Source organism: Chelon labrosus (genome assembly GCF_963514085.1).
Source record: "Chelon labrosus genome assembly, chromosome: 15".
Taxonomy (NCBI): Eukaryota; Metazoa; Chordata; class Actinopteri; order Mugiliformes; family Mugilidae; genus Chelon; species Chelon labrosus.
In genome coordinates, this window is record NC_140348.1 from 10,714,001 (window position 1) to 11,002,358 (window position 288,358).

The window sequence follows — 288,358 nt, forward strand, 5'->3', positions numbered from 1 at the left end:
AGCTGTTACATGAACAGATGTGGGATATTACCTCATTATTTGATCAACAGGTGAAAGCAGGTGAAAAGGTCTGGAGTTGATTCCAGGTGTTTAACCCATCATTTGGTGTTGCTCATGGGTTTTTGGTGTCAAACAAAGGATTCTCAATAAAGTACTGAAAATTAAAATTTATTCATTGTATATTTTTATTGTCCAATCAATTTTGAGCCCCTAAAAACTGTGTGTAAAAATGATTGCAATTCCCACGCATTTCCTCCCATATGGATGTGAACGCTCTCAAATTAAAGCAGAGAATCTGCACTTTAATTACACAGTCATTGTATAACTGTAAAGCTAAAATAACAAAAACAGTATCAGTTGCCATATATATAGACTTAACGGTGTACTTTGCAGTGATGAAATCACAACAGTGGATGACAATAGCTCCATTATTAAAACAGTTGGCGATTCATTTTCTCCCAGTCTATTAATAAACCAATTGTTGCAGCTCTGGCTCCCATACTGATGTCATTAGTTCTGAGGAAATGTACTATACTGACCTGCTTTGAACCTCTATTAAATGGTGATTAAAAAGCATTTCCTAAACTTCCCATCTTAAAAGCTTTTGCAGGGTCTGATGGATGATGAAAGATCTGGTTTTCCTTTGCCACTGTCACAGTCCGCAGGTACACAGTAATTTCCCATTGCAAACACACCGACTGCTGTTCGGGTGACATTCAGCTGCGACGCACCTCTCTCCCTCCGCCAGAAGATTACTAAAGAATGCGGTCCGTCTGACAAGGCTGACAGCTTACATTCTCCACCTCAGATGTGCCTCCCATTTCCCAACCATCTCGAGAATATATGCAGTAGCTGGGTTGTTAAAGCAATGTTTTATATGCACTACCTGCGCAGTCTTGCAGCTATTCGCATTTAGAGAGGTGTCAGGCAGCGCGAGCCCAGAGGGTTGCCTCCTATTTTCAGCAGATTCAATCAGATCAGCAGATACTGTATTCTCTTTAGAACGACGGGCTAGATTGTGCAGGGCAAGATAAAGTATTGGTTTCTTGTAAATGATTAGGATTTCTGATTGTCACAGTCCCTCCGATGGGAAATGAATATAGTCTCTTCTGCAAGAAAAGGACCCTTGCTTCGTTACTACAGGTGCTCAGAGACAACCAATGTATACTGTGACATACTGTGGGAATAGAAAGGACGGGAGAAAAAGATCAAGGGAATTACGGGCTTTACTGAGAAGCTACTATCAAATACTGACGTCAGGAACATTGCATTCTCAGGAGTGTGACATTCAGTCTTTTAAGATGATGCAACACTTGGAGAAATCACTTTTTGTTTTTTAAAAATACGATTCAAAGCGAAAGCTGTTTCTAGACTGTCTGAGAAGAACTCAGATTGAAGATTTTTTCTACAGGGGACGTCATCACCTGTTCTGACATCTTTTGATGCAGCATTATGTAACAAGGAATATTTTATTGCAGCACTTAAAGATTCGTTTTAGCACTAATGTTTTATGGAGGACTAAGACTGTAACAATTACAAATAAAGAAGCAAACTCTTGACTGGTAGCAACCATTTTATTTGTTACTCTGCCTCTGACACTTAATGTCACGTTATTTCAACAGCTTTGCTTTGCTATAACGGCCATGCTGTAATCAGTCAGTCAGTCAGTCAAAAATAGAATTAGCAAAGAGCCATTTTGAAGCACGGCACGGGTGGCTACTTCTAAGAGGAGAGGCTGACCGTGAGCGCAGTTGATGCCAAACCGTTTTGCCACATCTACCACAGATTTGACATCGATTTTTCTGGCATTTTAATAGCATAGAGTGGAATGTATTATTGTCACCATGCAGTAGATGGTATTACTGATGCCTTGCAACACAATCTAGAGTTTGCAAGAGAATGTTTTGTGAGACGAAATGCTTAGACAAGGACAAGGCAAAAGACATTTGCAGAGAAACGACGCAAAACATAAATAAATAAAAAAAATGAAATCCATAACTGTTTTTTTTTTGTTTTATTTTTTTTTTAATGCTCGGCAATATGTTGTCCACTGTGTGACAACTGCACATATGTTCACAGAAATCCTTAGAGGTCATCCGACAACTGCTTGTTTGCCTCAGCCTGTAGTTTCAACACCTTTTGAGTCTGTCCATAGGAGCATCAGTGGTTTAATGAAGGTATATAACTTAAGTTCAGGAAACTAGACCCTGACCCATATCATTCTATTTTCTGCACTTACCTATAAAGGTGTGTCCTAACCCTCTCTCTCTCTCTCTCTGTTCGTCTCAGTTCTCAACCCCCACCATCTCAATCCATCTCTTTTCTTTCTCCCTCTTCCACCTTTGATTACGGGAACCACTGGACAAGGATCCAAAGCTTCCTGAGATGTGCCCACCCTGAGTCTCAATTCCCGGGTTCCTCTACCATCATCCGTCTACACGTTCCACCCTTTTCATCCCATACCCTCGACCCCTTCTCTTCCATCCATTTATTTCTCTCACGACATGTCTACCAATAAATTCATCTCCAAGTGTGCTCATGTCTTTATTGCTGTCTATTAATGTGGAACCCAAACATAAATGCGACTGAAATATTGTTTTTGTCAATTAATCACAGCATGGAGCACCATCATTTTGACTGTCCTCTGACTTCAGCAATTTTTTACAATAACGAATATTTATGATGACATGACAAAGTTCAAAAACATCTGGGTACAAAAGTATGTGACCTTTTTCCAACCCTTTTTAAATCAAAGAGAGGAAAAATCTCAGGTTGCATAACTTGCGAAAGTAGCTTCAAGAACCTGACTGAGAAATAGGTGTCCAGGGTCTTTAACTGACTACACATTAAATGTCTGATGTCAATATGCCGTACGGAAGTTGTCACTTAAGTAGCAAGTATGCAAGTTTATTTTCTAAGACTCCACTTTGAAAAATGTCCACGGATGCAATTCGACCTTGTCTGCATCCATTCATATCTGCAAAAGCGTTTCATTGGCTACGCTATACAAAAACAGATAAATAAATAAATAAATCTTCAAAGGGCTCTCAAGCAAAAGGACAGAAAAGAAGGGTATAAAAAGAACACTGATGAATTTTCTACTTTAAAATTCATGTGTCACTTGAAATGTGCATGTGTCTTCAGTGTTGTATTTGTGGCATTTAAAAAGTTGGCACGGCATTGTGAGCTGCCAACATTGGTTAATTAAAAACCAAAAACACCTCTGGCTTTGCAAAGAAATTCAAGAGAATAAAATACAATGTAATTTTATATTTGCAGGTTGAAAGTTTAGCAAGAGGCCACTGTATTGCAATTAATGCAATACAGTGGCTTTCAATTAAGGCTGTGTCTCTATAGCCAACTACAATATGTGTTTTTGTCATTTTTCATTTTCTTGGCCTTCACCTAGATGGTGTGTGACTGATTTATAATAGCTCGTGTATCGTTTTGTTTTGCTGCAGTTCAGTGGGACTCAACAGGTGAAAATACAGCATAGACAAATGTACATCTGGAGCACTTTGTGAAGGCCACGGGGGAACATCCATCCATCAGGATTGGTGCAGCTCTTATTTCCCTTCATGCACCTTTGAATAAGAAACAAACAGCCCGTGGGGCACAGTGACAACAAAATACCCTGTCACTCTTCAAGATGAATACAGAATAACTGTAAACATGGGCAAAATAAAGCAGACGTAGCAAAAGTCTCTCAAGTACTTTTTTATTACATGCTTTCTAAATGACTCCTTCGAACCGATATGTCACTGTATGAACACTTGAGCTACTTCCATAACAAAATGCCTCAATCGATCAGTTCCCTAATGATCCCATGTCTGATGTCTGCAGTGTTGCTATTATGTAACCCGTGCAGGTGCAGGTGAAAGTTCTACATCTTTAGAAGATGTGAAAAGGAAAAGAAGCCAAATAATACGTTTCTGCAGCCGGGACACTCCAGTGATCCCAAAGGCACAACAACAGTCTATTAGTTTGATTCTGTAAAGACTCCACAAGCAGCTGTTGTTAACAGGAGGTTGGACAGTCGGTGTCTGATGAACGTGGCACCGCGACAAGAAAGATTTTTGGCTTTCTAACAACCAATTTTCTCACTGGAGTAAGGTGTTTTTCAAAAGCATCCTTTCATTGAACAAAATTACTTCCAAAGCCCGTAAACACAAGTTGTGGAACTTAAGGCCGGTAGCTCTGTCAAGAAACTTGAGTGTTCTTTTTCTCCTGAGTGTATACCTGAACCAGACAACTAAACGTACCATTTAGAGGTTTTGAGTATAGCAGGTTGAGCAGCCTACAGTTCAGATACATAATAACATGATATACCGGTTTCTGGTGGAAATGCACCAGTTCATTATCTTCCCAAAAAATTTAAGCTGATTAAGAAATATGCAACACAAAGCTGGTTAATAATGACTGTTTTTCTAGTAAATAAACTAGTTTAAAGGGATATTTTCTTCCTCGACAATGTGACCAAGCGGCATTAACACGCCTCTTGGCTGATCTAATTGCAAGTTCTTACTCAGTTGATGGCTGGCACTAGAATGCTTTGCCACATGCGTCTCAAGTGACCACTTACACCTGGATCTCAATTCCACGCTCCATCTACAAATAAAAATGTTCATCATTTGGGAAACATCCGTACACACCGTGATCTCACTGCTGCCAACGGCCTGCGGTGAGAACGTGAAAGAGAAGCAGCTCTGGTTATTAAAGGTCATTCGCGACCATTTACTATTTGATCAACAAAAACCCGTGGCTAATTAGCAAACCATGTTTGGATGCCATATTTACAGCCCAGTTACACACATACTACTCCTACTCAAGATTTAATTTGTTAATGTATTCTTGTTTAATTTTATTTAGTAGTCTAGTTAGTTAACATTTAACCCTACTGATGAAGACAAAACACTTACAGTGTATCATCTAGAATAGTGAATTTGTGTTTTCTCTTCCACTCCTCAAACACTATGCATCGGGTACTTTTTGTTTACAATATCCTACTCCCAAAGGCCTGGGTCTTTGGGAACTTTTACTATGACCTGAGCAACCACTGCAACAATGACTGGAGCTGCTCAACTGACCCAAATGGCTGAAGCAAAAGAAACAACAGAAAACCTAATCTGCAAAGGGTAAGTGTGAAATAGAGCAAACAACATTAAAAATAAAAAATGTGGTCTAACTTGTCAATGCATCATCAGCGCGTTTTGGGTACATTCACACTTATACTTGGAGCTGTCCCAAAGAGATCAAGTTATTCCCAGTATCCCCAATTCAGTCATTTTTACTAGAAGCTTCAGTAGCCAAATAAGCAACACTTTCTTTGGCCCAATCTTCATTACCCTGTGACAGACAGACGTTTGCACACTACGCTGGATTAACTGTACGGCCATGTGAAATTCACTGGTGCCAAACGCCCGGTTGGTGTACACATTGAATCCACAGGTAAACCATGCCAGGCTCCCGGCTGACAAAAAGCTGTCTGACATTTGGCTTTAGTTTCACATACGGTATAGAAAGTGACTATAGTGTGAACTTGAACTTTGATTAGCTGTAAGCCTCGGCCAGGAGGAGGCCAATATAAAGCGTCTGCTGGACAAAGCAAGAACTGCTGTAAGGATCTTTAAAATGCTTCCACAAAGAAGCAGCAGGAAGTCTGTCTGGTTTTTCCCTCAGTGACTATACAACCAGACGGTCAAACAACATCAACATGGCAACTGGCATCTATCAGGTCAAAGAGACACACTGTGAATTGGCTAGAAAAGACCCCGTCTTCTTTCCAGCGAGTGGCAAAAACCAAAAATCCCCTCAAAGAGCTCGTCCTGCCTATTGCAGAATGTACAAAATGCTACAGAGTGACAGCATGCATCCGTCCTCGGCGGCCTCTGTTTTGATTCACCTCACCAGCCACCTGGCACATTTCTCTGGGAACATAGGATGCAGCATAAGACTTTGCAGCATTATCAGAAATAACGCTATGTGCCGGAGATTCTGCCAGTTCATAAAAAGAGTAATTGAGTTTCTCCCCACTCCCAGCAGAGGCGGCCCGTTTCCTTGATCCTACTGCTGCACTGAAAACACTTGTTGATAATGAAGATGTTCAGTTCAAGAAACTGCTGCAGAGTTCTGAAGAGAGCCTCATCCTGAGTACCTCGGAGTCAAGACAAGAAAACCCAGACTACTCAGAAAATCAGACACAGCACCAGTAGAAAAGTCAGACAGAGAAATCATCAAACTAAGTCCTAATAATTATTTGTAATGGCCAACACTTGCACACAGTTAATTAAACGAATGCCACACTGGATATTACTGCGGGGAGTCTCTGATTTAACACTCAGAAAAGTTTAGGACTGCAAATGTTAATATAAATTTGTCCCCTGTAAAAGGCAAAACACTTGGATTAATTAAGAGCTAGAACTTGTTGGTCAAATAATTACAGTGAAATAACACAATCAATTTGAGTACATGTCCTTGAGCTGTTAGCAATGATATACAGGATAATTGGCTGTTGCAAGAACACTATCTGCAGTTAATAATGATAACTACGGCAGATACACCAGTTTGAATTCATGGTCATTTTTGAAATAATGGGTCCTGCAATTCAGACCGGAATAGAAAGAAATCAGACTCCTTGTTTCTAGCTGGCAGGCTGGCAGGCAGGCAGGCATCGATTTTACCGGATGAAATGATGTGTGTGGGAGATGTGTTGAATTAATGTTAGCGCAGTGAGCTCCAGATTTCATCAGGCTTCTCCTAAAAGATGTCTTACATTTAATTTCACCCAAAGAAAGCCGACGCAAAAAAAAAAAAAGCTGCATGTCAAGTAGATGGTAACGTTGTCACAGAGACAGAATTGTTCTGGTATTAAATATGAAAAGGAAAAGTGTACGATCTGAATATTAGCTCTGCCTTTTTGTGGAATATTTACTTACAGGGGAAGAGGATTCTAGGACGGAGACAAGCTGGTATGTTCATCCAAAGACATAAACCGAGGAAGACACTGACTCTAATGTGGTGACATGAGACCATCAATCTTAAAATTTAACAAGTTGGAGGAAATAATTTGGGCAAAAACACAAAGTGGGAACCAACTTGAGCTAATCCCAACTCAGACCAATGATAACCTAACAGTTCCTAGCACTAAATAAACCATCCAGATGGCAGGCTTGGAGTCTTGGGCAAGCCCAAGGTAGTTTCTTTTCAAGCAGAGAGCAGTGACAGCAAGAAGAGCTAGTTCTTGACTACCCATAATCTCTGGCAAGTACTGATGGCTGAAGTTACTGGAGTGTAAATTTCACACAAATCTAATAAACAGCAGCCCAGGGAAACCAACTCTGATCAAATCCTGGACCACTCAGCAGAGAAATACTACACACATAACCGGCTAATATAAGGAGCTACGTTGCCAGACATGCAAACGCTGCCGTTCGGTTTATTCTCTCACAGGCACTTTACTGTATTACAGATTATTGTTCAATAAAGCACCATGCACATCCCTTTAAGGTGTGGAAACCCAAAGATTAACGGCCTGCTGTCGCTAAAATATGACTGGAGAGGTTTTTGCGATTCAAAAAAAATACAGTGTAACAGAGATTTCCTTATAATGGAAAGAAAACCGTTCGCCACAAAGAGACAAATCCTCAACACCGATCCTGTGCTGCTCTTGTCAGACTCATCTTCTGGGATTTCAAGACCAAAAAAGTGAACTCTTATTAAGCTATGTCTTACAACCACTTGGAGATCACAATGTGTGAAGCTCTCTGCCGATGAAACCACAAATGTGCATGTCCCCCACACTTCACTTGGCATTCTGAGAATCACTTTGACAGCCAAAGTGCCTGTTCCCTTCAACCATCTCATTACCTCGCTGGTAATTTAAAAGCAATAGTTTGGTTATAATCACCCGGCACTGCTGCAATGCTTATTATCTGAGCCAGCATTAGATTGGTAGCCCCAAGTTAAACTCTCTTGGTTAAGGGATGTTGCAGCAGCAACAACACATTATTTCCAAGGTCTGAAGCAAAACTGTCTGTTCTGGGTATCAATAATTTGTCAGGCAGCTGCATTCTGTGTCACAGTGACTCCCAAATTATTCCTTTGAAGTGGTTTATGAAGCTGTTGCTTTCTGCCTCCCCCGACAATAGTCCTCTCCATCTCAATCTCTTATCGGCGCTCTGTTCATCCCTCTCGCTCCCTTTCTTCACAGATCATTATGTTAGAATTATTGCTCACTAGTGCTCTGCTCCACATCTGTCCCTCCGCTTAAGTTTGGGTGGCCGACAACAGCCGTGTTTGCAGTCCCTGCGGGCGTGGCTGAGCTGGTGCAAAGTGGCTTATGGCTGACTAGTTTCCATTCCCTCTGTCCCACCAGTGCTTCACTCATTAGGACAACGGGAAAGATACAAGATAATAAAAGCATTAAATTATCACTGGGCTGTAAGTAAATACTGGACTTAGCTTACTTTATTTAGTGAAATAATTAACGCTATAATTTGAAATTTACCGTTTCTTTAAAGATCAATGGCACAGTCACAGGGGCTGAGGAAAGGTCAGCCAGTCCGGACCTGCTCTCACACAAGCCAGAAACATCTGAGAGCATATGTATGTGCGGCTTGTGCTCCGGTGACTCCTTGTTGCTGATTAATTAATAGATAACCTCATACATATATCTCATTAGGCTGTGTCCGTTTGCCATTTCACATAATTTGTCCACTGGTTTTGTAACTCACACTCTCTGTTTGAGCCACACCAGCATGCATTTAATTCAAGAGCAACAGCGTATATTGAATTTATTCACAGTATCTGGTAGCCATATCCCTTTCACAATGAATTATTATGTTCCTTGCTTCCTCGCTTGCCACTTCATTAGGTAGTTCTAGTGAAAACAAATGCATTCCAATATGACAGTCCTGCACTAAGACTTGCATACATGATGGTATTTTGCATTTATTTAAAATGACTGACAGAGCAGTTGATTCTGTGTTTTTATTTTCGGGGCTGTGGTTTGTAATATTACCGAATTCTATTGTGTTGTACCAACGCATGTTTCTATTATTTTGACAACCCCATTTTAGTCAGTGGATACATTTGTTTTCACGAATGTACATTCATAAGAACAACTGTATTTAGTCTTTTTTTTTTTTTTTTTTTTGCAGTTATACTTCAAAGTGGAAATCAATGGTTCACTGTCACTGAATAGTGACCAATTCATACTAGTGGCGACAATGTAACTTAGTAAAAAATGCTTTACTAAGTTCCTGCAAATGTAATCTCTATTAACCAATATCTGTATATGAATGAAAAATATGAAATCACTGAGATTTATGCAAATACGCATTTAATATATCCTTTTATGCAGCCTCATATTAAAAGCATTTAACTGGCAAAACTTGGGTTGACTTTTACTACGAAGTAGTCACGTTAAATGTATTGCATCAGTTTCAAGAAAAGCCTCTGTAGTCAGACTATAGAGTCCAGTCTTCTGACTGATGTCTGAACGAACAAAAGTCTTTTCTTAAATTACCCTCATTGATGTTTCTTTGGAATATTTCTCTTTATTGAAAATGATTTTATAAACTGGCCAATTATCTATTAATTGCACAGTTTTAACTAGCAAATCAGAGAATTACTTCATGCATTTATAAAATGGAGCAGAAAATTATGGGTTCTTCACAGTCTGAGATGGATTAGGAAGCCATTGCTATCTTTTTTTTTCGTTGGAATTAGATTTTTTCTTTTTTCTTTTTATCCCCTATTTGAACAAAAGGCTGCTGTGCAGATTTGCTGTTTTCCGTTCCTTTATATCACATTATATTGAATATCTTTGCATTTTGGTTCAATTCCTTAATACTTGCACAGCTGAGCACTACATTTTTGGAATTTTGGACAAAACAAGACATTTGACGACAGACATCCCCTCAAATTCCCTAAAATTTCTCAAAGTTTGACATTTTATAAATAAAACAATTAAGGGGAAAATAACCTGCAGTTTCATTTTCAATCAACAAATATTTTTAATTTAAAACTGTTATAGTAATAGTAAGTATATTTTTTTAGTTTTGGACTATAGGGTGACACAATGTTGAGTTTTAGGATCGGGAGAAATTAATCGCCAGACTAATCAATCCATTTTCATGTATGTATCAGAAATGCATGCTGGTGTGGCAAAATTACAATTCTTTCCATTCTATTATAAATTCATTATTTAAAACTGCACATCTTTATGTCCCGTCCGTGTTTTTGTTGCAATTTTTCTGTCTGGACAAAAGAGTTGCTGGATCAGAAAACGTTATTTAATGCACACAAGGTCACTACACAGTCCTTTTGCCCTCTGCGGGAGAGAATGAGTGTGAAAGCGAGGAAGACGTTACCTAATGAATATTTCAGCGAGAGAACTTCGCCTCGTCTCTCTGCATCAGTTCACAGGCCACTGTTCCACTCACACACACACGTTTGCACATCCAGTACGGACACAAACGGACAAACACACTCGTGGGGACAAGCTGTATTAAAGAGCTGCAGTCGACAGGTAACCTTTTTCTGCTGCCCGCTGCTGTTAGACCAGCTGCAACCGCCCCAGAGTTACAGTCAGACCCCGAGGAAAGAGGACAGCCAATGAATTAATCAAGTGTGTAATGACAGCGACAATGTGAGTAAAGGTGTCAGGGAAAGACAAAGAGAAAGGTCCCAAAGTTTATCCACGAAATGTCAGAAATCAGTTTATTACACCTGAGCCCAAAGTGACAGCAATATATCTCGTTCTATCCAATCTGATACCGCTTTATGTAGTGGGTACCTCAGTCATTCATAGCAGCAAATCTTCATATAGTTTGAATAGAGTACTGAAATGATTTGTCTATTTGATTTCATGCAGGGTTTGCAAGAAAAGGGGACGAGTTCCTCTGAGCAGAACAAGAATGACCTATTTTCTGGTCAATAATTCATGAATCAACCATTTACATAGCACAGCAAACAAGTTGAAAACAGATTTTAATGTCATAATGAATGATCATACGTGTAATGCTGGTTATTAGTCAGCTTGTTCAGTTTTAGATGCGTCTCGGTCAAGCATCGGAACTTGTCCATACGTTTGCTTAAATACTTTAGATCCTACTCTGTATGTTCCCTGTCTTTGTGCTACAGGTCAGTCAGACAGCTCTTAAATCACATCCAGTGATGCGTAAAAGAACAAACACTAACTTAAACTACAAAGTAATATATCATTTCTCCTGTAAACATAATTTGAAACAGAAGTAAAATATACCTGCACAGCCTTTAATGAAGTAGCTCAAAATCCTGGATAAAGACGGACGAACCTTCCGTGTTTTCACCTACGTAACTCTTGCATGATACTAAAATGAGGTGGAGCACGAGTGGAGTTGAGGTGAGTGAACGATGCCGAAGCAGACATCTAGCAACCCATGACGGCACCCCCCTATCCATCAAAAGGGCCACTTCTTTACTTATGCATAACTTTAAGCTTTGATATAATTTAATAACAAGTCAGTTATATATATATTTAAAAAAAAAATCATCCCTGTCCAGTTCTTGTGAACATTTAATGTTCTGTAAAAACAAGCTCAATCGCACATTCAGAATATACTGGGGATTTAAGGACTTTCTAACTGCTAAAACCATACACCAGTGCTATCATTATTCAATTAAATTCAATGTTATCTATATAACATCAATAAGAATTCAAATTGCCTCAATACTCTTTACAAAAAAAAAGGCCTGTAAAGTGTCCGTGACCCTCTGTGAATAATACGACGTGCGACAGTTACGCCAGATTTAAAGCAATTAACTTGTTGAAGTGTCAGAATTTGTTTCAGGAGAGGAAAATGGAATTGGATCAGAGCACTCTGATCTAAGATGACTTGCTGCTTAGCCAAAAACCAGCAGTTAATGATGCAGAGAATGTCAGTAGTTTTACAGGTATTAGGAAACAAAGCAGTGCACTTGACCCATTCTGATTTTAGACAGCACCAGATACAAAAGACTCAAAGACAGAGACCATGATCAGACATAGCCCATTTCAAATAGTTTTACATTATTTACTTTGCTACAAATCAAACATGTCAACTGTGTGGTAGAGGAAGCGTTGGGGGTTTACGGAAATCAGCAGGAGCCAATAGCAGAGTTCATAGCAATCAACTCTTTAGTTTTTCAGATATTTCAGTCCTCACTGAAGTGGGGGACTGTCTAACCAAGCGTGCCACAAGTCTGGCTAAAATAAAAAACTTCAATGTAACCTACACACACCCACACACTCATCCTGTAAGTAACCTGGAAACAACTGCAAATTAATTATCCAATTTTTAATGGATCTGACAATTACTTTTGTTTCTACCTTCTATTAAACGTCACTAAATGTAAAATTGTCGTAGTTTTCTACAGGTGAGCCTTTCAAATTTGCTGCTTTGACAGATCAGTTGTGAAAAGTGAAAGGTTTTCCCCAGTGATATGAAAAGTGACAAAAAAAAGTTGCATATCTTCTCAAAAGGAAGCCTCAACCAAACAATATTTGATGTCTCAGCTTGATACATGACTTGAGCGCTTCGCTGCTACAGATTAATAGCCTGTCAGTCATCTAATTGTTCAGTGATAAAGTGATAACCGACGTTCACAACACTTCAAAACACTATTGTACATGAACAAAAGGCTGTGCTGCACTATCAACCCTGCAGTCCACAGACCGCTGTGTGAAAAAGACCAAATGACAAATTGAAAGGTAGATAAAAGAAAGGAATGAAAATGAGAGACACAGGTGCTGAATTCATTTGACCCAGCGGAGGTCATATCAACGAGTCACCGTGGCTGAGCGAGTTCTCTGTCACTCGACATGCAGGCAAGGAAGAAGTTGAGTTCTCTTAAACTGACTTGAAAGGGATTTCCTCCGTTGCCTGATGGAGTTGACACTTTTCTACCTCTGTGCCATTTCTGTGAGGGCACTTTACGCCAAGCGTCAGTCTACATCAGTAGACGCTGCGTCTTGCCAAGAAGGCCCCACCTCAACCTTTCCAATGTGTCCCACACCATTGCTGGGTAATTGACAAAAATGTGCAAGGCCAAGGCCAATGTGACAACTGAGAAAGTCTGCCTCAGACCCTAAACAGGCTGTCTGGGCTAAAACATCAAGCGAGAGTATCTTAACATTAGAGACTGGAGACATTTCCCCTCCAACCAGAGTTGAACTAAAAAAAATAAAAAATAAAAAATCTGCTTCTGTCGAAAAGCTGGGAAACATTTGATATTTATGAAATGTTACAGGAGATATGCATTCAGCTGACAAGCGACAGCATTTACTGTGGTGTTTGTGATGTCTTTCTGACACAGCAGCTGTCCTCTAAAGCTCGGCCTTCGAGCCAAACACAGTTTTCAAGTAAGTAACCCATAAGAAACTGTTCATTCAGAACAAAAAGGAGGAAAAATAGGCTGCAGCTTCTTGCCTTGGATGACAATGGAGGTCTGGGTGTTTTGGTCATTTGTATCTCGTAACCCAGGAAAAAGGATTTTTCTACTTTTTGGTTGCCTTGAATGTAACCTCGGAAAAACCTAGTACAAAGTACAAACAATCACTGTCTTTGAGACCATTTTGCAGTGCAATTCACAATTTTCATCGATTCATCCATTTGTTCCACTGGATATTTAACCCAGATAATTATTCTCCTCCATCAAAACCCCAGGCATTGTTAAAGCATTAACAGCACTAATACCAAGTTCGCGGTCACAATATTATCCGATTGCTAATAACTCAGATTCGCAGTGAGCTCAGAGGACGAAGGCCAGGTGAAGTTCTCTCGCCTTTTAAGAAGAGGCTTGCAGACAATTTTTGCACGCCTGAAGAAATATTCAAAAACCTCTTTGTTCAAGGATGTATGAACTCCAAGAATCACAGTCTTCCACTTACCCAGGCCACTGAAGTGAGAGTTATTTTCTTTGCTGGCTCACGCAGGGAGTCATTTGCTCCCTCTCCATCTCGCCGTGTTATGTGTTGGACTCCAGGGAGGCAGGGAGGCAGAGTTTCATTACAGCCAAAGCCCAGTTTAGCATGTTTGGAATGACTCACATCGATCTATTTGGTGCTGGTAGATCACAGTCCGACCTTTTTTTGGCGTTGCAAGCAGTGTTTACTTCTGCCAGGTTATGAAGCGAAACTCGATCCCCCATCGCTTTACATAAACCCTCTGGAGAAAACGATTGAGAACTTTTTTTGATTTTTAACTTCAAAGTTGCGTACTGAATGCATGAACTTAAAACATTTCTCACATACAGGGACATGTGTTTCATCGCATCAACTTTTGTTGGCAACACCAAAAGATAACAGTTCCCCAGTAAACCTATTCTTCACCTGATACCCTGAGAATCTGCATCACATCTCCTGTCAGGCCGTATACCGATGCGTCTGAAAAATGGAAACGTGCTTGACAGATGCTTACTGGCAAGAAAACACTCTGTGATTGTGTCTGTCCATCACGGGACACCTTGTTTATTCACTCAAGAGAATATGTGAGAGCTGTAAAGTGTTCGTCGGAGTGTGTTGACACGGCTCGGCCTCTGCATATTGGACAAGTCTATTATGTGTGCAGAGACGGGAAATGATTGCGCAATGACGTCTAGCGCTCAGCAGGCGCAGGAGGGTGCATCTCACAACTGCAGTGCGCCCTCCATTTTTCGGGCAGATGCTCTTCCGTGAGCCCCGAAGCTGGAGATAAAGAGCCCGCTCTCAATCTGAGTCATCGGCCAAACCTCCGCAGAGCCTTAAGTATAGATCTTCGCCAAGTCCCCAGTTGTTAGAGGGTCTCTCAGGCAGCAGATGCGTTTCCAGACCCCACTTAGCCAGACACTGGGAGTTGATCAATGGAGGGGAGGAAAAGCACCACGGAGGTGATGGAGATACCTGCCACCGCAGCAGCACTGGCTGATCTGTTACTGACAAATACTCTCCCTGGGACATGAATCTCCTCCAGATCCCTCCAACTGAGCTGGAGCAGATGAAGAGAGAAAGACAGAGAGGGTTCATCCAAAAAGCATATAGCATAAAAGAAAAGTAAATCGCTTGAAGACACACGCAGCTTTATCCAAAGTTTCAAGGTCGGACTGGTCTTTTCAGTGCAACGTGGATGAAAAGAACCCGCAGGCAGATAATCTCTAATAAACAGCTTTTTTCCTTTGAGAGAGACATTAAAGGGCTGCAACATGGGCGAAGCTCATAAACTCGACATGAATGAGCAGCCCTGATCTCATTTCCTAACAGATACAGCAAACAGTTTGTGCCTTCCTGTGGTTTGCATCTGTCATTTGCTTCTTTGAATCACAAGGTGCATCGAAGGATATCTGAAACGCAACAGCAAGACAATCTTCACATCTGCCTCCGTGTGTAATGTTGCATTTAGCTCAAACTGGCTCTCCTGTCAAGTGGCTTGGAAATTTGCTTTTAACTGAGCATGTTGCATCCAAGTGAATGGATGCCAAATATTTCTGCGGCAAAATCAAACTATTTTGTTTGTGCTTTTTTTTTTTTTTTTTTGCAAAACACTACAGAAGCCAAGTACTAAGAGAGAAAAGTGTCAGAACATTTGCCAAATAAGATATTTGTTAGTTTTGACTAATAAAGACTTTCTTCTCTCCTTTGCAAGAGACTTGGCCTGCACATGGACACAACATAGCAACATAACGCGTGCTCACCTGCATCCCTTGTTTCCCAGAAGTTAAATGTGTCAGTGCTACAACAGCGTAGGAAGATTAACTACTAAAAAGAGGCTGAGTCAGTGATGATGTGGGGTTCACTGGTTCATTTTCGCCCCCAAAGCAAACTTTGCAGTCTTTTTTTTGTGTTTTTTTTTTTTTAAGCCTCTGATCAGCTGCTGTTTTCCATCTGCCCTGCCACTGGCTAAATGCGCCTCAAATTAGAAGCAAACCAGCTCTTGTGAAAAGCTTTATTGTGTTAAAACCGATGGCTCAACCCCACAGACTAAAACCACACACTACACACTCTTATACCTCTGGCAGCAACACCTAATCTTTCTCAGCGATGCAGACAGGAAGCAGGCTGCTGACATCCCCCCGTCACGGATGACATATTGAGAAAAATCAATAAAAGGAGACTTACCAGCTTTAACACAGCTTTTCTCTCTCATTACGGTCATCATGTCCACTACTCTGCTTCAAAATGAGAGCCTTACGTTCACAGTTTCTTCTGGTGACAATGCATATTTTTAATATTTCAATAGCTTTGAATTCATATTTTGATAAGTTGCCCATGGTCAGTGTTCTGTATATGCTTATGGACATATTTAATGATAAGTTGTGATGATAAATGAATCAACTGTCTTGACTTTTAGCAAAAAAAAAAAAAAAAAGAACAATATCAGCCCTCCAACCAATAATTTGTCTAATTTTTGTTGGGACAAGCAGTCATTTAATCAATTAGTCAACTCACAGCCAACACATGGAACAGCTGAAGTCTCATCAAATAAGTAATTGAGCTTTTTCCCGTTTTATGTCATTGTAAATGGTAAACCTTTGGGTTTTGAGCTGACAGTTCGAGAAGTCACCTGAGGCTTCTGAAGGGAACATTTACTGACACTTTATAGACTGAACACAGAATCAAATAACAGAGAAAGAAGGATTTGTCAGATAAATCGATGAAGAAAATAATTAGCTGCATCCCTAGATGACATGCTTTGATAATTTACATTTTATACCTTTATACTTAGAAAGAGCTTGAGGCTTCAGAGAGCTGAAGAGTTGGTCATTTATTCAAAGTGGTGTTGGCACTAATAAAATAGTCTCGAAGTAAAGTCCTTAAAATAAAAATAGCCTACAACCATGTTATCAGCTCTTAGAGGATGTACATGAACACAAAGTTGTGTTGAGCTCAATGCTACTGTTAGCATGCAGATGTTTCACCGGGGTCAAGTTTGTCATGTTCACCATCTTAATGTTAGCATATTAACGTTTTTTTAATTAGAGTCAAGCACAAGGGGGGACTAAGGCTGATGGGAGTATTCATCCTAAAGCAAAGTAAGTCTTAATGATGGTAAAAAATGAAACGTCAAACCTCAAAGGGCACACAATTCATCCCGAGAGGAACTTGAACGTCTATGCCACATTTTATGACAATCTGTCCAACAGATGTTGAGCGATTTCAGAGATTAACCATAACTGTTTATCTAAATCATCATCATCATCATCAGAGAACCACAAAATTTACGCCTGTGGTCAATTTAGAACCAGCAATAAACCAAACAGGCATGCGTTTCTCATACCCACCCCTGGATCGGCTGCTAGAAATGTGAAGTCTATAGCCAAGATCTCATTTGGCCTAGACGCAAGCAAGTGACCCATGAAGCTATGTGGCCCATGTCCAGAGTCTTTAGCGACTTGGCAGCGTTCACACTCTTGGACCCACTGCTTTATGTCGGAAGACATGTCCGGCCAGTAGCAGCGCTGCCGGACCAGTTTGGTGGTCCGCTCAATGCCTTGGTGACCATGTTCTTGATGTAGCTGGTTCAAAGTCTCTTGATTAAGGCTTGCAGGCAAGGGGGGTCTTGAACAACAAAGACTCCATCACATCACATTCTCGGGCAAAATGGCCAGGCTACTGGCACCTTCTGCAAATTAAAGGGCCGTTGCGAGCAGTCCGACCTTGAGAGCGAGGGGCCTGCAATGTCTGAGTGAGTTGGTTAAGCTGCTCTTGCTGACGCTTTAAAAGACCCATCAGTTCACTCAGTCTGGGCTTTGGTGGAGTGACACAAGGGGCTGGATGGAAAGGACCCTGCACTTCGTGTTGTCGGCCATAAATGGATGGCAGTGAAGTGCTCCGCTCCCTAGCACCCCCTGGGAGACCTTCCCTCTCCCAACTGGTAGCCTCACTACGTAGTGCTAACAGGGTGATAGTGGTTTGCCGAAGAACTAACTGTTTGAGCTCCCAGTGGAGAGCACTGTCAAAGACATGTTCAATGAACTGATCTCGCAGGAGAACCTCAGCATTAGTCATTCCATCAGGGGCTTGCAGCATTACCTGTTCCAAAGGAAACCTCCAGCAACGTCTCACCTTCATGTTGGCGCAGACAGAAGAACATATGATTGTACACAACCATATAGCTCCTTCAAGATGGTGAAAATCTGAGCATGGTCTCCCCGCTCTGCGCTTGGGCGAAACCTGATCTCCTCCTTCACCTCTCCCTTCAGATGATCAGAGATGAAAACAGCCTGGTCAATAGGAGAGAGGTGACGGGCACGCACACATGCCTGCATCTCCTCTACCCATTCCTAAGTTGAAGGTATATTTCAATATAGCAAGGACACAGGTGCAAGGAAAATCCCACTGGGCCAGAGAACGTGTTCGATTAAAATGATTAATTTGAAGAAAAACAACAAACAAAGGAACATATACAAATCAGTTAAAATGTCAACCAGCAGGGCTTATACAAAACTAACATCACCGTAGGGGGAACACAATAGGAGTACAGACCGGACTGAGGCTTACCACGGCAGCACGAAACGAAACAGACAAACATAACAAAAATCACCCGTGACACTACAAACCAACAAACAAATCAGGAGTGCAAAGGAAACCACCACCTGGGGAGTGAACTGCTGCCAGGGCCCAGAGCACCTGTCACAGGGAGGATAATTAAGAATAATTAACACAAAGCAAAGAAACGGAATAACCAAATTATTTTAATTCTTAACACAAACTAAGGAAGAAATAACTAAATAACAAAGGAGTGGTTATAAAAAAAAATACATATATATATATATATATATATATTTATATATATTTGCAACCTTTACACAAAGGCACAAGTATTACAATTAATAATTTGATAAATTATTAATTATTTCAAGGTGATTCTCATTCATTAATTTGATTCATTTGCCAGCCAAGATGGACAGGCAGGCAACGCCAGCCTACCACGAGGACTGGAATGGCTGCTGAACAGGGCTCCAAGTGGGGCAATCCGTCTCCCGCAACACCAGCAGTCAGCTGCACACAGCAAGCAAACACCGCGCCAATTATGCACATGAATGGACAGGAGAAGTGGCTGAGCAGATTTCCTGCACAAGTGAACAATGGAGCACGTTGGTGGCCACACAATTCCAACGCCAGGCTGCAGCCACCACCACCTGGATGACCAGAAAAAGAAAGAAGAAAGAGGCGTGGCCATGCATCTATACTGTATCAGCCTAAATCCAACACACTGGACACAAACTAGTCTTGAAGAAGTCTTTGAGGACTCAGTATATTCTCAGACAGTTTCACTTACACGGACAGACAGCAGCTTCAGAAAATTGAGACTTATTTCCATATCACCAAATGTCAAAATCTTTGAAATAGTGCCGCCTTACAAATCCTACAAAGAAACACTGTGAAGTCATTCCAAAAAAAGAGCAAGGCGCTCATCTCTGCTTAAACTAATTATTCAAGGCTACCGGCACTTAACACCAAAAATCCGTCCGGCTGCGCTCTGCATCCGAAATGGACTGAAAACCTGTGATATGTGGAAGATCCCAAATCTTCCCTAAATGGATTCATGTCACTCAGGCAAACAGTGTCGTGCTACGGTACAGTACACTACAGTCTACAGTAGTATTTTTAGATCTATCTGTTCTGTTATGCTAATCACACTTTTTTAGCTCCATTTTATTGCTGAGTTTATACTGTATGTCTTTGCGTATTCCTCCTCTTGTTTGCATGTCTGTAATCTGAGACTGTCTACACCGTCTGTGGGTGGATGAGTGGGTGAGCTCAGGTGCACTGTCCTCGAAACAGAGAAGATGACTTTAGGCTCATAAATGTTAGAAACTTTAGATTGAGGCGTGCAGGGCATAATAGGCCAGCGATTTACAGCGCCATGCAAAGCAATTACTGGCCTAAGACCTCTGCTATCACTGAGATCCTCGAAGATTTCCGACAGAGAATTTCAAGACATGGTACATAAGATAAGAAAGCGAAGGCAGACAAGTGCGATATTATTACATTTTTTTTTTAAGCTTGTATTTTCTTTGTAACAGTATGTAGACATCTTGATAATATCTGACAGATAATTCTTTGCATCTTCACAACAAAGCTTTAATTCACAACTGAAAGATGTTTAGTTTGTGCGCTTTGTAGGGATAATGGAAAATGTTGCTTAAAATAGAGATCTAATTGCTGTTTAACCCACGAAATGCATATCATATAACCATATGTCCATTGTGGTTGGATAGTATGAGGACAACAGAGGTGTGAAGGACATGTTCTGCCCTTGTATTTATCATGTTCAGACAGACTGTAAGTTAAACACATACATTGTCGCTTATTAATAGTTATCTTAGTATTTCCACTGCTAAGAATTTTCGACATTTCTGCATCAAAAAAGATTCAAAACATCTGCAGATTTTTTACACACAGGTCCTGGCAGTAGACAAAGAGAACCCATCGAACAAATGAAACTGAAATATTATGCTTTGGTATTTGTTCAGACAAAAAAATTAGCCAATAACACACATATCTGTGAGGTGCAAAAGTAAGTGCACCTCTAGAATTACAAGTTAATTTGACATTAGAGCCCAATCAATTTTGTGTTCAGTCAATATAATGAGACCCAGGTGTTGTTCAGTGCCACATTTGGTTTCAAACAAATCAGGGATTTGTCACAGTCTGATCTTCACAGCACATGTTTGTTGAAGTGTATGATGGCATGGATAAAGGAGATTTCTAACGACCTCAGAGATGTTGTTGATCATCAGGATGGAAAAGGTTACAAAACCATCTCTAAAAAGACTTTGGACAAATGGAGATTTAAGATGAGTGTTAGCCTCCACAGGAGTGGTCAACCAACAAATATCAATCCAAAAGAAAGACGCATGGTAGCTTGAGAGGTCACAAATCAACCCAGGGTTGAAGAAACTAAAGGCCTCTCTCACACTGGCTGATGTTAATGTTTATGAATCCACCATCAGGAGAACAATGAATCTCCATGGTGTGCACGGCAGAGTGGCAAGGATAAAGCCACAGCTCTCTGCACATCAGCAGTTTGCTAAATATCTTGTGGACGAGCCAGAAGACTATTAGGAAGATGTTTTGTGGACAGATGAAACCAAAGTAGAATTATTTGGTTTAAATGAGAGGCTCATGTCTGATGATGGAACAACACTGTATTCCAGCATCAGAACCGCATTCCGTCCATGAAACACAGGGGTGATACTGTCCTTGTTTGGTCCTGATTTGCCGCATCTGGGGCCTCATGTATGAAGACTTGCGTGGATTTCCTTCTAAAATGTAGTGCACGCTCAGATTTAGAAGCATTTTTCCTTTGTACATTCCAATCGAGCATACCGACCCCTCCCTGTCCACGCCCCTTTTAAATATGCAACTCACTGTCCACGCCCCTTTTAAATATGCAAACTATATTTAAATTGACCCTGCCTGCACCTAAGATTCCCCTCTCTGCGCAATCAGAAAATGAAAACATAAGAATGAGTAAGACGGGAAAAAAAAGAAGAACTTCACAGAAAGCGAATTGGAGACGCTACTCACTGGAGTGGAGGTGTGCAAAAATGTCCTCTTTGGCACACTGTCCTCCAAGCACCACAATGTTGGTTAATTGCATTTGCGCATCACATATGATCTGTATATTGATCGAATGAAAATGTTTCCTGTTGACATTTACAAACTCATCATGTGATGGCGCTTTCATATAAATGTGTGTGCAGTCGATAGCTCCAATTGCATTCAGAAAACCGGTTCTCGCTGCAAATTGCGCTTTAATGTTGACCTGTTCAGATGCATTGTATGGGAATCTGATATACCTGACTGACGTGCGGATAATTCCTTCCCACACGGCTGGCATGGCTCTGCTCAGGGTCGACCGGCACAGTCACGATCGGTCGGACTAATAGTTTTCACATTTATGACAGTTTCCCGGCATCACCTCTAAGTGTCGCCAAAGGATCAATATCTGTAGAACGTACAAGTTCCCGGACATTTCACTCTTGGTACATCTGAACTTTTCTGTGAGCGAGTACGTACGGAACGTTTTTATACGCACGCAACCTTCGTACATGAGGCCCCTGGTCTTGGACGGCTTAACGTCACTGATGGACCAATGAATTCTTAATTTTACCAGCAAATTCTAAAAGAAAATATGAGGACATCCGTCCATGAGCTGAATCTTAAGAGTAACTGGGTCGTGAAGCAATACAATGAGCACAAGCACACAAGTTGTTCTACAAAAGAGTGGTTCAAGAAGAACGAAATTAATGTTTTGGAATTGCCAAGTCAAAGCTCTGACCTTAATCAAACAGATATGTTGTGGAAGGAGCTGAAGCAAGGAATGGACTAAAATTCCTCCCAGCCGCTGTAGATGACTGATCAGAAGTTAACAGAAACATTTAGTTTAGTAGCTATTTCTGCACAAGGGGGTCACACCAGATACTAAAAACAATGGTTCACTTACTTTTGCTCATAACAGATATGTACAAATTATTTATTTCTTGCCTAAACACACAAAAACATGTTATTTCATTTGTTTGATTGGGTTCCATTTGTCTGCTATCAGACTTGCTATCAGAGAACATAATTATCAGAGGTTGGCGTTGAGTATCAGTATCACTGTGTAGTTGTCTGAGAAATATAAACAACCGAAATGTCCTGTGGAAAGTATACAGGGTAATTCGGGTGACCTACGAAATATGCTGCCAAGTGTGTGGCCATTACCTTTAATGCACAAGAACAGAAGGCTGCCATAGCAACAGCCCTGTGTGATGGCTTTATTCTACATATCAGCTCTAATGTCAAAGTACACAATCCTCCTCTGACGATGCGCTGATGCAGTGCTGCAGCTGAGACTGCAGATAAGCATCAAGGTCTGACAAACGTTAAAGACGTTAAAGAACAAAAACAGAATGGCAAGAACAGTTCAAATGTTTAAGACATTAAAAGGGGGATTGAGTAGGCAAAATATCTGCACAGTTTATAAAAGGACTGATAGAATAATTGGTTTTAATGTGCTTTTTGTAGGCTATTATATGGCAATTTAAAACGGTAATTGTTACATGGCCAAAAATCTAAAATTATTGATGGCAATACTGACTATCCAAAAGTTGTAGTCTAGGTAATTATTAATCCAGCCCTTTCGACAGATGAGAAGACTTTTATTGTGAAGCAGAATTATCCTGCAAGTTGTGAAAGTGTGCTGTGAATGTAGCCTGTCTGCAAGGCATGGCTCTGGTTTAATCCTGGGCATCATCTCAGATGCACCAGAGTCCACAATGAGTTTGTTTAATCCTACTAGCTTCCTGACATGCTCTTTGCAACTGAAGGCCAACAAAGCAGTGTTTGGGTGGTCAGGGATTGAGCACTCAAGGTTCTCTCGCAAGTTTCCCTGCTTTTTCCTTTGTAATGTGCTTAGAGCTATACACAGTGTTCATAATAAGGTTTTGAGGATGTTATCTAAAATAGCTGGCAGATCATAGAGATGAGGTTTGTTTAACAAGTCAAGATCTGGTCTTTATTTATTTAAAAATCTACCTTTGCCTTGCACCATTTAAAACTTTTTCACCGACCAATGAGTAGATATGAAGGTTTAGACTTCGTCCTTGACAGCTTTGACTGACTTCGGTTTGTGCAGACCTCAGTCCCATCAATCATGCTAAAAAGGCCACACTTCCAACAAAACAACGGACTGTGGCGCAGCTAATCCGAAAGAAAGCCTCCGATGTAGCTTGGGAACAAGTGGAGGATTTGAATTTGGAACCTTGAGTCAAAGCCGGACGAGGTGAATGGTTAAAATAAGCAGTTCACGAATGTTCTCTCATATGTTTAGTGTTCTCCTTTTCTGTTTGCGCAAAACACAGTAAGTAGATGTAATAATGTGAATAACAGTTAAAGGGAAAAAGGATATAAAATCGGAAATATACTCTGGCTGAGAAAGCGCAACGCACAGCAACTCAACAGATAAAACAAAAGCAAATCAAGAAAACGGCTTCATCAGTTTTACAACACATGCTCTGCAAACTCACAACGCAACTGAACACAAAAACCCAATGGAAATACACAAATGCATTGCATATAGAGCAAACGACAATGATAGTGGGGTATCCAAAAAGTGCTGAAAATAATATTATTGATTTCTATATTTATTTTCTATATTATTTAAACAGACAGCCTAATGATCAGCAAAAGGTTTCTAAGGAATCATACAATAAGGGTGTTGAAATAAATACACAAGCCAATAAATACCCCAAAGGGTCATTAACAGTGATTTCCACGGTATCATTCACACTCATCAGGGCAGCTGTGCATAGCAATGAGCATCTATGTGTGAACTAAGGCATCAGAGTGAGAAGGTCCTCTCCCATAGGAGGCAGAAGTCAAAGACCTGTCAGGGGATCCAATTATGGTCATGTTCTTCTGCCATCCAATGGTGCAAATATTGCACCCCCCGCCGCCCCAACTCCCACCTCCCCCGCTTAAACCTTCCCACTACACTCAAGTTAAGCCGTCTCGCCCGCAGCGTTTGTGAATATTTGAAAGTATTGCCGGAGGAAAGGAACGAGGCTGGCATTTCTCCTTCAAGAGAAGTGGCCCGGTACCCTGGTGGCAGAGGGTCTGAAAACAAAACAAAAGTCAAACACAAAAAAGGCCCCCTGTGCCTCTGTCACGGCTTAAGTGTTTCAGTAACTCTCCTGGGCATTGTCTTCTGCGACAATGTGCAGGATGTTAGGTAACAGTGACAGGACAGGAAAGTGGCTGAAAAGAATGAACTGTGAATGCAAACAAATACAAAAAAAAATCAGCTGGCAGCGACATTTTTTTGTGGGATTATAAGTCTATCTGGGACGGAGAACATTGAACAATGACGCAGGAGTAGACTCAAATATAAACTATGACATTCATCGTGAAAGCAATCCCGGTGATATAAACAATGGAGAATTAAGGTGAAATAACTACACCTACAGTGCAGTGAAATTTAAAGCTACTTTCACACACCACTGAGCACATAAACCAACCCCAGGAACCTGTGACATATTTTTAATCGAGCGTCTTTCTTATCATTTATTATTTACCAACCTATTTTTATCTGCTTTAGTGATCCATCTGTAAAAATCTTCATCTGTTTGTTTCTTCCCTTTATAGCTGCCTTTCAGAGCATTACGCATTTCACAGGTTTTGATAAGAGCTATATAAATAAACTTTATTATTATTACTTGATGATGTACGGGCAGCGTGTTGCATTATTGAGATAACCCCTTTAAAGCTGACTGAGATGCCAAAACAGCAGCTGTCAGCTTTGGCCTCGGCAAAGACGTTCTGCAACACAATCCAGCGCACTATGAAACCACTCATTTAACAAAGCCTGGTCCCGGCATAAACCCCGCTACTGCACGCCTGGGATTCATATCACATACTGTACAATTACCATTAACAGTGTCCTGTTTACCTTTCATGCCCCGCTCACTACTGTGTGCAGAGCAGAACAACGGCCCCGAACTTTTTAAAAGCGCCAACCTCAAATTAAAGAGCCGCCACATCCACACTCAGCCTGATGTGAATTATAAAGAACATGACTCTTCAGTGTGAATTTAGCAGAAGTTATTGAGCGCAAATGACACAAAAGTTATATGGGTGAGTAAACGATCGTATTTTATGCTAGAAATAAGGTCCAGGTTGTAAAAAACAGTAGTTCCCCTTTAACTCATAAATCGCCGTTAAATACTCCAGTAACTTGCACACACCTTTCTGATAAAATTCATTTCAGTTACAACATGTGGAAAAGACTGCTGACTGGTTTCTGCAGACTACATTTGCTGACGTACAGCACCGTGAAAGTCTCAGTTTATCAACTCACGGGCCAAAGAGATTACCTGCTGGACCGGACTACCTGTCAGACTGAGATATGGGATTATTTGTCCCAAACCAAATCATCACTGATTTATCCAGGTTTAAATTTAAAACATGTCTGAACATTAGAGTGGGTGGGTGAATTTAATTTAAACTGAAAACCTCGAACATTTTCTCCATTTAAATGTTACGCTATATGGGAGATAACTATAGTAAGAATCTTAATTGTGTGACTCATATATTGAAGTTTGAGTTTATGTCCAGAGGAACCGTCTCACATTTCAGAGACCGCAGCACGACAATAATATGCAGCACCAAAACCTCATTAGACGACGAAATCTAACTACATTCACTTGCCATTTCATTAGGTCACTAATGGATTCCAATATAATAGCACTGGATTAAATCCCCCTTCGTGTCTTGTATAATGTTCAGTTCATGTTGAAACGGAGTAAGAAAAGTGGTAATTCAACTGTATGATCATCTTAAAGTGTTTCCAGTCCACTGACTAAAATGTGGTTGTCAAAATAAGGGAAACACTGTTGGACCAACAGGTCTCAGTTAAAAAAAATAAAAATAAAAAAAAGGATTGAGTGCAGGACTGTTACATTAGAATGTATTTAGTTCACAAGTGTACCTTATGAGCTGGCAAGTGAGTGCTTTTGTAGGTCAGTCACCAGCCAACATGTCAGCGTCATCCTGCGAGACACATCTAAATTTTATGGGAATGTATTGCGTCACTTATCACTTGCAAGTAATGCAAAAGAGAACTTGATAACGCAATGAATTCTTAAATAGCAATAAACCCACAAATCTAATTCGGGCTTACAGCATGACATCTTAAATCATTGACAAGCAGAACAACATACAGCGTTTGCTAATGAGAGCAGAAGCTGTAAACAATAATCAGCAACTCAACGGAAGAAACAATAAACAGCATGCAGCAGGCAAGGCAAGCTGTGCAGAAGCATGTGAATCCAAGGGGAATGTGAGCTCTTATGTAAGACAAAAGCCCTGTTCAGTTTGAGGCCAGGCTTACAGGAAGTAATCATGTCAGTGAGCTGCGTTCAAGACAACAGTGTTTACATTTTTAAAATTTACATAAATATCTTCTAGCAGGTTTGCAGGGATGGGGAAATCTGCCCCCGACAACCGCAGCAGTCAAATCAAAGGCTGAATAAGACGTATTCTCATATCACTATTCCGCCAGCACAGGAAGTTAATCAAGTAGCCTGACAACAACACAGCAGAGCAGCATTTGCTGGCAACATGCAGGTGATCATACCTGTGCCTGGATGAAGAACAGCGGTTGGGGTCCCCAGTCTGAGGACATCAGGAAACCTCTGCATTCCAGCATTAAGCGTTGGTTGAGGCCACAGCAGCTCGGATTGAAGTCAGAGAGTTCAGCACAAACGTTCTCCAGTAAGTTCTCATCAAGCTGCAAATTGGCAAGAGCTCCTGGCGTCACGTGACGCCGCCATATTGGCAGGGAAACTCTGAGGTCAAATGAATAGCGCCAGCGCTGATTTCAGACCGTCTGCGTTTACTGCGCACTTTAAACAGATAGAAATTGACCAGTACAAGGCAAAACTCGACAGATTATATATCACGGACCCTTATCATGCCCCAGGTGTGCTTTTTCCGAGCTTTTTTGAAACAGCTGACCGGCAGTATCCGCTTATAATTACCTCATTAACTTGCCTTCGTCCTGCCCCGGAGAGTCACTGAAAGCATACAAGAGCCTGGAGGGGTACAGACGGCTTCGTGATGCACATCCATATTTGGAGTTTGTCAGCTAAAAACAGTGTCGTCATCACTGGATTGTAAGTGTCTCTTCGTCACAGATACGACATCATAACGGCAGCATGACGTAACTAGCTTATCACTGTGCTAAATCGGGATTCCCTAAGTGTGCGCGCACCCCTGGGGGTGCGTGAACTGCCTCTACGCACCGTATATGCGCAACTAACTGAGCCAGCTGTGCTGCACTTGAAAATCGTCAGATGGATCCTCATTTTTTTTTTTATCTGTTCCTGAGCCTATGGTCGTTGTTATTTATGTTGTGGGTCGTGTGTAACTTTATTACAATTTAATCATAATTACTGGCGTTTTTATTTCCATAACCGCTGTGTTATGGTGACGGGGTTGTGTTAGCTCCACGGTTATTTAAAGTTGCTGCAATTTTTGTTTAATGCGGCTGAAAATAGCCATATTTCCCCCAACTTATTTTATGACGTAAGTACAGTTTAAATGAATGTCTAAATGCGCCACACACGAAATTATTCTTTTATTTTTATTTATCATACAAGCGCATTGGACTCTATATGACAGGTGTATCATGATTGAATCACTGGAAGCGGGACTCTTAAGATTATTCCAATGGTTGCAAACTTTTACATCATGCTCTCTTGCTTCCATTTTTACACAGAAACAGAAATGCAGAATGCACACTTGAAGTAATGGCCTACATTGAAGAATTTTTCTGAGGAGGTTCATGACAGTAACACAGCTACAATTACAAGTAACTGTTTAATCCTGAATTTCTTTCTCATTGTGAGTTTTAGTGCTGAATGAGCAACAGCCCTTTGTAATCCATGTTATAAACTTTAGCCTAACTTGCCTTTTTACGAAAAGAAATCTGTTGGGACATCGTGTTAAAAACATGCTAAACAAGACATTGGACTTGGAAAATGCTGGATTCTGTTTTATTGCAGTAATACACATCTGCTGTCTTGCAGGATCTTTGGGAATCCTATAAAACGATTTCCCCTTTGCTTGTCCCCGACTATTCTGGCATCCTGGGGCACAACAGCTGTGGACCATTTCTGCATGTGAAAGCACAAGTCAGTTAGTTGATTGCAGTTGTCAACTGAATAGTAATTCGAAAAGCGCGCTTTCCTGCCAATATGGCGTCAGCAGCAAAGTGTTGAAGTTAGGAAATAGAACAGCAGCCACAGAGCAGGAAAATGACAGCTCACAATGATCGCCATTTTAACAGGTGCGGTAGCTTTAACTTCAGGATTAGATTGATTAGATTATTGATTAGATTATGCCAACATTTCTGCCACCTGATTGGTTAAACAAATAATGACTTGACTGTTGATTGGCTTGATTATAGCAGGAATCCCATATTCTGTGTAGTTTTCACGAACAGGACATTTCTTGCCTTTGACACGACACTGATGCAAACAAGTTTGTATATAGCGTAATTAACGCACACAGGACAGTTCATTAGGTACACTAATGAAAAACGGTTCTGTTCTAATACCCTGCTCTGAATCTTAGCTTCGTGAAGGTTTTGTTTTGCATTTGCTTACAGTAACAGTTGCACCGACACATGTTTCTATTATTTTGACAACCCTATTTTAACCCTATTTGGGCTAGGCTAAATAACAGAAATACTTTTGTTTTGAATCAAATCCAGTTTAACAGCATCACAAACTAAAATGATGGTACAGCTGAATTAACATCTTTCCTATTCTGTTTAAATATAAACTGAACATTATAAGAGTCATGAAAGGGAATTTAGTGGAGGACTGTTACACTAGAATGTTTTTGTTTTTGCTAGTGTACCTAATGAACCGACAAGAGAGTGATATACGTATTTTAATCAGTTCAGAAAATTCATTCTTTGTTATTCTTTGGTTGAAAAATTAATGAAGTATTGTTTAAGAAAAAGACAAAAACTAAACTTGGAGGACTTCTGGTGGTCTCTGGCGACCTACAAATTTAATTTCTGTTGGAGGCTTAAAATGACAAAAGTCTGTAAAGATGATTTAAAAATATATACGATATTTCTATTTCGTTGAATGTTTCAGACAGAAAGAACCATGTCTTATTTGTGTACTGATATTCAGCTAATAATCAGAATAAAAGCCCATTCAGAACAAATATGTCTCATATAACCACAGCGAACGGAGCCAAGTGGCCTCATCAGAGAGAATGTTTGAATGAGATGGTTTGATCCAATCATTTCTCCCCAAGTGGAATAAATCCATTCTATTTGTGCATGTTTGTCCCTCAAGGAGTAAACATCAGGTACTCTTGAGAGGATTCAATGAGGGAAAGAAACACAGAGGTTACATGGAGGTGTTTGAAAATTACCATCTCTGACATCTTCTTCTGTTGAACGAATTCAGTGTTGTCCAGTTGACTGGTTTATTATGTTTTGAGGCGTAAACACGTACACCAGACTACATTCAATTGGAATCCCTGATCAGAATGATTTAGATTTGGTTGCACAAATATTGTCCAAGTAAACGTAGCCTCTGTTAACATCACAAACCTTCACTTAACAAGTGTAACAAGCAAAAACAGCATATACACGCGGTCACTTTTAAAGTTATATCTTTATATTTATTTAATTTCCAGACAAAATTCCCATCATTTTTTTAATTATCTATTAAATTATTATTAAAATTATCCTCAGAATTACTCTGCTGAACCCGTATTCTTTGAGCAGCAACCTGCAGCTCTATATTGCTACAGCACAGCAAGTCTGAAACACATATTTGTCAGTCTCTGATGAAAGAGCTCGGCTTTCTTTCAAACGAAAACCTTTTGCACTCCTTCTCCCACTTTCCCAAGTTAATGACAGTCCTCCTTGCACTTGGCAGACTCTTTACCCACCCATCGTCTCTGAAGCCTAACCTCATTATTAAGTGGACTATATGCAAGGTGTCCAGCAGCTGCATGGTTTGTAATGAACAGAGATGAGTCATGCTACTTAGTTTAATTTGGCATCATAGCAGTCAGTGATAACACAACAAAGTCATATCCAAATGGATGTCTGTCTACTGCTCCACCTTTCACACCTCCTTTCTCATTTTTTCCCCAAAGTAAATGTGTCCATATTTATTGTGGACACGTACAGTTCCCATTTTTTGTAATGCCGCGGCTCCTTGAAGTCTCAGCTGGGCCAGAACAATGTCTGAATTTTAACTTTCTTTTTGTGTCTACCTTTTTGACATTTGTTGAAATTCAAAGATTCAGCATTGCGCATAAGATAAGAATTCTATTCTATGAATGACAAAACAATGTTTGTTTCACAATCGTACTTTATTTCACAGAAATACAACCAGCAGACAGTGAAAACAGGGAGACCAAAATCTTTTATCTTGAACTGAGATCAGCAGCTCATGCATTTTAACCTGTAGCCTTTTATTGATGCTACACCACCAAGCTCTGCCCCCCGGTGGTTCACATTTTGCATTTGACCTACAGAGATCATTGGTATACCATGTAAGCACTTTGAATGGAAATCAGATATTAGATGCTCCAACAGAAGATTAGCCAAAACACCCATGTCAGTTTCTTCTATTGTTGTACCAACCTTTATTGCGCTCTCACAAAGCTTCAGAGAAAAATAGCATTTTGCAGAGACAAATGAGAGAAAGAAATCGAAACAGGTTCTCCAAATTAGCTTTCGAAAACCACTTAAATGTTTGTACAGCATTAACAATTTATCTCGTTTAAAGTGCTTCAGATTAGAATAAAAAAAAAAAAGCTTCATTTGCTTTTTTTCCCCCCACTTGCATAAAAAGGTCGCCTAAAATATAGTGTAGCGTTCCCTCATGTTTTTGCATTAGACTGTATTGCACAGATACTGGAGACAGTGTTTAACTGCCGTGAGAAGCTGACATCACAGATTATGTAGAGATAATAAACAGTGACTTTGCATATTATGGAAAGTCGTATGAACAGCTACACTATAGTACTTTATGTGCTGACACCGTAAACTGCTGTGAAAAAGCTGCGATGAACGTGACAAGTAGTAACACTTGAGTGGTAAATCAGTAAATTCTGTAAAAAATACATCAGTAAGTAGAGTGCACCACATCTGTTGCTGCTTGGGCAACAAATACGCGAAACCACATGTCAAGTATAAGAGTAGGATGACTCCAGAAATAATCAGAGGCATATTTGTAGTTGGGCGGCACAGTGGCGTTAGCACTGATGCCTCACAGCAAGAAGGTTCTGGGTTCGAATCCAGGCCGACTGGGCCTTTCTGTGTGGGGTTTGCATGTTCTCCCCGTGTCTGCGTGGGTTCTCTCCAGGTACTCTGACTTTCTCCCCCATGTCCAAAGACATGCTCGTTAGGTTAATTGGTGATTCTAAACTGGCCGTAGGTGTGTATGGTTGTCTGAATGAATATAATGAAGATTTTACTTTTAAACCATCACCAGGATATAGGCCTAGTAGTAGATATTTCCAGAAAACCAGATGACAATTTTAAACTTCACAATTTTGTTTTGTTACAACATCAACATGTCTTCAGTGGTGTAAAATCACCTGTAACTACAACAAAAAACCAGACAAGGTAGGGGTATTCAGTTGGTTGCAATATGCGAACTCACCACTAGATGTCCCAAAATCCAACACACTGGTCCTTTAAGGAGTTGATACATAAACTTTAGAGAACAGTAGCTCACAGAATTTATTTAGGCAGCAGGTACTTATGTAGCAGCATTAGCATTAGTTGAAATTAGCTTTATTTTGTCTCTTTAGTGCTGAATACTCCAGTGTTTTCTGAAAACAGCTGCATCTGGAAACAAAGAATTTATTATGAGAGTTATGACTGAACCAGAGCAATACAAAGCTGAAGTGAAACAATCAGCAAAAAGGTGCTTAAATGTTCAATAAAGCTGAGAACAGCTTTAGGTGTAGATAGTCAGTGACTGCAATCTTCATGAAGGTTATGGTATTCAGCATTTGTTTAAAATAACAGAGAGAGCTGTTGATTCAGCTGTGTTGTCATTGTGGAGGCTGTGGTTAGTAGTACTGCTTGTATCGACACATGTTTCTATATGTATTCTGACAACCCAATGTTAGTCTAGTGTACTAGACTAAATAACAGAAGCGCTTTTGTTTTTAATACAGTTCAACAGCAAACTGCATTCTCCAGTATAATCATACAGTTGAATTATTACCTTTCTTGTACTGTTTCAACATAAACTGAACATTATAACCATCATGAAGGGGGATTTCGTGCAGGACTGTTACATGAGAAAGCATAAAACAACACTGTTTTTCATTACTTTGCCTCGTATTCTGGGGAGTGAGAGAACCAAAAGCTAGAAACTGCAAATATGCCTCTGCATTCACTCTACTTAAATGTCAGTGGATTTTTGTGTTTACAAGTCAAGTAATGTCCCACAGTTGAAGTCATGTCCATTGTATTGCAAGAAAGCATTTTTATAGATAGATAATGTGCCAAAAAGGTCCATTCCCATGTCATTTATGGTGACATTGTGGAACAACCTTTTCTTCCTCTTGTGCAATGCAGCTTAATAATTTGCAAGTTTTCTGGACAAATAAAGAGAATCAAGAGCCCACATTAGAATTGATCCAAGCGGCAGCAGAGGGTTTTCATCCCAGTTGGGGTTTTGTTATAGCTTAGCTAGCAAGACTGATTGGCTTGACTGCTAAACTGAGCAGGGACATTGATTTGGAGATAGGGAATACAGCATAGGGAGAGAACGATGGCACTGCCCTGCTTTCCTTGGCATGGCTCTGCCTTTGGCCCGGGCAGACACATGCCTCTTTCTCTCTTTTCCAAGAGGAAAACACTGGCAGCCAGAGGTGTCTGGAGATGCACATATACACACGCGCAAATACACACAGCGGGCAACATTGATTTCCTGTTTGGCATTACTTAGCAGTGAGTGACACAGCTGAAGGGATCTGGCTATTCTCTGGACCACAGCGCAGTTCAATGCATTCCGTCTCCATCTCCTATCTTATACAAACACCTTCACAACATTTTACAGACATGCGCAAACAGTCTGACAGGAACAGCTTATCTTGATCATTAGCAGCCCCGCCACTTCATCACTGGCCTTTCCTCCTCCTTCATTTTATTGTCTCTGGCTGTGCATCCTGCTCATGCTCTGTATGTATCTTCCTGTCTCGGCTTCCATTTTCATTAAAAGAAATGGGTTTTTCTTGGCTTCACGCAGCCGTGTTGACTGCTCGGCTGCTTCGGCACAATGTTGAGCCATCCAACAGGTAAACATGTTTTATCAGCCACATCGATCCTCCCTCACAAACACACACATACACGAGCCTCTAACCATTTCAAGGGTAATCTAGAGATCTAATTTTTTTTGGGATCCAAGAGACAGGTGGATGAGCGTGTACATGGGAGAGCTCATTTTGTGAGAGCTCACCAAATAACGCAAACACACTTTCACATAGAATTCAAAGTGCGTGTGTCTATTGTGGTGCATTTGTGCGGCTGCTGGGAAGTGTGAACTTATGTGAGTGTCCCCTCTGAGTTTTGTGTCTCTTTGTGTTTTGTCAGAGTCCCTGTACATGTGCGCCTGTATGACGTGTGTGTCCGGATGTGTGTGTGTGTGTGTCTCCTCTGTCTCACTTTGTCTATGTAGGGTGCATTATTGGACGCAGTAGACCGGACTCTGCCAGAGGCATACACCAAGCGGTCACGCGGCGTGACAGAGAAGAGAGCAGAGTTGCTGTCAGAAGGCCTTTTTAACACACTGCTGCTCTTCGTTCAGGGACATTTCGGGAGCGTTTGACTGCAAAAGGAGTGATAAACACAATTCTCCCAAAACTCCCACTGAAACGCCACAAAAGCCCCGAAGGCTCCCTACCTGAAAATACCACGCTAATACCTTTGATGTTCCCAAAGAGATGTGCAAGAGAGGGAGAGGAGGAGAGCCGGGGGAAAAAACGGCAACACACATTTACACCAGGCAGCAGCTCTGCATGTCTAATGAATTCCTGTTAGCTAATGTTTTCATGTGTGGGCAATTAAGTGAGAAGTCAGTTCAAAGAAGTCAGTGTGCATTGTGAAAATGTCTGTCTTCACAAGTTATTTAATTGACTCCCAAATTATTCTTTATTAAATCAAGCGTCACTTTTCTGAACCTGAGCTCAACTTACTAGATTTTCTACTTTTCATCAAATTACAACTTCTTAAATGAGGCAGATCACTCATTTGTTCTTTCACTTTCCAGCTTTTTGTAGTTAATTTATGTGTGATGGTAGCAAGTAGCCTTCAATCATTAAATTACTGCGTCTACAGTTTTTTTCTTATGGTTCACAATTTTGCAACTTAGATATTTAATTTGCTTTTGCTTGCTTAGCATGGTGTCTCCTCCTCCTCCTTTCGCGCTTCGCTGTTTTCTATCTACAAAAGTAACAATTATAACAGCTGTTCTGTGTTTGCACACAGATATGAGTGAGTTTCCATTGTACCTGAGCAAACTTGAGTGTCTGAGTGCTTCAAAGTGCTGCTCTTTTTCTTTACAATAAAGCTAATTCCCCCGTTGCAACCTCCTAATAATATCTCCACCAGCAGCATGGTATTGTTTTTATCAGCCCATATTTCCTTTGTAAGTGCTATTTCCACAGAAGGTCTGCAACCTCTTTTGCTATGTACAGGGTTTGAATGTTCACTCTGGATATAACGTACACTGGATGTGTAAACCTACAGTGTGGAGCTGTTTTCTTTCTTGCCTGTCAACTCTATGCCTCCTACTTTCGTAACCACACAAACACATATTTTCATCCTGGAAGTGACTTTGACAAATTTGCTTTTCAGTCACCAGCCCATTTTTCACTTTCACTTTTCGTCCCTTCTTTCTCACTTCTTGTTTTTTCCTCTATTTTTCCCAGGGGCCATCTATTACACAGCAAAGGTCACAATCATATCACCTGTAGCTATTTAAAACCAAATGCACCTGTGTGTCAAAGGACACAGCTGTGTGACGACAAGTGGACTTCAGCCAGCGGGTATTACAAAAGAAAACAAAAACCTGACTAGACTGAATGGTAACACACTTTTCTTCCATCTGCAGCTTCCATGTACATGTGCAAAGCTTATAAATTCAACAGCTGTTCTCCCATAAAATCACATCAATCTGAAAACTGTCTCACAATAAATCACTGTGCGTCGTTGGGAAGATAAGATCCTGCTACATACTAAAGTCTAATCAATCATGATGGAGTTGTGGAAGCTAGTTGAAAATACTGTACAGCAGTCATAATATCAATGTCACCAACACAGGTAGTCCCTGAATGGTTCATATAGGTTAATGAGCTCAGTGTTTGTTCCTTTGACACTCATAAAGTGTAACAGTCACACTGTTATTATGGCTAGGAGGAAAAGGGGATAAAAGTCAGTGTCAAAGTGCAGATTTAAGCTCCTCAGGGAATCTTTGGCTTGGGAAGGCATGAGCGATTCAAAGGGATCAGGATCTTAGCTGACCCAGGGTCTTTGAGCGTGCCCTGGCTGGAGTCCTCCAGGCTTGAGCTGCTGTACTCTGCATCCCTGCAAGGCTGTGATGTTCTGCGTGGCTGAAGCAGTGACGTACGACACGGGCTCGGAGCCCGCACCTGGGGTCCAGCGTTAAAGCAGGGAAGGCCTCTAGATGGAGGCGGCAGCTGCTTGGTCTGGTAGGCTACAGGCCCTACCGGACACCCTGCCTTCGGAGAGGCAAAGCCACCAGTGCCCCCTGGCTTGAGTGCAGGGAGAGACACGCGCTTGTGTAAGCGGGGACGCTGCAGCATGCGAGGGCAAGTTAAAGCAGCAGGTCTAGGAGTGACAGAGTTCTGCAATATCACAGCAGGGGTTCTCCACTCATGCTGTGTCGCAGGCTGAGCTGCTGATACTGGACTGTCTCTGGCAGTTATCCCCTGTGGAGCCCAGGAACCCAGGCAGTGCATGCTGGTGGTGGGGAGATGACTCAGCTTGTCAGGGCCTGCTGGCCCACACGCATCTGCCATAGGAGCTTCAAGAGGACGGTCAGCATCTATATGAGGTGCTTCCCCTAATGCACTCTTTGTGAAGTCACTGTGGCCCACGGTGGGGGGAGTTTTTACTGGTTTTGCCCGGCTGAGGTGCTCGTTGAGACAAGGGTTGAAAGGCTGTAGTATTTGAGGCTGCAGAAGAGAGGGAAAATATGTGAAAAAGGACACAAAATTAAATCATTGATTGAACAGTCAGTGTGCAAAGGCATAGCTGTTTAACATGTCCTAGAAAAGTCCAATATAAATAAATCTTCCCCCTTTTTAGTCTCTTTCATCAAAACAATTAATTGCTCCTGTGAAGGAAACTCTGAATCAAAAAGTTAACTACAAATTCTGCCTTTCTTTGACTTGTTTACTCTTTATATATCACATTGCCAGTCATTGAACTGTTCCTAGAATGGGGGAGGTATAAGCACAGAGGAAGCCCTGATTCAGCACTTAATAACAACCAGAGGGGAATAACCTTGCCATCTGAGCGTCTGGAATCTACCGAAGCCTTTGAGTCATTTTCTGATCGCTGCTGCAGTGGGACTTTAAAACATTCAAACTGAGAGCTACAATGCCTGCTGCCTGTGTAAGGCCATGCTGTGCTGTTGAACCACATGAGATTTGGACCAACCACGGCGTTGTCCTCCACTTGGGGACATACGGTTTATGAGCACAAAATGATGAAAAACAGTATGATCTAATAGAATATTTAACAGAACTTCAACAGTCTTTGTGATGCTGATCATGTTCAATACTCGATGTGTTAGCGAGAAGCTAATTATCCAGCGTAGAAACATAAAAGCTCAACCCCCTGCCTCTCTGACACACTCAACAAAAACTCACAAAGAGAGTTAACATTCCTCTCAGCACTTTTGTACTGACTTTGTTAAGATTATGAGTGTTTGTGATTTATCTTTCCATTTCTGCTTTATTTGTTTTGATGTAGCTACCGAAAAGCAAACAGTGAAACATGAAATGCAGATAATTGAAGTTTTACAAGAGAATTTGTAGTGCCATATGATAATTTTACCCTTTCTTGACAACATTTCAAGACAAACACCAGATTATAAAACCAGGCAGATAGTGATTATTATATCCATCAAACTGCCAGCAAGCATAGAGCTGCTCACATAAAAAGAATAAACTTATCCAATATACAAGTACATTTTATAAGACCACAATATCTATAGGATACTGTGTGATACTAGTATTGTCAGCCTATTTAGTTTGGTACCAAATCTGTAAACTATATTGATGGTTGTGCTGCTTTTACCATCAGAAACCTGAGACTTAACCCACCTGGAACAATCTAAAGCAGCTAAAAACCCTGAACTCACTTTCAGCAGAGACATGCCCCCCCTCTGAAGTAAAAAGATCTCAGAGGACATGTGTATATATAGCTGCACCGGTCAGGTTGCTGTTGCAGACGTCAGTCATTTGTATTGTGAGCATGAGCAGATGTCCGGGGCCACAGCTCCCTCTCCTGGTCACCTGGCACAATGCCTTCACTAGCCTGTTACAAAACCTTTGTCCATCCCTCAGTGTCACGGTGTGACAAAGAAAGCATGCAAATGTTGTTTTTATGTTTCAAGTTTGTAATGTTTCAGTTGTATCTTAGAAGAGCTCTGATTAGTCTGCGTGGTAAAAAGAGTGAGCATTCCATGCTGAGGATGCAAACCACATATTGCAGAGATGTTAAAAATGAATCCATGAGCTTATTTTGTATTTTGTTCCTGTCTCAACTGATGAAAAACTAACAAACAGCAACATCCTAAATACAGGCTTTATTCTATGTCTCAGTTTTAGACAGCGTGGTTCATGAGAATCACAGAAGAAAATTGTCTCCGGCAATTTACCGCCTTTAATTGTGAGGCATGTGATGAGTGCATATTTATATCTTTTTTCAAGTTAGTAAAAGGCAGTCAGTGACAGCAACATGCAGCTTGTGTAAGGGATACCGTGAGGATTTTTTTTTGCATCTACAGCTGTTTGATACAGACACTAATCATTAGCAGCTATCATTTTGAGCTCGTCACTGCGCTGCCAAGAAGTAAATATCTCAGCTCACTAATGATGCTATCGCTTTAACAGAAAATCACCGGGCTAACAGAGAAACGTGCCAATTTGTGACACCTGGAAGATGCCATGGCCCAGCATAATCAATCTCAGCTCCAGTTTCTCTCACTGTGAGAAATGGATTGTAATTAGAGAAGCAACATGCAAGAATGTACACGGTGGAAAGGATGTGAATGATTTCTCTTTAGTTAGTAGGGAGGAGGTGTAACTGTAGCACATAGAAAGGTGGGATGTCAAGATGGTGGCACTCTATTTTAAAGTTAGATTTATATAACTTTATATGTAGTTTGTGGTGGAATACAGGCTGTGTAAAGAGGGTGAGAATGTGTGATTAATTGAAGTTGTCTTATGCCTGCTGTGCTTAACGTCTTTTGATAGGGGAGGCTGAATAAAGGCGATTGCTCAGGACAGCAGTAAAATGAATTCACAGCCAATTACACAGGGTTATTCCCTTTAATACACTTCACTCTTCAAGGTGGACATCTGGAAGAATTTAAGCAACCGTAGAATCAAAATACAGAAAACCAAATCCACACTGAAGGATTGCACATCGATTCTTAATTTGACAAGATGGAATAAATGAAAAGACACCAATGAAGAACAAAAACAAGGCAAAATTATTTTCAAAACCCAACACAAAACAACAACTAGAACAATATCACTGCAACACCAAACTCTCCAGTGGAGCAGACAAAAAAGAAAAAGTCCAAACTGAAAACCCAAAGCAGATCATGCAAACCCAGATGTAGAAGGGCATGCTTCTGTCAAGCCACATGTGGCCAGAGCACAGCCCAGCGTGCAGGAGGTGGGGACTGAGAGGGCAGCATGTCCATTTCATGTTAAAGAAAAGGTTACTGTACCACGCCATGTCAGTGAAGTACTGCACTAGGTGCTCCACTCCTTGCATAGGCATTTTGCGTGAGGAGGCAAAGGTAGACGAGAGAGAATTTGGGAGATTTGTTTGCAGATTTTTGAAAGACAAAGTACAGAGTTGAGGAGAGAAAGTGGTTAAAAGACAGGAAGAGAAGGTGAAATGAGATGCAAGAGAAAGAGAGAAAGGGAGGGGAAGTGCAGACATGTAAGATTATTTGGTTTGATACATTAGAAACCATGAATTAAAACAAAGCCTGCGCGAGCAAAGGTCACACATTAGCTCCAGAAACAAACCAATTTAATGCAAAATTTCTCCGGCCTCTATTTAATCCAATTTTGTTTCTAGTTTTGTTTTACAAAGACCTTTATTACTGGCAAGAACTTTCTGCTATTTTCTTTACAGCCAGGGCTCCCATTGGAGCATTAGTGGTTCATCCAGTGAAACAGAAATACACTTGTTTTTCTTCCAGTCATGGCTCGTCATCTTATATCTAAATGTGACAGCATACTGACTATACTTTAGTATATTTCAATTAGACCATGCAATCTGCTGGTAGTAGAAAATGCACTTTCACTGAATGGTAGGCTGCACCCATATATTTGTCAAAATGGTGTATAAAAACAAGTGCATTTGATATTGAAATAACTTGAAAAATACAAATAAATACACCTGTGCAACCACTTTCTCACCTCCGCACTCGATACAAAGCTGAGCCCCACTGAGATAGATCAAAGGAGCCCAGCATGGTTTCTTTTGTTGTTGTTTTTTATTTTTTTTCTATTTTGTGCTATTCACTCTCACATATGTGCATTTTCTGAGGTCTATTTACCCATTGTCATTCTCTTTACCTGCCTCCCCTACTTGCTGCCTTGTCGACACAGCCTAATACGAAGTCTCTTTGTTGTGAGGCTCACTGAGATAGGTGAGGTTGTTGTGACTGTGCTGTCACGGTTTCAGCAGTTCCATCTTTCTCAAAGTCAAACTGTTTTAGTCGAGAGACAAATGCTGCACATTTCACTTTTATATCAAAAGCAAAATCTTGTTGTGTGTATGAAAGGCAGAACACCCATCCTCTGATGGGGGGGGGGGGGGCTATTATAACACTCATTTCCATTGTATAGGGATGCCTTACCTACTGCATGTTATGGTAAATGTATCACAATGATGCACTACAAATCTTTCTGAATGAGAACTGAGCAGCATTGGAGACACCAGAAAATTAATTGTTAAGGTACAAGAAGTCACATGTTCAGCACAACAAGAGAGAAACTTTTTTGCATGTTGCTAATCTTGCACACAAACAGCCCTGTAACCATGCAAGTGAAAAAAAAAAACAAGCTCCTACTAACTGAGACAAAGGTATTTAAGGGTTTTATCAGGAGACAAAGTTAAACCTTTTCAGGCTATTAACAGGCCCATGGATATGTTGTGTTATAAAAGGATAGAGAAAAAGCTGCAAAGGATGTTAGTGACTCACTCTGTCTGCGCTGGGGCATGCTGGTACGGGTCATGCCCTGGTGCTGTGCCTGCCACGGGGACAGCAAGGGGGTGGGCAGCACACCCTACACAGAGAAAAACACAAAGGACAAAAGGCATGACATACCAGACCACACACATACGCAGAGGCATGCTCACATGGAAAACAACACTCACAGGCATAAACACATTGTTAATGAGTATGGATAGCCCGATTAACACAGCACACAAAAACACACGCAGAGGCAGTCACAGGCACTGGCACACAAAGATCGATCATGTCAATGTTAAATCCATAATTCCTAAAGTTTTGTTGCAATAAAAACTCTTTTTTAGTGCGAAAGAGATACACAGAATTAAGCCCCACCAATAAATATCCCTTTCTTGTTTCACCTTAAAAAGCTTTTTTTGCTTGATAAATGCCTCCAACAGGATGATATATACTCACAGGGGCTACATACAGAATATATATAATGTTTATAGTGAATAAAATATTAAATATCAGGATCCATCTTTCATGACATTCATGTTTTATGGATCCATGTTCAATTCAAAATAAAGTTCAATGGATTTGAAAAGTCATGACACGATACGTGGCCCATTTAAATGAATCTGTGCTTTGAAGTCACACTCTTTTCATCTTTGCTGATTTCCAATAGCCTTGCGTCTCATTTGATGTGTGTATCATCGTGCTCTGTCTTTATGTTGTTTTGCCTGCAAAATTTGTTTTCTTCTGACTGTAATTCTTCTTTTACATAAATAGTCTATTAAATCTATCTACCTTTAAGCACTGTCACAATATGATGGCATCTGAATACTATTTCTGACCAGTGTCTGTTCCCCAGCTCTCATTGAAGGGGCAGCATGGCCACTGTGTTAAGCAGACAGAGAGACCGAAACTGTACCATATGCTGCTGCTTCTTTGGCCGTGGCGATGGCCACTAATACAGAAAAGAGGGGTACCAAATCTGTCTGATGGCAAAAGAAACACACATGGAGAGACAGAAGACAACAAGGGGAAGTTTGCAAGTTCCCAGCAGGCCCAGTCCAGGCAATTTCAAAGCCCTCCTAGTGCGACTGCTGGAGGGGAGAGCAATGAGTTTTCCTGATCTGCTCTCGTCCATGTCCCTCCTTGAACACCAGCAACTGTTTCAGCAGGAGGTCTCGGCAGAAGCCTCCCGTCGAGAGGAATAGGCGATGAGAACAAGAGGACACTTTGGAGGGCTCTCGGATGATTCTGACAGTATTAGGCAGCTTTATTAGAAGTCCGCGGCAGCTTAGGCTGTCAGTTCTTTACCTTTTCCTCTACATGAAGGCTCTCCAATGAAGAGCTGACAGAGCTTCACAAGGGCAGTGAGACAGAAATTGGTAAAATGTGATAGTTATATTTGATATATTCCATGAATTATGTGAAACTTTTTTTCATTGTTCCCCCATCAGAACAGAGACCCTGGGTTACATGGCTGGTAGCAATACTTTTTCATGGGATTATAAACAAGTGTAAATGAATAAAAAAAGAAATGAAGGGACAGAACAATAATAAATTATGTCAAAGCAGAATGTGTAGTTTTTTGAGATATTATTCTTCTCAAAGAGAAATGGCTTCCTTATCAGTATTCAAGGTAGTATTATGTTCACCAGAGCCAACTCTCAGACACTCTTTGGGTTTGTAGATCTACTTCTTCTGTGCAGAGTCCCTGAAGCAGATGGCGAAACTTAGGGAAAAGTAGGGCAAGAATTTAAAAGTCAAGCAAAAGTTGTTCTTTGTGGTCCTGCAACCCTTTCGTCAAATAACAACAGTATTTAGTAGACACGGACGTGCCCCTAAAGTTGCTTCTCTCTGCTTAGATCCTTTAATCCACTACACAGAGCTTTACGTAGTTGGCTACAGCTAATACCTCAGGTCTGGCTGCAATGCCTCACTTCACTGACTTTGTCAATTAAATCCTCACCTGTCCAAGATTGTATGCATTTGTGTCTGTGATGCAAGGGGGCTGACAGAGGGGATGAGAGGTTCAAGAGGTAATGTCAAGATCTGAAAGCGGAAAACTTTCAACCCACAGCTTAACACTGATCACTAACCCTCGTCGCTCTCATCACTCTCTCGGTGACAGAAAATTGATATAATTACATTTGAGGTATGAACTCAAGATGAGTTGTAATGTCAAAGAAAGAATGACAGAAACATAGATACATGGAAATAAAGAAATCACCGAAGCAAGCAAGAAAGAAAAGAACAGCGAAAGAGCATAAAAAAGGCAAGAAGGGAGGTGTGGGAAGAAGAAGAGGATGTTTAAGAGGCAGAGAGGGAGTAGGAGTGGAGCAGTAATTATCCTTTCTGTCTGCAACTGATGAAACACTGCCTATTGTGTTGTCATTGTTTCACTGCTGCTGCTCATATGCTTGTTTGTTTATCTGGGTTATTAACAAGGTCAGCTCCCCAGTCCTCAGTTGGCTGAACTCATTGTTCAGTCACACCGAGCGTGCCCCGTACTTGAGTATAAGCGATACATGTGGCACATCCCACTCAAACGCACAAAAACAAATGCAGACAATCAGAGTCTCTCTCACGCACAAACCCAGAAAAAGAAAACACACTGACATACAAACACATGGCTGCGTAGTTTCCTGTTGTGCTACAACTGAAATTACAAAAATCCCACTGCTCATGTTTGTTGCAAAAAGGGGGCAGAGAAAAACACTTCTGCTGCTGTGATTTCTTCAGGGAGCTACTTACAAAGATTATTTCTCTAAAAGTGACATTTAAGTAGTTTCTAATGCCATGCTACATGTGTGTCTTGTGGCGACAAACCTGTCCAATATTTGTTTGCATTTTATACATAGACAAACACAGCATACTCCATATTGTGAGAGGTTTTTTTTTCCCTGAGCATGCTTTTGGACTCAAAATTGGATTGTAAGCAGATTAAAATGAGAAGCTGCAGGAGCCGGCGCTCAAAGCAGTTGGTTAGGATGTGTTGCCAAAGCCGTCCTACAGACTCAGTAAAGAGATGAATGAAGAGATGGGTTAAAGCAGCCTCCAGCCTACAACGTTTTGGTTCCTGAGAGGAGCTAATGGGAATGAATGGCTTCTGTTGGGTGAATATAGTAACTGAAGCTGCTGCATAAATAACGAACTCTGCACTGAAAAGTAAATACCCATAAAAAGCCACATGTAAGGGTCATAGGTCATAAGCTTACCATTTTGTTATACTCTTAATCTGAATTCAAAGCACAGTGAGAATTCTCAGAAACCCATGTCCAAGAGTTTGGCAGGACACAGCTATGGAGTTTATAGCTCCCACCATCAAGGTGAACATTCTACCCTCTGGGCTACTGATAAGGCAAGTATATAGCTACATTAAAGCTATAAAAAGATTACAGCTACTGGCCTTTGACATCAAAATTAATCTGATCCTTTCAGTAAAGCGTTAAAAAAAGGGAAAGAGTTGCTCCGAAGCTATGATATGAAAGCACTTTAAATGTCAGAGGAGAAGAAATCAACAGAAGAGAGCATTTCACAGAGCAAGAGGAGAGAAAAAAACAACGATGGCACTACATTATCAATTTGAGTGTTATGTGTTAGAGGAAGAGCACTGAACAGTGAAATAAAGACAGCCAGACTCGATAAATGCGTAAGTGTAGAAATAGGAATATTCGTAAAAAAAATGGCAAGGGTTGGAAAGGGATGGATAGACTCAAAAAACATACTGAAAACTGTGAAAAATGTACAAGGTAAAACCAAATGTAAGAAATACAACTACTGAACCCAAGCTCGCTGAGGGTGCGAAGCCTGTCAACACTATGCCAAGGGCTATGATACCGTCTAAAAATAAAAAATAAACATATTTTGTATTTCTACTTGCGACAAAAAAAAAGGTTCATAGCTAACCTTTAGGAGCAATTGACTCTTCTGAAACGTAAAATATCACTAACGATAATGTGTGCATCTCCACAATGCTGCTAAACAGAATGAAGGAAACAGTCCTGACGCTGGTGATAACACAGTAATGTAGATTAAAGGGAGAAAGAAACAGGATATGGTGTGAAACAGAAATATCTAAAAACAGGAGTGTGAAAATGAGAAAAACAGTCTGACTGCGTTTTAGTGCGTTATTATGCACCAGGTACTACAGGTCACAGACAGACGTTCCCACCATGGAGATGATTCCCATCGAGTACAGCTAGCCCTGGTTTGATGGTTGCCATAGCAACTGTTAAACCATATGTTCTTGCGGCAAGCGGAGATCTACTGTAGTTAGTAAGCTTGCTTGTTTTGTCCTTTATTTTTCCTCCTGTAGTCTGTGTACTACATTCAAATATATGCTTAAGCACTGTTGATAATCATTATATTGCCTATATGTTTGTATTAGCTACATTAAAGCAGATGACTGTGAATCTCTTTGGAGAAATCTTCAAAAATTCTATTCTTTCCTCTGTGTAATCTCCTAATACTGCTTATGTCTGCCTCTTTGTGTGTGTCTTAGTGGCCTTTTAGCTGAGAGCAGGTCAATTAGGGGAGTGTTTACTAGGCACCCTGCCTGTGGCACTCCTGCTACTGAATCAATACTTGGCTGCCACACAGCCTTCTATTGTGGCATGATGCTGAACACACCGAACGCATATATCTATCCATCTTCCACCTCTCTCTCTCTCTCTCTCCCTCTCTGTCTCTCTCTCTGTCCTCCACTCCCATTCCCGTAAATCTCGTCATTCTCCATCCTGCCAATCCTAACACCAGCCTCATGACTCCATGCTCAGTGAGATCTGAGTATTAAGGGTGGAAGACAGTGTGAAAAGCGCATTGACAACATAATAAAATGCATTCCGTAAAGAGAGGACATGCGATTTAACCCTTCCATACAGTTGTGAATAATTGCAAAAGCCTTCAATTAATATTTTGTTTCCTGAGGCTACAGATATGAACAAACCAAACAATATGTTTTATTTGTACTAAACAATTAACAAAATACTATCAGCGTTTTACCAGAGAACGGCAGCATAGAGCCAATAACTAACTAACTGGATTAATAAGGCCAGCAATATACAGCATTCAAAGAGTCAGTGTATGTAAATGTTGACGTTCTATGGCCACTGCTACCCCAGATACATGCCTATATATGAAATGTATTATTTCGCTTGAATTACTAAGGACGTAGAGGTTCAGACTCACGGCATGGCTCGGTGGTCTCCAGTATGTCTGGGTAGCCTTGTCATAGTGGTGCTGCGTCCGTTTGTCCATCTGCCTGTCACTCTGTCGTAGTGAGGAGGGAGCCCTCTGCTGGTGGCACTGACACCTGACCTGCCGGCCTTGAGCAGGCTGAAGAGGGTAAAGAGGGAAGGAGGAAAGAGAGAAAGTTTGTTAGACAAAAACTTTTCTTTTCCTGCTTCTGCTATCCTGCTGCTTAAAAGCACGCCACTTTGGTACAGCAATCAAATCAAAATGGGCAAAGGAAAGTGTAAAAAGGCCCAAAGATTTTGAAAGCACTTCACATTCACTACAATACCTACTGTGCACGTTGAGTCACCTAAATTCAACTTTGCAACTTTGCTTGAAACCTAAAAGAACGAAGTTGTCATGTGAATGAACACAAAAAAACGGCATTGGCCAAAAAAAATTGCATTTTCTTCTGCATGTATATTTCTTCTTAAAACGTTTGGTGACGTTTCATCAAGGAATGAATAATGTTAAGACAAAGCAATCATCCAGATATGACTTTAACGAGATAGAAAACTGGGAGTCTTCAAATTGTCACACATTTTTGATTAAAATTAATGGGCATGTTAGGCAAATTAGGGAAAATCAAGCCCAGGTTGTAAATGGCTACAATTACCTTTACATAATAATTTAAAGGTCCTGCAGTTAATTAAACTGCCTGACATTTACTTTGAGCACATGTTCCCCACAATACTGCCTCCTTTTTCATCAGTCAAAACCTTCACTGACTGTACTTTTTGTAAACTCAAAAGATTAACTCAATCCATTACTAAAACTTAATGTCAGGGCAAACGATGGTGCGCTCTTAATCATTTATTAAGATTTTATTTTTTTTAATTTAGTGCCAGATCTCACAAACTTTCTTCTGTATGTGACTAAATAGCATAGTGACATGTACTTTGCTGCAAAGAGCGCAACAGAGTCTGACAGAAATTGCTGGATTTCGCCAGCCTTGGTGAAAACTTCAATGCAGCTCAAACAAGACGAGTGCATAATAACGAGCAGTCTGCCTTAACAGCGGTGGAAGCAGCATCCAAAGCTGCTTTCTGTCAAGTAGGACTGAGAAATCAGTTTTCTATCTCTGATAGCTCCACTTTTCTCTCTCCCATTTTTTCATTTCTCTCCCATTTTTTCCTTTTAGCCACACACATTCACAATATACTGCAATAGACTTTGTCCCTGCCACACACAGCTCCTCTATTGTTTTTCTCATTACTCTATTATGTTCAATTTAGTGAGCTGTTCCCCACTTCTGTCTCTCAGCAGTTTCTCCTTAATGCATTCACCTCTTTCTATTTACCTGACTCTCTTTGATATTATCGCTTAACCAGTTTCAAGGACAAACACCAGTTCCAGTCTCCTTTCACTGTCTAATTCTACATATAACCTTCACAGACGCAGAACCAATTTTGTTCTAATTGTTTTTTTCTCACAAGCAGAAATTCAGAGTTTGTCAGCACATTAAACTTATTCAAACTCATGCATTGTTGTTGTTTTTTTTGGGGGGGGGGTCATTGCTGTTCATTCCTTTACTGCTACGAAATTAAAGCAAGAGAACGCACCATCCTTTGAATTCTTCTGCCTTTGGGTGGCTACAAAATACTTCAGCACAGAGTCAGAACAGTAAATATTTCTGTTTCCCTTTTATTTTATTTCTGCTCTCACCAACATTTTCACTCCTTCAGCCCCTACACTCATTAAAGTCAGCCACAGATCTGAAAACGTGTCCTAGCTTTTTCTTACTCTCCCTGCTTGTTGAGGATAAGGGTGCAACAATATTTGTGCTGACTGAAGAACACGCTGTGGGTGGGTGCTAATTCTAATTGGAAGGATAGTATGCGGCAGCAAGGCTGGCGGAGAGGCCACGCTTTGACATTTTGTTATTTCTCGATATGGCGGGGATTTGAATAATGTCAGCCAGGCATACGGTTGTTTGGCTAACAAGGAAGCCTGGTCAAGACACAAATGAATGTTAGAGTGGAGATGGAGCCAGGAAAAGGAGAACAGAATGGTAGTTGTTGGTAGGCAGGAGTAACATACTGGAGTGCATGCAGGAGTTCAGAAACATACCCAGCGGCTCCCATCGACAATGGATGGTTAGTCCTCTCTGAGTACTAGAAATCTGAACAGTTGCTCAATACATAGTCTTCCGCGTTGCATGATTTTATCAGTCCATCTGTTTATTCACACTTTATTCCATTTGTACCGTCTGATAAAAGTGGGATTGGCGTAAACAAAAGATAACAGAAGGTAGTAGCAATGGCCACACATGCTTAACTATCTCTGATCTGTAAAGAGAATTGGTGTCACGAGGGTGAACCATCAGAAGAGAAGCAACATCCTTGCAGCACATGAAAGCAAAATGAAAGCAATAAAAAAACATGAGCACTGGAGCTATTGCAGCTGTTTGCACATGTTCAAGGAACACAACCCTAGATCTTGTAATTCCCAAAAGAAAATGAGCTTGTATTGATATTCTGTGTAATGCACTGACATTCAAGGAGCATAAGCCTTGATCATTTACTGCCAGTGAAGAGCCACTATATCTACAACTACATGTAGAATATGTTTTAAAACACAATTGCAAAGAGGACCCTATGTCCCAACACTGGAGCTCATTGGCCTGTCATTCCAAATAGAAAATAACCATCCTCTTGAAGTAATATGAAGTTCCAACCAGCTTGTCCTTCATATATGTTTTGAAAACTGAAGAATATTGTAAAAGAAAATACTAATGGCATTTTCATAATTGTTCCTTTTGTGACCTTTCTGTTATTATTATTATGTCTGCCTGTCATGAAAGAGGGATCCCTCCTCTTCCTGAGGGTTCTCCCTTTTCCTTGTTTGTTCCTTATCAAGGTTGTACAATAATTAAAAAGCTAGTCCAGTTTTACATACCTGTCAACACTCGCAAAGCTCACAACTAGAACTGATATGCCTCCCTAAATTGTCCTCAAGTCAAATCTTAAACCCATGATTAAACACAGGTTACAACCACTAACCCATGTTTTTTCTTAAGTGATTGTGTAGACACATGTTGCCTATTTGGCAGAATCGATCACCAGTTTTTTTGCTGCTCTAGATAAGATGCGAGGTCATTGCCCTTTGCTTTGCACAAAAATATAACATCAATAGTCCCTGATTTAAGATTAGTTGTACATTCTTGAATCAAAGATCCTACGTAGGAACTGTCTCTTTCCCTGGCTGCACTTAATGCAAGCTCTAATTCATACTACACACTACATACTTTTCAAAAAACAAATATCACAGGCAGACATAAATTACAAACTGTACTTGATAGACCCGAATGAAAAACTAAACTGTCTAGTACAAGTCGGACCTGGTCTGGCGCAAATACAAGGCAGAGGTGCAGCTATTCTTGCAATTGAATGCACTTACATATTACACTGTAAGATTACGGCTCCTGTATATATATATATATATATATATATATATAGTCCCCTTTTCTCCTTTGTATCAGTCCTGTTCACACCAACTCACCACTTGTTCGCGCTGATGTTGTTGTTGTTGTTGTAGCTGTTGACACTGCACTGTAAGCTGAGCAATGGTCTTGTCCCGACTCCTCAGCTCCTCTCTGAGCATCTGTATTTCTTTAATCAGCGCCTCCAGCTGAAAACACACACGCATATACAGTGCGCTGTAAAAGTAGACTACCTCAGCTTATAACTGGAGAAAAATGTTCATAGTTACGTATTTACATACAGTATATATACAACATACTCAGTCAATCATTCTAAACCTAAGGTAAAGTTTCTCACCTGTGATGCAGTGGTATTGTCTTCAGTCTCCTCAGGAACATCTGCTGGAGAGTCTGTATCCTCAAGCTGTAAAAAAAATAAAACACACATGCACAGGAGGGGGCAAACACACACACACACACACACAGAATACATAGTGAGCTGAATCAATGACAATTGCCTTAGGCATGCCTCAAGAGCAATATTTCACTATGGTGGAATAATTTTACACTTTAGCACATACACTCCACCGACCCTGAACTGTCAGCCACCAGTGGTAGATACCAGAGGCAAAGTGTGTTTTTGAACATTCAATATATTTATTTTATTGAATCTCAGAAATGTCCTCACTTTAGGTTGGTGCCTGCATAAATAAGTGAAGCACTTTGGGTCTAATTTTGTTCCACAGCAGGTCCAGATTTAATCTTGCATATTCATTTTTTAATTATTTTCTTAATTATTTGATGAATAAACTGTCAAAATACAAAGGACAAACAAGAATTATCATATCTCAAAACAATATCTTTCCATCGGTCATGATATATATTACATTTCAACGGTACATCACACTTCTTTGTTAAAGTTTTGTAGCATTGTCCAATTATAATCTACAGGTGTGAACTGAGTTGAGCTTAAAGTTTGACTCTACAGTAAAGTACAATGAAGCAAAGATCGATAAACAGTCAGGCTGGGGGCTCTTCTTGCAGTTATTGCCTAGAGCCCAACCTCATACAAAAAAATAAAAAAATAAATAAAAAAATCAGGAACAGAATTACTAATGGGCCAAAAGAAACATTTTACTTCTTGAGGCCATACAGCCAAAGTGTTTGCAGAAAGCACACTAAACACATCTGAAGCAGACATTTGATTTAAATGCAAAGGCAAAAACAATTTCTTATGCTGTAGAAACTGAAATCAGTCAAGGCATTCAAGATAATTTCACGCGTTCAGTGTGAAGTGCTCTGCGTAGTTCTTGCCTAGATTGAGATGTGTATTTGCAGAGTGCATGTTTTGGATGCTCATCTGATATGTAAGTGCGCATTTCTATAGCCCGTATCTTTTATTTCTGTTTTCTCCTGCCAACCTGATCTTTTCACACACTTCAAGTAGATTTCTATGATTGACAGAGATGGGTCTATTAAGTGATCACATAAGCACATACATATACAGCCAAACAAAGGAGCACAAAGGTATAGATGTACACATGCTAATGTGCTCTCAGAATGAAGTACATTAAATGCACTAGCAAAGACTAGATGCCCACTGTACATCTTACCGAAATATCTGTGTTAAATCTGTTTATATATATATATATCATCCAACCAGAGTTAATATATTCAATCAATGTAACTAGATATTTGAACAACCCACCAACACTTAAAAGTGGAACCATATTAACAATTCAAATTTTGTCAGGACAAGAAACTGTCAGAAAATACTTTTCACATCACTGCTAAAAATCTGAGCACAGTGATACACTGTATTCCTGGCAAACTTAAGAAGATTATTCCAACTAACCCCCTAGCAAACTAATACAAAGCTGTATTTAACAGACAAAAGAGACGCTGGAATTAAATCCTGACAGTAAACAGTATGTGGCCTATTTATAAGACCCAAAATAAAAGAGTGTGGTGACAGGATCTGCATATTATTTGTGTGTGACATAATCATAGACCCGTGCAAAAGCACAAGAACGATTTAGAACATATCACACCAACACTGATGTCTCTCTCATTGGACATACCAAACGAACAGGAAAAACAATCTATGTACTGTATGTGTCTGTGTGAATGCATTTGCGTAAAATATAGGCACAGCCAAGTACACATACAGTATTTTTGTTCTCTTCTAAATGTGGGGTCTAACCTGCAGTAATGTTTTGAGCCTGAGCAGCTGGTTCTTGAGGAGGCTGCAATCCTGAGTCATGTGTTCGAGTGTGAGCTCGTCCAACATCGGCACATAGCCATGCTGCCTGCTTTCCGATGGAACAGATCGTGAAGACATTCTTGAAGTTTTGAGACCATCGTAATGTTGAAAGACATGAGCCCTAGAAAGAGACAGAAACAAACAGCTCAGGACAATGTACATTTAATGATGAACTTTTGTCATCCTTCCTTTTGGCAACTGGAAACGTGAATTTGAAAGTCTAACCAACCGGTTATCATTGTGGAAGTGATCTGGTCCACTCCAGCGGTGGTGCTTACGGCGTTGCCCCTGACGACTGGCCCGTTCTGGGCGCTCAATATGGGACATCCTATCAATGTCTGTATAGAATAGAAGAGCACAGTGAGACAGAGTAAAGGAAAATAAGTTTATTATGTTATGTTTTAAACACAAGATTCAGTTGAGGAATATAAAGTGATATTTTCTAGATCCAGCACACATGCACAGTTAAAATACAGCTTTGTTAAAAGGACATTACATTGTCTTACGTTCTTTTCTTGGTGACTTACTAACCTGGTCCATATCTGCCCTTACACCCTTACCCTGACCTAAATCTGACCTTAATACAGAAATATAATGATTTGTGTCATGTGCACTTGCTTCTTGTCCCCAAAAGGGTGACAGGAGCCTTCAAACTGACTGTATAAACAGATTTATGTCCCGACAACATGGGTAATATGCACACACTCACACAATGCACAACTATGAATAGCTTGCGGTAATGAATAATGCCGGGCATATTTCAAAAAGCTTCACAATATCTGCATAAAAATCATGATATGATCCATCTCATACTCTATTTCTCTCGACTGCCTCCACCATCAAATGCAAACACTTGCTCACACACATAGTGACAGGCCATTTCATTTTCAAGGAGGTAAAAGGACACAGTATTTGGCAACACTCAATAGCATATAGCTGTGAAATGAACCGTGACTGCAACAAAATTGACAACTAACAGAGCGCAACCTCCAGGAAATCAAAAGGACCCTTGACTTTCTATATGCGAGATACTCTTTGGACTGAAAGGAAAAGAAGAGAGGAGATAAAGAAAAATGGAGATAAAGAAATATTGGCAGATTCAAAGACCCAGTCCCAGGAACTCAGCATAGGAGGTTAAAATACTTTACCCGGAGTGCCAGCACATAGCACAGGAGCAGACAGCCTGATTCACACTGAACTGTTACATTCCAGGAGACCTAAGTGATCCCAGAGACTCTTTCTCAGCTCAGAATAAGTCCGTGCAAAAAAATTAATACAATCTGAATATATTCCCAATAGAAAAATAAATCCATAAAGGGTTAGAAACTCAGACGGAGAGTAGAGAGAAATGACTCCTTGTCCAGTCAGCTGAGGAGCTGTTAAAGGGCCTGAGAGAAAGTCAACCCAGCTCCCACCCTGCCTGGCCCTGTCTTTGTTGACAGCCTTGTTTTTCTGGGAACTCCCTAGGAACTGGAGCTCGGGAGAGAGGACTGTGGTGGTGGTGGTGGTTTGGAGCAGCTGAGGTGACTGGTTCGTGTCCAAGCTAGGAAGTCATCAGCTGAGACAGTCAACAGAGGAAAGCTGGGGCCCCTTTCCCGCCAAGGAACCTGACAGCTGCATGAAAATACCACACGGGACCTCGTCTAACCTCCTATTTCTTAGTCTTTCTTTCCCATTTCCCTCTTTCTATTTTGTGGCAGAGATGGGACGTCTTTAAAAAACACCCTTCCCTATCCTACAGCTCAGGGACTGCCCTGTGGGCTGGGTCTAACTAGAATCTTCAGCCTGTCTGCCTTTCACTCTGACTCTCGTGACATTAGCTCTACCCATGACATAGAGAGCTATAAATATGGCCGCTTCCTGAAAAGGAGTAGGAAGGGACCACGTTGCAACTCACATTCCTGTAGAGTGAACAGTCCTCTCACTCTATTCCTCTGTCTCCCTCTCTCAAAAACAAGGAGATCTCTGTTTACAGACAACGTATACCCATCGCAAGTTTATTAGGGAAGCTAAAACTAAGGCAGTCTAATGCATCAGGCCTGCAATAAAGTCTGACTTCATGACGTTTACAATGCTCTCTTTCCCTTGGGGACTTAATACAATTGTATAACCATTTTAGGGGCTATAGTTTTATCATGAAGGGTTTAATAAAAATTAGAAGTACCAGAAAACAATTCAACAGAACCAGCTTCTAAAATGACCATACAGCTGAATCAACCCCTCCTAAAAACCGTTACAACATAAGATGGAAAATTACAGCCTTCATGTGTATCTATCCATATATGTGTATGCGTCCCTCCATAGGCTTGTGTGTGCACACGACAGCATCCATCCTTTACATCCTCTGAACACTACATTTTAATGGCGGTGAAGGAGCCCTGCGTGTCATTCTGCATTGAACTAGTACATTAAACCCATTAGCCATGATTAGTGCTTTAATAAGACTGGCTTCAAGAAAGGCATGGAAAAAAAATCACTTTCAACAAATTCATTATGTTTCATGAGAGTAGAGGTCAGTACTCAGCCCTTCTTTTTCTCTCCTCTCCCCCTCTCACACATGTGACAAACACTATCTGAAGAATCCAATAATAACGTTGTCGCCGCTGTTATCACGTGGTAATGATGTGACCTGATTATCTATTAACATCTACAAAAAGCCTTTTTTACTCAATTCTAATTCTATCTGCAAATTGAAAATGGGTGAGAGAAAACTCCTTAAACACACATCAACAGCTATATTATTAAGATGGAAGTGGGTGGTATTAAACTAATTATGGTGACACCATACTGCTGTTGTCAGCCATGCCTGTATATGCACTGTGCTTGTGTTGGTACCATATGCAAGTGTATATGCATCTGTTCATATAAATGGAACTAGACAGCTGGCTGTCTTCAAATTAGCTGAATAGCTTTTATACAAAGCCAATTGTGCAGCAGCCATTAAGTTGTAATTTAATAACTTTTCAGCAAGCAAATATTTAATGAATAACTGCATATAACAGACAATAAGGCATCCATTAAAATACTTTAATTGATGCTGCAGAGGCAAATGTTCACCCAAGGAAAAGGATGATTCAATTTATTCAAGCCATCATTTACCACAGAAGGATCCTGCTGGAAATAAAAAGGTCAGACCTTGGTAATACATTAATTTACAATTATAATCAAAGAGGCTTATACAAAAAAGGAAGACCTCCAGCCAGTCAAGCTGAACATTCGCTGTAGCCATAGAATGACTTCACAAATTTAAATCCTGTGTACTATTACTACACTTAGGTTAAGAGCCTGTGTGTGCGCGTGTGTCTGTGTTTGTGAGCGTATGTGGGTGCTGACCATGCAAGCCATCCTCTGGGAGGTCCACATCAAGCATGAGGTCATCATCATCCAACTCTCCTGTCCCCGGCGGGTCCAGGTTGTTTAGGATATCCTGGGAAACAGAAAATTGCAGATAACACTAGCTTTAGATAACGTTGTCGACATACTATGAATGCATTAGAGCTATTATATAATCTTGTCCCTGGACAAATAGTTTTTTCTCTGCAAAGGGAGAGATGTGCCAGGGGCCAGATACATGTAGCAAAACTCCTGTACAAACACACAACGCACAAGCAATGAGATGCACAATTTTCTGATATCAGCATATTTTTTGTGACACAATATTTTTTGTAATTATTTTGGGGTTTTATTTTTATTTGCATTACAACATTTGTAGATTTGTATTATGCATCATGTATTTATAAATATTTATTGCATTCCTTGCTTACATTTCATTATTAAGAACTATTTGTACACCACCATCAGTTACTTTATTCTATCACGCTTTTTCAAGTGATTCTCTCACTCCAGCAGCATAACAGGAAGAAGATGCTCGTATTGCATACATCAAGACACAGAAACCAGAACAGGCATTTGGAAAAATATCTCCCAATTATGAATGATAATGCAGAACTCTTTGAAAGCCCAACAAAAACACTTCACATATCAGCCTCAGAAGACGCAGCTCGTCTGACTGCTGCGCTGCTGTCTACCAAATAATTCAAAGCGTACCCAATAGCAAAGGAAAGAATCGATAATTCAAAGCATTATTTTTCAAGGCAATTTTGTGCTATACGAAACTAAATCGACAGGGCTTTGACTCTGAGACACAAGCATAAAATTACTCATTATTGAATATCTTGTGTGTTGCATGATAACTGGCTGGTACTCAGTGTTTCAGACTTAATGAACAGAATAATGAAGGAAGTAGAATAAACAAAACATATTTCTGCAGTCGTCCAAACGCTATCAACCAAGACGTGGGTAGAATCTTTGTTGTTTGAAGAGTCTGTGTACAAATCAGCCTGTCTCATCTGATTTATTCTCACTCACTTTCTATCCAAACAAGTTTGGTCTTTCTTTTCTCCCCCGCCCTGTTGCTCTCTTCTCTTTAACCTAATAACTCCCATAATTTAAAAAGTGAGACAAATATCTGATAAAACAATGCATCCTGATACATTTCTAAAACATTTATTTTACTAGTATAGTTTCTCTGGGAGGGATGCGTTCCTTTTTGGGAACTGCCTACACTACAGTCAGGTTGTCACTTGAAACATTAACCCTTACACCAAATGGACAAATTTTTCAAATATATGCCATTTCCTGCATCCTCTCATTAGAAATCTCGCTGCAGTCTTGAGAGCTTTGCATGACTAGTCTTACGAGACCACCCAATGAGATTATTCCACGTGTGAGGGAGATCCAAAACATGACAGAAGCTACAACTGTCAACTGTGAAAGCACCATCAGGCCTGAGAGCTGATGTGTGGCAGTATGACGACAGAGAACATCTGGACATAAGCAAGACCATATGCAAGATGTGGCAACAAGATGGAAATTATAGTGGAAATACCACAAATCTTGAGAACCAACAATGAAAGATATCCAAATTAAATAATATTGAATTGAATCGTATTTTATAGGGACATTGTGAATCCAAATAAAATCGATTCAGGAGACAACAACAATACCTAGCCCTTGTTCATATATAACTTTTAACTCTTCAATCCTAACCCCGATGAACAGTACACAAGCCACACTGCAAAAGCAGCAAAACAGCAGCTGTTTTGAGATATTTGACTAAACTCATGGCTCAGTACGAAATCATACACTAGTATATGAAAAAAACTAACTACAGCACATAAAGCAAGAAGAGTTATGCAGCCTGTACAGAAAGCTGATGTGGTTAAAATGAAATTTTATCACTTCCGTCATGAAGGATGATGCTAAAATTCATTCAGTGCAGAGAGCTTGTATTATTGCACATAATTTCACCGCATTCATCTTTAAAACTGTGCAAAACTTAAAATAAAGACAGAAGATAAATGTAGTGTAATAAGTCTGAAAATGAATTTGTCATTTCAGGAATCTCTTTCTCTTCCAGGTATAGAGTGATACATCATAGAGGGATATGTATTGGATATTTATTGTGATTGTATCGTTTTGTTTGTTACATTATGGCAAGAATATATTCCCATTTTTTTATGTCTCATTTTTACATGCTTACATTCAAAATGACTTGCAGTTTTCTTTTACATGCTGTTCAAACAATAGCCGTGAATTGTGCTTCAGTGTTTGCTTCAACAGCCAGGAACTAAACCACCAACCCACTCCATCACCTGAACTACAGTCACCTTTTGTCCGCGTGGTATTGTACTGCACCTTGAAGTGTTAAGAGTTCAATAAAACTGGCACCAAGCCACCTCATAACAAATGTCTTTATTCCATTCACACCATACTCACTGTCTTTGTCCGTTCCTTTAACTGGCTATCCTTACATTGTAAAGTAAGGATAGTGAGTAGCTGTGGCGTGTGTCTCCAGAGGAAATTTCATTTCTCATTGGCAGGACACAAGGGCTAAGAGCATTTCAGGATAATCTCTAAGCAGGGGAGTGAGTGAGCATTGGATTAAGGTGTATGTCCACTAGAGCTCTCAAGTCTCCACACAGTCCAAAGTAGACATTTATGAGAGCAATCCATCTCTAGCACAGACCCGGCCTTAGGTTATTTACTGTGGTAACATAGCAGCAAATGCCCAGTAAGAACTGTGTGAACTTTATATTAAGGCAATAACAATATGACTTGTAGCAACAAATGAATTTGACATATGACGTACACATTTCACCCAGATTATGAACCCCGTGGCATAATTACTCTTCAGATTTGTCAGAGCCAAGGAAAGGTCTTCTGACTCGATCTGTTTCACAGCCCTCTCTCTGCTCTCACTGTGACATCTGCTGGATCTTCAAATAAACACAGCTGGATTAAACCCTGATTAAACCCTTCTGAATCACAGGGAAAGTTTTGAGGCCACGCTTCTTTCTCTGAGTTTGACAGGTAACCCTAAAACCACTTTGACTTGCAATACCAGATAAAAGCTCTTTGGAGGAACCTTATTTCTAGCTGTGGCTTTCTTAAAGAGCATATTGTGGCGCATATTATGTAGTTGTGGCCAAGATCTAAATTAACATCATGGCATACAACCAAGCAAAAAAGCAAAGTAGACAGCTCATTTGTGGTTCAATCCAACAACTCCAAAAAAAATAAATAAATAAACCCACAAACTTCAGATTTAAATAAGAGTGAAAAATCAATATGTGCCACGAAAAAGTTTTTGGATTGACTGTATTTGTTCCCAGACATCACTGTCTTTCCCTTCTCTTCCAACTCACATGCAGCGAGCCGCCACCCAATACCTCTATATTAGTTTCTAATAAAATCATAGTTTATTAAAGATGGGGGGCTAGAAATAATATTTTTACCCAGGTTTTTGTTGAAGGCCAAATACTCTGTGAAATTTAGGTTTGGATTCTCTTTCTATTGCTGTGCTTTTATGATGTGAGTGCGTGTGTGAGAGAGAGAGACAGAGAGAAAGATAGATAGATAGAGATAGAGATAGAGATAGAGAGAGAGAGAGAGAGAGAGAGATAGAGAGAGAGAGAGAGAGAGAGAGAGAGAGAGAGAGAGAGAGAGATGGCTAGTGCACGTTTGATGGAGGGCACATCTGCTAACATAATCACTTCAGGATGTTATTATAATATTACCAAACTCATTTACAGCTTTTAGAGTAGGGCAGCTTTTCCACCAGAACTCTAGTCTTACTGAAGTGTTTGTCTTGCTGTGCGAGACATAGTGTAATCCAAATCTAGTATCCTGCCTGTAAAAGTCTTACTGGTCTTATTGGCTTTTACAGGAATTATTGGGCATCTGCTGTGCGCTCTGGATGTTTGAGAAGTTTACGAGTAGAGTCCAAAGAATGACACCAAAATTATGGGATCTGGGAAAATATGATCTTTTGAATGAGTTTTCATATTGATTTTTATTTTATTTTCTTCTTAAGTTCATTCCGAGAAGAAATGTCAGAAATCGACACTCTGTCAGTAAAGAGTAGTTGGGCTCAATGATAAGTATGCTACACTGCAGATGAAACTAAAATATCATACCTGTAATAAAACCTAAAATCAGAAGTGGAGATGTTAGAAAAACCACACATTACTTAATGACTTGAGAAATTGAGTGCTTCTAGACCACTAATTCATTTGGTAGAACAACAGCCTTACATTAATTACTCTGCAATTATTAGTGCCTCTTTTATGTATGAAACTCTCATTAACCACTGATTCATTTTAATTTCACTCTTTATTAAATAAGTTTTATAGGGAAAGCTTTCCTACGAAACAAATGATTGTGAAACCTGGACTGCTGGGCTGTTTTTATGGTGAAACTCTGCGAGGAAGTGTGCATCTTAATAGAATATAATAATAAACAATAATAAACAAGGTTATGGTCAATGAAGGCCGACTGTGGCGAACGAAAGTCAGAATTCACATCTTTATCAGATCGGTTGTGTGTTTTTCTTAGTTTGGATACTTCTGTTTTTCCTCTTGTGCACTGGTTCGCTAAGCTGCATAGCCAGTCAGTGATCTCTTTCACCAACTATTTCTGCCACCAATTCCACATCCTGAATTAGCTGATAAGCTGGCAACAGGAGTTTGACTAGGAAACACATGGAAAAAACTAGGGGCCTAAAAAGGCCTAATGTTAGCTTGATGTGTCACTTGGTGTCCTTAGTAGTATGTTAAAGAGTTGTTTTTGTATCCAGACATAGCCTCTCACCCACCACCTAATAATATTATAGATTTGTGTCATTCACTCTTGTCAAGGAAACAACAACATTGCTAAAAATGGCAAAATTCTTTATGTAAATAGTTTATTTCTGTTGTGCCATGCTGAGGCAAACATTCAGAGACTGAAGGTAGTGTGGGGGAGGCACAAGGAGAGAAAATGTTTAATGAGTGATGGCGGCTGCGGAGTGAAATAGAGTAAGAAAACCCTTGAATCAGCACTGTGTTTTTCCAAGATTTATCCTTTTCCCCACATTTCATTTGGTGCTCAAGATGGATGTATTGTTGAAAAAGTAACAAGTTGTCTGACCCACATTGTACATACTGTACCTGTATACAACAACAACATATGATGCACTGACATGATGAAAAACAACTGCAGTCACAAATAAGCTCATCTTGGGAAAGAACATAGTGTGTCAACATAAGAGTCCCTGTACACATGTGAAAATGAGCAGGCAACTCAGATTTCTATGCCATTTACAGACGGCCCTGTTTTAAAAGATGATCAGAATTTCCAAAATTATTCTCATGTTGCATTTTTATGTAACATTGAGTTCTTGTAGCACTGAATTCTGCTCTATTGGAATATTTTGATTTTGGTGCATTTTAATGTGTTTTTATAGATTCCTCTGTCTATGAGATATAGAACAGAATAAACTACACAGAGAGCAACTGCCAAAATAACTATAAAACTGTCAAAGTTTTTCTATTTGTCTGTATAGTGAAAGGATTCTTGAAATGTGAGCTGGATTTCCCACAAGGCATGTACAGAGAGTGTACAGAGTTGGTACTACCAGAAACTATCAACTATTCATGAAAGACTGGGTACTGAAATCATACTGGATTTACAATATCACAAAGAAATGTAAGCTTGATATGTAAATGAGACGGCTTCAATTTGAATGAGACATGAAGTGGAGAGAGCCTCAACAAAACTACAAGTTTCAGTGCAGGCTACAGTGAGCAATACATGCAATTAAGGAAAAAAAACAAAAGTCTCTTTCTGCAAAATACATATAATGTATTGTTATGAAACAGTAGCTTTGTAAATTAAATCTGAAAAAACATAAACTAGCCATAAACAAGGAGCAATGGAGGTGAATGCATCCAGCATCCAACATCTACTGACTGATTATCTGGTGATGCTTGTTAAGTAATTTTTGATATAATCCAAAAATCTGTCTCCTTCAACAAACAAGACAGAAATTTCCAGGCAACACAGTTAGGCAATAAGCTAAATGCTAATATTAGCATGTTAATCTTCCAACAATGTTGCTATGATGCTGATGTTTGCCAAGGACATGTTAATTATGACATGACCACAGTTTTATTTTAACACTTGCTTATTATCAATGAAGGCTAAAAGTTGTTCATGCTTTTGTTTTGTAAAGCCTTCTTTCACATTTAATTGATGACACTAAGTCTACTTACATCTACCAACTACAAAACAATCATCTGCATATCCATTTTTAAAATGAAACTCAAACTTCTGAGAAAGTTTTTGAATTTATTTTCTCTTTTGATAAATATTCTTATAAAAGTTCAATAGATGCAGTGCCTGGTATTGTAAGCAATATGGTCAACTGCAGGACTGCCAGTAAGAGTAATAGTACATAAACTGATTACACTTAATCATCCAATTTTGCTTGTGAAATTGGTTTTGCGTTTATCTAGCAAATGTACAATGTTGTTGCCTTTATCCTTGTCAGCAGGGGACCTATGAACATGGAGTTCAATATTTACAACACGTGAGGTCCAGTTGATGGACTAATAAAAAGGACAGTGGGAATGATCTTTAGTGGAAAAACAGGTCACAAATGTGCTTGGCAAATAAAGAGGGTCATGACCAACAACGATAGAAGTAGAGGCTGTAATTTAGCACAAACGTGTATTGTGTATGTGTGTGATGATTTCTGTAGGAAGCAGTGAATAGACCAAAAGAAATGCACCCTAAACCATTGTTTGCCTTAAATAGTTGCTGCTGTCAATTTAAAATCAAGGCAAACAAAAGCAGGTGAGCTATAAGCCTCATTAATGCAACAGCATAGCTGGTGCACTGGCAGCATGTTCCATAAATGACTGAGCACTCTGCAGACAAAGGGCTTAAGCACCTCACTCATTTAAACACTAATGAATTGACCTGTCTCAACCTGGCTCCACAAAAGCCTAAAATTAGAGGCAAAATAAATAAACCAAGGATGAGAGGAAACAGTAATTCTGCAGCTCAGATCGAGCAAAGGGAGAAACCAAAGGATTACAGAAGCACAAGGAGCATGGTTAGAAACTAGAAAGAGAAAATAGGGAGGTAATAAAGGCAAAAGGTGGAAGAATCTAAACAAAGAAAAATGCTAAAAGAAAATGCTAAATAAAGAAGTGGCAAAACAATAGCTACCCAAGAGAAGAAGGGATAAGAGAGAACAGCATTGTAAAAGGAAAAAGGTAAACATTCAGGCATTTTACATTCATGGTGTGAAGGGACACGGGGCTGCAATTTCTCTAAATGAGAGACACATAATTAATGAAATCAAGGGAACTTCCTACAAGCAAATGCATTAGTTCACTTATTTAAATGTAACCTTATTAGTGTAAATATGAATCAAACCAAATCACAATAAATTATGACGAAAATGTTATGCAGTACAATCTAATAACCCCGTAACACATTTGAGAAGGTTAATGTGTTAATAATGTGCATGGCAGAGATGGTTTGATTCTACCTAAAGGTAATTTATGATGCCATATATTGTAATGTCATAATTGATTGTGCTGGATCTGAAGTGTACCAGCTGTTTGGTAACTCCTTGTATAGAGAGGTGATGTTGTAGGTGGTGGTGTTATGTTGAACATGTGTTGCTGTCATCAAAATCATAGAAGGCACTTTTCTGCATGCGTGAGCCGTGTACAATTCATTTTGAGGTGCCTGACGACATAAAAGAAAAAAAATCCTAAATAAAACGTTTAAATATAAAATATAATATAAAAGTTATATAATGTGCACAGGTCCACTGATGCTGTTGCAGCCTATGATACTATGAGCTGAGGCCTGGAACACATTAACTGTGAGAAGTGGCCCTCCATTTCACAATGCCAATTTTGTAAAGCTGGTACTGTATTGAGCTGCATGGTGAATCATGGGAATGTTATTATGAGCTCAGGTAGCCCACTCCTTGATTTTGCACAGAGGCATATGAATGCAGATAGAGCCACATATAGCCAGAAAAATACAGGCACACACAAGCCGGGGAACATTTGGAAGCACACCAACATTGAGTTGTCTTAAAGTTGCACAGTGCCTCCACGTGGACTGAGCGCGCCACTGCAGTGCGGCAAGGAGCGCTTCGGTGGAGCTGAATATCTTATCCACTATCACTAGCAAAAAAACAACAGCTAGTTTCAGATACTATAAACACTAGCTGTGCAGTCCTGTTGTGCAAATAAGCATTCATATCTAACTCCTGCTGCAAAGGGCAGAAGGAAGTATTTGTATTTGATGTCTCAACTGGCGTGACAGACAACTAGGATTATGTAGGATGAATCTCCTAGATTTACTAATCATTTTACACATGGACACTGCTTTGTGGCCAGATTGTATTTTCTTCTGCTCATAGCAAGGAACTATTTACTCAGAAAACAAGGGAAAAATTAGCTGTTAGTTGCACAAACAGATGGAGAGGAAATGGCAGAAAAAAGGGGTGGGATAGGGGGAGCTCAGTGCATCCAATTACAGTAAGTGGGCTCATTTCCTCTAATCAAATAGCTCAGTTAAATATCTCAAAGGCAGATTCCCCATAGAGCTAATCTTCACACATCAGCAATCAGCCAGGACGTCTCTCCCTCTCTCTCTCTCTCTCCCTCTCTCTCTCTCTCTTTTTCTAGTTCAGCCATTTTTCTTTTTACTACATTTTTCCCCTTCGCTCCCACTCACTCATCCGACCTTTCCCTTTGCAACAGCAAGGACAATTACTGTTGCCTTCTTCTCGTACCTTACAAAGCTATGTTACGGTATTAAATCATTTTGCCAAAGTTTTCTAGGGTGCTGAGCTTCATGGAATTGGCCGATTGTGGAAATGATGGCTGTCACTGATGCAGTAATAAACTCAAATCACACCCACAGGGGCACACATCCTCCGGTCAGACAAACTGGCAGCACTGTCACAGTTTTAAGGTAGAATACAAGAAAACTGTTTTTGGTTTTTTTTTGTTATTTTTTGCTTTTTGTCTCTCTAATCCAACTACCTTTACCATTATAATGATATCAAAATTACATTATATCATTTTTATAATAATAATAATATAGGCCATTCTACTAGGAGTATATAGTGAATACTTGTAATGAACAGTTTGTACTTCTGATCTCTGTATGATCTGGGTTTCAATCGTTAGAATATGCTTATTCAAATTATTACAGTTCCCTAATTCCCTTTTAAGTATTTATCTAATGCTGAAATTCTGCAAACACACATATACATCACAATAGGTTTAGATGGACCAGAGATGTCAAAATGCACATGCTGTAGTATGAGACACCGTCTACATTCAACATGGACTGCTATGTTCTGTGTCACATGCTCCTTAAGACATACTAAACGACCCTAATCAGATACACATAGCTAAAGCACATGTGCCTGTACTACTTGGAGCACTGAAGAAATAAGAGACAAAGCATGTGCATAAACACACACAGTCCTCCTGTTGCTTTAGTAGCTTCTACTGTACAAATCCACTATTGTAAGATAAACATATCACGTTTTCAGCGTCTTGAAGCCCGTGTCAACATCACATAAAGCAAGCACTAAACACATAAAGCTTATTATATAATTTCTAATCCAGCTCATTTTAAGCGCTTTATGCATTCCTGAGATCAGGTGCACTGGTACAGGAACACAGAAGGCCAAAGCAAGGCCGGCAACGCTCTTAACACACACTTGGTGTGCAGGTCGGCATTCCTTTCAGGAGAGAGGGGCCTTGGCATGAAATCTGCAATGAAAGCTGGCGGAAACTACTGGACAATTTTGCTTTCCTTTGCAGCCTTTGTTCTGCTTGTTTAATGCCTAATTATAAAATGAAAGAGGAATTACTTAAAAAGGGGAACTGATGAATGGACTTAGGCACATTAAGTGTGTCATGTCAAAAAGGCTGAGGTTGTAACCAGGAGGTTAACCTAAAGCCTTCAGTGTAATGGCTTCAGCGTACTGTATTTGTAAAGATCACATAACCCTGGATATTTCAACAAACAGAAACACGGAAGATTGACATAGAATATGATACAACATTAAAGGGTGTGCAAATACAAGGTCTTGAAACCTATGAACACCTATGAAATCACTTTGAACTACACAGTAGACACACTTAAAGGGATGTTAGGTTATAGCATATTAATCAGTAAGTCATGCTCCTAAAGAAACCATCAAGGACATTATGCTTTATATGCTGTACGCATACAATTTATGGTAGATAAAAGCTTAAACTCATGTCTCTAGGGCTTTTAGAAATGGACTCGATTAATGTGGACCAGATCACACATAAGGTCACATAGCCTTCAGATTTCTTTTAACTCAGTTCTGCAACACAAACCCATGCTTTTCCAACTTTCAATCAGCTTCAGCCTTAGCAACCAAATAATTGCTAAAGGGTTCTGGCTGCTCTCTACTCCTTTCATTTTCTTAAAAAAGCTACAGAGCATTTTGCCACTTGATACAAAGGCCAAAAGGTTTTGAAAGCACAAAGGCTTCTTAGCCCAAACTATGACAACTTATAAGTTTAATATAGAGAGTTGGTGGATTACACATTGTTAAAGGTAATACTATTACCTGATTTACTATTAATTAGTCAATCAACAGTTACAAAAAATATTAATCTGCCAGAGAGAGAAACTTTTATTTGCCTTTTAGATGGTTTTCAATTTCTCCATTTTTTTTATGTACCCAAAGCTCAAAACAGTAATGCAAACAAGTTGTGCCAATAGCAAAATAGTTTTAAGAAAGATCACATTTTTAGACTGACATTTTAAGAAATATTATGCTTTATGTGTTTTATATTTTTATGTCAAACATATCAAAGCTGTAAACAGGGACTCACCAGGCTATTGAGCTCTGAGTCATCATAGCTGTCCAATGGATGTGTCCCAGGCCCCCCAAGAGGCTCAAGACCCTCTTCATCCCACATGTAGGTTCCACCAGAGCTGTTGGAGGGCGAAAGCTCCACAGACGAAACCTGGCGGGCATCACCTCGGTCTGGAGACAGCATCAGTGATCCCTGGGATTCCTGCATGGGGCTGTCTTCTTTATGTTCTGCAGAAGATACAGAAACACAGGTCTAAACAACTGACTTGAAAGTAACAAATAAATAAATTCAATTTCTTTTTAGTTTATTACCCGACAGATCCACGGAGTCCCAGTCAATGGTGTCATTGTGAAAGGTGTGTTGGGAAGTGTCGGTGGTGATGCCAGTTTTACGGTTGTCAGGTAGGTCGCCATCACTGAGCACATCTCCCACACTGTCAAAGTCATCTAAAAACTCTTCACTGGTGTCGACCCTGTCTAGTGATGACGCAGAAGATAAGGACATGTCTTCCAGGGTCTCACCTGCTGCCTGGACAGAAATCTGCTGAAGTAAACTAGTTCCTCCTCCTTTTCCGTCTCCATCTCCAGAGCTTCCATTGCAGTCACTCAAAGACTCTGCTTTTTCACCCTCACCAATCGGGTCAGCCTGTATTGCTATTTTTAATAACGCTCCACATTCAGAGGAAGATGAGGATCTCATATCCTCCTTGACCCTACCTGGAAAAAGAGGACTGTGCTGCTTGACTTGTCCAGATCGAGCCAACCTGTAGTTTAAAGACCCCCCACTGCTGGCCAATGACTTGGTCAGCACACAGCTAGGGAGCAGAGGTTTCTTCAGAGCCCGAGGAGTAGCAGGTGCTGGAGGGATCAAGGGGGTGGGCAGAGAAGAGGCAGCTGGAGGAGTTCTGCTGTACTGAAGTCCTCCGAGTTCTCCACCTAGACCACCTGAACTCCCAAGGCTGCAGTTCAGCCCCAAACCCACTCTTCCGTTGCTCAGTTGAGGAGGTTTGAGAAAACTACTCCGTGGAGGTCGGAGCTGAGTGTTGGCCAGAGGTTTGGCTAGCTCCACAGCCCGATTAAAGGAAAAAGATCTAATCATTGGCTCGCTGCTGGGGGAAGGAATTTGCTTGAAGTGAGTGAAACTGTTTGAGCGAACCATGTTGTCCAGTGCCATGATCTTCAGACTCTCGCTGGATTGGGATAGACTGTCTTGAGAGCTGCTTCTGGGAGAGCCAGAACCTAACCTTGGTCTTGCAAGCCGCGACTCTGACCCTGTCCGAGCAGGAATGCTGGAACCATTATAGCCCATTTTGGAACCACCGTTAAGTGGGCTTTGGCTTAACTTGGTCACTACTTTGGGACTCATCTTTGAGGATTGCTTAGGAATGGCCTTAGGACTGGACACGGCTACCATCAAAGTACCTGATCTGCGCATCTTAGGTGTCGCTGGAGAGCCGTTCTTTATTTCTTTTGCCAATGAAGGAAACTGTGTCAGAGCCTTGTCTTCACTTCCATCTACCGAGCTGGTGGGAGTGGTGGGGCTCGAGGAGGTTATCCCTTCATCTCTCTTCCATTTCAGGGAAAAAGGGGAGCCACGGATAACACCATTTGGGCGTGTTCCTGGCGGAGTGCTCTTCCCATCCTGGGCAGCTGTGGTTGGTTGTGTGGAACCATTGGGATTCAGCCCATCCTGGGCAGCTGTGGTTGGATGTGTGGAACCATTGGACAGGGGGCTAGTGCCGCCAGTCGAGGAGCGTCCACCGAACTTAGGCAGTCTGGATACCATGGCAGACTTGATGGGTGCTTTTTCTTCCATTACATGCCAACAAAGGCATTGAGGATTATGGAATCATACACAACTGGGGAAAGACACAAAAAGAGGTGATTAGATTTAAGTGCATGTGATTTGACTTGGGATGCTAACAAGCTTCTTCAGAGGCTCAATCCTGTAAGGCTGTTCATTATTGTAACCAGCTACCAGTTAGGGCAGGTTTTCCAATACTACTGTTTTTTGTTTTTTTTGTTTTTTTTTGTCATAAAAATGAATGCATCTTCCTCTATCAATTAATATATAAGTGCAAGTATGATGTGGGTAGGTATGAATTATTTTTTATATGTATCTTTGGTTTGACAACATAATGCTTGATTCAAACTGTGTGTATTATCCTGTTTCTGTGACTCTAATGTCATAGAATGTCACAGCCGTCACATTTTTAGTGACTCTTATAAATATGTACAACAGATAACAATAATGACACTCTAGACAGTCCTGTCCACCTACTGCAGATGTTGAATGCCTGTCTTCTTTTCAAAGACTGTTGACTGTGTCCGTAGCATTAGGGATTAATCAGGCAGGCTTACAAGGTGACGTGAGACTTTGTCACGGCAAGTTTATTTTGATGCTTTCATGTTGTCGCAAGAGAGTTAAAGGGTGAAGGAGTGCCCCTTCTGCTGTTTCTTAATAGAAAAAAATTTCAATCAATTTTCAATACCTGCGTTTTAAAGCAGATGGCAAAAACTGGCAAACAAACATAAATCTAGTGCATCAAACAAAACTGTGCATATTATGATCTGTTAAAAAGGAGAGAACACTGAAAAAGGAACAATCGAGACATTTGTATAAGGTAAGAGATTTTTCAGCAGCATCACACATGAAATGACCTGCAGCTGGCACTGGTTTTGAAGGATTTGGCAACAACACGCCTGGCCAACAGAAAAATGGGCAAATGTGTAGACACTGCCTCAGATGTAAGGGGAAACCAGTGCTGGGAAGGTGTCCAGCATTACAGTGAATAGTGAATGGAGGAGGTGTGGCATGCAAAGCCCACGGAGGGAGAACACAAGGCCGCTTCCTCTCATTCATTGTTGGAATCATTCAATTCCAGTCAACCATGTGACAAGTGTACATGTGTCGGTGGTGCACCTGCATGTTATATCCATCTGGCTAGCGTTGGAAATTTTTAAATTGAAAAGTTACTGAGTTCCAGATGGTAGATGAGGTTAGCAGAAAGTAAACCATCTGCATGATGAAGCAGAGCAGTTAATGTAAACTCTACACTAAAACTATTTGCGGACCCCTTTTTTTTTGCACTAAATAATATTAACACAACGTATAATTCACCTAAAAAGCCTGTTGTATTCGTGTTCCTCCCGTGTAAGTGAACACTTGAGGAGAGGACTATTGTTGCTTCAGTGTCTGACAATCAGATTCTGGGGCAACAATTCAATCAACTTTGAGAGAGGTGGGGGAGGAGTGCCGTGTCAATGTGGGTCTCCTACTCTTCAATAAACTCTGCATCACATTGCCCCACATTCCCACCCAGGGACACACATTTGTACAATCAAAGAGACTCACTCATCACTGCCCGACAAGTGTCTGGCATTGCCACCATCCTAATCCGTTCCATAAACACACATTTGTTAGATGGCAAAAACACACACACACTTACACACAAAAAAACGAGGTCAGCATGTGGAGGCAGGGCAGCCAAAGCCTCTTTGCCCCGAGGAGAGGATAGTAGTAGCAGTTAGATTAGGGGGTTTCTCTACTGTCAGTGGCCCCAGAGCCATTCAGTTCATTTCATTCATATCCACAGTGTCAGGTTTCGATTACATAGCAGGAAATCCACGCGTTGTAGCAAATGCTCAGTTATCTGGGTCATCTCATTCATCACCAAGCCACTGAGAGATATGTCTGCAGTGCTTATGTTATAATTTATTTTCCTGAAATCATACTCCAATGCTTCCATTCGCCGTATTAAAGACACGCAGAAAAATAAAAAAAAAGATTATATTGCTAAGGTCTCACTTCATATTTATTAAAACAACAAATACAACTGTGTAAGGCAGAAAAACGTGCTGCTCATGAAATAAAGAAGTAAAAAGAAACAAATGTTACATCAGCAAGGACATATGTACAGATGGCTATTACTTTTATCGATCTAGCAACAAAACAATATCCAAGTTTTAGTGTTAAGTCTGAAAACGATACTGTATAAACTTTAACGTATTTTAACAAAAAAAGACAAACTTAATTCTGGACTCTCAGAGAGGTCAGAGTTTATATGTTTCAGATATTTGGTCATTAGGGTTTTCCTCATAATTTTATAATATGTCCTCTCTCTCATCCTTTCATTACACCATTGCCTTTTCGACATTAAGTTACCCGGTCATTTGCTTGTTAAACTGTTAGCCTGGGTGGCTTCTAGACACCGTCACTTGCCTAGCATTTTGTGTCCATGACTTGCCATAACCTTAAGGTCGCATGTTCCATTAAAAGCAGTTCACATCTTCATAAGATAAATACCCGTTCATACACGTGGCCTAAATGCAACACATTACAAAATAAGACAAAGAATCTGCTTTGTGCTAAATTATAGCGAATGACTTGAATATATATACAGCATGATACCCAATCATATTTCCAACAACAGTGCAAAGACAAAGGTCAGCACAATACAGGCACACATAAACAAGAAGATTCTGACTGACCGACATTTAGAGGTAAAGCAGTAAAGCGTGCAGGCCATCTGTCAACTCATATCTGAAGGACTGCCCATCCCCCAGCGTAAATTGTGTAAATAAATATCCCAGAGCGTCACTAACATCTAGCACACGGCCAGCGCTGAATCCAGTGTTCCTTATCTGGCTCCTCCACTGCATGTGACGCAACAAAATACAAATTATTTTCAGCAGAATAAGCCTGTTTCTAATCTGGTTTAAGACTGAGGTCTGCAGAAACAATTACATTTATCTTGATATCCCAAAAGCTGACTATATTGTAGAATTTGTCTGTGATAGGGATCAGATTAACTTCCAACATTAACATTCAATGTTACCTGGTACTGTTATGTTGTCACTTCCGATTAAGAGACATAGAAGATAACAGAAAGAAGACGAGGAATGGACAATGAGATAGACACTGTAAAATAGAGTTATAATTGTAGAGACAGAGTGACAAGACTCCAGGCAGACTTTTTCCACTGAGAGATCTTCTGCTAGGTTAGCACCTCAGCAGCGATCCCTGTGTGTGAAATGAACAGTAAAGTGAGATGACATCTTTTCTTACTCTCTGTCTTACAGAGAAAGGGAGCTTTATTTCTGTCTGACAGTGAGGCCATTGGGCCTTACTTCATTTCCAACTCAGGGGACAGCCAGGCTTGGAAATCACCTGGCAGAGAAGCAGAAAGCTAAAAAATCTGATCTGGAATAGTGAGGTCGTTCATTTTTCTTCTGGCAAAGTTTTCACTTCTGAACTGAACATGCACACAAGCTGCAGAGAGGCATTCTTCAGGAGTAACAGGATGGATGCAGATAGGATGCGACAGCCCGAAGGCTATGATCTATTGGGTCATTGGGCTTACGCATGAATGGAGGTGTTCTTCTGCACACAGTAAATCCCCATTCTTGCTGTATCCCCATATCCCCATCTCTCAGAGTGCACAGTTCCCTGCCATTACAAAGCTTCAGCATCATCTCTAAACAGAGCAGTATGTCAAGTCACATCCATCTATCCTCTCTTACATTTTCATCATTCAATTTAAATAAAAAAATAGTGAAAAAATATAGCATGAGAGAAGCCAGGGAAGATACATATTTCCTGGTGGAATTCACACATATATATTTATCCATTTTCTTATACAGCTATCTCGTAAGCCAAAGTCAAGTCTTTTCTATTGTCATTCTGAAAGAAAACACTATATATATATTACAGAAGTGCAGTTTTCCGCTGCATATGCTATATATTTCACAAGTGTGTCTACTGTAGACCATCTATACAACATCTAAACTGATCAGGAAACTAACTGAACCAGGGTCTGTGTGGTTTACCAGCTCTACTATCATTTCCTGTAAGGTGTAACAAATTCAGACATAACTGTTCTTTTCTTTGTCAGAAATTATTCATTTTGTCCGTGAAGATCTTTCTTTTCCCAGAGATGTGAAGTCACCATCTGATGAAAGGGGCTGAAAGCAGCAAACAGGGAGCTATGTTTCATCTGGGAACATGCCATTAGAAGAATCTGAAAAATGCTACAGTCACATAGAAAATATAAACAGTGTGACTAGATTTTGTCCGTGGTAGCTTTGCTGAGTATTTCCTGTGTAGAACAACTGGTAGCATATAATTACATTTTTATAAGGGCTTTTTGAACACGGCATCAGGATAAAAATGCAAACAAAAAGTGCATTGCATTCAGCAACCAGAGAAATGCTTTCGTTTTTTGATAAACAAATGGCATTTCTGACCAATTCAAATTCACATGGACGATAAGTCAATAAACAAAGAGAACTGCAAAAGCAAGATACTCTGGGGAAAACATGGAGCGAGAAACAGGAAGGATGGGGTGAGCAAAAAAAAAGAAAAAAAGGCTCAAAAGCTCTTCTGGCACTTGTTTCTTCCTGACACGATGTGACAACTGCAACTTGAAACTCTTTCTATATCTTTCAGTCCATCTTGGTATATATGTCTTTTACGGCGCAGAACCAATCAATTATATGGCTCAATAGATATGTAACCCCTGTTTGAAGAGCTTAGGTGTGTCATCCAGCTGGCTTTACTATTTGAAAAGATAATTATTTTAAAGTCCAGACACACACAACCACTATCTCTGAACACTGTCACTGTTGTCTAAGTCGCTGAAGATTTTTTTTCCCCTTATGTAAATATCTACGTTTCTGATCACCGTCAACTGAATCTAAGCCTCAGCCTCGTTTACACATATTGACAGAGTCCCGTGTCTCAGTGGAGTAATAACTACGCCAGTCATCTGGACAGGGCAGTCGTGGGCCATAGCCCTCTCCCTGAAGAGATTAACAGAGTGCCATTAGAGCAGGCTAATAGAATGAGACAGGGATGAAAGCAACACTGACGCTGGGCTAATGTCTATTGAGTGAAAGCAATCCTGGCCAGAGCTGTACTGATGCTAAAAGATGCTAATCCAATGAGACAGCAGAGAGGGTTCGGTAATGCTGTGTACTAACTGTGGCGGATCAAATGACAGAGAGCAGCAGACGAAACGGTGAGTTGACACAAGAGGAGAAAGTTGTGGTGCGGCACCATGCTACATTAAGTACTACAGCATGAAATTAATCAATTTACAGCAGTATCCAGTTGTTGTTTTTTTGCTGATAATGTACCACAAACAAATAGATTAGAACATATTACCTTAACTCAGTGAACTTATGTTGCCCTCTCCAATCATTTCCATCCACAGAGCAATCATTCAGATGAAGCTAATTCCCATCAAGTGACTATGCACTTTGCTTCCTCCATCTTCTAAACTGAAAGTAAGGTAGCACATAAGAGAGCAGAGCACAGGAAAAGGAAGACACCGCTCAGAGTTTGAGCTGTCTGCCTGCTGCCTGTGTGTGTGTCCTCACATGTGTGTGTTTGTGTAATGTGAAGCGCGTGGCGCGTGTGTGGGTGGAGACAAGAGCCTTTGCGGATGCGTTAATATTTGATGGGGTGTCTTTCAGGAACCCCACCCTGTGTGCTGCCAGAGGAGAGGAGAAGAGAGATTTTGCTTTAAAAAATTTGAATTTCCTTTTAGTAAAATAGTATTTGACGCGGAATAATCTCATCATCTATGCACAATATGGCACATTATCTTCCCAACATAGAACATCTACAAACTTAAGTAGAAGTTTTCAGCGTGCTACTCGTAATTTCATGAGATCACCCCAGGGCATAATAAAGTAAACACATCCTACCTAGCACTCAGCTGCACACACAGAAAGTGCCTCCCACAGAGAGGAATTTGTTGGGGTTCTCGTTGAGATTCGGTGTGAACTCAATTTTTCCTGCTCATTTCACGGTTGACGGCGCACCGGTTCCACTCAGTCGACCGTTTTTCTGTTAAGTGCCGGCAGTAAAACCGTGAGACCGTTGCCAGTTCTTCAACAGCTCCCGTTGTGTCTGTGATGCCGCACGCCTTGATGAATCACAGCAAGGAGTCTGCAGCAGCGCTCATTATATCAGCAGCGGAACTAAAGGATAAAACACAGGGTTTCTAAAGACTAATTAAGCTTTTGTGCTGTTTCAGGCATTGCTTCTATTAAATGCCTCCATTACAATCAGCTGTTCTACATGTAACTGATTACAATGATGATGCTAAGCATACGATTTCGAGAGCTTATCCTTGCCTGAAATATTCTGTACCATATGATTTGAATGGTAGAAAGAAAGATATTTTTGTAGTGTGTCATTAATTCAGGATGTACTGTATACACTCAAAAATCCGAACTCCACTACTGTGGAGTCACGACACAGAAACACCTTTCAAAAAGTTCTCATAATCCGCCCTGACTCACACCCATAAGAATAACTCTACTGTGCTCTTTCTGAGGTGTGATGATGAGCGATGCTAGCACTTACATAGATCTAATTATCTTCACTGCCATAGCAGCCCAGACGTCCAAACTCCCATCACCATTATCAGGTTTGTCCTATTAGGATACGTGAATGACATGCAAAGACAGACATGTTACTATCAGCTGGATGAGCCACACATGACCTTCGCTTCAACCACACTGTGAGAAGTCTGCAGTGCATCTGACAGCCCCATTTAATTCTCACCTTCTCACTGACCACAAGGGTAAGAAAGGCCTTAGAGTGGCACCTGGCAACAGTGCAGGTGCCACTCACTGTCATGGAAGTCATTAGAGATGTTCAGGCAGATTGGAGCCAACGGTAGAGTGGATATTAGTCTGACTTACACTTTGCTTTTTGAAGTGAAATCAAACTTCAGTGAGTCCACAGAAGCCATGTTTTAAAAACTGGCAAGAAAGACTTTAGCCTTCGAATGTGTTTTAGCTAACATGTTAGCAACATATTTCTGAATGCCTGTCAGAAGTCCAGTACTCAGGTATTTTTGCCCTTGTATGATCTGCCAGGGCTAACTCTATGATTCCCTTTGGCTTCTAACAAATTTGACTTCCTTTACAAGCTAGTCCTTTTCCTCAGTTTTAGCTGTTTCTTGTAGGACAGGAAGAAACAGAAGTGTTTGTATGAGCCTAAGAGCAAAGCTTTTAAGTTCTCATAAACTGGTTCATAAATCGGTTGGTCCAGTGAACCACAAAGGTTGGAAAGTGAGACCTGACTAGACCTTCAAATTGGTACACTGGTTCCCAGTTACAAATAATATTAAGATATTCCACTGTAAGGATGATTACTATGATTTGGACATACTACAACATATTATGACAAATTAAATTACAAGCTGTAATTTGTACACTATCATCACTATCATATGAGAATCTTTTTCTCTACAAATTCTGAAATGGTCTTGGTTGTAGTATTACATCACGGGCAAAACATGCCAAAAAAAGAGTCCCTGCTCATGTAATTTGACCATGAATGAACTCCACCCCGTCATTGGGCACGTGAAAGGGTGAGATCACTGCCTAAGTTTTTATCTGGAGCACTGAATTCACAGCAAGAACTATGTTTTACTAAATTAAAACTATCTCCAATTTGAATCGGCAGCACAAAGGAAGACGTTTATGCAGTTGCGAAAGCATGTTCTACGATCTGTTATCAAGACTGCAGTTAATTTCTCCGTATGCTGAGGAAAAATAAAAGCTTTCATTAACATAAAGAGTTAACCAAGGACTATACTGTATTTCAGTTACATTTTACTTTATCATTAAAAGTTTAAAAATTAAACACACATTTACACAGTAACAATAACCCAGGGTCATGTACAGAGTTCATAGCTATTTCAACAACCTTCTGACGGTACCCAAGCTAGTCTCTGACAGCAGAACAATGACACCACTCTCCTTCTGCTGTGAAAACAAATTCTCTGTACACTGACATGTGAGTTCACTTGAAACATGTCCAGCTTATCTTAACACTGTACTTTTTATGGGCCATTTGTTTTGGATGTAACTTATACTAACAATCATATGCCTGGTGGATTTATTCTTTGCAAATGGACAATACAGTGCTATTAGGTCAACTTCCTCTCTGCCCCACTTCCCTCATTCCTGTGCATCCTTCTTTTCCAGTCACTCTGTCAGTCAGTCAGTCTCTTTTAACAAACACTTCCCCCAATCTCTACAGTTTCCTTAGGCAGCACAAGTACAGTAGCCAGCTAACAGTCTCTCACGAGGCCAGGGAGAACAAGGCATCCTCACATCAAATTAGGCCACAGTTGGTAGTTAACATCCATCAAATGTAATGCCTTTGTGCCCATTATTTTACACAAAGGCTTACGGTGGGTCAACTGATGAAACCTATAAAGAGTGGCTGATAATTGAGTGACATTTCTTCTCACCTCAGGAGCCTTCTGGGAAAAGGTTGCTAGATACTTGAGTAAATTGCTTTGAACACAAAAGGCACCATAGCAAACTGAAAACTATTATGTACTGAATGTTGGCAACGTCACGCTTGAGTCTGCCATGCAAACAAAGTATTTGAATATCATACTCTTATCGGTACATTTCACCACAGAGACATTTGCCTTTTTTTTTTGCTTTTGAACAGCACTTTAGCAATGACTCTCACATCAACTCAGCCATCACATTCAGAGCGCAAAGTATGTAATAAGAACAACACTAGGAAAAGTAATACTGCAAATGAAGTTAAAGTGTTCCTGCAAGTGAAAGGAAAGATTAGGAGAACCAAGGTATGGCAGTGCTGAATGACCAAAAAAAAGGCAATGTGCCAAATTAAGCTGGTGCAGTAACATGAGCACAAAGGCTCTCAAACACCTGCGACCTGCTCTGGAAACTAGCTTTCACTTCTGAGAATTACACCCATTCTGAACAGATGCTCGCAAATTACAGCGGGCCCCATGTGGTGATTGAGAATGACTCAGCAGTGTTTGTGCAGACAGGCTAGAAACAAACTTTCGACCTCACAAACAGAGTAAACAGTCTCCATCACATGTTCAGTATCCGATGCCAAGCACATAAAGGCACCATATCACATGACTAAAAGGCTTGAAGGATTATTCAATCAGACTTAAAGGTTTTTAAGGCGAGCGACCCCGTGACCTGTTGTAGTGAAAGTTTATTACTGATTATGGTAGTGGATGCAAACAGGAAACAGAGAGTACTCAAACGAAGGAAGGCTATACTGCAAATGCCCATAAATACATGGGTAATGGCAGCTGACCTGTCAACACTTTTTCTCTTATTGACAGAAAGCAGCATGAGTGTCTTCACTGTTACATTAAGAGTTATATCCAGCTGGACACATTTTATTGAAAATAAATGGCAAAAATGTACATTTCGGATTTTTTCTCTTAGTCTGACCTAACTCAACTTTAGGCATGCTAAACAGTACGTTTTTTGTGTGCATTTTGTGTGTCATTGTATTCCTCAGTCAAATCTTATCTATTTTATCTGTCACACTAGACATCAAACTAGAAAAGACCCATTGTAATCTTTGATCGTTTTCTGTAACCTGCGATTTTTCAAATACAACAAGCAAACGTCTGCAGCGAAACAGACATATTCCACAATAAATGCCATCATCCAGCCAGTAATGACGGACATCTGCTGCCATCTCCCTGCATTGTGTTCACAGTGGCACCTGTGTAAACAAGCTATTCAATGCAAAAGAAAAAAGGCGCTCTTCCACTGACAAAATAAAACCCTCACGGACATGACATTTCACATTATAAAACTGTGCAAGAAAGAAATTAAAAATAGAAATTATTAAGCTACACAGAACAGTCTAAAACTGTCACGTTACCTTTTGTATACCAGGGAATGGTTTGTCAGTAAAGTAACCCACTCAAACAAGCCATATTTCATCACTTTAATAACCATTCTTTAAATCTCTGCCTTTTGTAGTACATCTTTGGTTGTCCAACAAATTAATCCAGTCGTCCCACAGACCAGATAAACTAATTGGGAATGCTATGAAGACGCAAAACGTTTATCAACAGATATTGCTTTATTCCAAGGGCATACTCTGACCAGTCAAGGACACTATTGCTCCAAGTGCTTGTCGGTTTCTTACCTTGTGTATCTGAGTATCTGAGATCCTGTGTCTACACTCTGCTGCGTACAGAGCTATTTCAAGCCTTTAAACATCTGTGGTCTTACTGAGGGAATGGCAGAACTGATAAGCGTGGCTAAGTATAGCTCTAATGATAGGCCACATACAGCGAGAGAGGAGAGGGCAAGGAGGATCAGAGAAAAGTCAAAGTCAAATCAAGTCCATCCGCACTGAGCACAACACGGCCATGGAGACATGCGCAAAACTATAACCCAATGCATTACAGATTCTTTGTTGATTTCTAATATCAGAAAAAAAACAATATGTAAGTAAAACACCTATTCAACAGAAAGGATGACTGCAGAGAGCGTGTGACCGTCTGAAGAGCTGTGGAACACTCACCTTGCTCTACAGTGACTCCTTCAGTCTGTGATTACTGGCATTGTCACACAACTGACTCAATAGTCTGTAAATAGTCCCTTTGAGCATTATGTGAGCACATTTTAACATCTTATTTCCCTCAAGGTTGCCTTCATGGTCACTACAGTGTCTTGGAATGACTGGTATGCACGAGGTAGTGGGTGTTGTGTGAAGATAACCGATAGTCAGGGCGCACACAAGCAGAAAAGCAGATGACATGGGGCACACACATCTTAAACTGCAGTTTGGGTGGTCTTTAGCAAGCAGGTGCACAGTGTAGACTACTCAGCTGTTGTTGGGGGGCTCAGACTGTAAACACACCCTCAGCCAAGGTGGCGCTCCAGCACCCTTGCCAACAGGTGACTGGGGAACACACACATGGAATTACACGTGTGTGTTTGTACCCAACACCACCCCAACACAGGAGAAACCAGAGGAGTGTCCATCTCACTTACACCGAGGGCAATCGGTCACGCCCTTATCCTAATGTGCACTGGCGCGCCCATGCCATGGCGCTTTACACTGTCTGGGCTGTAATAGATCACAGACTAAAATGGCACACACACACAACACGGTAAAGACTTGACTGACAACAACTTCAGTCCTGGTATAGAAATATGAATATGTGCGGCTACACAGGTTAAAATTGAACTCTGCTGAATCTAACTTTATGATAGTGTGTGCGAGTCTTCTTCAGTTACCCTTCAATCCTGACATGTGCACGAGCAACACATATCAACGGTGGACGTCTCAAGATGGAAAGTTTCCTTCAAGTATTATCTACTAAGGAATACTGCCACTGTGCACATGCTTTTATACTTAGGTAGCCTTCTAATCTGTTATATAATAAATAACTTCTATTTGCTCATTACATAAAGGCATGGTCCCACTAATTCATGGCACAGGGCCCCTTCACTTCAGGGCATGTTATGACTGTTGGGGGTGATGGTAGAAAACATGGCCTCTTGTGACTCACTGGGCAGCACACACTCCTTATGTTTTCATTATACCAATATAACATGCTCTCTAGCCATACACAGACAAATGAAATGATAGTTTTCATAATATTTACATCGATTGTTAGTCATTGCAGGGTTTACGTAGGCTTATATCTGCAAAATATGCTTTCACTTACCTGAATTATGCCGTTAAAAGCATTTTCAAAGCCTCATTGTTGGGTCAGCAAAAAGTCCACTTGTTTGTTCTCTTATATATGGCAGCATACTGTTAAAGTAGAGGCTTTCACTTTCCGTTTTAAACACTCATCGGTGAAGTTACGGCTAGCATGTAGCCTGTAGGCATCACACAAGTTCAATGACAAGCCTCGATGTACAGTCAAGTGTGTTCCGTACCAAATAAAAACAACAAGACTACGCTGAGAACTGAGCGCGAAATAAACACGTAAAACGCTGAAAAATAACTCGCTTTCCGGGAAGTACTTCCAGTTGAAATAATACTAATATTAACAATAACAACAACAACAACACGAAGCTACTGTATGACTGAGCCGTTAGTTACACTGTCAGAGTAAACACCGTCCAACTGATGATGATGACACCGAGGAGCGGGGCTGAGAAAGGCGGTCCGGTCCGTACAGACACGGACGAGCGTAAACTAAACCCGAACGGGTAAGTAATTAGAATATCCTCTCAAGAAACAAAAGTAAACGAACTAACCGCAGCTGTAAAGCACACAGAACTGAGAGTAGACGGAGTCCCCCCGAAACAGTTTGTCATTCCGACATCCTCCTCCTCCTCCTCTGGCTTCCAGCGGGGGCGGAGCGTAGAGATGTCACCTGGGTCTCAAAGGGTGACTTTGCAGGGTAATCTCCAAGTGTTTGTCACATGTGTGTAATAATTCTAAATGTATCGTTATATTTACTACCACTTCAGCTCGTTTCCAGGACTCTATACTGCCGTAACTGTAGTATAAGTAGCTTAAACGCTAACTAAACAGCCTCCGTGCTAGCCGTTGATGTGACGTCACACTGTAAAGACCCACAGCTGCGCGTGCAGAGTTAAATCTGTGCACGCGACTTGGAATAACTGTTAGCTTCCGTTTAGCATTATCCAGTAGCAGCATGATGAGTGCCAAGTTGTTAGCTTTAGTTTAAGTTTTCTTATAAGTTTTCTTCTTTTATCAGAAAGTTTATAATACTTTTTTTTTTACAGATCTGCTGTAAAACGTTCCATAAAAATGTGTTAGCAGTGCCAAATGATTTACTAAACAGTCAAATGTGTGGTTTTTGTGTGTGTGTGCGTTGTGCTTATTATAAAGAAAAGTATTCATTAACCATTAGCTGCAAGTTCTTCAACCTTCTGCTTTCTAAAATATTAGAAAGCATACGTTTGAATTGGGAGAGCCTGTTCATTACCGAATCAAGGTGAACTGTATGAGGTTTTGTGTTTTATAGCTCACTTTTAATATCACACTACACTATTAATTGTAAAAAGTAAAAACAAAAAGTTAATGCAACACTTGTAGAATGATTAGCAAGGAATATCTGAGAACTCTAACGAAGACCAACCAACAGCTGTTGTGTGGAAATCTGCTTTTACAAAGCTCATAGTTTCACAATTTCATAAAGGTGTTCCTAATCTTTTACCACGATCATATGACCAAATGAGGGGGACAAAGTCCTAGAAACAAATTAAATATAATTTTATTCAACACACTGCCACTACCCACCTCGACAATATCCTTGCCTGACCGTACCTACACAAACTGATAAAGTATAGGAGTGTTTTCCAGTTATTTTAACTGGAAAATGTGCTGGATCACATTAGTGTTCCATGTAACAGCTGATGTTGTTGTGGTGGCAACAGTGCAATTCCTAAACCGTTTTTGTGTGTCAGGCTGCATCTTGCTGGGGATGTCTGCTGCCATCAAGGAGTGTCATTGCTATGGGGTCGAGATGTCTGGTCTGGTCTAGGTGGGTGGTACATGTCTAAGTAAAATCCTCACAAATGCCAGATCCAAAAGTTTCCCAGCAGAACATTGTATTGTCATAAAATAGTCGATGCTATTTACTTCTCCTGTCAGTGGTTATAATGTTGTGGCTTCAGCGGCGTTCAGAGGCCTTTTCCTCGACAACAAAAACAAAAACGAGCAACCTACTTTAAATAAATCATTCCCAAAATATGTTTTACTAATTCATGTTCTTTCCTCAGTTTAATATTTAATGTTTCTTATGCACACAAAAAAAAAAAAAGAGAGAGAAAAAGAGTCTGGGAGAATGTCCCAAACAGGGTTTCATTAAATATTTTAAGAGAAAACTTAATCAAGTCAGAAGAAGGAGAACTCAGTAATTGCAGGCCTTGTCCAAAGAGAAAATAACAGACAGATAACTTGTTTGATTTCAACTATATTTTACAATTCAAACTGGTAATCTGAATAAATTTGTAGCTGCCATAAAGTGAAGCTGTTATTGACCGATTTAACCACTAGAGAGCAGCCTTTTACTGGTTGTTGCATGCTTCAGAGGTGTCAATGCTCTGCACATGTTCACTCTATTTTCCTTGTGGTGCGTGTTTGCATGTGCCTGAAATATAGTTATAATGTGAGAAAGATGGAGAGAAAGTAAAGAGCGAGAAGAAATGTGACCATATGTTCTCTCTGGATTTTAAATACTCCCGTGGCCCAAGGCCAGCTTCAATGAAAAACACACACACACACAAACTCACCTACTCTCCTTGTCTCTCTCTTGGCTCTTTTTTACTACAACAACATTCAGCTGAACAGTGTCTTAAACCTACACTGTGTTCAGATACCTGTCCACTCAGCTGCAATCAACAGGGAGCTACCTTAAAAGAAAGAAAGATAGTGAGAGAGACAAGGATGGGAGAAGAGAGAGGAGGGGTTAGATAAGGCAAAAATGTGATAGAAAAAATACGTGGATCAAATGAAAGGACAAGGTAAATACTTCTGTAGCGGGTTATAAAAGCGCTGAGACAAAAAGGAAAAGGGGGAGAACGCTAACAACGGAAGAAAGGAGTGACAGAGGCCCTGGTAAGATGGCTTGTTAGCCTGTAATAACTTCCTCAACTGAAAGCTTAATGTACTCTCGGTGTAATCCAACCCTCCGTTTCCTCTGTGATGGAAAATGATTTTCTATGGCTTTCTTGAGACTCAATGAACCGCATTGTTTCCCGCTACATTATCAGAATGACTGGAAATAGAGACAGTAAATTAGACCACAGCAGGAGGAAGAATGGAGGGAAGAAATGCATTAACAGGGCATGATGTGGATAAACAGATCATTCTTCAAGGCTATTAATTTTTATTTGATTTGAACTTAATTGATACTAAGAAATAAGAAAGACGTAGTCTGGGTAATAGGTGCATGTTGTTTTTGTGTGTATTTTGTAGTGATATCCAATGTTAAAGTGATCTGACGTTAATTTTCTCTTGCAGCCGAGTGGATGCCTCAACCATGAACCTGAGCTTGATGTTTCCCTTGTTCCTCCTCCTGAGTCTTGAAACTTGTACAACTATGGTGAGTTTAACGTCGTCTGACTGTACACCCAAAGAATGAACTGATGTGAGAATAATAATGATGCATTACAGACTAGAAACTAGCCAGACACAAAGATCATACTATTGTTTTAGGTGTTAAAATTGCATTTTCCTTAAGTTATGGATGTGTGGCTTCAGCATTTTGGGTCACCTGTTTCCTATTTGATCTGAGTTTGGGGGCAGATGTGGAGCTGGCTCAGACTACAAAGTTTTTAAAGTTTGGAATCGATCGTACGAGGGGAGAATGCATACCATTTTTATTATTTGCAGTACGCTGACTGCAAGAAGTAGACATTTTTTTTTACAGATTCAGATTAAAGATTAGTTAATAATAAGCCAGCGGGTCTATGATGAAAGACAAGTTCATACCTGACCTATGTGAATGCTCAAGATGCCTTTGGAGATCCTTTATTTCTCTGTTTAGAGCATTAAAAGAACTCAACATTATATAAAACTCTTTGTGTTTGTGGTTCAGGGAGGCAGAGCCCAGCGCAAACAGAGACAAGCTGAGGAGAGGCTGAGGCCGTACATCGGCAGAGTAGAGCCAGGTAAGGCTTTACACTAGAAGGCATGCTGTTTTCAAGTGCATGTCTGTTGTGCGCCTCTTACAGATGAAGTTTAGTTAAATTTGCTGCTACAAAGACACGTAAGCATCTGTGATAAATGCAGCCAAAAATATATTATATTAACATTTATAGTAAAAAAAAATTTTTTTAAAAATCCTTTTTAAATGCGCAAATTAAAACACTAAAAGGAACTGTGGGGATTGTGCTTTTGCAGTTGCAGCCCCGTAAGTCTGAAACTGTTTGCACATTAGGCTGTCCCAGACACAGCCTGCTATTAAATCATGTCTTAAATTTTTATTATTCTTTGGCTGTGCTGCTTTTTATTGTGTGTTTTAGATTATTGTGTGTAATGTCTTTTCTCTTCTTTGTCTTGGTGTTAATGATTTTGCAACTCTGATTGCACAGCACGCTGGTCAACTTTTGTTGCTCTATTAATCAAATTGACTTGTTTCAGGACCATGTTGATGACCTCTCTCTTAACGTGTGAATGTCTTTCCATTTTCGGTCGAGTGCCCCTCGTGGCATTTTGAGACAGATTAAAAGAGAGTGGCTGGTGAAAAAGTGACAGCTGCATTCATTCGTTTAGTTCACTTTTTCATCCGCCACATTTGAGCATTTTATTGACCCGTTTTAAATAATTTCTTCATCCACCACGCAGTTAATTGGGACTGAAACCTAAACTAAAAAAAAAAAAAAGTGTTATGATTGTTCTTTCATGTTTCAGAAAAGCTTTGTGAGCTGCTGAAATGCCACAGCCCAAAGGGATCTTGGTGCCAGGTAGTCGCAGAAAATGGGATCCTTGTCCCCAAGTGTGTTTGTCCTCAGTCCTGTCCAAGGTAAAAACCTCATCGCATTTATACGGACGAGCAGCCCCTTTGGTCATTTATTATTTTCAGTTTTGACCAGCTCATCTATTCAAACCTTTGCCTTCACATTTTGAAAAGTAAAAAAAAAATAAAAATTATGAAGTACTCGCATGTTTGGGCACTTTCTCGTGCCATCAGGCAGAGGGCACCAGTGTGCAGTGTTCTGGGAAAGACCTACTGGAACGAGTGTTTGCTCCACAAAGAGGCCTGCAGAAAGAAACGGCGCACCGGACTGGCTCACCCGGGACCCTGTCTGGGTAAACACACAGAGTATCAAATATTCCACACAATTTCCACTATGCGCTGTCGTCTCCCAGTTGAGCTCTGTTATCCCTCTTGAGCAGTCTCCAAGGCTGAATGCTCCGAGGAGGAGTTAGGCCAGTTTCCATATCGTCTCCTGGACTGGTTCCTGCTCCTGAGTCGCATGGAGGAGTCATACGCACCTGCTGCCCCGCCTCAGAGCTGCCTCAGCCACGCCCAGAGGACACAACTGGCGCAGGTAGCTCAGACTTGAAGTAGATAATGGATCAAACACAAAGTAGTGATCATAATTTATGCTCTACAAAGACCTCAGCTAATGACGCATATGAAATCAATATCCACAACAAAATGTAGTCCTTACATATATATAGCCGGAAGAGAGATATGCCAAGGGATCACTTTCACTCCTGGCGTAACCTAACACTGAACATTAAGTTGTTTTTCACACCGGACTCCATCACCATGCCGGTATACTAACTGTCCTTCACAGACTGTCTAGTAGTGTCTGATCGATGTTAACAACCTGCTGTAAGTGGCCAGTTCTTGTGTTGCTTGCGGTCTGGTTGTCCACAGACTGAGAGAGTGGCTCTTAAGAACACCGTGTATAAATAGGATTTGGTCAATAATCACTAAATTATTCAATAAGATGGTGAATGGAGGGATAACTCAATATCCCCTCACCAGCCACCTTGACCTCCTGCCCCCAAACGGATTAAATAAAAACTTAACATTGTTTTCTGAGGATATAAAAATAGGTACAGTGGTTGGAAATAATGGCACAGTACAGCATGTGCGTTCTTCCTACCTTATGAAGTTTGTCCTTCAGTGATTTTAATTCTTGCATAAAAAAGCCAGCTCGCTAACGTGCTCACAGTGACAACACAAACACAAGTAGCATGGGTACTGTCTCCACCATCTGGTAGCATAACATTTTATAATTAGCTCCAAACACTACCAGCGCTAATGGGAATGTGTTGCAGGTATTGGACATATGAACCAGGGAACTGATAAAAGTTTGTCCTTCCGATGCAGCAAAATAAAATGTTAAGCAGATTTGTTAGGATTTGTGGCGATCCATCCACAAGTTGCTGAGATATTTCTGGACCTAAGTTTGGGACTGACTCACACTGTAGTCCCTATAGACGCTAACATGGCCAACGGTTTGGATTTATTTCATGTGTTGAGATAGGAATTGATGAAACAATGCAAACAAGTTGCTTCTTCGCCATCATTACTTTTACGTCTCCTTTTGTCTCCCTCCTCAGGAAAGATTTACCTTACTGGATAAGAACAAAGACGGCAAGTTGAGCCGCAGGGACCTGAGGAAGCTGCTCTATAAGAGGATGCCTCTAGAGCATTGTGCTACACCATTCTTTCAGTCAGTCCCACCTCCTCCAGCTAATGCTGCTAAAATTACATGATGATTAACTTTGAATAAATTTAATCTGTGTGTGTTTTTTTTTCTCCTGACAAATTAGAACCATATGCCATCATAGCAGCCACATGTCATTTTGTAGCCACGATCATTTGTAGTGTTGCACGGCCACAGTGTTCATGTTTCCATCTCCTCGTGTCACACAGGGTCCATAACGCAAACCTCCTGTCTCTGGCAATATGTCATTTTCAACTAATTACTGAAACACAGAGGGTTAAAAAATGTCACACGGCGATGCATGTCGCCCCCGCTCTGACCAAGCTGCACCTCCCACCATGCTGTTCTCTCTGCACGTCATCTATCCATTCATCCTCCATGCCGATCCACGCTTCCTGTGTCCTCCTCCCCGCCGATCTCATGACCACACCATCTCTCCGTTATCTTACTCCTCCTCCATGTTGAAGCATTTCTTTCCCCCTTCTGTGATTTCCTTTCATCTTTCCCACGAATAGATTCGTCCTCCATTTCTCTCAATCCCTCTTTCATCCTTCCATCTCCACCATCCATGCTCCCACCCAACCCCCCCCATTTTCTCTGCCAGTCTGCAATGACAGGTTTCGTGGGAGCAGGGCTGTCTGTGTCAATGTCAAGCCATTTGCAGCAATGATAATGTTTATTACCCACTGTGTCTCCCGCTGCCCATGGATTAACACAAATTGAAGGAGTACCCTTCAGAGGGAACTCAAAGACAATGCCTGCTGACGACCACCGGTGCAGTCCTTTTTGTCTTTAAAGTATATCTGAGCATCTCTATAAAAATATTTCATTTAACAGGTGCATGCATGTGATTTAATTCATTTTCATGCGATTCCTCTGCCATCTGCAAATGCTGTGTTGTGAGGGGTCAGGCTTTGCTGTGTTTGCAGGTCGTGTGATCGTAACAGGAACAGGAAGGTGACCCTGCGGGAGTGGACAGACTGTCTGGTGGACCGCTCTGAGGCCTGGTTCTTCCGTTTCATGTGTTAGTCACAACTTTTTCCCAGTTTTAGTGTAATTCCTCGTGCTCACAAATAGAGGTTATAGATTAAAGCTCATTTTACTGTAATTCAAAGCCCAAATGATAAGAAGTCTGTTATTTTGTATGCAGTCAAGGATGGGCAAAGATGATCCATGATCAAGTTCAGCTTCAAAATTACATGTGAATATCAATCTTCAACAGCAGAAAGCAATTTATTAAAGTTAGTAATTTAGTGGACCGCTAACCCTTTAAAAATAGTCAGAACCGATGCAGTGAAAACCTTTATCGATTTCAATGGGAGTTGTTTTCCCAGACTTTGGAAACTTTTTGTGAAGGATCTGTTCTCATGGCCTTACCCCTCTTGATGACACTCTTGGCATCTGAACTGCCCAGATCAGAATTACTTATCTTGAATTTTAGTGTCTGAATTTAAAACATTTAATATAGCTTTCAAACCCTAACCACTTGAATTGTCTGTATGACTTTATGAAAGCTAAACTATGAAAGCTATTAACTATATTAACTATATAAGGGAAATTAGACTGCAAATCTTCAGTTTTCAGTGTATGTTTTAGTAAACTGTACATCCAGTTATCAAATTTAAATGTTAAGTATTTAGTGGTGATTCAATTTAAAAATGAGATATTTATATTAGATTTTTTGTCATCCACAGCAGTAAGAATGGGCTCCCGCAAGCTATGTCCCAAAATCAAAGAAAACTACCTTTGACGTGAACTCCTGCATCGTTCATGTACTGCAAAGAACCAACATCGCCGCAGCCATTTGATTTAAAAGCTGGAGGATCATTTACGGCGTCAACAAATCGGAAAGTCTGCTGGATGTCTTCTGCATTCGCACATGCGCCTCAATGGGCCAGTTAAATGTCTGCACGGAGTGGATGCCAATTACATTAACTGTTAATTACGTTTGCTGACATTTGTACAATCGTCTTGTAAAGGAGACAATGGGCAATATGGAAATGACATGCTTTGAATAAACATTTAAAACCGAGGATGATGGACAACGTGATGTACAGTGAAAGACAAGAAGTAAGGATGTGAGGGGAAGAAACACTAAGTGTGAGACGACGTGACTGGAGAGAAGACAAAGAGATAATGTAGGACGAAGGCAAAGGGGAGAAGTAGCAAAAAGTGTCATAATACAATGGAGGAGAGTGAGGGAGGAAGGAAGGAGAAGGAGGGAAGCAAAGAGACCGAAGGAAAGTACAAAGTGTGTTTGTGAAAGAAGGGAGGAGGTAATGCACTGTAAATGGGAGTTGAGAGTAATGGAGTAATGCATAAAAAATGGATCAGAAATGAGGGAAAGACTGAGAACGGGGAGTGAGAGGGGGAAGGGAAGGCTGAGAGAGCAGGAGGAACTGAGGAAAAGAAATAGAGGAAGACAAAAAAAAGGGGTTTTGATGCTGCAAAACATTTTCTTTGCTGCCAGCTCTGTAAATAGCATCCTGGAGCATGATGCAGAATATTTGAACCACTTGACCTCTGCCAAGGTCAAAAAAAAAAAAAAAAAAAAAAAAAACTTGCATAATGCACGCTTGCTGACTTTTTTGGGTCCCATCTATAATACATGCTGCTCTAAAAACTCTTGTTGCATCATGTTTTGTGGTTTTGCTTGTAAGCTTGTGTACTTGCATTCGATCAATAAGAGGATGTGTGTGTGTGGCCCGGGGTAGACTCCTTGATATGACGGGTTTCTCCGGACTAATTAGCCTTCAAATTTATCATGCCTGAAGGATGAGGGCGAGAGAGAAAGACACTGGGAAGGAGATGAAGAAAGGGGAGAGATTCCAGAGCTCGATATGAAATGCAGATTTAGTGCGGCGGACGCAAGGCAAGCGAAGACTGCTCGCTGTAGATGTTTTCCCACAAATAAATATAAAAAGTGCTTCATCATAAATATCAAAACAAGATGTTTTCATTCCTTCAGATTTTCACCAGAAAACTTTTGATAAAGTGGAGTGGACCACTGGAGGGATGCAGTTTGCCTTGGCATGCCGAGGGAAAAACAAGTCTGGAGAAAGAGGCATGAAGAAAGAACAAAAGCTCACAGATTAACCGCTCTGAATGGAGATGAAACTGTATTTGCTAATGTTCAGCGACCTGCGGAACGGTTAGTTGTTAGCCCAGGCTGTTCGCTATGTAAAAAAACCATTCAGTCCATCCCCCGCTTCTTCCACCAGTAAACATCTTTCTCCAACCTCTCCCATCTTCCCCAGGGAGTAGTCCCTTTATCCAGAAATAAATAAATAAAATGAGTCGTTGGGGCCACCCCTGAAGGTCCAGCATAGACCTCACATCGCTTCCTCCTCCTCACCACCACTGTTCTTTCTTTGTGTCTTCGTACCCCCCTCCTCTCTGCTAATAGAGTCCCTCTCATTACCTCTGGATCTCCACCTCCTTCCATCCCCCATCCAAAACACAGAGAGGGCAGTTGTAGATTGACCCACCTAATCCCACTTCACCTTCTCGTCTCACACAAACCATTCACTCCTACTGTCCTCGCCCCTCCTGTCACGCCCCATTTGGATATTAGAGGAGACGGGGCGAGAGACTGCGCGCCACCCAACTCTCTAACCTTGTCCTCTCCCCTCCTCTTCATCCTTTGGGTGCTGATCAGTGATCTGATCTGTGATGGCTTCCTTGCATCTCTGTCTGTCGCACACACACACACATTTACTCACTCCCAAGAGACAGCACAGGAGCAGATGGGCGGCTGGTGATGACATGTTGTTAAAAATAAAGACTCTAGTTAACCCGTTGTCGGCTTGCGCACCCTCCTCTCTCATGTCCCCCCATTTCAGCTCATCTCTTTTTGTCCATCTTATTCTTCCGTTGCTTTCAGCCTGCAACTACATCCATGTAGGCCTTTACTCAGGCGCTACAAAACCAGCTAACTGTGGCACTGAAAGCAGCTCGAGACCCCCCGACCCCCAGAACATGATATTTAATACATGGCTGTCATAAAGACGGCCCCCTGCATTATGCATGGCTTGTAAGCACACATCAATAATACATGAAAAGGCCAGTTTTTCAGCCTCTTTTCATGCAATTACGCCAAATGAAATTTTTACTCTCACTTTCTGTCGCTTTTTGTGCGAACGGAATTCTGTCCTGTGACTGTTTATCCGTAAATTATTAAAAAGCAACACAGGAAGGGGGCGGAGGGGGGGATCAAAAGAAACGTTCAGGCCCATTCACGATGGCAGTGAAACAGAGCGAGGATGTGTGTGAAAGCTTGCGAGCATGTGTCACCTAAGCCCGTTCATCCATTCCAGGTCTGACAGATGTCGGACAGATGTCTCAGCGAAACAGGCCATGATTCCCAAATCATATTCTCCCCCGCAAAAACAGAATAAAAGTTGTTAGAACACAGCTCGTACGCTAAGTTGTACGTGCGCAGTAATCTCTCTAAAGGTTAATCACCATCCAGTCTTCAAAAAGCAGCCGCCATATCTGTGCGCTGCCAGATTGCCGACTTTCAGAACTTCTTAGGGGATGTAAAGTGGGGCAGCTAATGGGTAAAGATTCAGAGAGAACGGCTGGTGGCTTTAAAAGAGAGTCCAGTCGCAGCAAAGGGTCCTCACTTTAAAAAAATTAAAAAAACAGTTGAAGTGATATTTATTAATAGTGCTCATGTGGCACATTTTTTAATTCTTCTTTGAAGTGATGTTGCAGGCAGAAAGAGATAGAGAGGAAGAGAGAGAGAGAGGGTCTAGCCAGTGGTCAGACTATATTCCCTCTGGGTGGAGTGGGTCCCATTCAGAGCGACCTCAATAGCCCTAGACTGAAGTACCGAGTGAATGAGTGAGAAAAGGCCCCATCACTAAATGGAAACGGGGGAGTTAGCATACACAGCTCTCTCTATTTTCCTGATGATATTGATTAAAGAGCTCAGGAGAGAGAGCAGGGTAGCTACATGAGGCCCCACTATTGTGTGAAGATGAGAGGACTGGGTGGGGTTGGAGAGACACTGATATGAATGCCTCCAGTCCTCCGAGATCTGCACTTGACCTGTAGGTGGAGGACAAGCAGCCTTCCGTGTGGCTGTTTGGCTGTTATACTTAGGGGTATATAGTACGTCTCTACGTTCCCTGTGAAACAGCAGGTGCTCACTGCCCAGAAAAATAAACAGAATGCAACCATTGTCTTCATCTTCACCAAGCCTGACAGTAGCTGAAAAATATGTCTGGGGAAATGTTTGGGGAGATATGACATCATTCCAAGGTTAGATGTGTTGATTGATGCCAGCATTGCTATTTCTATGGTAACAGTAAGGCTACCAACAGCAGCTTTGTGTTAATCTAGCCAGACAAGCACTGCCATTTCCTGCCAATAAATATTCTGGCACATATTTAACCAAAAACAAAATAAATAAATAAAAATAATAATAATCATATAAAAATTAAACTAATACATTATTATGTGTTCATTATGGGACTTTAAATGTGATGATCTGCAAATGTTTAAACTACCGTAAATATACATTTGGAGCAACTCACTCTCTTAGCTTTGCTAAGCTAAAGCAAGCTAGATGAACTGTGTCACTTCCTGCCAAAAAATATTCTGGCACATATTTACCCTCATGAAACCAAAACTATAATAATGTGTAAACAAATAAGTTAGAATGCGTTAATTTGCGCACTTTAAAGATGAAGGCTAGTGGTTAAGATGCTACCACATTGTGTGCTAAGCCAAACAACAGCTGCCTCGTTTAGTGTAGCTACGCTAAAGTTAGCTAGACAAGGTCTGGAAGAAGTTGCTAGGACGTATTTACCCTTGTGAAACCAAGTTTAACATGTACAAATAAAATAAATATGTTATACTGTGTTAATCGTGAAGCTTTATACGTGATGGATAGCAGGTTTTTAAGTTTTAAATTGGAAAAAGCCAGGCTAGCTGTTGTGCTGTTCCAATATGTTGTGCTAAGCTAAGCTTGCTGTGTAAGAAAATTAAAAATAGTAAAGCGAGTTTAAGAAGGTTTTTAACTTATTGCCAAGAAATATTCTGGCACATATTTATATCTGCTTTAAACTGTAAAGAGCCAAATTAACTCTTTTTGCAATACAAATGGCAAATATCTTTTTTAAATTTATTTATGAGCACTGAGCAGATTTAGATGCTACAGCACAGAAAAGGATCTGATAAATTAACGCAGCCAGTTTCTTTTTTCATGTAGAAGAAAAACTAAATAGACACAACGCAATAAATGCAAATAATGCACAAATAAATCCTTTTTATAAATATAAGTCCAGTTCACTCTTTTAATTAAACATTTGATTTGTTTTAAAGCTAAATACTTGCATAAATCTATTACCTACTGCATCTAAACATGTTCATTTAGGAGCAGACTAAGCAGCTGCCTGAACAAACGATAAGAGCACAAAGACAGTGTAACCTCCAACGTGTTGTCTAAAGACATCTAATACAGATGTTATCAGACCAGGACACAGATTGGTGTAATGTGTATGCATTTAACTTTTGCACCACCCCCCTTCCCTAATGCTGCTCTTGACAACACAGCCTCTCTCTCTCTTTCTTTCTCTCCCTCTTCTCTCTCTCTCTCTCTCTCTCTCTCTCTCTTTTCTCATTACCACCCCCATTCAGCGACCTCACCGTCAGCCCCCTCACACTCACCCACTCGCTCCCTCACTCTCAGATTGCACGTACAGATATACAAACACACACAGTCACACATGAGCCCTATTTGAATTGCAAGTGAGCTCTGTTCAATACCAGGAAGAGGTAAACAGAGAGAACAGGTGAAAAAGAGGAGCGACAGAGGGAGAACGAGGAGAGAAGAAGAGAGGAGAGAAGTGGGCTTCACTGACCGGATGACATTCACACAGTGTTTAGCAGGACAAGCCTCCACGTGTGAAGGACTGAGAGGCAGGGTGTAAGAGTGAAGAGAGTGCCTGGGGAGCCTTGCACCACACCAGGGCGCACAGGAGCTGGGACAGCCCTGAAGGGACACCTGAGCCCCGAAGAGACACCTCCTGAAGTATGGAGCGAGCAGCGCCTCATGGGAGTCAGTGAAACACCCGACAACAACCTGCTGTCGCTCCTCCTCTCCTCGCAACCGGCTCTCACCCCCCTCTCCACCTCTTCCTCTTCCTCCTCCTCCTCCTTCTCCATCCTCTCTCCCTCTCTCATTTGATCTCATCCCTTACTCCCTGCACCAGCGAGGGAGAGCGTGCACTGAGAGAAGGTAAGAGGGATGCATGCATGCATGCATGTTGTCCTTGCATAGCATGTGTGTGTGTGTGCGTGTGAGTGCGTCTGCTTCTCAGATTTCAACTGGTTGTGTAAGTCAGCAACTTGTTTCTTTGAATCAGTTGGTTTTGTGTGAGTATGTGTGAGCGTGTGTATGTGTGTTTGTGGTCTCTGGAGGGCTTTTAAAAAAGCTGAGACAGATGCAGGGCACTTTTACTCTGTGGCTGGATTGTCACATTTTGTTACATGTTTACAGGTTGTGATTATCTGTCTTCTCTTGTTATTAAGCGGGATGGTGCTCACAGACATAAAGAAATGTTAAAATATGATGTGAAAAGTGTGTGAAAGGAGAATTGACGGGACAAGGAGAATGAGAGGTTCTGGCACAAAGGGACAGTGAAAGTAAAGGAGGACCGGAGAAGGGTTAATATATTCAAATGTACATTCAGTGAGGTAGAAAATCAGCCTTAAAATCCTATCAAGCTCCATGGTCATTGCGTGTTACCCCGCTATAATCTTGTCAACCCCCACCATGAATCACAGACCAGTTCTTTCCCCTTAGTAGTTTTTTTTTTTTTTTTTTTTAGAGAGGGGACAACGGATCCTGCAGGGACCACCCCATGCCATTTAATCTGTCCCTGCCCACAGATAACAGAAGGCAGATGGTCCTGCCAGAGTCCAGGGAGATAGAAGATAGCTGATACAATACGCAGACAGATAGCACACAGAACTCAACCTGTCCCCCCTGAAACTGAGCCTGCATCAACTTCTAAATGAGGGGATCCGAATGCGGTGAAAAGCAGAAACAGGGAGAGAAAGACAAAAAAAAAAAAGCAAACAAACAGAGGAGCAGGGCTCAAGTATCTTTAATTAAAACCCAAGCAGAATAAATGCAGTCAGTTGACAGACCGGGATAAACATAATGGAAAAAGCTGAGGGGGACCATCAAAGTCCTGAGCTCCTGTGTTTAAAGGGGAGTGTGTATTTATTTATAGAGGGCGGTAGTTAAGTTCACCGAGCTCCCTCTCTGTGTAAGACCCAGCCTTTTTGCCTTATGAAAATTCAATTGGCCATAATTTGCTGAGGAGCCGTATGCATATTTTATCAGCGGGTGCGTTTTGAAGAAGCAAGCCCGCCAAGCGTTTTTTCTGTGTGTGTGCGTGTGTGTGTCTTCATATTTATCTAGACTGAATGAGTGGGGGAGTGTGAGGTTGTGCAGCCGTCTGGTAATTTGTAACACACTGGACATTTGACATGGAGGATAAAGTATAAACATCAAGTAGGTTCATATGTCTGGTTAAAGCAGCAAAACAAATTGCACGGCTGTAATGTTTTTCCAGCCATCTCTTTTTTTTTCTCAGTTTCACTTTCTCCTCTTTTCCTCTTTCCGTCCTCTTCCCTCTAATTACTCCAGAATCCAACATCCTCCTCTTCTAGCTCTCCGTTTCCACCCTCCCTCCCTCAGTCTCCCCTTCCTCTCCCGCCTCCCATTTCAATCTGTTTTTCTCCCACTGCATGTGTCTCAGTTAAAGCTTTATGGGTCGTTCACTCCCCTCTTTCTGTGCAAGGATAATGAGCAGGCGTCTCAGTGCGACTTTGTAGCTGTGCGTCGGTTTGTGAGTTTGGATCTCGGAGCGTCCTGGGGCCCCGAAGACTCAGATGTACCTTCTGTAGCCGCCTCCGTGGTTCCACTGTGATTGCCATCTGATCTATAGGGCGCAGCACTGACATAATACACCTTGTTAGGGGAAGGCGGGGAGTGTGTTTGTGAAGCCTGTGCGACTTTGAACAAATGTGCTCTCTCCGGGGGGAAAGGAGAACACTGAGACCCATAATCATCTGCTATCAGTAAATCTCGCACACATACAACATCATACCCACGTATACACATAAAAAAGACAGTGAAACCCCAATAGAGTGTGAGAGGAATAGAGTAAAAGACAGAGACACCGAAAAATCTGATACGGGGCTCTCTTGTTATGCATTGCATTCATCTGTGCTGATTGGATCTGACTGCATCGGAGCACTTCCAGGTGTTGTTTGTGTACCTCTCTCCACATCAGCACGGCGTCACTTAGCCCTGATGAAATGACGGTAAATGAAAGATATTTGGAGAACAGACCAATTTGAACCCTCCGGGTAAAAATAGATATGTAGATGTAAAGGCATTGACTTCAGAGCGATATTAGCAGCCCACTTCACACTTTGAAAAGTGGTGCGATGGGTGTCAAGCTGTGCTACACACACATCCCAGAGTAATATAGCATGGCAATTTCTCTTCCCCGGCATGAATAATTCTGTCTGAATAGGATAGGATGTTTCTTCATATCAATGAATCATCAGCCGCTACAGCTCTTTAGTGTCTGTGTGAATGGTACAGTAGAAATTTAACTAAGAGTGTTTTGAGTGTGTGTGGGTGTGTGTGTGGAGTTCATGGGTTCTGATTGATGTTTTTGACCTTTCCGCTGTGCATTCTCAGAGCCCGGGAGATATCCAAGACGACGGGGCCGAGGAAAGTCAAAGAGCAAAAGTCAGGGAGAGAGCGACGATCAGAGATGGCGCTCGCCACCTTGTCCTGGTGTCTTGGCGCAGCTTTGGCACTTGTTTGCAGCTCCTCGTGGCCCCAGGTGCGCGCAGCCCTGGCACCGGAGAACGAGGTGCCGCTTCGCCCAACTACATGGTTACCGGAAGGAAAGGTCACATCTGTAACGCTCCCTAAAGGACGAACTCGCAGGTAACAGACGGGGCGTGGATGCGGTCTGTGTGATTACTGTATCAATTATTGTGTCGTTCAGTCAGACGGTGAGGCAATCCGTTGCTGTGATCAGTGGTAGAAAAAGTACACGGCTCGCAGAACAATGGAAAATAAATTACTTGCACAAATTACTGATGTATTAAGTTTAGCATCACTTAAATATTTAAAGTAATGTCAAATAGTAGAGGTATAAGGTAACAGGAAAGAACCTCAAAACTTACTTTGCACTGCTGGTTGTGAATAACATCCTATAAAAACTAGTTAGTGAACGAGCAGAGACTTACAAATAATCGCTTAGAAGTGATGGATTAGTGCTTAAAATACCAGCTTTTGCAACAACAAGTGGCTTTAAATAAGATATTTGACCAAAAATCTAATTAACTGATTTAATTATCTAATTAAATACGGCTTCTTTATTTATTTTATCTAACCAACAGTGTCAAATTCAAGCATATTTAATCTATGCGATATGAAAATCAGCCAATGGCTAAATTTAAGATGCTGGAACCATAATTCTTCTTCACTTTTTGATTGATACGAGAGTCAACTTTTAACTTTACATAATCCTCAATGTGAATGTACTTAATGGCTTAATAATAGTTTAGTCTAGTAAATAGACTTGAAATGTGCGTGTCAACGATATTAATGTGTCTCAGATGCAAACTAATCAGTGATAATCCCGACAGAATAATCACACTTTGTTTTCGAAGTTGTTCTTTAACTTGTTGCTAATTTTCTCTCACATTCAGTCCAACAAACATACAGATGTGATGTCACTGCCACAGTCTGAATGCATTTATTTATATATAATCCACGGTGTAGACGGGTGATTTTTCAAAATAAAAGCACAGAAAAAGTTATACACTTGTGCACCCATCAGCTCTGACAAATACAGAGACAATGAGCGTGGTCACATGAACCTGACCTCTGTGAGGGGAAACTATGATCATTTTGAAGTTGAATTCATGTGTGTTAAACTAAATTTGTTTTTAAACCTCAACACCACACTTAAAAAATAGGATTTTTCCTCAATTCCAGCTGAGTGAAGATGATTAAATCTTGAGGTCTTTCAACCACATTTTTTGGAGACGGAGCCTGATTCGAGCACCACAGTAGAGAGACCGAGAGGAAGTGGAGCCCATTTGGCCTGAACCCTACAAAACAGTGCCAGTGCTCGCTTTCTGAGAACGGGAGCTGAAAATTGCAAAATGCATCTCCCTGTGTGCTGTGGTCTGTCCACCGGTGCAGTCGTGCAGAACCGCACGGCAAATAATGGAAAGAAAACACAGATTGAGAAATTAATCACTCTGTTAAATAAGCTGCAAAAGCGCCCTTGAGAATGACAGTGTCGCACATCTGTTTGGAAACAACCGCCATCTGCACAGAATCATGAATAATTGTGTTTGTGCAGAGGGAGAACAAATATTTATTAAGGATAACAATGCAGTTAGAGCGCTTTCTTGAAGGTTAACTAACTGTGAAGAAAACAAAACGATTGGAAAGGGGGTTTTTTTTCTGAGAAGGCAAAGAGCTCAACATGGACCTTAGAGATAAAGACTGTTTGAGTTAAGACCAGACCACTACAATGTGAATGTTGAATGTCCTTCAACAGAACCAGAACAGTAGTCTAACATGCAAATAATGGTCTTCAAAAAAACATCTGTTCACTAAAAGGAACATAATAGTTTCTATGCTGAGCACGATCCCTGATAGTTACAGCAAGCAGGCAGATATTCATCAGAAACTGTCAATGCAGCCTTATCATTAGATCCCCAGGTCACCTCTCCTAATCTGCTATCAAATGACTGATCAGCATGTGGGCAAATGGAAAGACACACACACACACAAAAATCCTTACCTTATCTAAATTCATCCAACAGAATGAAAGAATGTTGCACAGTGTGCACTGGAAGGCACCTCGCCTCGAAGCTGAATGGAAGCAGGACGTTATCTTTCTGACATTCGGCGCGAAGATTCAAACGACTTTCTTGTGGTTCTCTAATGGTGTTTGACCACAGGTTATACTTCACGCTGAAGAAGAAGGTCCCGGCGTTTTCGGTGACTGTCAGCCCCTGCGACGCACCCATCGAATGGAGCTTGGCGGCTCGCACCCTAAAGGACAAACCCCTAAAAAGCCTGCAATGTAAGTTGACATTAGGATCATCACCGGCTAAGATAAGACAATCAGTGACATATTATCCTGCACATGTAGGGATTTAGTGAAGGGCAAAGAGTTTAATCTTAGCGAGGTTACGTTTGGCACATATTTATGACCAGAATTTATCTTTTATGTTTATCTAATAGAGGATAAAAACTTGGAGGTCATAGCTTTAACTCAAACCCGTTTCTATCATTACACTGTTGAAATCTGAATGTATTCATGGTTGTCTCCAAACCACATAGAGAAGGACAGAGACAGAAACAGTGAGTGTGATCTGGTGGTCTCATTGTCTTAAATTCTATCCCAGCTTTTGGATTTGGGTTTTGAAGTATCATGAAACGCACGCCCGAAAATGGCAGCCAACTCTCAACTCAGATATTGAATAAACAATTAAATAGGACTGGGCTCTGCAAAATCCTGTGACGACCAAACCAAGCTAATTAAATAACCTCAGAGGATTCAACATGCTAGAGAAAAGCGGAATTGCAGGATCGGAAATAAAACCTCAAAATAAAGTAATCATGTTTCAAGCCAGAAAAAGTCACAGCTTTCTGAAAATAGGCTGCCCCTTTTTCAGGTTACCTAAACAAGCTCGCTAAAATAACATTATGAAGTTATAAAATGACACATGAATCATTCAGACCCTGAGCTCACGGGTCCCCGTCGCCAGCCTGAATTATTCACTTTGATTCTGTAACGTTTGGTCTCATTTGGGGAGAGATTTTTTTATTTTTTCATCTTGACGAGACATGGACAGTTGAACACTGAAGACACTGAGTAGTGATGTTATTCTGTGTGTGTGTGTGTGTGTATGTATGTGTGTGTGTGTGTGTTTATTTGCCAGTTGCGTAATTCAGGTGAAAAGTTTGTGCTTCAAATTTTAAACCCTATAAATGTGAATGAAAATGCTGGCAGTCATTTATTTTAATTGGCAGTTGACCTTTTATGTATTAATTTGTTCGGTTGTTTGGTATCAACCAGGGTTCAGTGTGATGAGCTGATGAGTTAAGATGTGTTTATGCTTTTAAAAGTTAAATATATTTATGTCTTGTCATTTAATCACAATATATTCTTTTTGACTTAATACTAAACTATTGTAGCTTATGGTATAAATATGCTAAACATTTCTTCTGGGCCTTTACGAAAAGCAATTTGTTGGTATTTGTTGTGTGCGTATGAGTTATTTGTGAAGAGCAGTTTAGCTTAGCATGAAGAAAAAAGCGGTGGGAAGCAGCTAGCTTGGCCTTAACACAACACAAGTTATTTCCTGGCTAATCACAGTGACTTCCTGGAGTTTCCATTGGTTGCCTAGCAACATAATTTTATGAATCCAGGCAAATACGCTAGGCTAACCACCTAGCTTGTGAAGTCATGGGCACTATTCAATTAAGAACCACATTTAAGAGCCTGATAGAGATAATTTAGTTTTTAGTTTAGACTATTTAAAAAAAAACTGTGTTAAACATAATTTAAGAATACAAAATCTAATCTTTTTGTTGTGTCACAAATTTAAATATACACCGATCAACCACAACATTAAAACCACTGACAGGACAAGTAAATAACATTGACCATCTTGTGATAATACAAAGTTCTGCTGGGAAACTTTTGGACCTGGCATTCGTGTGGATGCTACTTTGACATGTACCACCTACCTAGACCAGATCAGACACCCCCACCCTTTAGCAATGACACTCCTTGATGGCAGCAGCCATCCACAGCAGGATGCAGCCTGACACAGACACACACACATAAATGGTCTCAAATAGCCCAAGGTGTTGACCTGGCCTCCAACTTCACTAGATCCCAAACTGATCAAGTATCTGTGGGATCATCCACAGAGCCCCCTCCTGTTAACCCATAGGACACAACAGGCACAAGACAGACCTACACAATATTAGGCAGATTGTCATATTGTTATGAATGATCGGTGTATAGTTTGCCCTTATTAACTGAAACATTAATGTCAGTGTACGAAGACAATTGCAAATATCCATGTAACATTTTATGAATTTCATATTTGACCATGATTGGTTTCCAAACTAGTCGTGTTGTGTTGTCTTTAACTAGTTGTGTTGTCTTTAACTTATCTTAAACAGAGAAACCTGCCATCAATGGTAGAAGGCAGCACAGTGAAGGTCAAACATCAATGTAAACTAACATTTTTGAGTTGACTGGGACTTCCATTCTTGTAATTCTTTCCTTTTTGTGCAGGGAGTACTAAAAAGAGCACGCCTGAGGTGTGGTGGCGAGGCCCTGGCACTGAAGAGAAGATCCACAGCTTCACCGGCAATACAGTGGACTCCTACATGGGTCGTTCCTATCCCGGTGCTTCCATCTATATCCTGAGGCTGCGCTCCAAACAGCAAAACACCAGAGCTACAGTGTACTTCGGAGAAGGGCTGGGGCCCTCAGGCACCTTCCCTCTGCTCCCAGCTGACCCGCGAGTTCACACACTAGGTGTGGGCATGACCAGCGTCACCCTCAGCTGGGCGCCCAGTGCCACCATCACCAGCCTCCCACTCACACAGGACAGCTACAATTACTGCGTTCTTGTCAACTCTCTGCAAAACTACCCTAGCCTCTGTGCTGCGAGAGAGAGCATGAGGAAAGAGAAAGACCAGAAACAAGAAAAGAAGGATAGAAATAGGGGAGTGACGGTGTGGCCAATTTTGAAGGAGTGGTGGTGGCAGCAGTGGGACACTTATCCTGAACCCCAGAGTCTGCCTTCCTCCCTGGCTGATGACTATGCTGATCTCCAGTGCGCGTGTCAGGGGACAGAGAGTGTTTGCACCGTGTCTGAGCTCCTGCCTGACACCGAGTATTACTTTGACGTCTTTGTGATCGACCGGCTGAACGGGACCAGCGCGCCGTACAAGGGGACATTTGCTCGGACACATGAGGAGGCTCGACCTGCTATCACCGCACTAAGAGACGGAGAGCTGAGGTGGGTAACCTTCCAAGACAGAGGCTTCAAGTCTGAGCAGTTCTTCAGTTTCCGTCCTCGGGGTTGGCAGCAGAGTGGCCTCCTCACCTTGCAGAGCTGTGGCGGAGGTGAAAAGGTCAAGGTCACCGTGTCTAGTAAAGGTCAGGTTTTGACCTCTCAGCCGGTGGGGGGAGATTTAGTTCACATTTGGCTGCAGGGAAGTCCTTCCTACCTCATCCACCTGGAGAGAGAAGGAACGACCACTGGCCAGATCTCTGCTGCTACAGACCCAGCTCTACCAGGAGGTCTGACGGCTTCAGTCAAAATGCAGACTTCGTCAGCCTACCACCGCAGAGGGGTCCCATCGCTTCCCTCAACTTTGCAGATTAAATCCTTCAACCGGTTGCGTGGTTGCAACAGTGTCACACTGGCCTGGATGGGCACAGAAGAAAGAAGCCTGTACTGTGTGTACCGGAGGAAGCTCGGAAGCCGTGAAGCGGAGGTTGCGGGAACATCAGCTCTAACTGCTCCCTGTCTGGGGCCGGAGTCCCGATCTGACACCGAGAGGGTTCTCTGCAAGTATTTCCAAGAGCTGAATCCTCGACGGGCCGTGACTACAGCTGTGATCGGGGGCCTGGAGCCAGGAATGGCCTACGTGTTTGATGTCTATCTAATGAGACGCTGGGGGATCCCTATCAAGTACGCCAGCAAGATGGTGAAGACCAGAAAGGAATGCTGAGCTGCCGCCCCCTGCAGGAGGTTTTTAAACTGTCCCAGTTAAGGGTAAAATGCATCAGCCATGGACATGCTGTAAAGACTGAGCAAGAGAGCAAAGCCATTTGACTGTTGCGGAGAGACTGTTACCATAACAAGGAAATAATCCCTCTGGAGGAGCAGTGCTTATATTCAAAAGTCCACTCACACTTTCAGTGGAAGCAGGTGGAAAGCCTATGAGAAGGATCTGCACACCAGCAAAAGTTCATAACATTTACAATACAACTCTTGTGCTTTTTGTCATGTTGTTTTTCGTTGTTGATCATGATAATGACGTGCCATTTGTCCAAGTGCTTATTTTGTGTCTCAAGTACAAAGGACAGATGAGGTTTCTGATGACAAAGAGTCGATACAAAAACAACAGCAGAGACTGTGCCAAACATGCAAAGGAAGCAGATGGGGCAATAATTAGATAACATCTGAGACGATGGGTGGGGGGTGGGGGGCTGCAGTGTATATTTCCAGTGCTGCATATTGTACATGCTTATAAACACAGATGGGCGCAATCTACAGAAGTTCAAAGTCAGTGTGTATCTTTGTGTCCTGCTTTCGCATGAAGCAGTGAAAAATACTTAGTGACTTGCCTCATTGTCTTTGATGTATTCTTGTGCTGCTTCGAACTCACCAATAAATACTAGGGGATCTGTACGTTCTTGACTGACTGATGCTTGCGGGCAAGCTGGACTGTGAAATTCAAGCTTCTTCTTCCACCAAATTGTTTTCAGATAGCTTCGACATTTAATGAAACAGATGAGGTGCCGTTTGAATGGATGGATGGACGGATGGACGGACGGACGGATGGATGGATAATTGTAATGATGTGCCAGTGAGTGCATCAGTACACATTCAGAGGAGGTTTAGCTTATAATGACAGTCTAAAGTTAAGTTTAGCTATAGAAGTGTGAGTTTAAGGTTAAGCTAGGGTTTAAAATGAGATAAAATCCAATCATTTTACCAGAGTCTAGGCTATGCATCTATTTATGCAGGCTTTTTTTCTGATATCTAAATTTAATTTTACTTAATTAATTATAACCAAGGTTGTCACAGGGGTGAAATTTGATTTAGTAAACAGCTGAAACAAAACTGTATACGTCCAAAACTGGTTAAAATAAAATAAATAATAAAATAAATAAATAAAAACTAGCAGGTATGGTATTTAGTTTATGAATTTGTTAACTGGATCAAATCTGTCAACACAACAAGCATGAGAAGGCATTAGTCGAATGTCTAATGAAGTTGGGACGTCCACGTGACTATGTGTAACTTTATAAAGTGTTGTGTTTCCTAAATCTGAAAAATAAATCCATATTACAGTAAAATAAAAAAACTGAAATGAATAACTTTGAAAATCTAAAACATTTTTGAATAATAATTTTAAAAATGATGGCAGTAAAACCACTCTGGAAACGAATTACAATTGAACGTAACTAATAATGTCTGTACTTGCACGTAAAGCTGCTCACCTGTGCCTTAAATTGCCCCCGGGGACAAATAAAGTTTTCTGAATCTGAATCTGAATCTGAATCTAACTGAAAACAAAATTTAAAAAAATTAAAACAAAAACTATTTTGCAATTAAAAGCCATATATCAAGATATATATCTGAAGCAAGATAATAATATCTCAAATAAATAACATAAAATCTTCAAAAAAAACTTTTTCCATAAAGCAGTTTTCTTGTAGTCTTCATGTTTTGGTAGGTTTGACTACTACGTAGTCTGACGAATTCGATCATGGGAACCAATAAGACGGCGCGTTTTGTTACTGCGTCAGCACGTTCCTGTAGATACGGAAGTATGTGACAAACCAGCGCGCCAAATTAATACTGCCAACTGAAGGAACACAGAAAGCAGTCTTGTTATCATTTAAATAAAATAGGCACAAGGCTAAGCTACGGGGGTCGTGTAAACGTTTCAGAGCAAACGCTTTACCTGTCAGCGGATTAACGTATTAAACCACACAGCTGTCAGGATGGGTTTGCTCGAGCGGTGCGAAGAGCTTTTCAAGACCTCAAACTTGTACGAGGTGCTGGGGACAAAGAAAGAGGCGACCGAGGCCGAGATCCGGAGGAGCTACTACAAAGTGTCGCTGAAAGTCCACCCGGACCGAGCTCCCGACGACCCGCTAGCCACGGAGAAGTTTCAGGTTAGCTGTCCGTGTTAGCTGTAAGGCTAAAAACAAGCTAGGTTGACTAAACAACTAGCTAGCTGGCATAGGACACTTCAATACAATATCTATAATATCTGATATTATCTGATATTACATGTATGACAAGACGTTTTTGGAGATGGATTTCCCTCGGATAGATAGGGTATTTAATTTATTTATTTTTGAAAGAGCATGGGTTTAATGGTATCTAGGTGAAACTAATAAAAACTGGCTGTGGAGGCCTGTGTTATTGTTGTTAAGAAGACCTTCATTTTTTTATTTTGTTGCCTAATTCCTATTATTAATACTTGTAATACTAATACTTAATAATCAAATTCAAATAGCAGACTAAAAACAGTGTTGCTAGATAAATAAAGCTGCTCAGTTACTGCAACACTTCCCATGAAGTGATGTCAATATGTGCATGCAGAGCTGATTGTAATGAATGCTACTTACACTGATGAAGTGTAAATTAATGCTACATACCATATTTTTTTTAGCAAGCGATGCACATGTGTGTAAATTTCTCTCCAGGTGTTGGGAAAGCTGTATGCGGTGCTGAGCGATAAGGAGCAGAGGGCGGTTTACGATGAGCAGGGAATCGTGGATGAAGAGTCTGATGTCTTGAGTCAAGACCGCTGCTGGGAGGACTACTGGAGACTGCTGTTCCCTAAGGTAACGGAGTGGAGCAGGTGTATTATGACTCACTGATCAGTCACTTAGCTGGCTTTGTCTGTTTGTGTTGTCAATGATGTGACACCGAAGTGAGTCTCTTGTATTCCTGGAATCTGTTAGGTAGGTTTACCTCATCAGGAATGAGCTCATCGTGGGTTAAATATTTTATAATTTAACTAGTTTATTTGTGGCATTGTCATTAAATTTTATGGCCTTGAGCTTTCTTAACGCTTTCCCTCTCCGTCCATCTCCCGCAGATCACGGTGCAGGACATCCTCGAGTTTGAGAAGAAATACAAGGGCTCCGACGAGGAGCGGCAGGATGTGCTCCAGCTGTACGTGCAGCACCAGGGAGACATGGACGCCATCACGGCCTCGGCCCTGTGCTGCTCCCAGGAGGACGAGCCCAGGCTGTGCGGCATCATCCAGGCCGCCATCGACAGCGGGGACGCCGAGTCCTTCCCAGCGTTCGCTCAAGAGAGCGTCAAGAAGAAGAGGGCCCGTAGGAAGAGGGTGAGGGGTTTGTAAAATTCACGCAGCTTACATGTAATTTATTTGATTTTCCCTCGCGTAATTGTCAGTGGCTTAAATGTGGTGCTAAAACCTTTTTTTTGCGTCTTTGTTCACACACTCACACTCGAGTACTTTTCAGCTCCCTGTCCGGCCTCATTCGTGTGATTGTAAATTTTCTTGTAGGCTGACAGAGAGCGACAAGAAGCAGAAGAAATGCAGAAAGAGATGGGGCTCGGCGATGAGGACGACAGTCTTGTGATGATGCTTCAGGTAACAAATGCGTACACGCACGTGCACCGATCAGCCACAACATTAAATCCGCCAGTCTGCGAAGGGAATAACGTTGATGATCTCATTGTGATGTGATGTTCTTCTGGGAAATCTGGGTCCTGACATTTATATGGATGTTAATTTGACACGTACCACCGCCTGAGCATTGTTTTAGTCCAAGTACATCCCCATGGAAACAGCAGGAATGTGTTCCTTACATCCTGGTGGTATATGTTTCCCAGATAAGCAATGCATAGGTACCCAGGCATCTACAAAAGAAAACATGATACATCAGACCAGGCCGCCACCTTTCCTTGCTTCAGAAACAAAACAAACTGTGACGCCCTGTGTGTTCTGACACGTTCTATCAGAACCAGCATTAACTTCACATTTCAAGCGACAGTAGCTCGAGCTGCAGTTTTAGAGCTGCTCTGACCCAGCTGTCTAGCCATCATCTCAAATCCTTCCCCTTGTCCACAGGTGCCACGATAACAAAATAATCAATGTTTATACGCCTGACCAGTGATTACGACCCACCATGATGTTATGGCTGATCAGTGTATTAAAGTTGAGAGGGGCTCTGTTTCTTTCTCTCTTACTAACTTTCACTTCTTTCTTGTTTTGTAGCAAAGACAAAAGTCCAGAGAGCAGAATTACAACAGTTTCCTGTCAGACCTGGAGGCAAAATACGCCAAAAAAACTCCCAAGTCCCAAAAAGGAAAAAGAGGGAAAAAGTAAAAAGGTTGTATTATAGCAGATAAAATGTTTATAAATTCAGATTTGTTAAAAAAAAAAACCACCACAGATGAAGATTCAAGCATGAGAAGCTGCTTAACTGTGTTCCTCTTAATAAACAGTTCTTTATCAGTGTTTGTAGTTTTTACGGCACTTACTGAAATGTAAATGCATCTTGTATAGTTTTTGTCATTTGTGGTCGAAGTTTTCGTAAAACATGAATAAATTTGTACAGCTCACTTTGTACACAGATTTTTATTTTATTTTATATAAAATAGAATCAAAGAAAATGCTTTGAAGATAATCTTTCAAGCTTTGTTGCCTTTGTGGCATGGCTGTCTGATACACGTATATATATATATATATATATATATATATATATATAATCTTAATAATGGATAAACATATAAACTACCTTTTTTTGCAGTAACCTTGTGTTACCTGTCAGATCATCCCCACTTGGCTTTGTTCAAATATAAATGGGAAGAAATCACATTCAGTACATTATTTAGTACACACAATGAATAAATTCCTGTAGATATTTACAATGAGTGTGTTCCCACAATACGCCGCACTTCTGATGTTTGATTTTAAGTGAGCTTTAACAGAGACTAGTGGCATCTCTTATCCAAAAAACAAAGCTGGGAAAGAAGTCTCACCACTCCAAGAGGTTTCTTCTATTTTAAATGACTGGTAAGGGGTTTTTATTTGGAAGCATCGTTCAGACTAACCTGGATGGTGACTTGATTTTTGTTTTTGTAAAGCTGGGGACACACTACGCAACATTCAGTCTTTACTGATTTTGAAAATACTAGGCCTACACACTAACAGACTGGGGATCACACACTTAACAACTCTCCCGCTCTTGCTGTTTGTCACTGTTGTTTGGATATTCCCAATACTTCCCATCATTTTCTGGCGCAGACTGGTGCAGACTTTCCCTAACTGGGAATCGTGGGTAAAAATCTGGCATAAAATCTTGTAGTGTGTCCTCAGCTTAACGTGTCAGCTTTGTTTTTTGGATGTACCACGACCTGGATGACTGAGAATCTTCACAGACATGTTGCATCTGCTTGCTTTTGTTCCCATGTGCAATGATATGCAATAAGAGGCTCTGGAGAATGTTTCTTTTTTAGAACACAGGTTGATTGGTGATTGTGTCCTTATAAATGATACAGTACCAAACTCTCTGATGTAGCATCAGGGAGGAAAAAAAGTGCTTTTTAATCTTTTCTGTCCCCATCTGGGTGGATGCGTTATTCCCTGCATAGTCATTTACCAGTACACCACAGAGGGTTTTACACTGCAGACCAGCTTGCGATGTCTGTCACCACACTGATGTTCCCCACCCATCCTGGAGCCTTTACTACTATCCCAGCTACACTCTTGTAAATTTTTATGACTGTATCTTCCTTGTTTGTGATGTGATAAATCTGTCCACTGACAGACAAAAAAAAACACCTCGCGAGGTGAATACAACACCAGCCTCAGCTGGTAAATATACAGTACATTCACATATAAATAGATATATACACAGTCAGATCATACGTAGTACAAATGTCCACACATACAGCTCATACCGTACATGGAGATGGAATTACTGTTGATTTGTGTTTGGCAGCCACATAAGCTGATTTCTGAAATACAAAAATAGGCCTTTAAAAAAAAAAAATAATCAAAGCAGCATAATGTGAAGAAAATCTGCTACCTCTGTCAAACAAAACTGTTCAGAGTGTTGCGCTGTCTTGTGCTGTGTAAAGATGAATGGCTGAAGGGTCTGGAGATCAGAGGCGAACTACAAGCCAGGTCTGCTGGCTCTGGATGAGATGCCTCCCCGGGTGTAGGAGCGAGGAGGGACTGACACAGGCACCAGTGGAGCTGTGGGGAAGTTAATGAACAACTTTAAACACTCTCACCCGTAGGTAAATCTCACTTGAATCTCACATTCATTTATAGTTCATCTGAGGCCAAAGTCTGGAAGAGTTTCATCAGCCTCTTTTAAGCTACTGACCTGGGACGGGGGCTCGTGGGTCTGGCTCCTCTTCGTCTTTGATGGGCGAGTGTCCCAAGGGGTGGTGGGAAAATGAGTCCAAGAAAGACGAGCTGCTGATGCCAAGACTGATGCCGGTCACGCCGATTCCAAGAGAGTCTGATGGAATGAAGGAATAAATTAATGCATAAGTGATCGACTAATCTACTTTAAAATCCATCTTACGCTGTTATGTTCAGTGCAAGTGACAGAAAACAGGCAGAAACCTCAGTCCTGCACTAAATCCTCATTCATTAATGTTAATAATATTCAGTTTATGCTGAAACAGTGTAGGAAAGGTGATAATTCAACTGATTATTTTGGAGGAAGAAGTGTGTGGTGCTGTTAAACTGTGCTGAATAAAAGTATTTCTGTTATTTTGTCTGGCCCACTGACTAAAACAGGGTTGTCAGAATAATAGGAACATGTGATGGCACAACACAATGCAGTTCAGTAGTACAAACCACACCATCCAAAATGAAAACGCAGCTGAATCACCAGCTCTCTTATTTTATACTAACACCATAACCTTCACGAAGTTAAGATTTAGTGCAGGGCTGTCATCATAGAATGCATTTGTTTTCACTAGTTTATGAACTGACGAAGGGGTGTAGAGCTGCGGGAAGACTAGTTAGTCTGAGACGGTTTGAATGAATGGTAAAAACAGAACATACTGCACATACATCATTTCACAATAAATTAAAGGTAAAATCATTTTAAATTGGCACATTTTAAACATGACCAGTTGATGAAGTGGTACTGGCGATCTTACAGGCGTATATATATCACATCCTTCAACTATTCAGGTTAAATTTCTGACCTGTGGCCACGGAGGCTCTGCCCGGTCGCCCCTGCCCGATGTTGTCCAATACTGTGAACGAACGACGGTACGGAGTGTCCGACTGGAAACAAGACCGGGTATGAGACGTCAAACAACACACTGTTAACCACAACAGCTAAGCGTGTCGTATTCTGAGGCGATAAATCTTACCCTGTATGTGTGAGTGGTGTTGGGGCGAGAGAAGACGTCCAGCAGGAGGTGACGATCCCTTGGTATTGAGCTGCCAGCCTCGTCGTTTATAGCACTGTGTGCGCGGCTGGAGGGGCCTTTCTGGCGCTATGGGGTGAAAAACAACAACACATTTAATAATTGTACAAATGTTAGCCTGTATGATTCATGTGACTCTCTGTATTATTATATACTTGGCGTTATTACCTGTGCTGGTTTGGATGACTGTCCTGGGTGAGATGACTCTGGGTCCCCGGTGCTGATGGGGGGAAGGAGCGTGTTTCTGCTCAGGGGCAACAGGGGAGATGTCAGTCGGTCGCTGGCTGTGGGCCTGTGGAGGAAAACAAACATAGCAAGTATAGACAAACTGATTGTTTTGTGTGCCATTTATTGCCCTTACACACATTTCCTTCTAAAAAAAAAGACATCCGTGGGAGTTCTGTGAAACTCACAGCTCATGTTAGAAATAGTTTTTTCACCACATCCTTATGGAAGGTTATAATTGATCTCTCCCTAGACAGATAACTGGGGCCTACATGTACATGTTCTGGACTATTTCTTGGCAATGTGCAATTATTTTGTGCAACAGATGACGGTGAAGTAAAAGTAAAAACATTTTCACTTTTGTCCCGTGAGTCAGATTACCAGATTCGGTCTATACACCAGTATTTGTCTTGAAGTTCATGAAAAGTTCATTTGTTAAGTTGGTTTCACATATGTGGCTTCTATCACCTCCCACACAACCATTATTCTACTGTACAGAGCCATAAAGCATACAAAGCCATAAAGTTAAAAGGGAGCCTGTTTTCAAAGTAATCTCTCTGTGTCTCTGCACAGCTTCAGCGCCAGTAGGGGAGAATGGGGGAGTAAAAAGTAAGATAGGAGTTTGGGTGGGGGCTCCCACAATGCTAGAAACTCACAGACGAGTCCCGCGGATGACTTCGTCCATGGATCCCGCTGTGCTGGACTGACTCAGGCTAGGAACCAGTGGCAGGAGGGTTCGGGGAGGAGGGTTTCTGCGCCGAGCCGACTGCGCCGGGCGGGACAGGGAGGAAGAGCTCTGCTCCAGCGCTCGGCGTGGTCGAGGTTTGCCAGAGGGGACCACGCTGGAGCCTGGTCTGTGAGACGCCCGCTCTTCTGGCTCCCTGTGTTGGGAAGAGAGAGCAGAACACAATTGATGAATGGTGCATTTTCAGCCAGCCAACTGGCTGAAGGGATCTGCCAGATAAGATGTTAAGATGAGGGACAAAAATATGGCATGAGCGAGGCTATGTCCCTTTTGTTCTACAAAAATAGAAATGGAAAACTGCAGGATATCTATGCCCGTCCCATTTAAAAATTAAAGTCACATTTTAGAGATATAAACATGCATAATTTGGTTTTAATCTCCTGTTTTGAGATTGAGGGGTAAGATGTGTGCATACTGGTTTCTATCCAGCACTCCCAGGTTCCTCTGCTGCAGGGGGATGCTGTGGATCACGATGAGGTCGTTCAGATTGTGCTGGGTCGCTGCTGCTCCTACAGGAACCCTTCCAGCCTGAGGAACAAATGAGACAGGTGGGATGGAATATAATTAAGAGGGGAGACAAAATACATAAAAGAGGAAAGCTCAGTGGCCACATGGTTAGTTATTTATAAAATACAATATAATCTCAAAGAAATAGTTATTCATCATGCAGTGACGTAAGGAGGACCCCATATCTGCCACCATTCAAAAACAGCCGTCACACCACTTAAAATGCAACAAAGCAAAACGCACCCTAACAAAACAATGCATTCCGACATTCTCCGAAAATGAAATCTAAATAAAGTTGTTGAAAACAAGTTAATTAAGAAGATAAATGGTGGTGATGCGTTTGTGTTAATCAACAGGCACAAGCACATTCATTCTAGAGGTGAAGACAATGAGCCGCCATGGACGGCGTGCACGCAACACGCCGCCATTTTGGCTCTAAGCAAGGTAGTTACATACAGTGGAAGGCCTTTTCTGCTTTTTGGATTTCCGTCTGGACTTGTGCTTTGAGCCCCTTGACTTTGTGCTCTTTGTGGGATGGGATAGACACGTCCAAAGAAAGACAGCCGATGTGGAAGAAAGGAGGGAAGAATGGAAAGCAAAAAAGAGAGTAATAAAGACAGAACAAAACATAGAAAGAAAAAGAATGAACAAAAGACAGGGTAAACAAACAGGAGGTACATACAACACATTGGTGAGGTGAAGGGAAGAAAGTGAAGAGGGAAGGAAAGAAAACAGTGACACAGGTTAATGAACCAGAAGCACTGAAAGATTGAAGAGAAACAGGCAGGAGTGAAAAACAGGTGATAATCTGAGTGTGAACTGCAGGGCATGAGTATCATGTTTGCAAAGACTTGCATGAGATAAGTCTATTAATTAAAAACAAGCTTCAAATCTGGGTAGATTAAGCCAGACATTTCATATTGATCCACACCGGCACTGTATCCATTATCACTACATTTGCTCATACTGTTTTAATCCAGTTCTATTCATGTTCTATATTGCAGTCATTAAAATACTCATGCATTGTCTGTTTAAATCCAGCATTTCTAGTTAGATTTAATGCATAAAACGTCACAATTAACATTATCGAATATGTTTCGTGGTGCAAAATGGATACATCTGACCTCCTGAACTGCTGAAAGTGATAAAAGTGAATTGAGGCTCCCAGTTTATTCCCCTAGGTGCACTCTCATCTCTCCTCAGCCACTGACCTGGAACTGCAGGCCTGCTGTGAGCGGGGGCACTCGGCTCTGGCTGAGTTTGGGCAGCATCGTGGGCAGCGTGGAGAGCAGCATGAAGGGATTCTGGGAGTCTTGCTGCACGGGGCTCAAGTTTCCAGAAATCTTTTCATCATCTGCTAATCACACACGCACATTCACTTCCAAATGGTGTCCAGAAGAATGTGCATTTGTTACGAAGAGATGTGAAATACTTAAAATCTGCCCTACGTGAGGTGCAGCATTCCCAGTGGCGTTGGACCAGCTCTTTCATCCACCCAACCAGCTGCCCCCAGACATCATCAAACAGGATGTCGAGAACAGCCTGACGGCGACAGCGGTACGGTGAAACAGGGGGCAGACAGCGATGCCTCCGTGCTGACTCCAAACCATCCGGGTCCAACTCATCGTCTCTGCAGAAGACAGATAATTTAACTAAAATGTAGAACACGTGCAGAAAGCCTTTTGCTGTTCATGGAAAATAAAAAGAGAATTACTCACAAATCCCTGCTATCAAAAGCAAGGTATTCCTCTATCAGACCATCTGCTTCGATCACTCTTGGCTTGTCATGACTGCTGGAGGTACCAGGATGTCCATCCAACTCTGCCGAGGAGGACTTGAGCAGCGCCGCTCTCTTGCCCTGCACATTCAAACTTTCCCCCCAGAGACAACAGACAAGTTAATCTACACATAAAATAGACACAGACAAAAGCTGTACGCTTTATATAAATAATAAATAACTCAAATCCAGCTGAGAACACCAGCCTGGAATGTAAAATGGAAATCCTAGCACTAACTGACATTTTCTGCACATGTTCAAGCATGTCTAATTTTATCTCAACTCCATTATGTCAACTCAGTTTAGAGCTGAACAAGTCAGATAGTAGCACTGCTTAGTGCCTGGTAGTCTACCATTAACAGTGTCAGTCACAGCTCCTCTTTCAAATCATAGCTAATAACCAGGATGACTTTGGCCCAAATTCTAAATGAACAAGCCAGAAAATCTAGGTCAGAAAACTACAGATTCAGCCAGGACTCCTCTATAATTGATGCACTATCACCAGTTATCCAGCCACTCCAGACAGAGAGATATTTGTATAATTCTTTAAATAATAAAATGATCTTCTGTAGCTCTTTTGGACCACAGATTCACATTATAAATGTTACAAATGTGTTTAGTCTTGGCAGAGGCTACTAAAAGCAATGGCTGAATAAACTGCAGTGCAATTGTGATGCCACAAAATGCAATCTGTCTTAGGTGTCCTTTTGACCTTATGTGTCCTATTAGTCAGGACACCAGTGATAATTCAGCAAAGTTAAGACTTACTCTGTGCCACCCTTATCTTTCTCCTGGGACTTCACACTGCTTTCTTTGCCTGCTGATGGACTGCCTTTCCCAGAAGTTGAATACCACTGGAAGCCCTCATCACTGGGGCACAGCAGCTGAGTACCCAATATCCTGAGTGACACGCACACAAAATAAAAAAGTAAACTAATTTCTCCTGCAAGGATGGAATATTTCTACAGTTATTTTTTTCTAAATCATAATCAGTTCTGGGTCACACTGCTGCCCTGTTCACAGAGAGCGAAAAGAGCTGTCGGGATAACGTACCGGAGATGGGGGAAACGCGTGGCCCACTGCTGACATTCATCCTGCAGTCCCTGGAGAATGCCTCCCCCGCTGCCTCTCCCCTCATACAGCTCTTTGTCAATCTCCTCAAACATTTGCTGCACCTGCCGTGACGCTGCCTTGTCGAACTCCTGAGGGACAGGAAAACACACGGAAACAGAAAGGTAGTTATTCCTCTGTTCTCATGCACCGGCTCTGTGATTGAAAGCTGCTGCTTTTCAGTCTTTTCATCAGTTGCTGGGAACACGTCGCCATGCCTTTTATTTTATCTCACAGCAAGCTTTGCCGTTGCATAACAATTAGATCATACAGTCATTTGGGAGTGTGTTTGTGCGTCTGTGGTCAAACTGGATTGTATATGTTTTAACAAATAACGAGAGAGAGACAAAGGAAGAGGAGAGCCAGGAGTAAGTTCGGTTGCATAACTGAGTTTTTCTTTTCTTTCTGAGAAGCAACTTGAGGACAATGAACTAAATAAATAATTGAGTCCTGGAAAAGTTTTGTAGAACCAACTGAGTCTAGAAAGCACAGAACAGTAACAAACCAATACCCAGAAGAATCATCCCTACCATATATAAAGAACTAGCAGACACACACGCCTCAACTATACAGATACTGATTGTGTGTCCTTTTATGACCTCCCATGCGTTTACCGAAAGGAGACGAATGTTAGTGAGTAAATCAAAATTTAACATTAAACTATGCATGCTGATACTAGATATGTTTGTGGGGGGTTTTCATCTTTGCAACATAACAAGAAGCATGTATCCTGTGTGAGTGTGTGTGCACACTTGTGGTACAGCCATGTTTGCATCATCAGCTCACATTAACTTTTTTGTTTATTTTGTTTGTTTTCTGAAGAGTAGACTTACATCGTAGCCCCAGGAGAAAACAGAGCTCCTCTCTGTGGAGATGCCAGTACCTGTGGAGCTGTTTATACCTGACCAGGACTGGTTGGAGTCCACTGAGATGACAGTGGGGCAGTCAGAGTGACCTGAGGCCGCAGACGTGTCCGAGCTATATGAAAAGACACAAAGGTTATGTGAATTGTGTCCAGCTTGTGTCGCAGCATTCCTTCTTCCCGTAATTTTTTATCGGTTCCACATGCACCAAAAAAAGTCAAAAACTTGCATCTGTCAAAATGTAATCAAATATCCATTATGTCGCTGAAGGAATCTATCTGCTGATATAATCAAAGTGGAAAATGAAGGGGCAAATGTCAAAGTGATTGAATATTCTAACAGGCTGCCTCATTACTTATTCTTTTAACTGCACATCTGAGAGAGGCAATGTGATATGAATTAATCCACTGCTTCTGGGTGTCACATAGCGAGAACCCTGAGAATCAGCTGTCCACTCAAGATGGTGTAACATTACAAAAACACGCAGCCAAGAGCATGTGTGCGCGCACCGGCTGCAAGTAGTTTAATCTTGGCCTTACTCTGCTGAATCATTGCAGAACAACTCCGGGTTTCTAGCCGGATACTGTTACCTGTTGTGTGTGGAGGAAGCTTCCTGCAGGTCGTGAAGGTAGCGCTGAGGGGTTTGGTTGTCGTCTGCTTCTTCTGGAAGAGGGTGGTGGTCGAGGCTGCTTCGAGACAAGCCACGACTGCACAGATTGGGAGTATTTATCAAAACTCAAATCAAAAATATTTAACAAAATCAGTATGCAGACACGCCAGGTTTATGTTGTAAGACCACAATTATATGCCCGTATCCATTTGCATCTATTTAAAAGACTATACTGCTAGATGTGCATGCCTTAGTTCATTAAATACCATACTTCTCTTTGTTTATGTGCATTTTCTGAATTGTGACATTGTGGAAATAAAGAAAACTTCTTCAGTTAATAGTCTGCTACTACTGGACATCATCATGTTTTGTATTTAAACAAGATGGCCTGTCATTAAATGAACTGCCATCATTTTTTTTTAGATGTCAGTCAGTCATAAGACCACGTAGACAAACCTGACTGACTGTAAGGAAATCATACTGTTTCCACGACCCAGCTGGTGTAATATAGTAAACTTATAATCGGTACTCACATCTCAAGTTTGTGCGATACAGGTCTCCTGTTGTATCGTGAAATCATTCTCCTCCGTTTTAGAGGCTCAAGCCCTCGTCTCTCATTCTCGCCTCCGCTTCCGGATCTCTCTGCGAAACGTTTAGGTGGACGTCTGACATTTCCTCTAACATTAGCACGAAGATAAAAAAAAACACTAAAAAGAAAGCTTGAGACGAATGTCGTTTTTTTTTTTTTTTTTTTTTTTTGCTAGATACTGCAGCTACTGTTAAAATTAGGCTAAAATTACGCTAGCTAGCGTTACAAGAACGTTACATGAACGGCTAGATAAAACAGCAACAAGGCACAAACAGCAGTGTGTAACCCCTTAAAACCACAGTTTCTGTTACATTTCACATGCTCAACTAATTATGCATCTTATGTGGTCACAAACATACTTAGCAATTAAGTCTACATCTTATAAAAAAAAAAATGTAAAACGTTAAAGGACAGAGCTGTCCTCAGCTTAGAGGATTTTCTTTGCTAATATTAGCACCAGTGACAACAACAATAACGCGGCTGTCATGGATACGAAGCGTTGTAGCCCCGCTGGATTGTGGGAAATGTATTTCAGACTGACACAAACTTGCCATAACATCGCTGTAAATTGACTGCAATTCCCATTATCCACTGCAACAATGTGGTTACGTTCGTGAAAGGGTTCCGCTTGTTCCGTTGAGAAGTTGACAAAACGTAAAACTCAGATTATGTAATTTAATTTTGGAAAATAAATTCTGATTAAACCTTTACATTGGACTTGATTTTTTTATTCTGCGTGTTTTTGTTATCAGCATAGGAGATATAAACGGTTCATGAGTAACATCGGAACCCTAGTTTGAACAATCGGGACTAGTCGGCTAGAATTTAGTGCAGGACCTAAACATTGACAGATGGCGTGATAGCAACGTACATAGAAATTTTCTATTCCCGACCTCACCTCCACTCCAGACAGTAATATAGCCTCTTATATTTAAAAGCAAGACAAGGTAAGCATGACTGACACTTTAAAAAGATTACCTGAATTTAATGTGAATATTAACAGTAATACATTGATTGAGCTTAGCTGATATCTACTACTAATGCTAACGCTTCACTCTTTGCTTTGTAGCCAAACATAATACAACGGGCCACCATGCCGATGTAAGAATATTGTTTTTATTTTTTCAAATAAGATCTGCAAAAACTACAAAAAACAAAAACAAAATGGACGTCCTACAAAGGAGAGTGGCTCAGGAGGACATGGTCCAGTACAGACTCTTCTTGGTCCAGCCAGATGGTTCATCTTCACAGCAGGTTGAGGAACGCCTCACACATTTGGTAGAAGAGATTTTGGCAAAGGTTGCCCCTCTCCTGATACAATACATCTGGCAGGAACAGCCATTTAACCTCAAGTATCACCCTGAGAAAGGTACAGTCAACACTTCAAGTATGAAGCCAATTTGGTATTGATCCTAGTTGTTTAAAGATCTGGTAGACACACTAAAGGATGTATTCTTTTTATTGACAGGAGGCATTCCTGCTCACATCGGAGGAAGCACTCAATTTGGAGACAATGTTGAGGACGAGTGGTTTATCGTATACCTCCTGCAGCAGATCACAAAAGATTTCCCCGACCTGGCAGCCAGGTGACACAGAATTAACTTGAGTGCATATTTATAAATCAGAATTACATATGTTGTTGTGTTTTTTTTTTTTTTAAGTGGCCTGTTAGTGCTTGCACTGGGGGTTCTGGAAAGTGTCTTAAAACCATTTAGATTGTTAAAGGTGCTGTATAAATAAAATGCATTTGAATTTATGTGTGCAGTGTTGAGGATAACGACGGGGAGTTTCTTTTGATTGAAGTAGCTGATTATCTTCCCAAGTGGCTGAATCCAGACACCAGTGAGAACAGGGTGAGACATCTAAACATGTGCTCTGACTTTATACCAAAGCACACAATACAATCATAGATTCCCTTCTGTTTGTATCCCTCCATTGATCCACTATTTTTTCTTTGCAGGTCTTTCTCTACAGGGGAGAATTGCATATCCTGCCTTGCCCCTCTAAATCCAGTTCAGTGGGCTTCTCAAGCGATGTGGTACCCAGCGTGGCACAAGCTTTAGCACTGCTCTCTACCCACCCACACGTCTGTCAGGCAAGCCCCAAAATTTCCTCAGCCCTGAGGAAGAGACTAGAAGGGTGAGAGGCCTCCCACATGTCGTAAAAGCCTGTTTTTAATTCTCAAAAGTAAACGTGATGAATTTATTTGACAAGTCTTCTGTGCAACTGGTTGTATGATAACAACAATATCAGGTGTTTCATATCAAATGACGTCAAAAATGTGTCTTAAGATGAAAACCATCAATCTCCACTTTCCACTCAGGTACCCAGAGAAGATCAAAACCAGCCTCCACCGTGCCCACTGCTTCGTACCTGCTGGTGTTGCCACAGTGTTGGCACAGCGACCTGACCTGGTCGCTCCTGCAGTTACAGCGTTCTACCTGCGCGATCCGGTAGATCTGCAGGCGTGTCGAAGGTTCAAGACCTTTCCTCCTGATACAAGAGTCCTCACCTTGGTAAACACATGCACAAAAATCCTGATTGTTGTGGTCTAGGGCTGACCTTGCTGCCTTCTTTTTTTAAAAACATACTGTGTGATATGGTAGTTCTTGTTTGTGTTTTAGATTTTCTTTGCTGTGTTTTAGATTTTGCACAACATCACCTTTTACACAAACTATAACCTTGTCTTTTGATCTACATTTCCAGGTGACCTTCACCCGTTGCCTGTACGCCCAGCTTCAGCAGCAACACTTCACCCCAGACCGGCGGAGCGGCTTCACCCTGCCTCCTCGCTCTCATCCCCAGTACAAGGCTCATGAGCTCGGCATGAAACTGGTGAAACATCCTCTGTTTTTGCTCCTCATTCTTAATGCTTTTATTATAGGTGCAGATGCAGATAACTGATTGTCATGTATATTATTTTATCCACTGTTTGATCAGGCCCATGGCTTTGAGATCCTGTGCTGTAAGAGCAGACCGCCATCTTCAGAGTCTGATGCTCCAGTCAGCTGTAACCCTCAGTGGAAAGGCTTCATAGATAGTCTGAAAAGGAACGACTACTTCCGGGTGAGTCACACGATTTTAAGGTGTCACTGATGAGACGTTAAAGCGCACATTATCTATCCTAAAGCGTTTTTAATGGTTTTGTTTTCAAATGCAGGGAGAACTGGAAGGTTCGGCCCAGTACAGAGAACTGATGAGATCTGCAGAAAACTTCTTCAAACAGTCTGTTGCCTCAGAGTCAAGGTGAGGACTGTGGCTGTGTGTGTAAATATACTACACGAGTGACACTGTCTGACATCCTTTTGTGAATGTATATTTTGTCGTCTCAGCACCGTGTCCCCAGGTGAGGAGGTTCTCCGGCTGCTGCACAGCTGCAGCCCGATCAACTTAGAGGAAATGAAGAAAGAGGAGTCACAGCTCCCCCAAGAGGAAAGTGAGTGGAAGAACTGACTGTGGACAATGATGTGCTCATCCTTTGCTTTAAAAACGCATCGGATGTGAATCTATTAGTGAGCGGTCTTGATGACAAAACAAAGTATGAAAATGTTTTGAACGCAGAAAGTGGAAAGAAGAGGTTTGAAACTCCAAAGAGAGACTTGGATCCTAGCCTTAGATTATCAGCATGACTTCATTTTACTGTATGTTACACGATAGGTAAAGTCTGATATTGAATATTTAAGTTTTACCTACTTACAGCTTAAAATTGTATGGTTGGCATGACTTTGCTAGAGAGTAAATACATTGCCTTTGTTGGTCGTTGCACCTGAGATTTTCAGCTTCCTGCCAAGTACTTTCCATTTCTGTCCTCCTCATGTACATCCTCCATTCTCTATCGTCTCTTTCAACCATTTCCCATAATAATTTTCTCTCCGCGTCAATCTCCAGGTGACAGCTGGCTGGATATCACAGCTCAGGATGTTGAGCGGCTGTTGCAGGAGAGAAGCGGGGGCAGAGGAGCTGATGTCGGCAGCCAAAACTCTGGTTCCACTAACCAGACGAAGCATGCCGGGGATGCAGAGGAGAGGGGGAAGGAGACGGAGGACAACAGGGAGGAAGAGGAGGATGGTTACAGCCTGGTGGCGGTCAGTAAGGGGATGAAGAACTTCCTCAACGCCATGTCGTCGCATGAGGGAGCTGAACTGCCCTGGTGAGCCAGACGCACTAGATAACTATGATTAAAACCACAGTCCCACATGTTGGATTAACCCCAATCGGTCTAAATCATGATTTTAATGTGTGGGTGTACAGTAACACATGCATCATTTTCTCTTGAAGGTCTGCCAGAGCTGTAAATGCTGCTGCATTCACACTCCGGCCAGTCTTGATAATTTATTCAGACATGAATTTTTCCAGCAACAGTCTTTAAGTTTCAGGTCTTCCTTTGTATTCCAGGAGCAGCTCAGCTCAGCCTTTTAGTTTTGACCCAGACTCCATAGCCAACGCACTGGACAGACTGCTCGGTATGTAGTAGTCATAAAAGATGCGAGACAGTAAAAAATATGTAGCGGCGATTTGTCTTTTCTTTACTGAATCTGTTTGTTTAGGAAGCAAAGGAGAAGAAGAGCTGGATTCAGACGATCTGGAGGATGAAGAGGATGAAGATGATGAAGAGGATGAAGAGGAGGAAGAAGGCTCCTCTGGTCATACAGAGACGAATGGGACGGAAGCACTGAACAGTCTCAAAAAATACATGGACCAAATGGATCAGGAGCTGATGAGCACTAACATAGGACAAAGCTTCAATCAGAAGGTAAAGTCAGATTGGGATTGCACCCTCTTCCTGTCAAATGCCTCACGTCGATTAAATAGCACATCATATTGATATTATTTTCATCCTTTCTTCAGAACTGCAACAAGGCAGACTTGGACGACGACCCCTCTCATCCCTCGGATCTCTCAAGGGAGGGAGGAGAGGAAGAGACAGAGGAGGAGATCCAGCCTTTAGACGTGGACGTCAACTTGGTCACAAACCTGTTGGAGTCCCTCAGCTGCCAGGCCGGGCTCGCCGGACCGGCTTCTAACCTGCTGCAGAGCCTGGGCATACACCTACCACCCAACTCTGATCAATCATAAAGGACAAGCCTCAAATAGGGATAGCCTTCAGAATAAGAGCCGATTAAAAGGACGTGGCAAAGGCTGGCATCTACGACTGACGAGTGAATTACATTCACGGTACACCTGTTGGCAAACGATGTTGGAGATGTCCTGTAGAGCTAAGCAGAGGTGTGCACAAGATGTCTTCACCTTCTGTTTTGATACCATTGTGCACACAAGTCTGTTTCATCTCACTGAAATCAGTCAAAATCCCAATGCAGTGGGAATCAAGACTCCACTGACGCCATGTGAACTAAAAATGAGATTACGATGAATGATTTCTGTCAGGATTTTTAAAACATGCTGCTTTGTGTAATTTTGGGACAGTTGTGTGTACTGGTGTGGTTTATAACAGCACTTAAATTTGTTTTGTTTTTTTTTACCTGCAGAATAAATAGATTTTCTAAATAAAGCCTTATCCACGTCTCATGTCAATTTTAATAAATATATACAGAGCATCAGCAGACTGTTATGGTGAAATGTTACCTTTGAGTTTTATGCACTTTAAGACTGCTAAATAATATTGATAATAATAACAACTTAGACACAATGTAGCTTTTATTTATAACTTAAAACAGACAAATAAAAGTATTCCCTCATCCCGACCCTCTCATTCACTCAAGCACAACTCCTACCAATCTCTGGTTAAAAATTCATTAAGTGAGCCGGAATCATTTTAACATTGTACAGTAAACACATAATGAGGTGGGTTTAATAGTGTGTGCCCGGTGCAAACATCCCTTTCCTGTAGAGGTGTGCGATACCGCTAGATTTGGTATCGATCCGATACAAGTAAATACAGGGCCAGTATCGCCGATACTGATACCGATATCGATACTTTTTAATAATTACGGTGGATGCACCATCAGTCTGAATCTAAATCTGAATGAATTTTCATGACATCTAAGTGTTCTTGTGATTTGCCTTTTGGATTATTAATCATTTAAGATCCAGTACATAATTTGGGCAAAGTTTATAAGGAAATAGAAAATACTTTATTATCACAATAAAAGTTTTTGTTCAGAAACAACACAAACTGATCACTTGAGAACAAATAAAAACAAATTATTTTTCAGGCAGAGTGTTCAGGAAGTACAATTATAAAACTAAATCTCTCCCTTCATTGCACTTCTTTCTGGATTTTCTTTCTTAAATACACAAAGTGTACAAAATTGTCACTCCACAACAAATATTATAAATGTAAGGAAGTGTTTAGGAAGTACAATACAATACAAAAATAAGACATTTATCTCCTAGTGCACTTTTTTTCTTCTTTCCAGGGGTCTGTCGGTGCCAGGTGGGCGGGGGATTTTAAAAATTTCCATATGCTTTTACAAGTTTGTTGTGTTACCACTGTATCTTACAGCCTTTTTACAAATAGTACAACTTGCTATCGTTTCATTTTCGGCCCGAAAATATAACTAAACAGCCCTACTCTTTCTCTCGTTGTGTGTAATGCGTTGCTGCTGGCCGGGCCTGGATGGTAGCGGTGGGCGGTGTTCGGTCACCTGTCGATCCGCCCACCACTACTTTCCTGACTGTTTTCTCTTTTAATCTGGAAAAGCTGTCAGACTTTCAAAGACTTCTCCCACAGAGCTGTAGTTAATAATTCCATTAGTGAGAGAGAAAAGTGAGAGTTTAAATGCCTTAAATATGGATGATAGTGTTTCACCTGACTTTCATTATCAGTAATGTTAAAAATTAGCCATAATTTCCATGCTTGCCATTAATAAAAAAACTGTCAGGCTCGTTAATATTTGCTGGAGAGTGTAACCTTCAGCCTTAAAAGGAAACCCTGAACCGTCTGACCTGTGCTGCTGATCTGTTCTTGTGAAAGAGTGGCTTTAGGAACTTTCCCATCAATGTGTCTTTACATTATTTGAACAAGGTTATCGGTGTTTAGGCACTTTGGTTTTCAAACCAGCAGTGGAAAAGAATGGAAATGAAAGAGAAAGAGAAAGAAAGGAAAGGTGCAGAAATGCGCAGAAAGGAGAGGAAGGGAAAGGAATGGAAAGGAAAGGAAATAAAAATTGTGGAAAGGATGGGAAAGGAAAAGAGCATAAAGGAAAGGAAAGGAAGGGAAGGGAAGGAAAGGAAAAGAACATTTGCTATGTGGTATCACGTTTACTGATTGTTTATCTCCCGTATCATGTCAGAAAATGTGTGTGAGAAGATCGGATAATGAAGCTGCAAATTTATTGTATCAGTAAACAACAAGCTGAAACAAGGGCAACTGGAGAACGACTGAAGGGGAGTTGGGTTGAAACAGGAACATCAGTGGGTGTTGCCCATTGGAAACTCACATTGACTGGGGTCTGTTATTGGGCAGATACTAACCTGTAGTTAGAGGAAACTGTTTGATCCTGTTTTCCTTCCCCAGTAAATGGTACTCTAATGACACATTAGCGGCCGGAGAGTCCAGTCTCAGGGTGTGAACAGGGGCTCAATCCGCCAGTTTTTTAGAATCGAAGAAGCTACTTGGATGAGTTTGCGATTGTTGCTTCGCTACGGAGCAAAACAGTTGCTGATGTTTCTGAGTAGTTTAGAGTCAGACTACAGGAGAATAAATGGCTGTAGCACCTGCTTTGCGGAGTGGAGCAGTGCAGCAGCAAGTGGGGAGACACACAGAGCCGATATACCGACCAGGAAGTTCAGTGACATCCCCAGCAGAAGAATAGCCAGCAGGTATCCGTGGAAGAGCAGGTTGTGCCAGCTGCCTTGACTCAACACCAGCCAGGGACTGTCTGGGTGCAGCAGCCACAGGAGGCCCAGCACCCAGCTCTGGTTCACCAGCTCGGTGTAGTAGATGTCAAAAGGAGACGTTTGAGCATCAGAAGGGTTGCGGCGCTCGGCCTCAGACACTTTAGCCAGCAAAGTCAAAGAGAGGCCGTGGAGGATTAACGCCACAGGTGCATACACGTACTCAAGAGGTTCAATACCAAAGAGGCCATTGGATGCTGCAGAGAGAGAAAAAGCTGATGAGAGGTTGATCTGAGGTTAAATGACATCTAATTTGAATTTTTTTTTTTTATAACCTGTAACGACAACAGATGTCCCGCTCAGGATGCAAATCAGAACAGAGATGTGTATAGATGGTCGTGTTTCCAGCTTCAGGGCGAAGCTAAACCCCACAGTGACTGGGGCCAGCACAGGCAGGACGAGGAGGAAGAGGTTGGCATACGAGCTGCTGGCTTTGGCCCACGTGGCCAGCACAGCTTGAACACTGTTACAGATAGCAGGCAGCAGCAGCCTCTCACCCAGGGACCTGGAGTAATGTTTCAGAGGCACCAAGCCCAGGAGATGGAGGAGATTTAAGAATAAAAGAGAGACCAGAACCTGGAGAGAAAGGATTATGTTACAGCATACACTTTGTGCATCGTGTAATGCTGTAGTGCAATGCTATGTTATCATTAGCTTACTTTTTTTTTTTTTTGAATTTTTATATCACAGCCAAAATAACTTTCTATAACCACACTAATGTGCACATGGCTGTATTTTGAAAACACACAGAGGACCAAGTTTCAAACTTTGGACGGGGTCACATTGATGTGGTCAGGTAACCATTCGGTTAAACATCTCATGAGTTCATTGACATTCAAACCCTTCTTCACCAACTCTCCCCATTTTGTCCTTTAAACTGGTTCACAGGAGAAAGTTATTTGAACAAATGATTGACAACAGCCCGACTGCTGTCAATGAACCTAGTGCTGTTAGTGCTACCTTTTCCAGGTGAGGGATGAATTAGCGTTTGTGATTGCAGGGATGTCAATAATGCAATAATGTAGCTGCGGCGTGAGCAAACACAACACAGTCAGGTCACAGTGCTCTTTGTAAACTAAGCAGCGGGTACAGCGACCTTGTGTCACGCGTATCACTACTTTCACACGCTTTCTAGTGTATTTTGTGCAGGCTGCAGGCACCAACCTGGGCAAAGCAGAGAGCCACAGCATACGGGTAGTGGTACTGAGGGATGAAGATCCTCGCCACGAAGTTTCTGAGTTTGTCAGCCAGGCTGTAAACCACCATGAGGACGAGGAAGAAGATGGGAAACAGGGGCTTCAGAGCCCGTCTTGAGGAGTTACAGCTATGAATAATGCAAATGTGTTATTGAATGAAGAAGGCATACAACCAGCTACTCATTTAACTGAAGATGATACTTGGGAAGTCTCCAAGTCAACACAATTAAATAAATCATGTGTTATATTTGGGTCTTCATTTGCACTATTGATATCAGCCCATGTTATTAATTTCTTGTCCTTATTTGCCTGTGTTTTTAACATATATGCTTCACCGATGAATAAATCTATAAAAACAAGCCTTGAAATGTGTATGTCAAGCTACCTACTGAACAAAATCTGGTTGAATTTGAATCAATGTCTACAGAAAATTTAAGATCTCTATTGAAATTCAAATAAATAATGTGTACCGTGATGACAATATTGTTATTATATCCTCTTATTATTATTATTTTACAAATTAAATCGATAGAAAAATGGACAAAGCGATTATAAAGGCTGTTGGATCCATTTATTTTTTGTTAAAATGTTTTTGTTGCAAATAACTGCAGCTTTGAAAAACAATACACAGCTATAACAAAATGTATAAAAATGTGCATCTTTTCAGATATAGCTGGAAAAACCTTAATAGCACTTACCTTTTATAATTAATCCCAAAGTCATATTTCATCTTCACGCTCCAGTCATTCCCTCTGGGTGGCTGTCAATGCTCGTCTATTGCCAACATTTATACATTTTAAGTAATATTAAGAGTTGCCTCGTTAACAAACACCAGCCTCTCTGCGTTTGTGCCAAACCGGCTCTCAACCTGTGCAGGCAGCATTCACCTCATTTGTTTTTTTACACCTGGACTTTGGTCTTGATGTGTTTGCCTTCTCAAAATTCTCCTTCAGCGTTATCAGAGGGAATCAATTTTTAATTGTCCATCTAAAAATTATTACAGGTTTTGTTGATCTATATTTTTTGCTAAAGACAGAGTAAATCCCAGGCTCTGTTTGCTTAAGCTTCCACACCTGTTCGTGACATTCCTCACAGTCCTTTTCCAGCTTTAGGTTCCCAGCCCCCCCCCCCGCATGGAGCCCACATGGCTGCACAAATGACAGCCTGTTTAACCAAACAGACTCATCAAACGGAGAGGATGGAGGTCTGCGCGCCCTGCAGCTCAGCGGCTGATCCAAAATACTATAATAGAGAATAGGACAGAGAGGGCGCAGCATGCTGACTGGGTGTCACTTAGGGTGACTCCAAAATGATCATGCCCTTACCCATGATATGTTTGGACACTTAATGCACAGTAGGACAAGTGTACATGTAAATGTAAATGTAAATGTAAACAGTGTGCACGTACACTTAACTGACCTTTCACAGTGTGCAGACCAGAGTGTTGGCAATAATTTCCCTCAGAGGCACAACAGGGGGCAGACATGCTCTGTTCTTCATTTCTCACTATAAGGACCCAGGTTGAAGAAAAAGAAAAAAAAAACAGGAATTAAGACAACTAAATAAATCATCAAGTAGAATTTTATGATAAATAATACATGTATGCTTATATAGTGCTTTTAAGAGATGACATCGTATCATACCAATTCTGGCTTCACTCAACTGGCTCCATTTGAATCAGTGTTAATTTCATCAGTCATTATAAAATTGAAAACGAATCTGAAACTCTAATACGAGTCCGTCAGCAGCTTCAGAGATTCAGGTTGGGGCCTTCTGGTTAAAGCTTAAACCGATCAGGCATGTGGATCATCCCACAGATACTTGATCAGTTTGGGATCTAGTGAATTTGGAGGCCAGGTCAACACCTTGTGCTGTTTTTCATTTGAGTTGTTCCTAAACCGTTTTTGTGTGTGTGAGGCTGCATCCTGCTGGGGACGGCTGCTGTCATCAGGGAGTGTCATTGCTATAGGGTGGGGGTGCCTGGTCTGGAATGGAAGTTTTTCACACAAACAAAGCTGCTTTAACATCTACATCTGTTGAGGTCATTTTTTCTGTTGTATTCTCCTGATCTTTCAGGGCCTGTGCGTGGGAGTAAGACAGATAACTGAAAGGAGTGAACAATGTGGGCTGCAAGGACGAAATATTGATTTCAGAGGTGGGGGGGGGGGACACAAGTATTTTTAATAAAACTCTAATCTTTCAGTTCACTGTGTTTTCTAGTAGTTCTTCTACTTTTCTGGTACTTTTAAGTTTAATGTTCCCTTATTTGGTTTGACTGGTTGTAAAGCATGTAGCAAAACATTAACACCCAATTCTGTGTTTTAACTTGTCAGTCAACTTCACTCCAACTCAGGATGCATGACATGAACAGTGGGACAATTTAGGGTGCAACAATCATCAATTTTGATGATACGGTTATAGAGGAAAAAATGTAGTTTCACAATTATCATGAGTTTGGATGTATAAAATCATATTTGTATATATTGTTTTTTTCCCCCTTTTTTAATAATAACAATAATAATAATACATTTTATTTATCAGCACTTTCAATAAAACTAATACACTTTACAAGATTATTGAGAGCTTTGTAAATGATGAGGAGGATCTTGAAGTGGATATGCTGCTTTATTGGAGCCAGTGAAGGTGTTGCAGGATGGCTGTAACGTATTTACACTTTGACTTCTAAAGAAGTCTCTTATGTCCACTTTTCTTTTTTTAGACATCCTGGCTGCGCCTAATTACCAAACACACATACGCACATGGACACCGATTCAAACGTTTATGTGAATGAAACCTCTGATATTACAATCCTTCTAGCTGACGTGACCCAGGCAGAACAAACGAACAATTTACAGTAGCAGATTAACAAGGACTCCTGCCCGCAGACTAGCAGACCGGTGTGACAGCAAGGTGCAGCGGGGACGGCCAATCACACAAGAAACGGCAGAGCCAATCGAGGAGCTTGTGGGCGGGTCTAAACTAAGCGAAACAGGCTTCAGCTTGAGCGGCCGTTTTCCGCTTGGTCCTAGTGCTTGACGCGTCTACTATAGCGTAACATTGTTTTAGGACGGTAAAAAGTGCAGGGGACCAAAACGGCCTTTTGAAAAAGTGCAGGGGACATGTCCCCTTTGTCCCCCCCCTCAAATTACATGAGCATCTGCAGATGCTGGATTAAACACACAGCAAGACCAGAGTGTTTTGATTTCCTTTTTTTCCAACAAATAATTTCCACCACAATGGTTTCTTCACCTCTTATCTTCTTGAGGTGTCCTTGAAGTTTTGTTTTTGTGGAATGACACAATAATTTACCACTAGGAATAATAAAGTACTACATTTCTACACACACTAATCAGTGATCTGTGCTGCTAGTAACAGTAACCTTATTATTCTGCCCTCGCCAGAATAAAGCTGACTTCTGGCTTGGCAGACAGCGAAACAGTTTCTCAAGAAAAACACAGCAGAGTCTTCAAGAAGGTTTTGATGCTTTACTTAAAGAAGAACTGTGAAACTGGAATACAAAACATAGAAAAAAAGCTAATGAACACATAAACATAAATTAAAATGATTTACTCCATACAACAAAAGCGTTAAATAAGTAGCGATTAGCTCGATGCTAACATAATATGGAAAATCCGATTGACGGGCTAGCGCATTAGCATCGGTCACGCTATTAACTTTTACACACAAACAATAAACTAAAACGGGACATCGTAACAGGTAAGTCAGACAGGTAATTCATATATATTCATATATTTACTCACAGACTTATATCCCTTCAAGGTACAGCGAGAAGAAAATTGGACCGTGCTTGGAGGTAACAGCTTCGTTGGGTGACTGGAGAGGAAGTACCGTAAACCTTTACGGACCAACAGTGCGGCAGCCTAATCAGTCCCCCTCCCTCTTAAAGGGGCAGCACACTCCCCGTCTGGTATAATGCTATACCACTATGTACCTTCAAGCAGCAATACTACATCTGTAGCGGGTCTTGAATATACCTTGGGGGAATCACCTTTATCAACCCTGAAGTCAACTTTACGGACCCTATTGTCCTGACCTGGAAAGGTGTTAACTATAAGTCCTGTAGGCCATTCATTCCGTTTGGTTTGGCTGTCTTTTAAAAGCACAATGTCTCCAATTTGTAGGTTGGGTTGTTCTCCTTGCCATTTCCTCCTTGGCTGAAGTGTAGCCAGGTACTCCTGACGTCATCGCTTCCAAAATGAATCAGTGAGTCCCTGGACCTGCTTCCACTGACTCCGGTAAACATCCTTAAGATCGAGGTCTCCTGATGGAGCAGACACAGAGTCGACCTTCTGTGTTAAAAGCATAGCAGGGGTAAGCACAGTTGGCATGTCGGAATCTGACAACACAGGGACTATTGGCCGTGCATTAATTATGGCGGCAACCTCTGCTATTAGAGTCACAAGGACTTTGTGTGTCAGACTGGGGGAATGCACCTTGAGCAACAAGCCGTCTAGGATGCGCCCCGAGCAACTCCTATCATTCTTTCCCACACTCCCCCCATGTGGGATGAGTGTGGAAGATTGAAGTCCCAGGTACAGCCTTGGCCTTTGAGGTAGGACTTAAGCTCTGCATTTTCCGGTGTTATGCCAAGTTCTTTGCATGCGCAGACAAAGTTCGTTCCTCGGTCCAAACGAAAGAGCTTTGCTGGACCCCTGATGACAGTAAATCTTCTCAGTGCATTTATGAAGCTTGACGTCGACAGAGACTCCACTACCTCCACATGAACTGCTCTTGTGACCAAACAGGTAAACATAACGACCTAGCGCTTGCTTTCTGAGAGGCCTCCTCTAGTACGATGAGCACACACGGACCATGGTCCAAATACATCCAGTCCGACCTGTGTGAATGGCGGTGCTTGGGTGAGTCGATCAGCAGGTAAGTTGGACATTTTTTGTTTTTCCATACTTCCTCTTAACCTTCTGCAGGTGACACACTTGTGTATGATGCTCGATACTAGTCTCTTTCCTCTCAGAATCCACAGTCCGGCAGACCTGACGGCTCCTTCAGTGATGTGCCTGCCCTGATGTGCAACTTGCTCGTGATAATACTGCACCAACAGGGTTGCAATGTGGACGTTTTTAGGGATGATTATAGGATGTTTCTCCTCCCATGAGATTGCAGCTGATGTCAGGCGGCCGCCAATCCTTAGCACACCATCTGTATCCAAGATGGGGTCGAGATGCCGGAGAGGGCTGTGTTTTGAGACAATTTCTCCTTTGGCCAGGCTCCTGAAATCCTCTTTAAAGGCCGCCTGCTGCACAGTTTGAACAGTTAAGGTTAGATTATGCTTCCGCGTAGTGATCACGCAATGGTCACGCAATGGCCACGCAGTTGCTCGGACGCAGTCGTGAGACCGTGATGGTTCTGCGTGGGGTTTACGTGTCGAAATGCATGCCACACCGGTAGAGGGCGCTATGGTTTTTTGTGACCGACCGACCGACACTCTTGTGACTATCTCGCCTCGTTATTTACCTTCCGGCTTTTGCCGTAGTCACAGTGAACGATGGACACCGAGACAGAGAGACTGGCGTTGGAGCTCCAAATTATTCAAGCAGAGGAAGAAATACTTCTATTGCAAATTAGGGCACGACAAAGGAGACAATTATATTTATGAGTGGAAACCGGAAAAGCGGTCTCCAGCGGATGTAGTTAGCGGACCAATCACAGCCAATGCCGCTGCGTTGCTGCTGCGTTGCTGTTGCGTCGCCTCGACGCGCGTCGAGGATTTTTGGGAGGTGCGCGTCTGGCCCTTGCGTAGGACGCACGGGGGTCCGCAAGGACGCAATAGGTCCGCAATAGGTCCGTACGCACGGACGCGCTGTGTCAACGCGGAAGCATAAATTAGGCTTTACTGTTCTTGCTTACATATGCGCATCTGCTTTTGGCGTATCTCCCTCCGGAGCTGTAGCACAGGATCTGACCTTCTGAATGAGCTTAGCTAGTCCATTTGTCAGCCTTTTCCAGCTAAAAAAGCGTGCGAATCTGTGTGAACCAAGCAGCGTTGCAGAAGCTTTTGTAGCAAAGGTTGCAACCGATGGACGCATGTCTGCATCCGTGTCTGGTTCAACGAGTTCAAAGGAGTCTGAGTGAGTAGGGGTCGCTCCATCGTCTTTCTTGAGAAAGGATGGTCCTGAAAACCAATTTGTCTCTTCCAGGAGTGCGGCTTGTATTGGTCGCGTGCCATGATCTGCAGGATTGTGTTCTGTGCTGACAAAGTACCACTGCTCTGGGTGTGATGACTTCCGGATGCGTGCAACTCTGTTAGCGACGTACACATAGAACCTCCGGTTGGTGTAGTAGATATAGCCTAGCACAATTCTAGAGTCAGTGTAGAACTTTACTGAGTGAATCCTGATGTCCAGTTCATCTATTAACATGTCAGCAAGCTCGACTGCGAGCAGAACTGCACAAAGCTCCAGACGAGGCACAGTATGGGAGTGACGTGGTGCTAATTTCGATTTCCCCATGCAGAATCCTACATTACTGTGTCTTTCATCGTTGACGGCTCTGAGGTAGGCCACTGCAGAGATGGCTGTGGCTGACGCATCAGAGAAGACACATAGTTACCTGTGTTGTGTAGATAGCAAAGAGACAGGTAGGTATGGTCTTGGTATATGACGTTTTTTCAAGAGCTTTGAGTGAGTCTTTCCAAGATTTCCACTGAGTTTCTTTTTCAGCAGGTATTGGGGTATCACAGTCGTAATGTTCTGTGCACAGATCTCTGACAATAGCCTTGCCTTGTACTGTTATTGGAGCAACAAATCCCAGTGGATCGAATATGCTGTAGACTGTAGAGAGGATGCCCCTACGGGTGAATGGTTTCTCCTCTCTGGAGACAAGGAAGGTAAAGCTGTCAGTCTGAAGGTGCCAGTTAAGACCCAAACTTTTCTGCAGGGGTAAAGGATCCACACTTAGCTCTAGGTCTTTCAGCTCTTTAGTACGTTCTTCAGGCAGAAATGCTTCCATCACTGCATTATGATTAGATGCTATTTTATGCAGTTGTATGTTTGAGTCAGCTAACATTTCTTTAGTCTTTTTCAGGACTTGGATGGCATCGTCGTCGGTGGAGAATGAGGTAAGTCCGTCATCAACATAAAAGTTCCTATGAACGAACTGTTTTGCCTCGGTGCCATATTCTTCCTGACCTTGCAGGGCTGCTCTCCTCAAACCATATATGGCAACAGCGGGAGCGGGGCTATTGCCAAAAACGTGTACAGTCATTCGGTACTCCGTGATCTTTTTTGTAGGGTCATTGTCTTCAAACCAGAGGAAGCACAAGAAATCGCAGTGTTCCTGGCAGACCTTGAAGCAGTAGAACATTTGTTCGATATCCGCTGCCACTGCCACAGGCTCCTTACGGAAACGAGTAAGGACTCCCAAAAGTGTGTTATTCAGGTAAGGGCCACTCAACAGGACGTCGTTAAGGGAGACGCCGTTGTGCTTGGCGCTGGAGTCGAACACTGCTCGTACCTGGCCTGGCTTGTGTGGATGGTAAACTCCAAAGATTGGTAAGTACCAACACTCTTGTTCCTCACTGTGTGGTGGAGCTGGTTCAGCATGACCTGCCTGGAAGATCTTCCGCATGAAAGTGATCATGTGTTCTTTCATGTCTGTCTTTTTCTCAAGCATGCGGCGCAACGTCGCGAGACGCTTGACTGCTTGCGTTCTGTTGTTAGGGAGTCTACGCCTAGGTTCCCTGAAAGGCAGGGGCGCCACCCAACTGTTGGAGTCATCCATGAAGACCTCCCTGTCCATTATTTCCAAAAAGGCTTTGTCTTCCACAGACATGGCGGGCTTATCGTCGTCTGGTGTCTGCTGGAAGACTCCTTTGCCAAGGCTATCTTCTTCATCAAATAAGTCTTTCGGCTCGTTAGCCTTTGGAAAGTGATGGCGATGTACTGAAATATCCGGCTTCTCTTTGACGTGGATACTGTTGGTACAAGGGTCAAACAAAGATGTACGTCCGTTACTCAGTACATTAGTTCGGTAGACGTTAGCGCAGTCTGATTTGTGGGCTCTTCCAACACATACCTCTCCTATGATCTGCCAGCCCAAATCAAGATGCTGGGCATAGGGGGAATCGTTGGGCCCATTGCAGTGTTCTCGAACCTTGTGTGCCCTTGGCGTGTCTCGGCCGAGCTGGATGAGGATAGATGCGGAGGGGTCGAGAGCTGGGATCATGTCCACAACACGCTTGAGATGTTTATAATGTCTGGCAATCTCAGGCATGGGGATTTCCGACTTGTCGTCTGGAAGCATGTCACATTCAATTAGAGTGGGAAGTGGTATGTGGGTTTTACCATCTAGCGACTCCATGATGAAGTTGTTAGCTCTCCGCCCTGTGGTTTCAATGACTCCCGAGCAGGTCTTCAGGGTGTATGCTGCCGTGCCCTCTGTAATACCAAAGAGTTCAAAAAACTTCTTGCCAGGGACTTATTGCTCTGCTCATCAAGAACTACATACGCCTTGACCGCTCTCTCTCTCTGACATGCTGGATACACTCTGACGAAACATATTTTGGAGCATGATCTTGACTTTACTGTCGACCCATAGATGTCAGTGCATTTCGATGTGACAGTCTGAAGGACTCTTTCATCCTGCTCCCCGCCTTGATCTCTCATGGTAACAGAGCTCCAAGTCATCCATGTAGCCGGCCCTGTGTGTAATGCTGTTAGGTGGCTGTCGCTCCTGCATTCTCTGCACTGAATGTTTTTTCCACAGTCTTTAGCTAGGTGACTAGTTGAGGCACAGCACCTATAGCAAATATTCTTCTCTTTTAGATATGCTTTCCTCTCATCCAAAGATTTGCTCCTGAAACTGCGACACTTCCTAAGGGAGTGAGGTTTGTTGTGGAGTGGACATTGTTCATCTGGATCAGCCATCATTTTCTTTGCAGGACTATTGTGGTTGCTATCAGAGTTTACTGAGACCTCCGTCTTTTTGACAGAAACAGATGTCCTCATGTCGTGTTTAAAGGACTGCTCCACTTTTCACCCACTCGAACCACCTGTGAGTTGAGCAAAGCTTGGATCGTTGAGTGTTCTGGCTTGATCACAGGGCCGGTTTTTGCCATGGGCAATGTGGGCGACCGCCCAGGGCGCAATCTATGTGAGGGCGCACGAGTGCCTTCAAAAAAAATAAAAATAAAAAAAAAATAAAAAATATCGCCAGTTTTCTAGACTACCGCCAGTAGCGGTTTTAGGCACGGGCGAACATAATCATTTGTGTCATTTTTTCATGACACAAGGGGGGCGGCATGAGCACTTGGAAAATAAATAAATAAATAAATCTGCACCGCTACATGGTTTTCTATCATCTGTCATATCTGTGTGGGGAACTGGCAAATTGGCGCCCCCTGCAGCTGCTGGCTGAGAAGGCGCCATGCACAGAAGCTGTGTGTGAGAAAGGGGTGGGGGGGGACAGTTCACCTGGGTCTCTCCCAAATTGAACGGACGGCGGGGGGGTCCACTGTATAAAGGGCTAAAGTCAGTCACACCTTGACTTTGTTCCATATAACGCACATTTCATTCATAATATTATAAATACAAGCCGAGAATTCCTGCATGTTTTTGTTTTTATGAATTGTGTGAAATGGCCAAATAAAAAATAAAAATAGGTAATACAAAACGATTATGTGGTCACCAAGGTGAATTGGTTTAGTCTTGACTTCTGGTCGTGAGTGACAGCGTTGGAGGATGGAAATCTATTGATTGTCGAGTGTCAAATAAACGCAGAGATGGACAGAAAAAGAAAAGATAAAGGTATGCTATGTTCTCTCTGTATGATTACAGTATCATGTCATGAATCAAGGGCTAATGTTAATTGGTGGTATACGTTTGTTAGACTTTTTGCTACGATGCTTGCAATGCTTATACAACAGTAATTCGTCTTAACACCAGATCTAATTTCACCTTAAGATTGTGCTTTGCAACAAAACTGTTCCAAGTTCCAAGCTCGCAGGTGGTCTCGCCCGGGGCGCAATTAAATGTAGAACCGCCACTACTTGATCACAAACAAACTTGGCAGAGAAGGAGAAAGGTGGGTATGATATGCGATATCTGTCTTTGTATTGAGATGCTACGGAGACCCACTTGTCATGCAGGGAGTATGGCAGCTTCTGGACGATTGGAGTGATGCCTCGAGAGGTGTCCAAGTAATTGAGACCAGGTAAGAATCCATGCGCCCTGGCAGCTTCAAGCACCAAGAGAAGGTCTCCCAACTCCGTCAGTCTTTGATTTTCTCGATATGAGATTCTTGGAAACTCATCCACCTTCTTGAGAAGTGCATTTTCTATAGCTTCAGGTGATCCATAGCAGTCTTCCAACCTTCGCCATACCATATTCACACCTGCTGTTGCATCATAGATGTGAACTGCTCGTATTCTCTTTGCATGTTCACATGATTTCGGCCCAAGCCGTTTACACAGCAGATTGAGCTCCTCCCTCGCTGTCAGATTTAAGTCCACTGTAGAACTGTGGACTTATGCCTTCCAGGCCCAATAATTTTCCGGAAGATCGTCGAACCTCAACAGACCGGAGCTTATCATCTCTCGACGTATTAAACACTTGGCCAGATCAGTTGTAGATGATGAACTGGGTTCGTTGGTTCTGGGAGTAGCACCAGTCTGTGAGTAAGGAGGTTGGTAACTACTGGCTTGTCTCGCGTTGTGTGATTGCATCCGATGGCTGGAACTGTGAGGATGCTCTTGTCCCAGAGAGCCCATCCTCGATACACCTTGAGTGTAAGTGTGATGGTGATATGGAGTTGAATCATCCTCCTGTTTGAATGTTTGCAAAGCAGGTAAGTCATAGTAGCTGAGTTCACAGTTGCTGACCTCGCTTGACTCATCTTTACCTTCCCCCATGTTGTTTTCAGCTCTCTCACCGTTGTCCATTGTTGGCTGGCGTATTGGTGTTGCTATAGGTTCTGGTGGCTTTGAGTCTTGATGAGGCTCAGGTCTTGGATTCTCAATGCCCTGATGTTCAGCATATTCGGCTGCCTCCAAAACGCTAGCTTCAGCGATGGCTGCTGCGGCCTCACTCTCTAGCTTTAGTGTGTGCAGACTAGCTTGTAGCTCAGCTTTCCTTCTGGCAGCCTCAGCGGCAGCCTTTTGTTATTGCTCTTCAACATATGCTTGTGCTTTCATCACGTCTGCTTCTTTTTGTGCAAATGATGCTTTTGCACACGCAGCCTCTGCTTTAGCGCTGTTGAACGCTGACTGCTACGTGAAGTGCTGGAACACACTGACCTCGTCTCAAATGTGCCGTCATTGTCATCCATCTTGTAGCTTTAATGTCAGAAAGAGACTGTGTTTCCACGAAGATCCACTCTCTGCAGCTCACCCGTCAGGCGAAGTCTTTTCACTAGTCTGCCCTCGCCAGAATAAAGCTGACTTCTAGCTTGGCAGACAGCTAAACAGTTTCTCAAGAAAAACACAGCAGAGTCTTCAAGAAGGTTTTGATGCTTTACTTAAAGAAGAACTGTGAAACTGGAATACAAAACATAGAAAAAAAGCAAATGTAAATACTTCGTTTTGTCTGTATCTAGTACATTCAGAAATACGACACACATAAACATAAATCAAAATTATTATTTACTCCATACAACAAAAGTGTTAAATAAGTAGCGATTAGCTCGATGCTAACATAATATGGAAAATCCGATTGACGGGCTAGCGCATTAGCATCGGTCACGCATCGGGGCACAGGGGACATGTCCCCTGCACTTTTTCAAAAGGCCGTTTTGGTCCCCTGCACTTTTTACAGTCCTAAAACAATGTTACGCTATAGGAGACGCGTCAAGCACATTGACTTACCGGAGTCAGTGGTAGCTGGTCCAGGGACTCACTGATTCATTTTGGAAGCGATGGCGTCAGGAGTGGCTACACTTCAGCCAAGGAGGAAATGGCAAGGAGAACAATCCAACCTACAAATTGGAGACATTGTGCTTTTAAAAGACAGCCAAACCAAACGGAATGAATGGCCTACAGGACTTATAGTTAACACCTTTCCAGGTCAGGACAATAGGGTCCGTAAAGTTGACTTCAGGGTTGATAAAGGTGATTTCCCCCAAGGTATAGTCAAGACCCGCTACAGATGTAGTATTGCTGCTTGAAGGTACATAGTGGTATAGCATTATACCAGACGGGGAGTGTGCTGCCCCTTTAAGAGGGAGGGGGACTGATTAGGCTGCCGCTGTTGGTCCGTAAAGGTTTAAGGCATAGACATATATACACACATATATATATATATATATATATATATACATGTATATATGTCTATGGTTTTAAGGTACTTCCTCTCCAGTCACCCAAGGAAGCTGTTACCTCCAAGCACGGTCCATTTTTCTTCTCGCTGTACCTTGAAGGGATATAAGTCTGTGAGTAAATATATGAATATATATGAATTACCTGTCTGACTTACCTGTTACGATGTCCCGTTTTAGTTTATTGTTTGTGTGTAAAAGTTAATAGCGTGACCGATGCTAATGCGCGTCAATCGGATTTTCCATATTATGTTAGCATCGAGCTAATCGCTGCTTATTTAACACTTTTGTTGTATGGAGTAAATCATTTTAATTTATGTTTATGTGTTCATTAGCTTTTTTTCTATGTTTTGTATTCCAGTTTCACAGTTCTTCTTTAAGTAAAGCATCAAAACCTTCTTGAAGACTCTGCTGTGTTTTTCTTGAGAAACTATTTAGCTGTCTGCCAAGCTAGAAGTCAGCTTTATTCTGGCGAGGGCAGAATAATAAGGTTACTGTTACTAGCAGCACAGATCACTGATTAGTGTGTGTAGAAATGTAGTACTTTATTATTCCTAGTGGTAAATTATTGTGTCATTCCACAAAAACAAAACTTTAAGGACACCTCAAGAAGATAAGAGGTGAAGAAACCATTGTGGTGGAAATTATTTGTTGGAAAAAAAGGAAATCAAAACACTCTGGTCTTGCTGTGTGTTTAATCCAGCATCTGCAGATGCTCACGTAATTTGAGGGGGGGGGGGGGGGGGGACACAGGGGACCTGTCCCCTGCACTTTTTCAAAAGGCCGTTTTGGTCCCCTGCACTTTTTACCGTCCTAAAACAATGTTACGCTATAGTAGACGCGTCAAGCACTAGGACCAAGCGGAAAACGGCCGCTCAAGCTGAAGCCTGTTTCCCTTAGTTTAGACCCGCCCACAAGCTCCTCGATTGGCTCTGCCGTTTCTTGTGTGATTGGCCGTCCCCGCTGCACCTTGCTGTCACACCGGTCTGCTAGTCTGCGGGCAGGAGTCCTTGTTAATCTGCTACTGTAAATTGTTCGTTTGTTCTGCCTGGGTCACGTCAGCTAGAAGGATTGTAATATCAGAGGTTTCATTCACATAAACGTTTGAATCGGTGTCCATGTGCGTATGTGTGTTTGGTAATTAGGCGCAGCCAGGATGTCTAAAAAAAGACGTTACAGCCATCCTGCAACACCTTCACTGGTTCCAATAAAGCAGCATATCCACTTCAAGATCCTCCTCATCATTTACAAAGCTCTCAATAATCTTGTAAAGTGTATTAGTTTTATTGAAAGTGCTGATAAATAAAATGTATTATTATTATTGTTATTATTAAAAAAGGGAAAAATACAATATATACAAATATGATTTTATAAATCCAAACTCATGATAATTGTGAAACTACATTTTTTCCTCTATAACCATATCATCAAAATTGATGATTGTTGCACCCTAAATTGTCCCACTGTTCATGTCATGCATCCTGAGTTGGAGTGAAGTTGACTGACAAGGTAAAACACAGAATTGGGTGTTAATGTTTTGCTACATGCTTTACAACCAGTCAAACCAAATAAGGGAACATTAAACTTAAAAGTACCAGAAAACTAGAAGAACTACTAGAAAACACAGTGAACTGAAAGATTAGAGTTTTATTAAAAATACTTGTGTCTCCCCCCCACCTCTGAAATCAATATTTCGTCCTTGTATATTTTCATATGTTTACTCACAGACTTATATCCCTTCAAGGTACAGCGAGAAGAAAAATGGACCGTGCTTGGAGGTAACAGCTTCGTTGAGTGACTGGAGAGGAAGTACTTTAAACCTGTACGGACCAACAGTGCGGCAGCCTCCCTCTTAGGGCAGCACACTTATTGTTCATAGGGTTAAGTCTAAGCTGCAGTGTACCACTTAGGATACTACATAATAAAACAGAATAGGAAAATTTAGATCGAAATGACCCGAAGATGGACATAAGGTACATAAGGTATGCAATGTGTAGACTGTGTCATGAAATAAAGGGCAGTGCAATACACTAGAACAGCTGCAGTGGCTTTAATTGTTGTTGTGGCCATATGTAAACCTCACAGGCTGCAACGAAGAGGTAAAAGTAAAACCATAAACCACACAGGGCAGGGGGCAGTGGATTCAGAGGAGGAGTGTGTGACGGATGGAAAAGGCTGAGACTGAGGGAAAGTGAACAGTAAGTGATGTGAAGGTGGAGGAGGGGCAACAACATGGCCGAGAGTAACAACTGAGGGGGCCAACTGATACGAACAGTAAGACTCAAAACTTATCTTAAATCTTTTGCAGGATGCTTATGATGGACACAGTCCACACAGGAATTAGGATTTAAGCATTATTAATAGCTCTGTTATTATATTTCTCAGATCTTAACAGCTGTTGGTTGGATATGTCTGTTGCAGTCCCTTCGCATTGCCTGTTTTTTTTGTGCTGCATTATCCCTTTTGTCTCCATCTAGTCTTTTTGAGTGCTAAAAATGGCTTACAAGAAAAAAGCATTTTCCCTTTTTTCTCATTATTAACCATCAATACAGGCATTAAAAATAGTTTAATCTCTAGGTAAATAGTACCCTAGTATGGGTATCCTCCCTCATTCTTTCTGTTATCTAAACACTGACCTAATTTCTGTACGTTCTTCAGAGCTAGCTTAAAACCTTGTCCTGGAAAAAATGATGGTGCTCAGTGTGACTATTGGAAGTTAATTTGGGTGAAGTAGGACTTTCTAGGTCTCTCCTCCGTCACCTGTCACAGCCAGCTACTGTGTGGCCCTCTAGAGCACTTAACCATTGCTGTGTTTCCAAGACCACCGGCTAAATTAAGTGCAAGGCAGAAGCAGGGCTGAGCGAGAATCACAGCACCAATAAATCGTGCTTAGTGGGTTATTTACCTTTTTTTTTTTTTTATCTTATTACTTCTTGTCTGACTATTTGCGAAAGGATTCTTCAACACTTTTAACAATATTTTTTGTTTTTTGTAGCATGTTCTTCTAATGAAGGGCTGGTGGGAACAGCTGATGCATCTGCCAAATGACTTAAACGAGATGGGCATTGTACTGTCCAGGTAAATATTTCGGCAGTTTTTATTTTTTTCTGAATTTAAAATATTTGTGAGTTGGTTTTGTGTTTAGTCTCTTGTAATACTGCTTTGTTACTACCTGGAGATGGCAAAGCTCTGTGTGTGTGCGCCTCTTTGTTCATGTCAGAGTGAATAACAGTTGTAAAGCGGCCTCCAGAGAGCCTGTCAGCACGTTCCAAACCGTGAGCAGCATCTCTGACAGAGAGGTCAATAGCACAGATAGCGACCATTCCTCCATCATACCTGCCTCAAACAAAGGTAAAGGGTGTATTTTTACTTCTAATACGTCACTCACCCAAATACACACACGCTGTACTCTTTGTATTTCTTGTGCCTGCAAGCAGTGTGCGAGCCAGAGGAGGCTCTAGTTCCTGCCCTTCCAGAAACAGCCTGTGTAGAGCGAGGCTATATCACCCCGCAGCAAGTGTACAACCTGCTGAACGCTGAGGAAGGCCAGCCCGCCTTGTATGACCCCTACTATATGCTCATCCTGGACTGTCGCACTGCAGAGAGGTGGGTGTTGCTATCTGTACAGTATATCTAGCAGGTAAACCCAATAAAACCAAACAACAGAAGATAACAGCTTAAGATCAACACATTTATCTCAACAAACTTCGTAAAGATAGCATTTATTGTTGACGTCTGTGCACGACTTTGTGTATCCTGGATTAACAAAAGTCCAGCAAAGATTATTTCCTTTTCAGTCGATCTTAGAAAGGATGTAGGAGGCACAGTTTTTTGGGTCTAGATAGGTTTGTTGATGAAAGTAAGCTACAAGCTGCAGTTTATTTAACTTTTCAAAAATCATCAAATGTGTTAATCCTCTTCTGAAAGTAGTCCCCCAAAAAGTGCACTACTGACTCCTGTTTCAGCAGAAAAATGCCAATCAGTAATACAATCAGTAACTGAAGAACTCCTAGTCAATCACAATGATCCATATTATGAATAATTGTGTGTTTCTAGGTACAAGGACAGTCACGTGGTGACAGCGCGGGCCGCTGTGACGGTGATCCACCCTGAACTGGGCTGTCTGATCAGCTGCATAGAGCTGCAGAAGTATTCTATAATTCTGCTGTATGCAGAAGAGGGATGCAGCCCAGGTCAGCAATCCACAGTCAGCCTTTTGGGCACACACGTACGCTTTGAGAAATATAGCACAGCTGGGCTGGTGCACCGCAGATGGAAATATCTGAACAACTGTTAAAGTTTTGGCAGACATTCACGGTCTCAAGATTTTACTGAATTGTCTGAGGTAGATTTTCATGAAATTTCATTCAGATAATCATGTCACACTTGGAGAGATGAATCAGAATACATTTGGTGATTAATTTTTAATCATCAGATCAAACATTCATTTTGACCATTATGTATTTTGGTTTGTGAATTACTAAGGATGAATTCCCATCAGTATCCGTTTTATGCTGTGCTACCTCAATGTTAGCATTGGTAGGGTATGTTTGCATGTTGATATAAGATACAGTATTTGCTCAAAGCACCACTGTTCAGACTCACCGAGCCACTAGCAGAGCTATAAACTGTCTTAGGGAAGTCAACTTGTCTGTTTGGATTGTACTGATTTCTTCTTGCAGTGTCTGTTCTGCTACTTTGATTGTTTCTCTGTCTTTCTGTACATATTCCAGTGGGCAGTGTAAAGGCCAGGGCAGACTCCCCAGACCTCCAGCGCTGCTTTTTCCAACTCAGCGCTTTGGGAATGGACCCTGTCATCCTGCTTGGGGGATTCTCAGCCTTCCACTCCCTCTACTCTTTCCTCTGTACCCCACGTATGGTCCTGCTTGAACCTGAGAGGCACACTCTCACCATCTACCCCTCAGAAATCCTGGAAGGAGCTCTCTACCAGGGCTCAGCCTCCCAGGCCTCTGACTACCGCATCATCAAGAATCTACACATCACACATGTGGTCAATGCCACTGCCAACTGCCCCGATGCTTTCCCCAACACAGTGTGCTACCTGAGGCTGCGTCTTAGTGATGACGCCCAACAGGACCTGGTGGAGGCTCTGCCGCTGGCATCCAGGTTCATTAATGCGGCACTGAAGGCCGAGCCTGCCGGCCGCGTCCTGGTCCACTGCAGCATGGGCAGAAGTCGCAGCTCGGCACTGACGCTGGCCTTCCTCATGCAGCACCGGCGCTGGTCGCTGCTTCATGCCCTGCGTTGGCTGAAGGAGAGGAGGGCATGCACAGCACCCAACGTGAACTTCCTGCGTCAGCTGCTCACCTACGAGGAGCAGCTGTTTGGGAGACGACTCACGTCCCTGGACGACATTCGCCGATGACTGGAGGAAAAACGGAAACACTTGATTTTTTTTTTTCTACATTTCACATTAAGAGAAAGTGTATTATATATTTATTTCTCCAGTTTGCAATTGGGAAGATGAGCTGAGAATGAATTAACAGGATTTGTACTTGCAAGAAAGACTCTCAAAGACTCACCCCACCCACCCTCACACATTAATCTTGTTTCACCATCAGTGTTTCTTGAGCTATGCCTCAATAACATACAGATGTTTAATTATGGATGACTCAGTACAATATACTCGCCGTTATGACATTTTGCTTGATGATAGCTGATAGAACATGTACATTAATAAAGTGTATTTATTTCATTTTGATTCATTTTCTTGAATTGTGTTGTATCATAAAATGATATAGTCTGAGGAGGCATGATTAATTACGGAAGCGTATTGCTGCCACACTGTAGAGAAAAAAAAAGGCTCAATATTATGTAATTACATGAAAGTTTCTTGTTATAACATGATATTTTTCACGTTTTAACAAGATAAGTATCACGTTATTACATGAAATTATCATGATATTTCATGAAATTATCACGTTATTTCATGATAATGATATTTTCATGTTATAACGTGAAAATATCATGTTATTTCAAGATAAAATATTTTCACGTTTTTACATGAAATTATCACGTTAATAACGTGATACTTATCTTGTTAAAACGTGAAAAATATCATGTTATAACAAGAAACTTTCATGTAATTACATAATATTGAGCCTTTTTTTTTTTTCTACAGTGTGGCAGCAATACGCTTCCGTAATTAATGAAGGTTTGCAGTGTTTATCACAGACATATCCAGCCCGTAGTGTTTAAAGGGCATGCCTGCTAAGATACACTGCGCTTCTCCACACACACTTAGCTCCACCCTGTTGCTGCAGCAGGAATTCCCTCCCTCCACTCACACTTTTTAGTTGGGAGGAAGGAATTTTCTGGAATGTGTGTGGGAGATGGTGCAAAATAGTTTTCTTTAGGGCAAATTAAACTTTGCAAACCTACACAGTAGATATACACAGCCTAAAATATACACGCCTTGTCCAAGTGAAAATATGAGTAAAAAAAAAAGTGTGATTTTTATATGTATGGACAGCCTGGAAAGGGTAAGAGTGAAAAGAATAAAGCACAAAAAAAGCTGTGCATTTTCAACACGTGGCAGATTGAGACCAATTTCTGCATATTCTCCCCAAAACCTACTCATCCGTGCTCGGGTCAAGGCAACTGTAGACACCTCCCCTCCTAGCATTTTTTTTTTTGTTTTAGGAAAGACAGCCCCCAAACTTTCTGTCTGCATGCATGTGAGAGTCTGCACGTAAGCATTCGGACTTTTTTTTCTGTATAAATCCAGCCCTTACCACCAGATGGCCAGCAGTGCGCCGATACACCCCAGATAGGACCAGGACGAAGCACCGGATCCATCTCCTTACCCTCACCGAGGCAGGCGGTCTGAGCCGAGGTTCACAGGACCACTACGGACACATTTCTTCTGCAGGATGCTCTGGATTAGGTAAACACGGCCTCCCGACTCGGGCGAGATAAGAAAATCTAGCTTGCCTAGACCACACGTGTCAGTTTCAGGTCGCTATCATGCCTGCCTCCGGTCTTTTGGTCTGTTTTTGCTGTTAACGGCAGAGACCATTAGAAACTACTATTCAAGCGTTAAGCTTGCTAAGCTAACAGAAAACTAGCTTAACTTGGACAAAACTTCAACTGTTTTTTCTCGGTTCCTGCAAATAATATAAGGCTGGGCTAAAATTTGGAAAAGTTGGTCAAATTGGCATACTCTAGCTAGTCTGAGTCAGAAGTATTGTTAAAAAAAATAAAATAAATTAGCTTCAATATTATGACATTCCAGTGCAATGGAGCGTTTGGTGATGCTGCGTTCACTTGCACTGTATTAACTCATTTAGCATCTGTATGTTTAGTTTGTTAAAATAAATATTAATTAATAAAACACACTGCAGTTATACAGCGTTATAGCCACACTTATTGGTATTAAAGCTAATATATATTAGTCACACTGAAGTTATATTGTCTTGTTGGCCATTTAAATGCAACTCTGACCTAGTTTAGCAGTAAACAAACCAACACACCAGCAGCCTTCATGACAGTCAAAGCCTCTCTGCTGCCTGTCCCAGTTTTCAGGGTTTATTGAAGGGTTGCTGCAGGTAAAATCCGCCTCCATTGGACAGTGTGCGGTTCTCGCATGAGTTTCCCCCGGTGGGGAGGGGCGAAGACGTGGCAGTAGTCCTCTTCCATCCACATCCTGTACTGTCTCACTCTATAGCCTCACTCCTAGAAAAATCTGGAACAGGCACTTGTGATTTCTACTTAAACACGATACTTATAGGCAGGGACAGCTTTACATTTGTTCAAAACAACATTGTAACACTTAATGATGCTACGTTTATTAGGCCTGGTGGGATCTATAGTATTTGTGATTGCTGTAGAATATTCTGGAGTCATGCAAAGTTTATGGATGGGTTAAAGAGTATTTTATGCATCCTTATTTATTGATTTGAACCCACTGGAAGCTCAATTATCATTATGCACTCTTAATTCATTATTTAAGTATCCTTGAATTTGCTGTGTCCACAAAATCTCTATAAAAATGTAATTTCTGGATTCCCATCTGCACCAAAATGACGTTCACTTTCAGTTTGAACATAAGAAAAATAAGAGATAAGATGTACTTTGATTGATCCCCCATAAGGGAAAAAAAAGTTTCATTGTAGTTTACAAAAATGTGACAAATTTGGAGTAATACAAACAAGAGTATGAAGAACAAAACACTATAAGATGCTGCAAAAATACTGGAAGCTGTATACATAGATATATATGTACAGGTTGAAAGTCTGGTATATTTATGCACAATAAATATTAATCCTTGCAATTTCCACAATACCTTTGTACATGGGCCTAAAAAAGAAATTTGCACTTTTGAAAACTAGGTCATGCAAAGGTTCATTTATTTCTCATTTATTCTAGAAGAATGAAATAAAGACTTTATCATAAGAATAGATGTCGATGCTTATTCCACTGGTGTATTTATCTGGTTTCAGGTTTGCTCTTACTTCACATTAAAAACCTACCACTGAAAGTCTTCTAGGAAAAGTAGGGAATAGTGGAAGTGACGAGGCACGCTGAGGGAGAGTAATACTGTGGTAAATTCCTTCATCAGATAACAGCATTCAGAGTGCGTTGACACATATTATAGGAGTTCCTTAAGGTCTGTACTTCTTGGTGATGTGATCGCTGTAATATACTCTCTTTTCAAATACTTAACAAGATGTGACATAAAACTCCCACCTACATACACGTCTGAACAAAACTCAGAGAGGTTAACATATCAGCCGACTACTTGAAGGCAAATATGTAAAATAGCTTTCTGAGACTTCTTTAACTGAACCGTCTCAACAAGTGTCTGGCAGGTTGAAGGTTAAATAGTTTTTCTGGAACATTTTGGAGTCTTTACGTGTCGTATACAATCACGTACGCAGATGAGAACTCTCACTGCCACTCAGTCTCACGTGTGGCATGACACGTGGATCGAAATTATAATGGTCGAATGTGCAGCTTTGATCTTGACATGGCACCACTACATCATTGTTACAGGAGAGACACTGCAGCTGTTGTTGTGTCATTACAATGATTACAGTAATTCGAGATTTTATCCTGGAAAGTGGAAGAGCCATATTTATGGTATTTTGGACGGAGTGGCACCACAGACTCTGGAAATGTTTGCTGTAATGGTAAGCCGCGTCTTGTTTTGCGTTACTCAGACATGTTTCTATTGCAGGCAGCTTTAGTTTGTTTTAACTGAATAAATTTGGAAGGATTTTTTTCACACAGTCTGAATTGGGAAAACTTCCCTTCCTCACCCCTGCTGCTGCTGCTGCTGCTTCAGCTGACCTAAATTGAAATCCCAAATGTAGTCGTTCTTTCTTTCTTTCACTTTCAAGGAAGGCTTGCACTTGTGGCACACGCCGTTGAAACCTGCCTGAGCCCGTTGTCGGCTTTCCGCTGAAAGCATGAAACTGCATATAAGCAGGTTTCATTCCTGACCTTTACTTTGCCCACTATGTGTATGTACATGTTTGTAGCATCTGGAGTAGATTCAGAGCACATACACTTATACATTTTAAGTTTCCATTTCTGTATGTGCATGCTATGTTGTTATAACCTTAATTTAATCAGGAAAAGTCTCATTGACCTCTTTTACAAAAGCATCCTGACCAAGAGACAAAGCAGCACTATTAGATTCTGCTTTAATACGATCCAGAAAGTTTGAAAGACTATGTCCCAGAGCACCTTTCCCCACAATCCAATGTCAGTACAGTACTACTGAGCATGAGTAGCATATAAACAAGTTTATAGCGCTTTTAAACAAAACAACCAAAGTGCTGGAAGTTTATGGATTCTGACATTTACAAGAAAGGACTTGTGCTCGGCTCACCTTTCTTGTCTGTACACTTAGTTACCGGTTCAAGAGGTACACAAGTGAAAACAAGAGCATTCGAATACTACATTCTTGCAGTGAATCTTTGCTCCATGAGGGGGTGGTATTAAGGATTTGTTTGAAATAGCTGAGAGCTGTTTTAACATTTTGGAGGCTGTGGTTTGTATCGCTGTTGAATTGTGTTGTGTTGCACCGACACATGTTTCTATTATTCTGACACCCCTATTTTAGGCAGAGGACTAGGCTAAACAACAAAAAGACTTTTGTGTTTAATTCAATGCAGTTTAACTGCGTCACAAACCACATCCTCTAAAATGATCATACAGTTGAAGTACTGCCTTTCTTATGTTGTTTGAACGTAAATTGAACATTACAAAGGGGCGTTTAATGCAGGACTGTTAAATTACAATGCTTTCTTTTCAGTGGCGTATCTGATGTTTTGGCAAGTGAGTGTATTCACATTTTATAATATATGAGAACACTTCTTAAGGTTGTAGTTAATCTGTATTTGTTACAGACCAAACGACCTGGCTAGACGACATCCATTAATGAACAGACCTGAAGGTTCAGCTGCGGGCTGATGTTGTTTAATTTGGAGAAATTTTGATTCTTTTGGAGTCATTCCTTTCCACCAGTTTCTTCCAGCTCTTCATTGCATTCACAATGTACAGTACAAGCAGCCAGCGATTTTCAGGTTGGAGTAGATTTTCACATTTGCTTGTTAGCGTGTTAGCAGGGTACCTCAATAATGTTAGATTAATATTTAGAGTAGATCAGGTACAGGTGTCTAAATACAGGATTTTTTTAAAAGCCAAATTCTCACACTTCTTCCCGATGTACTTGGTACGTGTATTAAAATGTTAAATAGTGCAGTTTAATCTTTGTCCTTTTCTAATTTGTGTCCGTACGGGTGGAAAAATCACAGTGCCACTCGTCACAGACCAGAAGCCTTCTAGGATTCGTGACTGTGCCAAACTCCAGAGCTAAACCAGACGCAGTGACATCAACCACAGACCTATATTAGGCTTTATGTGGTGGTTGCAAAGCTGCACTTCTAAGAGGATTAAGAGGATTCTCAAAGTTTTTACTTTGATCTGTCTGTTTTTCTTTTTAGCCTCTGCGTCTGTGAGCACAAATAGTAGACATTAAATTTCAAAAAGGAGCTTTTAGTATCTGTCACCTTGTAATTTAACGTATGCTGACAACACAGAGGCATCCTGGTTTCTCAGTAGGGACGGAGGAATCGTTTGGATGGCTGAGTTTAAGGAAACATACTGTAGGAGTAACGTTACCTGATGTCCAGCTCCAGCTGAGAATATTTCAGATGTCATCAGAGACCAAAGTGTGAGAGGTCATTTGCAGCAGTCTATCCATGTAAAACACAAGCACATTCTCTGATTAACCTTCATGTTGAGTTATCGGTTGATTCAAACTAACATTAAATCTAAGAGAATATTATTTAATCTGACCTTCTTTTTCAGGATGGAGCTGCCGTGTTTGTGTTTATTGTTGCTGAGCTGCCTGCAGTCACTCTCAGCCCACAACGACTTCTTCACCTCCATAGGTAATCCATACTCGAGCTGTAAAATTTACCTCACTACAAATGTTTTTTTTTTTTTTTTAGTGCACACAAGAAAGCCAAACGTGTAATGATATTTCAGGATCTTAACCATTTTCTGTGTAATTGAATTACAGTGGTATTGATTGTTTCTATGTTTTGTATTGAGTGTCTTGGCTTTGTGTCCCTCAGGCCAGATGACTGATCTGTTATACACAGAAAAAGACCTTGTCACGTCTCTGAAGGATTACATCAGAGCAGAGGAGAACAAACTAGAGCAGGTCAAAAGGTCAGTTTGTGCGTATGAATTCGTATTACAGGCATAAATACGAGACGCATACTGTAAGTATGCACCTGTACTAAGCCCTTCTTAATGATGCATTGATTTTATAATTACTCACTGCTACCATCTTTTTAATAGGTGGGCTGATAAGTTGGACTCATTGACAGCCACAGCCACACAGGACCCTGAAGGCTTCCTGGGACACCCTGTGAATGCCTTCAAGCTGATGAAGAGGTTGAACACGGAGTGGGGGAACCTGGAGAGTCTTGTGCTCAGTGACACCACTGATGGTAAGGATGAAGACGACATATTATATTATAGTATGCCAATTACTGTCTTTGGGGTTGGGTTTCCCAGGTGCTATATTAAGTGTGATTTAGGGAATCACAAGAAATAATTCAAATATAATCAGTCTGTATCTCTGGGATGAGCTTCTGTCCTTTGACTGCTTCAGGGCTGTCTTCATATTTTCCAGGATTTACTGATCTTGGAACTGATTTTGGTCAAAGAGACAAGTGTAGGGTTGTGTGTTGTTTGTGTATTGTTAAAGCAAAGCAAAAAGCCAAATATGAGACCTCTGCACATTCAACTATGGTATATTTAGTAGCAAGTAGAAGATAACATTGCTCGTCCAGTTCACATTGCTACATTTCTTACACTCAGAGTGACACCAAGTAGTCTCATTAAACATTAAGAGAGAGTCTTTGATGCTATATCTTCGTCCCTCCTGTCTTGTCTGTCTTTCTTAGGATTCATTTCCAACCTGACCATCCAGAGACAGCATTTCCCCACAGATGAGGACCAGACTGGTGCTGCCAAAGCTCTCCTCAGGTTACAAGACACGTACAGACTGGATGCCAACACCATCTCTACGGGAGATCTACCCGGTAACGTCTCTAATCAGTGCACATAAAACAAAACAAAGGCTGCATCTTCAGAGGCCTGTGAAACGTACAAACAACAACATACTAAATGCCATTAAATTCACAATGAATGTCTGGCCAGTGTTCTTGGTTTCTGGGTTATTTGCTTTATAATAAAGAGTGTCCAAATGTCTTCCATGCTAATATTCCATTCCTGTATTTTCACTAGGCGTGAAGCACAAGAGCCACATGACAGTGGAGGACTGTTACGAGCTGGGGAAAATTGCCTACTCTGATGTGGATTACTACCACACTGAGCTGTGGATGGCCCAGGCCCTGAAACAGCTTGATCAGGGAGAGGAGTCCACTTTAGATAAGGTGACCCTTCTCGACTACCTCAGCTACGCCATCTACCAGCAGGGGGAGATAGAGCGTGCGCTGGAATACACCAAAAAGCTGCTCGAACTGGGTGAGTCCCTACACACTCTGAAGAATTAAGATGACACGAGAGGCATATTATGGACTCTATATCTGTTTAAGATAAATAACGTCACATAGACATGTGTTTTCACATAAATTACTGTATTTTGTTTAGAACACATCATGATTAAGTATCTAGGTTTGAAATGAATGACATACAGTATAACCCTACAGAGGTGAGATAAAGGTCAGCATTTCTAAACTGCACAGGCATAAACACCTCAGACTGTTATCATAGCTGCACCAAAACATTCATGCCATTTCAGGTCTGAAGATAGTACGCCACTTTTAGCACCCTCAGTCAGATGCTGGTGTGATTCATATCTCACTGAAAGTTGATTTGAAGTTTTTAGATGCATGTTGTTATCTTTGTACACATGTACAGTGTGAGTGTGTAGCGCTCCTTCTGTCTACAGTATCTAGAAAAAGACCTGCTATTGCTGATCGCATAGACCTTTGTGTCAATGCTCTACATGTACTGTATGTCTTGATTGTAGAGATCTGAAGATAAGCAGTGGTGAGGGTAATCGTGACTTGTTTTCTGTTTTGTTCATTTCTCTGTGAATGATTATTAAACTCTGTAAACTACAGCCAGTTAGATTATATCACAACAGCTAGTTTTGTAGGGCTGCAGTCAACCGCAGAAAATGTAGCTGGACTGAAATCCTACCTACACTTGAACTAATCAGTTGATTGCAGGGAGAAAACAAAAAGCAAGTTCTCTAAATCGTCCACAGTTCACTGAGTGAACTCTACCTTGTAGCGTTGTTACACTAAATTAGTTGCAGTTCATCATAAAAAGCATTCAGCATAAAAACCTAATTATTTTATACTGAAATGATAACAGACACTGAGCAAACCGGTGTGCCTATGTTCCTGATATGTTCACATGCAAAGCTTCATGCACATCAGCACAAAAGCTGATGATGGTGACCTTATTGTCGCACGCTTCCTCCAGAAGAGCCCCTGAATTAATGCGTCCCTTTTGTACATCTTGTTTCTCAGAACTGGAAAAGGTCAGGCTGAATAAATAGCACATAATTATATCACACTGGAAGCTCAGTTATTTTGATTGCAGGCCGTGTGATAGTTTTAGGCGACATTGCAGCAGTCATCACTATTTGCGATCACTCCTATTATTTCTGTCTGGCTCTCATTTCCAGACCCAGAGCACCAGCGCGCCAATGGCAACCTGAAGTACTTTGAGTTCCAGCTGGAGAAGCAGAAAAAGGCCGCAGAAGAGGAAACTGAAAAAGAGAAGACGAAAGAGAAAGCAGACACGCCTAAAAAGAGGACGAAGAAGTCCAAAAAGACGTTTTCCCTGATCCCAGAGAGGAAGAAGTATGAGATGCTTTGCCGTGGGGAGGGTATCAGACTGGTGAGGAACAAAAAGAAGATACACAACAACACTATTGCTCACTCAGAAACTCAGTCTTAACTCTGTGTGCCTTTTTCTCTCAATCACCCCACAGACACCCCGCAGGCAAAGCCGTCTCTTTTGTCGTTACTATGACAACAATCACAACCCTATGTACGTACTGGCACCTGTCAAGCAGCAAGATGAGTGGGACCGCCCTTACATTGTTCGCTACATTGGCATCATCTCTGATGCAGAAATTGAGAGAGTCAAGCAACTGGCAAAACCACGAGTAAGTATTTCTGATTAGATATTTCAAATTATAGTTTATGAGCTGATATTGGGTTTAGTGTATTAAGGGGTGGGTTGGTCTAAGCTGTGATGCTGGTAGTTAGAGAGACACACGGGCATTGCGCATCTGTGTGTGGGTAAATGATGTCCCTGGCTTCACAGCTACGCAGGGCAACCATCTCCAACCCCATCACAGGAGTGCTGGAGACAGCTCCTTACAGGATCAGCAAAAGGTAAGAGAGAGACAGGAGCTGCCAAGACAGAGCTGATGAGGAGAAAGTGGGATTTTCTCCTCCTTTCCCCCTCAATAACTCATCCTGTTTCCCCTCTGTACTCCTATCTGTGGCTCAATTTGTCCACCTCTCCAAAGCTTAAAGGCTCTTGAGCTGAAGCACAGGGTCCAGCAGAGATTGACACACCATATAAAAACAATACCTCTTCTGCATATAACAGGTTTTATACAAATGTTCCCAAATGACACGGAAATGAAAAAAGATAAGAAAAAATGCAGTCTTTAAGCTAATTGATATTTACTTTTTTGAAAATAAAACAAAAAGGGACATGGTTGTTTTCTGAGGATCTTCCATGAATATGTTTCTGCTCAGGAGTCTGCTTTAGAAAGGTAACACGGGAAAATAGAGGAGGTGAAAATGTGTTACTCTTTCCTGCTAGTTGATATTAACGTGCCTGCTTTTGTGAACCAGACGGTGTGTCGGAGGCAGTCGTTAATTCACTGGTACATTTGGGTTCTGGCACTGCCTCATGGAACACCCTGGTCCTTCTTAAGAATAACATTGTCAACTAGTGACCGGATCTGCTTTTCTTTTCTCTCCCTCTCTGCTCCTCTTGCTTTTCCACCCCTCCACCTGTGTGTGTCGTGTCCCTTTGACTTTTCTTCAACCTCCGTGTCCTTGTCCGTGCTGCGGGAACTACTGTAGTTAAGGCGAGCCACGGTGCATGACCCCCAAACTGGGAAACTTACCACAGCTCAATACAGAGTCTCCAAGAGGTAAGGGGTCACAGGTCACTAGGAGGGCCTCCGTGCCTTCCCCAGCTCCTCATCAAACTTCATCTTTCATCCTCTTTGAAGTGGCAGAAACATGATCTGAATAAATGAAAAGGTTTAGCTACACTAGCAGTACAAGGTTGATTTAGGCCTTTTCATGGAACTTAACAGTATAGATAATCAGGTTATTTAAGGTCTTGAGCGCTCTGTATTCCCAATTGTGCTTTCCATCATTTTGTTTTTTTAAATCACATTTCTGTTATCATGTCTTTATGCTGCTGCGGTTCTACTGTGCTTTTTCAACTTCCATATCAGCGAGAGATATTAAGACAATAAGACAAGGCCTGAGTCTGGATGCATACAATATGTTCAAATACATGGATAGTCCTCTAAACTTTTATAGATGCATTGCTCACCGTTCTCACCCTATAAATAGCAGGCCTAGCAGCCCTCCAAAATCCACCAGTCTCTTTGGTTTTACTGTTCTTGGTAATTAATGTGCATGCGTGTGGATGTGGGCGTACGGGTGTGGCGTTCCTTTGATGCTGGCGTACGTCTACGTGGTAGCTAGCATGTCTTCCCCAAATTCAGTGAACGTCGGTGATTGAGGAACCAGAGACAGATGGAGGAACTCGCAACGCTCTGACCTCCCTTTGAACTGGCTGCAAGACACTTGAGGAAAGAATGCTTTGGCTCACATTTTATTTAACGTCCCTGCAAAAGTATAACCCGTCATATGCACAAACTCCAAATAAAAAAGGATGACTCACCTTTCGCTCTCTCTCGCTCAGACACAAGTAAAGTGGGGAAATTCAGAGAAACCCTCCCATGAGGCAGTTGGGGGTAGGCGTTATCTCTCTAGCTTTGCAGTGTCTTAAAAAAATCCCCTAAATTCGTGTTGGAATTTATTCTGTCTGATGCAATCACGGCTTTATATAATTTGCAGCTTCATATAAACTGGCTGGACAGTTTTGTTATTTGGGTACTGCGGCTTTTTAGTTTTAGTTTTATTTAAACTTTATGATCTGGTTTACAAAAGTAGAGTTTTATAATGCTTTAATTGTTCACCAGAACAAAAAGTTTACTGCTCAGTCAAGAGCTTATTTATCGAGGGCCTTCTCAGAGACTGGTGTGGGAGTGAGTATGAAAGGTGACTATTGTCAAGAAAGTTCAAACGGTGAAAATATTTCTTTGTGGCTCTCAACCAAACTGTTGAAATATCCTCAACCCTGTAACCCTCAGCTGATTGGAGATTCTAAATCTTGGGCTGTTCCTGTTTCTGATTTTCTTCACACATCTACTTCCCTTTTTCTGCCATGTGACTGTAATGCACAGCTTTCTTAATGAGCTTTTTGCTGCATGTTTTTTTTTTTTCTAGCATGATGCTTCTGTCTCTCAGTCGTCTTTTGCCAGAGAAAGATTTTCTGCCATCTAGTGGACAAATGTGTTTTTCTTGCTGAGATGCTTTATAGCATTAGTCTCTTCTTTCTCAATTGTTGTCCTTTCCTTCCTGTATTCCAGTGCTTGGCTCACTGGTTATGAAGATCCAATGATTGATAAGATCAACCAGAGGATTGAAGATCTCACAGGGCTGGAGATGGACACTGCAGAAGAGCTGCAGGTTAGTTATTGGAAATTTGTGGGAAGCCTTTGTATGTGTCTGGAGTCGCATATTTTTGCTTACTTTATATCTTATTTGTCTGTAGGTGGCAAATTATGGCGTTGGAGGTCAATACGAACCTCACTTTGACTTCGGAAGGGTACGATCTTTACCATTTATTTCTGTGAATGTGCAGTGGTGTTGATATGACGGGACGTTAAACCCGGTGTCTGTTGTCTCTGTCCAGAAAGATGAGCCAGATGCCTTTAAAGAGCTGGGCACTGGGAATCGCATAGCAACGTGGCTCTTCTATGTGAGTAAACGCCTTCTAAACACATCTAAAGACCAACTATAAATTAACCTTTGGCCAAATTAACTGTATGTTGTGTTGATGGTTAAATCTCACATCCTAATATTTCCAAAAATACAGAATATCTTACAATGAACTATGTGTAGAAAATAGTTTTGGGGCAGCCATGGAGTCATGGATTTAAATATTTACCTTTATTATAAAACATATTAAGCTATAATAAGATGAATGTGTTATATTTTTTCACTTAAGAAATTTTAAAACATTTGTGTTCAGTTCTATTTAAGCAAAAAATAAGTTCTCCTTACTTTAACAAAGGAAAGTATTGGACTTTTATTATACTACATAAGTACCATTATTTTTAAGTGATCTGAAAGCAAAAGCTCCTGATAAATTACGTGGGGTCTTGGACATAATTACTTGTATGATTAAATGAAACGGCTGAAGTAATCTCGTTAGGTTTTTATTATAATACAGATGTCTAATAAAATGAATTCAACCCACATAGACTTGAGTGAAATCACGGCAGGCAGAAAAGCTGCATGTGTCTCACACTTATCAGTGAAGTAGCAGAGCTCAGTGTGAATACATCAAGGACTGGCTGTCTGTCATAGGTGATTATAGGTTTTGTTGGTGGCTTTGCCGTCTCAAAAGTACCACTTAAGTTGGACCTGCTCTGCTGATGCAATAAGTAGTAACAATCTTTTACTGGGAGAAAGATTGGATTTTAACCAGTCTACTAAAGACATACAAAGCATGACATTTAATCAGTGTTACTTATTAGGAAGTCAGATTTATTCGTCAGTGCTGGACTTATGCCTCTCTCTTTTTGTTGTAGATGAGTGATGTAGCAGCAGGTGGAGCCACAGTATTCCCAGATGTTGGTGCAGCAGTGTGGCCTCAAAAGGTAAATCTTATTAGATTCTTATTTATTCAGCAGCGGTATGTAAACTTCAGTTGGCTGTATACTAACATAACTGCAGCTGAATTTATAATAAAGTGTAGTAGGTGAAGTCTCCATGCACCATATTTATCTACCACTTTAACAGACATAGCTTAGGAGAAGTATGCTGTCTCTGAGATTTATGAGAAGTGTATAGCATTGCTAACTTGTGTTTCCTGTTTGTGTGGATGCTACAGGGTACTGCAGTGTTCTGGTACAATCTGTTCGCCAGTGGAGAGGGAGACTACAGCACCCGACATGCTGCTTGTCCTGTGTTGGTGGGCAACAAGTGGGGTGAGTTCCCTGAAACCATCTCTAGAGACCTGAGTGAATATCTTGTATCATAAAATAGTTCTATAGTAAGTTAATTTTAAAAAGCAATTTAACACAGACGCACTCCGTGAGACAAGAAGGGTAAACATTTGTAGCGTCACTGAAGTAATAAAAAAAAATAAACTAAGCTTATGATTTGTTTCCTTTATTTTGTAGTATCAAACAAGTGGATCCATGAAAGAGGCCAAGAATGGCGGCGACCTTGTAGCACAAGTGAAGCTGAATGATGGAAAAAGACAGCCTCCTCATCGCCTCCCTGCTCCTCTCTCCTCTTCCTTGTGACCCACCAGGACCAAAGAACACTGCTGCAGATCACAGATGATACAACGTGTCCTAATGGCTCACTCCCTCTCGACAAACACTGATTTCTTTTCCCCCCCACCTGTTAGTCACTGAGTCTAGAGATTGTTTTGGTTGTCGAGCCCCTGGACAGTATTAGCATCGCTGTGACAAATAACATTTTTTTAAAGGTTGTTGGATGGTTTGAAACAACATTTGTCACTCCCATGTGTCTTTCTTTGCACTCTGAATGAACTCCAGTCCTGTGGTGACGTTATCTTTCAGTAGCGACTGTTGGGACAATCTTCCTTCCTCCAGTTCTCTATGAACCTTAAAGGGACAGTTTACATTTTTAAGCTGTCTGATTCATTGCATTAACAAACCACATGCTCCTTAAATGAGTCTCTTTTACACATAGTAAAGAATAAAACTCAATCAGAGCTGTAAAATATTTCTTCGCTCTCTGTAAAATGGCATGCTCCACTTTCTGAGCAGTTTAATTTGTTTGGACTTTATGAAAAACTGGCACACTCTGCCACACTGGTTTTCTCTTTTTCTCTAACTTCATACAGTAGCAATTTCTGCTTCTCGCAACTTAGAATTAAAAACTAAAGATAGTGTTATGTGGCAGGAATAAAAGTTTATGCAGTGGTATTTGGGGTGATGATAATTTTTTTTTTTTTTTTATAAGAGCTGATTTAAGTTGCATGCTCAGTCTGTGCAGTGCATTATCACACGTTCTGCCTCAGTGCTATACTGTTTTTCACTCTTGGCGTTGCACTAGAATGTAGAGCCTGAACAAATGCATGGGTACAATTCTGGACACGGTTACACACTCCTAATTCTGCATAAAATTTGTATTCAGAAATGTGATCTGAATGTCCCTGAGTTGTCTAAGAATGGGAATGATGGAAAATTAACTTTAGGCAATAAACACACTACACTGATCCATATCACGTTGGCTGTTTGTTGTATGGATATAAGCGTGTCCATGCTGGTCAGTGCTTTCAATGTATGAACATGTGGGGTTTCCAAGGAAGAATTATTTTATTTATATGTTTTCATTTTTGTCTTTTATGTGCTTGTTGAATTTTTTTTTTCTACAATAAAGGTTGTTTCATTGATCTGAAGTGAATAAAGTGCCTTGCTGCTGGTTTCTCAGAGGGTGGGTGTGTTTGATTCAGATTTTGGGGGAAGGTATGAGGGCGTCACGTGACTGTCCAGTACTAATGATACCGCCGTTTGTTCATCTGTGGCAACCGGGGCCAGACGTCTGTCAGGTCGGGAGGATAAGGGCAAGCGAGAGAGAAAAGAAGAAGAAGACAGCCAGTAGAAGCGAAGAGTCGCACAGCTATCCCGTCCAGCAACTTGCTAAAGGATAATATTTAAGTTTCAGGGAAGAGAAAGAAGTAACGGCTCAACCATGATGATGACCCAGGTGGAGACCACGGTGCACTATGATAACGGCTACGATGAGGGGGACTACATGATGCAGGAGGATGAGTGGGACAGGGACATGTTGCTGGACCCGGCCTGGGAACAACAACAGAGGAAAGTATGTCAAAGTAAAACTCCCTTTGGTTTTAAACACTGAAACTGAACTGTAAGTTAAGATAGCTGCTGCACATTTACCCACAGTGTAAATGGATATAAAGGAGACAAATGACCAGTGTTGTTACTCAGAATGGCAGTAGAATTGCAGTTTTTATTTATTTATTTTTTAAAATATATTTTAAAATAAATAATTTATGTGTCACTTACATATCAAATATTAATAGCTATTTGATTATTTGGCATTTATTTGGCAACATATACCTAGTTTTACTTAAAAGTCTTGGGACAAACGTTAAACTAGTCTGAGTGGAAAGCTTCAACTTCCTGTCAGCCTTTTCAAAGTAAAACACAATTTGACCGTCTCAAAGGGAGCCTTAAACGGATTTAGAGTGGCTAAGGAGTATAATTACTATTTTCTCATATAAGTCGAGTCAATTAGACAGTTTGTCACAAATTATTACCGTCTCGTACATGTGCATGTAGCTCGAATGAAGTACAAGCCAAGAGAAATTTCATGTAGCCGTTCAAAAACCGTTAATAATCCACAGTTGTGGTGAATTACCGATTGTTTTGGTTGAATGGTGGAAAACATGAGATATGGAGCTCAGAATTTCCTCAAAAAGTTTAGTCAAAGGCGTAAAATCCGGGAAAAAATTTGACTAATGGAATTCAATCTAACGGAAATTTATGCTAGAATTTTATTTTGAAAGACAGTATGACCTAACGTCCGGTGTGATCCTAGTGACGTGCTGCAGACTTGACGCAGCCCGTCTCCAGTGAGGGAGGCTTGACGGACGGATGCGGTGGGTACCAGCTAACAATAGCCCCCTGGCTTCCAGCGGCTCTCCAGACTGCTGCCTCTCCACTGATACGCGCGGAATGCGAGCTGTCAACAGATGCTCCTAACACATGATGACGCTCTTGGGATTAGAATGGACGCTGCATCTAATTTTAACCTCGGGTCCAAAAGGCATTATAGTGGGGTTAATCCAGTGTCCTTGGTGCGGAATTCTTTTGTTTATAGAAACCACGCAGAAAATATTGTACCAGCACCAGCTCAACTCAATATAGCCTCGGCCTCCCACACTGTCAGTTGGTTTTAGGGCTTTAAAAGTTGGCTCTGGCCCGTTAACTGCATCTCTTTGCACAACATCAGCCCAACGCCCTCCATAACCCCCCTGTGTGGCCCTCACATGGATGACAAAACTCTGTATTTTTGGTAACACAGGGCAGCAACCTGGCAGTCAGGTCCCTGGTCCATACACACAGCTATGTTTCCAGTGTTTATCTTTTTACTGATTACAATCTGGAGCTGACAAGTGCTCGTTGGAGAGTGCTTTGGGACCGTGAGCAGCTGTTCACTGAAGGTTGGGAACACTAATGTAGTGCTTTATTTTGGCACCGTTGAGATGAAGTTTTTTAGTTGTTCAAAGTGAGCAGTAGTGTTGCCGCGAGGGGTTTCTTTGCTCCACTTTTTGCCACTTGAATAATTTAATTTTTATTTAGTCACGGTGCAGAGGGCTTATTTCAAATCCCGCCAACAGCTGCGGTAGCTCTCTTTCACCGGATAATAATGTGTCATCGCCTATACGGACCCTTTTGAATCTGTTACCTGACAGCTTTATCGAAAAGATTGATGAGGCCTTGAGAGAGAGCTAAATAAACACCGCCGGGGTGCTGCGCTTCATTAAGTACACGTGCAGAAGCCTTATGGACAACTAATAAATGCGTAAATCAAAGTGATCAGAAGAGAAGTTTTAGAAAACAAAATACTCCATCGATGACCTTAACCCTTTCCAACATGTTAAATGGCCATTTCTTTGCCATCCTGCTGGACGCAGCCTGCAAACCCCTGACCTAGTGAGGCCCCAAAGACATCAGTCAGTCCACTGACAGGGTGGGTCCTCGTTGGATGTGATTCATAAATATTTTTAGCTTTAATCGTCACTGGGCAGTGGTCCTGGAGCGGACGGGAGGGGGCTCGGAAAGTGGGCAGTAGGGTTCTGCAAATGAGGACCCGGAGGCCACGTTTTTTTGACAAGGAGGGCAGCAGTTCAATGTCACATACACCCTGCGGACTCACTCGATGTGGAATGTGTTGGCCTTTACTCTAAAGCCTGTACTATTCTGATTTTGCACAGGCACCCACAGGGAGGAAGCCTGAGTAACTCCCTGTGGGTGACGGATGGTGTGGCAGAAAGAAGTGCTGGATTTATATTACATTATATTCACAGTTTAAACTACAGTTGTAAATGATATATTACTCTTAAATGGGAAAAAAGTAAAGCCAACATATGCTTCCATCATAAATGCCTTAAAAAGTACCTTGAGCATCATACTTTAAAACAAGTGGAGGTTAAAAGAAACAAATGAACCATTAAAGTTAATTTACATCAAAGAGCATTACATTGTTTTTGTATTGTATGTCTGGTTTAAGTGCATGTACATGAAAACTTAATTTGTAGCTGATGAGAGTCATGATAATTATTTATATTTTCATATTTATGAAACTACAACCTGTTCGTTTCTTTATCTTCGTGGCATAGCCCTCAAATTGTTTTGAAGGTTTAACTCTCACATCATTCATCCATTCATGCCTGTTTTCAGACCTCGTTAACATAGAGAGTTCAACCTGGAAGAGCGACAGTCATGTCCTGTCTCCATGCAGCTGTAACGTATCAACATGTGGTATTATAAGTGGCAAAATAGCGACGGAGAGTGACGTGAAAGGAAAACTTGCTCTGTGTCCACGTGACGTATTCGCTCATGTTGACATGGCGAGACGATTTGACGTGTTTTTTTTCCTGCGGCTATCTTATCGTGAGGCACAGCAGAGCGGTCTAAATTTAACACCTTATATCGTCTGGAATGCGCTCTGTGGTCGGCTCCCGGCTTTCATCCGTACTGTGCTGAGCGCACTGCGGCTGGCTGCTGAGTTACTTTATAAAAATAGGAGAAAGGCAGTGATCCAGTCTTAACTTGATTTACAGTGTTTCAGTACCACACATGAAGTACATTTGTTCTCTTGAGCTATGGAATTCGAGTACGGGAAGTGGAAATTGGACACTAATGGCTCATTGAAAGTTAACGTGGGGTCAAAAAGGTTAATATTGATTTGGTATTTATTCTTGTCAAGTGGTTAGGTTCAGTTTGTTTGGGTTTACTACAGAGAAGGATATTACGCCTATAGCAGAACTTGTCTAATGTGAATATAAGTAAAAGTGCAACATGCTTTTGGAATTGTTTTAATCTTTGTTGTTTCTGAAGAGCTTAACACAAAGTGAACTGCAGTTTTCAAGCACTGAATACATAAGATTTGTGTGGTGACATTTAATCAAATCCCATTTCAATCGATGCCTTTCCTGTTAGACCTTCACAGCCTGGTGTAACTCCCACCTGAGGAAAGCTGGTACTCAGATTGAAAACATCGAGGAGGACTTCAGGAATGGACTAAAACTCATGCTGCTCCTGGAAGTCATCTCAGGTTAGAGCACTAAAGGGAGAAAGCTCCTCAAGAGTATTGTGTTTTCATGTTGCAGTGATATTAGCTTAGGTTACAAACACGTCTGACCCTGGCGCGTAACATTGCAGGAGAGCGGTTACCCAAGCCAGACAGAGGGAAGATGCGGTTTCATAAGATCGCTAACGTCAACAAAGCATTGGAATTCATCACAAGTAAAGGAGTGAAGCTGGTGTCAATTGGCGCTGAAGGTATCTGAGCTCAGTCTGATTAGATTTTACCAACACTCCACCTCTTACAAACGCGTTGTAACAGTGATTTTGTGTTTCAGAGATTGTGGATGGGAACGTAAAGATGACTCTTGGAATGATTTGGACTATCATCCTCCGCTTCGCCATTCAGGACATATCCGTGGAAGGTGGGATAATTATTCCAAAATATTTAAATCCACTTGGATATTTATAGAGAGTTAGTCCAAGTTATGAAGAAAGCTAAAGGATGACAAGAGAAATATAAATTATACAACACATAATTGGCATCTATCGTGTGGTGACTACAAACGCTTACTACATGTTTAAACTTCTATGAATTCACTTTCTCCTTAGAAACATCTGCCAAGGAAGGTCTTCTTCTGTGGTGTCAAAGAAAGACTGCCCCCTACAGGAATGTTAATGTCCAAAACTTCCATGTCAGGTAAGTGCTACTTGATAAATAGAGGGCCACACTAAGCTTTAAATGTTGTTTGGTTACAGTGATTAGTTATTTAATTGATATCTAATCTAGGTTGTCCTCTTAATTATGGGATCAAAATCACGGCATAATATAAATTTGCAAAAAATAAAAATATATATATATATTTGAAAAGTGCTTGTTTAACATTTAATTCTGCCATACAGTGTGTTGTACTGTAGCCTTAAGAGTATATATACAATATTTCTAAATGATAATGTCTAAATCTAAGTGTATTTAAATGTTTTGGACTGATTACAATTCAGTTATCTCACCAATATGTCCTGAATGGACCTGGAGGATGATAGTCCAGAGAGTTTCAGATTATAGCATGATCTTGATCCCATTCAATGTATATGGCCATGTATATGGACAGTAATGTAATCTTTAGTGAAATGCTGCCACCAAGTGCTGTTGCAGCATTAATGGTTAATGCCTGGACTGGACCCCGAACAATCCCCCTTCTTTGAACTGACTCGTTGGTTCTCTCTGCTCATTGGTCCATGAAGCTGGAAGGACGGCCTGGCCTTCTGCGCCCTGATTCATAGACACAGACCCGACCTCCTCGACTACTCTAAGCTCAACAAGGTGTCGTGTGTTTTCACTCATTAGCAGGATGTCGTGTTTCAGCCCCGCACGCTAACACACCAGTTCCCAGGAAAATTAACACTTTGGTCGTGGTGTGAAGTGAAAAAAAAAAATGACAGTCACAGTGAAAACAGAATCATTTTTTTCACCATGTGTTTAGTTTTGCTTTGAAACACTGATGAAAAGTAGTGTATACCTAGGACTAGTATGCAAACTTTTTCAGTCACCTCCTCTACTAATAACTCACATGCAGTGCTCACCTTTTACCTGTTTGACATAGTGATGTTTAAGTGTTTGAATCAGAGACAAAGCTCCTAGATTGTCTAGTTTGTTAGGACTGCCTGTACTATTTATGGCACTTCTAGGCACTCTTAGAAATATGTGGCATTTTAATAGGACCACCTATATGTTGTTTACAGACTAAACTATTTGACATGAAGTAAGCTGCTTATGGGAAGTTCCACTCCGTTGCGCAATTTGTGTGCTATTTAGCTAATGGTTCTAATGCTCCTAAAATTTATGGATGCGTTTCTTCATCACAGCAGAATGTCTTTATCCTGAGTGCATCCATTTAGCTCATGCTTCATTATTTTTAACTTAGATTACTTAGCTCACAACTTCTGCATGAAAAAACTGCACCTTTAATTTTAAGGCTGTTATTATGCATCCCACTGTGCTCATTACAAGACTGGACGTAATAGTGGAGATGGGTGGACTGTCTTGTGTGACTCTGTGGTGACTTGACTTTTATCATACAGTAACCTACTTAATGTCTAGCATAACAATCCGTGCATACAACTTGCTTAAATTATTTTTTAGGTCAGAAATGCACATCTTATTTAAATGTTGTGGTTTAACGGATGCCAAGGATTCTCAGTGTTTGTGCATAAGCAGGTGAGGACCTCAGTGAGCAGCTTATATGCAAAGCGAGGGAGCACAGCTGGCAGGCTTCCCGTGTTTGTCAAGCAACTATAATACACAAGTATTGCAGCTTTTCCCTACTGCATTAAGGGGCTGTCTTAGCCAGATGGAAAAGCCAAAGGCAGCTTTAGGGATTGTGGAGTCACTCCTTGCTGCCAAGATTTTATCTGTAAGGTCTCTAGGGAATTTCGCCAAAGGGAGAGCTAAATTGTTCAAGGCTGATATGACGACGCTATGGATTAATTAGCATGGATGACCTCAAGCGGGAACATTTACCCAGACCAAATGTAGCTTGTTACGGTAAATGCAACGCAGGGGAAGACCACAGCTGAGTGACATTTTCCTTTGCTTTGGAAACAAGCGCTCACTTTTCGGCACACAACTCACAGGGTCGACTTGGAGTTGACCCTGAATAGTCACAGAAACATGAGCTTGGTCCCTGCAGAGCTCGGGCTTAGATTTACCTCCGCTTATTGTCCATTGTATCACATCATGTTCCCCAGTTAGAGTCCGTAGAGCCTGTAAATGGACATAGTCTCTTTGGAGGTAGAGAAGGTAGAGACTTCCTAAAGTCAGGAAGATGTCTGTCAAATGATTACTATGATACATTTTAGTCAATGATTATGTCCATTTTCATAACCAGGACAGGATATTTGTGGCATACGTGATGATGTGCACTGGCACAAAATGCTACAGTATACTATTTATTTCTATTTCGTCACTCTCTCTGTTTTTGACACACATATTCATTCACTGAGTCACACCTCGACTTTTCAGTTCAGCTCATGCTGCCAGGAGACAGTTTCATTGTGCGCCAGGCAGCTGTTGCGTCTGGCTCCAGGTGAGCGTGTTCGCTAAGCTTTCAGTGTTCCAGCCTGCTGCGACAGCTCCGGTCAGAGACACACACATGCACAGAAGGCTTCCGGTATCCTTCTACTCATCCATCCCTCCATCCATCCCATTAAATTACGACCCTATGCATCCATTTATCTGTCCTGCATAGGATCTGCGAGCAGCTGGCCTTGTCATGCTGCGTGCTGCCCCCCACCTTTATGGAAAAGTGATGCAGAGATAGGGACAATAGCAGCAGCATGATCCCTTTTCCCCATTGCACTCTCACTCACTGCCCCATTTTCAGCGAAGGGTTCATTGTCAGCTGTTGACTTACTTCACCACTCGCCACTCTTGAAACACTTGGTTTCTCCTGTCAGAGTCTCTCTGTGTGGGAGGAGAAAACGTCATTTATTTAATTAGTCGTTTCAAAAAATTTATACTGTTGAGAAGTTTACTTGAGTAATGCATTATTCTGTTTATTTACTAGATCATTTGTGACATTTTCATGTAGATTATTAATAAATTAGTCATTCAGGTCATTTATGTAATAAATATAATAATGTGGTGGTAGCAGATTCAATAATGTCATCTCATTTTGATCCATTTAATGACTAAAATATTAATTGCTTTTTGAAAATAAAATAATGAGTTATGTATTTGTGAAACAGAATCATTAACCATTGGTTTTCCTGTAAAATGCCAATGGTTTCTTTGGACGGATGTATCAGTAATTCAGTAACCAACATATAAAGGTCCAGATAAGCATTCGAGTCACGTGAAAGCCCAAAAATGTCAATTGTACGTGTTTGCGTAGATCTGCTCAATAGGTCTTCGGCTAGCTTTTAAATGTGCATGTAGAGTATGTGACCAGAGAGTATAATGTGTCCTCCATAGCACAGAGATCAGTGCAGTGGCATTTTAAGTCCGGCATTGGTGTGCGGTGATGTAGAATTGTGTTTCTTTATTTAGGATGATCCTCTGGGGAACCTGAACCTGGCTTTCGACATAGCCGAGAAACACCTGGACATTCCCAAAATGCTGGACGCAGAAGGTAATGTTTAATGGAGGAGAAGATCAAAATGTTTAGCTTGCACTCGTCTCCTTCACAGAAGTATAACCAGCAATCATACAAGTGTTTCAGCAGTGGTTTTATGCAGTGATCTCCATATATATTTACAGTTCTGGAGAATAACCATATATTCATGTAGAACTAAAAGCCTATAAAATCAAAATAGATATCAAATCAATGTTTTTGTGACGTTCTATTGCATTTGTAGTTCCCGTTTGTTTCATTCTTTCTGCCACCTTGACTTTTCCTCCACAGATATCATCAACACCCCCAAGCCCGATGAGAGAGCCATCATGACCTATGTGTCCTGCTTTTATCATGCCTTTGCTGGAGCTGAGCAGGTATAAAGGTTGAAACTATCGCTTAACCAGTGTGTGTTTATTTAGATGAATGAACATCCACCCATCTACATAGCACAAATGTATTCTGGGAATGCAGTCTAGAGTAGAAATCTATCGGCAGTTTGATTTGGCTCCTTGATCCACAAATGTGTGTTGCAAGGATAATGTTATTAGCTGTTTTAAAAAGGATCAATGGACTGCTGTCTTGCTTTGCTGATTTACATTATTCCCATGCTCTGTGCTCTCAGGCAGAGACGGCTGCCAACAGGATCTGTAAGGTGCTCGGTGTAAACCAAGAGAACGAGAAACTGATGGAAGAGTATGAAAGACTGGCCAGTGAGGTAAAGTCTGATGATGGTGACACTTGTGTAATAAAACTGAAATATGAACATTTTTGGATATTGGTAAATACAGTACATGTTCCACTGAAATTATATGTATGAAATTACACTGTAAAAACTATAGCTAGTAATTTTTAATCTCTGAAATATTCTCTTTAAACTTTTAAAAAATAAAAACCATCTTCATTTCCCCCACTTATGTATCCAGTTGCTGTGATAAGTTGAGACACATTTGCTGAAAAAAAAAAAAAAAAAAAAAATTATGAGAGTGTATCTTAATCTTAACTCTCTTGCCTCTCTACTTCTTTCCCATGTTGTGCCTGTGTTTTGCAGCTGCTGGAGTGGATCCGCCGCACCACCCCCTGGCTGGAGAACCGGACCCCAGAGAAGACCATGGCAGAGATGCAGCGGAAGCTGGAAGACTTCAGGGACTACAGGCGCCAGCACAAGCCCCCTAAGGTGCAGGAGAAGTGCCAGCTGGAGATTAACTTCAACACCCTGCAGACCAAGTTGCGCATCAGCAATCGCCCTGCCTTCATGCCCTCTGAGGGGAAGATGGTGTCTGTAAGTCACATATGCAAATTATCTCTCAGTATAATTTAGTGGTAGTGTGATTGTGTGTACCGCCGTTGATTACTTGTGGGAAGGCCGATTTGCTTTATGCTTTTGCAAAATGTCCTTATTTAGAAACAATTCCAAACTTCCTAAAGTGAGAAAGTTTGTTGTTTTACTTTCGTTGGGTTGACAGGACATTGCCAGTGCATGGCAGGGCCTGGAGCAGGCAGAGAAAGGCTTCGAGGAGTGGCTTCTTACAGAGATCCGTAGGCTTGAGAGGCTGGACCACCTGGCAGAGAAGTTTCGCCAAAAAGCCACCAATCATGAGAACTGGGCCAGTGGTCAGTTGCAGCAACCTGTCTTCATTCTTGCTTGTCTGTTTCTAGTTATAGGCCCACATGTTTATCGTGACTTATTAGCTATTTGTTATCTACAGCCATTTGTACCCCTGCTTCTTTTCACTGTCCAAGTGTTTCATTTATCCCTGGGGTTTGTTTAGACTTGCTCCTAATGAGATGTAATTGAAGGTCTGTCCGATGCAATCAACCGGCAGCGGACTGCAACAGGCCACTTTCTACATCTGCAGTGCCCAAATAAGGTTTAGATCTACCCCTACTAATTACCTCGTTGGACCTCTCTCTTATGTGACATTCAGGTAAAGAACTGATCCTCTCCCAGAAGGACTATGAAACAGCCACGCTGACAGAAATCAAAGCACTGCTTCGAAAACATGAGGCCTTTGAGAGTGACTTGGCAGCGCACCAGGACCGAGTGGAGCAGATTGCTGCCATTGCACAGGAACTAAAGTATGCATCGCTTATAACAGACGTTAAATAATAACAAAGTCAACAAATGCACTCCTATTTTTTAATTGTATTTTAGCTGTACACACTGTATAACCTACAGGGGTGACTGCCTGGCTAAATTATGAATGAAAAGCAACAACGGACGTGTGCACAACACTGCGCTGCACTTACACAAAAAGTGCCATGGTTCACTGGTTCAAAAAACATCTTTTCTGTTTCATTTCTTAACATCTGAGACAGAAAAAAAGTGGGATACAAGCAACTCTATAATATAATTTGGAAGAAAATGAACTAAACTATAAGATCCACTCCAGGACTGGACGGAGGTTAGATCTTCATGAAAGATTTTCTTATTTTGGAGCCTGTGACTTTCATATATCTCAGCAGAGAGGTGGAGGTGTGGTTCACAGGCATGCTGAGGTTTTCAATCAGCAGTCAATCATGGACACCTGTGTGCCAGTCTGGCACATTTAACCAGCGCTCTGAAAAAGGAAGTTAACAGTTCATCTGACAAACAAAATGGCTCCTTGGATTTTTGCAAGGTATGTGTTAGTAAAATGCCAAGGTTTGCTATTCATTTCCAATTTAAGGCTTGTCTGTTTTAAGTTTTTGACTGTGCTATTTTCCCTTGCAGCCAGTTGCTGCTCATTGCACTGTTAAACGTCCATTGCTTTCCTGCCAAAAAAGGTAAGACCTCAACTTCAGAAACTAGATGTACTTGTATACATTTAGTGTACATTTTTTGCGGCCTCTTGGTTTATTGCACTTAACCTCAAACATTTTCCCCCTAGAATGGAGGCAGCATAATCCGAAAGAAGTTGACTCGGATCAGAGGATTGGCCTCCGTTATAGCTCATCCCCAGCTGCGCCTACTATGCCTACTGATTTGGATCATCCTGCTGTTTCATCCTACTATGAGCCAGTGGAGAAGGAATATTCTATTGACCCCTATCCAGCAAGTTTCAGTTCACCTCCACTTGCATTTAGTGGGGTAACTAACTGGAGTCCTGTGGAAAAGTCTACCTACACTGTGTCCAGAACATCTCCACTGGGACCTGATTCTGGACTTCTTCCCCCTCCACCTATGTATCAGCCTGGGGAGCTTGAACACTTTGAAGAAAACATTGAGCATGGCAACTCTGAAAGGGAAAGTGAAGAGCTAAGTTTGATGCCGCCTCCTTATCCCGAACCTTTCTACCAACCTGGGGAGTTCTATGAGTATTCAGCCATTATTGACCATGGTAATTCAGAGCAAGAAACTGAAGATGAAGGTTTCATGCCACCTCCTTATGCTGCATTCACATCTGAGAGCAGCAGCGACATTCAGCTGGTTCCTCAGCACCTGTTGTCCTTTGGACAGAACCACTACTACCTCTTCATGACTGGTCAGCTTCCTCCTGGTACACTGTCTCACTTCCGTATGGACAATGAGAAGGGCGCAGATGATTGGAATGAGGTCCACTATGAGAGATACCACTACCCCTCTGCTCAAAGCCCTACTCAAGCTCAGATGCAACTCCAGCAGCCGCCCCAGAAATCTAAAGTTTAACAGGACTGTAGTTTTTCAAACTGAAGCATTTCTGAGTAAAGGCAACATAAAATTCTTGTATGTTTTGACTTCAAGTTTAATGATGGAATATTTTTGAATAAAATTCTTAATGATGTGTGTGTGTGTGTGTGTTTGTCACTTGAAAGCCTCCAATTGAAGTTTGCTAGTTAAAAATAAAATTTGACAGTAATGGAGCTTAAATCTTGTTCCTGAGACAGTGGTACTCTAAACTGTACAGTTTAAAGTAATTGTACCCTGGTGTTAACTCATGAGGTTAGTGTGGATGATTACAGTTTAGGTTTTTCTAATCCCACAACTATTGGGGGCAACAAGGTATACAGAACTTAAATGGGATTAAACTAATGTTTGAAGGAAACTGATTTGTGTTTTTCCCTGTACTTGCTTGCTTTCTGTCCAGTGGTTTAACAAAGATTTACTTCTTTCTTTTTTTTCTCCCCCAGTGAGTTGGACTACCATGATGTTGCTGCTGTAAACCAACGCTGCCAGAGCATCTGTGACTTGTGGGACAAGCTGGGAACCCTGACTCAGAAGAGGAGAGAGGCACTGGAGGTAGAAATACATTTCATTTGAAATTACAGCTGAAAGTACTCATTAAAGATATTGAGATCCTCAAAGCTGAAGGATGTATGTGTCCACAAGAGTGTGCTAAAGTTCCACCCAGTCCCCAACAGATGCAATGCATTGCCTCCAAAATCGACTCAATCAAAATGTTAAGCATATTTATGTCTGTCAATGACGTGAACGGTGAGGAGACGACAGATTGATGAGCAGAGACAATTGGATCCCCTCTAAAATCCCAGACCCACATAGAAGAGTAAAGTAGAGGGATGGCGGGGATAAGGGTAGAAGTCCTGTCCAGGAAGTGACTGGCTCAGAGCCCACTAGACACTTCCTCTGATCCGTGCTGGCCGTTCCAGACCTGCAAATGTGAGGGGCTGGGAAAAGGGCCAGGGATTAAGTCTGAATGACGGGGACAGAGGTCTATTTCTGTCAATCTCCTGCTCCCTGCTATCCCCTTCCTGAGGGGAAGGACTCCAAGCCAGAGTTGAGGGGGTTAACGAGGCAAAGATAAAGCTATGCACCCTGGCATTATTCATCAAAATTGAGGATGTGCTTTTAGATATAAAGACGAATTCCTGTCATGTTAAAGCATTTAAACAATGTAAAACACATTTTTTTAATCTTCTCAGCGCACAGAGAAGTTGCTGGAGACCATTGATCAGCTGTTTTTGGAGTTTGCCAAGAGGTCAGCGCCTTTCAACAACTGGATGGAAGGAGCCATGGAAGACCTGCAGGACATGTTCATAGTGCATACTATTGAAGAGGTCCAGGTAAGCTTACAGCACTCCCAGAACAGCAGCCTCTGACACATACTGCCTTGACATTTCAACACATTCCTGGTAAAAAATAACCGTACAACTTCCTTGTGGTTGTTTGGTTGATTACAATAAACTCATCAAACTTATCAACCATTTTAGTGTCTATAATGCTATATGACTGTTAATGCTGGTATATTTGTCATAGTCAAAATAAAACCCCCAAAAAATAAAAAAATAATAATTCAGGACTTCCTCTTCTAAATTCCCCTCCCAGAGTCTAATCGCAGCTCATGAGCAGTTTAAAGCTACCCTACCTGAGGCGGATGCAGAGAGACAGGCTATCTTGGGAATCCACAATGAGGTGCAGAAAATTTCCCAGAGCTACGGGATCAAGGCCAACATTATCAACCCCTACAGCACTATCACAACGGAGGAGCTTCTCAACAAGTGGGAAAAGGTAGCAGACTCACTTACAGACTTGCTACATTGCGGAATAGTCATTATTCAGATAGTGGGTGTCTGTCCATGGAAAAAAAAAAACATTAATTATGAAAAATAGGAACATGGAGAAAAGTGACTACATTTACTGATAAAGAAGAAGAACATTTTATCACTGAGCTGAAGGATTTGACACCCAGTAAGGATATTCTGTTTTTGTCCAGGGGCTTGTTGCAAAACTATGTAACCCCTCTGTGTGCATTTCCTAGGTGAAGAAGCTGGTTCCTCAGAGAGATGGTGCCCTCCAGGAGGAGATGGCTCGCCAGCATGCCCATGAAAGGCTGAGACGGCAGTTTGCTGCACAGGCTAATCTCATTGGGCCTTGGATACAGGCCAGGATGGAGGTTCAATACACAGTCTTCATAAGCAATTTGACATCAAATCAAATAAAGACCTAAAATGGAAGATAATTGTTTTCAAATGCACAGGGGAGGTACAATGACGGTGGCTTTCCAGATGATAATTAAATAATGCCAAGTAAATGTACTAAATATTGTTATACACATCCAATTTTTCTATATCAAAGTCTAGATGTATTGACAGAATTTACTTTTAGCCACAGGTTAAATTACTCCCTGCAGTATCTGTAAGCAAACCCATCAAAGATGCAGACAAGAATCTTATGAACTAAATGGTCCTAAAAGTATTGTTGCATGTGTTATCTAAAAGGAAATCGGACGCTGCTCTCTGGAGATAGGAGGCGCCTTAGAGGACCAGATGACCCAGCTGAAGCAGTTTGAGCATGTCATTGTTGCTTACAAACCCAACGTTGACAAGCTGGAGGGAGACCACCAGCTAATCCAAGAGTCTCTTGTGTTTGACAACAAACACACCAACTACACTATGGAGGTACAACCAAGACATTCCGAGAAATTCAAATACATTTATTTATTTGTCAACATCAATATTCATTAAACTTGTCCACGTGTGCCCTCACCACAGCACATCCGTGTCGGGTGGGAGCTGCTTCTCACAACCATCGCCCGGACCATCAATGAGATAGAGACCCAGATCCTGACCAGGGATGCCAAGGGCATCAGCCAGCAGCAGATGAATGAGTTCAGATCCTCTTTCAACCACTTTGACAGGGTACAGCTTTCCACTATTTCAGATCACTGGAGTCTTCTTATGTCCATCTGAGTGAGCAATCTAAAACACAATTGAGAAACCGTGCAGGGGGTAGCCCATTGTTCAGACATGGTCCTGTAACTGTGAACATACTAATGCCCAGCAGCTGAGCTTTCATTTAATCTTAAGTGATGGCTGATCAAGAGCGTACGAAGATTTAACATTCCTCTCTCTAAAGGCAGCAAATAATCCATTATAAACAGTAGCTCCTATTGTGCTGTGGCATATTTAACAGAAAGCATTCCCCCTGTTTTTTTTTTGTTTTTTTTTAATAGTCAGACTATAGAATAGAATGTCTTTATTGTCATTATAATAATATTATGTACAATGAAATTAATTGCAGTCCAATTAAACTTAAAACGTTATAAATATATATGCTCAGACAAACACACACAGGCCTCTACATTTGACAGTTAAGTCTTAAGTAATATGAATTATGCTTTAGCAGCATTTAATACGCTAATAGCTGTCGAATTGACAATATCTAAGCTTCTGGTTTTCATTGACCTGTATTGTCTGCCGGACAGAATATAGTCTATGCTACAATATACAGTATATTAATAGGAAGGACTCATATTCAGTCTCGTCTGTGTTCTCTGTTTGATTAACCTGAAATTTCTGGTTGTAGAAGAAGAATGGAGCGATGGAAACGGATGACTTCAGAGCCTGCCTCATCTCTATGGGTTATGACTTGGTATGCTGTTTCACACATGGGGGGTGGCTGTTGGTCATTTTCATTTAATGTCAGGTGCTTTTAACTTGTATTCATATTTTAATTTCTTTTTTCAGGGAGAGGTGGAATTTGCCCGCATAATGATGCTAGTGGACCCCAATGCTACTGGAATCGTCTCCTTCCAGTCCTTCATTGACTTTATGACCAGAGAGACTGCTGATACAGACACTGCTGAGCAGGTTGTTGCGTCCTTCCGGATTCTGGCAGCTGATAAGGTATGTGCTTGTCTCTGTAAGTGTGTCCTGCTGGCATACAGCGGTGGGCAGATACTCTAAGCCGACACCACTCCAAGTATTTGCCACACCATGTTGATTTACGATGTGCCATTTTATTCATGAGCTCAAAATGGAAAAAATGGCAGGAATCTGAAATGCAGTTTTCCTATCACCACTGCAGCCCTACATACTCGTGGAGGAGCTGAGGAGAGAACTTCCCCCTGAACAGGCCGAGTATTGCATTATGAGGATGCCACCTTACGCTGGCCATGGAGCACCACCAGGGGCGCTGGACTACACCGCCTTCTCTACTGCGCTTTATGGAGAGAGCGACCTTTAACCTGACAAGAAAACATTTCATCGGCTGATCGTTGACCTATCCCCTACCTTCCTACCCGCCATCTAGTGATGAAATTAAAAAATCTAAATCAAAAGGTGGATCAAATAAAGGTTTTTATTGATTAGTTTTCTGGCACCATCAGTTTGAGTGCAAACGTGCTGCGCAATTTCATGTTATTTGCTAGTCTTCTTGTGTCCTCTTAGGTAAAAATGTCCCCAGAACAAATAGAAATTGCCATGATCAAATTATTAAGAGAAACAACGCAATTTGCTTATTTTGAACTTATATGTGGTGGTGTTTGGGCAGAAAGAACGATTCTGTGATTAAGGTAGATATAGAAGAGACGAAAATACAGATCACTTGACAAAACTCATACACCAAAGGGATGACAGTGCTTCAGTACTTTTAACATTTGAAGAAAATAGCCCTTGCAATGTTGTGTATTGTTTTCTTGTTTCCTCACAGTGCTGCTTGTTTTGGGAATAAAAGCTTCTGATAAGGCATTTTGAGATGCTTGAAGTGAATTACAGTTTGCAAAAGCAATTTCAGACCTACTGTCATCCATCAATAAACAGTGGATTCCCAGAAGGCCAAAAATATGCAGCACCGACAGGAAAAATGGGAAACCGCATGAATGCAAAAGTAAATGTTTACAATTGCTCAGTGCTTTAAAGGTGGACGACACAGAAGCCTTAATGTGCAGCATTCAGAAGTAATATTCTGGCAGCGGCAAATTTACTAAAGGACTGCACTAGTTAAGAACATGACATATCTGTGCAGTGTGCCTTTAACTGGTGTACTGACTAGATGTTTACTTTTGTATTTTCTTGTTGACACATCTGTCATTAGAATATGTAATGCAATACTTTTGTGCTAATTCCTGATTTATCGCACAGCTTGTTTGGCTACTTTCCTTTAAATATCATATCATGTCCTGTACTGTTTAAGCAGGAATTGAAAAAGCATTAAATTACTTCCATGCTCATTTAAAAATTAAGCATCTAAGTAGTGGCAGTTATTTAGCAAAAATGTACCAGATGCAATGTACTTTCTAAAACAACCATCATATGATTCCCAATGGGAAAAGAATGAGAAACCAAACAGTTTACATTCTTGATTTCAGCCTCACTGCCAATTTGTGAATTTATGTGATTTAAAACGAATGCCATTTGCTATTAGATGCAAGCAGATCCCTTTAAAAGGAAAAATATGTATTTTAATGTAGCTAATGGACATTGACTCACGCCACATATCTCCATGAGAGAGGTTTTGGTAAAAAAAAATGTCAATTGTTTCATATCAACCAGACATTGTACTTCAGGATAATAAAATTAATTGAATAAATTATGACTAATTCAACCATTTATTTCAGCCTGGTAAATCATTGCTTGAACTATGTCTTTCATTTGAAATTTGTTACCGGAAATGATGAGAAAGTACTGATTGATTTGTCTTTTAATTTAAGGACAGTGAATGACATCAAATCTGAGTCAGGCTTTATTTTAATTTTCAATCTGTTTCTATTTACAAAATTCTTCATATCCGTATGAGATTACAGTTAATATTTAATTTGAGTTTGGCTTGAATAGATCCAACTCTATCTAAGAAGAGAAAGAAATAGAGAAAAATATAGATTTTTTTTTTCTTTTTTAAAAAAATCTGTAGTTCAGGGCTTATATATAATTCACTGCTGAACATTTCAGTGAATGTAAAATATTTTAGAGGAGCATGAACTTGATCTGAAAATGTCAGGGGTATCATACCGTTGCAAGATTATGCAATATCTTTTGTGAAAGTGTAATTTTGTTGCGAGGGTGGTATAGTGGAATGAATGGGCATGGATACTGCTGCATCTTGTTTCAGTGGAGTGAGAACTAGAGAAAAGGTGAGGGGGGGGGGGTCACTAAATTATTTGAAACCCTGACATCACAAATACTCAGTCAAATGGAAACATCTATAGATTTTCCAGCTACAGACACCAAAGTATTAATCAAGCAGACATTTTGGCCCGATATTAGAAGTGAAATCAAGCAGACATCCTGCTTGGAGATGATTATTATCCTTACCAAATGAATGTCACTGGTATGAATATTTTCCATCATAATTCTTGGATTTTCATGTGTTTTTTGGTGAAATAGAGAATGAAGACAGTGTGCAGTTGGTACTCGCTTCCCAACAATTAAGCTCAGACAGTTTCCTTTTACAACTGCACTGTTCTGCACAGAGATCGCAGACATTTCACCTGAAATCTGCTGCAGCCGCTCTTCTAGTTTCAAGGATAACAACCCTTGATGTTTCTCTTACCAGTGGGGCCACTTTGGACGTCAGTTTCCACATCTGTTCCACTTGTTTCTTCAGTCCCCGGTGCTTCCTGATCTTATCAAGCTGCTTGTACCATGTGTCATCATCTGCCTTCTTCAGCCTCCTGTGTTTTCTCATGGTTTACTATAAGAACAGAATAAAAAGGGGCAAATTGGAATCAAAACCGATGCAAATTGAGAACAGCACTGTAAATAAATAAATAAATAAATAAAAAATAGCTGGTACTTCCTGCTGTTCCTAACTGTTTTAGGTGTTTTGTCCTATTTGAACTTGGGGACTTCAGTCTCAGCACAGATCGTTCTGTACACTGTCCCAGTTATGTGTCAGCTAGCCTGTCTCATAGGGCATCTTTGCAACAGCTTGCATCTTGATTCCCGTCTGCTGGGGTAGGCCTCAACAGATTTGGTGCTTATGGTCTGTTTCTGTTGCAATGATCAACACTTCTGCCCTTGAGACCAGCGTTTTCTAACCACTGGTTAGATTTCAAAATGTCATATCATATTATATCATCCTTGCTAATGTTAGCTGGATATGGGAAGTGACATTGACTCTTACGTTTACAAACAACAACAAGATATATTTTAGAAGTAAACTAATTCAACTAATTCACAAATCTGTATTTTGGTGGTTTTCCCTTAGAGTTAAACCCTGAGGGTTGAAGTCTGAGCTCGCAGCTTCCCTGTGGAGTAAAGAAATCTTGACAAACAAACAAACAAAAAAATAGCTGGAAGAAAATAAAAATGGCGTCATGTCACAGACTCCGCCCACACTTGACCCCGGCTCCACACCTTCTTCGTCCTGCTGTCTTCTCCAGTCTCCTCCTGAGAAACCGGTGGAACTGAAGCTTGTCAGATGTGGCTAGCTTGACTCAAATCATGTCTGACACTGGAGAGGGTGAAGATGAATTCCAGTTTCTCCGTACGGTGAGTCTTTCAAACTAAATGTAAAGCTAGCTTTTAGCCACAAACAGACTAGCAGAAGCTAATCTAACTAGCTAACTGTAACTAGCTGACTGGTAACACTTTGTTTATTCATGTCTCAGGACACAAACAGTAGATGCTCATTTAAGTTTTATTTGTTTTTTTGTTTTTATCGGTAGTGTTTCTTTACAAATTATTGTATCACGTTAGTTTTGTATTATTGTCTACAATTTAATGTATTCAAATTATGAAAGCTACTTTATTTAAGGTCAGGTTTAACTTCTAGGTGCATGGCCAAGGCCTGTTCAGTTCATGTTCTCATTTTTAATAACATTATGTATTTTTAGTCAAGTTTGTGTACAAATGACATTAAATATACAGTGTTAAGTTAATTTAAGTCTCCTCATGCATGCAACTTCATTACTTTGTTTATTTACTGGGAGTCAAGAAAGACCCCAAATGGGTTTTCTCATCTGCACTGCAAGATGCTATCATTGTTCCCTAGTTGTAAGTTGTCCCCTCACAGCTTGTAATCTTTGCCCTCTGATAAGGGCATGTCACATGGAGAGTGTCTGGTGTGTGGATACGAGACGCACACACTTTTGCACAGGCAGGCGGCGATGAGCGATGATTACAGAACCCACTGCACGGATTGGAGCAAAGTCATTTTGCAAGATCGATCCGCGATTCGCCTGTCACACATTATCACATTAAATGAAGGGTTTCCCCTCAGGAAATTATTCAGCTGAGGTGGGATGCCGCACAGATCCCGGCGAGCCTCGTCTCGTGACGAATTCACTTAGTAGATGACACAGATTAAATATATGGAATTTGTGAAACAGCCTTGCTCATTGATTCATGTGATGTAAAAAGACTTTAAGACTTTAAAAAGACAAGAAACCTTCAACTGTATTGATTTGAATATATGTACACGTGTATATACGAGCATGACATTCAAATACTAAACAAGACACATAAAAGCCTGCTGCCCTTAAGTAAACATACATTTTCAATTACCAGAGCTTTTGCCATTTAGATTAAGTCTTGTAACATAGTGAATATTTACTTTCCAAATGCACCTTGAAGAAGAGCCGAGACCTCTTCTCATCTGAATGCCCCACAGTGCCTCAGCATAGGGCAGCGTGTTTGACTGATAGCAGAGGACTGCTGATACGAAGAGTGGAAAGAAGGTTGAATTAGGGGTCAGACTGTGCCGTATCTTCCCAATATGGAGCTTTGCGTCCTGGGTACAGAGAGGTGTTAGTAGTCCTGACTGGACTTTGGAGACTGGCCGTCTGTTCTCCCCCTCAATAGTTCCTTAAATAGATAGGGAAGCCTAATTTCCTTGACGTGGTCCATGTGGCGTTTGAATGGAGATAAGATAAATGTTAAGTGACAGCAATCTACTGTACATGCAGTCACAACGGGACAAGATCATGGCCTGCTCACATGCAGTACAAGCCATGCCAGTATGAAATGCCTCACATCTCATGCATGCATTCCTTAGAGAGTTTTATGTTTGTGGTGTTTCTAAAAGCAAAATAAAACTGAATTGGTCTGTTGGGTCACCGATCCCCAAGATGTTTACCTCCTTAAAACAATCTTATTAATATGATATCAGAGTTAATGGAATTTTGAAGTGTCTCTTGGCCTAAAGTGCCTCAGAGCCTTCCTCAAAATCAAGTGCTTGGATTGTTTTTTTTTGTTTTTTTTTGGCATGATGAAGACCCCTAATTGATCATAATCAGCTGAGGCTTTCACAGACAAATCAGCCAAATCTCACGGTGGGAGCATGCTCTTAAATCGCTCTCATGCACGTGAGAGCTTGTGTCACCGCTTTTAATATCTGTGTGTGTTTTGTTCAGGGAGATGAAGTGGTTCTGCAGAGTACCTTCATCTCCAAGGAGGAGCACGTGAAGCTCTGTCTTGCTGCCGAGGGGTTTGGCAGCAGACTCTGCAGACTTGAGCCCACCTACAACTGCAAGGTACAGAGCTCTACCACAGTCGATGCACAGTTTTTCCCCCACTACCAGAGCAGTCCATAGCTCAGTTATTGTCCCATAATAAGAAATGACTGAAATGATTCAAATAATGCACTTGCACTTGGAATCACAGATTTCTACAAAGTGACTGTATATTCTGTGTGTTCAACCCAAAGATACACTATATAGTGCATAATGTATTTAAACTACTATATTGGAAATACCTTATAAAAAACTTGGCTCTGAACAGTATGTTTTGCTAGTATCAGAAAGTGTATTTCCCTGTTCTTTCAATTCAGCTAAATTAGTAACTTATCACATGTATTCATACTATTTGTAGTGTTCGGATTGAATATGTATGTAACTACTGCTGTAATTTATTTTTATTTGTCAGATTTCCACCCTTTTCCTCCCAGTTCGGTCTGCCCCGTTCCCAGTTTGCTGTCACTAACTATCTGTTGGCCTGTGGAGGGAGCAGGCAGACATGAAGCGACCTCAGAGACTAAATGTGTTGTCTTTTTATTTCTACCAGAATGTTCCTCCGGACTTGTCAGTCTGTGGCTTTGTCCTGGCCCAGTGTCTCTCTGTCCGAGCCCTGCAGGAGATGCTGGCCCACAGCGAGTACCTGGCTGCACAGGTGGGGGTCTTCTTTTCTCTCCTCATGCATCTAAATAATACATATTTACTATGTTATCACTGTCATTGTACAATTTATATAGCATAATTTACTGGATATACAGTACCAGTCTACATTGTACATTAATAGACATTAAATCTATTAAGGAACACATATGGAATCGCTTGGTTAGTGTTAAACAACTCAAAATATGTTTAATATTTTAGACATTTCAAAGTAGCCATCCTTTTGCTTTGATGACAGCTTGGCACACTTTTGGCATCCTCTCAATCAGCTTCATGAGGTCATCACCAGGAATGGTATTCCAACAATCTTGAAGGAGTTGTTGAGCATGTGTTGGCTGCTTTGCCTTCACTCTGTGGTCCATCTCATCCTGAACCATCTCAGTTGGGTCTAGGTCAGGTGATTGTGGAGGCCAGGCCATCTGACGGAGCGCTCCATCTCTCTCCTTCTTGGTCAAATAAGCCCTCACGTAGCCTGGACTTGTGTTTGGGGTCATTGTAATATTGACAGGTCCCTCTAAGCGCATACCAGATGGGATGGCATGTCTCTGCAGAATGCTGTAGTAGGCGCGCTAGTTAAATGCGCATTGAATTTTAAATAAATCACAAACAGTGTCACGAGCAAAACACTCCCACACCGCCATCATCATCATCATCTTTCTTCTCCATGCTTGTAGAAACCATCTGCTCATCTTTTCTGCGTCTCACAAAGACGTGGCAGGTGGAACCAATCATTTCATCAGTTGGACTCATCAGACCAAAGTACAGCTTCCACTGGTCTAATGTCCATTCCCTGTGTTTCTTGGCTAAGGCAATTCTCTTCTTCTTGTCGTTCTTCCTCAGTAGTGGCCTCTTTGCAACAGTTCGACCATAAAGGCCTGATTCACGCAGTCTCCTCTGAACAGTTGATGTTGAGATATGGCTGCCAATTGAACTCTTCCTAGTATTTATGGCGGCTCTAATGTGAGGTGCTGTTTAATTTCTTAGTAACTCTGCAGCAGAGTTCACAAGATTCCTCACAAGAGCCAGATTCATCATTGCATTTAATAGTTTTTGCCACTGCATTCGAGGATACATTCAGGTCTTGAACGGACTGACTGACCATCATGTCTTAAAGGAATGATGGATTGTCATTTCTCTTTACTTAGCTGAGTGGTTCTTGTCATAATATAGATTACAAAAGCAGTCGAATAGGGCTATTCGCTGTAGAGAACCATGTGCCAATCCTACCAACTGATGGAGTCAAACACTTTACGAAGGCAAGAAAATTTAGGTCTACTTTGTAGAGTGTTTCTGTAGTGTAGTGTTTTCTTCAAAGTAGACGTAGGTCTACAACACATATGGAACAACACATTGTTCCAAATGTGTTCCTTAATAGTTTTGATGTCCGTATTAATCTAAAACGTTGGAAATAATAAAAATAAAGATAAACCATTGAATGAGAAGGTATGTCCAATCCTTTGACTGGTACAGTATGTTGATCATTCTGTCCCATTTCCCATATCAGCCTTACTTGTACTCCTACTCTTCTTGTAAACTGTTGGCCAAGATGCTATAGAGAAGGATTATATCTACTACTGAAGTTTGGAAGGATTTGGTGTGTATTTAAGCCTATATAAGCCTTACAATATTAGCATACAAGCCATCTTAAAACATAAACAGCTGGTGTTTACATAAGGGAACAGACTCATTGTACGGTGAGTGCTTTGCATTATTTTACAACTGAATTATGGGTGTGCAGCTTATAGAGATTTAGGATTGATTGAGATGCATGTAATGTCTTTTTTATCTTGATATTTAGGTTAAATAAAAAGCAAATAATAATAAAAAAATTGGTTAAATTAATATATTTCTATGTCTGTTGGAGTTTATTCACACTGATTGTGATTGGCAGGCGGGAGCTGGAGGTAACCATCGTACACTTCTGTATGGCCAGGCAGTGTTGTTCCAACACTCATACAGTGGCATGGTGAGTCATCTTTATATAATGCTGAGATAAATCTAAATATTGCCGCCTTAATTTTTTGGATAAAATCGATTTATGTTTTTACTGACATGTTTTTATTTATCATTTATTTCCCTCCCAGTATCTCAGCTGCTTGTCTTCATCTCAGTCTTCAACTGACAAGCTGGCCTTTGATGTCTGCTTGCAGGAAGATAGAGCAGGTATTTGGTGTTAGACCCATTTAAACAGCTGAAAAGAGTTGTTATTCGTTTTGTGTCTGTGTGCTGTACTCGTATATATTTATATATTCCATGTGGGGCTCAGGTGAGGCGTGTTGGTGGACAGTCCACCCTGCATCCAGACAGAGGTCGGAGGGTGAGAAGGTGCGTGTTGGGGATGACCTCATACTGGTCAATGTGTCTTCAGAAAGATACCTGGTGAGTCAGTAGCAGATGACAAACAATCTACTTGTACCAATGATATTAATAAACCCATGTCAGATGTCAAACAGGGTAAAAGAAATAACGGAAATCTGTGTTCTAGCCCGCTGTTTTTCTTTCACTACCACATTTCTCCCTGGTTTCATCACTTTTGATTTCATGCAGTAGTTGCCAATAGTTTTCTCTCTTCCTCTGATGACTTGTTTAGCATAATTGTTTATGATAACAGCTATTGTGCTGGAAAGAAAACATCAGAAGTTGTATTTATTGTGGATGAGCCTATTTTCCTTATTACCATTTTGTTTGCTCCCCAGCATCTGTCCCCTGGCACCGTATCTGACAACAAAACCTTGAGTGACGGTCTGATTGTTAATGCAGCCTTCCAGCAGACTCTCTGGAATGTGGCTCCCATCTGCTCTGGAGGTGCAGTTGCTCAAGGCAAGTTCCTTTTTTTTTTTTCCTGATATCAAATCACGTTGAAATGACTCGATTGTGTTTCTTATCTGATTCTCTGATATTTTTCAGATCCTTGATTGTGTAATTTCTAGTATTTTGATCAGTTGAAATTAAATTTACAGTACCATAAAGTGAATACTTGCTGAAGTGATTGTACACCGATCAGGCATAACATTATGACCACCTTCCTAATATTGGCAACTTTTATAATAGTACTCCTACATTATTGAAAAAAATGTATTATGACGTTGTGAATCATAGGCATAGGTTAAGAAAAGGTAGATACTACTATAATGCAGGCCATAAGACATTTCTTTAGGTATCCTGAGACAACACAATTCTCTAGTGTGTGTCTGTATACCACAAGGACATACACAGATCAGGTCTAATATTATGACCAGCTTCCTAATATTGTGTATGTCTCCCTTGTGCCTCCAAAACAGTTGTGACTCATCAGAGAATGGACGTGGGCCTTCTGAGGGTGTCCTGTGGTGTCTGGTAGCAAAATGTTGTTAGTGGGGGCCTTTGGGTCCTATGGGTTGAGGGGAGGGGCCTCTGTGGATCATCCTACAGATACTTGATCAGTTTGGGATCTAGTGAATTTGGAGGGCAGGTCAACACCTTGTGTTTCCCAGCAGAACCTGTCAGTGGCTTTAATGTTGTGGCTGATCAATGTATACTAGTTATGCATGGATCAGGGTTTTTTAGTTCCACAATAATACCCACATTACTGATAGATTTCCTAATGAGCAGTATTGAATCTCAGTATTGAATCTCAGTATTGAATCTCAGTATTGAGCTCAGTATTGGCCTAAGCTGTCAGTGCCTGACTCTGCCTACCTCCCAAATATGCCACATCCCTAATTAACATAGAGGTCTTTGGAATTGAGCCACTTTAGGAGCCTGCCTCGAGTGGCCATTAGAGGAACTGCGGTTTTTGGCACTTGGACGTTGGCTTCATTTTTCAAACACCTGAGGTTGCAGCTTGGTCCCAGAACCACCACTATTGAGAACCAAATGTCAAAAACCGTCCAACCATCAAAAATATGCATTAGACAACCATCAAAATTTGATCCTGAAGCTTTTTTTTCAGGTCACCATATCTATAACTGTGACCTTTTATAAATTTAAAAATCCATTTTATTCAGTTATTGTTTTTCTCTCTTTAACTGTGTATATGAGAGTAAATGCACCTTTAGATTTTGTGCAGTCAAGCGAGTTCATTCAGGCATTGCTCAGGCATTCTCATGTTTCTTACAAGACACTAAAAGCAGGACCATACAGTGAACCTTGTCTTATGTATAACTGTAGCAATTTAGCACAGTGAAATCAGTCCACCTTAATTCACTAACCTCACCTCCATGATTTACCAAAGATCTGTAGAGAAAATTGTTCAGGCCGATTGTGTGTCATTTTTGTCAGTTATTTTGAATATCAATCTCTTGTCTTGTTTTTTAGTTTTTGTTTTCTTCTTCTTCAAATTCTAGGATACCTGAAGGGAGGTGAAACCTTGCGTCTACTCCACAGCCATAGTGATGCATGTCTGACTATTCCCTCCACAGAGCAGGGTGAGGAGCTTCAAAGGTCAGTTGAAAGGACCAGTCTCCTTGTAATGTAAGACAAAAAAAGTCCCTTATTTCTGCAACCGTGTCTGTTTTTTTCCTAATCTAGGATAATGCATTACGAGATTGGATCAGTCTCCAGCCATGCCCGCTCTCTCTGGAGGCTGGAGATCCTACGTGTTGTGTAAGTGATATAAGAGATGCGATGATTTCCTCACATGCAGTCTCAAGAACAATGTTTTTTTTATTTATGTATATATATATATATATATATATATATATAATTCCTGATTTATATATTTTTAAGCACAATTTTATTTAAAAACTGTCACCTCCAGGAGAAGGACCCAGAATTTCTCTTTCTGCTGTTTTTGTTCATGAAAAAGAAAAGAGCAGAAGAAAAAGTGCATGCTTTAGACTGTTCAGTTTCCTTTAAAGGGCATCAAAAACAATAAAAAAAAACACAATATTCACAATGAAATGATAATCCGTAGCTGGAGTGGTAGGCACACGAGCTGGGGTCAGTCGTTCAGACTGTGCCATGTGACTACTGGGAGGTACCTGGGTCTCACGGAGGAGAAAGGCCTGCATCTGGTTGATCGGGACAAAGCTGACATCAACACAACCTCCTTCTGCTTCCGATCATCAAAGGTCAGGAGAAACATCTGAAACCTATTGGTTGTTGTGATCACTGGTTTGTGATGCACATAATTATACATGTGATTCTCACTTGTAGGAGAAGCTTGACACTGGGCCAAAGACAAATGCAGATGGCATGGGAATCCCAGAGATCAAGTATGGAGACTCCATTTGTTATGTTCAACACGTAGACTCTGGGCTCTGGCTAACCTACCAAGCTGCTGATGCAAAGCCTCGTTTGGGAGGTGCTCAACGAAAAGTAAGTCCGTATATCAATGTAAGAAAATCATTATTGACTGCTGCAGCATATTAGCATAATGAAAGAATCAGTTGGTAATGATTGCAAATCATGTGCTTTTAGGCAATTTTGCACAGCGAGGGTCACATGGATGATGGGCTGACGCTGTCTCGTTCTCAGAAGGAAGAGTCTCACACTGCTAGACTCATCCGGAGCGCTATTCTCCTCTTCACCGGCTTTATAAGGTACTCGTCACATTGTCATGACTACACAGATTAATGCAGTGTTCTTTTTACAAATAATAACTGAGGCTAAATTTTATACTACATGTCCATCTGAAAGTGAGGTTGTTGCGCTAGATTTGTACGCCGATCAGCCACAACATTAAAACCACTGACAGGAGAACTAAATAACATTGATCATCTTGTGACAATTCAGTGTTCTGCTGGGAAACTTTTGGACCTGGAATTCACGTGGGTGTTACTTAGACATGTACCACCCAAATGACACTCCTTGATGGCAGCAGCCATCCCCAGAAGAATGCAGCCTGACGCAGGCACACACAAAAAATGATTGTATAAACAACTGAAAAAACATAAAAAACAGCACAAGGTGTTGACCTGCCCTCCAAATTCACTAGATCCCAAACTGATCAAGTATCTGTGGGATGATCCACAGAGGCCCCTCCCCTCAACCCATGGGACCCAAAGGTCCCCACTAACAACAGTCTACCTTTTCTTAGCCTATGCCTGTGATTCACAACGTCATAATATAATTTTTTCAGTACTGTAAGAGTACTATCATAAATGTATCGTCTTCTTTTCTCTAAGACAGAGATCTGGAAGGTTTACTGGCTCAAACATTTGTTTTTCTTTCTTATAAACAGAAATATACAATTTTTATTTTCCTAGCTGAAAATCCTCAATTGGCTTCAAAGGCTCTACAATCTGTCCAGCCTACAACATCCTCTGTCCTCGGGCCTTTGATTCAGATAAGGATAACAAGAGTACAGCAAAAACAATCATCCGGGATCGTCATATTAGTCTAATCTGGGCTTCTTCTATTGCAAGAAGAATTTTTAAGTCTGCCACACTGAATCGAGAAAAAAAATCCCCTTTTCTTTAGGAAACTGAATGGTTTTAGTCATGAAGGAAACCTTCCCCGTGTCAGCCTGCCCATGGAGACAGTGACATGCAGTCTTCAGGATCTAATAAACTATTTCCATCCTCCTCTGGAGGGATTGGGTCATGAGGCTAAACAGAACAACCTGACAGCGCTGAAAAATCGGCAGAACATGTTCCAGGAAGAGGTAAATCTATATGTGTGAATAAATACATTTGGTCTCATGTGTGATATTTCATGGTGTTCCATAAGTACACCTCCTTTTTTTCCTCAGGGTGTGATAGATTTGGTCCTGGACTGCATTGACCGTCTGCACCAATATAGTAGCGATTCTCATTTTGCTGAGGCTACTCAGAGTGACACGGGGCAAGAGTGGGAAGCCATCCTCAGTCGTTTCTATGAGCTACTGGGTGAGAATTAACATGTCTTTCAAATGTAGATGGCTCAATATTTTATTTTTTTTTACTAATAATAGAAGAAAAAGAGACACATTCTTCATCTTAAAAAGCTTCTGATGTTGACATCGCTTTCAAATACATTTCGCCTTAAGTTTCCTTCTTTTCTCCCTTTCAGCTGCTCTGATCCGGGGAAACCGTGTAAACTGTGCTCACTTCTCAGGTTCTTTAGACTGGCTGATCAGCAGGCTAGACCGACTGGAGGCGTCTTCTGGTTGGTTAGATTTGTGGTGTCGAGCTCTCATCAGTATTAATTGGTTGATCGCGAATTAAATGTGATAATAGTCATGTTACAATATTACTTGTAAGTCGTTTCATCCGTTTTAGTGGCTATATTGACATAAGGAATACTAAACTAAACTGGATTTAAATAATTGTAGTTAGAGATTCAAACTTAACTCTTTACCTGAATGCTGATGACCTAAAATGTCAATCAGAATAGAATTTTTTATACAGTGTGTACAAAGCGGTTCGACCAAGAAGAATTTTTTTTCCCATTTTTATTGACAAAACTGAATTTATGGAATAGAAGAAGAAGTGACAGACCGATGCTTTCAGCTACACAGCACAGATCCAGTCAGGTTTCATTCATCTTTTAAAACAACTCAGTGTTTTACTACCTCATCTCATTCCCTAATGTTTACCATATGACGGGGCAAACATGTGCAGAGTGAGTTTATTTTTTAATTCCAGCCAGAGAAAAATGATTGGATTGGCTATTCAATACTAATATTTTCATATGAAATGGAAAATCGAAAGCCTGCACCACCTCTCTCAATCTGATTTAACATTTTTTTTTTCTGATGGGGCCAGCCTGTTCTGATTGAGGTGGTTACATGAGGGATTTATATCCTAATTTGACTTATTTTGTTACTGGTATACTAAAGCCTGTGTAACTGCAGCAGGTGATTATGTAGTGAAATATTTCAGGTAAACACTGCCATCTTGTCTACAGCGTATTTTGTGTTGGTTATCTCTTCAGACCATTTGAGCCAAATACAGAGGTCAAAAACAGGGCATCTCCATTACAGTAATGAGTAATTGCATTTGCAGGAGTCCTGGAGGTTCTACACTGTGTCCTTGTGGAAAGTCCTGAAGCACTCAATGTCATCAAAGATGGGCACATTCAATCTATCATCTCATTTCTAGACAAGCACGGATGTAATCACAAGGTAGTCCTTGGCAAGCTTTGTGTTTGTTACAAAAGAAAATCATGAGAAGTGATGTGCATGTTGTTATGTATTCACTGGATGTATTTCTAATTGTCAAAACACACCAGCTGCTATCTTATTTAAATCATCTCTCAGATTTTGCCTTGAGCTGATGCGGTTCCAGTGTGTTTCACCAAGTACTGCTGCTTTAACGGCTATAATAGCAGATGATCGTGGGATCATTTCCATTTGTTTATCGAGCTGTTTGCTTGCATGAAGTGCTGACAGGTTGTGTTCCAGGTGCTGGAGGTGCTGTGCTCTCTGTGTGTGTGCCATGGCGTGGCGGTGCGCTCCAATCAGAACCTCATCTGCGACAGCCTGCTGCCAGACAGGGATTTGCTGCTTCAAACACGTCTGGTTAATCAGGTCACCAGGTACAATTTAGAAAGCTTTTCTCTAAATATTCTCACTGCTGACTGCTCTTTTTGTTTGGTCTCTGAGTCATTCGTCACGCTTTTCATTCACTGTTTTCCTCTGTTTATTTTTTTTTCATTCCTCAGGCACTTAAATCCTACACAAAACATAAACAAATAGGAAATATAATTAGCAATAAGGAAGGAGCACTTCTAAGAATGATGTATGTAGCATGGAGGGCAGCTTCCAGTTTCCTGTCTTTGCTTTTATTTACCCTCTGAGAACCGCTGAATGGGCTCTTGTGACTTGTGCTCATGCATTTGTCGTAGAGCTGTAGAGCTCTCACTGCTGCGTGCATTGGCATTCTTCAGGTTTTCCATCAGATATGAGAAACACTTGAGATTTCTCTTCAGCTCGGCCCCCCTCTTTTCTCTATTTTACTGTAATTGAAGGCTTACCTTAGTCTCCGTTAGCGTCGTCTTTTGTCTGTGTAGATCAGGACAATGGTGTTGATGTCAGAGGGAAGCTGTCTTTGTCAGCCTCTTCCAGGGAGAAAAGTTGCCTGCTGCCTGAGGTGGTATGACTAGACCGAGTTAATCTCTGGACAGTTTTTAGCCAGTTTCATCATACTTCATGTTCTTCTTCTGTTTCAGTATTTTGGCCCGCTGTGCCAGTTGGCTCTTGTGGAGAGTTTCCATTTCCCTTTCCCTTTGAGCTTGTTTTCTTTTTTTTTTTTTTTGCTGGGTATGCCCTTTCCTCTGTCAGCAGCTGCCTTCTTTTATTACGCTTTTCTCTATCAGAAGCCCATTTTACTCCTCAGGCCTTATAGCTTATTTTGTTTCATATTCTTCACACCTGCTCGGTCCCCTCCACAGCTCTCTCTCCCTCCTCCAGCCATTTCTCGTTCCATCACTTTTACTTCTTGTTCAACTAAATGCTTCATTAGTACACCTGCTTTCATTCAGTTTTCCTTTATCTCATCAATTTTCCTTGTTTTCTCCAGCTTCTCCTCTTCTCCGCTCTGCACATTTGTCCAATTCCTCCAGATGTTCTCTTGTCTGTTCCTTTTTCTTTATACATTCTTCATATCAGTTTCATTCAGTGTCACATGTTTTTTCATCTCATGAGTAAAAATGCAAAGTAGCAGAAAATATCCAATGTTGATTAAATATGTATTCACAAAATAAAATAACACCTTATTTTCCATTAACTACTTGCTCCAAATACTCACAGAGAAATAAAAGTTGATTTACTGATGTCTTATGAATAGTGAAACTCACCAGACAAACATGCTCCGCTTTCAGTAGAGAAGCCTCTTCACTTCATTTGTTGTATTTGTCTAAGAACAAACACAAGTGTCGTGCTCAAGTCCGTTTCCTCTTCAGGCTGCGAGAGAGCACAAAAACTTGATGGTAGCACAGTTTCCCTTTGGACATAATATCTTCCACACTGACATTTGAAGCCTCAGATCTGTTGTTATGTTTATCTTATATTACTTTTATTGGACTATTTATTTTCTCGTTTCTTTTTTTTATACCGAGACCCGAGTTCTACATTTAATTTTTTATGTTTTTTATGCTTAGAATGACAATAAATATCCTTGAATCCTTAAATATTAGTTGTTAGTTAATTAGTTTACTGACCACAGCGACGATTGGTGCCAACAATTAGCTGTTACTATCTAAATGTTTTTCCTCTGAGCTCTGCTAATAAGAGGTTTCTTTTTCAAGCAAGTGCTTGACTTGCAGCAGCTGTGGCTGTAGGGTGTAGGTTGGGCGGGTTGTCCACGTACCGGAGGGTTAACGATTTGATCCCTGGAACGTGCCACATGCTCAAGTGGCCTTGAGGAAAATCCTGAACGCCAGATTGCTACAATGCTTTGCACTGGTGTGTGCTTGTGTGAGCGAATGGCTAGATGTGTCACTGTGACTGTGAAGTGCTTTAAAGCCCCAATAGGTAGAAAAGTGCTATATTAAAAACAAGACAATTTACCAATTGTGGAAGCAAAAATGAATAGATAAATAAATAAAATGTACTCCAAATTTAAAAACAAAAATCTGTTTCTAAAATGAATTCGAAGGGTGCAGGGTGCAACATTTTCTGTATTGTACATTTTTCTGTATAAACAAAAAAACATGACAGAGGATCTGAACCATTAAGCAGATGAAATCCACATGAAATCAAGCAAAAAACTTTCACAACTACAGCAAGTGGTCCTCTCAGTTTCCACACACTCTGCACTCTACTCTCCCACAGCATGAGACCAAATATCTTCCTATCCACGGGGGAAGACTCAGCCCAGCATCGGAGGTGGTACTATGAGTTGGTTGTAGATCACGTCGACCCGTTCCTCACATCTGAGCCCACACACCTGCGTGTTGGCTGGGCTTGCACCAAAGGCTATCATCCGAGGCCCAATGGAGGAGAGGGCTGGGGGGGCAACGGTGTGGGAGACGACCTCTGCTCGTACGGCTTTGATGGACTTCACCTCTGGTCAGGTGAGGATGAGCTCATAAAGACATAAAAGAGTCGGTGTATAGTATTTCTGGAGACACGTTGGAACCTGATTTGGGAGACTGTTAGTTTACGCTCTTGATATCCAGTGAAAGTATAGATACACATATAACGCTATCATATAACATATAAGATATAAGTTTGTGTTCTCTAATGAGAAAAAATAGATGTTATAATTGTAGACAAATTTAACAATAAGTAGACTGAGTTGTGCCACATTGCCGACAAAAATACACAAATTCAGACTGATGTTTCATTTAGATTTATTGATTTAGTACCATAAGAGCCGTATGGGATATTTACCACGGCAACTAATCAGTGAAGTAGATCTAATAGATACTGAGTTCTTCTTAAGTTTTCTAAAGCGCTAAATTAAAACAGAAGAACTGAATTGGCTGCTTTTGTTTAGGGGCATTTAATCATCCAGAAATCCATAAACATATTACTATTTCTAAGCATGCACAGAGAGACTGGGAGAGATTGTAAATTATCATTAGAAGTAGCTGTAGTAATGCTGGCATGATTCAGTAGAAAAGCCTTGTTTTTTACAATATATTCTACATCGATATATTATTGTTGCCAGGGTTTCATTTAGTAAAGCATGGCAATCCTTAAATCTTACAAAAGAGTTGTTTCACTTAAGTCTTCAATTTCAGTAAAGAAGAAAAATAACAAAGGAAAAAAGGAAAACAATAAATCTGAGCCCTGATAAATGTGTCTCCTGAAACTCAGGCTGCGTGGGCCGAAAAGTCAGCTCTCCTTTCCCTCATCTGCTGAAGGATGATGATGTGGTTAGCTGCTGTCTTGACCTCACTGTCCCCAGCATCTCCTTTCGGGTCAACGGTCTCCCCGTGCAGGGCATGTTGGAGAACTTCAGCGCTAATGGGCTTCTTTTTCCTGTGGTCAGCGTCTCTGCTGGAGTCAAGTCAGTAGTGACAATATTGTACTTTATTCCAGCCACCTTCAGGTTTTAGTTGCTTTAATGTGGACATTGTGGCTTCTAATATAAATAATATATACTTTAGTCTCTAAGGTTTTAATAACATTGAAAACCTTCCTTGTCCTTGTCCTGGAAAGCAGGGTTCGTTTTCTGTTTGGAGGAAAGCATGGAGAGTTTCGCTTCCTGCCCCCACCCGGTTTTGCTTCATGCTCTGAAGCTCTGCTCCCAAAAGTCAAACTGAAGCTAGAGCTATGTCAGAAATACATCTTGGATCGCGGAGAGGGGAAAAAAGACCTTATTGGCCCCTTAGTGCCCCTCACTCCAGTTACCTTCACTCCAACGCCAATAGACCTCAGCAAGGCAAGTATCTGTATAATGAAACAGATTTTATTCCATTTTACAAGTAGAGATTTTATAGTTTTGTTACTTGTACTTTGTTCGTATTGCCCTCATAGGTGCAATTGCCCCCACAACTTGAAGACATCCGAGAAAAAATGGCTGAGAATATTCATGAGCTCTGGGTAATGGACAAGATTGATCTCGGATGGACACATGGACAGGTAAGAAAAAGTCTAATTTCACATATTATTACTGTCTCATCTGCTTCAGTTTTATTTGCAGTGTGAAACAAAATAATGTTTCACACTGCAGGTGAGGGATGAGTGTAAGAGGCATGATCCGTGTCTGGTGGAGTTCTCCAAGCTGGCCGAGCAGGAGAGAAACCAGAACCTTCAGATGGCTCAGGACACCCTCAGGTGAGCCCTGTCACCTGCATTACAGGATAGAGAAAGAGAATGAAAAAAACAAATGGATACAGACCTTCTGTCTTACTCAGAAACATTCACTACTTCTAATACCAAGTATTTCTGTTTTTCCATCGAAGGACTCTCCTTGCTCTTGGGTTCCACATTGGTTTGACAGATGACCACGCTGAGGAACGGGTCAAATACATGAGACTTCCCACCAAGTAAATAAAAGTCACATATTTATTCTCTTTATTTAACTACCCTTACACTTAAGAAGTTCCATCATGACTTGCTTCATGTCTAAATTTACATCCAAGGGTTTCCCGGGGCAATTAAGTGAACTGAATAGTGTAATGAATAATGCAAAAGCAAATCTACATCCTAATCTGTATGTGATCCTTGAACTTCTGTTCTGATCTTGACAAACCAGGGACCTGTTTTTAATTCCCTTTCTTAGGTACGAGCAGCTCAGTGGCTACAGGCCTGCCCCAGTGGACCTGAGCCAAGTATTTCTGACCTCAGCCCATGAGGAAGTGGTTAACCTGCTGGCAGAGAATGAACACAACGTGTGGGCCAGGGAGCGTATCAAACAGGGATGGACGTATGGAGCCCAGCAGGTATGTGCTCTGTGCTGATTTACTGCATTGATCTGGCACTGCTGTTCAGGAATTTGAAAGTGTCTCTTCCCTCAGTCACAACACAGAAAGACACATAATAGAAACTTGTTCTATGGAGACAAAGTCTTCTGATAAATATCGTTCCGCATTTGTCTTTACACCCTTACTTTCAGGATATAAAAGCCAAGCGGAGCCCGTACCTCGTTCCCTACAGCCTTCTTGATGAGAGGACCAGGAGAGTGGGAAGAGAGAGTGTCAGAGATGTTGTCTGTGTCCTGCTGGCATATGGCTACAGCCTGGAGCCCCTCAACCAAGAACGGAGTATGTCCCACAGTCCTGTTATTAAAAGTAGACCATCTCTTATCAGACATAGTCTGTTTTCTTATCAAGTGAAACAAATGCATTTTAACTGATAATTAAAACTTATTTGTCAACATTGTTTCTTCAAAGATGCGCTAAATTTAATGAGACTTTAATGCAAATTGGTTTTTACTTCAACAGATAACCATATTTCCCTGTGTTTGTTGATTTTACAGCCACAATATCAAAGCCTTGTCTCTTCGCTGCTGAGGAGTGCAGAGTGTTCAGACCAGATAAATCGTACGCTGTGACCCGGGGGAAGTGGTATTTTGAATTTGAAATACTGACAGCAGGGGATATGCGAGTGGGCTGGGCCCGACCAGGCTGCACGCCCGATAAAGAGCTCGGCTCGGATGACCAGGCGTACGTCTTTGATGGATGTGAGGTGAGATATTCAAATGTGACACTTAATGTGGCCACTGAGCATTGTTGATGAAACAGCAGTCCCAGTCCATGTCAAGTTTGCCAAAGTCTTAATGTTAATTTTTCCCTTTTTGTTGTAGTAAAGCTTGGTTTAAAATCTGGCTTTATGTTCCCACAGCACTTAAAATTCTTTCTTTTTAATATAATAAAATTACAATATGACTGACATTTAACAGATTCTGTTAGCGTTGTATTTCATATGATTAACAGTTATTAAATGTCAGTGGAAACTGTAACCTCACAAATAAATGTTGAAGCTGTTACCTGTTACCACCTGCTACTATTCTAGGTTATTCACTCTCGTCTCTTTTCGTTCTAACTCGCTCTTTTTTTTCAGGCTCAGTGGTACCATCAGGGCGGTGAGCCCCTGGGACGTCAGTGGCTCAGAGGTGATGTGGTGGGTTGCTTGGTGGATATGGCTGAGCGCACCATGATGGTCACGCTCAATGGAGAAATGCTGTTTAATGACAGAGGATCGGAGCTGGCTGCCAAGGACTTTGATATCAGAGATGGTCTGGACGAGTTATACTCACCTGATATCATCTGTTAAACTGAAGGATATTATGAGATTTTAACATGCCTATATCCAAGGCTTAGTGTCTCTCTGTACTTTCCAGGCCTGTTGCCAGTGATCAGTGTTGGGGTGAACCAGATGGGAAGGCTGAACCTGGGCCGCCAGGTGGACTCCCTGCAGTTCTTTGCTGTGTGTGGCCTGCAGGAAGGCTATAAACCTTTTGCTGCCAACATGGCCAGAGACCCAGCCCTGTGGACGAGTTGGAACCAGCCTCAGTTTACCTCCATTCTGCCTAACGATCACAACTTACAGGTGAGATTACCTGTCTACACACTTCTTTACTATATGTTTTAAACCATGTAGTATTGTGCAGTATTTGTGTATTACTCACATGCAAGCCTCTATGGGCCCCAGGGTTTACTTGTGGTGCTGGTTAATTCACAACTCTGATCCTGAAAAGCTTGTACAAATCTTCCTGAAGGTCACAAGAGTCAGTGGCTCAACCGAATCTTTATCCAGCCTGAGGGTCTCTCAGCGGTTGCCGGCGCACCATGGTGGAGGGAGCGAGATGGGCTTTTACCGGCTCAGCATGTCCATCGAATGCGCAGCCATCCTCAGCAGCCCTGCAGGGGTCGTGCATCCAGTGGCCTCCAGCTCTCTCTCTCCTTGTTCAGGTTCAGTGATATTGTATACAGTATGTTCAAGCTGAGCACAGGAAAGACTTGGAAAAACCTTACGCTATAAGGACTGGAGCATGTATTAAAATGACTTGGCCACAGGATGAAATAATTAGTTTGTGTGATCTAAATAGATTCAGATTATCCATCATAGAGATTACTGATATTCCATCAGTATGACCTTGATGCGTGCCTCTGCTTAAGCTCCCCAGGACACTGTTGTAATTAATGCCTGTTGTCCTTTCAGGAAGGAAAGAGCAGGAGGAGGTGGACTCCGACTTTGAAGTGCTGATGAAGTCGGCCCACAATTTTGCTGGCTCTAGAGACGAGCTCAACCATAAGGATCACAGCCACGACAGGACATCGAGACTCAAACAACGGTAGGTTGTAGAGAAACTAAAACACAATGCATATGATTTGAAAAATAGAAAGGTGAACACAATATTGTAAATATTTAGTTCACTAATTGGATAGATAAAGTACCAGGTAGTCGGAGCTATTTTATATTTCATGTTTCTCCATGTTTGTCTGTTGTGTGATTAAAAAACAAAAAGCATGGTTATAAATTATGTTTCCAAAAGGAATGAAGACTAAAGACTGTGAAAGGAATTAGTGTGTTTTTGGTCTTTAAGGTTCATGCTGAAGAGGACTAAACCAGACTTAGTCACCAGCAACTCATCTGCGCGGCTTCTTGAAGATGTGGTAGTTGACAGTGATAACTACAATCATCTTGTCCAGAGCTCTAGAGTAAGGTTTTGAGTTACTCACAATGTCATCATAGGCATACAGTATACATTGACTACATGCACACAATCAGTGGTAGTAAGAAAGCTGAATGGTTTGTACTGTGTAATTTCTTTATATACTGTCACCACAAATAAGGAAAGAATAGATAAAATGTATTATACTACCCTAGAATCAACAAACTGTAACTCAAAGCTTATCCAAATACAGTTTGATTTATTCATAATTACCAGCCACAAGATACCAAATACCAAACAGTGACCTCGGTTTACCTTTGTGTTTCAGTATTACTACTCAGTGAGGGTTCTTCCAGGCCAGGAGCCATTTAATGTGTGGGTAGGCTGGGTGACCTCTGACTTCCATCAGTATGACGTGACATTTGACGCTGACAGTGTCCCCACCGTGACTGTCACCCTTGGAGATGACAGTGGCAAAGTCCAGGAAAGGTTAGTGTGCACCGACACGGGTGTATTGCTGTGTTGATGATATGAAAGACCAAGAATTTAAATACTAATCACTGTCAGATTGGTTGCTGATTGTTGTCATGATTGTCGTTCTTACAGACCATGTTATGAATTTGTATTTGCTCTAATGTAACACTACTCCAGCGTTGTATTGCAGTGTTCACTAATTTAGCATCAGACTGATAGCTGAACATATCCTATCGTTTTGCACAGTGTGAAGCGTTGTAACTGTTACATGGTGTGTGCTGGAGAGGCAACAGGCTTGTCTCAGAGTCGGAGAAGTGCAGGGTTGGAAATTGGCTGTTTAATTGACTCAACCACTGGGCTACTCACCTTTACCTCCAATGGAGTGGAGATGTCCACTTTCTACCAAGTAGGTCACACACAAACAAATCTTTGTCTGAGTATTTGCTCTTGTAGATTTTTGTTGAATGTCAAACCTCTAAGTTTAATATGATTCAACTCAACAATTAGCTTCCAAGCATGCACACATATAAAGTACTGTTTATCTACAAATCAGGTGGAGGCAAGTACAAAGCTCTTTCCTGCTGTTTTTGTCAAACCAACCACCAGCAACATGTTCCAGTTTGAACTGGGACGCATCAAGGTAATGAAACTTTTAATTTTAATCCTGTCTAAGACATTTTTCTTTTTCATTCTTGTCTGCTTGTCGTATTTATTTATTATTTAAGCAGTTTGTTGTGGACAGATAAAACGAGTAATCAATTAAGCTGCAAGATAACAACAGTGAACAGATTGTAGTTTGGTGTTCTGCATTGTGAAATACTTTTTTTCTGTCTCTCTTTCATACTGATCGATGACACTGCTCCATGTATTTGTCTTCTTCCCGATTCAGAATGTGATGCCCCTGTCATCGGGTTTGCTTCGCAGCCAAAGACTGAATGCCACACCTCAGTGTCCTCCGAGGTTTGAAGTGCAGCATCTCAGGCCTGTTTCATGGACCAGAGTGCCAGACAGTGCATTAAAAGTGTTGGTAGATCGGCCAGATGAGCGCCACGGCTGGAGAGTCCAATGCTGTGAGCCCCTGCAAGTCATGACCCTTCAGATCCCTGATGAAAACAGGTTAAAGAGTTGAGATTTAATTCCATGCTTTTGGAGTTGTGCTTATATATTTAATTATACAGGGAATGATTCACTGTTGCACACTAAATAACATTCTGCATGTATGCAGCTGCAAATTCATAGCTTTTATTACATTGCTTGTTTAGGAAGCAACAACTCTGAAATTGCCTTTTTCATGACCTTCATGCAGGTGTGTTGACATTTTGGAACTGTCGGAAAATGATGACCTCTTGACCTTTCATCAAAACACCCTCCTCCTATACTGCTCTCTATGTGCCCTTGGCAACACCAGAGTTTGCCATGCCCTGTGCAGTCACGTGGACCAGTCCCAGGTCTTCTATGCTATTCAGAATCCTCACCTGCCCGGCCCACTTCGCTCTGCGTTTTATCAGCTGCTCATTCAGGTGGCTGCGTATTGGATTTCAATGGTTTTTATGGATAACATCAATTTACAAATGAATAATAAAAGGTTGGTCTTTGGAGATTAAATCAATTAACATTTCTTTTTGTTCTCTAGGTTTACCTCAGCAGCCATACCACCGCTTGTCTCATGATGAACAATGAATACATTGTTCCTATGACCGACCAAACCAGAGAAATCACACTGTATCCCAGACTTATTAATGGTGTTAATGGAGGAAACGGTCAACCCCCTGAAGGGATTCCCAGTCCTGGTCATAGCACATCCCTTAAACCACAGATGCATTGTGTATCTCCTTGTTTTGTCAGGGGTGATGGGCTGGAAGGAGATGGTGCAGTTGAAATAGCTTGCTCAGACAGCCCAGAAATCCCTCTGGACACACTGAAGAATCTGACTGTGGATATGCTTTCAGCTGGAGTTTGGGCTGTGGGACAGGCAGTAAGGGATCCTGCAGGAGGCAATATTGAGCTTCTACTTGTTCCTCTGTTGAGACTGTTCTATAGTCTTTTGGTTATGGGGGTGTTTGGGGATGAGGACCTTGGGAAGGTTCTTGGACTGATGGAGCCAGGCGTGTTCTCCACATATGCTGAATCCCACAAGGAGGGCGATGAGGAAGCTAGTGATGATGAAAAGGAATGCAAAAAAGGATGCATCAAAAAAGATGATATTCAACAAGGACTTCTTCAAATGAAGCTTCCAGAAGCTGTCAAACTTGAGGTGAATGAACCGTCTGAAGCGATTTTCATGTTTCTCTTTCTTTGCTTTATTTTGTATTCACTTTGAACGATATACTGTTAGATTCCTGTGAATCTAACAATGCATCAATCATATTTTACTAATGTCTCTTCCTAGCTCTGCCATCTGCTGTCCTACCTGTGTGACTGCCAGGTGCGCCACAGGGTAGAAGTTCTGGTGGCGTTCTCCGACAACTTTGTGGGACAGCTGCAAGAAAACCAACGCTTTCGCTACAATCAGGTCATGGAGGCACTCAACATGTCTGCTGCACTGACTGCCCGCAAGACCAAGGAGTTCCGCTTGCCCCCACAGGAGCAGGTTGAATGGGCTTCAAACACATTATTTATTTGTTAAGCGAAATGATTAACATGTAGAAATACTGAGATGCCATTTATGCAGTGTTCCTGCAGATGTGCACTCTAAAAGAAAAAAACCTGTCAATATGTGTTACTGAGTCATTAGGATTCACAACATTGTCTATGTTTTTGTGTCACCAATGTCTAAAGATCAATATGCTGCTGAGCTTCAGAGAGGATGAGCAGCAAGACAATTGTCCATGTCCAGAAGAAATCCAGCAGCTTCTGCACAGCTTCCATCACCTCCTCAACACACACTGTGGTTAGAAGACTACTTATCTTTGACATATTCACTATCAATTTTCATTGAGACAGGGAACTATTAACAAAAAACTCTGAGGAGGTACTTACCATAATTGCTGCTGGGGAAATCTAATCTTATTTTGCTGTCATTGTGCAGGCATTCAAGTTGACAGTGACTCGGAAGATGAAGAGGATTCAGAGATGTCTGTGAAAGAGCGACTTTTCAGTCTAGTGGCGAGAGTCATTGGACTTAATAAGACACCCAAGGAACTAGAGGAGGGTAGATCACACAGTTCCAGTAAGAGCAAGTACTTTTGTCTCTCCAGTTGCATTTCCCTATGATTTGCCTGCACATGGGATGGGATCATGTAGTAAATTTTTAGTTGAGGATGAAAAGCAGCCTTTTAAAGATGCGATGTGATTATTTGAATGAAAAGTCTAAATCTGATATGTTTTTGTAAATTAGACGTATCAACAAAGGTTTCTTGCTTTACTGCACGTCTCAAATCATCTGTGTTTTTATAACATGATCCTCTACTTTTGTCACCACTTCTCACTTTCTGTCACTTCTTTAGAGTCTCTCAAAAATCTGATATCTGAAACAATGGTGCGCTGGGCTCAAGAGAGTGACATGAAGGACCCTCAGTTAGTTAGGGCTATCTTCTCCTTGCTGCACCGCCAGTATCAAGGCCTCTGGGGGCAAATGGAAGAACCCCTCAGCAAAGCCTACACAATCAGCCAGGCTTCAGTGGAGGACACCATGGCACTGTTGTCGTCCCTGGGCCAAATCCGCTCTCTCCTCAGTGTCCGTATGGGCAAAGAAGAAGAGCGACTGATGATCAGAAGACTAGGGTAAAGAGAGATTATCAGTTTAACTACTGGTTTCTTGTTTTCAGTATTACTTAATTTCTAACACACCATTTTATGTTTATGGTAAGGAGAGTATTCTTTCTTTTTGTGACAGAGACATCATGAATAACAAAGTTTTCTACCAACACCCCAACCTAATGAGGGCATTGGGGATGCACGAGACCGTGATGGAGGTGATGGTCAATGTTCTAGGAGAAGGGGAATCAAAGGTGAGAAATAAATTGAAATACATATTCACCGCACCAAAAAAAAATCCTCAACTTTTCAAAAAGAATGTCCTTAGTTGGCTTGCGGCTTTTCTTTATATCTCTGCACAAATTTGCTTTTATCAGGAGATTACATTTCCCAAGATGGTGGCCAGCTGCTGTCGATTCCTGTGTTACTTTTGCCGCATCAGCCGTCACAATCAGGGAGCCCTGTTTGACCACCTCAGCTTCTTATTGGAAAACAGCAGTGTTGGCTTGGGTAAATTTCCTGTCAGTGTTGACACAAAAACTTTTGATGCATGCACAAGTCAAACTTAGGACAGTAATATAATAACTTATCAAGGTGTTGTGATTGCTATGATATTAAGAAAGCATAAATCCCTTACATTATGTATAGTGTAAGTTTTAAAATAGATTGTTGTATGTCTTCTTCCCTTAGCTTCTCCGTCAATGCGTGGGGCCACCCCTCTAGATGTGGCAGCAGCCTCTGTTATGGATAATAACGAACTGGCCTTAGCGCTAAGGGAGCCTGACCTAGAGAAGGTGAGAGTAGACTAGAAGTCACATTTGCTTTATTTTCTCTTGTCAGTAATACTGCATAATTAGAAAATATCAGTCAGAGCACATGTGACATGCAGGAAGCCAACCGAAAGAGAGAAAATAAATTCATAATTATTAGATTGGCCTCTAATAAATGCATAATGTGAAGACAACAGAGATTAAATCTCTTTACTGTAAGTCCCATTATATGTATAATAGCTCCCGTAACCTAGTTTCTTATAATCAAATCTACTATTCAGGTGGTTCAGTATCTTGCTGGCTGTGGTCTCCAGAGCTGCCCGATGCTAGTGACCAAAGGCTATTCTGATATTGGATGGAACCCTGTGGAGGGCGAGCGTTACCTGGATTTCCTACGTTTTGCCGTCTTCTGCAATGGTACAAGCCACTTACATTATCCTACTTGCATAATTTCCATTACAGGAATTTAGTTGTCAGGGTTAAATAACATTGACCATTTTGTGACAATTCAATGTTCTGCTGGGAAACGTCTACCACCCACCGAGACCAGACCAGGCACCACCACCCCCAGCAATGACACTCCTTGATGGCAGCAGCCATCCCCAGCAGGATGCAACCTGACACAGGCACACACACAAAAACGTTTAGGAACAACCGAAAAAAAACATGAAAAACAGCACAAGGTGTTGACCTGACCTCCAAGTACACTAGATCCCAAACTGACCAAGTATCTGTGGGATGATCCACAGAGGCCCCTCCCCTCAACCCATAGGACCCAAAGGCCCCCCACTAACAGCATTCTGTTGCTAGACACCACAGGACACCCTCAGAAGGCCCATGTCCATTTTCTGATGAGTCACAACTGTTTTGGAGGCACAAGGGAGACCTACACAATACTGGGAAGGTGGTCATAATGTTATGGCTAATCTGTGTGGTTTGTGACTGTAATTAAAAAGAGCAGCCTTTAGCTTTTGAGTTTTAAACTATTTTCTTTATTTCTGCATGTATTATGTTATACTTTTTATTTGTGAAGTGTTTGGGCTATTTATTGATTATGTGGCTTCAAAGATTTTTGCTACATTGTTAGAAATAGTAGCTGCAAAGCACAAAGAAGAAAAAGGCACAAAAGGCTGCATCATTTCATGCTCCCAATTAAGTAAGCTATTTGCAATAGAGGTAATTCACTCAGCAATTGATTTCCCTTACTCTGCAGCAGTGGCCAAAAGTCATCTGTTCAAATTGCCCTTGAGGTTGTTGACAGTTCAGCCAAACGGCATTGGCTTTCCAGGCCTCATGCCTCTCTGTAGTTTTAGCTTCACATCTTGTCTTTACAGTCATACCTATATTGATCTAGATTATATTATATTTTGATCCTCTTACTGTTTTCATTCATCAGTTTCCCGTCCTATAAATTCTGTGGGATTTAGAAGAAATAGAATAAATAACAAAAATGTGTCCTCTCTAATGGGTCCAGCACTCCTCCACAATGTCATTCGGTCCATGAGTTGTGTTTCTCTAACTTGTGCGCGTCCCTTTATCACAGGTGAGAGTGTAGAGGAGAACGCTTACGTGGTGCTGAGGTTGCTGATTCGTCGGCCTGAGTGTTTTGGCCCTGCACTGCGAGGCGGTGAAGGAAATGGTCTCCTTGCAGCGATGGAGGAAGCCATCAGGATCTCTGAGGACCCTTCTATGGATGGACCTTGCACTACTTACCAGTCCAACAGAACACTGTCAGTATATAGTTTTATTCACTGTATATATATATATATATATATATATATATATACACACACACACACACACAATGTCCTATGTGTGGAAAGGAGACAGTGGAGAGATTGGATGTTTTATCACCTACCCGCTTAAAATTCCCCAAGGATTTATGTCAGGTCACAGGCAAGCTTTTGACCAGTGTGATTGTTTCCTGTAACAGAGATGTTGTCCAGGACAATGATGATGACCTCATTCACATGGGGCACGCCATCATGACCTTCTACTCGGCCCTTATCGATTTGCTGGGGCGCTGTGCTCCAGAAATGCACGTGAGTGCTTCTCCAACCTTCAGCAGCCCTTCCATGTCAATATCCACTGATGTCTGAAATGGTAAAACCTAATGGAGAGAGTCTGCAAACTGCTCTTTAAGGAATAAGTCAGAATTAGCAAAAAGGGCTATGCATTTAGGATACTGTATTAATATACAAAGAAGGAACTCTCTAGCTGTATATACATATATATTTAAAAAACTCAAAACTTTTCAGTGCTTTATATTGTAGCCTAATTTATTTTATTAACTTCCAGTTACAACCTACACAACATAATCTTGGTAAATCAAGGCTCATACAAAATTATATTATGGTGACACTGTTTTGAATTACCAAGAGCCTTGTTTAGCTGCAATTTCTCCTTGCTGTTCTTACTGGCCACCCCATTCTCAGACACTGATGTATCTGAAGTAAACCAAGGTGGACTGATAAATTTGTCTAGCTTCACTGTTTACACTATTTCTTCCGAAACAAGGCTTTTTACCAGTTTCTTACAATAGCGCAAGTTTAAGACAAAACATAGTGATTTCCTGTGTCTCTTATAAACCCAAATATTTTCAGTGAGGAGAGGTCATTTGGAAGTAAAGTGCAAAATATATTGAACTGAAACAAAAGCTTGTGGTTAGACTCTGATGAGAAGCGACAGCATTGAGTGGAGACCCAGGTAAAACTAGTTGTTGGGGACAGGAAGACCCTCGAGAGTCTAGACGCTGGTGGTGGCGGAGGAAATGGGCAGATGGAGAGTTCAGTTGAGATCGCCTTGATAAGGATGAGGTGGATATGTGGAGGAAGACAGGCCTTCTGAAAGGGAGAGTGAGGGAACTGCAGTAAATTTAAAGAACAAGAACTTGGGAATGAACAGATCGCTGGGTGAGTAGTGACGATAAAGCTCAGTGAAGGGATTTTAACAGCGGGAAAGGAGATAGCAGCTGTAATCTCCCAAATTGATTGTGGAAGAGCTGCAACAAAAGTGCTTCAAGCATTAAGGCATTTAAAAGATAAACGAAAAACAAATAAATTAGAACAATTAAGTAAAGTAAGTAAATATTAATTTAGATGAAAGACTGAATTTCAACATATGACACAACTCTTTCAGGTAGAGCTAATATGCAACAACAGGTCAGAAAAGCAAAATGACAACAGCTCGAAATAGGGAAGATGACCCACATATTCTATATAATTTTTATACATCAGTATTCGGTATCTCTATCTAACACTGTTACTATCTATTATTATTGTTATTATAAAGTTGTGAATTACTAAACAATGTAATGTTTTTTTTTTCCTGAACAATTTTTCAGTTGATTCAAGGAGGCAAAGGAGAAGCCATCCGCATCAGGGCCATTCTGAGGTCACTCATTCCCATTCAGGATCTGGAGGGAGTCATCAGCATCTCCTTTCAAATCCCTTCAGTGTCTAAAGGTCAAACGGGCCACATCATCCAATCTTACATCACTACAGCTAATTGAGTTTGCATTAAGCCGCTGCCTGCTGCGGCTTTTTATTAGTCATTAGACATTAAAGCTCCAGTCCATGATAACTGTGGCCGCTGTGGAACCATGGTGGAGCCTGGATGAGGCACTCGCTCACAACCACACTGACAAGAACTCTATCAGAGATTAGACATGAGAGGATCCTCCCAGAGACGGGGATCCATCATGCATGTTATATAATAGAGATATATAAGACATATTGACCTTGGTTTTATTTTATGTTATATTTGCTTTTTTATTTGTCCAGATGGTGTGTTGGTTGAGCCCGACTTATCCACAGTGTTCTGCCCAGACCACAAGGCAGCTATGGTTCTGTTCCTGGATCGAGTTTATGGCATTGAGAACCAGAGTTTTCTTCTCCACCTCCTAGAAGTTGGCTTTCTGCCCGACCTCCAGGCTGCCGTTTCTCTTGACACGGTGAGCAGAGAACCTTTACTTTGGTTGGTCGAAGGTGTACCCAGTCGACAATACCTTTAATAATAATAACAACCTTTAGCCCTCCTCAACCCTAGCTTCAACATGACTATATTATAGCATTACTGTGATTATTAAAAACCCTTCTAAACGTGACTGGAGTGATCAGCTTGAAAGACTTGGTTTGCTGAATTTGTTTTAATATTGTTTTTGTGCAATAAAGATCTTCTCATAAATACACAGTAAATCACTTTTGCGTGCATCCCCCCCATAACAAAAGTAGAGTTGTCGATTGTAATCTGAATTTGAAATAGACTTGTCGTTTTTATACGTATAATAAACCCTGCTTCCTCGACCCTCCATCTCTCGCGTAGCTCCTCTGAGTTAATTGGACTCTGTGTAAGTGCATCTTCTCGTTTCCATCGCAGGCTGACTTAGGATCCACTGATATGGCCCTGGCCCTCAACAGATACCTGTGCACAGCTGTTCTTCCACTCCTCACCAAATGTTCAGCTCTCTTCAGTGATTTAGAGGATCATACTCTGCTGGTTGATTCTCTCATCCAGGCAATCTACCGCCTCTCAAGGGCTCTAAGCTTGACCAAGGCACAGAGAGACACTACTGAAGATTGTTTGTTGGTGTTGAGCAGGTAGGGATTTCAGTTGGTGTAATGGAACAGTGTTGGGGTTCTTGGTCCTCTTTGCTATTATTGTAAAGACTTGTTGCTGTTTCCTGCAGATAGGGTGAGGAAAGTTAAGTTATGTGTTTTATTAGTAATTAAGTAGCACTTCAAGTCCAAGTCCAGTTCCCAATCCTCTTATTGTATCCCTTTGAATCGCTTATCATTTTTATTTAGCTTTTTTAATTTCTAAACTTGACATGTGTAATAATACTAAATGTATCTGTTTTGCGTAAAGAAAGACATAATCTAGAGGTAAACTCATCATTCTGTAACCGGTCACACAATAGTGCAAAACGCAGGATATCCAAGTACTTGTCCTTGTTAGGTTGAGAAATATTTTGGATATGTCCTTCCTCTCTTGAGTACCCTCCTGTAAATATGGCATCCCAGAAAACACGAGTGAAAGTATTTCGCCACTGTGAAAGAGTACTCATGCTAATTTACCAACATGCACTTGCTTATTTTTTGTCCTCCTGTTATTTGGTGAAATCACATCTTGACAAAAAAAAAAAAAAAAAATGAAAAACCAACAATGACTAGCTGATCCATACACAACACTGCACTCATCTTCCCCTTCATTATAATTAATGAATCACCGTGACGCCTGTTTTTGTCCTGTTTTTGTCCAGTTTTTATTTAGTTGAATCATGTTAACAAATTAATTAACATATTGCCCATGGCAGATTCTCAATTATGCCGTGTGTGTCTGTCTTGTGAGATGACATCATTCATTCCATGTCTAACTAATTCTTGGTGTCCTCAGTAAACTCCAGCCATCTATGATGCAGCCTCTTCTTCGACGGCTTGTCTTTGACGTTCCCCATCTTGCAGACCACAGCCAAATGCCACTAAAGGTTGATACGTACATAGTTTTATCCAATATACTGTATATATATGTGAAAATGTATTGGTGAACCAAGTTAAGATGATTCATTTTGCCATTGCTTTCATCTGCCAGCTCTTGACCAGTCACTACGAGCAGAGGTGGAAGTACTACTCCCAAGTCGGGGGGCATGGTGACCAGGGTTTGGCCTCTGAAGAGGAACTCCTCCTGTCTAGAAAGTTGTTCTGGGGGGTATTTAGGGCCTTAGCAAAGAAGGTGAGCCCGTGTCAATCTCACTATGACATTCAAATGATTTAAAGTTAGAATAACATTTTCCTGCATCACCAGAACGGTTGCAGGAAAAAAAAAACACACACACATTTGTTTCCTTGACAGTAATCCTTCCATTGATTTATCACCTTCCTTTTCTTTTTCCATCCTCTTCAAAGTCTATTTCAGGAGAAACGGCATAATGCATTTGTGATGTCCTTCTTTAGGGAACGTACGTGGAGGGAGATGTAGCACTCTTGAGATAAAGTGTTATTTTTTCACATCCTCCCACTCTTAAACAGGCCTGTTGGAAATGTGAGAGATGTAATCAATAACTGAATCTTCTCCCCGTTCCAAAATAATTCTGACAGACACTTTTCTGAGTGATTCGGAACAAGGAAAACATCAAAGGAACAAGTTCACGAGGTCGTTTCAGCCGCACATGTGGCTCACATCAAACGGTCTCTGAATCTGAGCCCACAGTCAGCGATGTACAGAAGTAATCATACGGTACAACTTGTACACAGTTACTATACGGTGTATGTACGATAGCTTAGGGTATCTCTTCTATATACTGTATTTAAATTGGTTACGACTGAACCAAAGGTGGAACCATTCTTGAATTAAATTGTTTTTGAATTTTTACATCTATGCAAAAAAGTGTTGCATGCCTTTTTTTTGCTGTGTCTTAAAATCATGTAAATTGAAAAATTTTGAGATTTGCAGATGAATTCCCATTGGAGAAATAAGATTTTATGACCAGTTAATGGCTATGTTGCCTTGTAGGCATCCAAAGTAACTAAATCAAAGTGATTTAATTCTTAGATTTTGAATTAAATAACTAGTGTCCTCAGTTTTTTAATTGGAAAATGCCAGTTCTGCAATATGCCAAAATTGGTTCAGGGTGATTGTAAGACCATTTGACCAGCTTCCTATAAATGTGTGCTATAGTGTAACCTCTAGTATAGTTCTTCACTGCCCTGTCTAAACAATCGTGAAGTAACCCCAGTCAGGCTAGACATATTTCTGAGTCATCCAGGTCATGTTTTGTCTAAAACGAGGCTCAAACTAAAGAGAGATAACTGACAAAGCCACTTGGATGAGTCATAAAAATGTCTTCAAGAAACTTTAAACAAGTCCAGATGCCTTGTTTTAGCCCTGCTTTAGATGTGTCTCACCTTAACCTCTTGATGTACCCTTTCTTCTTTCTTGACCTGTGAAATCTCTTCAAAAATTCCAAACTTTGTTCTGACTGCATTTTAACTTCTTTCTCACATTATACCGTCTATCTTCCACACTCTTACCCTGTCCTGTGCTCTCTCTTGTTCCCGTCCCCCTGATACTTCATTTCCAATGCCCCCCACTGTCTCCATCTTTGTAGCCCTATACGCCTCAGTTGTTCAGGCTGTCTGTGCAGTGCCTGGCTGCAGTGTCCAGGGCTCTGCCACCTGACCATATGGACTCGAGCTGTTTGTCTCAGATGGAGAGAATAACCTCCATGGAAACAGATGGACACTTTGACCCCCAGCCTGTAGATACCTCCAAGTAAGATGCCGACCACCAAGAAATATGTCGGTTATATAACTCTTAAATCTCTTCTGCTTATGGTGAAGTGTGAGCTCGAACTATGGCACAAAGTGTCATGTTTCAATGTGAACATTTATTATCTTGCTCAAAGATAAATGAATAATAATCTATTATCTCTTCCTTTACTCTAGTGTGTCAGTGCCAGAAAGAATGGAGTTTGTAGTGAACAAGTATGCAGAGCACACTCATGAGAAGTGGTCACTGGACAAGGTAATATCTCAATAATAATTATTCAGATCTGAACAAGTTGTCAAATTTGATATTTCATATATTCCTGGTCTGGACCTAACCCCTTAGATTTCTAAGATAAATGATCTCTGTCTCAAAACATCTGTCTATGCTGTGTGTTTGAGTTAATGTGTTGACGTCTGCATTTTTTCTAAGGCATGGTTTTCAGTGAATCTGTGTTATCTCTGTCAGTTTGCCAATGGCTGGGTTCACGGGGAGCAGCTATGTGAGAACACCAAGGTTCATCCTCTCCTCAAGCCATACAGGGCTTTGGCTGAGAAGGTAGACTGACAAGCCATTTTTATAATATTTGTGTACAAGTGTAATGAAAGCAGTGAACTGACATACCCCCGAGGCACTTGCATACCAAATGGGGTGTATGTAATATAAAAGATTAAAATGCTGAGGCTTGTGGTTTTTGAGTTATTACCCCATTGCCTTCATTACCAAACTTGCTGCATGGAGTGGACAGCAAGTTTATGAAATATCAAAATGGTTCAAGCGTGTTTTGTTTTTCTTCTTTCCTTGGATGACCTGCTAAGGTCAGTTTTACATGAGGGATTGTATATTTCTGGGTCTTCCAGGAGAAGGAGGCATACCGCTGGGCCATCAAAGAGTCTATTAAGAGCATGCTGGCCTTCGGCTGGACCGTAGAGAGGACCAAAGAAGGAGATGCGTTTGGCATGCACGCCTGCACACACAGGGTGTCTCAGTCTGGACAGGTATATTTACTCATATGCCGCATTCACTCAGTCTCCGGACATTAAATAAATAAATAAATTGAGTTATCAGATCCCTGTCTTAGCTGTCATTTGAAGGAGCATCAACATTCAGCCCCAAAACTATGGACATGAGCAACATCACCTTGTCATGGGACCAGTGTGTAAGTTAAAATAATAATAAAAAAAGTTTGTTTATGCAATATTAAATAAATTTGTTTCTGATTTGATCCTACTAACTATGACTTCGTGCTAATTAGTTTTTTTGTGTGGAGCAAAGACTGAATTGCTTTTTTCTTTTCTTTTTCTGTCAGGCTATGGCTGAACAATTGGCAGAAAACTACCACAATGCCTGGGCTAAGAAGAAAAAAAATGAACTTGACACTAAAGGTAGACTCTCCTCTCTTCTCCTCTCCTTATAACATAATAATAGCATATATAACAGCTAACAAATTTCCTATGCATTTGACCCATTCTATTCCCAGGAGGGGGTGGCCATTCGATGCTTGTACCCTATGATACCCTAAGCGCTAAAGAGAAGACCAAATTCAGAGAACGAGCCCAGGACATCCTCAAGTTCCTTCAGCTCAATGGGTACACTGTGTGGAGGTGAGTACACAATAAGCTTATGAAAGGTGATGTGATATAGCTTGTATGAGAGGGAAAGCAATAAGGTGTTCCATGTTTATGCCACAGAAGTATTGCTATCTTATCACTGCTCAGAAAGCATCGCAGCCGACAGACATCAGTCTTTCTCTCACAGGTCAATCCCTGAAATACATCACAGACACTGAAAACTATTATTTTATTGTTGGTCCCGCTTCAACATTGCCCAGAGATTTATTCACTAAAATCCTGTCAATAAATGTGTGGACCTAATGTTTAAATTCACAATTCAGTACATTGTATTTTTAAGCCCTCCTGTTATACCAAACCTGTTTGATTTCACTCTAACTACAGGGATCGTAAGACACTGGAAATGGACTTTCCAGCCATGGACAGCTGCTTTGGCTACACTCTCCTTCAGCGGTTGCTGTCTCACACTGACGAGGCCCAAGAGAACATTTTGCAGCTTGGTAATGTCGTGTAATAATGTCAAGACCAGAAAAATAATGGGTGCAACCTTTTGCACTGCATGCCACAAATGTACGACCACCTTCTGTAATACTGTCAGGTTCTGAACAAGCGGACCTCTTTATGGGTCCTTCTGTGACCAACAAAGTGCAGTCTCTTGAATGTACACTCACAAGTCTGCCTCAGGGTAGTTTCATTATGCCTTCGTGCCAGCAATGGCTGTGGCCGGAGGCAGCAATTCGTCCGCCCTATTCTCTTGAGTACACCATCTCAGGCAAGCCTGAGGGGAAAGTCTTCAAATTTAGCACAAAGGTTCATAAAATCTCAAGAATGAAGAGGCCTCATAAAACACAAGAATTAACTTTGTAAGTACAACAGCATTTTACACAAATGTCTAATAGGACACGATGATGACATTCTTTGTATGACATTCTGATGACAAGTTTTTACTCACATATGTGTCTGGACACACTGAAAGGCCGCTAGCAGCTGTCTGAAGAACTGTTTATCCAAACAACTGGCAAAAAATGGAATAAGCTGCTCTCTGATGTACCATATTCCCTCAAAACAGTGCAGTAACTGTTTGGAACAAGCCTATTGCTGCTTTATTTGTGGATATACTTTCATTTTAAAACATTGTGCACAAGCTGTCAACGCACCTTGGCTACGATAGTCCTCTGGGAACAAAGAAATACTGTTGTGAAAGAATCCACTTTAGGCAAAATATGAGACTGCTCATCCAAAATATTTCACACTCAACACGTGTGTTCCCAGAAAAACACCTACCAAGTGTGAAATAGATTGGATGAACGGTTGTTGAGACACACACTCCCCCGTACAGTGATCCCTTTCTTTATGATTAGATTATTATACATATTTTCTACATGATTGCCGCAATTGCCATGACTGTTGTAATTATTGCCTAACTGTGCAGGATTTGTGTTTTGCTTTGCAGAGGTGATGCAAGCCAGAGGACAGACGTCTAAAGGAGACAGTATTCCACGTCAGCAACCAATCATTTTTTTTCACAAGGTTTGTCTGAGCTCAGAGTCAAAGTCCACCATCTGATAGCAAATCTGTGTCATTGATTTAACCCCCACCCAGCTTCATTTCTCCCATGCCATTTTGTTTCTTCTCATTAGCCTTTTTTTTCTTATTTCATTTAGGTCATCTAATTAGTTTGGTTAGATGGTTGCCATGGGCAACCCCGCCAAGTAAAACCATTTGTGGCTGCGTAATTTATTTAACCATTTTGCAAATCCATGGGGGCGTGTCGATTGCCATCAGGACATTGATTAAAGCTTCCCACACTGCTCTGCCTCCAAGGAGGCAGCGAATAAAAAGGGTTTATTTTTCATTGATGGGTCCCCCCCGAGTAAGACCCAGCCATCCAAGACCGTGAACAGTCATGCCTCACACCGCTACAACACTGTGCCTCCCACTCAGCCACACTCTGTGTCTGTCTGGCTGTTCATCTTTCTGTCTGTGACAGCATGCAAGCGCTTCTTACTTGTTAAACAGGCGGCAGGCGTTGCACAGTCCTTGAGAACGTGAAAAATCATTGTCACGTTGGAAATTTCTGGCTGAGCTGGATTCAAAACCGGAGTGATGCTGTATATTTTATGTTATCATTATAGCTATTTATCTCCAGAAGTGAAGCGGTGGAACACAATGTGTGATGTTTTCAAAAAAATGTAGAAGCTAGAAAATATAAAAGGAATATACAGTATATATCATGAATATTGTCTCCATTCAACAGGTTATTCTTCCTCTTTTGGAACAATACGTGAAAAGCCACCATCTGTATTTCCTCTCCTCTTCACTCGGCTCAAATGATAATAAGAGCCATGCCTCAAAGAAGGAAAAGGAGATGGTTGCATGGTATGTGTCAGCCTTAACAAAACACAGTTCTTGCTCGTTACATTCTTATGGGACATATTTTTCATTCAGTTTTTACAGCAGAAAGCCTCATCATCCTGTCTTTGGATTTTGTGTATTGTAATTACACTTCCGTTCTTCTCTCCTCATCATTTGTGTTTTTTGTTCACATCTAGCCTCTTTTGTAAGCTTGCAGCTCTAGTAAGACACAGGATCTCACTCTTTGGTAAGGATGGTGTGGAAATGTTCTGGCAATAATTTGTTCCACTTGTTCTCTTGATTTTTTTTGCTTGATTTGGTCACTCTTTGGTTGTCCGCTTAGATTTCAAATTATCTGTCAACAAGGCTAATTGTTGAGGTCATCTAACTGTATGCTGATGTATGCTCTGTAGTTGCATATGTTTTTGTCCGGCAGGTCATGCTCTCAACTCGAATGTAATGTGTACACGTGTTTTCTCAGGAAGCGAAGCCTCGTCAGTCGCGAGCTGCCTCCACGTTCTGGCTCAGGCTCTTGATGCCAGGTAGCTAGATGGCAGTGCTGTCACACTCGGCCTGAATCGATGTTCACGCTCTGCCTGCAGTTACATCAGTGTCACACCACCATGTCTGACGATGAGAAGACTGCTGTAATTGAGCCACTGATAAAAACTGATGCTATCTAATTGAGGCTGATATCACTTTTACTCCCTGAGGACGATGCCTGTGAAGCATGACGCTCGTACAATTCTAGCTCAGCAGAGACTGATGTCATTTAAACTTGTCTGATGGATAGATTACCAACTGATATAGTCCATTTAACTGGTTTTATTAAAGCATGTCAAAATAAATTGCAGCATGAAACCTTTAACATTTGGGTTTTCTGCACATTTCATCAATATTTCTCCTTTCTAAATGTAATAATCTATAAGTTTTCTACCAAAACAGTTATTTTAACTGTACCCAGATATTTTATCAAGGCAAATAAATTCCCTTTTTCCCCCTTTTCATCCCAGGACATTGGTGAATTTGGCTCCAGAGTCTATCCAGACATCTCTGCATTTGTTTTTTGAAGCAGCTGCAGCTGATATGGAGATGACTGTTGAAAAGCTATCTGAGACCTCCTTGCCTCAGAGCAGGGGCCAGCAGGCTAGAGGAGTGGCCAAGGTTCTCAGCTACACAACCTCCATTCTTCTTCCCACCCTCACTTCCCTCTTCCACCATCTTGCCAGCCACAACTATGGAGTAGACCTCCTGGGTAAGAGCAAACTTTGTGTATTAGTTGGTGAAGGAAGACTATCTTTAATTAATGCACAGTGTGCTTGCACCCTAAAACACACAGTTACAAATGTAGCGTGTGTGGACACCTTCCTTTTTTTTCATCTCAGCGTAGTAAACCTGGAACTACCTCGCGCATTTTGAGTAGCCTCATTTGTTTTCTTCTGCATGCTAAGGAGCTACACGGACAGCTGTTTTCCACACCCCTGAAATCACCCAGGGACGTCCTCCCCTCAACTGCTCACCTTCCACATCTTTGAAACCTGCTCTCATTAAGTGTCTCCATCAAGGCCACAGAGCAGCAGGAGCATATTGTCTCCCTTACTACTACCCTGACCTTCCGCGTATCATTCATTACCTGAATCAGCAGGCGACCATCTAGTCCATTTCTCTGTGATTGAATGTCGTTATCTTTTGTACTCAAATTTATTTGAAAGATGGATGTGAGCCCTTAAGCGTGGCCTTGTCCTTACAGTTGGTGGCATCCAGGTGTCATGTTACAGGATCTTGAACAGCCTGTACTGTCTTGGAACCAGTAGCAGCATCTTCATGGAGGGGTACTGTTTATTTTGCTATTTGACTTCAGGGTTTGTGCTGATGACAGTATTGTCTTTCTACGACATATTTATCATGTCCTTTTCTCCACTTAATGTTTATGCTTGTCTTTTTCATAAAACCTTTTGTTAAAAAAGCGATACCCCTTCCTTTTATCCACATATCGTTTGACCTTTCACTTATACCTGTGGCAATGCTCTAACACTGCATTTCTGTACAGGCAGAGGTCCACAGCAGGTGCTTGTCTGGCGGCTCTGACTGGTGCCCTTCCTGTTTGTTTTCTGGAGCTACATCTAAACCAGAACAACCCTTATTCCATCTACAGTACCATGAGCACTAAAGAGATATATGGTAATAAATGAACACTCCGAATATACCCCGACATTTTTAAGATCTGTCCATTGAATCTTTCCTCTTTACCTCTGTTAGACCAGGGACTTCCTGATCAGGTGGAGGACTTATGTCCAAGTCTGCCGTCTCTGGAGCAGGCACTGGGGGAAGTAAAGGAGTTATCGAGCGCTGGTGCAGGGGCTCGCCAGGCCCACTACATTCACGTCGCGGAAGTCACCATACCCATGTTGTGCAGCTACATTTCCCGCTGGTGGCGCTGGGGCCCCGAGGGCCAGCCCAGCAACCCAGTCTGTACCTCTGTCATTCCTCAGCATGCTAGCGACCTACTTGGCCACATCCTCCATATTATCCATAACCATATGGGTGCTAGCCAGGGTGACTGGATGAAACGGCTGGCAGGTATTGAGGTCAAGGCTGTGCTTGTTGTGTGGATGTATTTATTTCACATCCGTAATGCAGGCTGTTAACAGCTCTCACTCATCTCTCTTAGTTTTCTCTCAGCCAATCATATGCAAAGCCCGCACCGAGCTGTTAAAGAGCCACTTCCTTCCACTCATGGAGAAGTTGAGGAAGAGGACAGAGTGTGTGCTACTAGAGGAGGAGCACATGAAAGCTGAAGGGTGTTGTACTTCGGAAGCAGAGTTGCAGATACAGGAGAAGTTTTCTTTGCTAGTCCGAGATCTCTACGCCTTCTATCCCCTCCTCATCCTGTTTGTGGATGATAATCGGTAAGGCATCAACCAGAGGAGCTGAGGTGCGGAGAAGGAGGCTTATTTTCTGAATTCAGGTCCTCCAGGAGTTATTTGAAGTATTCATAGCGTCAATGGATACTTATTTGACTATATTTCATCTTGACATTCATTATTGTGCTGCCTCTAGAGAAATATTTCAAATAAACATCTGAGAAAAATCATGTATGGGAGATAGAGTTCATCATTTGTGACTTGTAAACAGTAAAAAAATACATACTAAATTAAAAACATGTCACTTAGTGGGTATTTTTAGTTATTATTTCAGGTGCATGTTTACAGGAGTAAATTCTGTGATGTTAATGCATTTTGTTCTGCCTTGTTTCAGAGCCAGATGGCTGAAAGAGCCAAACCCTGAGGCTGAGCAGCTGTTCGGCATGGTGGCAGAGGTCTTTATATTCTGGGCCAAATCTCATGTGAGAATGACACACAGTGTTTTTTATTTATTCTTCTCATGTCAATACTATTGACTGTGAACACTGTATACGTTTCCTTCACTTGATGTACAACAGAATTTCAAATGGGAGGAGCAGAATTACGTGGTTCAAAATGAAATCAACAACTTGGCTTTCTTGGTCAATAACGACAAAATGTCCAAGGTATATTTGATCTTGAGAACTATATCTGTTATCACCATATGCATCACTTACAGTTGTATGGAAATCACAAATTGTTACTGAATTCACGTATCTCCTTTCCAATACTCAGTTCAGTCATGAGAAGAGGAAGATGAAAAGGAAGGGTGATCGTTATTCTACACAAACCTCTCTCATAGTAGCTTCCATGAAGAGGCTAGTCCCAGTGGGACTTAGGGTTTGCTTTCCAAGCAACCAGGACCTCATCACGTTGGCCAAGAACGGCTTCTCTCAGGTCAGTTGGAAATGTGGACAGTACTGAGATTAAAGTGACTTTCACCATGAAGAATTATGTACTTCCACATTAGATGCCAGAGGTGTGTCTCGTAAGCTCACATTTAATATTGGAAATTGTTTGTTTTCCACAGAAGAACACTGAAGATGAGATTCGAGAAAATGTTTTCAATTGTCTTACGCGTCTAAAGGTAAAGCATTGCATTTCTTCAGTAATAAGGAGCATAAAGCTACACCGGTTATGACCACTGACAGGAGAAGTAAATAACATTGACCATGTTGTGACAATACAATGTTCTGCTGGGAAACCTTTGAACCAGGCCTTCATGTGGATGTTACATGTACCACCCACCTAGACCAGACCAGGCACCCCCACCCAGTAGCAATGACACTCCTTGATGTCAGCAGCCATCCCCAGCAGGATGCAGCCTGACACACACACAAAAACGGTTTAGAACAACTGAAAAAAACATGAAGAACAGCACAAGGTGTTGACCTGGCCTCCAAATTCACTAGATCCCAAACTGATCAAGTATCTGTGGGATGATCCACAGAGGCCCCTCCCCTCAACCCATAGGACCCAAAGGCCCCCTTAACAAGATTCTGTTGCCAGACACAGGACACCCTCACAAGGCCCATGTCCATTCTCTGATTAGTCACAACTGTTTTGGAGGAACAAGGGAGACCTACACAATATTAGAAAGGTGGTCATAATGGCATGCCTGATCGGTGTATCTCCCCTCTCACTTTAATTGGATTGCATTAATGGTCTCATGTGGCCAAATTGCTGCTTGTCTATGTCTGTGTCTACCCCCCTAAAGAGTTACTATTACAGCACATTACTGGGAGTTTTATTTCTTTGACATTTAAATCTTAGATATGATTGTTTCAGAACAAAATTAAAGACAACTCTTAAAGGTATTGCTGGAAGATGAGCATAGTGTAAAATGGAGTAGAAATTATAGACAATTTGCAAGAACAATTAGATGAACACTCAATCACCAGTTCATTACATTCATTATTACTCTTTAGCTTAGCTCATTTAAAGATTATGTTATTCTACATTTATTAAAAAATAGCTGAGAGAGCTGTTGATTCAACTCTGTTGTCATTTTAAAGGGTATACTTTGTAATACTGTTGTATATGATCATACAGTTGAATTGCCACCTTTCTTACAAAGTTTCAGCATGAACTTAGCATTATAACCGTCATAAAGAGGGATTTAGTGCATGACTGTAATATTGCAGTGCGTTAGCTGTCATCAGTGTACCCAATGAACTGTCTTGTGAGTGTTTATTGGTTGTATGAAGTCCTGTGTTAGACTGTCCTCAGGGAACAAGTGAAGTGCACATCTTTTCTACGTTCAGAGAACATCATGCATATTCAATGACATGCTCCAGTACATGTAACTTTTAATTTGTGCGACAAGTGTCTGGCAAATTAAACTGGAGAAGGCTCTCATAGGCTGTGAAAACCATAGCTGTATTTTTGTTAATTTCTGTCAGTGACTTGTTGTTCAGTGGAGACATGAATGTGACATACTCACCGCAAAATATGCGTGCAGCATTTCTGTATTCATAAGTCAGTGATAAATATGTTTATTCATAACTCGTTGGTGAGAAAGATGGATAAATAGAAATTTGATTTTTTTTTTTTTTTTTTTGCGTAGTTCTTGGTCCATCCTTTAATAATGAATTGTTATTTTCTGCTGTGAAATGATGAGCGCTAAGTCTTAATTGTTGTTCATTGAATGAGGATTCAACCAAGGATATTAAAAACAACAGGAAAACGAAGTTTCACAACGATAACCTGATTCCTTAATGATGTTTATTTGCTTCTCCAGTCATTCTTTCATGTGTTTTGCTGTGTTAAAGGTGCTTGTTTTTTCTCATTTCCCCTTGAAATGAACCTTATTTTCCTGGTTTGAGGACCATTTTCAGCAGCCTGCTAAAAATATTTTAATTGAATGGTTGAAATACCACCAGCACGTGGGAACAAAAGAAATAAATGCCTCATTCTTTTTTTCTCTTTTCAGGCGTCAAACAGCTTGAGGCAAGAGATCCTTTTTGCCGAACACCCAGCCCAGCTTGGGGCCATCACAGATGCACAAAGGACTGTAGAGGGGATTCTGGAAATAGCTCGAGTCCTTTATTACCTGGACCAGGTGAGCTTTTCCATCCTATAAAAGAATCCCTGATTAACACTCTTTTGTAGTCTTCTTCATTTTCCTTCTTGGCCTCTGTGAATAAAGTGAATGCATCCGTCCTCTGCAATCACTAGACTCTGAGTAGAAAATTCAGTTTATCCAGTAAAGGGAAGACTCGTCTGGTAGGGATGCTGAACTGTCTTTAACGTCATTCTGCTCCGACAAATGATTTATTTTTACAGACAGCATGTGTTATGTGAAACTGCATGATCGCTGGATTTTCAAGAGCTCCAGTTATTCACACAGCACAATAATACTCTGATCTCCTGTCTAGTTTAATGTTTGTCAGGCTTGAAGGGCTGGATAGACAAAAATAAATAAATAAATAAATGTTTCAGTTGATTTTTGACAAGACTGAGTTTTTTTATTATTGGCTCAGAAAGCCTCCTCTTGCACATGCATATCAAGCCTTGTCTGAGTCAGTGCGTCTCCTTCTTGTCCTTGTCCACTTTTGTTTGAAAGGTGTCACACAAATTACTGTTATTTTTACCGTAAAGCACAGCTCCCTTTTCAGCTGCTTGATATTTTAAGCCCTACATAAATGCGGGCTGAGATGGGCCTATTCCAAACACTAATGGATCTTGCTAATATTACTTTGCACCTGCTACAGCAGTTGCCACAGTGAGGTTCAGGTGTTAATTTCTGTCTTCAGGTGGAACACCCAGAGAGGAGTAAAAAACCTGTATGGCACAGGGTCTTATCTAAACAGAGGAAACGTGCAGTCGTGGCCTGCCTAAGGATGACTCCCCTCTACAATTTACCCAGGTAGAAAACACCTACACCCACAAAGTTGCTGTTGTTGACAGAGGGAGATGATATATAATATATATCAAGTTTTATTTACTGTTACTGTTTGACTAGGGAAACTGCAATTTAGTATATTGAGCTGTTGCTCTGCTTTGCCTCAGAAAATATTTTTATGTGTACAGGCTGAAGAAAATGTGTGTACTGTATGAATTTGTATAACTGCAGACATATTCAGAAGTGTAAACAGCAGCTCTGTCTTGTCCAGGACACACTACTGTGATGGAGAGGTAACATAAAACCTAATTAGGCTTCACAGCCACATAGAGCCATGCCGGGTCCAAAGGGAAGAGCAATTAGCATATGAATGTGCTGCTGCATGTGGTTTGGTTATGACACAGGAATATTGTTTTGGTGTTTGTATCTAGTATTGCTCATTACTCTCTGGTGGACAAACCAATCATCACCTTAGATAGGCGCAAGGGCCCTTGATGAATGAGTAATTACGTGTCTAATCAAAGCTTTTCAATGGTTTAATAGTTTGTTTTTATTCTAACTCCTTTTCAAACTCTTATTAGCATTCATTTTTCTAACGCATATAGGACAAACCCTTTCTTCTATTTCTCCAGACACCGAGCTGTCAACCTATTCCTCCAAGGCTACAATAAATCCTGGATATCGGCTGAAGACCACAGCTTTGAGGAGATGCTTGTGGAGGATTTGGCTGTGAGTGAAACAGGAGGCTGTGTTGGCGTCAGTCGGTTGAAGTTGAAAATAATCCTGTAACATATAACAGTAAAATTGTATATTTTGAACACATCAGACGAGAACATAAATTGCCATAACACTGACTTTTACTTTAACACTTTTTCGGTCAGAATTAGCTGAAAACTGGATGTAGTTTTGGGCTGTATACAAATTCCACCTACGTTCATTTCACTAAACCAAACACATTAAGTAATTTGTGTGCAATTGTAGATGAATTTAACATGTTTTAGTGTAACAGAGAATGCACTTTGCTCTCTGACTGTTGTCAGTCAGTCCAACTGTATGTCATTGTAGCTACTGCTAATTCAATTTTGGAAACTTGGGGGAAGAACATATGAAATGTCTTCTCCAATGCTGTAATGCATCAGTGACATGATCGGGTTTTTTTGGGGTGTCCATCTGTACATACATCTGTTCCCTTCTTATTAACGCAATATCCCAGGGATGTCTTGGGGGTATTTCTTCAAATTTGGCTCATCGTTTTACTTGGACTCAAGAATGAATTGAAAAGATTTTGGTGGCTATAGTAATGCAGGGGACGAATCCCAAAAATGTTGAAAACCAGTGGACTTACTTAGCACTGACACACATGATTGTGATTCTTTCAACAAAGGGCTAATTGGGTCAACATCACACAAACCACATTGACTGTGCACATTTGAGTACATACTCAGTTCTGCTGGGGTTTCAATATGAACACACCACGTAATCTGGTTAAAATTGGAAAATGTGTTGTATAGACTTTGTATAAGCGTTGGTAGAATCGTATACGTTGGAGGACAACAAAAATGTTGACAAGGGTGTGACCTTGTACATTTTCAAAGGTGAATCATTAAGCCATTTTTGAGTACGTTTGTAGATTATTTTGTCTTCTCTGTGCACATACACGCGAACATCAGAAGAAAACCTCCGCTGTGTCATTTTTAACCAGCCACCAGCAGGCCACTGTGTGACGTTATTTAAGGCCACACATTAGCTGTTTCACCCTCCCTGTATTGCAGAAGGGAGGAGTGATGGAACTGTGCGGAGGCGACAAAGACGAAGAAAAGGCTGTGGAAGAAGGACCCAAACCAATCGATCCTCTCCTACAGCTCATTACACTCTTCAGTCGGAGCGCGCTGACGGAAAGCAGGTGTGTGTCCATCGTGAAAGATCACGCGCAGTAAAAATTCCAATCTGCTTTTATTACAGGTCAGACCCATCATCAAGAACGTCGATACTAAATTGGTCAGAAGCTTTAATTTTTTGTCCAACATCTGTGGCTGTTGTTCCCTGAAAGCCTGAAGCCTGTAATATTTCTGCAGAGACTCGCATGTTCACTGAGACCCTGAAATGAAATTAAAGGTCCAGCGTGTAGAATTTAGAGGCGTCTAGCAGTGAGGTTTCAGATCACGACCAACTATATTGCCTTCTGTTAGCCATACCTTTCCAAGGGAGTAAATAAACCAACTGCGGCCACTAAAAGTGAAAAAGACCCTCTCTAGAGACAGTGTTCTCTATTCTGGACTACTGCTGTAGAGACAAAAACTGATGTACATGTAGATAGCCCTAAATATTAAGGTCAATAAACCAGGTGGTTTCAAAATGTCCATGTCTTCATATACACTGATAATTTGTTTTTCCTTGTTCACAGTAAGCATGGCAATGACCGTCTGTATAAGTCCTACGCTGCAATAATGGCCAAGGTAATGGAGAATCAGTAAGATTTAAATGTTTGTTAATATGTTCAGATTATTGCATTATTTGAATGGGTTGACTACCTGCAATGTTATGTATGTTATGTATACGGCATTATACTGCGTCCTGGTTTTGGAGGCCTAGGCGGATTAAAAATGATCAGCACATGAAGGGAGAATGGATTCACAATAAAAATGCCTTAAACTGCTTTGTATTATGTTAAAGGCCTGTCACGAGAACCTATGGTGCTGTAGTAGGGTTTCTTTTAGTTTTATGTTTGTGCTTTGATGTCTTGCTGTTTGTCACATTTAAAATATAGAAGCAATGCTACTCAGAAACCAGACACAGTCAATTTCTAACTTTTATATTTTTATGTATGGCCACCTTGCTTCGTATGTTTGCTCTCCAAGAGTTGCTGCAGAGAGGATGGTGAGGATGAAGAACAGGAGGTGGAGAGCTTTGAAGTGAGTAAAATATGTTTTGATGTTTCTTGCTTACAGTGTTTTAATCCTTTAATCCTGCTTTTATTTTATTGTGAAATTTATAATAAATCGTTATATTAGGAATGTTAAATTATGTGAAAATTCTGTTTGCATGTTCAAAAGCGTGATTTTATTTTTGTGTGGCTCAGGAGAAAGAGATGGAGAAACAGAAGCTGCTGTACCAGCAGGCCAGGTTGCATCGTCGAGGAGCTGCTGAGATGGTCCTACAAACCATCAGCTCCAGCAAAGGTAGGAAAGATTAAGGAAATCACACTTATTAAATTTAGTCTGTTGCATAATTGAGGAGTTTTCTGTGTTTGTAAGTTGCTGACTTATCTTGTAATTCAAATAAAGTAATATTCTTCTGAGTCAATACTGTACATCCTCTGCTTTTCAGGCACCATGGGCTCCATGATTGCCCCTACACTGAAGCTAGGTATTGCTATTCTCAACGGAGGGAATACCACTGTTCAACAGGTACAATAATGCATCGATTTCTCTGTAAAACTGTACTGTAAGTTATGCTTCTCTTCAGATCAGGTTTGCAAATTTTCTTTAGCATTGGCAATAACTTCATTTTGATATCAAAGAACAATACATTATTCTTTAGGCCAAGATACAGCTGACTGTAACTTTAAGAATCCTGTTATGGTTATACTTCCCACTGGATCCAGAAAGATGTTGTATCACATGTTAAATATCCCCCAAAAAACAAAGTTGAAACAAGGGCAACTGGGTTTCTTGAAGATGTTTTGATCCAAGTGGCTCCAAGTGTGGAGTTTTTATTGTTTTTATTGGTGACATATGTGAGTGGTACCCACCAAAAATCTCACATGTCTAGGGTCTGTGATGACAATATACTCACCTGTAATTGCATGAATTTGTTTTGGTACAGTTTCCTCCCCCAGTGAATAATACTCTAATGGTCAGAGACTCAAAGTGTGAACTGGGGTGAACTTTCTGGGAGACAGATGATAAGACTGTGTTGTTCCAATTACAGGTGAGTGTCTGGTCCTCACAGACACTAGTCGTATCAATGTAACCTAGATGGCCTTCAAAATCTGACAAGCACAACACAAAGAATTCAAACCAGACCTCTTATTAGAACAAAAGATCATTGGAATTAACACAGATCAGATAAAGTAAATGTAAGATAAGGTGCAAAAAACATGATACACTGACAGTGTGCCAAAATATTATGACCTTTACCTAATAAGATATTGGTCCTTTGTGTCTGACATGCTGAGGGATAATACTCTGCACAACTTCTGTAAGTGCCTTGTGGTGTCAGCTACCAAGACTTCAGATCCTTTAAATCCTGCGGATTGTCCTCCCCCTACACAACACCCTGCCACTGGGTCATCCTCCTCTCTCCTTGACTGTTGGTAGTCCTCCAGCATGAGTCCTTGTTGTTTCAGAGATGCTCTGACCTAGTCTTCAGGCCATAATGATTTAGCTCAAAAGAACTGAGTGTTTTTAAGTCATGAGTTCATCATTTAAATAAAGGACCTTCACTGTCCCTGAATTTTAAATGTTGTTAAATTAAGGACCCTCTATTCAACATGTGGAGTTCTTTATTGAGAATATCACTTTCAGGTTTTTCATCCAAACACAATACCTTGACACAGAGACACTTCAGCAGAGCCTGCAGTAATACAAAAGATCATTTTAAACTAATCATATCTGCTTCACATGAGATCCCCCCTGCATTTATCAGACCTTGTCTTTGATGCTTTTGTTTGATAGAAAATGTTGGATTATCTGAAAGAGAAGCGAGATGTTGGCTTCTTTCAGAGCATGGCAGGACTCATGCGGACATGTAGGTGAGTGAATGTAGAAAATTTAAAATCCTGTCAAATGTCACAAAGGCGGGCAGGCTTCATATACTGACTGCTAAAAATGGTAAGAGTGCAAAAAGACTTGCTTATCCTTTTGTGTGTGTGTGTGTGTGTGTGTGTGTGTGTGTGTGTGATTTTTCTGCTCTCCAGTGTTCTGGATCTGAGCGCATTTGAGAGGCAGAACAAAGCAGATGGATTAGGCATAGCCACGGACGAGAGCTCAGGTACTGTATTCAAATGAGGGGGGAAAAAAAAGACAATCTACTACTGTGAATCCACGCCGTAGTAGAAGAGCCAGCTGTGAGATCCCTGGCCTTGAACATACTCTGGATTTACACTCTGATTTGCTATTTTTTTCCTCCGTCTTGAATGTTATCAACAGATGTCTCCCTTCAGTCCAATGTGGTCTAATTGTCCGTACTGCCAACTCTTTCTACACTCCTACATCCTTTCATTCATTTTGTTGCAACATTTCCTGTTGTATTACTTTAATCCTTTCATGTCATCATTTAGTTTCTTTCTGCCATCTTTGTTTTCCAGGAGAGAAGGTGATGCCTGACAAAGACCTCACTTGTGACCTATTCCGATTCCTACAGCTGCTCTGTGAAGGACACAACTCAGGTTGTTGTCCATATGTTATATCCACTTACACTCTATCATAAAGCTAAAGTGTATTGATGTTGATGAAAATTAAAGCTGCATGTATTGTAGAACACATTTAAAGGAAGACAGAAAAAATAACGGGGTTTGTTGCTCTTTAACCTGTTGGTCAAATTAAAGTTATAGTACCTTTAGCAATGATTCATAACTGATGTGCTCATGTTGAAATCCAGTTTCCCCTTTTAATATGAATATTGTTACAAGTTCTTTTTACATTCTTTTTAACATGCTCATACTTTGTGTGTCAGATTTCCAGAATTACTTGAGAACACAAACAGGCAACAACACCACGGTCAACATCATTATATCCACTGTGGACTATTTACTAAGATTGCAGGTAAGGTAACGATTAATCAAGCTACTAAGCTGTTTTAGAGGTCACTGTGTCTGCACTGTGAATACAGTTTGTTCTTCTTTGGTCTATTCTGGTTTGTAATCTTATTTTAAATGGTTTATTTATGCTCAGCCTGAAACATTTTTTCTGTGCCCCACTACAGGAATCAATGAGCGACTTCTTCTGGTACTACTCAGGGAAGGATGTGATTGATGCACAAGGCCAACATAAATTCTCCAAAGCCATTGAAGTGGCAAAACAGGTCTTCAACACACTCACTGAATACATACAGGTGAGCCATGTTCCATTACGTGTCATAGTGGTTCTCCTGTACAATTTAGTGAGTTGTCTAATGATATACAGTTTTAATTAGAAGTTTTAGGCACTGACAGTAAAGTAAAAATAATTAGTGTTACACAAACTGCAATAAACAGAATGACTCAAATCAGTTCCCAGACTGACTCTGTAATCTTGAGATCAGAGCTCTGTGGGGGTTATAATGTATGTAGCATAGCTCCTTGTTGCTTTTGATTAATCCCTTGATTATTTTCTGAATAGTCACATAATCAGCTAAGTAAATACCATAACTTTTACCTTTCAACATTTTATTCAAACATTTTCTCATCATGGGATACTTTAGTATACAATATAGAAATGACGAAACCATTTTATACTTTTATGTGCTTTTATGCTTTTATCTAATGCTAATGTTAATCACAGAAGTTAAGGTTTATGTGTAGATAGTAATGTGTTTTTAGCGTAGATAGTAATGTGTTTAACTTTAATGTGCTGATTGTAATTAGAAATGCAGATGTTTTGTTTATCTGCAAAAGGTTACTCATTAATGGAAATCTCCATTGTTAATTTAGGGCTGTATGCGCATAAATAAACTGCTTACAACTTGCAAATGTGCTCGAAATCAGCGCTGCCATACTGGCCATTAGCATACACTAAAGACGAAGCAATGAAAACTCCAAAGCCCTGAACACTAACCCGCAGTCAGACACAGCTCAGTGTAAAAGCTCAAGTATTTAGGCAGCTGTTATCGATTTTTGTCAGTATGTTGTTCTAGTTGTTAAGCTGATGAGACTGATCAGATGCCACCCCGTTGGTACTCTAAAATGCTTAAGGCTTTTTCGTCCACTTGCATCTTACAATATTGCGTGCCCTTTCTAGGGACCGTGTACTGGGAACCAACAGAGTCTCGCTCATAGTCGTCTTTGGGACGCCGTGGTGGGATTCCTCCATGTCTTTGCTCACCTGCAGATGAAGCTCTCTCAGGTATACCACCTTGATCTGCTGACACTGCAGCCCCTTTTACCTCTAAAATTAAATAAACATGAAATTGATTATCCTATGGTTCGCTCATAGTGTGCTGTCCACATTTCTGTCTGCTGGCAATGTTAATGTAAACCACAACTCTGGTATTCTGCCATCTAAACATGTATAATATGTGAAATTATTTTAAACTTTGTTTGAAATATGTTTTCTTATGCGCAGGATTCAAGGCAAATTGAACTTCTGAAAGAGCTCCTGGATTTACAGAAGGACATGGTTGTGTTTTTACTTTCCATGCTGGAAGGTAAATATCTGTTGTTGTTTTTCTGTGAATTATAGTGAAGGGGTTAGTTATATATTATTTGTATTCTTCCTGCAGGTAATGTTGTCAATGGAACTATTGGAAAGCAGATGGTGGACATGTTGGTGGAGTCATCCGGAAATGTGGAGATGATTATCAAGTTTTTTGACATGTTCCTCAAACTTAAAGACTTCACGTCCTCTGATGCCTTCAGAGAGTATGATCCTGATCGTAAGGGCAGCATATCCAAGAAGGACTTTCAGAGAGCCATGGAAAATTGCAAACGCTTCTCCCAAGCTGAAACTCACTTCCTGCTCTCCTGCACGGAGACTAATGATCGTGAATTTGTGGATTATGAAGCCTTTGTTGATCGCTTCCACGAGCCGGCAAAAGACATCGGTTTCCGCATCGCCGTCCTTCTCACCAACTTGTCCGAACACATGCCCAACGATTCAAGACTGAGGACATTCTTGGAACTGGCAGAGTGTGTCTTGACTTACTTTAAACCCTCTCTTGGACGCATTGAGATCCTTGGCAGTGGGAAGCGCTTTGAACGTGTCTACTTTGAGATCAGTGAATACAGCCGCACACAATGGGAGAAGCCACAGGTCAAAGAGTCCAAAAGGCAGTTCATTTTTGATGTAGTCAATGAGGGTGGTGAGAAGGAGAAAATGGAGATGTTTGTGAATTTCTGTGAGGACACCATCTTTGAGATGCAGCTTGCTGCTCAGATATCTGACTCTAACGCTGGAGAGAGGTGTACTGGAAACGAAGAGGAAGAGAAGATGAATGAGGAAAAGAGCCTGGACACCAAAGGGATGTTTTTCTTATATCACTGGTGCTTCTTGCTGACATCTCTATTTTCTGTGAAAAACCTAAAGATATTAATGAATTTGACCCTGAAGGACATCCTCGTGGCAGCAGTTTTGCTCCTCAGATTAATTTGTACGGTTCAGGTCCGGTGCATTTGTGTTGTAATTCGCAGCATCGCATATGTGCTGTACTTAGCCTTTGTAAGCGGCGGGCTCATAGAGGGAGCCAAAAGGATGAGGATATCCGACTTGCTTGGTGGTATCCTTGAACCAACACTTGATGAGGTCATGGAGGTGCCAAGTGGTGTGGATCGGCTGAGGAAGTACTCTTCCACTTTCTCGTCCCAGAGAGAATTGAGGGAGATTGGGCAGATGGCAGCTGTGACCTCCCCCAGAGAGGCGGACGTACTGGCAGACATATTCGGCCTCAAACTAAAGAAGGAGGGAGGTCAATACAGAATTATAACACAAGACCTCACCGCCAGTCTCACTGACCTGTTCAACACCACCTCGCGAACAATTGCTGACATTTCTGAGGTGCATCAGACAACGGTATGAATTATGACATTTTTTTTTATCTTTGGTGTTGTATGTATTGTATTGCTCACAGTTGTTATTTGTTGTTTGTGTTTTCATGTTTATTGTTACAGCTGGTCTTTGCCTGTGCTGCTTTGATGCCGCACTGACTCATATTAATATTTCATTTCCTTATGAATTTCACCAACAGCAGTTTAAGGACCACACAGCCACAGAGGACAAAGCTGAAGCAGAGAAGATGCCTGAATTAGAAAACACAGAGTGAGTCTTTTGCTTCTCCATTAAATTCCCAAAGAGGGCTTATTTAACTTCCTTATAACACTGTGAGGTTAAAGTATAAACATTATAATTTAAAATAAATGAAAGGTTGATGTCACATTTACACAAAAAACAACTGGGAATCTTTAGTGTGACTTCATCACCCCACAGATTCCCTTGTTCAAAGCTCCCTGACCTGTCCTTACTTCTGTTTGCTTTTGGATTGTTTGCAGAGGGAAGACATCTGAGAAGAAAGCTGGGAATGAGAAACCACAGGAAGGATGGAGAGCAAAGGGATGCTCGAATAAGTCAAAGGAACCACAGAGCCAACAATCTGCCATCTGGGACTTGATAAGCACTCATAACAAGAGCCTGCTGGTAGTATACAGAAAGACTCACACAAGCTTGTGCATATATGCGTTCACATACCAGCACAGATGAGGATGCAAACTTACACCTTCATCAATTGTTTTTTTCCTATTTCTTTTCCCAGAACTACTTTGCAAGGAATTTTTATAATATTCGCTTGCTGGCTCTGTTTGTTGCCTTCGCAATCAACTTCATCCTTCTCTTCTACAAGGTGAGGGTGTGCCTGTCAGAGTATTGGTACTCCATATGTGTATTTCTCTTTTATTCTTCTGTATATTTAAACTACATTACAGAAAAGTTGTACTGCTTGACTACATTTATCAGACAGCTGCAGATACAACTACATATACACGTGATTACTACACAATATTTTTCCATAATCTATGCAACAATAGTTTCAGTTTGCAGCACTTCAATCAGGCCAATCAGGAAAACGCTACATACACAAGCATGTTTCTGTATTATCATTAATCTACTGTATAATACTAATGCCAGATGTCTTTTTTTCCTGCAGAACAGGTATTTCTACTCCAAAAACTCAAACAGCATTTTCTACCAATGCATGTCTACTGTGCAACCTGTCACCTGCAGTTTTTCATCTGACATCTTACTGCGGCTGCTCCTTGTTTTTATCACTCCATGTTATATTTCAAACTGATTCACTGTGGAAAAAATGCAAAAAATGTCCGTTGTCCTTTATTATAGATGCATTTTTGCATGGTAGCGGTAAACACTAAGCTCACTGAGAAAACACATTGCTCGCCAACTTTCATTTTGCCAGTATAATGGTTTTAATGCGAAGCTGCAACAGCACTTAATATGTAACATTTTTCCAGGGAAGGTTGCCATAGACACCTAGCTGATGAAAATAAAAATGTATAAATACTGCCATAATGTCATCACTGTGCCGTAGACCCAGTCACGACTGATTTACCTTCTTTAGCCAAAGTAGCTTAAGAATTATTTTAATGAAAACATGTAAATTCGACACTTTATGAAATCATTTGATTGCAGGGCTTATTTACATATATTTATATATTATACATTTACAATAGGGCATAATTACTACTCTTACTTTCAAAATGAAAAAGCTGTGCTATTTAAATTTACAGAGGTGGCTTGTACTCATATAAATAAACGTCTGATCTCACCCTGTCCACTCAAAACAAATAAATGAATATATGATGATAGGACCAAGGGAAACTGACCTAAAAGCCTGTATTGTAGGTTAAATTGCAGAAATGTGAACATCAGCTTTCCCAGATGAACACAAATAGACACCAGGAAGGAGTCAATCCTTGTTAGTAATGATCCAATAATGTCCAATTCTATTTCATTATCAAAACAAAGTGCTTTGTCTTTAGTGAATTTACTGTTTCTTTTGATCTCCCACTGTCTTCCCAGGTAGCATCGTTGCCTCCTTTGAAAGAAGAGGAGGGAGTTATCACATCCGTTCACAGTGAAGAACTGGACCCTGCTGCTGAAGACGACAGCAAGGGCAGAGTATATTTTGTGCTGGAGGAGAGCAGTGGATACATGGAGCCCTCTCTCCATTTCCTGGCGGTAGCACACACAATCATCTCCTTCTGCTGTATTATTGGTTACTACTGCCTCAAGGTATACCGGGTCACATTTGTAATGATTTGTAATCTCTTTTTCAAGTCTCTTTATTTCATTTTGCGACCAATCAAAACATTTAAATAATAATGAAAAAAAAGACTGAGATTTTAAGTTGATGATTTAAACATGATAAATCTTGTGCATATGATTTGAAGCTACCATTAGTGATCTTCAAACGAGAGAAGGAAGTGGCACGGAGGCTGGAGTTTGACGGGCTGTATGTGACAGAACAGCCCCCCGAGGAGGACATCAAAGGGCAGTGGGACCGACTGGTCATTAACACCCCGTATGTTTATAGCCTCATAAACTAATGCCATATTAATATCAAAACACGCTTTTATACTTTAAATGTGAAAAACCTGCAGTTGGCTCGTATTTATGGCCATGTGGCAGGTTGAATGGTTAGAGTACAGAAATGATGCACTTACACTGATGTTTCAGTTGCACTTTGCAATTCAAATTCTTTCCTTGCGGGTCTTGCAGATTCTTCATTTCTTTCTTTCTCTTTTCAGATCATTCCCGAGCAATTACTGGGATAAATTTGTGAAGAGGAAGGTAAAGTCTTCTGAGGACTGCAGCTTTGATTCTGAGCCGCAAAATTACGTATTTGAATCTAAATGGGCTTATGCATGTATGTAATTGTGTGCATATTTCACGCAGTGACAGTGCATTAAGAAACTAACTGACATTTAATGAACCATTTAATGGCAGGTGTAATTATTCCCCAGTCAAGTACCAAAACGATTTTATTGTCTCCAGAGACAGTGCAACACTTTTAGCCTCCTCATTTCAGCCTCTTGTTATGAAGGGAGATGGAATTATTATCTATTTTATGAAAAGCTTTTGTTAACATTATTATTTTTTTGTTATTATGAACATTTTAGTTTGTTCAGGGAATTTTCAACAATTTGTTATAGAAAACTGTAGCTTCCCTGCCTTCATAAGAAGTAAATGGCTGAGAAATATATCAGCCTCTTCTTTCAAATTGTGTTGTTACTCGATCAGTGCCAACTTTACACATTTACTTTGATTTATTATGTGAACTTTGAAACAAGACACAAAGTATTTTTTGTTGATCCTCTTATTAGCTTCTGAAAGGACATTATGAAGCCTTGATTTTTATTACTCAGCAATATCGTGGCATTCTTGGCAGGACCAATTTGGAAAGGTGGCCTGAATGGTTCTCAAATGGGATACGGAAGTAGAAATGATCACCGTCACGTCCCCAGGCTCGTCCCATGTCATTAAAATAATTAAAAGTAACAATTTAGCTCATTACGCCTTATGAAGGAAGTATTCTGACTTTGAATTTCATTTGCTTGATATCTCAAAGTACTTCCACTTTGGCTTTTTGCCATTGGGGTGGACACTTAGTCCTAGCGCTCCCACATCACATTTAATACCCTGTATTGCTTCAATTTAAGATTCTGCAGTAAAATAGATGGCCCTCTGGTAGTCCACGCTCACTTATTTTTATAACAACAAAATAGGCTCCGTAATAAAACTAGACTTCAGTTGGCTCTTATTTTACTAGCTGCATAGAACAGGACGATGAGGAAAAATCTGCCGTATGATTAAATTTAATATAAGCTATTTTCTGGCCAAGGTATGCTACACATCTTAAGCCTTGATCAATACCAATTTTTTATATAGACCTGAGTTATCATCAGTCATTTACACAACCACCCTTGCACTGTGGGGGGAGTAATCATGTCTCTATTTTACAGGCATCAGACAATCCAGGCTTCTTTGTTCAATAGTTATTCAAAGCAGTGCCATCATCTTGTCAGCAGAACTATGCTGCCATCTCATTACGGCTCTGACTGTGCAGAAAAATTCAGCCAATTACCTCTCGCTGTCGCTTGTCATACTTTATTCGGATGAAAATACACTGACGAGACCTTTGTTTCAGTTGCTATGTAAATCCGTCCTTTTGCCCCTTTTCAGGTGATGGATAAGTATGGCGACTTGTACGGCTGTGAGAAGATCAGTGCACTCCTCGGTCTGGATCAGGCCGCTTTGGACTTCAGCGCCGAGACAAAGGAAAAGAATAGGCTCAAGAGAGACGCTGCCTGGAGTCCTCTGTGAGTAGACCAAGTGTTAAAAAAGATCCAAGGGAAGCGGCATACATCTAGTATGTCGTTTATTTTGCACTGTATGCAGTTTTAGACAAAGTTACAGTGGATTATTGAAAGGGATTTTTTAAAAAAGTATTGTTTATATTTTATAGAGAGGAATAAATGAAAAGGAAAAAAATCAAATAATCAGCAATTTTATTTCAGTATTACTTATGCATTGCTATAAACAAAAAAAATAATTCCAGCCTAGACGGGTAATATGGTATGCAGTTAACCAGGCAGCTGTGACCAAAGCCCCTATAGTTGCTAATGTGACATATTTCTCTGGGGGATAGCTGCGGGGATGTTTACATACATGCAGCCTGGTATTGATATGAAAATGTTCAAATGAGGAAATCAATAACTTTTTTCCATAGTATTATACAGCAGAGGTGAATGGGGATTCCTAAATATATCCCCCTGGTATTCATAACTCCATGAGGTTATTAACCATTATGTCCAGCTCTCGTGGGGCCTTGTTAGTAACACCTTGAAACAACATTTTATCCAAATTAATATTAATAGCCTTTATTAACAACTATATCATGTAGGTGTTTGTCAGGATATGCGCATGTGTCTTTGTTCCTTAACCAGACAAAAGAAGGTCCGGGAACATTGTGTCGTACTTGAGGAAGAACAGGACATTCTGAGAAGAAGCCACATAACAGACAGGCTCTTTTCGAAAATACGCTGTTGCTTAAGGGTCTGATTTTAGCCACAGACGTTTTGACCTCGCTATTTTCCAGGTTCTTATCATCTCATATCGTTGTGGTGTTTATTTTCAGGTTTAACTCCATTGACTTGAAGTATCAGGTCTGGAAGCTAGGAGTTGTGTTCACTGACAACGTAAGTTTGACTAATAGCTTTACGTCTTTTGCTCCATTTGTTTATGCCCTCTTGTTCCTTCGAAGCCTAGATAAAACTGACACGTCCTGCAATTTATGTTGTCTAATAATCTGATATGACTGGAGAGGTGTAAAACATATCTGACGTTTTATGACTTAATCCTGATTTGTTTAATATATTGTTCTAATGTATTAAGATTTAGTTTGATACCAATGCACATGCTGCAGAGGTGACGATGGCAATATCCTGTAATTCTGCCTTATCTAAGATACACATTTGTCTCTCTGTCTGTCCAGGTAATCTATATTGGCTGTTTTTATGTCTTTGTGTGTGTTTGTGTGTGTGTGTGTGTGTTCTCTCACAGTCCTTCCTGTACTTGGCCTGGTACATGATCATGTCTGTTCTTGGTCATTATAACAACTTCTTCTTTGCTGCCCACCTTTTGGACATCGCTATGGGCTTCAAGACACTCCGTACCATCCTTTCTTCTGTGACACACAATGGAAAACAGGTGTTTGTGTGTTTACGTGTGTGTGTTTGTCTTTAATACTTTGTCCATCTGTCTCAGTGTGTGTTCATAGGTGCTGTTAGAATGTGTGCGATGTTTGCTTTCACGCTGTAGGGTTATATTGGGGCTTTTCCAAGATGTGCATTAAAGTCCATCTGCTTCTGTGTGTGTCAAGTTGGTGCTGACTGTGGGCCTGTTGGCAGTTGTGGTGTATCTCTACACCGTCGTAGCCTTCAACTTCTTCCGAAAGTTTTACAACAAGAGTGACGACAAGGACACCGACGACATGAAGTGCAATGACATGCTCACTGTGAGTTAACTGTGCACACACTCTGTCTCTCCACATATGTCTTCCACTATCTGTCATCTCTCTGTGTTGATCTTTCCAACACAAACACGGCCACGCACTTCATTTCCCACCTGCAGATTGAGAGAGCTGGAGGAAAATTCTGACAGAGATCCTCATTGTTGAAGAGAAAACAGCCCCTTGTCTGCCCCTACTTTTTCCATAAAGTGATAGACACAGGGATAGACAGCAGCCTTCCGAAGCCTCAGCAGAGCCCTTTGTTTGGCCATTCACAGCATTAACACCCCACCGCCTGCTCTATTCTAATGCCGACTCCACTGTCACTCACATACGAAGGCGGATGGGCAGCGATAGCATTTGAATAAAACCCTGCTATTATAGGAGGCAGGGGTTGTTACATTAAACCCTCAGCCACGCTCACTGTGTTGCTGTTTATGGTGGACTTTTAGCAACAGTAATTTGCAGTCCCTCACCCATCGCCACAATACTGCAGCATTTTTCAGATGAGTACAGTGCAAACGGACAAAAATAGAAGTTGAAGTTAAGACACCTCACTCTCTGTGGTTTTAGCTTGTATTAGAACAAAATAAAAAGCTTATGTAGTGATGGTGAAAAAAGCAAAATCTACAAGTTTGTCACATCTTTGGATTAACAGAATCAGCCACAGTCCTCTGAATGAACTGTACCTGATAGCATTATTGAATTAATTAAAAACACAAAAAGCTAATATTTGCAGTATAATAAATCATTTTGACCTAATAATTCCATACTGAAATGAAGACAACAGACTCACAGCTGACCGGCTTGCTGGCGTCCATTCATGAAACGCTGAAACTGTAAGTTTCAAGCTCTAAACACAAAAGTTGATTTAGCATTTTTACGCAGACAGGTTAGCCTATCTTATGTTGGTGGTTGAACTATGAAAAGGCAACCTGATGTTTGCAGAATTTGACTTTTTAACAAAACACGGCCACACCGACATCTTTTTTGACGCGTTTGTAGTCGACTGTCGGTATGGAAAATGACTATCGCTATGGTTATTTCATTTTTATTCAACTGCCTGGTGGAAAACATAATTTTTCGCCTGTACAAGCACAATACAGTCCTTGCTAGACGACTTTGATGTTAATTCTCTTTGCCTCGTACTCGTACATAAGCTCCTTAAGGAGAAATACTGATGCGAAGAATATTGATTTAAAAAAACTTGTCCTCTTCTGTGAAATCGCACAAAAAGGATTCCTGTTTGAAACTTGCTCCCCAGAACCAATTAGCGTAGGCGCTCATGAAAATACATTAAATATATGGTCATTATATTTCGAGGAAAGGGGAATTTTCATCTCCTTTCCTTAGATCGTTGGCAAACACAGTCAGAGTAATTGACAGCCTGGCAGGAATGTACTGAGGAGAAGGTGAATTATAGTCTAAATGAAAACGTGTGTGGTTTCAGTGTTACATGTTCCATATGTACGTGGGAGTACGTGCAGGAGGTGGCATTGGTGACGAGATCGAGGATCCCGCTGGGGATGAGTTTGAGGTGGAGCGGATCATCTTTGACATCACCTTTTTCTTCTTCGTCATCGTCATCCTCCTGGCCATCATTCAAGGTGCACAACTCGGCTCGAAGAACTACTCACATGATTTAACATGTATCCTGCATGTTTTTACTAAGAGGCTCACACACAAACAGACTTTATTCAATGTGTTTGGCTGGAATACATTTGATGAATTTTTCATGTGGAACTGGAAAAGGAGCAAAGTGTCTGTTTATTCCACTGAGCCCTTAAGTTCCACAGATGCCTGTCATTCACATGCACACAGAGCCATGCAAAAGTATAAGTAGATACACAGACCAACAACTCTGTCCTTTTGTTTAGGTTTAATTATTGATGCCTTTGGAGAACTTCGAGACCAGCAGGAACAGGTGAAAGAGGATATGGAGGTGAGATCTTGCACTTTCTGTCACAAACACGCGCAGACAAGGACCAGACTTATGCATATATATAATATTTGAGTAAATTACATGTGGCATCAAAATTCTACAATACGCAGTCCTTTTGAAGGATAAATGTCCTGTAATTATCTGATCCTCTTAGAGTCATATCACAGAAGAAACTGGCTCATGTGTCCATCAACTAGCCTCTATGCCATTGTACTAATTTAGCAGCAAGATCATTTGAGGTCGGTGGCTAATTAAGTTTGAGGCCAGATGTAACTTAGAGAGGATGGTGTGTGCACAGGGTTAGATGGGTGAAGTAGATTTGATTGTTGCTGGAGCTCGTTTCACAAGAAAGGATCGTACCATTAGCCTTAATGAGACAATGCCATTAACTGCTTCTCATGGATAATTAGTGCCTAATCACTAGAATGAGAAAAACAAATCCCTGGTATTTAAAATCTATTATTATAGGTTATGTCGGAGGAAATGTACATAGAATTTGCATTGCATTGTAAGCTTTTCTGTCGACTGTACTAGTCGCCGTTTGCTCTGGAAGCTTTGAATCGCACACATTTGCATACTAATGTATCTGGTGTTGTTGGAAGTATAGGAGTGCAAGTTTTGGAGCACGATAAGTGAAGGCTAGATGCAGTGGAATACAAATGGAGATGCTTTTCTTCTTAATTATGATTCCACGTATTGCTTTTCTGGGCCCTATGGATCGGGTAGCCTCAATAGAGTACAACCCTTTGTGGTGTACCTGTAAAGGCTTCAGAGAGTGTGAACAAAATGCTCCTGAATCCAACTCTGCAAAAAGAATGGGCAGGCTGATGCGCATAAACTGTATGTATTAGGAGCAGGAACACAAGCTTAAAGGTGAAGGAGAAGCAGGCGAGTAATCGGAGGCTGAACCTTTTTATTACCAGGCTATACAGATAGACAAACAGAGGTGAGCTCCCCTCTAAGCATAAAGCGTACTCATATAACGTCCCTGACTGCATAGTTGTTATGGTCACTGACATTTGGCAAACACACAGTCAGCATCTGCCAGTCTACATTCACAGAGAAAACAATAGAGAGCTGTGGTTCAGTCGACTGCAAAACAGAATCAGAAGGAGTTCAAGCAAAAGCAAAATGTTTTCTGAAGGCTGAAGACGACAGACGCAAGCAGAGGCTGCGAAATGATTACGAGCAGGGCTAACGTTAATATGTTGTGTTGTTTCGTTATTATTTTTATCGGTTTTTAACATGTGCTTTCATGTTCTCTGCACGCAGCCCCTTTCATTCTGTGTGCGTGTCTTAAAAAAACAAAACAGTGCCGCAGATTTTTCATCTGCTTTTCCAGATGTTAAATTTCAGATGCATTGTGCTCTGCTGCTTTCAGCGCTGATAAATCAGGTTCAGCTGCTGCTTCCAACCTCCCATAATTTGTTGCACTAAATAGGAATGACCTAAAATACATATTGCATTAACCCCAAACACACACATTTCTGTCATTGTATCAACACAAAAACATCAGCAAAGGCAGTGAGAGCATGTAGAATCCCCAAAATGCTGCAAATCCTCAACAAAAATGCCCCTGTGTATCTTACAAAGAGAGCATTAGGTTGCTGTTATTGCTCCTTGTGGGGTAGTCCTTTAAGTGTCCCAGCAGAAAAAAAAGGTGTTTTATTGTCGTGCTAGCAGACTAAATGCCACATTTGAATCACAGAGCACTAAAACAAGAGTCCTCTGGTGTTGAGGTTTGGATTTTATCATTTTGTTTTCGAATGCACTCAGCAGATCATCGGGTTTGTTCACGAATCGTTGCGTCTCTCCTCCCGCAGACCAAATGTTTTATATGTGGAATAGGAAGCGAATACTTTGATACCGTCCCTCATGGCTTCGAGACTCACACTCTGCAGGAGCACAACTTGGCCAACTATCTGTAAGTTGATTTGTTTGCCATTGCCTCAACCTACTAACTTTACAAATACTACGACTAATCACTGACTTAAAAAGACGATATCAGTCTTGTTAACACGTATAAATACCGTGCATGCTCCACAATCACCAAACCTTTATAACAAATAAACTTAAACATCAGTAACACCTCCATCCTTACAGCTTCATCACTCATCTACTTGGCTGTTTAACAGTATATCTCTATAAACAATTACTGCCAGAACTGATGCAGTATGTGTTATTCCCTTTTGTTTAGACTACTTCTTGGTGTAAAATATTTAAGGCAGTCCTATGTTTACCTCTCCCTAATAGCCACCCCTGCACTTGTGTTTATAATTCAGCTTCTTGTTTGATATTTATCAGTTTTTCACTAATATGTGCATTAGTTAATGCAATTTCACCTTTTCAGTTTGGTGAGATTTGTAATGACAGTCCAGTCAAAGAAAGCTTGACACCTCACACATTAATAATTGTGTAGGAGTAAACTTTGAAGGCAGAGGGAACGCGAGAAACCCCCAATTTGTATAAACATAAATTACTGTAAACATACAGTAGAAATGAGCAGTTTGAGTTCTAGTTTGAGAAAACTAGACGATCTAGATATGCTATAAGAACTAGATCGATTATTCTATGTTGAGAAAAAAACATTTACACATACACAGAAACGGGGTCCAAACTAAAGCCTGACGTAAGAACTCTAAGAACTTGATGAAATACCAATAAAAGTGAGTGCGCAATTTTAATTATATTAAAATGTCACGGCAAAAAAAATAAATAAATAAAACCATTATTATTTTCCCTTTTTTGTTAGTTTCCCATAAACCACAGACTCAATGAGCAGCTTTTCCGCTGTGGTTATTTATAAGGTGTTGGTGCATTGTGCACTCGTGCTACACCCATAATTGCCACTGCCTAGAGCTTATTGAGACTAATAAGTATGGATTCTAATAAATGCTTTTGTATCCTCTGACTGATGGACCACTCATGACTATGTATGCATGCTGTTGCTTCATGTGACATTTTTGTCTCACTTGATAGAGCTGAAACCAATTATCACTTTTCCTTATTTAATTAACTGAAGCAATTATTTTCAGAATGCCTTTTTTCAATCATGAAATTTGTGCAAATATTAAATATTCAACCTGATGGTCAAAGTACAGCTCATATGTCTTGTTTTATTTCCACTTCCCAACAACTTTTTCCCTAATCCTCCCAATCCTAGAACATGTGGTCTTGATTAAAGGCTACAAATTTCTATTCAAGTGTTTATGTCTCCATATCAAATCCCAGTATATGTGTGAGATTTGCACCTCGCTACATGATACCGTCTTCTCTATCCTTGCAGATTTTTTCTGATGTATCTCATTAACAAGGATGAAACTGAGCACACGGGGCAGGTATACCAATTATCTCTTCTGTGTTATTGCATGACCCGATCCAAGCTAGAGCTAGCTTTGCACTTTTAAAGCTCTTAAATAATCCTTCTGATATGGACAAGTCTTACGTTTCTTTATATATCCTTCCACAACCGCTCCCCTATGCCTCAGTGACCTATTAATTCTAGCATTCGCCATGATAATTACAAAGCTGCGGTGTAACCTTTTAAAGAAAGGATCTGCATTCAAAAGCTGTGTCGCTCTAGGCATGCATATTTTATGATAGTATATTTATGAAATTACACACTAACTCATAAACCATTGTAATGTTAACGCTATATGTTTGTAAAGGGGGGGTATAGGTTTCAAGTATTTTTATTCTTCTCATCAGTATTGTAACATAGTGTATGCAACCAGTTACAAAGAGCAAAAAGGAGTTCTTCAAATCAGCATTTTTTATTTTTTTTTTTCCCCACACTGCCTTTAAAGAGCTGGGCTGTCTCTTTCTCGCCTTTGTCTCACAGTGTGTGAAAATCTATAAAAGCGACGTGCCAAAAAATAGAGGAGGAATAAATTTTAATTCTGAATGCTCGCAGTCTACTATATAAATAATAAATCCGTTCTTATTTTAGAGTAATTTGGATTCTGGCACCATGCGTCCTGAATGTAATGCCGCGGAATTGATAAATGGAAATAAATATTAAAAACTATATCAGCTGGAAACATTTTCAACAGCTGAGTGGTATTTGTAAATGGAGTTGGCTCCTGGGACTCATCCCTGGGAATACTGTGTATATTCTTTCGGCTGCGTGTTCGTCTCAGGTCTATATCAGAGGGGGAGCTGCGTGGTGGAATGTGGAAAACGTCTCTCTGGCATGCATGACACGCTAAAATGTAAAAAAAAAAAAAAAAACATAAAATTGCACTCTCTTTGGACACTGTTTAGATTGTTGTGTTACTCATTCAGTGAGCTCACCGTCAAAGGATGTATGTATTTGAAGTAGGTAATGACTTTAAGATAAATTACTGCTCTCTTGACTTTGCCAGGAATCCTATGTGTGGAAAATGTACCAGGAGCGTTGCTGGGAATTCTTTCCTGTGGGAGACTGTTTCCGTAAGCAATACGAGGATCAACTGGGATGAAAGGAAATCTAAGAGTCTAAAGCCTCAATAGATGGCGTCGTTAAACAGAAGCTGCCTTTATTGATGCACTCTGACTCATTAAATTACATTCAGTTTATGTGTTTCCATATATTTATATTAGGTTTTGGTGTGTTTTCCCACAAATATCCTAAATTATATTGATTCAGTTACAAAAGAATGAGGAACTCCAGTTTGTGTTTTGCTCCAGAATAAATGTGATGTTTCTTTTGGGTGTTGTGTGGGTAGGAAGTTACTAATTTCAGTAGTTTGTTGAGTCTATTTCTGAAGAATTCAGAGTAATGTGACAGTTTACACATCATTATCTCCCACAGTTAAAGCTAGAAATTCAGCCCCACAACGTTTTGCCGGCTTGATGTGTCTCATGTATTCTGAATAAACTGATTTGTCTTTCTAATCATAGCCTCCCATCCAATTCCCCTGTGTGACGTTCAGATAAATACTCAACAGTCTTCCGGGATTTGCTCTTTTTTACCCTCCTGTTTCTCGAGGCTCTCATTTGTGCTCATCTGTCCAGGAGCCCCCTCCTCCTCCTCCTGTCATTACTTTCTAATTCTTTTTTCCCTTCTGTTCCCCTCTCATCCCTCATATTCGGCTCTTCCCCCTCCTCATTATCATCTGTGGCGTAGCATGCCAGCAGATCTCCCAGTGCTCAGATCAGACTGTTGCTCTGGAAATAGATCAGCAAGCTTAGCGCCTTGATTGACAGCTGGATTCTTGGGTGTAACTCACAGACCAAAAGGAGTATTTTCTGGTTTTCTTAAACTGTTAAAGCGCTGACTTTAACCGCAGGAGGACAGGCGTGGGAGGGCCACCTACAGATATTGTCCTCATTATGCAAAGGTCAAACTCTGAGCTGAGCCATTTCTGCCACTGGTATCTCTTCATGTTGCTTTTAAAATTTGACCTGTAAGCATTTGCAGTTGTAACTCACTGAAGGACCAGAAAAAAACAGAAAAGGGGTCTTGGTGAGGAACTCTTGCCTTTTTCTGCAAAAATAAAATGTCAGGAATTATTTTTGCATAAACAAAAATCTAATTAAGGAATTTACTAAGTGGCTAATAACAACAATTAAAACAAGCAAAATCATTACTGCCCTTTCCCTATTTAAAGATGATGTATTAATTATCTCAACTGAAACTGAGCAATCTTTTGATTAAATGCTTAATCTATAATGCTTAAATGCTCTCTAAATTAACTATTATTCATTTCATGACCAATGAGGCTGCTCTAAACTCACCATTTTCTACCAGTTATTTCACTTTACACTTTACAGACAGTCACAAATGGAAAATCTGTGTGAGCTTGCTTAATCAGTAGTACGGTGCAGCCCTGACATTTATTAGTATAATTTAAATGATTGAGCTATTGAAAATGTACTGACCTATACAGTTTTCCAGAATGTATAAATAATCTAAAACTGCGAAAAGTTGTACCAGGCTGTATTATTTGTGTAAACTGGAACATTGTAATATGGTGGTCTGTGGTGAGTGACTCGCTTTTGGAGCCAGCCTCCAAGTGGTCATTTGAAGAATTGCAGTTATTGACACTTGGGCTTCATTTTTTCAGCCCCCGAGGTTGTCTTTTTAGATTTCTGTGTTTGTGTTTTTTTTGGCAGAGCTCGTTCTTTTAAGGTTATTGATTAAAAATTGTCTTGGCTAAATTGGAAAAAGGGTGATATTGCATTTCAGTTCAACAGTTGGATCTAGCCTGTTGGAACTTCTATACTGTACTCACTTTTATCTGAGCTTTGGATTTACTTTATTTGAACCTTTTGGTCAGTTTTTACTTAATTCTTGAAAACAGAGGGTCACTTTATTAAAAATATGGTATATATTTATGTTTAACTAAGATCACATTTAAGACAGTGCCGCTGTTGAAGATTCATAAGGATGATAGCTGCCAGCTCCTGAGCTACAGGAGTCTGAACATATTTGATCAGCTGCCAAACTTAGACCAGAGGTTAGGGAATGGGAGAAACCTCTCATCAAAAGCCTATTTCATTTGGAAATTTATCCCCTTCTAGTGAGTATGAAAAAAATCAATCATACTGTCATAACATCAAGCCCACAGACATCCAACTCCTCTTTGCCATTCTTTCACACCACGTGTCTAAGGCAGACCCGGTGCCGTTTCAGAAGTAGCCTTCCAACAGCTGATTTAGTAGAACGCCGTGTATTTTAAACAGGGGACTACTCCTCCAAAACAACCCAAATTAAATACACTGACGGCTCAGTGGATAACTGCCACATCTGTTGGATCAAAAGATATTATGGATAAGATGGATGTTCGTTTGTAGCGGCCAAGCTTTCCTCTCTAGTCTTCATGATATTTCCATCCTGTGGTTGAGTAATCCCAAGGCCATTAGTTCTGGATGTAGTTTAGGTTGTGGAGCATAACTCAGTGGACGAATTTACACTGTCTGCTCACAGTATGAAGTGTAGCGTAACAGTACACCAGCACTACGTGACACAGCTCAGGTCCCTAATGTCTATGGAAGAAATTAATGCACATTTACACTCTAGTATAGTGAAGCTTCTTCTGTCAAGTCTGCTGATGTGCAAGCAGGACGATGCAGCCACCTCGATATAGCAGCTATTCATTAGGCTAACTGATGTCTCTGTCTTTTCTGTCACAACTTTCCAACACATACTCCCATGCTTATATTAAACACATTCTTCATAGATTTATTTCACAAACACAAGTGTGACTTCAAAGTGGTAATGGTTACTAAAACATGCTTAAGCTACAGTTGTAAGATGAATATGGACTTAAAGAGTGCACACTTTAATTTGCAGGTATTGGCATTGAAATAGCAGGAAACATTAAGGAATTTTAATCATTGTTATACGCGGTCCTCTATTTTAAGGGATTGGGCAAATTAATGATCATAAATGAAATGTTTATTTGATGGCCGTTCATTGTCCAGAATCCTTTGTAGGCAATGACTGCTTGAAGCCTGGAACCGACGGACACATCAAAGAATGGGTTTCCTCCTTTGTGATGCTTTGCAGGTCTTTCTGCTTTTAGTTTTACCTTCAACATTTAAATTACACGCTCAGTAGCACTGAGATGGGGTGACTAGCTTGGTCACTGCAAAATATTTAACATCTTTACCTTTAAAAAACCATGACTTCAGAATTCATACCGCTTCCTATGTCTTCAGTCACCTCATCCATAAACTCCAGTGACCCCGCTGCCACTGGAAACCTTGCACCATGTTATACAGATGACGTTGTATGATTTGGATCATGAACAGTTCCAAGCCCTCTCTGTATTTTTTTCTTCATTCTTGTACAAGTTGACCAAGTTGATTTGACAAAATCTGATCTGACCTTTCTATTCTTGAGGCTAATGAATAGTTTTCTTCTTGTGGTAAACTCTCTGTATTTTCTCTCTTGAAATCTTCTCTTTATGGTCCACTTTGAAAATCATAGCCTACCTCCAGGAGGGTGTTCTTCACTCGGCTGAATTTTGTGAAGAGAGTTTTCTTTATCGTGGACTGATGGATGATCCTGCAATCATACGCCCCCCTTGTCTTCAGTGGGCGTCCAGATCTTTTTATGTTGCCGATCCCACCAGTGTGTTCTTTTATCCTCAGAATGATTTGACCGATCCCAATGGTCCTGCAATCTTTCTAAAGGATTTGTTTGGTTTTCTCTATCCTGGTTCACATAACACTGAGAGCTCCTTTAAACACGTTTCGGTTTCTGAATGCAGATACCAAACATTTACAGACATTTTGTTTCCTTTATTGATGAAGTGTCCCACACCGGCTTTGGAGTCGGCTTACCCATCACTTTTGAGGCCCTGAAAAGTAATTAAAACTCAGAGTATGCAATTTAAGCCCGTATAGATTAGAGAACTGTAACTAGGACATGAACCTAACTAAGATCATTGCCTTTGCAGTTTTTATCAATAGTCAACATTGGAGCGTTTAACCTTTTAGCTGAATCCATTCTTTTGTTTTACAGATGCAGATGTCATGATATTTATGCTTTACTGCATTATAGAATACAATAGGAGGGTGCAGTGAAGGTATCTTACTTGCATTCACGGCACACCACAAAGCCAGCATGTCTATGAGAAGTAATGTAAATGAGTCTGAACTTATGACACATTAGCCAAATGTATGCAGTGACTAATGGACCCGGGCATTTTTCATAACCTTCAATGGGAAATCAATGAAATGGATCTGTTATACACAGCCTTCAGGTTTGCATTACTCAGAGACATTGTTGTACTGTACGGCACATGTAACCAACAATGAGGAATGTAGGAATTATGCATGGCCAGCTGGCTTTAGGTTGGCTTTATGCATAGAGGACATTGTCAAAGTGATTATGGATATGAGGGCATGTGGCAGCAGGATCACCCAGAATGCACCGATGCTTCTGCACCCAGATATATCATAGAGATGTAATCTGAGTTATAAATCAATAAAAGATGACAAGAGAAAAGAATGTGGTGGGGAGAGTGTCTCATACCTGAGGCCGAGCTTCTTAAATTAAATATGAGCTGTGACTCCTCTTTGTTAAAGCATCTGATTTCGGTTTGGGAGCTCTTGTCTGGCACAGATTGTGACTGTTGCACAGTTTGGACCTTGAGTTGCAATAATTGCATTCATTTTATTTTAAGACATAGCAGTCCTTGCGTGTTTGCTTGTGTTGTACAGCCTTTTAATTTTGTCGATTTAAACCTTTGGGACAAAATGAGATATCTGGTGATATGAGCCCATGATCAATTTCCTTCTGTCCAGTATATTTTTGTGCAGTTGGCTTTTTGAGATTAAACTTTGCCAATGGTTTATTTTTCATCTCCACTGCCCTCCCCAGACACTCTTTCCAAAGTCGTTTTCTTTGTCTAGTCCCTTTTCACTGACCTGTCAGGAAATCACTTGATGCCTGCCCGGCTGCTGCTGTGTAGTATATGAGAGCTTCTTAGGGAGCGAAATGGCTTTGAATCTTGGCCGTGCATTGACAATAAGTTCTTCAGCTTTTCTTTTTTTTTTTTTTAGGGATTTGAACTCATTTACCAGATATTCCCAGTATCTGCAATACACATCTCGACTATGCAAGAAATACGTCCTCTTGAGTTCATTAAATATTTACAGCTATTTGGAATCATCAAGGCGCCCTCTAAATTGAAAGTACTGCACCAAAATGCACCACGCGTTGATCCATTGGTGGTTTTATTGATGTAATTGCCAGACTCCTGAACCATAGCCAAGCAAACGTTTCTGCAAACCAGTGAATGTTTAAATTAATATGCAGGATTCTGAAACCACATACCATGAAAAGAAAAGAAAAAAATAAATATTTGAATGGTTATTTGAAGTGGATTATCACGGACATTGCATGTTTCATCTTAAAAAAGCAGCATTCAGCCTCACTAATCCATTAAATAACACTGAGTAAAAGCAACTCTTGCAGTCTCTTTACAAGAATCGTTGCCATGTAATCCTGTTTTGATTGTGGCCGATTAAGTACCTGCAACAACATCTTGCTGCAGGTACTTAAGTGATGAAAAAAACGCTTCTCCCTTGTGCTTACGCGCAGCTGCATTAATCCGTTTTATAGGCTTTGGAGCATTATTAAACTGTCATTTACTTACTGAATTGGTTCTTAAATTGACCAGAAAACCATCGTACAGCAGATAAAAGATGCAGCAAAAATAGACCCTGAGACCCTGTTGCTCCCTTTCTGCACTTTTCCCCCCATCCTGGATTTCCATCCTGTTCTGTCATGCTGTCCGAAAAGGGAGATTAAAAAATGGTGAGAGATGCTCAGATCTTGCCGGGTCAGAAAACAAGAAATAATAAAGCAGAGGGCATGACAGAAGATTATTTTCCCAGATGGCCGTGGCTCTGACTTTTGTGCCTAAATGTCAAAATGACAAATGAAATTTCAACCTGCTCTTTGTTTACTCAGGCCCTCTGACGTACTTCAGTGTGTGTGTTCAGGCTGCGCTAATTGGGCAGTGTATTCAAATTACTGTTATGTCTGCGTTAAAGCTACATAAGGAAGGTATTTAGGCAATGCACGTGGAAAACCCAAAATCTGAAAGGAAATCTTGTTATTTGTGCACCCTCATTTCCTCTCCAACATATTGATTTATCGTCATTCTTTACCCCATTAGTTCTATTTAAGTTTAAGGCGGACTCGGTCTTATCCCAGCATCTATTAGGTGGAAGCCAGGGAAGCGCCTTGGACAGGTCACATCCATCAGAGCTAATTCAGAGAGAATGAAAATGTACACCTGTGGACTCTCCAGAGACGAAAATACACTTGCCTCGCATGTATTTTAAGTGTGGAACGACGCCAAAGCACCTGGGGAAGAAACGGAGGTGAACAAAGAAGGATCACACACTCTGCATGGACAGAGCATCACTGATAAACTACATACAACGTATTGGAATAACAAGCAGATATTCTAATTGAGACTGAGTCTTTTTTCCTGGGATCCCAACTGCAGTGCCTCGTGCAATATGTAGTTGATCACATGGAAGTGCTCCAGGTCCACGTGCTCTGACATGTATCGTCGCATGACAGTCACACAGACCCCTGCCTTCTCATTACAACTCTAATTTTCGTATTGAGTAACTGTCTTTCAGTAAACAAGTGTTACCATCAGCAAGGAGAGGCGGGCCTTCCAAATTACCATTTAGATTGGACAACTCCAGGCCAAGAGAAAGCCAATTACTCAATGACGTTTCAGTAAGGAAAAGGAATCGAGGATGGCCTGGAGATGAGTGTATATCCCAGCAGATGAGGTCTGTTTGCATCACTCCTCTTTGAATGTGGTATCGCACCAAGATCATGTTTTGTTTCAGCGGCTTCACTTTAAAACCTACAGATTTTTTTTGTCTCTGCAGGGCTGTTCGCGCACTGATCTGAGCCACTGAAAATTTGAAAGGAGACAGGTGCTACCTTTAATAATTGAAAATGGCAAATTGGCTCACTCAAAGGTAAGCTCGAGCGGTTGGGGAAATGACTCATTTTCCTGCCAAGTGGAATTATGTGCATTTCAAAAGCTCAAGTTTGAGAAGCACTTATTTATTGGCAGGAATTACTTGGAATTTTACATCAAATTGGTTTTTATTGCCGCACATAAGCAGGAAGACCATCCTGAAGCCAAGAAAGATGAATATCAATATTATTCTTAATTATAAGTATGTTTAATTTCTGAAGACTTCCATCCAGAGGCTGCAGCCTGGCTTGATTTGAAAGAAAGAGTCGTCAATACTGGTTTTGTATTCACAGCTGCCTGGACATCTGCCTGCTCAGCTGTTATCCTTAGATTATATGTGTGTGTTCCCTGATGAAAGAATACAGACACACAAGACATTTCACTTTTTACCACTTTACATCTTCATCTCCAGTCTATCACAGGGCTCCACTTTAAATCAGTTTGAAATAATATACACCGATCACGCATAACATTATGCCTACCTTCCTAGTATTGTGTAGGTCTCCCTTGTTCTTCCTAAACATTTGTGACTCATCACAGAATGGACATGGGTCATCCGAGAGTGTCCTGTAGTGTCTGGCAAGAGAATGTTGTTAGTGGGGGTCTTTGGGTCCTATGGGTTGAGGGGAGGGGCCTCTGTGGATCATCCCACAGATACTTGATCAGTTTGGGATCTAGTGAATTTGGAGGCCAGGTCAACACCTTGTGCTGTTCTTCATGTTTTTTTTGGTTGTTTCTGAACCGTTTTTGTGTGTGCGCCTGTGTCAGGCTGCATCCTGCTAGGGATGGCTGCTGCCATCAAGGAGTGTCATTGCTATGGGGTGGGGGTGTCTCGTCTGGTCTAGGTGGGTGGTACATGTCTAAGTAACGTCCACATGAATGTCAAGGTCCAAAAGTTTCCCAGCAGAGCATTGTAATGTCACAAGATGGTCAATGTTATTTACTTCTCCTGTCAGTGGTTTTAATGTTCGATGTAGCTTTAGGCATTATTGGCATTGTCTTTTAGTGTTAAAAATGTTAAACTACTGAGTACGTTGCGTTTCCAGTTGTCATGCAGCTTGACTCATTAACAAGCTAAAAAATAAATGTCCATGTTCAGATGATAACATCCAAAGAAAACATGTGATCAAACATTTTGTTGCATTGTGTGTCTGTGCATATTCTGTCTTATAGTTTTTCACTTCGATCAGCCGTTATGTATTTTCACCATAATGTCCATTTGTTCATCTTCACTGGTTTTAATTTCCTTTTGAGCACAGAGTCATCCGTGCTTTCCTTCCTAAAAAAAAAAAAAAGCTCATCTTATAGTGCCGGCTTTCTCTTTGCAAACTTGCATTATTGTGGATTCTGGTCAGTGTATCAACATTGTAATATTGTGGGATGTATTTAAACCCCAGCTGCAACTAATAATGATCTTCAGCTAATTCGGTTATTTTCTAAATTGATGATTTCTAAAACAGTTTAAAATGTCAGTTAAATTCTTCCCCAGTTGCCATCAACACCCCAAAATAAATGATAGAAATGTATAATATTCACACTTCTGCGCAAAGATCTCAGCTTTTGATCATCAACACCATTGCTGATTAATTTGCTGTCACTCAATTAACACATTTGTTAGTTGATTGTTTCATCTCTATACATAACCATTTAAAGCATTGCTGAAAATATTCCTACTGCCCACAGTCTTCCCAGCATCGCCTCCCGGTTCATATTCTGATACCATATAAAGTAATAATCTGACCAAGTGTAATGAGACTTCGAAACAGAAAACCGATAGCAAAATGATAAAGTATCGAGCTCAAATCTGTCACGCTTAATGGCAGGACATGATTTGATTTGGACAATCTGAGATCATCAGTGTTTTTTCAAGTGGAATAACAGAAATCAGAAGGAGGCAGACACACTGAGACGCTGCGGCACTGCTGTATTTTGTTGCCAGGTTCGTATTAGGAGAGGGGCTCCTGCCTGAAAACACACATACAGCCTGAAGAGATCTTGATAAATTTTGTGCTTGGGTTCAGTTCAACATGGAAATGTGACTACTCGCATGCAACCCAAACCTTTTTGCTGCTTCTTCACAAAACATCATCCTTTTTGCCAGACTGTAATTGAAACTAAAAGCACTGCATTATATTTGACACAAAGAGGGCTGCAGAAATGTAAAATATAAAACACAGGTTCCCTCTGAGTCTGAGAATAAATGATAAGCTTGCACCAACACTGGACTACCTGGCCACAGCAGAGTGCAGGGAGGCAGATGGCTTTGACTGGCTTTGTTGGCGACACAGTTGGAAGAGGGCAAATGTGGGGAGTGTGAATGGGCTGACTGCTGGCGGATGGGCTTGTTTCTCATCTCCAGAAATGACCCAGATATTGCCAAGGGGAGTCTACATGTGCACACAGTAATAATTGAGCTTCGCGCTAAAATAAACCACACACACTTTATTTTTATCCGCAAATGCACATACACCACTGGAAACATGTCATTTGACATCTAATAAGTAAAAAGTACAAACTGCTCTTTAGTGTGAATTCTAATTAAATATGACTCATGGCGATGATTTTACATAAGCCAGTGTAAGTTATAGCAAATGCTCAACATTCAGCCAGGAAAGTAGCAAGTAGTCCTGGCTTATACAACATAGTTTTTCAGTTTAGGTTTCTTTCATCGCGTAGCTGTTGGCTCTGAATACCTGCCACGGTTGATTGCTGTAAATCAGAAAGACAACAATCTCGTCTCTTGTATGCCGTCGCAGACAGAAATATGCCTGCTCCTCTGTCAAGGTCAGGGAAGGATATCATGGAGATATTATCAGTCATCACGGACTGACTCGACTTGGTTACCGACGCTAATCTCCAATGATTTCCTCAGAGGTCAGAGGTCAGACTTGTTTCCTTGTCTGATTAGTTGTTGCACCTTAATACCTCTAAGCCAGGAAAGAAACAGTTTTGTATTGCTTTTGTTTGCTTTCATCTAAGCCATTTGTCAAATTTCTATTTGTATGTAAGTCTGGAAGTGTAGCTATGCAGTCAATATGCTGTTTAGTAGGAGAATGATTACACGGATTTTAGCTTGCTTCTTGTTTACTTGTGTCGATTTGCGCGGCGTTGACTATGCATCTCTCGTGACCACAGGACAACAAGAGACGAATGCTTCATCAGTCACTTCACTCAACATTTGTTTCTCACTTGTGAAACTACAGAACAAAAGTCTCATCACATCAGTACAACACACTGAGCAAGAGTCCTCGTCACGGTCTACCATGTCGACCTGGCACATTAGTCTTTCTCTCTCGATAGTCCTGCAATCAAATCTGCCTCTTGATTAAACTGTGTGTGTGTGTGTCTGCTTCGCGGAGGATTCTGAATACAAATACGGACTCATTGTCTTGCCTTGTGATTTGGACGGATGCGGCCGTTCGTCCCCCTTGCTTATCTTTGTTGTTACAATCATTAAGCTGCCTTTTTCTTAGTTGTGTCACACTGATTGATATCAGTTGTCAGGGGCAGCGTTTTACTGGGTGGGCAGTCCTCTGCACTTTTCTGTTAATTTATTTCCTTTTAGGTTAGTCTGTCTACTCACTCACTGGGTGATGCTCAGCTCAGTGTGAGGATCTGCCAGTCAGACTAATGCCAGATTTGTATCAGTGTGCCCATGCTATATCCTAGTAATAATCTGGGATATTTGTCAGAATTATCAAGCATTTGTAAAAGTGCTTAGAGCAAGAATGCGGAAAATACAGCCAGTACAGAAAAAACACAAGTTTCTCTATATTGTCAAAAAACAAACTAGGGAGTAATGTGTTGGTGGTCCAATTCATAAATACTGATTTTTGATCTGATTTTGATCTCAACTCCATAAGTTTCTCGACTGCGTATTAGACTTCATGATGCAGACGTCGTTGACATCGTCTGCCCGCAGTCAAGCTTATAAAACAAGAACCGAGTTAAAATATATTTCTAGAGGGCATCTACACTCACATCAAGCTGAGGTGCTGTACAATATGGAAACACCAAATCACAGCTGGTAATTATCAGCATCAGACAGATGGTAAGGGAGTGATTAAAGTCAATAAAATCCATGTTAAATCAAGGGTGACACCCAACGAGGGATACACAGAAGCTTTGTGTTAAGTGGCTGTCAAAATTAATGCCATGAATAAGTGACTGAAATATTTGTTTTCCCTTTGATAGTCGTTCAGCGATACATAATGTGGCATGTGTCTGGCAGGCAACAGACTGGCTGCATATTTTGTGTGCTTGTTGTAAATTACATCGATCTGGCATAACATTATGGCCACTGACAGGAGGAGTAAATAACATTGATCATCTTGTGATAATACAATGTTCTGCTGGGAAACGTTTGGACCTGGCATTCATGTGGATGTTACTTAGACATGTACCACCCACCTAGACCAGACCAGGCACCCCCACCCCATAGCAATGACCTTCCTTGATGGCAGCAGCAGCCATCCCCAGCAGGATGCAGCCTGACACAGGCACACACACAAAAACGGTTTAGGAAAAACTAAAAAAAAAACATGAAGAATAGCACAAGGTGTTGACCTGGCCTCCAAATTCACTAGATCCCAAACTGATCAAGTATCTGTGGGATGATCCACAGAGGCCCCTCCCCTCAACCCATAGGACCCAAAGACCCCCACCAACAACATTCTGTTGCCAGACACCACAGGAGACCCATGTCCATTCTCTGATGAGTCACAACTGTTTTGGAGGCACAAGGGACACCTACACAATATTAGGAAGGTGGTCATAATGTTGCGCCTGATCGGTGTATGTAATAAATTCAAAAGTATCCCTTTAAAAGAATGATCAGCAAATGCAAAATGGAGAAACAAATCCACTTATGGTAAGAAAAGTTAATTATAATAAAAAAATAGGGGTGTAATTTGAAATTGTAATCAGTTTAAAATTGTAATTTAATAACAGCATGTACTAATCGTATTCCTAAAAAAATTAAAATAAAATAATAAACGATGATACAGGTGATGAGACAGACTTAAGGAAATGAAAAGAATGTAATGTTCAATTTTAAGCTTTAATAACTTGAGTCTCGCCATGCTCCCTTTTAGAAACACGGAGATTTCTGCGGAATAAAGTCAAATTAAATTGTCTCACTTCCTCATTACAGCCTCCTATTAACGTACAGTTGGTGCACAAATCAGCAGCTGCTTTGAAGGCAGGTCATTACCCATACAAAACTGACCCTTGCAAATTGCATGACCCTTAATAAATCCAGAAGAATGCGCCAACGGCCACACTTTCAGCTAGCTTTTTTATCTTCTTCTTTTTTTATTTATTTTTTCTGCTCACGTATGCATCAAGGAGCACTCGCACTTCAGTGATCACATGCAAAACGCGACTGATGAATAACAACAAAGTATCTCTAAGCACGAAATGAATGTGACACAGGATGCAAAAAAGGGTCAGCAAATTAATTTCAATGAATAAAAATTGAGCTTTGGAGATATTTAATCTTCATAACCTCAGATATTCTAAGATTTACTTGTGCTAGTGTGCACACTGAATTGTATAAAAGACAGTCATGAGATATTGTGACGGACGCTGGGTTTCAGTGCTTCAAACCAAGCAGCCACTCAGACATTTCAGTGTGTAACCCAATTGCCCAAAGCTGCTCCTTTTTCAATATTTGTACTTCTGGAGGGATTTATGGTTATGAAGAGTAAGACTCTGCTGCTCTGTAATACTAATAGACTCTGGAAAGAGGCAGGGAAACATTTCAATATTTTTTGCCCATGGGTCCTTTTTCTAGGGATGTTATGTGATGTACAACTTGGAGAACATTGTGTGGCTATGATAAGAATGTGTTGTCATCACTGAACTCAGTGTTCCCAGACAATTGTAGCTTCTAGCTTAGTCTGCCTGCCTGTCTGTCTGTCCATCAGTTGGTCTGTCTGTCTGTCTCCATCCATTTCCCTGTGACAGATGAGGAATGAGCTGTTGCCTACAGTCAGGAAAAGGGGAGAGGGAGTGTGTCAGACGGATAGACTGAGCGTAGCAGTCTGTGAATATGTCAGGTTAAAATGCTGGGACATTGCTCCGCTGTAATCCTTTTGGCTCCGTAGATTAGGAGAGACGGGGTGTAGTGCCAACTGCCAAATTTGTATTCTGGTCATTTCCCTTTCTTTCTGCAAGAGGCGACTTTCTTTTTTTTTTTTTTTTTTTTTTTGGCCATATTTAGTTTAGTGAAAAATGCAAATCATCCCCTTTGGTTTCAAAGGGAAATCAAGCCAAAGAGTTTGCATTTTGAGCATGTACAGCCCAGTTCCTTAGATACATCCAGGCATAGTCTGCTTGTTGTCCTTACAAAGGTTCAATGTGGTGTAGCTTATTCATTCATCAAAGTCAAAATATGGGGAGAAAAAAAGTTCAGTGGCATTGTCAGAAAAGGGAGACTCTCAGCATTTAGGACGGTAATAATGACTGGAAGGAAGATACAGTTAATGTGAGCTACAGTGGAATAATACAAACAGTCACATACACTAAAAGGCTCTTTGGTTCAATCCAATACGTCTACATCCTTCACAGCAGTTCTGTGAGTGTACTTTGAGTGATAAAGGGAGCAATACAGGTGTTCATCACCTTAGTTGAGCATGTTAGCATGCTAATAATCAGCTGTAGTAAGCTTAGTACTTAGTCAAAAACCAAAGTACTGCACAGTTTGGAAGGTGGTCCGAGAGAATCACAAAAGTTAAAAACTTCCTATTTTAAAGTTCCTGGTAATTGATCTCCACCGTGGCTTTACTGATTATCAATAGCTTCATAACCAGATTTCAGCATACTGCAGTTAACACCACAAATATGTCTTCAGAATAAGCTCTAACACCTCCTTTGCACAAATTTGATTCCCAGTTATATCTACATACCGTTATATATACGTACAATTATATATGACACAGTATGTAAGGAACAAAAACAGAACAGCATCTTTTGAACAGCCAATTAAATCTATTACAGAGACAGAGGAGTTGTCTTTTCAAACCAGGAGTATTAGTCACTTGGTCTGGTTAGCTGTGTTGTCCTCTCAGATAATGATTTTTTATCTGCCTGTGGCAATTCCACACCAGCATTCAGACAATCATCGATTGCTCTTATTATCTGTCCTGAACACTTGCCTTTCATTGTCAGCTCCCCATTCTAATAGGATCTGCTCCCTTCCTTTATCATTTCCAAAAAACTCTCTCTCACTCACACACACTTCACTATGTCTCTTATCTAGATCCTTTGTATGGTGTAAATAAGCTTCAGAGTAGGCAGACAGAGAGATACTTTGGTATTGGAATTGTTCAGTTACCTTGACCCGCGGCTGCTCATCTCCAGTGCAACCATTGTGGATCCAATTGTGACCCCTTCAACTGTGTCTCCCTCTCTAATGCTTCTGTTGCTCCTCTGTCTGTGTAAGTGGATAGTGCAAAGACTCATTTCAAAGAGAGTGGCTGAGATAAGGATTTATTCATTTCATTTCTTGTTAAAAAAAAAAAAAAAAGAAAGAAAAAGAAAATAGATACCAAAGCCCTGTGGGTAGAAAAGGGGGGTCCAAACCTAGTTTCCGATTTTAGTCATTTTAATTGTCTCATGAATTTGACTTAATTTGTCAGCTGAAACGGTATTATGATGATTGGCACAGGAGGGGACGAGAATTGTTACTGTTCTACGCAGCGCTAATTGGTTTCTCACGCAGCCTAATTTAGAGTGAGCAGCCCGCACATCACAACCCTTAGCCGTCTTCCTGTAAGCAAGACAAACATTTCACCCCCACCTCTTTAAGGTTTTTTGCTTACTTAAGGCACGCACACAAACACGCACAAGGATATGCACACCACAGTTTGAGTGTTGTTCAAGCAGCTTTATAAATTGATGATGTTGAAACTTGGCTCAGTGTTCTTTACAGTAGTGGGAATTTATTTTATTCCCAGAGAGAAAAAAAAAAATAAAGGATTTGCTGAAGTTCAGCTTTAAAAATGTCTTACAATCTGTGGAAATTGCCCTCAGCTCAACTCTTCAGCACTGTGTGCCACACAGTTATTCAATTCTAAACATCGTGGACAAAATAACATGAACCCCTAGACAATATCCAGCAATCAAGGACAATAGCTGCTTCAATCAGTACAATAGCAGATATTTTATGCGCCACAACCAACGATTATATGAACTTGTGATGAAATAAAATGCTACTCTTGAAAAAGAGGTCATTTATAACTGTCGTTTGTTGCAGAATATTTGAGCAAAACTCCCGACTGGAGAGACGAGCAGAGCTGCTAGCTGATCACAGACTGGCAATGAGTTTGGTCAGGTCGCAGGGAACGCCGCTATGCATATAGAGCATAAAGACATGAGTGACAGTTGACACATTTACATGTTGTAATAATCAGAACAATAGCACAATCTGGATAAAAATACCAAGGCTGACCAGTTCAGTAGGAACAGACTAGCCTGATTGGAGGGAATTTTCAATCAGATTAAAAGGGGTGGCGTTAACCTTTGATGATAATTGCAATTGTAAAAGTTTTAGGGTAAAAAATGTCAGATTTAACTGTCCACGGTGTGAAGAACCACATTGTGCATGTCGAAAATATTCATGTTGATTGATTTTTTTTTCAGGCATGTAAACCCATACATCTTACAGGTCCTGTTTATTTAGTGTCCATGTGAGCATTTAAGTTGGAATCTTTTTTATTGTTTCAGTCAGGTTGAAGAAATATTGTTCGTATAGACATAGTCAATTTTTTTCCTCAGTAATGAGCAGTAGATCTTTCATTTCATAATCGTCACCATGTTGGATGCAGAGTTGCCCAGTGCTAATTTAACATTTTTGAGCTATTATGGAAATTGTACATACCTATAAATTGGACCCTCACATAACATAGAATAACAAAGGTAATTTAAGCTGAAAAGATTAATTTTTGTTGAGCTACGGATTGTGAGGTTCTAAAATGAATTTTAAGCTCAAGAGCTCAAAAACGCATTTCGGAGAATATTTCAGTTGTGTTTGTCGCAAAAGGTTTCATTAACATATGTCAACAGTGTGCAGCTGTCTGCATTCAGAAGTGGCTTTTATAATTTATTTTGATTGCCTCTTCTGTTTCTCTTCCTTCAGAAAATCTGTTTTCTATTTACATAAAAATGTAAGTTGATTTTTAAATTAAATCGGAAAGACAAGACAACTGTGAATTGACACACAAGTGTGTGGGGGGGGCGGAGTCTTTGTCTTTTCTTCTCATTCTCTTTTTTGTCTCTCTTTGTGGGCACTCTCCCTCCCAGATGTTATTTGCACCTGTGCTACATGCTGTGTCAGCCCTCCCAGTGGTGGCAGTATCTTGGCAGTCCTTGATGCAGAACCAATAACACAGAGATGTGATCATAAACACATCAGGATCTTGGCACAGTGGAAAAGTGGTGCTAATGTGTACACACATACACATGCGCAAAATGCATTTTTTTTTTTTTTTTTTTTTTTTTTTAAGAGAGAGATTTTTATTTGTATTTTTGTGAGCCAACCAAGATTTTGATCCTTGCAATATTTTCAGTCCCTGTGCAGTGAATGTGCTGACATGCCACAGTCCCCACCCAGTTATCAAACAAACCCGTAAACACAACATTTTATGGAGGATATGTTGAAGGAAGGGGCAGCCAAAGGGCAAGTTTGTTGCAGTTACCTGAGAGATGTGAAAACTCTCAGTACTCTGTTTACTTAGAGTCCTCAGCCTCAACAGCTCCTGTTGCAGTGTTGTGTAGTTTTGGGGTTTAGCTTTTTGACTTTTCTTTAGCTTCTGAGGGTAAATTAGTGAGCAAGTCTTGGCTTACTGGAGACACATGAGGACCTGTGGTTGGCGGTAAGTGGAGAACTAAAGAGGCTGGACACCCTTTCACACCCTGTTTGGCTAACGTGTAACTCATTAAACTGGTTGACTGTTGATCTCTCAACCCTCGAGTATCAAGTTCGCAGTCAGACTGTAAGCACACAACAGGAAGTCTTGTTCTAGATATTTGTTATCTGTTAGGCAGTATTAATCAGGCTACATCAGAAGCCCCAAAACATTGTCTGTTTCCCCTTAGAAGCTAAGCCATTAGATGACAACCAGTAGATGCCCAGGTTGATCTTGATGTAACCTCCTTGGCTACAGGGAAAATCATATGCTGTCGTAATTTCTGGCTTTCAGATAGATTTTCTGCACATTATCTTTATCTAAATGAAATACTATTCATGGGCCTAGCTAAAAACTTAATGGAAATCTACCCCTATTTTAATCCAATATGTAAAATTCAGAAGCAATTTGGAGGCAGATATATCTGCTTTTGGTATTCTGTATCTAGTCTTTCTTAATTAAATTTGGTTGGAAGGGTTTTTAGATTTTAAATCAGATGTCTGTATTCAAAGCTTACGTGTTGTGGAGAGTGAGATACTTATTTTTGAGATGCTGAAGGAAAGATACAGACTTTACAGGCCTTTACAGTTTTCAAATGGTTCAAAAGTGGAAACATTAAAGCAGAATTTCTGAGTGTCTCCACATCGGAGGGATACACTGTATAAAGTAAAAGTGTCACTTGTGTCATCTACACTGGGTTTAAAAAAAAAAAAAGAGGCTGAATACATTGTGTAGAGAGAGTATCTGTTGTTTTCCCTTTTCCTCTCTGTCTTTTCTACTCGCCTCTCCCTCTCTCTCTCTCTCTTTATCACCCAGGGGTATACTGTATGATAAACAGTCTGTCAATTTTAATAATGTGCAATCGCGTGTGTGCTCATTGTTTTATGGTGTCTGCGATGCCAAACTGGAATTCGGTGCACAGCTCAGCCACGAGATGTGTCTATGTCTGAGAGATTTTATACAATAATGTTGTACATATAGGATCCGTACATTCTAAAAACGGTGAATAATTTATCAAACTCATACACTGCTGGGGCTCACCAGGTTTCGGTCAAAGGCTGGAATCTTGAATAATAAAGATGACTTACAACATGCTTTGTCCAGCGAATACTGTAAAAATGTACACCTTCTAGGTAATTATATTTATATTTGGCTAGTGTCTATGTGCTGTAATAATTTTGTTGATCCTGGCACCAATGGGTCCAGTTTTGATGTATTTGAAATATATGTATTCTCATGAATTAATATTATATATGTGTGTATGTGTGTGTATATATATATATATATATATATATATATGTGTGTGTACTTTTATACTTAATGGCAGTGGCAGTAGAGACTCTTTCTACCATTCTTCTTCCCTCAGGGTGAATTGTAATGAGCTTCCTAACTTTTTCTCTAGCACTGTCACTGTCATCAATACTTTTGTCCATGACAAAATACTTGAGAAATTCATGTTGTATTACATGTTAGCATACTAACATGCCAAATATGGTGAATGTGGCAAAAATCACAAGTGCTTAACTTTGGCATAATAGCCTTCTGTGAGCATGTTAGCAGGTGGATGTTAGCATTTAGCTAAACCTACCACGGTCCTAAAGTACTGATAATGCACGAATCAGATCATACACCACCCTGCCACCCACCTAAACAAATTATTTTCTCAAACGTCTCAGACCTGCACCTAATCAAATATTACCATAGTTTTTCAGTGGTATATACATTGGCGTGATGCTAACATGTGATTACTGTTTGCACTCGATGGTACTCGATGTACCGTGTGATTGCTCTTCACATTCAGTTCAGATTATCTGCTAATTCATGCCTGGTGAAATTTTATATCATGTAATTAGCATAATATTTGCTTTATCAATGATGCAGTCATTATTTTACCCACCTGCAACCCAACCACTCTTCATCAGAACATTTTTAAGCCAATGCAACACTACAAACCACAATGTGAAATGTTTTTCACTTTAACATAGCAAGTTTGTATGGGGTAGTAACATAAAAATATATTTTAATAATATTAAAACATATTGTAATAACAAACTTTTAACTTCTATAACCTCAAAAGGATCCATTTTTCTTTTTCTGATCTTGCACCAATACTCCAACTTCTTGTACGCTTAGTTTACAGACATCGCTCTGTGTGTGCAGACGTCTCCTCTTGAGGTAATGAGCCATAATGAACTGGTAGCAGAACTACGTCTCCCAGTCTATCAAAACCGTATGATCTAGCATTATCCTGTAAGCCTGAGAGAGATGGCTCTGATTAGTCCTGCATGAACAGCTAATATGAGTCTAACAACCAAGACCAGATGTGGTCTTTATTCAGAGAGCTGAGGAGGAGAAGGATATTTATCAGCACTTAACCTGATCGCATAAGTGCAAAGAGATAAACGGAGTAAATTTTGGGTGCTTAAATGTAGACATGCAGACAGAGCTGTGGGCAGACAGACACGCACGCTCACTAATTCGTTATTGGATTGCATCCCTTTATTTCCGTTTTTCCATCTTATCTTGATTATTTCTCTCATCCCTCAGATCTCTTTGGGATTTTTAACATCTGGACATCCAATTCGGAATAAGTAGCCAAGAATCTGCTCGGGGAGACAAAAAGGATGAGCACCTTTACTTTGGCCTTCGCAGTTCAGCCGTGATCCAGTACATATAAGGGTTCAAAAAGCAGAAACTGTGCTCCGTTACCATTCATCCATCCACTTCTTGTTTTTCTATCGCTTGTTTTCTCACTGTCACACTCTCATTCCTTATCACATGCGCGCACACACATCCCGTGAGTGCTTGGATTTTGAACTGTACCCAGAAAAACCCCCTCTGGGTTTCTTTCTTTTATGAATATTGGGAGATCAGTATTTGACTAACCAGGTGTGCAGTTGGTAAATCATTAGGAAAGGAGTGCAGCTGGGACTTGGGGAGGATAGACAAAGAAGCATATGGTGAGAAAATGGTTGGTCCATGGCATACTGATACAAACAAGTGATTCATGCACTTTGGCATTGTGTTTTTGGATGTAGGGATGCCCTGTTTTTGTAGCTCAAGGAGGAATCAGTCCGACTGGGTTTATCAAAGCTCCGAGCCATGCTGGTAAGTTATCTCAAGCATGGAAAAGCTTCAGCCTGTCCCCTGTGTGCTTGTGAGGCAAACAATGCCAGCGAACATGAGTTATTTCAAAATTTTGCATTGAAATTTTGTAGAATATTAATCACTGACTTTCACTGAAGTTCATGTGTGTAGTGTGCTGACTGTACACTCGCTGAGGAGCTTACTGAGGGAACAGAGAGGTCAAAAGATAATTAGATTCGGGTTCTTTATCTAAAGGGATGTTCCATACCACTGATAGTGGTAATTAATTAGCTTATTCCTTCAGCATAATTAAAACCCTGGATAATCTGACTTTTGTTCTGACTGAATAGCTTCTCACTGGCAACAGATGGGACACGGAGAAACCGGGCGAAACGGGGAAGTCAGAGGTGACACGTTCTATTTGTCAACTTGCAGTTTTGCATGCTGCTTCTCATTGACGCTCTCGGAAGGGAAGTTGCTCCTCATTGCACTTTGGCAGTCGCATTAGTTTAATCTGATTGCACTGAGAAGAATATGTGGGATTTTACGAAGGATGCTGTCAAACGTGCATTACAATGAAGCAGTGGTGACAGCTTCTTCACCTTGAGTCTGACACTGACGATGTCTGACAAAACATTTGGTGATTAAGAGGACTTCACGTTATCTGGTGGCTGTGGATCAGGGGATCGTAGGTTTTTGTGGAGTGGAAGCAAACTCGAGTTGATTGAATTTTAAAGGGTCACACTGGGTTTTACACATAAAAATTGGTGCACGTCTTATAAGGAGTATTACTGACCTTGTAGATAGTTATGTTGTCTGTGGTTCATCCAAAAAATGTGGTGTTAACACAACGAGCAAGTTTCAGTAGGAGTCCTATTTAAACCTCAAACCTTCCCACCAGTCCCCTAGAACTTAAGAAGCTACTCGGATGAGTGGTGGAACGTCTTCTCAACAAAACTCTACAAGTCCAGTTGCCTTTTTTGAACCTTTTTTGGATGTACCATGACCTGGATGACTGAGAACCTTCATAGACATATTGTCTATGCTTCTTTAAAAAGGGAAAAATTACCCCTGATGGCGAATTTTGGGACTGTGGTTATTCAGATTTTGCTTAAGACACTTGGTAAAATGTTTTTACTTGAATTTTGAGTGTTTCTCAGGTGTTTGTTGACCCTAACAAGCCAGGGTGTCGCCCCTGGATGATGATGCTGTGTGTAAGTCAGAAGCTTATTGGTTCACCACAAACAGGGTTCAGGGTTTTCCATGAGTAGCCATTTCTGACTGTTCTTCTGCCAGGAGGTTAATATAGATTTGCAAAGCTCTGTGTGGCACCAACGTACTGTAGTACCAATGCAGCACTCTGCTATACGATGCCAAATGACTGAAGATGCTGACATGCCTTTAAACAGGAATAATAAGTAAATTGTGTAGATCTGGCAGCCCCTTTCAGGTAGCAAATGTTACAGTTGCTGGCTACAGATGAGTGGCCGCTTTTGCAGACATCTGACAAAAATCAAAGAGCCATCCATGTATTAGCTATACCCGCTTTATTCTGTACGACAGTACACCTAGGGTTAATACAGCAAGACAGGCAATCATTTATGCCCATGTCTTGAGTCTGCGTGTGGAGGCCGTAGCATGCAAACTCTGCACTGACGTGTCCCCAGATAACCTCAAACCCAGAATTCTTTTGCTGAGAGGCGACAGTGCAAATCACTGCACCGCTCATTAAGAACAAGCAAAATTAGTAAGAATTTCAAATCTGCCGATGCTGTCTTTGTGAGCCACACATTTGTTGTTCTTTACATAAAAATATAAAAGGAGTCTCTCCACTTCTACACAATGTAACACACTGCTGAATCTGAGCTGAGTGGCAAGTTGACTGACTCCAGCCATTAGTCAGCCTGAGTCACCTCTACAGTTTGAAAGAAGCACTTTCTCTGTACTTGGCTCGCCTTGATTGTGATTACTCTTTGTCACAACAAGATACAAGCTCCCACTGCAGCCTGCTGACCCCTGAGCGATCACTGACTGATTGCCCTCGAGGTTGATTCCCCATAATTGAATCACCGAAACTCCACCATTTAGACGTGCCACAGTCGCTGGTAATGTGTCCAGTGAGTTTCTGTGAGAAGTTTTAAAACGCGGATAGTGTGGCAGTGAGAAAAATTCAGCCAGATAATTTTGTGCAGCTTTCCTCGCTTTGAAGGGCTTTTGTAGTGGAGCACTGAGAGTGCCGTTGACAAGCCATATGGCAAATCATTTCTGCTGGGAGACAGAGAAAGACTGGGCCTACTTGTATATTCTACTAACAACTTGCTAAAGGACAGGGATGACAGTGGAGATGACAAGTCAGGCCGTGATCAAGGTCAGCGCAAAAATGTCTATGAAAATGCAGAATTCTTTGGGCAGAGTGAGGGGATTAGGGTTTTTATTCATGTGAAGAGAGGGCTGAAGAGATGCCTATAAAAGGGAAAATGCTCGACTGACCTTGTATGATGGAGGTAAGACAAACTAAAGTAGAAGTTAGTGGATAGAGGAAAGATCACAGGCTTTGTAGAGCTGGGGGTGCTCGGTCGTTCAGTCGGTATTCAGATGCTAATGTCTCAATGCACATGTCAAGAAAGGATGCAGTTACGTACAGACAGAAATCATCCTGAGGGCAACTCATTATTTTTCACAATAATTATCACAAATCTTATCACCATAACATAGGACATTCATTTTTTCTTCCTCTAAATACGCAGTAAAATAAAGGTTACGTTAAAATGTGATAATTAGTTGTTAGTAGTCGTAATTTGTTCATCAGCACAGATGTGCTTTCCAGGAATATTTGCCAACATGAGGTTTTGAATCTTTCTAACACTACGTCTGAGCTGTAATCACTAATGCAAATTACTAGTGCTGAGAAATCAGAAACATGAGACGGGAGATATTTTCTCTCAGTATAATACAGAATAACCCACACTGGGGTTACTATGATTTGCAGCAGTGACGCATGATGTTTTTTATGCCGTGGCTTGTCTTCTTTTTTCTTTATCCGCCTAATCAAAGACAAATTATTAAAGTGAAACAACATATCCTACCCGGGGCATCTTAAACCTACTTTTTGGTTTCTTCCTCATAAAATATTGCAAGCTGTAAGCGGAGAAATGTAAGTAAGTTTACAAGAGAATGCTACATTTCTTCAACTTTTCTGTTATCTTTGATTTTTTCATTATATTTTATTTATAGCTTTTCAGGTATGTCAGACATCAAATGAACAGCAGAGAGCAACAAACCAGAACTCCATGTTCTGACCTTCATGTCTGTATCTGCACACATTCACACACACACACACAATTTTGATTTTTTAGAAACCAGCTACAGACACTCATGTCTCTTGAGGTATTCTGAGGTCAGTGATAGGCATTCAGGTATCTCGAAAAATGTCTAAGATGTATGTTTTGTTTTCCCCCAAACGCAGCCTCATACTTTGTTTAGGCAACTCATGATCTTAACATCAGGTCATTAAAATACATTTTTGGGGGCTTCAGTCTACTGATTTGCATCATCACTTTAGAGTAAGGTATGTGGTTCTACTTCAGATCTACAATAGGTACAAAATACTGTTGGTAAATATAGGGCTTGCTCACGTTACTCAGTGACCAGACAGTAAATTCACCCTGCGTCTGCCTCCCTCACACCATCTATTCAGACCTCTCCTCTTTTTTTTTGTGAAGCAGTGACTTCTGACATCGTTCAACGTTTATTTGCTCCAACTTGAGCCGCTCAGTTGCAGTCGCCTTTGTTAAGCACACCAAGAAACTCTGGCCAGCCGACACTCCAGTGCTCAAGAATAAATGCTACCCAGGTTTAGCCTGCTGCGAGGGTACAAAACTATGATTGTGTTGTGTCTCACTCTGGGACACAACCTCAACTGGTGACCTATAGGGACCCGACACGTAAAGAAGACGCTGATGTGTGTGTTGAATGTAATCTTACCTGAGAATGGTGTGATCGGTGAATTGCTTTATACTGAATGTATTGATCTGCAGCTTGTGAACAGTGAACAATTTGAGAGCTTTGTTCATTAGTGTTGAGATTACTACCCCTGAGGTCTCTTACCCAAGGCGCTTTGTGGAGAGCGCAGCTTCATCATTCGCATTGATTTTATTCATGCTATTTCTCAAAGTTTAGTTATCAGCCTTGCTTATCCTTTATGTCCAATCAGCTGTGAGCATTTTCTATCCCAAGACTCTAACCCAATTAGCGTTACTGGTGCAGTGATAGCATTATTTTAGCTTTAATACAGATAAACTTAGAAAATTTGTATATACAGACAGCTGCTGAATGAATCCAATGTATATTTATGTATAGTTTTCATCCAAACAGGATAAGACACAGCTACTCCATTATATATTTTTTATGTGTTTGCAGTCTCCTTGCAGGTTTCTTGCACCTCTTGCCCTGCGGTTCACCTTGCGGTAACCCTTTTTTACCGCATATGTTATTTCCCATAGAAGAAGTGGGAATGGCAGAAATCCCAACAAGAACATATCTTTATATCTCTAACTCAACCTCTGACTGGATATACAGCTATATACAGGTACAATATTTTATTTGTGTCTCCACATTATTTTTTCTTGAGTTATAGAGTATTTTGTTGACACTCTTGAGAGGGGGGGGGATCCGATAGAAGAGGCCATTATGAAGTCAAAACTGTCTCTGTAGACCAGCGGGCTACAGTAACTTGGTTATCAGTGTGTTCATGCAGTTCTTGAGGAATCAGACGGTGTGAAATTGCAGGACGGTGAATGTAGAGGCTTGGCTTAGAGTTTGTGTTTATCAGGGTCTACGTGGCAGGTGTGCTGGACGAGAACCACAGACTGGGTTCTCTTCACCATTTTTATTATTTATGACTTGAAAAAAATAAATCCTGACACGAGAGCAGCTCTGCGTCTTAGCTGGGTATGTCGAACACTTATTTTATTTCCAATTGTTCTATTATTGTGCTCCTCCAGGTGTGACGTACGTACTATTTCAGTGCTGCAGTTCCCCGGTATCCCAAATGTAATTTACAGCTCTTATTCTCATCATTTTATTCTCCTATCAGCCTGGGCATAGTCAACATTGAAAGAAAGTAAATTAACTTTTTTGTTAATATTTATTCTAAATTTGTCTCTTCAATATATGGAAGATTCTTTTCATACTTGCAGATTAGTCTATAGCCGTGAGAGCACGCAGCGCACCCAGCATGAACTCTAGGACATGAACTAACCAGATCAGCAGCTGTCTCATCCTCCTATCCTCATCTACTTACAGCAGGCACAATATTGTGCAAACCTCCATGCACACATGCACACCAGAACCCAGATAGAACTAACAGGTTTTCCACTCACGGGATACAAACAAGCTCCAGTTGGGAAAATACACGCAGACATAGTGTTAAAAATCCCACCAGGAATTAGGATGATGAGAGCTGTGCACATGTTGGCAGGAAGTCGGCACAATATCCCACTCACGTCTCTGAGCATTCTGTATTTTTGTAGAAATATTGGCCCATGCGTGAGCAGGAAATGTGGTCTGAGGGTTTGCAGTGACTCTGAGCAGGAAGCTCTGATGTTTCATTCCACAAGTCCCCGCAGCCAACCGTAATTGGCTTCCACATTCCTCAAAGGATTACCACTCACTTCTTATTTGTGTTTATGAAAAATTATTAAAACATTTGCTTTGGCTCCCTAAATTACACCCGGACAAGTGTCAAAACACTCTGTTTCCACTTGCCTTATTTTCCCCTCACACTGGATGAAATAAACTGTGAGTTGATGATTTTCAACTCAGATTAAACACCTTTACTTCATTTATGTGCACATAAGAATCAGTATCCATTAAAAAATATGTCATTGGCACTTGTATTGCCTGGGTTATTGTGTGTAAAACAGATCATTTGCACGTGGAGAAACTGACGCACTCTTTTTCCATTTTGAGTACTTTCTGGAAACATACTAAAATTAGAAAACGGGACAGGAGATTGCTTATACCAAAGTAAATAACTCATATATCATGAAAAATTAAACAGCCTGTAGCTTTGACCCTGCCACTGTCGCGATATTAAAACAGGGAGAAACTGCAAACTCAGCTTATATGGCAGAGCAACCCTGATCAGTCTTGATCCTGCGTGACTCTCCTTTATGTTTGTCTGATCCATGCGTCCTGGTGTGTGATCCGAGATCCTTCCATGAGCTATTGTCTATGAATGAATCTAGACTTCGTCGTCTTCTTCTTTTTTCTTTTTTATTATTCGACGGGTGTGCCACCTGCCAGTGCGTCACGGCTCCTCTGTCCAATCCTGACGCAGTGGCTCTACGTGCGCCCTTGGAGATCCCGCGGTGCTCCTCACACCGCCGCCCAATCTACTGCTCGGTGACGGTGGAAGGTGGCAAGCCTCGTTAGCCGAGCACCGTTAGCGCTTCAGATGTGACTAGACTGGACTGCCGTACTGCTTGCTGCTGTGCCAAACATGGACCCGTGACAAGTTTGACTGGATTGCCATTTCAACCCCCCCATCTACTTATACTGCTTTTGCGCATCAGCGAATGACATGAGGTAGGTGACAAATACTGAAAGTTTGAAAAAAAATCATTCAAAGTGAAGTATTTAATACTCCCCGAGCCGATTTTCAGCTGCGTTATTGTGCCGCGTTTTTCCTCTCCCGGCGCTGCACTTTAAAGTTGCAGAGAACTCAAGGTGATATTAAATGTGCGTATCTCCGACGCGAATATATTCAGAATAATACTGCAAGCAGATATTTGATGCGCTTTTTGTTTGAATGCAAGTTTGGCACACAAGTGCAGCTGCTGTGCTCCCGGTGCCCGGCTCAGCATCACTGCCCAACCCCTCGGCTCTCTCCTCCAAGAAGAAGACTGCGAGGCTTCTCAGGCAAATATGTAAAGTTGATTAAAAAAGCGTAAAAAAATTGTTTTTATTTGAATTTCACAAAGTGAAAGTTATTTCATTTGATTAGGGGAAAAATAAGGCTCGTTTTTTTTATGCGTATTTTCCCCTCTTCTGGCGCATGTGTGCCAATTGTGGTGAGCAGATGTAAAGAATTAGTTTCTCCATTGCAGTGGACAGGGAAGCAAATTAATCGTGTCCTTACATGGCAAGTGGAAGGCTTTCATGAATTGGGGTGACTGTTTATTTATGATAGCCATAGATGGCGATGTGAAGGAATGTTCCCTCTCAGTGACCTGGGGGTACTTTGACATTGTGCTGGATAATGAGTAAGAGCAGAGGGAATGGCATCTGTGCCATGGTGCAAATATTTTCCTTTTAGTGCACGGCTGCAGTTATTCATCACAGAAGCCAGAGAGTGAGTTTGACAATACAGTAGCCGTATGTGAATCACGAACTATTCACCGTTGCTGTAAACCTAAAGAGTTTAACATTTTCGTATGTTGCTCCTATCAACACAACCAGTGTGTTTTTATATCAATATATCAACAGAGCCATTGTTAGGGAACAGCACAGTCAGGTCCTGTGTCATGGTGAATGCACGCTCTGCTAAAGGTGGAGCAGGAATGTGTTTAGATGATTGTGACTTTCCATTGCCGCCTGTGTGGAGGGATGCAGTGGAGGGCATTGAGAAAAAGACACATGAAAGCGAAAGGTGAACAGCAGCAGAGCTGACACGGCGTGATGTATTGTTTGAGCCTCGGTCAATACTGGTTGGCTAACGTTTATTTTCAGGCTTTCTACCTTTGATAAATGGTTTTGTTGTGCATGATGCTACGGCCGTATTGATCATGGTTATGACTTTTCCAAATGGGCTGTGGGTGGAGGATAGTGCGCTGCATGGCCCCTGGTGACAGAGGTCTACTTGCAATTGGAAAATGTCTTTGCTGTTACCTTCTGCTGCTGTTCTGCGTGCGCGCTGCCTTAGCAGATTGCCCAGATGCTCATGCTTTTGGTCTATTAGTCCCAGGCTTGTGATTACGTGCTGATGCTGAATGATGTGTGAGCTGTTATTCCCTTATCGAAGTCAAGCTGTTTCTTTACGTTTCACTTCCGTCATTAAAAGTAATAGTTTAACAATGTGGGGAATACCCTCGAGGATTTCCTGCTGCGAGGTAGATGGAAAGCTCAATACCACTCTTGAGTATAATACAGCAAACAGCTGATTAGCTATAAGGATCAAGGCTGTAAACGAGCAAACGGCTAGCCTGGCTTTGACTCTTGGCTCCGACACATGTTTGCAAATATTCGTATTCGTTCTGTCAATTGAAGAGTTCCACATAGATCCCAAGACTGTCTGTTTTTACAATTGTATGCTCTCATGTAACTCTATTAAACTGTCCCTTAAAAAACGATAATATGAACACATCAGCCACACTTTCAATAATGTCTGAAGTAAAGACCGACACAGATAGCAGTGTGGTCTTATTTAAAAAAAAAAAAGAAAAAAAAGAAAGACAGTTGAATAAAAATTCAGTGAACAAAGTGAAGAGTACAAAATGAACATTTGGTGAAATAATAATGTTCCATCCACACAAGGCACCAGTAGTGAAACCCCAAGGCTGAGGTGTACACTGAATGGCACTACCAGGCTACTTTTAGAGCAAGCAATAGGAGACAGTGATGGGTATTTTACGGGAGTCAGCTGGCCAAACAGACGGGCTAACTCCCCCAGTGGGTTTCATTAGAGCTCGTCTTGATGTTAAAGCCTGTTTAATCCACTTTCACAGCCGCGCAGACCACAAGTGTCTATCTTTAGACGGCAGCGTGGACAGAAACTTTTCCATCTCGGTTCAATTATTAAAACAATAACACAAATTCCTTGTAGCTGGCCTTTAAACGTCTCAGCTGAGCAGGCCCTCTGTGCAAACTTTGAGCTGCTGGTTATCTGCACAACTGACAGGGAAAGGCGCTTTCAGCTTCAGATAGAAGGCTGTCAATCGGTGTCCGCTCCATTAACGTATCCACGGACGGCTGTGTTTATGCGGCCGTGCAGTCCTTCAGTCCTTCCCCTTGTTCCTCCAGTAAGTCGACGTGCTGCGGAGGGCGTGATTACAGTGAGTCCTTATTTAGGTGAGTGTCTTGCCCCTTTGTCTCTGTCTCCGTGCTCTGGGCAGCTGCTGTTGTTGTCCCATGTTCACCACGTCTGCTTTGCATCATACTCGCAGTGCTCGGAAGACACTGACAGGCTTCAGTGGCCTAATAAGCAGCTTGACATCTTGAGCAGAAATATATTTTATATGGCTGGTAATATAGATACAAAGCATTGATCATAATTATTATCGCACCTAATCCGCGTTACTGACTTTTTTTTTTGTCTTCTCTGTTATAGTACTTGCACTAATGCTTCCTTAGTTGGTGCAGTTGAGGCTTTTATAGTTAACATAACGTGTTTGTTAAACTGACACTCACCACTCACTGACCTTTACTAGCTGTCATAGGCTTAGCTGATCCAGGCCCTTATTGGTAGCAATAAGGCTCTCACTTCAGGTCTGTTACCTACGCTGCTCTGTGTTTACCTTAGGATATTGTGCATGTTCAGCAATCAAACAGTTCACACACAAATCAAGATAATGTAAGTGAGCAACAGTTCAAAGGTGAGGTGTTGGGCAGGAAATGAGGGGTGATTTATTGACGTGTAAGGTCAGCAATATGAAGTTCATAATATATATTAGTTTATCTAAACTCTCCAAAGGGCGAATCGGTCTCCTGTAACTGTAAATGTTGCACTGAGAAACAGCCCGCAGTGCTGCTGCAGACACCAGTATTTCCATACAGTTTGCAAATGTCTAGCAAGCGCCGGTGCACTCCACTGCACTAGTAATCTCTGTTCTGGGTACTATTTTTTTTCTTCTCGCCTCATTTAACGTTCTCCGCCATGCTCTCTGTGAATCCGTTCTTTTTCTTCTGGACGTTTTTTTTTTTTTCTTTTTAAGTCATTCTTTCTCTTTTTGCTCACTCCCTCTGCCATGTGTCACGGCTTGTCTCACACTGTCTCACTCTCTTTGCCTCTGCTCTCTTGACAAAGTAAAGCTCACTTGAGGGAATTCGGAGTCATGTCTAATATATGGCTGCTCTCTTATGTCTGCATTCTGTCTGTTCTTAGTAAAGAAGTCAATAACAAGTTATCCATCATTCTCAGTGGAGGTCCACGGGGAAGGGTTGAAGGTGAAAGAGAGCTGTACTGTACACATAAAGAGTGAGAAAAATAGTCGATGGAGAATGACGGAGTATTGGGGGAAATATGTATGTGTGTGAATGTGAATCTACATCAGCTCTGGCTCAAATTTAGGAATGTAATGACTGCTCAAGGAAGATGGGAGAAATAACAATGATGAATATTCAGCTTTGTCGAGGCCAGGCTCACACTCTCAATATTCAGCCATATGTTTCTTTGTTTTCCGATTAATGTTGCCGCCATTTATGGTTAGGTCATTATGGTTAGGTTAATTTAGTTTCACGTGGTACTGTTTACATTAAAGATTGCTTTGTAAATTAAACTGCAGAGCACAATACGCTGCCTTCTCCTCGCTATAACACACTGACGTATCAATATACGTTATGTATGTAGATTAGTGCAGGAACAAGGGTCGAAGCTTCACGTTTGATGTAAAGCTGAGAAATGTCTTAAAAGAATCTGAACATTTGGAGGTGAGATGGGCTGAGTATTTAGCAATCTTAAAGGCTATGGTTGGCTTACCGCTTTAATTTTATGCAGGGATTGGTGTGTGCTGTTTCAAGTGTTAATAAGATAGCAATTACCCCCTGTTGACACAAATGACTTGGCTTCAGTTTCATAATACCCTACAGCTAATAATCCTGAATCTAGCTAGTGCGAGACATGTTTAGAGAGCAGTGACTAGATGCCTCTGAGTATGGTTTTGGTGATCTGCTGTAGTGTATGAAAGAAGAAAGGAAAAAATAAAATAAAATGCTAATGCTAGCCCCCTTGCGACGTCTTAAGGGGAGAAGCACCACTTTAAATCCGTATGGTTGAACTCCTGTGTTTTTGTTACTGGCCTTAATGGTTCCCTAGGGAGTTTGTTTTGTTAATCCATGGCACCGTCAGAAAAAACACAGCCAAAAATGCTCTAACAAAAAGATGGTGCATAACAAACTGTGCCAACGATACGTAGGTGTTGTCAAAGTGTTGTGAATGCTGTTAGCATAAAAAGTTAGCATAAAAAGCAGATAGCTAGAGCATATTTGAATGATGACGTTAGCTTTAAACTGTTTGACTAACATGAACATTGGTAGATAACCTGTGGTAATTCCTAGGTACGTCTAGAAAAAAGCAGAAGCACATATTCAGCGTGCTCTTCAGACCCAGACGGTTGTTGAGCTAATCTAAATTTGTCCTGAATGTTTGGGAAAATGTTTGGAAGATGTGTGTGCTTGTGGAAATGGTGTCCAATGTTTAGTTTGGTGACTGTCGGACAAAAGAACTAGTCCGAAACTGTGCTTCGCTTCACCCTTTGGAATGAATAGATTCAAGAGCTGCTGCTAGACATGCGTCTTCTCCTGTCTCATTTTCATTTGAAGCAACAGACAGGCCAGCCAAAAAACAAACAAACAATAAAACAACAAAGCAATAAACATTTGGAACACAGCTTTAAAACGGGTCAGCCATTATAGAACATAGGATATTGTATTTGAAAATGAACAACTGGTGCAATATTTTGAGCTGGACCCTTAGGAGCATGTGTGATTATTACATTACTTTACATGAAATGACTTTGCATTTCTAACTAAACTTTGTCTTGATGTTTTACAAGTAGTGTTTTCTTTGAATGTTACTGAGTCTTTTTCTGTCTGTGAAGGTTCTCAGTCATCCAGGTCATGGTATAGTCTTTTTTCCTACACTTTGTTAAATTCTCCAAAAATCCACACCTACTGACATTCTCATGACAATACAGCACTCACTGTCCTTTCTTATGTTAACAAAAAAGATATCGAGCCGTTTATGCACAATGGGGTAAATTCTCCAAACTAAGTGAAATGTTTCAACTCATCAAACGTATTGTTTGACACGCTGTAAGAGGCTATTTTTCAACATTAAGGCTATATATACTATGCAGTTTGCGGTTATGGGGTATGATTGCGAAGTGACAATGACGACTGTCAGCGGGATATTTCTCTGATTTTTTTCAAACTGCTGGAATCCAAAGAATACCACATACTGTGCCATTGTGCCTGCACTAATAATGGCATGGTGGGGTTAAAGCAATATATGTAGAGATGAAAGATGGATCACTCATGCTGGGCAATAAAAGGAACATTTACATAAAAAAGATCCTCGAGAATCTGAGATGAGGATTTCTTGTGACAGATGTTGGTTTGGACTAACATCTGTTGTTATTTATAAAAAAAAAAAAAAAAGCATTCCCATTTCATAGTCTGGGCGCAGAGCACGTATTATGCTCAGGCGTATATTTTTTGGGGAATTGTCAGGATACCTTTTCATTATCAGTGTCAATCCTATTTTACTGTCACAACATGTCCTCCTAATTTAAAACCCAATTGAAAGTCTTTGAAGTCTAATCATGCAGACATAAAGTTAGATGAGACGCTGCTGTGTGATTAAGTTTCTGTCAGAATGAATTTGTCAGAACTGATCATTAAGTAACTTCTATTAAGGATCCGTTCCCGGAATATTTTTCACATTACAACTGAAAAATGTCTGCTCCACCTCCTTTTGTTTTCTCCAGTTGTTTGTTTCTGCCTGACTCCCTCTCGCTTTTGTAATACGGCTCATCAAGCACATATCAAGTGAGGCAAATTATATGCCAGCCTTGAACTCAGCTTGAATGCATATCCTGACTAAATCACATTTTTGGGATTTGTAATGGTCCATTTCCAGATCATGTCAGAAGTCGAAGTCAGATGAAGGACAAAAATGATTTTGTCTTTGCAACTTCTTAATTTCACACACGCTGGAGGAAATAAAAGAGCATGTCATGAGGGAGAGTGAACCACATCAGATTAGTCTTAAGATGTTTTATTTTTATGTCGTTTGAGTCAAGTGTAAAATGTAAACGGTACATTTAGTGTAGAGAAACACTGATTTGAACTGAAATTGCTTCAGTCTCATGCTTTTCATGGATCATCTGTTTAATCTACTCTCAGCAGTGTGTCTGCTCCTCTACCTTGCTGTTAGATGTGTCAAGTTTAAGCCTTTTGTGCTACTCTTTCATTTAACACCTGTTGTTCAATTAAAACAGAGTGAGGGATTTTATTCCAAACCAGAGCTAATCAAAAACTACTCGAGGAGCTGCATGTGGCACAAGAGAGACTGAGGGTGCTCCACTGGGATGATCATAGCTCTGGATGTAGATGAAGGGCTGTTAAAGATTATTCACAGTGGCCTGTGGTTTTAAAAAGGTGAGCAGGTGCTTTTTTGAGGGGATTTGGAATCACTGATTGGCCACTATGCCAACTTGTTAGTGCTAATATCTATGCCGAGTTGCTGCCAACTGTGTTTTTGATAAGATATGGCCTGGGAATTCACTGCAGAACAGCAGCATTTCCATAAGCCGAACACACAGTGTGTCCTGTGGTTTAAAATCCTCTACCTGTCATCAGCTTAATATCCGACATGTCTCGCTTCTCGTGAGTAGTGTCATCTCAACACTAATTTGTTTGTTATGATAAAAAGTGGACAGCCCATTCACAAGTTTGAACATAATAGTACTGCCTGTGAAGCCCTTCAGAAAAGCATCTGTTCCTTTTATCCCCCTGAATAATACTATTCGGAGAATGAGCAGATGCTGCAGTCCTGCTTTGGTGAACAAATATTGATCTTTAAAGTTACAGTTAGGATTTAGTCAATTGTTTACGCAGCTGGGTTTCATTACACCAATTCACGTGATTAAGCCACCTTACCAGGTTTGTTTGTTCTAGCTGCACTCTCAGTGATGCTTGAAGGTGGACTCCGGTGTTGCTCTCTCAGTATTATCACCTTCCAGAGTTCTCACTGAAAGTCAAAGCTTCAGAATGACATGTTCAAATTGAAGTCCAATGAACAAACGAACTGAAATCTTTCCCCCGAAGCAGGTGCAAGAGTGACAATTTGCACCATTCTTTGAGGAAGTTCCACCCGGTGGCTGTCTTGGAGTCTTCATTTTTCCACAGTTTGAGTGACATTTCAGAGGGAAACAGGGAGTTGTAAAACTCGTACCAAGGCAGGATGTAGAGCGAGCCCTCTGGCTAAACTCTGTAGAGGAAAGGTACTCCAAGCCAACAAGACCCTCAGCCTCCAGCCGCTTGACATTTACATGAGGCTGAAGCAACAAAAGCGTATGGAAATGTTTTTTCTCCAATTTGCGGTCTTGTCAGTGAACACTGAAGAAGTGTTTGGTTCTATACTTTCTTTTATTTTTTACTGCACAGCAGGTTACTCTTGGACAAGAGCAAAGTTAAACAACAGGGACACATGTTTCTGTGGAGATGTCAAGTGTATCGTAGAAGCAGTAGGCTGACAACAACTGACAGGTAAAAATTCTTAATTAATTAAATTAAACAAAAATACCTTTAGGCTTAACCCACTCCATTGATCTCTTGTCTGCTGTTATGTATAGATTTGGATATTAAGTAATGAGAGTTACACTGTGGAAATACAACTTTTAGAAGAAAAGTGCATGAAAAAGTATCAAGAGTCACTAAGTAAAACTGTAAATACAAAAGTAAGAAGCTGACAACAGCTGATATTTGTGTGCTGTTGTGTCGGCATTGTTTTTTTAACTACCCCTATAGAGTGGTAGTCAGTGGCTAATAAGCCTTGTTGAGTTTCTCTATGTACTTCACACGGTGGTGACCGGAACTGAAAAGCTCGTGTTGTATTTGGAGCTAATAAATGTTGAACACAATGCACAGAGAATCTCTGAGTACAGTAGATGGTGAGTACGAGGCAGGGTAGGGTCTACATACAGCAACCTTACAGCACAGATCCAATTTAAACGCATAAATCTTGCTTAACAGTAGGTGTGAGGTATATTAAGTGGACATAATATACACTATTTCTCTCTTAAATGTACTTTATAGTGTATATGTGTAGTGGTACCTGCTCTGTGAATAATTTACTATGCCCTCTGTTGCATGGTGCACCTGGAGAGAGACTCACACACATAAAGCACAGGTTGCAGTGTAGTGCCGACCTACAAAAGCTAAAGTAAGAAAATGCGAATCAAATCTTTCACATCAGTCTGTGCCACAGCCAGTGAAAGCGTTGCAGAGGGAACACGGCCTGTCTCCATGAGGGAATTCCAGCTTTCCTTTGCTGGTATTTTCACTCCTCCATGTTTTGAGGATGGAGTGGTGTAAACCTCTAACACCACCCCAGGGATTACTTCCACTTAGCAAAGTGATAATAATTTCTAGCTCACTGCAGGAATGCGTGTAACTTGGCATAACATGAAAGCTTTGCTGGAAAAGTGCAATGACATGAATCACTGGACTAGGTTTTAGGATCAGTCATCTGTTTTGTATCTGTCCTCATTACACGTGGAAACTTACTGGCAATAACCAACACCGGACACGAAATCCTTATTGTCGAGCAGCTTTGTAAATAAAAACTTGTAGATAGAACTTTTTTAGCCTTCAATCCAAAGTTGGTGAAGAACAAGTGCAACACATTCTTGGGTTTTACAGAAACAGAGTGTGTGGTGAAGGACGTACAGTCAGATATACAGTCAGAGTATATTAACTTTAGTGGCGCCTCTGGGATGATGAGCAGGCCACAAGCAAGAGAGGACGGATGGAATTGCCTGGCATGTCTCCATACAAATGTTTTTGGCAGGATAATGTTGGTAGAAAAAAGGGAAACTGTTTATTGGCTTGGTACCCTCTGGGTTTCTTTGAAATGTAATCATAACCCAAGCTGGACATATTTATTGCATATACAGGCAACACACTGGAGTTGCAAGAGCTTATTATTTATCAATATTTAGCCATCTAAAAATATAGCGTATAACATGAAAATACAATAGTTAAATCAGCTTGATTTACAAGTCTGGATTCCTGGCACATGCTCAGTTTCAATCTTTTCAAATGAACGTGGCAAACAAGGAAGACAAAGGACATGATGGGCTCTTGTTGTTGAGCAGTACGATGGCTGGCAGAAGCACATAGCAAGGCACCATTTTAGCTTTCGGTCGGATATTTTGCTGCCACAACTAAACTTGCTCGCACCGAGGGGAATGAATGAGCACATCTGATGTTGTGTTCATATAGATTAGGAGGTGCAGTGGAGATTAGCAAGCCTTTTTGGCATGAAATTGTGTTTGTGTTGTTCTACTTGATATGAATTATGAATCTAAAAACTAATTTAAATTCACATGAAACTACAGTTTCATTTGGTTATTGAATACGTATCCAGTTTGGTCATATGAGTGAAAAATCTGCCTGTCGGAAGATTTAACGGCTGTACCTGGACTCGGCAAACATGAGCAATATTCATATATAGGCTCAGTCTGCAAACATTTACTGCATACACATGAAAATGTACATGAAAAGCAATTAAACCTACTAGTAAAAAGGCTTATGTTTACCAAATGGTCACAATCTTTATAGTGTGAACTGATTCATCTAGCAGGTCATGAACAGGTGGGCACAGATACACAGTATATCCCTAATTTAAAGGTATTCTATCCAATAGTCACAAAAACTATCAAAACTAACCTCATGGTGATGCTAGAGATCATTGAAGTCAGTTGAATTCTGTGGTCCTGGCAGGACCATGAATGTCTGAGCTCATGTATGGTAAGTGAGTTGTCACATGATAGTCAGTCCGGGAGTTGTTGAGATGTTTTAAAGCAGTCACACACCCAGCTGACAGTCTTTGGCAGCAGTCCGGGAGTCTTGAATTGGCTGATGTGTTTAGCAAACCAGTGGATGAGAAGACAAACGGAAGTAAACTAAATGACATAGCTAAAAGGGTACAGATAGAAGCCCCCTTCACTGCATGTCTTCATGTCATCTGAACATACAGCACACAAATAGTTTCACAACAACATGATCATCTCAAACTAAGAATCAGAAGCTGTTCCTGCCATCCTAGACTCCCAACTAATGGTAGCTCTTCCAGTTTCCCCTTTTGAATAACGACTACAGTCCACTAACACCTGCTGATATGCAGAGTTATTTCCTTTCACAGAGGCATAGAATGTGCATGCTGTAGCTTTTGAAGCGTGTTCAAGTGTTTTGGTGCAAGGATAGGTGACGCTGATGTAATGTCGCTCATTGCCAACCGTTCCAACCTTTGTTCTGCACAGTGTTTCATTTCAGGGCTGATACAGCGATGCACCTATCTACTGCAGAGAGCACTTTTATGTGTAGCCAATGAGATTAATTGACTGCCAACAACAAACATGTTTTTACCCGGATTGTTTAGTTTTTTGACAAACCACAGTTCACCAGAGCAGTTTATGATTCTGCGCTAAGCAGCTTTATATAATTAGAATATGGCATTGACTTCTGGGAAATACAAAAAAATACCAGTACATACTGGGAGTGTGATTAAATAAATAAATAAATACGTTTCCCTACATATAGTTGATGACCCTGATCAAGCTCCTGAAGGTTTTCTCTCAGGCTATGCCAATTTTCCTTTCCTTCCTTGCTGTTCATGTTTATCTCACCACTCGTTTTCATCCAGATTAGGGAAACTCTTTAAATTAATCTCATTCAATCTCCTATTTTAGCGGAGGCACTGAGGGGCAGTTAAGAGTTTGTATTCATCTGCCTCATTTTCCTAAGCTGCTATCATTACATCAGTCACATCCAGCTTAATCCTTAGCTGGTGAGAACCACCAGAGGAGAGCGATAACCCCGTGACCCTCTCTTGCTGCCTCTCTGTTTGTTATTCGTACATTGGACATCAGAATCTGAGGTGATAAAATAACTCAACAATGATGGACCGTACTTTGGAGAGCAAGTAAAACAGCAGCCTGAGTCATTTCCCTGGTTTGGTAATGACCCCTCTTATTCTATCCCAGCTTTGGCAGCAAGTTTAAGCACAGCACTTTACTCTCCATATATCATAATCAGGATGTGGCAGAGGTTATTTACATTGTTCACAATCCAGTGTTTGGGCTCCTTAATTCCATGGTCCATTTCCAAGCGCTATCTTGTGCTAATGTGAAGAAACTTAATCGCACTGCTGCCAGATCTTTGTGTTTTAATTGGTAGTGGCTCTGTGGAGTTGGGATTTAGACCCCTTGGCTGTTGCATGAAATGCTTTGTCAGTGAGCAGTCCGATCAGGCACGAATACCGAGGAGAACTGGAGAATCCAGACAGTTGAAATTCCTTGGCACACATGTTTTGACTGTTTTCAGTCTTTGCAGCGCCAGATCTCTAAACCAAGATTTATTTGTCTCCCCACTGGTTGTGTCTAAGAGAAGATGAAGGGTGAAATAAAAAATGCTTAAAACGCAGTTAAGTTTTAATTGGGACAAATTGTGTGGACAGATGTGTCAGATGCGGCTGCTTACTGGGTGATTCTGTAAGAACAGAATGATGTGCATTCCTGCATCTTTTACAGGATGTGCTGATTTACGCAGTAATATACTATAATGCTTCTTGTAGGAAACTGTAAGGTACTTGTTTGTTTGCCTTCTGCGTGTCAGACAATCCTCTCGGCTTTCCCGCAAAACGAGGACAGGCTGTGGAAGCACGTACAGGTACAACATAAATTAGCACTAAATTGTTTTAAAGCATGTACGCGGACAATAATGGAAGCACTGTAGCTCCCTAAAATGCCCTAACCAAACAAATCCATTGATTCTTACTTTGACTGAGACTGGCAGCTGGAACAAGAATCCCTTAGGCTCTTTGTGAAATGGTTCACAGAGCCATGACAAAGAAAATGAAATGACAATTCACGGTGCATATATTGGCACCCACGGCAGACATTCTTCAACAGAAGCCACTGTCACTTTTCTTTGTCTTACAGAACTATTTTAAATATTTTGCCAAGGCATAAACATTTTCAGTTCACTTCCCCACCATTTGACCAGCAACTATTTAATATGTTGATAGTCTGTCATCAATGACAAAATGTGCAAGTATGACAAGAAATTTTTAATTTTTTCATATTAGTGCATCACTGTTCTGAAAGTGTGTCCATATAAGGAGGTTCTCTCTGGATGTTTTTAATAAATCCCTTGGCCCGTTATTTATTTATTTTTCTTCTGCTGTGACTTCTTTGGAGGTCTAAATGTGTGAGAGAATATCAATTCTTTCATAGTAAGATGATTCTCGGAACTGCAGTGGAATGAAAGGAGAAATCCTTCATCTCTTCTTCCTCTTAATATGCAGTGGCTTTATTTATTCACAGATAGCTGCTGGAGCATCGTCTCCCCAACGTTTTGAATGTAGTCTAGTACCCAGACTTACATTTACTTTTTCTTCCACTTTCTTTTTGCAGGCACACTTCATGTTGATTAACTTTTACTTCCTGTCCCATCCCATGCACACACAGTAACCTCACGGCCGATGCCTGCACAGAGCCTTGGTGTTGGGATGTTCATATTTACTGCATCCATCAATCAGTGGAAGTGACAGGGTGTGGCCTGATCTAACACAACACTTGTCTAAACAGCGAGGTCATTTGATCTCTGCTTGTGCCTCATCCATCAAAGTGACATATGCAGATGTGTTTGCAGAGCGTCTAGAAGACCTCTAGACTTCTGGGGCTGCGGTTCGCAAGTTCAAGAGTCCTGTCTGACACCATCGGTGCCAGTGTTTGACCGTCTGTGAGCATCTGCGGCTCTAGTTTGTGGTGTGCCCTGCAGCGCTGGCACGATTCAGACCCCCTGTTCCCGGCTTTTTGGCTGATTCAGCATGTTTGAATCACCGGCAGAACGATGCGGTGAGAGATGTCTCTGACTGGCTGTTCAGCTTAGCAGACCAGTTCATGAGATGAGAAACAGAAGTGATGAGAGTAAACTAAATGTTCAAATGGTAAGAGAACGCTCCTCTCGGTTTACATCTTTATCTCAGCTAGACATTCAAAAACTTTAATATGTGTGGTCCAGACACACATAGGCGGCATGAGGTAACACCACAGTTGCTGGGCTTAAAATTTGCATCTCTGGAGATTAAACGGTTGAAACATCATATTATGATGGTATAATTAATGATATTAAATGTCTGAACTCATTAGCGCATAAGGAACCAGACTTCAATGTTGAATGTCAAGTTTCAGTTTACATCTTTGTCTGTTCAGACTCGTACATTGTAAATATAAATATATGAAGACTTTGAAGGAGTTAAATAAAAGCATATTTTTTTTCTTGTGACCTTTGACTTTTTGGATATACAATTTTGATTGGCATATAAATCTTTGAGTTGAGGACATAACTCCGGGCATTCATGCGATATTGCATCCCCAAATATGGCACAGATGTACGTATGAACATACAACCCAAAAAACATGACGCCTCAGGACACAGCTGTTGCAGGCGCAGAGGCATGAAAAGACTGTGATATGTGTGTGTGTGTGCGTCGGAGATTTACAAGCTCCCAGGATCTTATATTACCTTTGCTTAATTTAATAATTCACATGTGTTACTCCTTTGGGTCATGACAAAGATAGACAGGAGAGGCGGGATGGGAAAAGGTAGGAGGAATGGATGATATAACGTTTGTGGACTTGAACAACACTCTCCTTAAAATAGAAGCTGGGGAAGCGAGACTCTAATCTGTGATGCTCAGCTGAATTTACATCCCCGAGGTGATCCCTGGACACATGAGATTCAGAGGTTTGTAGAGTCTCACGTGTGATCTTTAGAAGAGCTTTCGTATTATTGCTGTGCCACGAGTCTGAAACAGAGAAAATAGCCTGATGTGTCAGACGTTAACTGTCCCAAAGCACGTCATCAGTAACACCGTTGTCTGTTAATGGAATATTCATGCACAACATTTCCTTGTATTAATCCGTAGCTGGAGAAATGTTTTCGTCATGGTCCATCAAAATTTTGTGATGTCCTCTTCAGCATCAAGCCTCCCGCATGCCCAACAGAATCTTAATAGTTTTTCAGATACTCTATATTTTGTACCTCTGAAGATATGGTGAGGCTGAGATGTAGTGAGGACTCAAGTGACTGGCTTGACTGAAAAGAAAATGGAAAATTCATTTAGCCCCAGGGCGAGCAAGTACTATATCACATTTATAATGAATGATTATGAGCGCTTTTGGGTTTCATATTCTTAAGAAGAATCCAAGCCGAACATTTGGCATATGGTTTTTGAGAAAAAAAATCCTGCTGGTTTCACGAAACCAGCGCTGCTTTTTAATTCTTCTACATGGGTGTCTGAATAGTTTTTAATAGCTGAAGAGATGTCATGGCTGGCGTTGGACGTGTGTGTGCATGTGTGTGTGCGTGTAAATCCATTTCGCTCCTTCGCAGGCTCACTATTTGCTTACACTGGGCATAATGAATCATTAATTCACTGCTGTCACTTGCAGCCCACAGTCACTCTGAGCAGAATTAACTCTTGATCCAGCAGAGCAGGAAAGGAACAAAGAAGCGAGGGAGCCTGAGCCTATCTATATTTATTTCACTCTAAACTGTGAATCTGCGACTTTACGCTGCATTTTTCTGATGGATATTGGTTTGATTGTGGTTTGCATTTTTGTAAATTTGTTGTCTTTTATTATTCCCCAAACTCCTTTTCATCTGTGCTGTGGGTATTTTCAGATGTTGAACTACAAATTATTTTCTGTTCTGTAGTGGCTAATGGAGCATTGCTGTAGGTGCTTTTTGTATGGAAAGTTACCACACAGCTATCACAAGGGTATTTGTACATCAGAGAGTCCCTTTACAGCTTTAGAGCTCAGCTAATTTAAAAATAGAAATGATGATAAAATGAGTATTTGTTCACTTTTGTGAAGCCATCCAGAATGTGTAAAGTCTAACCAATTAGCTGAAAGTAATGAATAAATGGTGAAATTATACAGTAAAAACTCCAGATAGAAACTATGCTATTGTATTACGTTAGCCTAGCATATTGCCACCATCTTGCGAGGGACCAGATCTCAGAATAGTGGTTGAAAACCCTGCAGCTACTGTACATGCCAGGAATGTTAATTAGCTGTAATCACCTTTTACACGTAAGCATATAACCGCATATATGAATATATTATGATAATAGTGTGTGATTCTATGTTTTAAACGCATAGTCACAAAGTTGGCCCACAGTTTCAACAATAACTATTGTTAGCCTAGTCTGGTTCAAAAAAGCTGCATGACCTGGTCTATGATATTATATACAGTGCTGCTTTAAAATGATTTTTTAAAGAACTTTTCTACAGTTCTGCAAAAAAAAAAAAAAAAATGGCTGAAAATATCCGTGGCAAGTCCTGAAAGTTGACAAAGAGAACCCAGTCAAACAAATGAAACAGAAATATTATACCGCATTTGTTTGTTCAGGAAAATGACCCAATGTTACATATCTGTGAAGTGCAAAAGTAAGTGCACGTCTGGGATTGCAAGTTAATTTCAAAGTCAAATTAGTTTCCATCTGTTCAGTGTGTTTCCTACGGAGGAATGGGCTAAAACTCCTCCAAGACGCTGTAGATGACATCAGTTACTGGAAAGGTTTAGTTGCTGTTATTGCCGCACAAGGGAAGCGCGCCAGATACTGAAAACAAGGATTCACTTAATTTTTCAACTCATAGATATGTATTTCTTTAATAAAAAAATAACACAAATGCAAAATATTTTTCTTTCATTTGTTCGATTGGGATCTCTTTGTCTACTGTCAGGACTTTCTCATTATATGCAAGATGTGGAAAATTCTGAGGGTTTTACTTTACTTTTAAGCAGTACTGCAAATATCTACTTTGTCAACAGCAAACCCATTTACTCTTTAGCACTACTAAGGATAAGGGTGGCATGTTCAACCTACCTTGGGCATGGTTATTATTTTTAAATATTTCTATGCATTCTTCCTCTTCTTAAAAATATTATTATTGTCATTGTTATAGTAATTTATTTAATGTTATATTCATAAAACTGGTTTAAACAGATTAAAATGTGTCGGTCTAGACTCCTGTTTTCATTTCTTCAAAACCAAAGCAGGCTCATAGGCCTTCACGTATAGGCTTTGACTTAATTTATGTTCTGTCAAAATAGTTCTTATTCACACAGCTGTCTCTTTAAAGAAGAATCTGTCAACTGCATGGCTTGTTTATCTAAGCTTCTATAGGCTGTGTGTGTATGTGTGTGGTCTGAATAGCTTAAAGTAATGAGATAAATGGTTTTAATGTCCAGATTAAGCATCCCCAAGCACTAAAAGCACAAATGCAAATGGGATCAGGCAAGCCTTTTATACACACAGTGATGTTAAATAATATCAAGGTTAAACTCATCATCCTAATGAACACATTTGGAACAATTTGCAAAAAAGCAAAATATGTGGGAATCAATTTTACTGTACAAAAGAAACACTTTAGACAAAAAACACAAGACCAGCAAGAAATATTTCTTCGGATGATGTAGAGTATGTTTAGATTAGCCTGGATTGCTGTACCAAAATCTTATTAAGAATTCCCAGCAGAAATCAGAGTAAAGTTATATTGTTGACATTAACATCTCAACGTTGTTAACTCATCCCTGGATAATGAATCGTTCGGTAGTGCTGTTGCACGTTGCAGCGGTGCCTGGTACTCTGATTAAATTACTCTTATTCCCAGGTGCTGTCTTTTAATTTTTAGGTTAGCTGGGCAGTGTTCACGATGTTTTTGTTTGGATTTCTCATTTAAACAAGTAGTTTCTCTATGTACGCCTTTCAGCTCAAATGTTGTGCTTTATTGCTTTGTTGTTCGGGACCTCTTTTCCATTATTGCTCACTTTTCAGTATGTTCTCTCAGTGAATATCCTGGGTCGGCCCCTTACTGTTTATGACCCACTGTTTGTGCAGCATTAAAAGGTCAAACTGGACAAATAACTTGTGAAAAGGCTCAAAAATGTTGTTCCCATGATTTCTAAAGGCACGCTGCTGAACATGTAATTTTATCTGAAATGATTAATTGAAAACACAAACACTTCTCGGCATTACTCGTGTTTAATTGTGGCCACGACATATTAAAACTCGCCCAGCGAGTCTTGTGGATGTGTGAGAAAACACTTTGTCTTCATCTGTATGTTTGTTTGTGTGAGACATACACTGTGCTGTGATTTAAGAGACCAAGGGGGCCGGGTTTAAAAATAAACTGGTTCTCCCGATGTTCTTAGCATCGACCTTTTGCCTATATTTTTCGCTTCTTTCTTTTGGAGTCCACAGGATGTATTTTATGACTATTAGTGGTCTTTCAAGATGAAAGTTGGAAATAGCCTCTGCCTGATGAAAGAGCATCTTTATTTGAAAACCTAGAATATTCTTTTGTTGGTACTGGCGTTGGGACAGTGCAGTTAAATTCCTATGTGCATGAATAATTCTTTTTGCGCCTTTTGGGACATTGTAATAGAGCCCTCTGTCTCAAACGGTCCTGAGCTAAATGGAATTGGAATGAAGCTCTGTGTTTGGGAGTCAGTGTTCTCCCATTTCTGATGACCGATGGCAGAAAAGAGATGAAAGGCCTAATGTAAAAAGCCCTGCCTCTGCTTCTTTTCCTCCCCACCTCCCCTCCTCTGCTCTTTCCTCCCTCCTCACCTAAGCTGCAGTGCATCTTTTCAGTGCCATCAAAGAATGCAGAGGAGGGGGTCTGTCAGTCTTGTCCATGTACACAGCAAATAGATGCAAAAACATGCGGCCACATGTTCCACCTCTTCTTCCTGTCAATCCTTTCGTACTTCTTCCCCTCCCCCGTTCCCCCTTTCTTTTTACCTTGTTTCTACGGTATAATATATACTCCATGAGGGAAGTAACAACAGCCTACGCAGTTTTGGCTCAGTGAACACGCTAAGAGCTTTGAGCTTTTGGGATTCTGAATTCTTTTATGCTACTTTGTGGTATTTGTGACGATGAAGACGGCTGGCTAAATGGACTGAGGAATTTCACTCTGCGCATCGAGGGTACACATCATTTGCCGAGCAAGCTGTCTTCAATTATCCATCAAACACAATGCTAACCATTAGCATGAAGTTTATTTGTGCACCAAGGGGATGTCACACATTCAGAGACAGACATTAGGGGCTCTTTGGTCTTGCCGATGCCAGACACAGAGTCTTCATGCTTTCTTCCCTGCAGAGCAGACTTCATCTTAAAAATGTGCTCTTGTATTTTTTTTTTTTGTTGTTCTGCTCAGTTTGCGGCCTTATTCATCCTAATAGTTGCATTTTATTATTTTTTTCCCCTTTGCTGCGTCGTTCACACCTCTGCGCCTCACGCCTCCTCTTATGCTGTCGGCTCACATTCAGAGCATTTCTAATTGAGTTTTTGGACAGCCGTCCCGGTCGCAAACGCTTGACGAGAGATAAAAGAAATTTCGCATTATTACATCAAAGGGGCGCCCACATGCACCCTCGCCCCATTCCACATCCACACTCACCAAAGGAGATCAAATGAACATCTAAGGTCAGTCTAGCTCGGAAGGGTTAATGATGTAGAGACTGCGCTTGGATTTTTAATTCACACTCTGGGCGGATAACTACCCTCAGCCCATGCAAGCCTCATCCCTCCACTGATGACTCATGCACTTTGCACTTTGTGGACAACCTGTTTATTTAAAGCACTTAATATGAATACGTTTGACCGTAATTTGACTTGGCTAGACTCAGACCTGTCATTACCTGACACTGTCTACTTCACCACAAACAATGGGCTGTTAATGGCGGCAGACATGCAATAGACGGGATTTCTAAATTCAACAATGGGATGAAGCATCAACACCTTAGAGGTAATTCACACTAAATTGGCATGTTCAGTTTTTCAAAAATAATTTCTCAGGCGGCACAGTGGCGTAGTGGTCAGCACTTGCATTTCTAGCTCTGTTATTGTAATCCCATCTTTCTCTAAAAGTATATGATAACAGCTATGTCTCTTACTTTGACAGAGCAAATGGTGCACTACATTATATGCTGACAATTTTAGCTTCTACATTTATACTTGTCTACTTTGGGAGTAAAGACTATTTTGAGAATTCTGCTCTACGTATTTATTGTATGTGTAGATTTACATGAAGTGGTACCCCAACAAGACAAATTATAATGTATATAGTGTGATAAAGAGAGTGTGTGTGTGTGTGTGTGTGTGTCTGCAAACAATTCAACGCAGAAGATTCATTAATATGGCCGTGACTCATTTGCTGAGATGACAAAGGGTTTTCATCTGACTGGTGATTCTGCTCAGAAGCAGCGGCAACCCTTCAGGTATTTCACGGCATTTCAGATCTGTTTATTGCATGCAAAATCATCTATCAGCTATGTCAAAAGACCTGGTCCAGATAGAAATTGTGTTGAGTAAACAAACATAAAGTGTTACTCATCAAAATGTGTATCCGTGAGGCTTTGTTTGTGACCTTTTTTGCAGAGTTGTTTATTTGGACGTGTTAAGCACAGCATTTTTTACATTCCATTTCTTCCTTGCTTTTGTGGGTTGCGTGGTGCCTCTTCCCCTGGTACCACCACCACCAACTGCTCTTCATCAGTATAGCGTGCATGATAATGACAAAATAACCTTTTACTTGACTTTTTAAAATTTGCCAGTACAAGCATCATAGATATTATGTCGATGCTATAATATAACTTGACAGAGCATGATTTGTTTTAATGACAATGACAAATGTCTTCTGACAAAAATTTTCACTTTTGGTTTAGCTCTAGAGTAAAAGAAATTGGGAGTACATAGCAAGCAGTCCTTTTGAATTCGCTCAATAACTCTTGGTGACCCTTTGAAGAGCTTAAGTATCTACCATTCATACAATTTTTCTTTCTCTTTCTGAAGGTCACAAAGACCTGTTGTGCCATTAGCGTTGATATATCTGAAAACAAAGATTGAATGAATCTTAAATCTGTCCTAAATTTGGCTGTGACAGCGGAGATGCTGTCTCTGTGTGGATCTCTTTAGAAAGATGACTTTTAACAAAAGCGAGAGGGTGAGAATGCTTCGCGTTTGGCAAGTTTTCAAGGCCTCTCTGCCTTTCCTCTCATGTCTCGTTTCTTTAAAAGATTACACCAGAATACACAGCAAATGACGGCGTTGCAGATAATTTTCGACGTTTCTAACTTCAGTGAAGATGCAGTGAAACTGAGTCATGTTCCAATGTGTCACTCACAGAAAAACGAACCTCGCTGTTCAAAGTTGTACTTTTTGCTCTTGAAATGAAACCAAGACAAATATAGATATCAGTTTTGCCGAAGAATATCTTTATTCTCTTCTACGCTTTTGAAAGTTATGTCCCATGGTTCATTTTATCTGGCCTTTATTCCGTGTTGTCTGCTCTCACTCTCTCTCATTTTCCTCTACAGCCCTCATCTCTTTCCTTCCTTCACAGCCTCATGGGCTTTATAGAGGCTGCTTCTCTTCCATCTGTTTCCCAATCAATTTGGTCTCATTTCCTGCCAATTGGTCCACCTCCATGGGCTAAGGCTCATTTAACAGGAAGCATTGCATGTTGAGATCATCAGCTGTAGTTATGGTGATCAGTCCGTGGACCTCAGTGTCAGAGAAGATTGCCTGGATTTTGGCCATTTGTTCGAAGGTTTGGATATAGTCCTTTACAAGACCACTGCGTGTGCATGAGGCAGCAGTGCTGTTTTGGCAGATGGCTCAGACATTTCTTGTGTTTTTTAATTTGTGAAAGTTTAACATTGCGACTCTGGTCAGGTTGATCTAAGGGCACACATGCACAGTTTGTTTGATGGCATGCAAAGGTAACTGTGTAGAATCGCTTGCAAACAAACCGTCCCCGCAGGACAGCGAATATGGCCCTTGATTACTTTATTGCCACTTTTTTACACACAGTGTAATCTACTATCAGCATTGAGCATTTGTTTGAGACTGCCACAAACATGGCGCCTCTACAGAATTTATCACCCATATTTCTGTCCGTATCAGAGCTGCTGTCATTGAGCCTGTCTTAAATTCACGCGGTTGTCCAAGTACACCAAAACAGAAGGCTTACAGAAGAAATCCTCTCTGTCCTCACTGCTGTGCCAGAAAGAGATATATACATATATATATTTTTTTTTGTCTCATACATTTTAAAACCAGCTTTAGCCCACGAGGTGGTTGCTGATCTGGAGAAAGCAGTGCAGCTCTACTGGTCACACATATTAACCTCTCCCATTTTATATTAACTCCAGAGGACACTGAGGGAAAGCATGTGGAATACTGGCAGTCTAATTATTTCAGTTAAGCAGTTTCAAGCTTCTTTGATAGCCTCCAATTGACTTTCCCAGCTGATATGCATAAACCAATTAATAGAATATCCCCGTCTACGTTTGTGGCTGGAAAGTTACTTTAAGTTTGACTTCAGCGGGCATCTTTTACTTCACAGACAGTTTTTTTCCTCGGCACATCATTACATAATTTAAAAATGCCTGCAGATATTGAAAACATGCACCAGAAAATCTTCACCGGTAGGTGTTTAACGCGACGTCTAAACTTAGCTCTGTGTTAGGATATTGTCTTCCTCATTGGAAACCAACAGAATCCTGATGTGGGTTAATCACACTGTATCATACAGAATACAGAGCCGTGGTGTCTGTCCACTGTTCACAGAGTAGCCGGTCTTATCAGTGCGAGCAGATGGAGAGCGTCCAAGTGAGAGGCTCAGTCTGGCTCCATGTATGTCATAAGTAAGAGGATGACCTTGGCTGCATCTCAAATACTGTTCAGCCATAAGAAAACACACTGTTGCAGTCCTCTGCTTGCAGCCCGGGTTTTCTCTCTCTCTCTCTCTCTCTGACACACACAAACTGCCATGCTCCTACACATTCCTGTACGCAGCGCTACAGCTGGAGACAATATACACTCCTCCGCACTATCGCTTCATCAAAAAAAAGCCATTTGTAAGACACTCAGAGAGGCTCTTGCAGAGCCCTTACAAGCAGGTGATTAGATAGTGAGTCATTTGTAGCATTTACCACAGTGGGATGAAGTTGCAAGGTTCAGATGATGCTTTAATATCAGAATCAGTAAACATTTTTTCCCATAAGCGTTTAATGAAGTTTGAACCCCATTTTTACCATGCCCCAGCAGAACTTAAGCAGCTCCTAAATCAACCCAACGCTGGGTACTGGGCTCTTATTACATAAATCCCCTAAACACATTCATCAGGGGCAGTTTTTTAGGGTCTGTGTAGTTCTCGCTTTTCTGCAGCATAAACAGTCAGTGAAAGGTGATATCAATGGATTTTCA

General features: G+C 41.0%; 11 protein-coding genes across 20 annotated transcripts; 9 read left to right on the forward strand and 2 right to left on the reverse strand.

The window, feature by feature from the left end:
* Window positions 1-30,127: 30,127 nt before the first annotated feature.
* ccser2a (coiled-coil serine-rich protein 2a) lies at window positions 30,128-80,150 on the reverse strand. The gene is made up of 10 exons (XM_084561555.1): window positions 79,656-80,150; window positions 66,463-68,009; window positions 66,167-66,378; window positions 55,260-55,353; window positions 52,156-52,264; window positions 51,867-52,047; window positions 50,022-50,087; window positions 49,744-49,872; window positions 46,198-46,344; window positions 30,128-36,742 (listed from the first exon to the last, which is right to left on the reverse strand). Exons 2-10 carry the CDS (start codon window positions 67,964-67,966, stop codon window positions 36,008-36,010), a joined length of 3,177 nt encoding a protein of 1,058 aa, XP_084417681.1. The 5' UTR covers window positions 67,967-68,009; window positions 79,656-80,150; the 3' UTR covers window positions 30,128-36,007.
* sparcl2 (SPARC-like 2) lies at window positions 80,072-88,239 on the forward strand (the record flags this gene model as incomplete). The annotated part of the gene is made up of 9 exons (XM_084561060.1): window positions 80,072-80,148; window positions 82,934-83,015; window positions 83,460-83,583; window positions 84,326-84,437; window positions 84,606-84,724; window positions 84,812-84,966; window positions 85,994-86,106; window positions 87,030-87,124; window positions 87,795-88,239. The coding sequence occupies 9 exons, from the start codon at window positions 80,072-80,074 to the stop codon at window positions 87,848-87,850; spliced, it is 933 nt and encodes a 310-aa protein (XP_084417186.1). The 3' UTR covers window positions 87,851-88,239.
* Window positions 88,240-95,891: 7,652 nt separating this feature from the next.
* On the forward strand, window positions 95,892-102,005 carry ndnfl (neuron-derived neurotrophic factor, like). The gene is made up of 3 exons (XM_084561063.1): window positions 95,892-96,085; window positions 98,125-98,249; window positions 100,482-102,005. The coding sequence occupies exons 1-3, from the start codon at window positions 95,907-95,909 to the stop codon at window positions 101,930-101,932; spliced, it is 1,755 nt and encodes a 584-aa protein (XP_084417189.1). The 5' UTR covers window positions 95,892-95,906; the 3' UTR covers window positions 101,933-102,005.
* Window positions 102,006-103,771: 1,766 nt separating this feature from the next.
* dnajc9 (DnaJ (Hsp40) homolog, subfamily C, member 9) lies at window positions 103,772-106,546 on the forward strand. Its single transcript, XM_084561755.1, has 5 exons — window positions 103,772-104,111; window positions 104,649-104,789; window positions 105,047-105,301; window positions 105,485-105,571; window positions 106,199-106,546. Exons 1-5 carry the CDS (start codon window positions 103,938-103,940, stop codon window positions 106,307-106,309), a joined length of 768 nt encoding a protein of 255 aa, XP_084417881.1. The 5' UTR covers window positions 103,772-103,937; the 3' UTR covers window positions 106,310-106,546.
* Window positions 106,358-115,903, reverse strand: fam149b1 (family with sequence similarity 149 member B1). The gene is made up of 16 exons (XM_084561756.1): window positions 115,754-115,903; window positions 115,201-115,317; window positions 114,581-114,725; window positions 113,691-113,839; window positions 113,406-113,537; window positions 112,579-112,731; window positions 112,309-112,490; window positions 112,072-112,214; window positions 111,317-111,385; window positions 110,769-110,881; window positions 110,265-110,489; window positions 109,552-109,675; window positions 109,327-109,452; window positions 109,156-109,237; window positions 108,318-108,455; window positions 106,358-108,184 (listed from the first exon to the last, which is right to left on the reverse strand). Exons 1-16 carry the CDS (start codon window positions 115,798-115,800, stop codon window positions 108,102-108,104), a joined length of 2,028 nt encoding a protein of 675 aa, XP_084417882.1. The 5' UTR covers window positions 115,801-115,903; the 3' UTR covers window positions 106,358-108,101.
* A 708-nt stretch (window positions 115,904-116,611) lies between these two features.
* On the forward strand, window positions 116,612-121,340 carry ecd (ecdysoneless homolog). 3 transcript variants are annotated; one of them, XM_084561345.1, is made up of 14 exons: window positions 116,612-116,756; window positions 116,879-117,178; window positions 117,278-117,395; window positions 117,575-117,662; window positions 117,770-117,948; window positions 118,133-118,325; window positions 118,516-118,644; window positions 118,750-118,875; window positions 118,970-119,055; window positions 119,142-119,245; window positions 119,698-119,959; window positions 120,205-120,272; window positions 120,357-120,562; window positions 120,658-121,340. In XM_084561345.1, exons 2-14 carry the CDS (start codon window positions 116,974-116,976, stop codon window positions 120,883-120,885), a joined length of 1,992 nt encoding a protein of 663 aa, XP_084417471.1. In that variant the 5' UTR covers window positions 116,612-116,756; window positions 116,879-116,973; the 3' UTR covers window positions 120,886-121,340. The 3 variants fall into 3 exon arrangements, with proteins under 3 accessions (XP_084417471.1, XP_084417470.1, XP_084417469.1); XM_084561344.1 differs by having other exon boundaries at window positions 116,943-117,178; XM_084561343.1 differs by having other exon boundaries at window positions 116,612-117,178.
* Window positions 121,341-140,154: 18,814 nt separating this feature from the next.
* On the forward strand, window positions 140,155-142,533 carry LOC311500026 (serine/threonine/tyrosine-interacting-like protein 1; the record flags this gene model as incomplete). The annotated part of the gene is made up of 5 exons (XM_084561204.1): window positions 140,155-140,225; window positions 140,368-140,498; window positions 140,582-140,753; window positions 141,204-141,340; window positions 141,881-142,533. 5 exons carry the CDS (start codon window positions 140,155-140,157, stop codon window positions 142,531-142,533), a joined length of 1,164 nt encoding a protein of 387 aa, XP_084417330.1.
* Window positions 142,534-143,849: 1,316 nt separating this feature from the next.
* On the forward strand, window positions 143,850-157,473 carry p4ha1b (prolyl 4-hydroxylase, alpha polypeptide I b). Of its 2 annotated transcripts, none has more exons than XM_084562261.1 (15): window positions 143,850-144,054; window positions 148,488-148,570; window positions 148,757-148,853; window positions 148,986-149,137; window positions 149,597-149,734; window positions 149,940-150,179; window positions 151,354-151,568; window positions 151,663-151,839; window positions 152,001-152,071; window positions 154,366-154,465; window positions 154,551-154,604; window positions 154,692-154,757; window positions 155,593-155,661; window positions 155,895-155,991; window positions 156,187-157,473. In XM_084562261.1, the coding sequence occupies exons 1-15, from the start codon at window positions 144,041-144,043 to the stop codon at window positions 156,255-156,257; spliced, it is 1,644 nt and encodes a 547-aa protein (XP_084418387.1). In that variant the 5' UTR covers window positions 143,850-144,040; the 3' UTR covers window positions 156,258-157,473. The 2 variants fall into 2 exon arrangements, with proteins under 2 accessions (XP_084418387.1, XP_084418388.1); XM_084562262.1 differs by lacking the exon at window positions 152,001-152,071 and adding an exon at window positions 152,777-152,847.
* An 86-nt stretch (window positions 157,474-157,559) lies between these two features.
* actn2b (actinin, alpha 2b) lies at window positions 157,560-174,626 on the forward strand. Of its 7 annotated transcripts, none has more exons than XM_084562257.1 (21): window positions 157,560-157,864; window positions 161,233-161,347; window positions 161,455-161,574; window positions 161,655-161,741; window positions 161,929-162,016; window positions 162,562-162,640; window positions 165,365-165,446; window positions 165,720-165,805; window positions 166,054-166,146; window positions 166,480-166,710; window positions 166,895-167,039; window positions 167,357-167,507; window positions 169,518-169,626; window positions 170,268-170,408; window positions 170,671-170,853; window positions 171,104-171,238; window positions 171,564-171,743; window positions 171,837-171,983; window positions 172,651-172,716; window positions 172,812-172,970; window positions 173,152-174,626. In XM_084562257.1, the coding sequence occupies exons 1-21, from the start codon at window positions 157,733-157,735 to the stop codon at window positions 173,308-173,310; spliced, it is 2,688 nt and encodes an 895-aa protein (XP_084418383.1). In that variant the 5' UTR covers window positions 157,560-157,732; the 3' UTR covers window positions 173,311-174,626. The 7 variants fall into 7 exon arrangements, with proteins under 7 accessions (XP_084418383.1, XP_084418380.1, XP_084418381.1 ...); XM_084562254.1 differs by having other exon boundaries at window positions 157,576-157,864; window positions 166,895-167,042; window positions 172,812-173,013; window positions 173,132-174,626; XM_084562255.1 differs by having other exon boundaries at window positions 157,576-157,864; window positions 166,895-167,042; window positions 172,812-172,986; window positions 173,132-174,626.
* LOC311500704 (uncharacterized protein) lies at window positions 167,931-169,175 on the forward strand. Its single transcript, XM_084562263.1, has 3 exons — window positions 167,931-168,049; window positions 168,142-168,194; window positions 168,299-169,175. Exons 1-3 carry the CDS (start codon window positions 168,027-168,029, stop codon window positions 169,054-169,056), a joined length of 834 nt encoding a protein of 277 aa, XP_084418389.1. The 5' UTR covers window positions 167,931-168,026; the 3' UTR covers window positions 169,057-169,175.
* A 1,881-nt stretch (window positions 174,627-176,507) lies between the features above and the next one.
* On the forward strand, window positions 176,508-239,457 carry LOC311500591 (ryanodine receptor 2-like; the record flags this gene model as incomplete). The annotated part of the gene is made up of 104 exons (XM_084562092.1): window positions 176,508-176,555; window positions 178,418-178,537; window positions 179,067-179,171; window positions 181,068-181,142; window positions 181,261-181,339; window positions 181,443-181,555; window positions 181,873-181,996; window positions 183,502-183,598; window positions 183,686-183,760; window positions 184,071-184,227; window positions 184,313-184,474; window positions 184,577-184,698; window positions 185,579-185,762; window positions 185,850-185,985; window positions 186,149-186,244; window positions 187,084-187,202; window positions 187,482-187,615; window positions 189,852-190,093; window positions 190,842-191,034; window positions 191,190-191,409; window positions 191,505-191,609; window positions 191,701-191,804; window positions 191,933-192,016; window positions 192,253-192,412; window positions 192,586-192,733; window positions 192,949-193,157; window positions 193,533-193,707; window positions 193,813-194,021; window positions 194,191-194,383; window positions 194,634-194,766; window positions 195,019-195,133; window positions 195,416-195,576; window positions 195,808-195,967; window positions 196,115-196,201; window positions 196,451-196,677; window positions 196,868-197,081; window positions 197,195-197,815; window positions 197,951-198,151; window positions 198,340-198,451; window positions 198,590-198,730; window positions 199,008-199,284; window positions 199,397-199,511; window positions 199,635-199,767; window positions 199,948-200,051; window positions 200,309-200,444; window positions 201,571-201,757; window positions 201,961-202,069; window positions 203,371-203,491; window positions 203,810-203,979; window positions 204,405-204,625; window positions 205,422-205,512; window positions 205,617-205,757; window positions 207,133-207,296; window positions 207,470-207,548; window positions 207,759-207,848; window positions 208,151-208,288; window positions 208,372-208,449; window positions 208,600-208,675; window positions 208,771-208,894; window positions 209,246-209,361; window positions 210,315-210,391; window positions 211,119-211,240; window positions 211,414-211,463; window positions 211,698-211,758; window positions 212,230-212,471; window positions 212,967-213,048; window positions 213,267-213,397; window positions 213,476-213,796; window positions 213,888-214,125; window positions 214,475-214,562; window positions 214,659-214,745; window positions 214,855-215,016; window positions 215,150-215,227; window positions 217,052-217,180; window positions 217,875-217,987; window positions 218,596-218,692; window positions 219,736-219,866; window positions 220,368-220,419; window positions 220,822-220,875; window positions 221,043-221,142; window positions 221,291-221,370; window positions 222,640-222,716; window positions 222,882-222,955; window positions 223,272-223,352; window positions 223,640-223,728; window positions 223,889-224,017; window positions 224,902-225,006; window positions 225,226-225,307; window positions 225,383-226,668; window positions 226,844-226,914; window positions 227,145-227,289; window positions 227,405-227,491; window positions 228,685-228,897; window positions 229,056-229,186; window positions 229,413-229,455; window positions 230,848-230,984; window positions 231,803-231,863; window positions 232,228-232,374; window positions 232,547-232,681; window positions 234,126-234,282; window positions 234,553-234,617; window positions 236,441-236,541; window positions 237,904-237,955; window positions 238,982-239,457. The coding sequence occupies 104 exons, from the start codon at window positions 176,508-176,510 to the stop codon at window positions 239,075-239,077; spliced, it is 14,889 nt and encodes a 4,962-aa protein (XP_084418218.1). The 3' UTR covers window positions 239,078-239,457.
* Between the last annotated feature and the right edge of the window lie 48,901 nt (window positions 239,458-288,358).

What these genes read in the sequence shown, in the direction of transcription:
- ccser2a (XM_084561555.1), bottom strand. Translation starts at nt 67,966, where the DNA reads ATGGAAGAAAAAGCACCCATCAAGTCTGCCATGGTATCCAGACTGCCT. An exon ending in GGACTCCGTGGATCTGTCGG is followed by an intron (nt 66,379 to 66,462) that starts GTAATAAACTAA and finishes TATCTTCTGCAG; the next exon opens with AACATAAAGAAGACAGCCCC. An exon ending in ACTCAGAGCTCAATAGCCTG is followed by an intron (nt 55,354 to 66,166) that starts GTGAGTCCCTGT and finishes TCTGTTTCCCAG; the next exon opens with GATATCCTAAACAACCTGGA.
- ndnfl (XM_084561063.1), top strand. Translation starts at nt 95,907, where the DNA reads ATGGCGCTCGCCACCTTGTCCTGGTGTCTTGGCGCAGCTTTGGCACTT. An exon ending in CCTAAAGGACGAACTCGCAG is followed by an intron (nt 96,086 to 98,124) that starts GTAACAGACGGG and finishes GTTTGACCACAG; the next exon opens with GTTATACTTCACGCTGAAGA. An exon ending in ACCCCTAAAAAGCCTGCAAT is followed by an intron (nt 98,250 to 100,481) that starts GTAAGTTGACAT and finishes CTTTTTGTGCAG; the next exon opens with GGAGTACTAAAAAGAGCACG.
- dnajc9 (XM_084561755.1), top strand. Translation starts at nt 103,938, where the DNA reads ATGGGTTTGCTCGAGCGGTGCGAAGAGCTTTTCAAGACCTCAAACTTG. An exon ending in GGAGACTGCTGTTCCCTAAG is followed by an intron (nt 104,790 to 105,046) that starts GTAACGGAGTGG and finishes CATCTCCCGCAG; the next exon opens with ATCACGGTGCAGGACATCCT. An exon ending in GTCTTGTGATGATGCTTCAG is followed by an intron (nt 105,572 to 106,198) that starts GTAACAAATGCG and finishes CTTGTTTTGTAG; the next exon opens with CAAAGACAAAAGTCCAGAGA.
- fam149b1 (XM_084561756.1), bottom strand. Translation starts at nt 115,800, where the DNA reads ATGATTTCACGATACAACAGGAGACCTGTATCGCACAAACTTGAGAT. An exon ending in TTTTCTCCTGGGGCTACGAT is followed by an intron (nt 113,840 to 114,580) that starts GTAAGTCTACTC and finishes CCTGTCCCTCAG; the next exon opens with GAGTTCGACAAGGCAGCGTC. An exon ending in AGTCATCCAAACCAGCACAG is followed by an intron (nt 109,453 to 109,551) that starts GTAATAACGCCA and finishes TTCACCCCATAG; the next exon opens with CGCCAGAAAGGCCCCTCCAG.
- ecd (XM_084561343.1), top strand. Translation starts at nt 116,974, where the DNA reads ATGGACGTCCTACAAAGGAGAGTGGCTCAGGAGGACATGGTCCAGTAC. An exon ending in TCTGTTGCCTCAGAGTCAAG is followed by an intron (nt 119,056 to 119,141) that starts GTGAGGACTGTG and finishes TTGTCGTCTCAG; the next exon opens with CACCGTGTCCCCAGGTGAGG. An exon ending in GACAAAGCTTCAATCAGAAG is followed by an intron (nt 120,563 to 120,657) that starts GTAAAGTCAGAT and finishes TCCTTTCTTCAG; the next exon opens with AACTGCAACAAGGCAGACTT.
- p4ha1b (XM_084562261.1), top strand. An exon ending in CCTTACAGGATCAGCAAAAG is followed by an intron (nt 152,072 to 154,365) that starts GTAAGAGAGAGA and finishes CCTGTATTCCAG; the next exon opens with TGCTTGGCTCACTGGTTATG. An exon ending in ACACTGCAGAAGAGCTGCAG is followed by an intron (nt 154,466 to 154,550) that starts GTTAGTTATTGG and finishes ATTTGTCTGTAG; the next exon opens with GTGGCAAATTATGGCGTTGG.
- actn2b (XM_084562254.1), top strand. Translation starts at nt 157,733, where the DNA reads ATGATGATGACCCAGGTGGAGACCACGGTGCACTATGATAACGGCTAC. An exon ending in ATGAAAGACTGGCCAGTGAG is followed by an intron (nt 166,147 to 166,479) that starts GTAAAGTCTGAT and finishes TGTGTTTTGCAG; the next exon opens with CTGCTGGAGTGGATCCGCCG. An exon ending in TCTCTATGGGTTATGACTTG is followed by an intron (nt 172,717 to 172,811) that starts GTATGCTGTTTC and finishes TTCTTTTTTCAG; the next exon opens with GGAGAGGTGGAATTTGCCCG.
- LOC311500704 (XM_084562263.1), top strand. Translation starts at nt 168,027, where the DNA reads ATGGCTCCTTGGATTTTTGCAAG. An exon ending in GCTCCTTGGATTTTTGCAAG is followed by an intron (nt 168,050 to 168,141) that starts GTATGTGTTAGT and finishes TTTCCCTTGCAG; the next exon opens with CCAGTTGCTGCTCATTGCAC. An exon ending in TTGCTTTCCTGCCAAAAAAG is followed by an intron (nt 168,195 to 168,298) that starts GTAAGACCTCAA and finishes TTTTCCCCCTAG; the next exon opens with AATGGAGGCAGCATAATCCG.